At 43.0% G+C, this 288,358-nt stretch overlaps 2 protein-coding genes across 8 annotated transcripts; one reads left to right on the forward strand and one right to left on the reverse strand.

Moving 5' to 3' along the window:
* Positions 1–11,509: 11,509 nt before the first annotated feature.
* On the reverse strand, positions 11,510–60,905 carry EFEMP1 (EGF containing fibulin extracellular matrix protein 1). 2 transcript variants are annotated; one of them, XM_083858148.1, is made up of 12 exons: positions 60,813–60,828; positions 60,479–60,567; positions 60,270–60,357; positions 57,249–57,297; positions 56,810–57,070; positions 27,386–27,508; positions 23,828–23,947; positions 18,076–18,195; positions 16,514–16,633; positions 14,934–15,057; positions 14,594–14,789; positions 11,510–12,737 (listed from the first exon to the last, which is right to left on the reverse strand). In XM_083858148.1, exons 3-12 carry the CDS (start codon positions 60,348–60,350, stop codon positions 12,579–12,581), a joined length of 1,353 nt encoding a protein of 450 aa, XP_083714274.1. In that variant the 5' UTR covers positions 60,351–60,357; positions 60,479–60,567; positions 60,813–60,828; the 3' UTR covers positions 11,510–12,578. The 2 variants fall into 2 exon arrangements, with proteins under 2 accessions (XP_083714274.1, XP_083714275.1); XM_083858149.1 differs by lacking the exon at positions 60,479–60,567 and having other exon boundaries at positions 60,813–60,905.
* Positions 50,989–237,152, forward strand: CCDC85A (coiled-coil domain containing 85A). Of its 6 annotated transcripts, XM_083858151.1 has the most exons (7): positions 50,989–51,286; positions 58,517–58,583; positions 152,769–152,930; positions 159,119–159,503; positions 162,077–162,992; positions 220,145–220,221; positions 235,221–237,152. In XM_083858151.1, the coding sequence occupies exons 4-7, from the start codon at positions 159,285–159,287 to the stop codon at positions 235,308–235,310; spliced, it is 1,302 nt and encodes a 433-aa protein (XP_083714277.1). In that variant the 5' UTR covers positions 50,989–51,286; positions 58,517–58,583; positions 152,769–152,930; positions 159,119–159,284; the 3' UTR covers positions 235,311–237,152. The 6 variants fall into 6 exon arrangements, with proteins under 6 accessions (XP_083714277.1, XP_083714278.1, XP_083714281.1 ...); XM_083858152.1 differs by lacking the exon at positions 50,989–51,286 and having other exon boundaries at positions 58,427–58,583; XM_083858155.1 differs by lacking the exons at positions 50,989–51,286; positions 58,517–58,583; positions 152,769–152,930 and adding an exon at positions 229,548–229,667 and having other exon boundaries at positions 158,556–159,503.
* The last annotated feature ends 51,206 nt before the right edge of the window (positions 237,153–288,358 follow it).

Genomic DNA, 288,358 nt, shown 5'->3' on the forward strand with positions numbered 1-288,358 from the left:
CACAGCTGTGGTGTCCAGCCTCACACAGAGGTGTGGTGTCCAGCCTCATACACACATGTGGTGTCCAGCCTCACACACAGAGCTGTGGTGTCCAGCCTCATATGGAACTGGGATGTCCAGTCTCACACAGAGCTCTGGTGTTCAGCCTCAAACACACATGTGGTTTCCAGCCTCACCCACACATCTGGTGTCCAGCCTGACACACTGCTCTGGTGTCCAGCCTCACACACACATGTGGTGTTCAGCCTCACACACACAGCTGTTGTTTCCAGACTCCACCTCACTGCAATCAGGCTCTTCCAGCCCTCTTAGAATGAGCTAATGAGCTGTGGCATTCACATCAACTCCTTCTTAGCTCTTGATTTGTAGCCGTGGGTAAAGCTGCTGCTTGTGGTAGCACTTGTTTCAGCTGGGAGCCGTGCTCTGCTGCTGTGCAACCTCTGCATGAACTTTTGCTGGGGACATGGAACCTTTCAGATCTTCCTAAGGAAAGTTCAGGACAGAACTTGCCAAAATAGCATTGCCTGGGTGGTGCTTTTGACATTAAATCCTTTCTCTGTTCTCCTTACCTCGCACGGTAAATATTTGAGGGAGCAAGTTTGCTGTTCCAGAAATTCCTCAGATCAGTCACTTTGTCAGTAAGAGAACACAATTTGGGATGTGTAATCTCACTTGTATTCATTGTGTAGAAAACCAGGAGAGCACTGCTTGTGATCTGTGTGTTTAACAGAAGTGAGCTTGGCACCCAGAACTCAGGAAAGGGGGAGAGATGGAATCAGTAGCACAAGGATCTGCACTGGGATTCTCCCACAGGCCTGAGGAAATGGCCCACTTCCACAGGACTTTTTGCCCTACATCAAAACTTCATCCTTCAGAATGAGGTGGTGAATCCCCCCAGCCCTGTCAGGGCACCCTGTGACCAGAGAAATGCTTGTTGGTCCTGGGCCTCGCTGAACCCCCCTGGGCTCAGCTCCTCTGGAGCTGATCACAAACACTGAGTGCTCCAGGAGCTTGTGCTGTCTGATGAGCCTCTGAGGTTTCCTGTGAACAGCCCTGAAAATGACTTTTCCTGCCTGAATGGCACAACATCCCTCATCTCACCCTTCCAAAGTCAGGGTGCAGACCCCAAGTGTGGCCATGAGAAGCATTTCATGACTGAGGCCCACTCTCTTGTGGCCCATAAACAGCGGCCCAGAAGGAAACCCTTGGAGCTCTCCTGGCCCACAGGGGCTGCCAGCAGGAACCTCCCTCTGAGTGGGGCCTCTCAGAGCCAGCATCTCTGGAGTTTGCTGCACTTGCAGGTTCAGGGATGAGCAATGGATCCGGGGCCGATACCCCACTCCTGGAGGCTCCACTTTTACTACTGTTAAGCCTGAGGGCTCTGAAGCTTTTAGGCCATGTTCCTTTTTATCCTTGTTCTTTCTGTCCCTTTGTCAAAGGCACCTAAACACAAATGTGTGCACACACCACACACACACACACACACACAGATAGTTCTCAGTTCATTTCTCATTTGATTAACTGCATTTTGTTTGTTGCTTTTTTTCTTGTTGTTCCTTAACCAACTAGTAAGTAATAGTGGGATTGTTGCCTACAAATTTTGCAGAGCTGTTGCTTAACATTCAATCTGATTTTTCCTCATAACCTTGCTGGTGAATTTTTGAAGCAGTCTCAAACACTGGTTGATAATGTGATAAATGTGACATTGGGTAAAAATTCATGATAAAAGAATATAGCAAGATATGTTAGATTGGTGTTAATATAAAATATGAAAAAGGTATTCTCCGTAGAAACTATTCCCCCGCCAGGTTTCCACCGTCCTCAGTCCTGAGACAAAGAGAACAGGACAAGGACCATTACGAGAAACAAAGACACTAGCCAACCCAGATAAGAATCGGCATCGCACCCAGACAGTGAAATTCCTCCCCAAACGAAAAAGAGAATTCTCCGCTGAGGAATACACATTGAAATAAACATGGGCCGGCGAGCTCCATCCGCATGTGAAAGGATCTTCCCGGAATACAGTCTGCAGAGTCCGCAAAACCGGGAAGCCCATCCGAAAATTATTTGGACTATCCTGGGCACCTGTTCCGCCTCGGGACATGAAAACCCCTATAAAACCCCGAGCTGCGACCTGCTCTGTGTGGATTTGGGAAAACTGTGCTTTTGAGTGTGCTCTTCTCTTCCACCCAGCGCTGCGCTGTGAATCCTTTTGTGGTTTTCTCTTTTTATCGGTGATTGGGATCATTTTATTAATAAATTGTTTCTTTGTTAATCCGATTTTTGCCATTGCGTTTATAACAGTAACAAGCCTTGGGAGCATGAGGTACAGGGTTTGCATTGGAAAGCGGGAGAGTTATTCTAAAGTGATGAGTTTAATTGCCCATTTTATTACTCTTCTGTTTATTTCACTCTAATAAGACAAGCCAAACTTTTCTAAGAGGCAGAATGTATGTGGGATGCACTACAGTATTATCCCACAGCTCTGGGCTGAATGGCACCCAGGCTGGAGAATAGACAGATTTGAGGAAAACTTGTCACTCGTCGTTGGCCTCACAGTCCACTCATCCTTCTGCAAACAAGTCCCAAAGAACCCAGTTGGGCTGCTGGCTGGATAAATGTACATACAGATGATTATTCCAAAGCAGTGCATCTTTTCCCAGTGAAATACACAACCTCTTCTTCCCTATGAAATTGTGACTGAAGACACCTCTGAGGCAGATCTGGGTGAGATTGCAAAGGAGCAAAGCTGTGGCCTTTGGGCACACTTCTCTTTGTTTCTTTGCTCAGGCCTTTTGTGAGCAAAGAACACAGCTAGGTAGAAAACTTTTGACTACACAGGATGTTTTGGATTCGTTGTCCCCTAAACATGTCAGTAGGTGGCCCCATTGTAATGCCATGTCACAAACAGCAGCACAAATGACACAAAGATAAGAGGGCAAAAGAGGAAGAGGAGAGGCCCAGTGAGGAAAAGCTGTGGTGACACTCTGGCAGATTGAGTGAACTGTACTCCCATAGTGTCACCGCATCTCCTCTAGGGTAGCAGGTCCTGGTCTTGGTTTTTTGCTTGTTTGTTTTTTTAAATTCAGTTTATTTTTATATTAAAATATAAATTTTATATTATTTATATTATTTTTATAATAATAAAAAAATAAACAAAACCTGTATACTATTAGAAATATATAATCAAATTTTAAAAGATACTATCAAAACACATTTATTCCAATCTACAGTTAAATATCAGAACTTATGTACACCTATAACTATAAAGACTAACTCATAAATCCATTTCTTCATCACTCCATGGACAGGCAGCAGCTTCTTCCTGAGCTGGGAGGAAAGAGAGCCCTTCTGCATGGGAGTGTTTTGTGGGTAAGGGCACTGTCGTGGTTTGAAAGCAAAACGAGTGAGAGGCTTCAAGTCAGAAATACAATTTAATAAGAAGGTTAAAAAGGTAAAAATAAAATAAATGCAATAACACAAAGGACCACTGACAGAGTCAGAATACAACTTGAGCAGGATGGTGGAAGCAGTCCAGATGAGGTGGTCTTCCTGAAGCAGTGATCCTGTAGAAAGGTCTGGTAGCTCTGGTCCTCTGAGAATCCAGTAGGTAAGGGCTACTTGCACTATCTCACATACCAGCTTATATCCAGGTGAGACTGCTTGGCTCCTCCCCCTGGGCAGAGCATCTCACAATGGGATGATGAGTTGTGAAGTGGGTCCTTGATGGCCCATTAAACAGAGATAACTCCTGGAGGGAGTTACCTGTGAGTCATGGGCAAGGCATTAATGGGCCATTAGCAGTAGACAGCCCAAAGGCAGGGGGCCTGGGAAAACACTGCCCCACCTGGGTCCAACTCATGGAGATGGTGATAGAATAAATACTTTGTGTACATCCTACACTGCAACCTAGGACAGGCACATATCAAGTATGCACAGAAAACTTGTTGGTAAGAGTGATGCAAAATAGAGACACAAAATGTAGCAGAGGCTACAATGCAAACCTAAATCATCTGAAGCTCCATATTTCACGGGAACAGACTTCCTGGACACTTCTAAACAGCAGCACAGGGAAACATGCTCCTGCTGGCAGCCACTTGAAGCCGGCAAGGGGAAACCCTGACCCACTTGCACAGAGCTCCCACTGGAACAGCCTGGCCTCTGGGCTGCCCTGGGACAGCAGGGAGCCCAGAGCCCTGTGCTTTCCAGGAAGGGCTCAGCTGCACAGGCAGCCTCCTGCTCCTGTCCCTGCCCCATGACTGAGCAGCCCTCCAGCTCCACGGGGCACTGGGAGCAGCAGAGCTCATTGCAGGGGCACCTGCAGGGCAGAACTGCTCCCTGGGAATGTGCACAGGCTCTCCAGGCTGGCACAAGAGCCTTGCTCCTGCCAGAGAGTGACCCAGCTCCCCTCTCACCTCTGTGTGAGGCTGAGCCATGCTGGGCCTTCCTCTTGTTGTCCATCAGAAGTTGCTTCAGGCCCCCCATGCCATGACTAGGAAGGGCACTGGAGACAGTGGGGGCAGATGTCCACCTTTCCATAGTACTTCATCATTTTTGGCGCAGCTAAAAAGTTAAATCAGGAGGTGTCCTGTGAGAAATGGATTTGTAGAGGATTCTTAAAGCTTGACTGAAATCTCACACAGTCTTACATATACGTATGCAAACTCTGAGATAAGGTGTGGTGACTTAGAAAGGCTATAGAATAGGGAAGATACTGAGGGAGAAATTGAACTGGAAAAAAGTTTAAAGCTTTGGCCTTGCAATCAGACCAGATATTTTGGAGAATCAGAACTGTGAAAGATGCACTGTAGCAAGACCATGTGGGGTAAAATAATAGGTGATTGGTGTTAGAAGTATTAGCAGCTTTGTGTGGCAGCACCCCCTCATCACTAAATACCTTCCACTGCTTGAAAGCACTGTCTAATTATCAAGGCCAGGCTGATAATTCTAAATTTCTAGAAAGTATTTTCCCCTCCTGAAGCACAGTATTTTCATTTTGTATAATGTTGGTCTGGAGTAATCAGACCAAAACCCTTGAATCCCAAGTGTTTGCGTGTGTGCAAATTTGGAGGATCCCAGAGGGAAAGAAATACTCTGCTGTGCAGAGCTAAAAAATATCCCTGCAGCAGTATAACAGCCGTGGAAGGGTTAAATTCAAATAAAAATATGCTGTGAGGGAGGATGTGTTGTGGTGCTGTCCAAAGCCCATTGAAGAGGCAGAGTAAAGAAGGGCTGGGGGTGTTCCACCCTTCTCCAAAATGTGTTTGAACACTCAGTGCTCAAATTCAAAATAATCTTGTAAATTCAGTAATAGAGGCTAAAAACCAGAATCTGGAAATTTTATGAATGTTTTGGTTTTTTCCTGAGCTGGCTAATGCTTATCCCAATCTGAGAAAGAGAAACATACCAAGCTACTGGACTTAACATTTGCAAATAGCCTGGTGTAGGGATTTTGACCTAGGAACAAGATCATCAGTGACCTAAGTGCTTTCTTTTGGGCCAACAAGCTGCCAGCTTAGAAACATATTTCCATTACCTGGGTACCTGCAGGCAGGTGGATTTGGGTGGGATGTTGGTACTGACTGGATCCTCATTTCTTCATGTATCATACATCTGTAGCAAGTATGTGTGAGTAATCCTTCAGGAGAGCTTTATCTGCACCTTTGATTGCTGTGAGGTGAGTGTGGTGCCCTCTCCAGCTTTTCTTTACATTGGCATGCAAGCAGCCTTTGTGCAAAGCACAAAGTGAAGCTTCAGAGGAATGTCACTGTGGCCTCTTAGGTTCTGTCACCCCAGAGAATGAGGGTAATGAGTTTTTAAAACCAGCAAGAATAGATATTTCTGCAGAAATTGTTAGAACTGTGTAGCTTTTAGCCAGGTGTGGTTGATTGGTCCATGAATTTTCAGTGCTTTATTGGAGATATTCACTGTACAATTCAGATCTTTCCTCCGCAGCATACCAGAGCAGAGGCAGAAATGTCCTGACCCCATTAAAGTTTTATGATACTATTTTGATCCTTGTGATTTGGTTTTTAGTACAAAATCACAGGTCTTGCAGGGAGTTCTTGCCGTGTTGGTTCATGTTCCTCTGCCTACCTACCTCTGCCAGCTTGTAGAGTTCTCCTGAAACAAAACAGCTCTATTAAATTTTGGGGACAGTCTCTGGACTGACCTTGGGTTGCAAAATTGTCTGAAATCAGTTTTATTTTGGGGAAAAAAAGCAGGAAATGCAAATCTGTTTTAATCACTCCAAAAATCAACCCATACCTAATTAGCGTGTGCAGAAACAGCTTTCCTGGAAACACCATTATCTGCAGTGCCCTGGTTCTTGCTGCCTTCCCCCAGGCAGTGCCTTTAAACTGGGAAGAAGTGAAGTTTTTCTCCCTTGAAGATGACTTTTTTTTTTTTTTTTTTTTTTTTTTTTTTTTTTTAACAAACATTTGCTGCTGGCTGAGTTGGCTTTGATGCAGGTGTGGCCACTGCTGAGCTGGGTGTGATATTTGGGCACCAAACCCAGTGCTAGCAGCAACTACACAAAAACCTCTAATGCAAGCGATGGAGACAGCACCAGCATACTCTGTGCAGGCTGCTCCCTTCTTCTTTTGGTGGGATTTCCAGGTTTTGGACATTTGGCATCATAAGAGCTGGTGCTGACGGCAGAACTCCTGGCAAGGACATGCAACAGCTCTGGAGCTGCCGATGGCAAACTGGAAATGCTTCCCCCACGCCTGTGGGTGCCAGGGGAACAGCTCCTGTCCAGGACAGCCACGTATTTAATGGCTCTTGGGAGGCTTTGCTGTGAATGTGTGCAGTGAAATCTCAGCCTGGTCTAGGCTTTAATATTCCCAGCATCCTGCTGTAAGAGGGCACAGGACCCAAGCTCCAAGCTGTGTTTATGCTGTAATGCATTTGTACAAGTGTGCGAAGGTTCAGCTTCATTTCCTGCTCCGATCTCCCATTATTCCTGATGCTGGATTAGCTTTGTGGAGTTGTGGTTTCCTCTTTGCCTGGTCTGCCATAACCCTGATGCTCTCCTGGGAGGTGATGGTCAGTGCAGAGGCCTTTGCTGTTCAAATAAAGCTGGGATAACTTCCTACATGTGCATCACTTTGCATTTATCCCCTTTGGTTTTATTTGCCATTTCCTGCTCAATATTCAGAGCACTGTAAGGGCTCTGTTTTCCAGAGGATGCTCCTCTTTACCTGAACAACTGGATATCATTAGCAAAATGTTCTGTTCCCCTTCTTTTATCCACACCTTACCCTAGAGCAGGTCTTTTGATATGTTGCCTGTAAGAGTAGCTCTGGCACAGTGCTGTTGTGCCAAATTCCTCCCCCAGGCATGCCAAAGAAAGTTTCACTTAATTTTTTTTGCCATGACATTATTGTTTTTTGCTGGTCTCCCTAATGTGTGGGACTCCCCTTGGCCCAATCAGCCTCCTGGGATGTTGCTTTTGCTATGATTTGGGAGAGTTTTGATTTGCTAATGCAGGCATTTGCAAGCTGCTCCTTTGGCCTGCCGTGTTTGTTTTCACCTATGACCTTCCAAAGCTCAGGAACATTTCCATTTGCCTTGTTCATGTACAGCCTCAGCTTCTCAGAGAATGACTTACTTATTTTAATAATGCCTTTTACCCTGCTGTTTTAGTATGTTGGCTTCTCTGCAGCCCTTGCTCTGAGCTTCCAAAATTTGTTTGTTTTCCTAGTTTCCATGCCGCCTGCAGGAATTTTGCTCTTTTGACTTCCCACTTGGGTGTTTGTTGTATATATTCTGTATAGGAAACATTCTTGTATGTTGCACAGAGATACTCCAGAAACACTCTAGTGCAAGAAGAAAATGTGACCCACCAGAGGAGGTGGTCACAGATTCAGATGTTTCTGGAGTGGCACTGGCAGGATTTAAACCTTGAGGTGCCTGTGTAACTTCCATGGCTGTGGTTTCAAAGTTTAACAGCATAAATATGTTGCTTTTGTCAATCCAGCTGGTAGGCTGCTCCATTTGAAAGCCTTTCTGTGTGCTTGTTCAGGTGTATGGATGGGGATGGGACATGTCTTTGTTTTGGGAGTTTTTTATGAAGCCGCAGAAGCTTTAAGGGGGCATCTTAAGGGTTGGAGGGAGAGAAAAGAATGTTTTATGACAGCAATGCAATGAAGTGCAGCAGAGTGTGTTTGCAGGGCAGGAGCTGCTGGAGTGCTCAGCTTTTTTTTTTTTTTTTTTTTTTTTTTTTTTTTTTTTTTTTTTTTTTTTTTGAGAACTCCACCTTTTGCCACCACCTTTTGAATGCTTATCCTATTTGAATATATATGTACTGTGTGGTTATGTAGAAATTACAAAAAATATTACTAATATTGAAAAATAGTAATTATCCAGATGCATTTCTGTGAGGCAGCAGAGATGCAGAGTACTAATGTTGCTTCTGGGACCAATGGGATTCTGGATCAGAAAGCAAAATAATTTATCTCATGAGAAAGCATGAGATAAACACTGAATTCACACACAGAGTGAATGTGTTTGCAAACAAAACCTGGAGCTCACCTGATTCCAGTATTTTGGTCTGCAGGAAACATTCCTGGGTGTCTTGGTACCTCCAGCATCAAGGTGATTGCTGAGATAGCAGAGAATAAATTAGGAGGTGCTTTCAAGGTGCTACCTTGTCATATTTCTGTGACATGATGTTTGCAGTTTTTTCTGCTGAGCAAACACATACAGTAAGTGTGAGGCTTTAAAGAGTTAATTTTGAGCTCACTTACTTAAAAAAAAATCCTTGTTCGATGCACATAATCAATATCAATATAAACCAGGATTTTTTATCTTTTCCCTTGCAAAAATCACAAAAGCTGTTGTACTGCTCTTCAAATTTGCTTTGGCAACTCTAACCCAACCCTGTTTTATTAAACAACTCTCTTTCCTCCTAATATATACAGAAATGTTTGCTGTATAAACATCTTAACTAGACATCTGCTTTTCCCCAGATATAAAACACAGTTAACTTTTTGCCCTATTCACTGAGGCTGATCACTTTTTTCTGCTGGCCAGATGAAATAAAATTGGATTTTGCAGCAGATGCAGCCCAGTTCAGTTGTGCATGACGCAGGTGTTCCCCCAGCTGGGAAGTGTGGAATTGTGCCATTTTGCTGAGATGATGGGGAGGTTTAGATATGTGAGGGCGTTAAAAATAATTCTCCGTGTTAACAGTGGGCTTTGTCCGTGGTGGACTCCATATGTTCAACAGCTGACTGGGGCAGCAGCTGTTCTATATTTTATTAGGAGACTTATAAAGTTAGAAACACAGATGATCATTCAAAACACAAGCAACTCGTTGCAGCCATGGAAACGGGATTCAACAACAAACTTGCATTTGTGAGCCTTCCAAGCAAAATAATCCCACTGCACTGTGTTCAGGTGGTCCTGGGGAAGTGAATGAACTTGCATTTTGATTTCCTTAAGTTCTGTTTACTCAGTCCCATTTTTTTCCTCTCTGTTCTCCCTGTTTTCTGTTTCTGAGAAGATACTAAACTTTGCATGTGATCCTGATTTAGGTTCTTCTCCAACACTGACAGATTTATATGAGAATCCTTCCTGGAGTGTGCTCTTGGTAATGGTCGTGGCAGTGGGATACAGAGAAGGCTGAGCAAACACTCTGCTCTCATATAATTTTTTTGGGATATCAGTGTCCCTTATAATCCAAGTAGCTCTTAAAACTCTTCTTGCATGTTTGATGCACTTTCATACAATTTGCAGGGAACAGGTGAAGCTCTGCTTGCCTGGAGAATTGGAGGACCCCTAGGTTTCCCTCCTAAAAACATGCAGGTTTTTGGTGTATAAAAGCTCTCCTTGTTCAGGCTCTGACCCATCTTCTCATTCTGACTGTGGGCTCCTTTCAGGCTCAGTCATGTACCCCACCCCTACCCAAAACAAAACCAGCCACCCCCTGCCAGTTTCTGCACAGCTCAGCTCTGCTCCTGTTTTGGTTTGGAGGGGCTGCTGTTATTCCAGCTCCTGGTTCCCATGGAAGAACTGCCCACACCCAGTGACCACCTTCAGGCTCGACCAGCCTGCAGAATAGTGACAAATGTCTGGATCTGCACTCCTGAGCTGTGTGGCAACCTCTGACTCAGCCAGCTTGGGCTCTCAGTGGTCTGCTGGACACCTGAATATTGCAAACAGACAGGGAGCAGGGCAGATGGACAGTTGTGTGTAAATGAAATGGATTGAGCCAAGTGTCCTGCACAGTGAGGTGTGCAGGACTGTGCAGGCTGAGAATGACTTGGCCACGTGTATGAGGTACAACTGCCTCTGCTGCTCCTGCCATTTGAGAGGTGTATAAATATTTTTATGTATAATGATCAGTTTTGAGTTACTGTCAGATGAGCAGAGATTTAAAAGGAAGGCTTAACAGGGCTGTTGGTGAAACTGATATAAAAACTGGTAGAGTTAATCCTTGGGGGAGAGCCTGGCAGTTTGGGAACTTCAGGGATGATTTGTAGTTCCTTAATTTGCTCCAGGGACCAGTCTGGTGCCCTTCAAGTCTAGGGTCTTAAGGAGGTAAAGCCACTTGAGCCTCCTCTGGGCACCTCTCAAGAGAGGACTGCCCATTTTAAACTTAAAAGCATGAAAACTGATTTTCTTGGAGTGGGTGACACTGAATTGCACAATTTGGAAGCTGATAGTTGGTGTAAAAGAACAGTGCTGATGTTGGGGGTGGAGGGGGGTGCCTGAGCAGCAGCACAGCTCGTTTGTGAGGACGACCTGCATTGAGAGAAAAAGTTAATTCAAAGACACATAGAGGTGAGCATGTGCTATTTGCCACAGGAATTGCATGGAGGAGCAGGAGGCTGCAGGCATCTTGCTCAGCACTTTTGTGGAACGAGGAGTTGCCTTTCAGACCGAGTGGATTTGTAACAGTGAATGGGGAGGAAGGAGCTCCCTACAAGCCAAACTCTGTAGCAGAGACTTTTCACCGCAGCAAACCCCAGTTAAATCCCCCTATGGAGCAACTGGATTTGTCCTGGTGAGCCCTTCCCTGTGGGGAGGGATGAGGGGTGCCAGGAGTCTGACCCCACTGCTCCAGGCCCCAAGCAAAGAGAACACGGCCCAGCACCAGCACCATTTTCTGCCCTGGGCTGCAGCCACATGCTCTGAGCCTTTTGGCAGATGAAGGGTTTGTTTAAAGCCCCAGATGGCTTCCTGAAGGAATGATCATTGGATAATGGAGTCCCGCTCTGCAGTCTGCCCAGGCAGAGGGATGTGTTGCCCTCAACCACAGCGGTTGTGGCCTGTTCTAATTTTTGTTCTGGAGTGAAATTTGCTGTCAGTAAAACTGAATCTCAGTAGGCAGCAGGCTTGTCCTCCTTCAGAAGAATTGTGTTTTTTTAGTCTGCCAAGAACTCATCCTGTACAGGCTGAGAGCTAGATCCCAGTGGCTGTTCAGACCTCAACACGGCTTTGCCAACTCCCACAGTACGTGACAATAACAGCAATAGTAATGAACTACTCAAAATAGACTAAATACAATATGGTAAGAGATCTTTATTAAAAATTTTGTACATCAGAGGATTAACTACTACATTTTAAACAAGAAATAAGATTTTACATATTACAAAAGATGTTATTAGTTCTTGAATTAGAAATAAATTTTATGAACACTGTACATGATACATCTGAATTGTAAGAGCAAGAACAGGACCGAGTGTCTGAAAAGGATATAACTTAACAAAAGAAGATGCACTCAATTCTTAGTATACAACATAATATTTCTGGAAAAATAGTATGTTAACTTCAGTCTGAAAATGCTGCATCCCTCTGAGCAGTAACTGCCAACAGTGTTCTCATGGACATTTGTGCCCTGCCTGATGATTTCCCATTTGGAGTTTCTTTCTTTGTTGGAGACATTTTCTTCTGTGGTCTATTTTTCTTGGAGAGAGCATAATATTATTCTGTGGTATGGTTAACACAATCTGCATACAAAAACCTGATGCAAAGCATTTCTCACAATGTCACTTTACCTACAACCCAGATTAGAAAAAACAACTGTGATAGCACATAAATGTCTACAGAAATAGATTTTTATTTGCTGTTACCTTTTGTTACAAAGTAGTTAAAAATAAGAAATATATTTTAGCTTATCAGATAACTGTTACTTTGTGTATCATTTGTCCTACATAATTTTTTTATTTTTTGAGATTCAGTGTAGCTGCATTAGAATTCAAAATTAAAAAAAAAAACCCAAAAAAACCAACTTTTAAAATGCATGACCTATTTGGCTAGGAAGGGTGTGTGAAGCTTTACAGGATAGTATGAACATACAGTTCTCATATAAAAGCATAGTATGTATCTAGTCCAAGGAAGGTAATAAAAAAAAGATTTAAATCTTTATACAGAAAGTGACAATGCCCATGTTATACTATGGAACACATCTACTAATTTGGAATTACAGGTGTAATGTGTGAATAAGAGATATCAACTCACTAAACAAATTCTTTTTAAAAAAAGAGAGCAAAATCTATAAATAAAAATAGTAAGTGCTTTCTTTCTGATAATATTCTTTGGCTGCTGCGGGTGGAGGGTTATTGCCAGCACTAAAAGGCGTAAGGTCCCACGATGATTGTTAACCTCAGCACTGAGCTTGTGCGGTAATTCAGGCTGTTCACTGTCAGCATCTCCAGGTCCACGATGTGCTCCCTGGGGCCTGACAGGGACTTCACCAGCACCAGCATCGCGCTCACTGCGCTGGTTTGCTGCAACAACACCACCACAAAGCCCAGCTCAGTCCAACCCACAGCAGCTCCCAGTGGCATCCGTGCTGCTCTGTCACTGCTCTGTCTCAGCACAGGCATGCACCACAGGTGAGGGGGCTTTTAACACTGCCAGAGGGCCATGACTAATCTCACACCTGGCTCTGCTGCAGGGAAAACTCCACCTGACTGAGGCCCAGAGGAATAAACTGCGCTGCAAAATCTGTTCCTGGTTATGCTGACTCCACCAGAGGATGTGGGAAATGGTAATCTATCCCAGGATGGTCTTTGTTTTAACCCCATCTACCAGCTTTTAAAATATAGGGAGAATAAGTAAAACAAGAGCCCTAATGTGTTTAACAGTGAGGTAGTTTGTTCAGTGGAGGGAAACTCAAAATCTGTCTTCTGTCTCGTGGTTCATACTCCAGAAGTTGTACTGTCCTTGTAAATTCTGGGAAGTTTTGTTACTGGTGTGTGCCTCTTGCTATCCTCTCATCTTGTTCTGCTTCAAAGCTTTCCCAGTCTGGGGTTATGCTGCTGGTTTGACAAACAGCTTTGTCTTTTCCAGATGATGATATAAGGGTTGACTCCATCTCTCCCTTTGCCTACTACAAATGTTTTCTCCCCATGTCACATGAGCTGGGTGCACAGATGAATCCAATCCATCTGCTGCATCCAGGAGCCAGCTCAGCATTTTACTACAACAGTAGGAATAACTTCCAAGTAAGCTTTTGTTTACCACAGTCCCCTGGCAGGAATAAACACGTGCTTCCTTATTTAAGGCCTGTGATTTCTTCTTGGGTGGCAACAGGAGATAGGAATTTTTACTCCAAGGGTCAGTCTGAAGGCCATACTGGGGTCTAGCCCAAGTGGACCTGCAGTGATCTTGTTTTTATTTTAAGCAAATATCCGTGTCTATTTGGTGTAGTTAGGGGGTTTTGATGTAAACTGCAATCCAATGCTTTCCCCTGGGTTTGTTATATCAAAACAAATGATATATGGATGAGTCGTTCCCTATTCCCTCCTTGGGTATACATGGTGTAAATGGCAATACCACTTGTTAGATGTACAATCAAAATCGCATAATCTCCTGACTTGAAGGAAAATAATTAAACATTAAAACCTCCAAATGACTGTATTTCTGATATAAGGTTTTTGTGGTGAATCTGTTTTACTGAGTGTAAAGCCACATACGAAGGAAAAAGGATTTCCTGGGAATTTTAAAATATTATAAGGGTTCAAGAAAATGAGATTTCTTCCCAAAAAAACCCTTAAAAAGTAGATGTTCTAGACACTTCCATTCATGTGTATCTACTTGAATGTTTCCCACTAACAGGAAATACTTCTATCCCAAGCATTTTGAACTTCCTTGGTTTTTATTGTGGGAAATAAAGGTTTAATTATGTCTCAACATAAAACCACTGTAAGTTGGCTTGAGCTTAACTTGGGATAGGGCACAGGTTTCTAGAATGCTGTTATCCATTTCTTCTTTTGCAAAATAAGAAATGAAATTAAGGTAATGGTACAAGGAGTCTTTCTATAATTGTGTCCTAGATAGATTTATCTAAGGTATTGGTACAGAGAGGAGAGTGCAGGGAGTTACTTTGTCTGAATCTGGCACACGTGTCCCAGGATTGCTAAATATTCCTGAGTTGAAAGAAACAGTTGGAGTCACAGTTTAGAGTTTTCAGGTAGGAAAATAAAAGCCTTGTTAAAAACTGGAAACCAAGCACACTTAGTAAGGAAACGCCAAGGAGCTGCTGAACTTTGGGGTGTTGTGGAAGACTTATGGGGACATTTGGGGTTGTCACAAGGGCGGGGCAGTGTGGAGGCAGGGTCTGAGCGCCCCCAGTACTCACCCTCAGGTAGAACTCTCCATTCTCATTGCCAGATTTGATCCTGAAGGTGTTGATGGTATTGGGGTAGATGGTGGTGGCCTGGATCTGGAAGATGTCAGAGGGCACGGTCCTGTCAGAGCGGATGCTCATGTACTTGTACACTACCGAGTAGGGCAGCTCCCGGCAAATGGCGTTGGACACTGGGCACACGCAGCGGCTGCCACACAAACAGGGGTTAGAGCACAGGAAAAGACATTAAAATACCATTTTCTGCTTCTAAAATACTATTTTCTGGTTCATTCCGTCATGCCCCCTTTCTTGAGGATGGGCTTAAAACCACAAGATTTGTTTTTTCCCTTACTTCTCTGAGGTAAGGACGTAGGGCTCTTGGCAAGGATTTCTGGGGTAACAACGGAAGCCTCCATGGTAATTCCAGCAGATTTCGTCCTCTCTGCATTCATTATTGGTCTCACACTCATTTATATCTAGGAGGAAGGAGGAGGAACTGTGTCAAAGCAGATGGAAACAGGGTTGCTACAAAGGTACTAGAGAAAAGCCTGCTTGTCTACTGAAACCCATCAGCTTTCCATGTTCTTGTCCTTGTCTTGTTTCCTGGGACCCAGCTATAAAGGGTTTCTCTATGTAGAAGTGGAATAAACTTGCTTATTGAGTGTTAAGCAAGACTGAATGTTTTTAGCTGACTGGAGATGCACATTAATCATATATAATGCAACTGTGGAAATGCTGTCAAGTTTATAATTAGCAAAGAATGATTTTACAGCAGAAGGTGACCTAGAGACAGAGGAAAAATGTCTCAAGGAAGAATTGTGATTACCTGCCTTTTGCAGCTTCTCAGTTGTTATAACCTGGGTTTCATGGTCTAAGGTGCTTCATTAATGGCTACATTTTCACCAAAATAACTTTAGAAGGAATAGTGAAAACCTATTTATTGTGCAAAGTAGTGCTTCTTCTTTTGCCTGGGAAAAGAACCCTGAAGGAAGGTGGGGACCGTGAGCCTTGCACTATATTAATGCTCTGTTTCCTGTCAGTGCCAGAGCCCCTCTGTCTATCCACAGGGTCTCCTGAATTTCACACAGGCACAGAAAGGCTTTATCCAAATGTAATCTCTTGGAAGGCACAATCAGGTTGTTAGATGCTTAAATCAACCATCCTGCAGTGCTCAGTGTCAGCTGCTGCTCTTCAGAAGGGAAAGAAGTTAATCAGGATTTTGTAAGACAAAATACTGATAAGGAAGAGTTATTTTCTCATGTTTTCTGCCCCTAATTATCGCATCTCTTTATTTCTAAAAATACATACTATTAAATCAGGTTCCACATTACAGAAGCAATAGTTCTTGCACTTAATATATTGTTCTACAATATTCTCTTATAAGATGCAGAGACTTTTAGCACCACAGAAAAAACCACAAACTTGAAAATCCTGGCATTTGGTGGCACCTGGCCAGAACATTTATTTTTCTACACACAAATTATCTAAGCTGCTGAAGGCTTGCATTTTTTTCCTCTGTTATCAGAAGAAACATATCTTTAATGTCTACTGTGACTGGATTTAGGAATCCCTCTGAAAAGAAGCATGATATAAACCCATGTTTCATGTCTGTGAAAAATGACCTGGATTTATTCAGGGATGTTTATCTCAAATTTAGAGCCACTACCTTGATATCCAAGACAAGTTTTACCTGTGGGTTGCAAAAACTGAAATTTTGCCCTAGGAATCCAAAGGACTTGGAGTTTGAGCTGAAGGATTCAAATGCCATTGGAAGATATTTAATGATTCATCAAGTGCTTTATCAACATATCTTCTGCTATCAGCACAGTAATCCTGTCATGCAATTTAGCATTTAGCTAGCAATCACCCTTAGCCTTGCCTGAAGTGGTGTAAATAATGCAGGGCTCAGTGTGCCAAGGGGAGGGCACTTACCTTGGCATGTCCTGCCTCCTACTACCTGGTATCCTTCGGGGCACACGCAGGAGAACTTCCCTGGCTCGTTGACACACTGGTACTGACACAGGTAACTTGAGGTTCTGCATTCATCAGTGTCTGCAGAGAGCAAAAGAGTTTTGTGTTTTTTGCTTTTAAAATTGACCTTGTTACAGAACTAAATATAACAGCTAAATGCTTGGGGGGGGGGGGGGGGGGGGGGTGTGTGTGTGTGTGGGAAATCTAAAAAGACTTATCCAAAACCTGAAGTGTGCTGCTTAATACCTTGAGAATGGAAGGGTGAGCTCTACTGGGATTTCATTAGTAATCTTCCAAAAGAAGAATTTTGGATTTGAAGAAGCAGAAGCTAAATTAGACTTCAGAACAGGTTTAGGAAAATAACTCTTGAATTTGTGTATATTTGCAGTATTCCAAAATGTGATGACTTTGAGGAAAAACCCACAGCTGTGAGATTAGTTAGTAAGGCAAAAATGTTGCCTTTGTACTTGTGCCCTACGCTCATGGAATAGCTCTCTGGGAAAGAGGGAAAGGTCTTTTTTTGCCTTCTAATAATAATCAGTGGATACCATTCTCCTGCTTTTTTATCCTTGTGTATCCATCAGTCCCTCATGAGGGAAGCCTGGTGTGAAACAGAACTGAACAGTGTATGCCATCACCAGGAAACGAGTTTAAACCCATCAAGAGGAGGGCTTGGCTTGGAAAGCACAGAACTCCCTCCTCCTACTTCTGAGCTGAGCCCAGCTCTTGGGCTGGGGTCAGGGATGTCCTTGGAGGCTGCATACTTGCTGTTCCCTGTTCTGTTCAAATAGGATTAGCTTAAGCAGCTTGGCTTAGCAGAAGGAGCATCTGTAACAGCTCTTCCAGCTTGTTGGGGAGGCCAGGGGAGAAGCAGGGACCTCTCTGGCTCCAAGGCTGGTAGAAAGGATGTGGGCTCTAAAGGTGAGGTCATCATGTGTCCAAAAGGAGATTAGGGCATTCCTGTGAAGCCTCTGGCAGAGGAGATAAAGTGTTGATTGTATAATCATCAGAAGACATGCTGTTTGTGTACACAGGCTGCAAAGCACCTCAAAAATACATTTGTTGCTCCCTTAAAATCAGAAATTGGAGGTTTTGTTTTCAGAGGAGCCTAACAACACACAAAATTGCCCTTGTTTTTGGTGTGCATTCCTTTCTGATTCATTTAATGGTCATCAGCATTAGACCACCCACAATTCCAGGGAGTTTGTGCAATCAGGCTTTAGAAACCTCTTTCTTCCCACTTGGGATCTAAAGTGAAGCAATCTTGGTCCTGTTTTGCAATTGCTATAGTATAGCATAGTATAGACCCCTTCCTACCTGTACCTGAAAGCAGCTGCAGCTACTCAGGTGTGAATTAGTTCCCTTTGTACCATAAAAAATAAATATCTTAAGGATTTTGGCTACAAACTCTACCCCCAGGGTGTCTCCACTTCAATTTCGTCCCTTAGTTCACAGAAAGGCTTCTGGGAAAACAAAAACAAACAAAAAAAAATTGCTTTTCCAAGACAAAAAAATAGTCCCACCTTCACAGTTGATTCTGTCACTGCTTAGCTCAAAGCCTGGATTACACTGGCAGATGAAAGAACCCAGGATATTGTAGCACTGCTGTGCACATGGGTTGTTGGCATCACATTCGTTTATGTCTGAAAGGAAAAATTAGATATTTTGTAGGTGGTAATTAGGCATGGTGGATTAGTCCTTAGGCTGGGCCTGTTGCTCAGCAGAAGCTCAGCTGGCTCTATCAATGTAGATCTGCAGTCACTGGAGCTGTGTTAGAGCTGTGATTTACATTCAATGTAAAAACCAGTATTTTTCCAGGAATGAGAGTTATTCTAATGTGTGATGAATTCTCACAAAAATGTTTAATGTGGCTATTAAGCGCCACATTCCAGCGCCTTTTTTTCAGGTATGAAATGCCAAGTCTCTATAAATAATTGATATAAGGAACACATCCTGATAAGACCTCTCAGCATGCAGTGCTGAAGATTTATTTGAGCTATTTATTACTCTGAAAATTTTTTCTTTTAAATTCCTTTGCAATTATAACATGGGCCTTCGAGGCCAGTAGAGTCCTTCAGAGCTCTAAGGCCTAGACCATATTGGGGGAAGGTATTTTTCTGGCCTACATTTTCCATGGTGTTGCCCATCCCAAGAACATTTTGAAGACACTGGTATGAGAAGAGAAGCAATTTTTAATGAGAAGTTTATAAAAGTCTAATCACCTCGGGAATCTATAGCCCTTGTTTGGCACAGGCTGTTGATTAGCTGCTGCTCCTGTCAGTCTGTAGATTTTAGTGTTTTCCCTTGTACTTCCATCCTGCATGTTTTCCATTCATGTTTGTGTTTATCAGATATCTCCATGAGTAGAGAGCTGTGCTTGGAAAAAAACCTTTGAGTTCATGCCTTATAAATGTTAGCAACACTGTAAATTTACAGATCCACCTAAAAACTGGCAAAGATGAGGCACTCAGAAGAATGAAACCAATGAAGAGGATATGGATTCTCTGCATAATGACCCTCCTAGTCCTGAAAATGAATGATAATAGGGGAAAACTCACAGCAATGTCTTTTTCATCCTCTGAGTTAATTTCTGGCAACAGTGCAAAGGATATACATAATTCCTCTTCCAATACTACCAGAAGGAATAAATTAAGTGGCCAAAGCCCCAGTTCTGATCATTTTCCAAGAAATATTGACCTGTTTTCAATGTAGGCAGAAGTTGTGAAACAAATGTAATGTGTAAATGTACAGCTGCCAAGTGTTGCTGTGGCAGATGTGAGAATTTATCTTGATGCAGCAACCATTAATTTAGAAACTTCTCCTTAAGCTTTCCTCCCCTTTACCTGGTAGAAATGTGCCTGATGAGGCTGGGAGGCTGGGAAGCCAGGGAAGGGGTGTTTGGTGAAGTGCTGAAAGAATCCACCTTCCATTTGGGCCATGGAAAGGCACAAATATATTACTTTTGTCACGTGGTTCTGCTGTGTCCATGGGCAATTTTTAAAATCCTATGATTTGGTGAGAAGCAAGGAATTCCTGTCTCAGTTCAGAGCTGTGCCAGGGTGCTAGATGAGGTTTGGCAATGCTTGGAAGGGATGGTGGAAGCTGGAAAATGCAGCCTGATTTTTAATATGTATATAATACAGATTTTATACACACAAATTACATCTATAAAGAACTGACCATCTCCATCATCAGTCTCTTGATTTTATAGCCACTCTCTCTGTGCTTCTGCAAGACAGAGTTACCTTTTATTATTACTCTCATCCTTCTAGAACAGATGCTATGATTTCAAACTTGACATGAGTCTTGAAGTTCTACTGTGCAGCTTCCCTTAGAGTTTTATTTCTAAAGGCAACATAAGAGCTGAAAGGCCACTCTTAGCTGTGGGAATACAGCTTGGAAGCAGGACTCAAAGTACTGCTGAACTCATTACAGAAGTAGATGTGCTAGAGGGCTACAAGCCCTGGCAAGTTGAGGCAAGACCCTGAAGAAGGAAGAGAGCAAGGTGTATGTATGTACATTTGTGTGCAAGACAGCACAGGCCTGTACAAGTCTGTACTAGCCTGCAGCTAAGCAATGTTACTAAGAGACATAGATATTGTTGTTGTGCTTGAAAGGTATATAAACCAGCAGTGTGTTTAATAAAATTGGCTTCATGATGTGAACCATGGGGACCCTGTCTCTTAAATCACCTGACAATTGGTGCCCTTGTGTGAGGATAATGATGAATGCCCAGCTGAGTGGCTGTCAGTGAGCCCTGCAGGGCTAAGTGCCCCTCAAATGAAGGGGGAAGCCAGCCAGTGACGACTAAATCCCTCTGGAAAGAGGGTGAGCTGCAGGGGACAATGGGGCAGGGGATGTCTGCTCAGGAAAGAGACATTTTTGAACTTACGACCAAGCTGCTACAACAGCATGGCAAATCCTTGCCTTCACATGACTTAAAAGCTCCATTGAGATGGACAGCAGTTAACTTTCCAGGAGTTACCGAGTCCACAATCTTTATGACAGATTTGTGGGACCAAGTGAGAGTGAAACTGTGGGATTGTGCAATGAAAGGGAACGAAATGGTTACAGAAATACTCCCCTTCTGGCAGCTGATTTTTGAGGTCCTGGAGGCCCAAGAAAACGCCCATGCCGAAGATCAAGGGGATGCCTCTTGCCTTCCCTTTGTGGCAGAACCTCAGAGTCCTTTACGATTGGGGAAGTCTGTGTCCCTCTCCACACAGCCCACAGCTCCCCCTCCTATGAGGGAGAGGGGACCCTCGTGATCCATAGGGACATTCCCTGCTGGCCACTGCCTGAACGACAGCAGTGGTGATGGAGAGCACCCCTTTGACCCTGGAAAAGACCCAGGTGCCTGCCAGGATCTGTGGCTGCTGCTGCTGCAGGGGGTGCAGCCTCCCCGCCTGGCGCTGGCCAGCACAGCCACAGCCTGCATGGTGTGCTGAAGATGCAGCACATGAAAATACCAATTAATGCTACAGACTAATTGAAACTCTGTTAAGGTTTAACCTCTGATTTATCATTTTAAACAGGATTGTCACTGGAAAAATCCGAAGGTGTTTGTGTGGATGTGGTGTTTTCCTACATATGGGTAACATAGCAAGACTGCATGATTCACTGGAAGAAATTGACTAAGTCATAAATTTAATGTTCTTTTGCTCACATTCAAGACAAACTTTGGACCTTATTTGTAGTAGTTATTTGAGACTGAGCTATAATTAGTATATGCAACTTTACTGTCAGCTTTACCAGTTGTTTGCTTTTCATTCTATAGTTTTAACAAGGTAATTTTATTGTGAATTTTTTGGTAGAGCTATTTAGTGATTCAAATACAATTATTTTTCCTTGCCCCATTTAAATTAAAATTAGACTTGATATTAAAACAGTTTAAGTATCTTGATAGAACACAAATACAATAAATAATAACTTATTTTTTAGAATATTTTGAACTTTTAACTTTGTAACTGTTTAAATGCAAGTTCAGTTTTATAAACCCATTGACCTAACCAAGTTATTTGTGTAAAACCTATGGCACTATCATATAACTGTTGGAAAGAGGGAGACTGACTCAACTGATGTTGATCAATCAGGCTCAGTTTTATTTGTTTTCTCGCTTACATTTATATTCTAAATAATTAGTTTATACATATTGCAAAAGCCAAGCTAAAGTCTCCCTCTTTCCAACATATAACAAAATTTTTATTGTTTTAGCCTTCAATATTTATATCCCATTACTTTTATAAGGCAAAACTTAAATTTATCATATAGACAATTTTAGAAAGCTGTTTAATCCCTCTGATAAATTTATATTGCTGTTATTTTGGTGCAATTGTTTACCTGCATGATTTTTACCTTGATGTTTAACTATTGTGTAACAAACTTTTAGTAACTTTTTAATAGAGTTTAAGTAAGTTAATTTTTGTTGAGATTAATTTTTGTTTAATCTTAATAATGTTAACTTTAAGGGGTTTTTAAGCATATTTTTGTTATGATTTAGTGAAGTTGAGTTTTAGTAAAGCTGATTTTAAGTTTTGTTAAAATATATTTGTTTAAACTATAAGATATAATTTTTTTGCTATACAAATAAATAATATAAATGATTTTTTTGTTAAAATTTATTTTTTAATTATGAGATATAACTATTTTGTTATAGACATAAGAATAAATTTTATTGTTTAATTTTTATAAATAACGCTGAAAGATGAGTAACAATTTTATATTATTATTATTATTAGTCGTAAGCTTTTTAATACCCTTTTTTGCTTTATTACTACTTAGCTAAAGATAAATGATAAAGCTGACTGCTTTACAAACCTTTATATACTGTTATATAGCTATTTATAAGATGTATTATTTTAAAAACTTTCCTAACTACTACTACTACTAAAAGGCTTTTAGAATATATTAGAGAAACTCTTCCAGTTAAGGCCAGGGCCATGGCTGAGTCCCAGCCTTAGCTGGTCAAAAGGTATGCCAGTAAACGCAAATATCTTCTGCACCAAAACTGTACTCAAGTAATTTTGACTTACTGAATTTAGACCCATAATAGCTAAATCTCCTTTGGAAGTGACCTTGAAACCTCTACCCAAGAATTGTTTTCCAAGCCCTCACTCTAAAATGAAACTTACTAGCTATTGTAGACTCTGGGTAATAGTATATTATTTAAGGAACTAATAATGCATTAGTTAAAATTAAACTTAGTTTTAAAGTTTAGTTTTAATTTTAATATTAATTTAATTTTAAAATTAATATTAATTTTAATAGTTTTAATTTTAAAATTAAAATTAGTTAAAATAAAACAAATTCATCATTTTATTGTTTATATATTATTAATTGCATATATTATTTATCTTTCTTAGTGTAAATTTATTGTTTTGTCACATACTGTTTTACTTTTTATGTTGCCTTTACGTTCATAACGTGAGACATATATTGTTTAAAAACAAAAGAAGGGGGAGTATGGCTCTTTAAGAACATTTACATTAATATTTACACTAAAATTTTTGAAAGGAAATCAAATTAAATCAAATTTGATCCCTAGCAGAGTGATACTACTTTAAAGATTTGCATGTGTAGAGGCAACTTTTAAAAGTTTTTATGTAAAGATTTTTAATTGAGTGTACAATGATAAGACCTAGCTAATTTATTAACCTAGGAAGAAGGTATACATGTGTTTTATTACCAACAGGTCCAAAGAAGTTACCTGCTCGTCTGAATAAACATTAATTGCCTCCAAGACAATGAAGCCCAAAGAAAAGAAAAATCACGAAATTGTCAATCAGCGCTCGTGGCCAAGACAAGAACAAAAGCAGGACTACCAAGACATGGCTGTGGAGACTTTAAAGGCTTGTGTTGCATAAACCTGTCTGACCACTCTCAATTTATCCACACTAGCACACAGGCCCTCCAAGAAAGTGTTACCAAACTAAGGGTTGTAGATAACAGTGATTGGCATAGACACCTGTCTGAGCGATGAAGGCTTACTGGCTGGCTTAAGCATTTAATTAAAACAAGAATTTATGTTTTAGCCTCACTGTTGCTGATGACAATTCATTTGCCACGTGTTTTACAATGCGCTCAGAGCCTTTAGACGTTCCTCGGAGATCTGCTACGCCAATGGAATAGCAGGCGCTCAGGAAAGCTCTAAATTTCCCTCCAACCCTCCTGTAATCCTCAGCTCACCGAGGAGTTTATTCCCTTCCAGCTCTCGGCGTGGCAGCCGCGTGCCGCTATCTGTGTGTCTATCTGGGGGAGCTGCTGGGGAGCCCTTACCCACGCAGGTGCGGTTGTTGGAGGCCAGCTGGAAGCCAGCGTTGCACTGGCAGAAGTAGGAGCCGGGGGTGTTCACGCAGCGGTGGTGGCAGTATGGGAGCAGGGTGCACTCGTCGATGTCTGGGGCACCAAAAAAAACCACTGGTTAGTTCATGTGGAAGCACGGCACTTCCCCGCTGCTCCTTCCTGTCCAAGAAAAGTTAATTGCGCTTGAGTAAAAGCAGGAGGAAAGCTTATGTGAGCTGAAGACTGCTTCTGTGGATATTACAAGATACACTTCCACTTTTCCTGTAAAGTGACTATTTTGTAACAAGATTTTGTGCTCCTCATCTTCCTGTGCGTTCCAATTTTATTTTGTTGACTCAGTCCTGCAGTCGTGCTTGGTCTGGTTTATTTTGTGTAGGTAAAAACTAAGTGTTTTGTTCAGCTGTCCCTGATCCCTCATGATCAGACACAGTGCTGACCAGCACAGCCAAGGTGGCTTGGAGCTCATTTTCTCAAAAACTCACATGCAGCACTTACTGGCACGTACTAAATCTTTTCAGCTCCATTAAGAACAGTCCAGATTTCCTGTGCAAGTACAGGGGAATGGCAAGGATAGGGAATTAATGGGCCTGAAAAGGAAACAAGTGGTGTGCTTCCACAGGGATCCCCAGACCCTGCCTTGCTCCCCAAGGGTTTCCTATTGCTCCCATTCCCCTGGCTGCCTGTCCTGGATACCTTCCCACCCAGCAGCACCACACCTGGCTGTGCCCCTCAGGCACTGAGAGCCTTCCATAGCCTCTCCTTGCAGGTCAGCCCTGCTTTCGAGGTGGAGAAGTCTGCCTTTCCAAGAGTCAGCATTCCTGGTGTGCATTGGAGCAGGGCTTTCACCTGCCAGCCACACAGAATGTGCACCACCCCATTCCCTTACTCCTCTGCACTTTAAAAGGCTTCCCTGAAGCCTGGAAGAGAGAGTGGCTTTGGTTTTGCCTGGAAAACATGTTTTATTATTCCCTTATTGTGTGTATGTGTGCAGTGACTGCCTTGAGCCATGGCCTGCTGGAGCTTGGTGAAGAAATCCACCGCCATGCCTTGGGCTTGTACACAATGGGACATTTCAAAGGATCAACACTCACACAAATCAGACCAGCATTCACTGGAACAAAGAAAGGCACTTCCCACATCCATGCCAGATCTTGAGTTTCCTACCTCCAGCTGTTTCCACCATAGATGTGTTTAAAGAGGCCAAGGTGTGCTTCTTTTTTTTTTTTTTTTTTTTTTTTTTTAATAATGATGAAGGTGTTTGTTTTAATATCAAGTGAAAAAATAATCTTTAGAAGTTAACCCTTTCCTTGTCAAATTTAAGGCTGAACTTAGTGGAGTGTTTTGGATGATTCTGAATGAAAAGTCTTATGCTGGAAAATTCCTGGCTATCCATACAGTAGCAATTGTCACTGTAACTCTTGTTGCAGAGAGAAATTTGGAAGTGGAATAAATTAAGGAGGCACAGTAGATTTCCATCTTTGACTTTTACAGGACTAAGCTCTTTTAAATAACTTTAAAAAATAAGATTATACATATGAGCAATGCTTTGGTACATTTACACACATAAATGCTTTCAGGATCTGGCTCTTGTTCAGTGGGAATTTTCCTTGTGGGATTAGGCACATCAGCTCTGGCAGACTTAAGGGCTGAGATTCATCTGATCAATTGGGCCAATTCTGTTTGAAGTGATGCTGGAAAACAATTCATCCTCTCTGCAGTCATACATTTCAGAAAAGACTCATTTGGCAAGATATGAACAAGCAAGTAAAAAAAATAGAAATAAGTCAGAAATTGTTAGTGAATTTAGATTAAAATCAACCAATTGTTAAAAATGTGTCCTTTTTTCTCCCTCTACCTTCAAGCCAAAATAGTCTGGAAAATTTTCTTTCAAATTTGAGAAACCTTTCCTTCCATATGGAGAACCTTTATCAAGATCTGGCCCCAGGAACATTTTCTGGCTAAGCTGTTATAAAATCCCCAAAGACAGGCTTTATTCTGAAATGCTGACAGTAGTAACTGTTGGGATGTACTTGTAATTTAGGTCAGTGTGTAATATGTAACACAGGTGTTATTCTTGGTTTTGACATAAATAGGAGAAGGGAAATTTCACTTTCCAGACATCTTCATGGATAGATTTAGATGCATAAATGTGTTCACATTTAGGTATAAGGGTCTAGGACTTTCATTTCTTCTCAGTTCTGTCCTGTTTTTCCAGTGAGACTTTCATTTAGGACCATGAGTCTTGATATCAGAAGTGCTGTTGCATGACAATATAATTTACCTGCTATATAAAAAATCCAAATAAACCCCAGATATTAAAAAAATAAATCTGTGGTCTTCCAAAACTATTCCTCTAAACCTATTTACTCTACATTCCAAATTAGTCATCCTACTCCTGCACAGAGAACTGAGAAAAATCAGATACACCTGTGTTTATACCAATCTGACAGTTCAGGGACTGAACTACATCTCTTAGGAAAGAGGTAAGCATTTTTGGGTTTATTTCTAAAGCCCTTGGATTGGAATCTTGAAGAAAGAGCCATGCCCAGAAATTGAAACTATCCTAGGTGTGTGCTAAAATCTCCTCAGTTTCTTACCTATGGCCTTAGCAAGGCTTTCCAAAGAGATTAAGAATAAAAATTTTAAAATTCTTATATACTTTGAAATGCAGGATCCCTGAAAGAGTAAAACCCGGAGTTCTGTTGAGGAAAAAAACCAAACAAAACCCCAACCCCAACCCCTTTTCTCCTAAGTTGCATAAAAACAGTGCAGTGTCTTAGAAGGGGCTGTCTTGAATATCACTTCCTGATGTGTAGATGTGACTCTCTTCCTTCATAGTTGTTTTATTATCTGACAAACCCAAGGCTTAGGGCTGGAGCACCTCTAGAAGCAATTTATCCATTGAAATGATGATTAAGGAGGTGTGAAATGCAGGCTGAAGGAACAGGCATGATGTCCCCACCTGAGGATGGGACAGGAGAGAGGCAGTGTTTGCCCTGCACTTGGATTTAATTCCATGCTATACTTGCATGGCTCCCAAGGGTGCCAATAGCTTATCTTGGCACGAAGAGTAAAGCCTGCTGGGTTTTAGAGGCTGCAGCTCTCCCGTACCTGCATTTAGAGTTTCCATCTCTTTCATTTGTGCTCATAAAACTCAGTCCTGGAGCAGGACTGGGGGAGGGAGTGCTGTGTCCCACGGACTCAGAGCCGAGTCTCAGGGGAAAGATGTGCTTTGCTGCACTGGGGACTAGTGGCAATATCTGGGACACTGAGCAATGCCCCAACACAAAGAATCACACAATGGGAACTGTTAGCAAAACTCAGCTTGTGAACTCCAAGTGTTGATTATCCTTAAAATAGCTCATCGTCCCGTGTTTTAGTGATTAATTACTGTGGTAAAGTGACTATTCCATTGCATTCCAAAGTGAGACAGCTGTTTCACACCACACATACCCATCTACTCTATGACCAGTATGAAGTTTGCAACTGTAGATAATGAAAGAAAACCACTGAGTGGAAAGCAATACTTACCAACACACTGGTCCCCTCGTTTCTGGTAGCCTGGAGGGCATTGGCAGCTGAAGGACCCTCTTAAATTGACACACACTTGGTCAGGTCTACAATTGTCGGTCCCAGTTGCACATTCATCTATATCTTTACGAAAAAGAAACAAGTGCAATATTAGTCATTACATTTACTTAAGGTATTTAGCCTGTGGAAATGCTTTACACATCTTCAAGTTACCTATAAGTGCAGGCAGAAAAGTTCAAATGCACTCCCAAGATGTCATCTCAACACTTGGAGCTATCAGAAATCTTGTAACATTTTGATTCTTGTAAACTGCCTTCATAGATTTTTTTTAGATATGGTTATTTTAAAAATTTGTTTGTCAAACACCATTAATATTTTAGTCTAGAATTTTCTGTAAACTTCTTGCAGCTTCATTATATTGGAATCATTTGCCTGTTTTGTTTTGCTTTGTTTTTTTTTTCCCATGCTGGCTGGATGTTTCATGCTGAATTACTGCAGAAAATTTCAGCAAATGTAGTTCAGCTCTTTCTCAAGAAGGAGAGGAGTTAGAAATATGTTGTTTTGTTGGTACTAAAAGGACTCTGCTGATCTCTTGCATGGTTCCTGTGCTCCATGCTTTGGACAGGAACTTGTAACTTGGTATGTGGTGGCCTTCTCATCAGGAAGAGATCGGCCTCTTGTCATTCCCATGAAAATTCTCCTAATTCAGTCAATCTGTTCGAGTCTCTGGAAACAGTTTGCATATGTTTGTATTTGTGCAGTACAGCTAAAACGGCAAGTTCCAGCCTGATGCTTTTCAGAGTAATTCAGGCAGCTTTTAGTTTGCACTTAGTGCAGGTTTATACAAGTATAAAAACAGCATTTTCATTCTGCCTGCTCATTATGACTGCTGGAGGTACTTAATTATAATTAGACTTCATGTGCTGACAAATGAATTACAATTTGCTTTCTCATCTGAACATCCAAAACGTTGGAGAGCTTTTTATTGTAACATGACACAGTACAGTGAGATGACTTTTTAATTTTGACATCGTACACAATTTGGAGGCTCTAGGCTGAATAAACAAATTCCTTAAAACTCATGATCTCTAGTTAACAAATCTCGGCTGACCTCTCTATTTGTATAGGCACTGGGGATGTTAGAACACCACCAGTGGCAGATTCTGGGTGGTGCTTTGGAAAAAATGATGGGAGTCTTTCTCATAACAAATTACAACAATTTCTACCACAAGATTCAATAAAAAATAAACCATCAACAGTTTGAATTAATTCTCAAAGTTTACCCTTTCCCCAAATGTCCAAATATTTTACATACACCTTCCCTTTATTGGACAGGGAAGCTAAGGGCCTTTTATGTCAGGCATAAAAGGCACACATCAGGGCTGAAGCTGCTGTGCTGGTGCAGGATTTGCTGAGCTCACTGTTGTGTCCTGACACTGAAAAGCACATTCCCAGGTGTGAAGATTTTTGGGGACTACCACTGGCTACCTCCTGCCACCCCAACACTGGGCAGCTCAAGCTAAGTCCTTGCAGGGACCTTGTGAGCTTTGTCCTCCTGGTTCCTACAAAAGCTGGAAATAAAATACTTGTACAATTCCAATCCTTTTTGTCGCAGACTGTGCCGGAACAAAGAAAGTTGATTTGATCTTTAGGAGCTTCATATATGAGTAAACATGAGTTGCCTTTTAAGATGGATTAGTCAAAATGCATTGAATAATAGGCTACTCCAGCTAAAATGATTCATAGATTTACTAATGTACTCACGGTCTGGGGCTGTTCTTGATGGTAAGTTCCGCTGGACAGAAAAAACAATTATTCCCAATTATTGCCTGCTGCCTCTCCAACTGGAAACCCTTGGAGGGTTTTGATGTTCTGGCCAAGACCTGGGTTTATAAAATGTGAGAGTAGGCAGGGAGGGGAGGGAGGGTAGTGAGGAGAGCAGCCTCCTGCTTTTCCTAGGGAATGGTGGTAAGGTTGCCATGCTTGAAGTGGGGCTGCTCCCACCTGTGCAGGGAAATCAGTGCTTGAAGAGCAAGGCTGGTGGCCTAAAGGTTGTGTTTGAGGGAAACACGGTGGGAGGAAAACAACAGGCACCTGGAAAGGTTTCAGTGCTGGCATCTCCAGTATTGCAGTAGTTACAGATGTGTCCTACTGTTGTGGCTGATACAGGGGTGGGGAGGTGAGTGAAGATTTCGGTGCTGAAAGCAGTGCCAAATGTGGATTGTGTTGGTGCAATCCCAGAGCAGCCCAGCTCTCGTGGAGTACGGGAAGGAGCACTGGTGGATTTAGCAGTGATGCTGCCGCTCTGCCTGTGACTGAGGCCACAGAGGAGGTTACAGTTCTTGGCACCCAGTGTGACCCAGATCACTGTCCACTACAGAAAACAGTCTGTTTCTTAACTATACAGAGAGTTACTGGAGAAATAGAGGTGTGGGAGTCATCAGAAGGAAGCAACAGCAACACTGGAGTTTCCTTGGCATGTGGCAGAGTGGCTCCAGTTCTCTCTGAGGTGGTAGAGGCAGAGTTATCCATTTACCAATGCACACCTCCTTCTCTGCCCATGGGAAATGGCACAATCCCACACTGGGGACTGGGGACTGATTTGGGATTCCCACTATGTGTTTGTGGCTCTTGAGTGGGTAGATTGTCTATCTGCAGTTCTTCAGGGTCTTACCAAACTCAAGTTTCCAGATTGCTTTCCCAATTATGTCCCCCCCAATAGGGAAATCATTCACTCCCAGGTCGTCATTCCATTATTATAAGGACTTATTTTTCCAGTTGAAATTAGACTTTTCCAATCCATGAGATTCCTAGATTTACCATGGCTCCCGCAGTGCCCTCTGACCTGACAGGGATTTTGAGATTCCATCAAATCCTGCTTTTAGCCTGTATCAAATATGGGAATGAGATGGGAGTTACACAAAGCACATATTCTTCCTTAATTCCACCTCATTCCATTTGATACTTCTTGACAGAATCCCTGGGCTTAAGTGTGAACAGTATATGAGGCATTGGAAATCCAAACTTTTTGTTTCTGCCAGGGGCAGACGCTCATGGCCATGATTTGGTCTCTGAGAAGAACATCACAGAGCTCACAGCTCCAATCCTGAGTGCAAGATAAATTTATCTGACCTTTCCTCTCCAGCATGAATGTTTAATAATGTGTTATGTGCGTGTGCATTTATAATAATTAAAAAAAATTAAAACAAGGCTCTTCACTGCACACACTTGTCCCTCTGGGGAGAGGGTGAGAGAACAAACATGTGACAGATGTTTGTCATGTTGCTTAATGCACTACTGGAAAGCACTCAAGATACCACAGTGATGAGTGCAGTATAAGAAACAGATCTAGAAAGAAAATATGGGGCTTTTACAAGCTTTTACAAGCTCATTCTTGAGCATCTTTCCTTTACATCCTCTTTTCCAAATTTAGTGTCATCATGATAAAGTTCATCTCCAGAACTGTTTCAGCAGCTCGTTCCATGGCTGAGGCTTCTGCCTTAAGCAAATATCTTGCCTGATAAGAAAACATCTAAAAAACACTCGCAAATCATTCCTTATCTATTTGGTTTAAATTTCATTTCTAGATGTTGTACGAGCATTTGTTTGTCCAGGTAAGCCATATGAATTACACCAGTAACTAGTAATGAAAGTGATCTGCTCTTTCTTTTTCTCTTTATATTTTCAATCTCATCTAACATTTCTAAAGGTTGTGCTGGTCACTACACATAAAAAAGGGCTGTAAGTTTGTATTAAGTAGTTAAAAAAACGGAATGGTGTCTGATTATTGATGCATGCAACCTGTGAAATATAGATTAGTTCTTAAACTCTGTGTCTCTTAATCTGATCAATGATGTTACTCTGATTTTTATACCCAGAAAGTTTTCCTCTGCATAATTACATCATGAATAGATGGAAAATTCCTTTGAAAATTCCTTTGAAATGGTCTGGATGTCTTTAACAATCCTTTTGCAGATCAATCTTACTTGAAAATGGAGCTGGGTTACCTTCAGCCTGGGTTACCTTCAGTGTCTTGATCATTGTAATAACTGAACTCAGATAATTATGTAGTCTTTCATTAGGCCACTCAAAATCAAACTTATTAAGGGATTTATTTGTACTTTGGTTAGAAAAAATATTTGCAAAATGGGTTTGGATTGAGTACTTTAATTTCTGTCTGTTGCTTGTAAGTATTACATCCAGAATACTGCACTGAAAGGAAGTGACAAAGCACAGAATTCAGGTTCTCTGAACACTTGAATTCAGATCCATTAAACATCATGGCATAGTTTTTCATCTCACCCTGTTTTTCCTGCTGGCTTGTGCTTGGTCAGACCTTGTTGTGTCCAGAATGGGTTGGGTGGTGTGGGCCTCTATCAGGATGCTGTATAAAATCCTTAAATTAAAGTCAAGGTCAGAGTCTAAGGAGAAGTGGGGCAGAAACACAACAATTAAGGACACTATGTCTCAATTAAATGATTGAGTGTGAGCTCCACTGCTCTTCCAGAAATGTGGATGGAAGTCCTCAACTGTGCTGTGGTAAATAGAGTAATTCAGATCCCAGTGACTCACCCTGATGTAAATACTGCCTTTTGCAGCAGTTTCTGGGGCTGTTCTAGAAAGTTCCTTTCGGGAGACTTCGCCATCCCTAACACTCTGCAAGTTAAGAGAATACTCTGAGTTGCACAGGCAAGTGGTCTGAGGTTTGAAGGGTGCTACAGCCATAGTGTGAGAACCATGGAGGGCAGCAGAGCCTGCTCCTGTATTCCTTCAAAATATAAATCAACTTGCATTTCATAGTTGTAATTCCACAAGCCTCACTAATGGCTGTACCCAGTGATTCCCTCATTTTCCAAAAATATGCCCGCACTGCCTCTAGAAGTGATTTACACAATTCTATCCCTCCACTGCTGACTTTGGCAGCCTGCTCTGTATTTCAACCACCAGTTGTGTACAAAAATTTTTGCCTGACCTGCTTTTCAGCTATAGCTTTCCCTAACCCTCAAGTATGGCTCCCTCTTTTAGAGGTTATTTTTCTGCTTCTCTCCTGCACTCCATTCTCTCAGGCTCTTATCTAGATCCTTAAAATTTACTTGCTAGTCTCTCTTTCTGAGCTACAACCCTGGCTCTGTGGCCTTCCTGCTGTGACTCACTTTTCCCAAACCCCCTGACTCATGCTGCTTGCTCACTTATGCAACAGCTTAATCTCTGCAATTTGCTTCATATCATTAGAAGCACCACATAAAACCAGGAGATGCATTTCACCAGGGCTTCAGACTTTTAGAGAAGAAATGCCATCCACATCCACCTTCATCTTATTTAAAGCACTTGAAGCTTTTCTCCTCCTTTCCAGCACATACCTGTATGTTGTTCTCAGAGCTGGAGAAACATTTTCTTAACTAACTCAAGTGTGTCTTGCTCCTGTGACTGAAGTGTTCAGCTTGTTGCTACTCACTGGCTCTCAAAAGTATTGCAGCATCTTCTTGCTCCTCTGTGCACCTCCTCTGTCCAAACAAAATGTTTCCAGGTTGCTTTTCTCTATCCTCGTCCATAGCAATCTTAATATTCCACCACATAAAAAAAAGAAGGCTCTTAAAACATTTTATGGTATTAAAATTCATATTTCTGGCCCCACTGAGGAGCACCAGTGGAGCAGCTTCTGAATGGTTCACAGAAATCCAAATCTGTGATGGTTGCCCCGATGTCAGTGTTGCACTTGTCATGGACTGCAGTGAACCTGTTCTCAATTTGTTTTGAATGTAAACCATAAATATTTTACTTAATGGGTTTAAATTTTTTGAGTTCTCAGTGTGAGTGGGGCCAGAAAATGACTTGGTCTATTTTTCTAATGGATTCATCTGAAGAGCAAACACCATCTCCCACATCAGCAATGGCACCAGACAGTCTGATATCAGACACACAATGACCTGCACGGTGCTGCAGCATCACTGGCAATTGACTTAACCCCAGAGTTCTGTCAAAACTTTCCCTTCCTGCCCACTTCTTTAACTTTTATTCTGTCTTTAAGATGTTTTATACTGAAAGAGCCACCTGAAGGTAACGTACTTAGAGAAATTAGACCTCTACAGTTCATCCATGAGTATGTGCCTTTTTATTTGACCAAATTAAGTATTCTGTCCCTTATTTATGTTTTTTGTATTGTTTTTGCAACTGAAGCCAAGCTCACTGCTATGTAGTTTCCTGGATCCTCACTGATTCTTTCTTACACATAGGAACAACATTAACAACCTCCAAATTCCCTGGTTCCCTCCCCAGCCTTAGCAAGCTATCAACAATTTCTGTCAAAGGCTTTTCTATTTCCCTTGCTACTTCCTTCAAAATTTGCAATGTTATTCATCTGGGCTGGATGCCCAGACAGCTTTTAACTCATTGGTGTTGGGAGGCTGTGCTTTGTAGTGGTAGAGCCCAGCATAAAATCTATTACATAACATCAGGGCAGGAGGCAGAAGGAGATGAAATATCTGGAGAAATTTTCCATTCCTGGAGTGGCAAAACCTGCTAATGCAGACACCTTCACTCCAAGTGCTGTCACTGTCCAGTGGTGTCATGAGGGACCCTCTCTAATCCTGCACAGCCCTGCAGCAGCCCAAAGCCTCCCCCTTTTTTGCTGGTTTTTCCCTTTTAAATTTTCCTTTGCCTTTTCATGTGAGGTATATTGGCCTGATTGCCCTGGTAACAAGTTTTCACAGTTGAGCGAAGGTAACCTGCACAAATACTTGTTTGCACAGGAAAAAGAGATGTGAGAGCCAAAACCTACATTTAAGCAAATAGGTGAGGTAGAATGTTTAAATTAATGAGATTTTCCTGAAAAATGGCACAACTCCTTTGGTGCACTGAAACATTTCCACTCTCCAGTTTGAGAGTGGAGCAAAGCAAGTTCCTTGTGGATTCATCTCTTGCTGCTCCTGGATGTCATGACAGAACACAGGAGAAGCAAAGTATTGGTGTAGAAAATGTGCAAAAAGAGAACCGAATGCACTGCAACTCATTGTGTGGTTTTTGTATTTAGACTGTAAAAGTGTGAGCAACCTCTGTGGATTTGGGCATGTAACCCAAGCATGATGATTCCAGGAATGGGAAGGTACAGGAAAACCATTCTTCTATTAACAGAACAGAGCTAACAATCTGTTGTAAGTGAGCCTGCCCTGCAGTTTTCTGTCACAATTATCTATTGTCTCTGGTATGTCCAAAGCAAATTGACTTATCACATGGAACAGCTCAATAAAGGAGTGAGCCATATCTTTCAGCACTAGAACATCTCCCACATGCCTGCCAGTGGGAGGCAGCTGAGAAAGGAGAAAAAAAATGAATGAAGCTTTGAACTGATGCATTTGGAAATGCATTTCTTCCTTTCTCCTGTGCTTTCCCTCTGTATGAGATGCTCCTTCCCTCTCCAGCACACACCAAGTACTCTGGGAGGTGCATTGCACACAGGAAATGGATCCTAATTCCACCATCCTTTGGAATTAGGTAGCTACACCTCATTATCCAACCACAGCCGCAGCAAATTAAATGAGTTTGACACATAAAACACTGGTCAGGTAATACAGGAATTAAAATGATCACTGCAAGTGAGAATGGTATGGCTGATATGGTGTTGGTCTGATACAAGGCCACAAACTATTCCCAAAAGGGTTTTCTATCTAATGCTACTTCAAATGTACCATTAAAATAAGGACATGGACAATAACGTATCCTTGTGTTTAAAGTTTCTGAAAGGGAAAGAGCACTTTAATCTCCCATTAGAAGACCACATTGTTAACTATTAGTCCTCCCACTCATCAAAAATAAAAGTGTTCCATGCTTTTGATGGATCTAGATTCATTTAAAATTTGTATTGTTGGCTTTATTTTTGGTGGCGCCATAAACAGAGTCATTACAATCCACTAATTCAGAGCAATGTATCTGCGAGACTCTGAGTGCTTTCAAAACATGAGTTGTCATAATGGTAAATTTTTGATTTACATTTTGCAATAGCTTATTTTTACTTTCACTGGAGTATTTCCTGCTGTTGCTTTCTTGTGATTTTATGCTAGAGGTCTAACAACTTGTGCTTTTTGGTTCATGCCTGCCCAAGTGAGGATCACCCACCCATGATGACCAATATACTTGGACTGTACTCAAAAACAACAAGGGTGGATTAAACTATTCCATTATTGCAGATGAAAGAGCTCTCCCCGACATCTGGCATATCATCTTCAAAACTGATATGGAACATTTCCATAAATTCAGCTTAACATTGTTTTTGTGAGTGTTCCAAAGTATTTTTAACATGAAGAAATAGCATGCAAACTAATTTCCTATTTGAAAGTAAATGTCTTGTTCTTATTTCTAATTCACACAGTTATTAAAGAAAAACTTTTTAAAAAAGGGGGAAAAGGAAAAAAAGAAGAGAATGTTCACTTAACTTGAAGCATACTGGTTTGTTTACTTAAGTTAATGGAAAAGCTGGTCAGTGTTTGATGTAAAGCTGCCCCCTTGCTTGAAAGAAAACCAAACAACTGCTTATGAATTATGAATATCCCCTAATACTTTCCAGAATTATCTGAAGGATGTATTTTTTTTTCTTAATTACATACACTTAAAAGTTCCAAGTTCCCTCTTCATTTCCATTTTGTTTATTTCTCTCCTTGGAAACCTCATAAGCATTTTCCTTTAGCTAGGCTTGACTGAACAAAATACTCTGCTACAACCTGTAATATTGGGGAAATCAAGGCCTGAAAGCTCATTGTGGTTTTTAATTAGGAAGCTGAAGCTCATTAAAGCTTTGCAAGCCTTTTCACAGCACTTACACTGGCAGCTGCTGGATCCCTGTAAAGGAAAATATAAATATCTACCCACAAAGTAAGTTCAGGGCACACTTAAAAAATCAACTTTCATTCTGAGACAGCTCAGAAAACAGCTCCTGCAAAACATGTTGCTTGTCTTGTATGCTGGCATGTTTTCCACTGGTTTAGTCCCAGTCAGAAGTGCAGGAACCTGATTTTGAGGGTTTTGTGGCAGTGGATGTGCAGCTGATCAGAGCAGCTCTGCTGACACAAGAAACAAGGGACCTTTAGAAGGAACTTCAGATGTAGGACAAGTGACTTAGAATACTTGATATGAGACCAATTTTATCAATACCATCTCATCCCCCTTCAGCTTTTGCAGGCTGAATGAGCCTTTTTAGGAATTCCAGTTTCCAAGCTGAGAACATTTAAGTTCAAACCGAGTTCAATAGCAACTCTCCGAAGGAGAGGGGTTATCTGAATGATGATAATGTTTTTAGCTCTAATCATCCTATCTGTTGGCAGTACCAACATGCTGCAATCTCCACAGCTCCCCATGTAAATAAGCAGATTCCTGATGCTGTTCCAGCTTCAGAAATGCCTTTGAAGGCATTATTCAGTTCTGAGTTTTTCCTTTGTGGTTATGTGATACGTTTAGCATGTGGCTGGCTGTACCCACAGATGCCTCATTGTGTAGAAATGTATCTAAAACATATTTAAAGTGCTATTTGCATGCACTGGGCTGTGAAATAGAAATGGTTAAATGAAACTCTCACTTTCACGCCTCCTATAACTTTTGAATGATAGAAGAACAAAAGCAAATTATGGAAATAATATTAAATAGACACGTCAGTTAATTTGGTCCAAAATATACTCTAGGGATGGGAGGGGACTGGAAGAGCTGGGATAGAAAAGCACAATGTTCAGGTTGCACAGTTCAAGTGAAGTGAAAGGATGTGCAGAAGTTAAGGTTTCTGTGGCAATATAAATCTGACTATGCCAAAACCAAGCAGTGTTAGACAGTTCTGATATAATAAAACCATCAGGAACTGGATTTTATAATTTTTGTTTGTTTTGCCCTAAGAATTCTTATTGACTGCCTCTTTTTTGTAACTTAAGTGAAAAATTCAATTTTCCATGTCATTCTTCACATGAAGAGGGCTTAAAATTGAGTTTTGAAGTTTTAAAAATTCTTTGTTTGCAAGAGAATAGGTACAGGAGGCAAAACCAGGCAGGATTGAAAGTGAGGCAGAAGCACCGGGGGTGGGGGGGGATCAATCTTTTGAAAGTAAAATTAAAGAAAAGAAAAGAAAAGAAAAGAAAGAAAGAAAGAAAGAAAGAAAGAAAGAAAGAAAGAAAGAAAGAAAGAAAGAAAGAAAGAAAAGCAGTATGTATACTAATGAAGGAAGGAAAATGAACATGGGAAAAGCAAGGCAGGAGCCCAGGGGAGCTTGTGAAAAAGGGGAGATGGACAAGAGGGGTAACTGAAATAAGCTGATTGTGTGCAGCCCACTGAAGTTTGTAAGTGAGAGCAGTGCCTGGGAAGTATTTGTTGTTCTTTCAAAAACCTGACAAAAAAATTCTGAAAACTGAAAATTATTATTATTTTTGGCCCTTCTCTAAGATTTTTCTGGGGTTTAGCCACATTTTTTTTCTGTGTTTGGGAACAAAAAAAAAAAAGAAAAAGAAAGAAAAAAGACACCAAAAAATACTTTGTTCTTTCAATGAGTCAGTAATAAATAAAAATGAACATTCTAAAAACCAGAAGTTTCCTTGGGAAGAGAGAGCTGTTTTTTCTTCCAAATTTCCTTTGCCTTAAAATTGGGATGTGCTCTGCTCTCAGGCTGAGGACCTGCCTTCCCAGCTGCCTTTAAGCAATCAAGTAGAAATAGTATTTGGGACAGCTTCACTCCTTTCTTTCTTTTTTTTTCCCCCTGGTGTTTGGCTGGGAAGTTACATGGGTTTGCCTCAGAATAGATGCTGTGCTACCATAATCCTGGCACTTTTCACTGAAAATGAGATTTCAGCAGTGTTTCCTAGAGTAAGTGGAGAACTCCTGGAGCATCCTGAACATCCAGCTGCAGGGATGGTGGGAGGAGGAAGTGCAGCAACCTGCTTTGTTTGCCTGAGCGTGGTTGGTTTTTTTTTTTTTTTTTTTTTTTTTTTTTTTTTTTCTTTTTTTTTTTTTTAAATACCTTGTGATCTTCACAGACTCCTGGCAAAGCTTAAAAGGTTCATTTGAGAAGGGAGTGGCTATCATTTGTTTAGAAAATAAATAGCAAAAAGTAGGCCAAATACCAGTAAAGTTCCAGTTTTAAAATATTAAACTAACACACAACATTGCTGACCTGGAAAGGTCACATGAAATGGGAGAAAAGATGTATTTAGAGTGATTCCCAGGCAGGACGTGGGATCTCTCACTGACTTGGCAGCAGATACTTCAGCTCTATTTGCTGTTTCTAATGATCCTTATTTGCTAAGTTCTTAACTTTGACAAGATCCATGCTTTATTTGTCAGTATTTACATGGAATTAAGCAAGTGTGTAAATCCATTCAGAGGGCAACCAAGGGCTGCTTTTCCTGGTCCATCTTTGGATATAAACAGATGCTGAAAAAGCTGGGGAAAGGGAGGCTTGTGGGGGGTTTTCCTTTGGGGAGTGCCATCAGATAACAAGGTTATTTGCAACAAGTTTAAACTCGCTAAATCTGGTGGAATAGATTCAGTGCTTCCAAATCTATCAGTGTGAGAGTGAGGAAAGAAATGCCTGCTGAAATGACAATAGAGTTGTTAGAATTCCTTCAGAAGAAGCAGGAAGATTTAATGGAAATGTAAAGATTTCACCCTCTCTATGGCCTGACTTTAGGGCTCTTGGCAAGCGCGGAGGAGAAAACCCAACAGAGCAGATAAATAATTGCTGCCACATCATCCCAGCACATCATCATCACTGCTGGATGAGATGAAAGGTATTTGCAAACCAGAGGCTGCCAGCAGAACACAGGCAGCCCCAGCTTGATCCAGCTCCAGCTGTAATCAATAGGAGCCTTCAGCTAAACCAGAGCCTGAAGAACAAACTGACTGCTTTTTGAAATGTCCTACAAGGTGAGTTCTGTAAAGCAAAGCTGGAGCTCAGCAGGAGCAGGGCATGGAGGGATGCAGTGGAGTTTTGCTCCACACATTGTTTGGTGGGCTTCAAAATTTTACTTTCCACTGACAACTCAAGCCCCATTTTTCATTCTCCCCCTTAAATCTCCCACTCTTCTCCTGTTTTCCCTTCCCTGTTCCTCTGGGTTCTGCCCTTCTAATTTTTCAAGGCAGAGAATGGGCCTTTGTTTGTGAAGAGTAAGGCAAGTTTATGACACCCTATTCATTATATTTATGAATCATATCTAACTGAATTTTTCCCAGAGCCCAATGGTGGCTGATTGCCTAAAGGCACTGCTCTTAATGCCTGTGTTTTCTATTTATAAGGTGTATTTTAGTTTACATCAGAAGCTGAGGGAAAGACTTCTGCTTGATATCACTTCTGCCAAATGAAACCCACAGAGAAACTGTGGCCAAAGGAATTCTGTACAAAAGTTGTCCGGACTCTGTAATTTTGTTCACGTGGGTGCATGGTAGTATACACTAGCTGCCAAGAAAAACACTCTAAAATAGATACAGCCCTGTGCAAGCCTCCAGATGATCTTAAAATATACAGAACACAGGTAAGGCAGCACGGGGAGACAACCAGGTTTTGTCAGGACACAGCCTGGTGAGAAAATCAGCTTTTGCAAGGTGGTCGTGAGAGGAGAAGCAGCTCCTCCGACAATCCCTGCTGCTCCCTGTAAGTTGATGAAATTCTTTAAAGAACAATTTAGAACCAAATTAAAGAAAATTGTTGCTTTTGAAGCCATTTGTGGTTGTGACCAAGTGCAGGCGCTCCCCAGAACGTGTTGATGCTCCGTGAGGAGCAGAGCCAAGGACAGGGAGAAACGAACCCCTCCAAGGAGGGAACATTGGTCTGGGCCATTCCTCACGTCAGGAGAGTCCTGGATCACTGGCAGGGTTTGGAAAAGTCCAGCAGCATGGAGCCCAGGACACAGGGAGAATATCTGTGGGACAATCATTAGCACTGATGCCCATCCAAACTGAGCTTTTTACCTCCGGAGAATGGCAGGAATAAAAGGAATTAGCTTTGCAGCTACTGGAGGGAAGGAACAGGCCCTGACAGATTCACTGGACAAGTTTTTTAATACTTTGTGGCTTGAGATGTTTCTCTTGCTTCTGGCCCCAGGAAGAAAGATGAGTGGGAAGCTTTAGAATCATAGAATGGCTAGATTCTTTTGAAAGAATCTAAAATCTCCTCTAATTCCAAACCCATTTCATGGGCAGGGACACCTTCCATCATCCCAGGTTGCTCCAAGCCCTGTCCAACCTGGCCCAGAACACTTCCAGGGAATGGGCAGCCACAGCTTCTCAGAGCAATCTGTGCCAGAGCCTTACCACCCTCACAGACAAGAATTCTTTTCCTAATATCTGATGTAAACATACTCTCTAAATGTGAAAAAGTAGATTGTAAAAAAATCCCTCTCTATCTTTTTGTAGCCATCCTTCCTGAAAAAGCATTGAAGGCTTTCTTCATACTTTTTTTTTCCTTCCCCAAAGGCTCTTTTATTGGTTCTCTGTGTGTTCCATTCCCCTCTTTAAAAGGCATGAGATCCTAGATCCTTATCCTCTTGCAAATAGAATGTATGAGCCAAGTGCCAGGGATGCCTGTCTGCATCCTGGCACATCTGAGGGATGCCCAGGACATTGTCAGTACATTATTTGGCACTGCCTGGCTGTCTGGAGCTTTAAGCAGACAGCCATGAATGTGTGATTAAAATCCACTGTAGAGGTTAATGGCTGGGCAGGATTCACAGGGAAACATGAGGGCCTCAGATGCTGCTGAACACAGGCCAATGGTGGTTGGTCAAAAGAAATTCTGCTCATAAATTCTTGCAGGACGGGAGAAGAGATTTTTCAACTTAGACTTTCATCAAAACTATTGAAAAAAGCTGTCAATCACACTTAGAGATGCCTTGCTGCCTCAAATGCCTTCCAGATGGATTTAATTCCAGTGCACTGATTGTCCACTTGGCTTTGCAGCAGAGCAGGTCAGGGCAAGTCCATGCCATCCTCACTGAGCTGCTGGATGGCAACCAAATTGACTGGTGGCTCTTTCCTCATGGAAGTGCTGCCTTCCAGGAACTGATGAGGCAAGAGATGAACTGGCAGAAGATGAATCTAGGAGAGGCTAATTATATCCAAGTAATTAATGCCAAGAGCAAAGACTAGAATGAAAAGGTGAAGCAAGGAGAGATGTAGCTGAGTAGTAGGAAGATGGTCTATTTATAGTAGAGAAAGAATAAATATCTACAAGCATATTCATTTCTTACCTATAGGATAAAGGGGGGAATTGTTTAAAGTTCTAAAGCTAAAGTGTTTTAAAGTAGTTTTTAAAAGTAATTTACTAATCTTGTTACTTATGCAATTATAGTTGTTAGCTGGAATAACCCAAACCAATGTGTGCAACATCAAACCTTATCCCAAGTTAATCAACCTCAAAATTATTGGGAAAATTTGGGAGATCTAACCTGGATTTCTCTGTGCTCTTGGGTTTCAGAAGCTCTGGCTGTGGAGAAGGATTCTCTTGTGCTGTTCCAAACCCTGAACCAAAACCCAGGACTATGTTCAAGCAGCAAACAGAGAGGGGAGAGAGGGGCATTTCAGAGGACTGCAAGAACCAGGTAATGAAAGCTGTGGGTTGTGAAGATTTTTTTTTTTTTAAGCTTTTTCAAAATACAAGGTTTCCAGATAGGGACTACTGAAGAGGAGGGGAAGTTTTTTAGCAGACTGAAAACATGTGGGCTTCAGTAGCTGGAAAACTTTCATAGATAGCATTTAACTAACTTCCCTGATTTAGAGGCTGGGTTTAATTAATTAGATGCTACCGGTAAATATGCAAAACACCAGTAGAAGGCTGATGATAAGATTGGTTTCTAGCAGTTAACTGAACATCCTCTGTAGTGAGAGCTATATCTAAATTTATTTAAGTCCTAATAGACTGTGAGTTTGTTTCAGAGATTTCATGGACAGGCAAAAAAAATCAGCATGAAAGAAAAGAAATTAATGTCTCAGCTAATAAACAGAGAGTCTTCTGAAGCGATTTCAGAGGTTCAAAAACACAATGACAAATGAAATCCAAATCATGAAGGATCTTGTACCCTGTTATTTTCTGGACTGGGAAATGTTCAATGTGTTTTAGGAGCAAGTCCAAATGATTTTTAAGGAGTTAGGACTTGTTTTCAATGAAAGGAAAATAAAAAGGAAGCAAAGCATAATAGATAAGCAAGGCTAAATACATATTAAAAACAAAAATATTTTCAAAGCAATGAACAATGACCTCTTATCTACAGAAGGTTCAGCAAATAGATTAATTCTTCACATTGACTTAAAACTCTTGAGCTTGATTTATTATTCCCCTTAATCGTGCAAGAATTTTTATTTACCCCACAAGGTTTCACACTTACTGCATGTACATGTGCTTGCCCAAAATGTCCAGTGGTGGAGAGCAAGGCCCCTTGAGCCAGAAAAGGAATCCAAGAGGTTCCTGGAAAGATCTCTGTGGATGCACAGTTACATGTCATTGTGTCCCAAACCAGTCCCTGCATCCATCTTCTCCTGAGAAGGGACAGAATGGATCTGGTTTGCAGATCATCAACAAGATGGAAATTCAACTTCCAGAAGGGATTTTACAGAGAAGATACTGAGGAGATGGATCTTGTCACCAAGCCATGTCTCATTTCCTACAGAAGTGGCATGAAGTATTTAGGGAGTAGAAGTGACAGCATGGCCTCATTTGGCACTGCAAATTCACAGCCCTGTTTGGAGTCACCATAAATCATCAACTGTAAAGTATCTGGTTTCCTAAAGGAGCAGCTTTATTTCATTAACATTTTGAAAGTGATGTTGCTAATTGCGTCATAATTTATCCAGGCCCGCAGTGTGAACTGCTGTTTTCAGTCAGGTTTTAGCTCTCCTTATCAAGAGTTTAAGTACAGAAAAGAGGAAGGGAGAATAAGGAATTAAAGAGAAACGAGAATTGAAGGGTATCTAAAAGGGGCAGCACTGGTAGACGTGAGACAAGCTGGGATATTCAGCAGAGGGATCTGAACACTGTCTCAGCAGTGGAATTGCAAGCTGAGTAAACAGCCAATTCCTCCAGATCAAGGCTACTCCCTCCGATACTCTCAAGCATTTCCTACCCACCCATGAGCAGGATCAGCCTGTGCCTGGTATTGCAGGCTTGCTCTGGCAAGTTTTTTACTGAGGGGTTTTAAAATAAAAGTTCCTAGCAACAAGGTGAAGGACTGATTGAGGCTAGCAGTGAGCAGTTGTGTAAACTGAGGCATGTGCAAAGGTGTCAGGGAAAATTCTGGGATCTAAGCATGTGTTTTAAATGCTGGAATGCAACTGATTATATTAATATAATATTACATATTAAGACATATTAAGTGTCTTAATATGACACTTCATAGTACAAACAGTGGTTTTGTTTATTAAAATCACTCTTGATGTTCTTTCAGTACTTTGAGAAGCTGTTATTCAGAGTTTAAGTAAGCACAGTCACAGATCAGTGAAACTTCACTACTTTCCTGGTGTGTGGATGCACACGGATATTATTAATTTTTCTGTTTTTAACTGGAAATGAAAAAGCTGCAGAGATTCACTTGTAGCAGTAGTTGGGTCACGGGAGGTTGGAAATGACATTCAGCCAGTCTGCTCCTCAGGAAATGTTTTCATTCAAACCTAGGGCTACCCAGAATTGTTACCTCTCCTTATGGAGAACAGTTCCTCACCTACACATCTGCAAGAAAAGCACATCTCCTTTGTCTGTGTCAATCCAGGGTGAATTGGAAGGAGGAGTTCTGAGCATTGGGAAAACATTTTTTACTATTAGGTCAGTCAAGGTGTGGAATGGGTGCCCAGAAAAATTCTGTGCTCTCCTTCCATGGGGTTTTTCAAGCCCTGACTGGATAAATCTCCCAGGTCTGATCTCAGAGCTGAGCAGGATATTGGGCTGGAGACCTCCCAAGGCCCTTTCTCACCTGAATTATTCTGGGCTGCTGTAAACATACTCTAAGCTATAAACCAGAATGGAGAACTCTACTACCATTCTTTCCTCTGACTTTTTATAATGTTCTTCAGGCAGGAATTGAGTGCAGTGAGGTTTCTGATTAAAACATGTGGATACTGTCACACAACCTCTTTTTTTTAAATGCAACCTAAGCACCAAACTAAATAAATTCAGCCCAGCTGTGAATTAAGAGAAGAACTGTAAGGAAACCAGTTGGTCACCACTGGGCTAAATTGTGAAATTAATGCTAAGAATAGTTAACAATGGGACATAAGCATTTAATTTTTCAAATTAAGGACAAATGATAGGAACGGAAAAACCTGCACATTATCATTCCAGTTTTTAAGGGCTGTTGTCTGTGCAGCCCATCCCAAGTGCATCCCAACGGGACAGTAATGCTGTCTTGAAGCTGGCTTTGTGTGACAGAGGCAGTTCTGGAACTCGGGGCCATAAAGCTGAGTGCGTGTGTGTGGGTGCGTTCCGCAGGGATGGGCTCCATCCAGGCTGATCCCACAGCCGTCCTGCTTGGAATGTTACAGTCAAGTTAAAAACCCTCCTTTGGTTTGTGCTGCCTTTTTGCTGTTTTTCCTGTTCTTGGGGTTGTTCTTGCTGGCTGAACCTCCCCCCCATCCCATGGCCACTGAGTATGTGAAAATCCCAACCAGTCCCTTTGGTCTCTTTAATGCTCTCTTCCAGCTCACTGCTCGGGGCTGCACCATGAGTGGGACCCCACCCCGAGGCCCAGGCTGTGCAGTGGCTCCTCAGCCCCTGCTTGGTCACACATGAGGCATGTGAATGGAGCCCCCGGGGCTCCCTCAGGCTGCACCAGCCAGAATGTGCTGAGGCCACTTTTTGGCTGGCTCGGACATGACAGATACTAAAACAAAGAATCAAATGCAAGGAATGATATAAGCTGCTCGTGCTGCTGCTTTTGTCCCAAATGCACCACTGAACACAGCAGTTGTGGGGTGTGATGTGCTGGTTAAGTCACACATCACAGAATATTCCGAGCTGAAAGACAACCCACAAGATAAGGAAGTGCATGCCCCGTGAGGCTGTTTTTAGTGAAGGACAGTTCCTTCTCCGTGCACATGTTGTTCAGGAGAATGGGGCCTTGGAGGGCCTCTGGAAGCTGTGCCAGTACTCAGTGTCGCTGAATTTCAGTATTGCTTGCTCTGCCCCACAATAACAAACCCTGATTCCAATGATGACAATTCCTATGATGACAATGATATCAACACCTGATTTCTTTTTGATATAGAAACTGCATTTGACAGCTAACAATCAGATTATTGACATACTGTTTTGTCAGCATTACAGAAACTTTTGTCTGAATTTCCCAATGATTTTAATTTTTAACAAAACTACACTGGTCTGTGCTCTCCCAAAAAAGGCTCAACCTTCTGCAGCCTGTAGGGCCAGAGGTGGTTCCATTATGGGACTGAACATTTGATGTCCACCAGTCTAATTAGCCAGAGCTTTTAGGAATTGGATTTCTGCTCAACCCAGATGTAACAGCCACCAAATCCAGAAAGATGGAAAATATACAGACTCTGCTTTTTCAAACTGGGCACTGGGAGATACCTCAGAAAAGAACAGATATCACCAATCTGCTCTTCAACAATCAACATTCGTTAAGAATTGAGGATTGCCCTAAGCATAAATTAGGTTTGTTAGCCTTTTAAAAAGTTGCTGCTTTTTAACTTCTGCTTTCACTGTATAAAATGTTCAGGCCTTTGTGTGATCAATTTCCTAAACTGTTGGCCTCACTCCTATCCCATGGCAGAGATTTTGGGGGCTTCTCCAACCATGCCACCTTCCAGCATCACAAATACCCAAACTGAATTTCAAAGTGGGAAAAAGCAGCTGCAAACCTGCCATCCTTATTTCTGCATGGTTTTGCTACACTTTTATCTGCTGTTAAAACCTCTCCTCATTCCCAAGCTGCTGCTTTCTCCTGCTGCTTCTGTTTTTCAGTATCCCCCAGTCCCAGGCTCTGCAAACAGCTGCCCTGCTCCTGAGCTGTTTGAGAGGGAACGAAACCAAGCAAGTGAACTATTCCTGCATCCCAAACAGCCCCTGCACGGCTACAAAGCTGGGGAATCTCCCAGGAAGCTTTTAGGAGGGTGGAGAAAGGAGAGACGAGATCAAGACCACTGCTCTAAAGCTGTGCTTAGGGGAAGAGCTGAGGGTGTTCGAGGGTGTTGCTGGGTGGATCCCCTTGGCTGGTTTTGGGGTTTGGCTCTATTACATGGCTGTGCTTTCAATTTATTTCAAAGGTGCCTGGAGCCTTATAAATCTGCATGCATAGTAAGGAAGAGATTCTCCTCACAGTGGATACTGAACTCTGAGTGTAACCAGAATGGAGAGAATGTTTTGATTTAAATACATAATGAAGGAACTTATTTCATAAAAATATCTTGTCTAGAAATGGGGAATTTTCCTTTTTACAAGCATAGAGACCCACAGTTTCTAACAGAGGAACACTTTGTCCTGGAACACAAACAAAAAAGTTTCCTCTTCCCCAAAATCATCCTTTTTCATGTGCTGATTAATAGATTAAAACCTATGAATATAGTTTCTGGATTGTTTAAATAATGATCAGTGTTTACAGAAATGCAGAAAATGGGTGGTTTTTTTTTTTCCTGCACCCTACTTTTCCTGCACAAATGCCATCAGAAGTGTGGTCCTAACTCTCTTCCACCTCAGGTTAATTCAAGCTGTAAAGTTCTCCTTCTCCTGCAAACACCAGAAACCCAAGAGGTCCTCAGTGGTTTTAAGTCAATAATTTTTATCTGGTTATACAGTGCTTTCTGCTCCAGGGAAAAAGTGCTGGAAATGTCAGCAATATCATTGGGTATTGCAACCACCTTCAAATTATTTTCTACTCCGGTAACACATAAGGAGAGAGTGGGAAAGAAAATCTATCTTGGTGCTTTAAGTTAAGCCAGATAAGACTGAGGAAAGTCTGGATGCAGAATACATACAGGCAGGATGATGTCAGAGAAGAACTTGTTTTTTCTTTCCTGTTGAGAAGTGGGAATGACTTTTGGATTCTGCACTCTTTTCTGATTTACAACTTCTGTGAGGAATGAAGTCAGGTGTCATCTGCAGCCCACAGGGGCAGAGCAGGGGTTGCTCCAAAGCACTGCTTATTTCTGATGTGATTCTGTGCTCACTGTCCTGTGAAATGTTCCTATATTTCTGCTTTCAACTCGCTCCAGGCATGACATGCAAGTCCTTGTTTTACCCAGTCCTTGTTTTATCATCTCAAAATTCTGTGGAGAACTTTGATAAGAAAGTCCCTTGAGAACAAATTAATTTATGAAGAAAGTGCTTTAAATCTACAAACAAGTATCTGTTACTTCTAAAAGTGTATTTAATTCCACCTACTCTTTATCCCAGATGCTCAAAATTTACTATTAGTATTTAATTTAATAATTAATATTTAATATTAGTATTTAATTCCACCTACTCTGTATCTCAGATGCTCAAAATTCTCCCCAGAGTAAGTTTAGACAAGAAAGAGATTGTTTCTCCTAGTTTTTATTTTTCTAAGATAGGTCACATCAGTTAAAATCACACTTGAATTTCTGCTCACTTTGCCTGGTTTGATTCCTTTGCTCTGTGCAAGATTGTCATTAAATGTTACCTTATTGGCAACCTCTTTAAAAGACTACACAGAGCATTGTTACCTGTCAAAAGTCCTTGCACTTCCCAATTCTAAGGACTTCTGGCAACAGTCAGCTGTTACAAGATTGATAAGGATTTCTTTCTAAATTTATAATGCTACAAGATATTCAGGAACAGATTGTCTAAATTATGGCTTCTCTGAAATTATCAGGGTTTATATCCCATAAGATGCCTCCCCCTACTCCTTGAGTTTCTTTAACTCTGGTGAATTTTAATTGAAATTGAAACTCAAACTTAACTCTTGATATAAGGTCCAGTTTTGCACAGCAATCTGCCTAGTCAAACTTTGTCTATGGGCTCCATCTGACAGTGGGATTGGTTTGAATGTACGGTCCTGCCCAGTTACTTGTTCACAGGAATCCCCCCTGTGCAGGCAGATGCATGTGGAAGACCCTGGAACAAGTTCTACTTGTACTCAGGAATCTCCATGGAACATCTGTTCAGGCACGGGCTGGACGTGCTCACGTGCAGTGTCAGATTTGCTTAAATCATCTCACACCAGGTCATGCACCAGATCAGGAGTTTCCTTCAGGTTAAATTAAGCTTGTAAAGGAAGGCTCAGCAATATCTTTTCCTCCTCAGAGCTGATCAAAACAGGCTTAATTAATTAATATGTCCAATCAAAGGCATGGATATATTAAATTGGGAGTTAATAAAGCCAGGTTCAGAGTTTCTCAGAGTAAACATCCCTTCACACACTGAATCCTTTGTCATTCCATTGAATAATTTTCCTTTTAAATTATTTATTTAAGCCATTCAGTAACAGCAACAAGGGGCTACTGAATATCTAATTTTAAAAATGCTTAATTAAGAGTTTGGGATACATTTTCCCAGAAAAGGTCTCCTTCATTTCTAAGCCTCAAGAACTTTTTCTTAGCACTGTATCTTATGAAAGTGTGTAAAAAATGTTTTCTTAGTCACTTTTTTGAGCTTTGATCATGCAATTATACCTAAGAAAAAATTAGACATTTCTCTAGTCTGCTTACAACAGGAGCAGCCTTTAACATGATTTCAGATTAACAAATGAGACACAAATGTGAATGAGTATTAAAGGTATTCTATAATAACTATGTGTATGCTAAAATACTTCAGAGCTCTGTAATTTGCAAATCCCTCTTGTATTTTTGATAAAGTTAAAAGATAGAGGAAAGAAGCTACAAGCTGCTTTCTTGGGTGTTTAGTATGTTTTTTTCCAAGTTAAATTTTGCTGTCTATTGAATTATGGCAAATAACTTTCTCTCCAAAACTGTTGTTTTCTGGCTGCTATGAAAACAGAACTTAGCAAATTAATGGTGAAACAGATATTTCTTTGTGAAATTTCATACTTTTTACTCTTGAACTTTAAATGTCTGATTACCTATTCCATGTAGTCTTGTCATACAGAGAACAGAGATCTTGCAAGCCCAGTTCAGATTTTCCATCCTTGTGAATAGAAGCACCTAAACTTCAACAGGTATGTGGCAAAATTCCCTTTGATAAGAACCCTTCAGCCCAAAGAAGGCTTAAATTTCATGTGACTTATTCTAGACCACGCATAAATGATGATAACTCAGAACAAGAAGTTCAAAAAGCATCCTAGAGGGAAAAAAAAATAAATATGCTTTAAGTGTAAAGAAAGGAGGTGGTCAAGCTCAGCTTACATCGATCCCAGTTAACCCAGACACAGCACAAAGGGGTTGCCATGACAAAGTGCTGCACGAGAGGAGTTGACTACACCACAAAAAGTGTGGAATGTTTGAGATGCAACGTGGTAGGTGAACTCAAAAATTACACTCTCCTTGTGGTTTCTACCAGACCAAAAATATCTCGCTAAAAGGGAGTCCTCCAACACTCCCACTGTCTTTGACAGTAGGGAAATGGCAAACCAGCAAGTCTAAACATCACTCTGAATGAATTCTTGCAGTGCTGGAAACTGGTGTGCTTGGCTGTGGGGCAGCAGATGGGATTCCCTAGCAAAGGACAGGGAGAAGAACACAGACATCCCTGGGTGGTGCAGGGAAGACTCAAACAGGCCTCTGCTGCCTTTGCAGGAAGTTTTGTTCTTCCCAAAGGGTTGTTTTGGCACACAGAAACAGCAGCTATCATCTTCCCTGTCCAGAATGGGAAGGGAGATAGCACTTGGAAAGAGAATAAAATGAGGAAAATAAGTTTCAAATTTCAGCTCTTGAACTAGTTTTACAGCTTCCTAAATTTGTGTCCCATCGCTGGAGATGCTCAAGAAAAATCTTGGACCCGTGAAAAATGTGTCTGCAATGCTGAGATCCTTTAGAAAGGTTCTGGCAAAGGTGACTCAGTAACCCAAACTGCAACAGTGAAAATAAAACATAGGCAAGAGCACTTCCTTTACACACTAATTAATCTGAGGTAGAAATCAGGTTTGAAAATGGAGAGAAAAAGTGGTGGCTGAGAGAAAATCATCCTGATCAAAACACTGGGGAGGGGAGGAGCGCAGAGCCTTTCTCAGGAGGCTAATGAGTGACAGCTCAGGAGACTGGGAGGAAACAAGTGCTCAGAGCAAGCACAATGAGAACATCCCAGCAGCAATACTGTCACTATAGAATCACCTCAGAGAAGTGCTAAAAGCAGCTGCTGGGGTGTCTTGGCACTGCTGGGTAAAGTGCCTGTATCACTGTGATGCTGTGGAATATATTCCTTTGAGAGCGGGTTTTGGCACAAGGAGCACAGCCCGTGCTGCCTCAAATCCTGTTTTGTGCCCTCTGGTGCTGCTGAGTGCAGCAGGTGACAGCTCTCACTCCTGGTGTGGTTCTCCTGACTTGCAGGATCTCAGATCTGAGTGCCTGCAACAGGTACAGAGAATTCCTCGAAGAGAGAAATAAGTGCTCTGTACTCTGAGCTGTTTAATGGGGTGCCAAGTACTCTGAGATGCCAAGTCGGGATCAGGCATAAGCACATTCTTCCCCTTTGCTATCTGGTGTTATTCCTGATTGCATTGTGGAAAGGACCTCCAGCTTAGAGAGAGGAATTCTGAAGGAGGACAGATGGCTGGAGTTTGGACTTTCTTCAGGCCATGTGCCTTCTGAATTCATTTGCTGTGTTTTGTCTGTCAAAACATGAGCCTCCTCCGAGCTACTAAGGCAACAGGCTTTAAAATCAACAAATGCAGCCCACAAGGATGACAGACGAGGTGACTACTGTGTGATCCCATTCTTCTGCTGCAAGAAGCCACGAAAACTGCTAATGAGTTTACTTAAACTTGAAGCCCAGTGCTTGCCTGCCTAATCCCAATTCAGGAAGCTAAGGTAAATACAACTTGGGGAAGCTTGCCTGCCTCTAGCACACTTAGCCCGGAGAGCATATGGGAGGAATCTTTAGCTGCAGCACACTGAGAGTATTCCTGCAGGGGTCAGGACAATGGGAAAGCAGTAACCAACTCAGGAAAGGAAAGCAGCTGCTAGTATTTATGCTTGTGATGGATGTTCACAGTAAAATGGTCAGACAGAACAGAGGATATTTCTCCAAGGTCTTGACTTGACACCCACAGCTGTGCAAATAGCACAGATGGGAAGATGATTCAGAGTGGCCAGACTTCAAAAATGCCCCGAACCAGGCCCTCAAAACAAGATGGGTTTTTGTGAACGCCCCTCTAGACCCTCAGGGCTACTAAAGAGATGATGCTTTGCAGGAGAATGCAGCAGTTTCACAGATTAACAGCTTGAACTGTTGGTTCAAGATGGGCTGATGAAAGACCATCTCTGCATGATGTGCCCAAATGCACAAGGAATTAATTGGAAGCTATGAACAAAGAGCCATGAAAGTGTCAGGTTGTGTCCTTCTGTGGATCCTCTTAGACCTGCAGAATTCCTATGGCTTGTCCCAGTAATGAGTATTGAATGACACTGAAACCAGGTCAGTCTTTTAGAGTGGCTGCAGCTAGCAACAAGTGTTCCCCACTTCCTGGGGTGCTGCACAAGCATGGGGCTGGAGGGAGCACTTTGAGCTACTGCCATCCTAAACCACAGACACCAGGCCTTATTTTTCCTGCCATAGGCTCTGTGCTCACCCTATCCTCAAACTCAACAGGCCTAGTAGTGTTCACAGAATCATAAAATAGTTCGGGTTGGAAGGGGGCCTTGAGGATCATCTTGTTCCACCCCTGCCACGGGCAGGGACAATTTCCACCATCCCAGGTTGCTCCAAGCCCTGTCCAACCTGGCCCTGGACACTTCCAGGGATGGGGCAGCCACAGCTTCCCTAAGCAACCTGTGTCAGAGTCTCATCACCACCACAGAAAAGATTTTTTTTCCTAATACCTAATCTAAACCTACTCCCTTTCAATTAAAACCCATTCACCTTTGTCCTGTCACTGCATGTACTTGTAAATAGTCTTGCCTTGAGAGGAACAACTCTGGAACTAAACTCGTCACACCTCAGGCTCTTTTACAAGTCACTCTGAAGCATTTTTAGAATAACTCCTTATCTACAGGAAGGGAGAAAACTTGGAATGGTGCAATATTTTACAAAAAGCTCTCTAAAACATTTCCATGGCTAAGGAACTTCTATAGCTGTATTTTAGGTTATGTCTGTGATAGAAAATGGGTTGAACCCATAGGAGCAGAGCCCAGCTTGGTGCAGAGGCTCCAAAATCCCAGTCCATGCACTTCTGAGGCTCCCTGGAGTCTGAGTGCTTGTTAGTGGTTGTGGCACATTAGTGGCACCCCCGGGGTGCATTTCAGGTTGCTTCAGCTGGGCTGGAGGTGGCTGCACGTTCCAGGAGCTCTCAGAGAGGGGAATCAAAGTGCAGCGAGTGGAGCTCATTAGGAGCTGCAGTGCCCCAGCCAAAATGCCAGGGAGGAGCCTCCTGCCAGAGCACAGCCAGGCTCTGCCAAGGGCAGCCAAGTGCACCTGCACCCACACAGTTTTTATGTCCTTTATGTGCCAGCTGCACATCCTTGACATGTGTAAATATACATATAATATAAAGTGATTTTTCTATGAAAAACAAGACATCATGAAGTGCTCCCTTTTGTCCCTCCCTCTTTAACAGGACAACAACAAAAAGGATTCTACAGATGCAAATTTCGCCTTATTTGACTTATTCACTTCTTGGGTTAAAAGCATAGCTCGAACATGATAAGTTACTTCGAAAAGTACCAGAAAAAAAGAAAACCCCAAAAAAACAACCCTAACTCTACCAGTGTAAAGATACCTAAAATGATTTTGCAGGGGGAAAAATAACCACAGCACAGAAAACAAATTTATTTTTTTCGTCCTTCCACAGAGGAGGAAAAAAAGCAACCAATGTCCACCAAGTCTGGGTATAACTCTGGAAAAATGTGTTTCTCTCACACAAGCAAGCGCTGATCTCTTGTATTGCAATCTGTCTCCCTCCCTCCTTGCAGCAGCACAAAGGGTTACAAACAGGCTGGAGAAATATCAAAAGCTAATCTAGCTGAGGAGCAAAAATGTTTGCTTGCTTTATTGCTTGTGTTGCCAGCACAATAAGAATTAAGGAAAATAAGTTCTTTTCACTTCTCAAGTTTACTGGTTATTTGGTACCTTTTTTGGTCCTTTTTTTTCTTCATCCAAGTGTCATTAACATTCTAGGATAAGCCAGTACTTCATTGTAGACCAGGTTTGACAAAATTGAATTAATTGGGTGATTTTCTTTTGAATTCAATAGGAGCAGACTGAAATCACAGAGAGCCTAACAACAAAGTAAAATACAACTCAGTTCTGTATGCAGGCACAGAGTGCAGCTATTTATGGTGTTTATCAGGAAAAAAATATCTGGGAACATGAGTTAACTCAATAATTTCCTTCAAATTATTTCTTGCTCTGTTTTTTGCTTTTCCCCATTACAGTGATACTCTCACAGTGGCAGGGCTGAACATCGAAATGGCTTCCTGAAAGTGTGACAAGGTGCCACATATGGGGATCTCCCACAGGAGTCAAATTTAGGAATGACAGTGAAGTGGGAACTGATTGGGATGGGGAGGGAGGGGATTAGGTAAGGTCATAAACACAGCATTGAAAGTACAATTCAAGTGTCTGTGTTGAAGCACACCTCTTTTCCACATCAGAGCTCTTCCTCCAGAATAACCTCCCTCATCCTTGCTTCAGTTTGGGGGTTCCTAGCATAACAGCTCATAAAGAGCGTCTTAAGAACGTCCTGGGAAATGTTTGCTACCCTCATGTCTAACATCAGTGTGGTCACACCAGAACATGTTTCTGCTCACTAGTAGTTGTAAAAATGTGTATTGGCATATCACTGGAGTGAAATCCACCAGGATCAGTGTCATTTAATGGGCATTATTCCAAGCACAGGAGCCAAAGGAGTGTGTTTGGCCTGACATTCCCCCACTATTCCATGCTTTAAAAGGGAGTGGACATTTGTGTTAAAACAGAAGGCCCCTCAACACTGCAGCATGATGTCAGTAATTCAGCTCCTCAGAGCATGTTATTGTTTGAAACAGAGGTCTCCACACTTTCACATTGGTTATAAAATACTTTGTGCTGCTGGACTGGAAGGAAAATGTCATACATCTGCAAACAATTAGAAGGAGCTGGACTTCATATTTGATTTACTAAACAATAAAACAAGCTTAAGTGTGACTATATCTGTAAGTTACACTCCCTAGGAGCCTTGAGCAGTTATCATAGCAAAGTCTTTTAACCATAATTAAATAAATCTGCAGTGGGACCATTGCTGATCAAGATTATCTTTTGTAAGATATTTTCAGCAGTGAAAAGCATGAAGATCATGAAGCTGAATGCATGCTTTAAGTGCTCCATAACTCTTTTATCCTTCATTTCAAGCACACTGTCCACTAGCCTTTTTCCAGCTGGAATGCATTCAGTACAATACATTTCGGCTTTTAAACACTAATATTTCCATGCTTTCTGCATTTAGATTGAAATTTTGTCATGAGGAAATGAGTAGCCTGATTCAGTCAAGCCCAAGATTTCCCCACAGTTTGTGTGCCTGCTGGTTAAAAGTTCTGGTACTTTGTTACTCTGTAACAACACTTAGTTGTTGTTATAAATTAACCAAAGATTTGGGAATTGAACAGAAATATTTAGTTGCAAGTTCCAGAAAGCCAGAACATGAAGTAAAGTAATAGTAATGTATCACCACCAATTTCTCCTCAACAAAGCAGAAACCTCAACTAGTTGTCAGTCTCTAAGTTAAACCTAACCCAGAACCTTTGTTTGGAGCACAAACTATGGGTACTAAATGCTGTCAAACTGCCCTCCTGTATCCCAAATTTATACACCTAAAGCCAGTGTAGCAAAAGGGACGGTCATGTTTTGAAACAGTCTAGCATGACCTGCAATTTTTATAAAATAAAAATGCTATGTGCTGAAGTTGGAACAGTTTACTACAGTTCACTAGTGAAGAGTAGTGCCAGCAGCATCACCTGAAGGAGGGAGTGCCAGGCCAAACCCAGCAGTTCTGCTCCTGGTTCTGCTGCTGCTTTGCCAAGTAAAACTAAGGAAAAAGCCGATTTTCCATCCTTAGCATTGATTTTTCCCTTGATGGCCCCCAGTGAACGCCCAAGATTAAGGATATCTGACCTCCTGTGGTAGGTTCTGTACTTGACATTCTTGAATCAGAGTGACAGAAATGTTGGACACGAGCAGATAAGCCAGAAATGCAACTCTGAGGCTTTACCTACAAAAATAACTCCTCCAGCCTCCATGATGACTACTGTGCTCCAGAATGACAGGGAATTTACTTACTAGTGATAAATAATGTCCTGTGTACATGAATACCAGGGAGAAGGAAACTACCACTGTGTATTGCAGCCTGCCCTGATTACAGCCCTTAAAGTACTATTTTATGTGATTATACTGTTACAGACCACAAAGTGGAAAAGATGAACCACGGGGTCAAGTTTTGCCCTCTCTTTGCATGGGTGTCCCTCCAATGTGCATGAAAAGCAAGTTTGTGAGCAAGGGGGGAAGAATATATTTCTATTAAAGAAAACAAAACAACAGCCAAAACATTTGTTACTTCAGCAAGTAGAAGAGTAAACTATTTATATAAAATAATAAATGAAACAGTCTTAGTTTACAGTAGTGCTTGTGAGGCTGGTTCCTGAATGCATACAATTAACATTGCTAATGCCCTGAGAATTTTTGGCACTGTGTGTGGTGTATGTACTCTCAGATGAAAGCTCTTCATTGCCGTAGTTTCAAAGAGTGGCCAGGCTAGGACTGGAAGTAAACTGGCAGGGTCTGCCTAGGGCTACTTCCACAGAGATCAGAAGAGCACAGGCTGTTCAGAAGTTGGGCTCCTACTGCTGGAGGAATACTCCTTATCCAGAATAAAAATACAGGACCCTTCTGCACTGCAGCCTGCTCTAAGCAAAAGCTCATCCTGTGGTAATTTTTTGTTCATTCAGCATTCACTAACTGAAAAATACAGACTTCTGCAAACCTTTCCAAACTGTTTATGCCTTGCTGCATTGCCCGCTCTTTTCAGAGCACTTTCTTTTCTTAGACATACTCAATACAACAAAGAATACTTCACTAGAGTTGTTTTAAGACTTTTTTTAGGAGCTACAGACAACAGAATTAATTCAACTTGTTAGCCCAAAACAGACAGAACAGACTGTAAGGCTGCAACAAACTGCACATCTGATACACCTTGAACAACAGCAGCAACACTCATGTATTTTATTTCTGCATCTTTAGAGGTGTTAATGGAGCACGAGCCCCTTCCAATCAGTGCAAGAGCTAGAGGCTGTCACTCCCTTGGGTCTGAGGTCACGCACACCGCGACTGCCACAGAAGCAGAACTGAGGCAGGCACTGGCTTACCTTGGCACACATTGTGGTCACTTTGCTCATACCCAGCTGCACACTGGATTTGGTGGGTTGGGTTGGGAGTGGCACGCTGGGGGTCGGCTGGGGTCCGGCGAATGACGTTGTTTCGACCACTTGTGGATTCAGCTGCTGCTTCTTCTCGTTCATTTACAATAATTTGCGCTGTTCTGGGTAGACAGAGGTATCCTCCATAGTGGTTAACACATTTCATCCCACCTTTACATGCATCTGGGACTATTTCACATTCATCAATATCTGTGGTTAGCAACGACACAAATCATGCTTTTAACAGTCGAACCTTCTGCAACAGCCATTAACACAAAGAACACGACGAGACATGCATGCACACCTCTGTGTCCAAAACAGGGGTGTGCAATGAGAATACTTAAAGAGTACCAGTGGCAAGTCTGTCTTTGAAAATTATTTACTGTACCTTTGCACCGTTGCCTAACAGGATCCCATTCATAGCCATCTGTGCATTGCTGTGGAGAAGAAAGGAAATAAATTTGGTTACTCGGGATTCTTTGTTTTGGAAAAACGGTTGAGTGTATTCAGTGAACTCAAAGTGTGACACAGAGAGAAATGCAATACCTTGGTGGGCTAGAAAAATGGTAATTGATACAGCACTGCTGTGCAGGAACAGCAAAACTTGTGGCTCCCTTCCCACTCAGAATGCTCTGTAGCTCTGTGATACACAGAGAGCACCTCGGTCTTGGGAAGCTCTCGAGATATTGTCTGTTGTGAGCAGGGTGGGGAGCAAAGTGAGAAAACTGTTGCTTTCTTCTTGCCTTGTTCCTATGCCCTGTGTTATACCATCTCTCCTTGGATGAATCCTTGAATGATCTTTGTCGTGACTCAGCTGACCAGACTGAAAATCCTCTTATGAAAAGCAATAAGTTTTTCTGAATTTGGATCTCATTCCCTGCCTTCCAACAGGTGAACCGAACCCCTTTCACTCCCAGACTCTGCCGGTGGGACTAAGAGGACTCTGTGCCCCTGGATTTCATTCTCTCTCCCATTAGCACTCTAGCAATGGGGAAGGATCCCATGACAGCTGGAAATTCATTCACATGTTTTTTAATCATATGACTCCAGGAACTACAGTCTAGGAAGGACAATTTATATTGTGAGACACACAATAAATGGTTAGAGTTTATAATAGCAGGACTACTTATTTATACAAGACTTTGCAAAATTCAAACAAGGCAATACTCAGCAACTATTCATATCAATGCACACCAGCAAGTTCAGGAAAGAGCTTAAATGGTCTGCTCTACATCTTCATTATTCCCCTGCCCAAAACCATTAAATTATCCAGAGGGCAGTCATTTTAATTGCAGGTCACAGCTATGGAGACTGACTAGCAAAGTATCATGGTGCTACCCACTGCAGCAGAAACATTTAAAATATCATTGAATCAACCAGGCTGTGCTGTGTAGGTGCATCTTGGGCTGCTCAGGGTATTACTTTAATGGCCCCATACAAAAAAAGAATGGACTTGACTAATGTAATTAGTCACAGTCAAGCAAGCTAAATCTTATTGCAACTCATCTGCTGCTGAGGGACTTAAAAGTGACAAACTTGACTTTCTGATGCCAAGATCCACTTGTTGCAGGTCCTATCCTCAAGTTATTTTGAGGGACTCATTACTGACAGACTCTGACTCAGCAGGAGGATTGAAAATATTTTCTTCTCTTGCAGGTGACACCAGTGATTTGTCAAATACGGCAGCGAGTTGTAGCTTGGAAGGGTTTTTTCTCCCCAAGGGGTAAGTGGACACTCTCTAAAGGAATGACTGCATGCTAAGTTGACAACTCCAAAGTTACTGTAGCTATGAAAAAGCAAACCCAAAGGAAAACAGCTAATTCATGCATTTACCGAATCACCCAATTCCTGTTAATGCACAACAGAAGTACTGTCTGTTTAACTGCAAGGAGCCAAGTCCATCTGTTGCTGCAGCCAAAGGCTTTTACAATAGCAAAGGATTTGGCCCTCCATGGATACAATGTGTGCATGAGAAACAGTAGCATCCCAAGAACAAAATCTCCCAAAGCTGAGGGGGTTTTTTTGTTTCATTTTACATGATCAGCGTTTAAGGATCAGTGAAGCACCTAAAGGCTAAGACCTCCTTGAAAATGGAGCATAGATGCCCAATGTGTCACGTAGGTTGGCCAGAAATGCTCAGTGGATATAATCAGAATTATGCGAAATTATGCTGCATAATTAAAACCCCCCTCTTATAATAACTGTAGGGAGGGAGGAGGGTGGGATCCCTGTTTAGTCCAGATTTTCAAAAGGTACTTCCATCTTCAGTTTCCACTTATATATAGGGACTTAAAAAAAAAAAAAAAAAAAAAAAAAAAAAAAAAAAAAAAAAAAAAAAAAGTAAATTACAGAAGCCTCTAAATAAAACTGCTCCCAGTCTTCAAAACCCTAATGCTTCTAAAGCCCAGTGTTAAAGTATTTTATTACTGACTTCCTGATGGTCACTTGAGACTTCTTTAAGCCCTGACTTCTACAAGAAGGTCCAACTCTGCAATATTTACTTGCTCGAGCCATCCCACTGACTTCAGTGGGATTACTTGTATAAGACACAATCCTGGGCTTTGGCTGTGGTTCTCTAACTTTTTGCATGTGTGCAGAATTTTCTGCTTGTGTGGCATTGGGTTGATGTGTGTGCACATATCCAGAGGTCCACCCATATGAAGCAAGTTGCAGGGATTACAGCTGTAATCAGATGTGAAAATGTGGGTTTTCCCCCAGCCCTAGCTGGGGTAATTGCCTCTCCTTCTGTGACATGCATTATGCAAGCCAAGCACTGGACACAAGCCGATTGAAAAGAAAAATGCCTGACAAAAAGGACTTTAAATCTCTTAGTTTGTCACTTGGTTGCAAGCACAACCTATTTTCAGTATTCTTGAACAATTTTATCAAGCCATGCAAAACCACTGCTCAAATCCAGCTCAGAAAAGAACAGTCCCATGATCATTCCAGGATTCAGATGCTTCATTAAGAGCTCCAAATTTGGAAGTACTTACATTTTGTTAAAAAACAGCTTGAAACATCCATAGGAAAACACGAAAAAATGTTTGACCTAATTATCTGTCAAACCCCATATATTTCAAACGAAGGTTCTAGGGACCCTGCCTTTACCAAAATGGACTAAAAAAATATTAAACCCTCCTAATTTTGTTCAGTCCCTCAAACTGAATACATATACGAACTTCTCCAAAAAAACAGTTGTAATGTATTTTGCTCGACTGAGCAAACTTGTCAGCTTAAACTTTAAAATACTGTTTTAGTGCAGGAACAGCTTATTTTATGGTTAACATTTGAATCCAGCAACCCCTGTAGCACAAGCTATACATTGGCAAGAAATTCGGTTTTTCTCGAGGGTCATTTAGCAAAGAATCCCCGCAAAGCACTAATTATCTCTAAGTCTATTAAACCTTACCGTGTACGTTATGGTTTCCTCAGTTTCCTGCGAATGTACTGTAATAAGAATGAGCGCAGCCAAGAACATAGCTGTCAACATCGTGAATCTTGAAAGAAAGGGGAAAAAAACAAAATCAAGCAGGAATGCTTTCAGCGGTCTCCTTTGCTGGAAGAGGCTGCAGCACCCCCGGGCCCGGGTCCTGCCCGGGGAGCCCACCCAGCCCCTACCTGGGAGAGGCGGTCGGGCGCTGCCCGCTCGCTCCCGCAAGGAGAGGGTGAGGCTTGGCCGCGCTTCCCAGCCCGGTGATTTTATCCAGCTGGGAGAGAGGGGCGGAAATAACCAGTCAATGGAGTTTAAAACACCCCAGCGCCCACCGGGAGCTGCGCCGGACAAGGCGCGGGCAGCGGTACTGCCCGGCCGGCGCAGGCTTCGGGGAGGAAAAGTGATTTTTCGGTCCAAGCGAGGCGCGGGAGACACCCTCGCGCCTGCCGAGGCCCCCCTCGGGCAGAGCCGTGCCCGGGGGGCGGCGGGCACGGAGGCGCCGGCGCTGCCTGCTCCTACCTGCGAGACCGGGCGGGCTCCGGCCGCTGCTCCCTTCCGTCCGCCGCTCCCTCCTCTCCCGTCCGCCGCCTCCTCCTCCGCGCTGCCGGCGGCCGCTCGCCGGCTCTCCTTACCCCGCTGCCGGTGCGCTGCCAGCGGCCGCTCGTTCCCTTTTCCCCCGGTGGCGGTGCGCTGCCGGTGCGCTGCCGGTGCGGCGTTCGCTCTGTCCTTCCCTTTTCCCGTGGTGTCGGTGCGGCGCCGGGGGCCGCTCGCCGTCCTTTCCCCCCGCGGGTGCCGCGCGAGGCCGGCCGTGCCCGTCCTGCCGCTGCCGGTAGCCGCTGTCTGTCCGTACCCGGCGGCGGCCGCCGTTCCCCCCTCAGCCGCAGTCGCCGCGTGTCCGCCGCCGGCCCCGGGATAAATAGAACGGGGCCGCCTGTCCCGCCGCCGCCGCGCGCGCCCCCTGCCGGCCGCCGCGGGAACGCGCGGGGGGCAGGTGCGGTCCCGCCGCCATGTTGGGGCAGCGCCGGGCACGGCCCCCCCCCGCCGCGGGCACGCTCAGCGCGGCTCAGCCGCGCGGGAAAACCGTGAGGGGAAGGGGCCGCGAGCTGCCCCCTCACGGCCTCCCGAGTGGGATCTCCGAGGGAGCGCGGCACGGGCCGTCCTTTTGGGGGTCTGTCGTGCAATTATAGGATCCTTAAGGTTGAGGGAAAAAGACCTTTGAGATTATGGGGTCCGTCGCTGTCACGTTCTCAATTACGAACTTAACCCGATGTGAAAATGAGACTGGAAAACTGGGGTTTTCTCCAGTCCAATCTTCTGTAATTTCCTCTCTTTCCATGATGTGCATTATGCAAGCCAAACACCAAACACAACTTCTTTTAAATTTTATTTTGATAAGAAAATAAACTTTAAAAACTTACAAAAGTCTTACAAAACTTACAAAAAGTCCTTTAGATCTCTTACCCTTTGCTCGGTCGCAAACAGAACTTACTTCCAATATTCTTGCCCTAATGTCCCGCATCCACACATTTTTTGAACATTTCCATGGGTGGTGACTCCGCCGCTGCTTTGGGCAGCCTCTTTCAGTGCTTTGCAAACCTTTCCTTGAAATTTTTTTTCCGTAATTTCTAATCCAAACCTCCCCTGGGAATTTAGAGTAGCAGCAGGCACTGATGTGTTGTGGCTGTTAAATTTTGGGTAGATGAAAGCCATGGGGAGCCTTCTGTGCCTCAGACACCACCTAAGTTCAGCAATCGTCGCTTCTAAAAACCTTTTCAGATTGTGAAATGTTGTCTTTTCCCCACCCAGGGGGAAAAGTTCATGGACAGAAGGAAGAATGAGGAGGTATTGCAAGGATTTAGAAGCTTTGGTGGGTTTGGGTGAGGAGAAGGTGTCCAGGAATGTGTTCAGTGGATCTTTTTTTAATTCCCCAGTTTTGCTTCTGGGGGGCCTGTGCCACAACAGAGCACCTGTATTCTGTTCCTGTAGTTCAACAGAAGGTCTTTAATTTTAAAATAAGTTTTTGCTCCTTAATGTAGATCTTGAAGGGCTTGGAGAACTGGAAGTCTGAAAAAATGTCTTACTAGGCTGCAGACCACTGACACTGCTGGCCTAGAGAATGGCTTTCCTGTACAATCCCTTAAATTCTTAACATTAAATTATAGTTGATCTTACATAAAGCATGAGTTCTTTTTTAGACGGCCATACATTACTCATTAATTTTGTCTCTGAACCAAATAACTTCTTATCTGTTCTAGAATCAGCCAAGCTGGTAATTTTAGAATACTTGTAGCTGCAACCATATGTTGCCTTTTATTTTTTAGGTGGTTTTGAGAGAAGGCAGGTTTTCCCTCCCTCATTGCAGTTTCTATTCTTACAGGTAAATGGAACTCCTGAAAATGTACTTACAATGCACACACCTCACTGAGAAATAAAGAACAGAAGCAACAACGTGGTGTAATAAAATCTAAGCTGACTACATTATAGGACGTTTTGTATGTACTTTTGTGTGCATATTTATTTCATATTTAACAGACTATCTTTAAACATGTGCTCTCCTGCTCCAAAATTATTCCTTTAAAGCCTACATTTCATTATTTAGGAATTTAGCTTCACAGTGTTAGATTCTTCTGGATTCCTATTTGTGATGTGGTCCCTCATATATTTTAACCTTTACTGTTTCTTGCTTAGGGAAAGAAATGCAGGTATTTCCTAATAATCCAATGAATGCAAACCATAATTGCTTTTATCTACTTGGTAAGACTACTTAGTGACTTTTGAATTGTCATTTGAATTGTGACATTGTCATCCATGCCACATGGACGAGAAAACAGAATTTAAGTTGTTGAGTTCTGGATTAAGTAAAAAATTTAAAATCTTGTGTTAAGCTACCACAAAGGAAAGCACTGCCTTATATTACAGGACTGCAATTGCTTTTTTTTCTTCCCTCTGGAAAGATGTTCTGCAAAGCAGAGACCAGCAGGAAGATAATTTTGGAGGATGTCTGAGTGCTGGCTGAGCAGGGACCCCCTTCCCTTGTTTTACATTTGCGGAAATGCCCTGCTCTGCCAAGGATGGCTGTCAGTCCTTTAAATGGAGGTGGGAGACTCGGTCCATGATTTGGTAGTTCAGATATTCCCTGCTGAGACAACTGGAAACTTGCCTGGTGTGGGAGAGCAGAACTTAAACGCTTGGAAATGCTGATGGGAGTGTGAGGTATGTGAGCAAGCTGAAGGACAACTTATTTACATATCTGGAGTGCCTGGAGATGTCAAACCCAGGCCCTCCTTCCATGCTGACCACGAGCAGCTTGGCACTGCTGGGGCCAACCCCTGGAACAACTGAAGAAGCCCTGTCAGGCTGGTCCCTAATCTTCCTTTTTTCCTTACTTTTGGCTCCTTCTGAAAACTGTGCACTCTACTCCCTACTGCTTTAGTGAACTCTGTCACATCTCAGTTTTTGCTTTCTTTAAACCCAACAGTTTTCATAAATTCTTTAGCTCAAATGTGTTTATGACCTCAGTGTTCACATTTTTTTCTTCCTGGCAGGATATGTTGCCACCCCCCATTGTCCTCAAAAACCCAAGGATAGGTAGGCTGAAGGAAGACTGTATGTGGTTAAAATGTCACTGCACTCCCAACTAATTCTGGCTGCTAGAATTGTCCCTAGGGGCAACAGACAGCTGGACATAATTTAGAGCAGGCTGAGATTGATACTAGAGGCTAACCCAAAAAGAAGGAAAATAAAATTGCAGTTTAATCTCTTCTACTCCCAGATCTGACCCCCTTTTCCTGTTTCAAACATCGCTCTCTAGAACAGAAAATGAAGCACATGGAGAATTTAAGCAGCTCGGGGGACCATTGGTATCAGTTTGAGGTGATTTCTGTCCCTGAGCGTGTCATATCGAGTAACACTGGAGTTGTCTAAACTCAGAGCTGGAATGGTGGAGATGTTATTTTAATGTTGGACTCACAGGAATTTTAGAACATAAATTATTTTGATAACATGGCAGGCTGCCTTTCTGCCACGCTGCCTGCAAATGTCAATTTTTTTCCATGTTTCAACTTGGAAGTGACATAGTGTTGGTGAAGGATAAATTGTGAAGAATTAGATGTTTGATTTTTTTATTGCTGATTAAACATGACAAATGTTAAACTTTTATTTGAGGTAATATTTTACAAGTTTATTTATCTTCAAGGGAGGTATCCTGAGCATATTGTATGAGCCATGAGGTGTTACTGTACTGTAAACTTAATTTGAAAGAAGGTCTGTATTAGGAAATTACTCTCACTTTTCATAGAAAGCTGACATAGAGGTAAAAATTCACCATATCAGTTTCTTATCACGGGTGTTAAAATGACATTAAAGTTAAATGACAAAGTTAAATAAAATGACAAAAAAGTTAATAAGGACCAAAATGTCAGTAGCAAGGGACAGAGAACAAATTCTCTCCTTCTGCTTAATCTTCCCATTCGATCTAAACATATATTTATTTTGTTGTTCTTTGTTTACTGCTTTGCAGTACAGTTCATAGATGACAGATGATGCAAACACAGAATAAGAGAAAACTGACAAAGAAAAGGCATGAGAGTTGGATTAGAAAAATCTAGTAGTAGAATTTCAGCCTTTATTTTATTGAAGTTATCTCCTGTGTGAGAAATCTTGCATGAGTTTTGTTATGCTGAGGCCTCTGGCAAACTTGGGCTAACCCGTGCTTTCATTTTTAAATGTCTAACAATGCTCTGAGGATATTAAAGTATAACATGGTTGCCATTTTTTATTTTGATTTTTGCTAAAGATCAAGCCTGTGGTCTGCATACAATTTGTCAAGCATGCAATTTGCTTGTCTGCTGCAATTTATGGAGATGTGATCCTGTGTTTTGTGTGTTTCTGTGGACTCCAGCATAAATCTGGATGCCCAGATAAGGTGGTGACTATTCCCACTGGAGTCCTTTGTCAGTAAAAGAAACATGAGAGAGAGAGAGTGAGTGAGTGGGAGAGGCATCTCCCAGAGGTTGTCCATCTTTTTTGTTGGTGCAGTTGTGCAGCCCTAACAAATTGAGAATTGAAGGGTTTTGGAAGGATGAGTGGTTTTCAGATACAGCTGAAAACAGCAAAAGAAATGAGTGTGTGATGGTGTGGGGGAAGGATGAGCCCATTTCACTTTCCATGTGTGGTTCATCACCTCTTGCATCTCAGGGAATTAGGATTTCCTGGGACTGCAAACCTCTCCTGGCGATACTCTTGGGTGATGTTGATTTTAGGCACCCCTTTGGAAAATAAGAGAATATGGTTAATGGATGTTTTCTCAGTGTTTTCAAGGCTGTAACTTTGAGGTCCATCTTACACAAGTTTACTCACAACCCTAGAATGCATTTTTATGGATTAATTATACAGATAATGACCCTCTTATGTGGTAAGAATTTCAGATACTGCAAATCCAGGCTGTAGCTTAAATTGCACTGTGATGATTTGCTTTTGCTGAGAAATTGTACCTGCAATTTAAACATTCCTGCTCTCTTTAGCTTGTATTTCTGACTTTTCCTATCTTTTTATAGTGTGCAGCAACTCTTTTCCATTTATATCTGTGATTTCCCTTCTCTTTTTTTTCCTCATTCTCAAGCCAGATAAGAGAAACAGCAGCCTAGAAAACATTCATCAGTGCAGATGTGTGGTTTTTGTAACACTGGAGTTGTCATTTCTTCTCCTTTTTCTTCTGGAAAACCAGCGTTGCTGTGCATAGGAGTTGAAGTCTGATGCTGTACTAGGTTTCAACCAATTTGGTTAAAATGAGAACTTTTTCCCAGAAATATAACCCATCTGAGGAGCAGACAGCCTTTCTGATATTCAAAATCCAAGCTGGAATATATAGTGTTGTTCTGATTAAACTGTGTCAGTGCAGTTCCTTGCTCTGGCTAAGAGGCAACACAGAAATGCCAGAATTCAAATCCAGTGTCACCCAGAATATGTTGGAGACAGCTTTCAACTCTAGTTTTGGCTTCCTGTGAAGCTTTGTGCAAATAATTTAATCTATTTCTTGGTACACTCTCTATGAGATGAGAAAAAAGATGTGACTCTTGCCCAGGGAAGCAGGGTGGGTGCAGTTACCTGTCTAGGATTTCCAAAGACAGTTGATTGTCTTGGATACTCAGATCCCATTCAAAGTCCAGGAGTTTGGATGCTTGTCAGTGAGGCTGCCTTCAGGCCTCCTGTGGGCACCTCTCAGCTGAAAGGAGAATCAGGAAGAACTCATCTACTGCAACATTCATTGGTGTGGATGAGTGAAAACTTTGTGCCCTCTCTTTATCCTCCTTCCACGTAAGAAATCCATTTCCCTCCCTCTGTCAGTTCTGAGAAGGGTGAATGTGGTGATATGTGGTATGAATGGAAAACCTGAGTATGACCAGCATGGATTTCTGACTGGCAGCTCAACTCCAAGCCCTAGTTTTCATTTTTGCAATTTTCCAGCTTTGTATTTAGCTCCAGATTTTTGGAATTAGTTTGAATAATTTAACCTTTCTTAAGAGGACTTAGAGTATTCCTGATTGTCAGAAAGTGCTAAAGACCTTCAAGGCAGACATTCATGTTTGAAACCCTTAACCCAAAGCTTTCTGCAGAGCCTCGTGGGTCTAAACCTGACTGTGACAGTGCTGTGATCTTCCAGCACAACCAAACTGAGACCTCTCAGAAATGCTGTGATGAAAGAGAATCTAGAGGAACCAATTTCTGAGGCAGAGCTCTTGCTAAGGGCTGTTTTGCTTTTAACAATTTGGGGACGTCCAGATCAGTAGATATATTAAACAATAATTTGGTTCCATTAGCGTCTTCTGAACTTTCTGAATTTTCCTTTCTTTCTCTGAAAGAAAAAAGTTAGTAATAGGGGAAAAGCAGGAACATTTATTGTTTATATTGTGTGGGAGTGAACTTGGCAAACAACCTGCCCAGTTAATCTATTAATTATTGTCCAGAGACACAACTTTTCTGCTCAATATCTGTTAATACGACAGGATCTATATCAGAGCATTTGAATTCCCTGGAATATTGAGCTTAGTGCTTGTCTTTAAGCTGTCATACAGAAACCAGAATCTAAATACCAGTAGGGACTTTCCTCTCTGTGAGATTGATGGGGTTATCCTCTCACCCCTCTTTGCAGATACCTGTGGTTGAAAGGGATCAAAATTCTGGAAAAGGCTGGAAGATGATACCACAAAAAGCTGGCACAGAAATGCCCATAACCCTGTATGCTCCCAAAATATGCTCTGTAGGAGTTTAACCACATCAGGGAAAAATTCAGTTCTGGGAGTGAGGCAGTGGGAACACCACATCTCGAAGTCATTGAGCTGGAAAGGCTGCAGAACAACCCCAACATGTCATTTGTATTATAGACTAATGCATCACTTACTATATATTCATTTTAAGTCATGTGAAACACGGGGATTTTTCTTTTAATTAATCAGTTCTAGTTCTCATTCTCTGGAAGCCCAAAGCCCTGGCAAGTTAATTCCTGGTCCTTCACCCATTACTTTGCTTGAACTGTTGTGATTTGGAGGTGATAAAGGTCCAAAATAACCTGATGGATAAAAAAAACACCCAGATCCCCCTCACCACCCCAATGCAGAGCAGCCCAGTTCACTCTCTTATTTCACTCCAGAAACCCCAGAGCTCTCTTTGGCCAACAATAGTCTCAGTGTGTCGGGGCCATGGGGGGGGCCTCTTTGGCACCACAGCTGCAGGTCATAAATGCAGTTCTGGAGATTAAGATATATGTGCCTCTCTGGGGGCTGCACAACAAGGCCTGAGGTGTTGCCTCATGTCCCCAAGGCAGCATAGGGGCTCCCAGGGTTGTCAGGTGCTGCATGGAGCACATGCCAAGAGCTTCCCAAGTGAGGATCTGTCCTCAGCAATGGCATGGTTTGCCATTTCCTCTGCCAGCCAGGGAGTATTTGCCGCTCCAGGCTCCCACTTCCTGCAGAAGGCTCCACAAGGTCGGTGACAGAGGTTTGCTGAGCAGGAATTCAGTGAACATCAAGCAAGGGAGATGTAGATCCTTTGAGAAAACCACTGGATGCTTTGTGCAGACCAAGCTGCAGTTGGAGCACTGCTGTGTCCTCGTGGCTTTCCATGCATTTATAAAATCCCAACTAAAAGAGCAAGAGGCAAGTGGCAAGAACCACCTGCATCAGTGCAGAGGAAGGGAGTGGATTTACCTACTCAGTGTCTTACTAGCACTTACTTCCAGACTTCCTATTTATTACTTTTTATCCCATTTTATGTGGAAAATGTTTTTGATTTTAAGCTCCCTTACTCTTGGAAAAGGGTGCATTTCTCACTGTAATGTTTGACAGCACTTTAAACAGTGAGCTGTGGTTGTAGAAATTTTGACTTCTGGAGGCAATACTTAGAATGTGTCAGAGTTTTACGGCTTGGTCATTTTGGCTCACATTCATTCTTCATTTTTCAGATGTAAATCTCTTAATAGAGCTTTTACCATAGAAATTCCACCTCTGCAAGAAAACAACGGAGCAGAAAAAGAATTGATGGAGCTTAAATCAAAGGAGAGCCCTTAGTTCAACATTTTGTGGCTGAGTTATTAATTATCTGTCTCAGTTTTTGAGTACCTGGAATCCGTAAATCTTTCAGGAAGGCCTTTAATATACAAATCTCTGCATGTTACTGGAGCTCCTGACTGGTATCTCTGAGGAAGCTGTGGACACATGGAAATGTGTCATCCTGAAGATGGATGATTTAAGTCCATTGAAGCAGATTGTTTGATTGTGTGATTGTAAAATAGCTTTTTTGGCACTTGTTGCTGTAGGACTAAGGGTCAGATTCTTTCTCTGCCTTGCACTGGCGATGCATGAAAACTTGTGTGGTCTGACTGCATGGGTTGGGAGCCTGTTCCATTTTTGTGGGTAGCTGTGCATGTGGCTTTTGAGGACAGGTCCTGTAGTTGCTGGTGAATTCCTTGCTGCTTTAAAAGGAAGGGCACAAAAACAGAGGAGGTGGCTGTGGCCTCAGGACTGTGGCACTGCAGGTATTAAGAAGGGCCTTTCCATGTTTTCCTGTGCTTTTCTTCAGGAGATCCAAGAGGACATTAGCTAAAAGCACAAAGAGAAATATAATTTTGTTTCTCTGAAGGTAGAGGGTTGAGGGGGTTTACAACACTCCTTTAGAGCTAATAATGATTCAAAGTTAATAGTCACATAGTATGTATATAAAACACTTCTATGTAGAGAATGTCAGATGCATTTTTTGATAGAATTACTCCAGATTCTGCATTCAATTGACCTTCATCTCCAGCAGGGCTGTCATTATTTAGTAAAAGCATTCTACAGTGCAGGAAATGTACCTGTGAGGAAGGCCTGAAGTGTGGCAAGTTGTGGTGTTCAAAGTGGGTTTAGAGTGCTAGAACACACTACATTGTGTCAGTCAGATTTAGCATTGGTAGGTGCAGGGGAAGGACAGGATCCTCTCCACTGCAAACCAAATCTTTACTTGGTGTGGATTAACAGTGTCACTGTTAGAAATTTGGGATTTTTAGTGTGAATCTTAAGAAGGGAAAAAAGTGCTATTACAGTATTTCATTTGGAGTCAGGGCCTTCTTTCACTGCACTGCTGCTTTTTCAGAATGACTTCCAGGGTCAGGCAGAAATATCATGGATGCATGGAAGAAAGTGGAATGGATTTATTTACAGTAATCCTTATTAGAGAAAACCTCCTAATTTTCCAGGAGGAAATAAGTTCACACACATTTCCTTCACAAAAAGGTAGGGTTGTTTTTTTGTCCACCTTGAGATCTGAATGAAATCTTTATTCCCATTTGGCAATGTGTGACAAAGCATACCTTTGGTGACAGGGTGCAAAAGGGATTAATCATCTGGTGAACTTATTAACAGCATTAATAAATTTGAGTTCTCAGGGATCCTCAGTGATTTTACTAGCTTGAATTTAAAAGTATGTGAATGGTGTAAGTGAATTGCAAGATAATACCAACTAGAGACATTTGCTCACAATTGAACTTCTACTTCTCAGGCAATCAGTTGTTTACTGGTCTGGACCAATGAAGTGCTAAAAGCTAAATACTGTAAAATGTTAAACTTTGATGAAAGATATGAAGACAGAAACTGTTTCTTTTGCCAGCACTGTGGTCAACAGCAGTGCCCTAACCTGATTACTTAAGCTGATGTTTTTCCTAAATCTGTCATGAATCAGTAATTATCAAGTTTTGCAATACTCAATGATTCTCTTGTGAATAGCAAAATTATTTGTTATTGTAGGTTGGTATTTTCTAAAGAGAAGTGTTCAACTCTTGCATCTGCAACCTCTATACAGTATGTTTGGCTTTTTTTTTTTTTTTTTTTTTTTTTTTTTTTTTTTTTTTTTTTTTTTTCTCCTGGAGAACTGTGGAATACCACAACAAATCTCCTGAAGAGTTGCACAAAATGTGAGGAGAATTCAATCTGGTCTAATCTGGAAGTGACCCCTGTGGTGTCTTATAAAATAAACTTTCGTGTCAGCATGTTTTTTCCAGTCATGGTTGGAAGATTTCCAGTACAAGTATTTAGTTATGGGGCTTGACTTGTAGGGCTTCTAATAGGAAAAGGAACTTGTACAACATATTGTTTTTATTAGTGGGGTGTTCTCATAACAATTTAATATGGCAGTGCCAGAAAAAAAAAACACCAAAACTTTTGCCTTGCACCAAGTGCCATGCAGGTGGGTGTGTGTGGGGTCAGAAGTGGGACCAGAATGAGACTGGAAATTCAATCCATGCTTCCCAAGGTTGTGGTGGCAGAATACCAGCAGCAGGCTTTGGAGTCCCAGTAATCCTTGCAGCTCCCGGCAGAGTTTTCTGAAAAATAAGAGACCAGAGTTAGAGGAACTGATCAGATAAGGTAAATGAGAGATGTGGTAACGTGATGCATTGTCTGTTCAGTCATTGCAACAGAAAAGGTGGGATGGCAAAATCTCTGTGTGGGATGTATTTGGTGGATGTTTCAGGCTCTGTCCATGCACACCTGTGGCTACCCCCGCCCCCCATGAAAATTGGACTGTACTTCAGGCCATATGTGAGGGCACTGTGAAACTGCCATCCCTGGATCCTTGTCCAGGGAATGCCACTAAGGATATGGTGAGTCAGACTGTGTTCACCACTGGCAGCAAGCAGGGGAGGATGTGCAAACAAGCAAATCTAAAAGCAAATGTTCATATCTAACACTGGTGGGGATTTATCCAAATTATAGGGGAGTTGATAGCAAGAAAATAAAAAAGGAGAAAAAACCGAGGAAATTTGAACCATCCGGTTCTTTTTGGGTGAAAATTGCTTAACTTAGATTTGTGGTTTTAAGTAAACGTGCACATTAAAAGAATGCTGACCTTTAAAAACGTGAGTTTAGATGATTTGCTATTGTTGCTGGTTAAAGCATATGCACTTACAGGCAGCAGAAAATACCATAAGCCTGTGAGACTGGGAATGCACCATGGAAACAAACAGCACCCTGGCAAAATAAAGAGATGTTTCCTCAATGGATCCCCGTTAAAAAGCTCAGCAGAGTTCCTTCTGAACCCTGAACACAGAGATACTCCAAACTTCTCAAAAATGCACAGCGAAGTGGGGAATTAAATGGTGTCACCGTGCTTTGCTGTAAAACAAAGAAAGCTTTTATGAGAGTCTGGAGCCGAAGTGATAAGTTGTGGATCCATTGTGTTGGAGTGTGATGAAATTAATTCCTGTGGGAGATAAGGAAAAGGTTCTAGAAATGTAGGGCTGCCCTCCAGTGGCGGCATGAGGGAGTTTGTCTGCAGTGCTCGCAGGATGTTGGCTGGAAGGCAAACAGAAACGTGCAAATGTTTCCGAAAGGACTGGGTAGTTACAGTTCAGATGACAGAGCAGCAGTGGAGAAGAGGAGATATGAGATATAGCCGCACTTCCCTAGTCTGGAACTGCTGAATTGGTGGCTTTGTCCAAAGTTATTCTCAGCCAGAGGAAAGAACTCTTCCCTGCATGCTACATTAATCCTCTTGACTTCTAGTTTGCAAAGTCTTCTGCTCCAGTTCGTGAAGAAAGGAGTGTTCACGGATGAAATGAGCCAAAATTATGAATCGTCTGAACAGACTCATGTTAAAAAGGGAGATAATGTCTTTGTGGAGATTGCCAGCATAGTCTAACGTATGCAATTAAACTAATTTTCCTCTTGTTTAAACTGTGGTAATAACTCCTCTCCACACCCCTTAAGTCAGTTTGCCTCTTTAACATAGCGCAAAAGAGAAAAGAGTAAGTTATATAAGTGATGTAGCAAGCTGCTACCTACAAACATTGTGTCCTTTTTTGTGAGGCTTCAGATGTTGCCTTGCCAAATAAATTATCAGTCTCTCTATGTTATTAGAGAAAGCACAGGTAGCACAATATTAGGGAATGCCTAGAGAGGTGTATTTCCTTGTGATCTTAGCAGCAGCAGGGCTGCTTACTGAGAGTGAAACTTTTCAGTCCTGGTATAGTGTTTTCTAAGGCTGCTGACCTATCTTCATCTTCCATGCAAAATATGGTTTCCCTTTTCATTTGGTTAAAGTAGTCTAAGGCAAATTCAGGAAAAGAATCTGAGCCTGGCAAGACTAGGAATCCTAAATACAACCATTTATCTTAAGGTTCAGGTTCTGGGACTGCCAGACTCTTTCAGATTCACAGAGTGCACCACAAGGGAATCTAGGAGGGGCTGCATTACTCCAGTGTGTTTTGAGTGGATACATGTGAGGGGAAAGAGCGAGATCCAGAGGGGAAGGGTATGAAAGGCTCTTGTTAAAAAGTTTCTTTGTGTGTATTAATGTCAGTGTAGATAAAAGGAGAAGTAAAGATAACATTGATGGCAAAGAGTCTTGATCAATATGCAGAGTCTTCAAAGATCCAAATGAGAAGGGCGACTTCTGCTGGGGAAGTCAGTGTTATAGGCAGAGTCTAAGGAGCACTGATGAATCAGGCTTCCCTTTATCCGTGCTTATCAGGCACATCTCCTTCCTATTCATGTTTCCTACAGTCTCTTTTGTTCTGCTCTTAATGAAAGCAATGCTGCTTGGAAGATAAAAATCAGTTTCTGTAGGGGCAGAAGCCCTGGAAGTATGGCCAGACCTATGAACATACATGTACCTGCACACACACAGAGCAATTGCAGGTGCCTGAGGGCCTTTCTGGTGTCACCTGCTCTGTTTCCAGAGGCTTCTCTGAAAGCTGCACAAAGCAGATACTGCAAGTTACCTCTGGGATTAGGAGTTAGGAGCAGTCCCTTTGAACACGGAACCAGGAAGTCAGAGCATGGTGCTGGAGGCCACAGTCAAAGACCTCACTCCAGAGAATCCTGGCATTCTCGAAGTTGCTGTGAATGCGGCAAAATCTTTTCCTTGGTGGGCTGATGTTTGACTCATCTTGATGACTGTTCCCCTCCAAGGGATACTCTCTTCTATTAAGGTAAGATTAGACATTGTGGCTCAATTCCATTAGTGAGGGTATTCTTTGGTCTGTCCTGAATCTGGTTGAATTCAGAGGCTGACTGTAGGATCTGATGCTGATTTTTGAGGTAGGGAGATGCAGATGCTCCGCAGAAACTGCTTAGTGTTTTTATAGACACTTTGAGGTGAGTTGGATGGAAACTTCCAGGGATAACTACATCCAGTTATCCATGGGCAGGGAGTAAAATATCATGTCAATTAACATAGATGTTAATTCATATGGATATTAACATATAGTCCACTACACTTATGTACATGTAATATTCTTATAATGACAGCCTGAGGCTTTAAACCTTATCAGACTTCTGAGCATAGAAGGTTAGGCTGAAACACATGACAGCTGAAGCTACTACATATGGAACAATAGTGAAATAGTAATTTGTTAATATTTTGTTACATCTGCCTTTCATGATATTTTATCCCACATCACTCACTACAACATATCCAGGAGTAGGTGCTGTTTTCCTTGCTTTTCCCATCTATGCCACCCCCCTAACCCCACCTGGCTCTCCAGCACTGTGTTGCCCCTGTGTTACTTTGGTTCAGTGCTTCTCATTGACCTTAGTTCAGCAGGTAGTCTGGGACATCTCAAACAGAAGAAAAACACATAACAGAAGAGCAAACAACTGCTCTGTGGCTTAGGGACATTTTCACCTTTTATTAAGCCTTGCAGAACTGCTCTGAGGCTGGAATGCGAAGTAGTTGCTGGCTCCTCTGGTGCCTGTTTTATTTTGTGTGAGATACAATCTGTGTCAAGGATGTTCCCCAGACTACCTGTGGAGGTTAATTTGCGTGAAAACCACACTTGGAGCATCCTTTAGGCATCGGGTAGAATACAGAGCAGTTGGATCTCTCAGGAAGTTCCCGCTGCCCTGTAGCTACAGAGCCAAGGACATAACTTTGCTTCCCAGCACAGCCATTCCCTCTCCTGCTCCAGGGGGAGCGTAACCCCTGCAGCGGAGCTCTCTGTCAGTTCAGCAGCGCAAAGCTGCGAGCGGCAGGAGCTCGGAGCTCTTTCCCGGCGGGCTTGGCAGATGCCCACAAACATCAGGTATCTGTCGAAGTGAATTTGCCAGTTTCTCCAGCTGCGCTGGGGAGCTCGTAAGTTCCTTGAGCCTCATTCCTGCCCACATGGAAGTTACAAGACGTGACTGCACTGCCAGCAGGGCTGGTAAATTCCAAGAAGCCCAGATACTGGATTCACAGAAATTACAACCCTGCTGACCACACTGGTCGAAGCAGAAATGTTTTGGAGTTTCACGAGCCTTAGCTGTTTCTCCATTTACAAGTTCCAATTGTGCATCTGCGTAAAGGGCTTTGGCACAGGCAGCCGGAGCTTTCCGTGGCTGCACTCGCAGCCAGCACAGTGCGCAAGCAGCTCTTGGAGCCCTTGCATTGCTGATGGATTCTCAGCAGAGCCTCCAAACCTGGTGGTCTCTGGCCAGGATGATTTGGAGCACGTCCCTCCTGTTGATTTAGCAGCTTCAGGGATGGGATATAATCTAGTGCATCACTAATGACCTTATACTTTTTTTTGGAGGCTAAAATTAATGATTTGGGGAAATAACAAATTCTGCTTCTCAACCAGCAAGTTTGGAAACCTCTCTGTAGTATCTTGATGTGGAGGGAGATTGGAAGTAGAAAAGTCAAGTTATCAAATTATAAGAATATGATTTTTGTACAGAAATATTTGGATGCCAGCAGTTTCTAAATTCTGTCAGTGTTTTCCTCTGGTGAGAGAGCAGACACAATGTATTTAGATGACAAAGAGGGCGATTTTTTGTTTCATAAAGTCAGGGTAAATTGGCTAAAACCATGTCTTACCCTCATGTTTTGTTCCTCAGAATTTATGAGTACTCTATCAGCTGTAGGTATTGCACTGAGAAAGAAAAAAAACAGTCCAGTTTTCATAAAATATCTGACAATTGGGGAATTCGTTAGAAAAAATATAAAAGTGCTGAACTTTTTTTTTTTTTTTTTTTTTTTTTTTTTTTTTTTTTTTTTTTTTTTTTTTGTGGATAACATGCATTATATTACATCAGCTATTTGGATCAAAGGATTCTAAATAACATTGATGTCTTTCCCCTTCATGTTCTGTAGACACCACTGAGGTAGAAACAACTTTTTTTCCTAAATGTGTAAAATGTACAAGTTGAACCTTGCCTCTTTGTGACATTTGGATCTTGGACTTTGCAACTTTAACATTCTTTCAGCATTGTTTTTTAGGGGTCTAGTTATAAAAGTAAGTGTTCATCTATAATATAAATTGATGAGAACTAATAGAATATGTTTTATATATATATATATATATATATATACACACATACAAATAACATGGCTGCCACAATAGATTGGAAAATAGCTGGAGGAAAAAAGAAAGAAGTCTGTATTTGGTATTTATGTAGTGTATATAACAAATAAGCAGAGTAACAAAAATTGATTCAGATGGGATATTATTTATATCTTGTTGGTGTACCTTACCACCTGAACTGTGTCTGTGTTATCAGGCAAACAACAGTAATGATGGAAAAGGAGATTTCTAATTGGATCTGCATTTCCAGTGCCTTCCTTTGTGTTCCCTTTGCAAACACAAACGGTTTTGCTCTGAGGATATCTCAGTATGGTGGGGAGGTCGAAGAAGCTGATCAATCATAGAATATTTTCTGGAAATGCTTCCCTTGGTAGCTGACACATGGGTTGTTAATCATTCTCCTTTCCCTGAAAAGAGAGCATGGCAATATATCCTTATGTCAGACCAGTTTTCTGTGTCCAGGGTCTCCCATTCTGGCTCTGCACATCACAGGAGTCATGCCAGTCTTCTCTCCTGATGTAACTCTTCCTTCAGGATGTTGTGGGCAGCTCCTCTTCTGGGTGGCTGCTCTGCACATGTTTTTTCCATTATATTAGTAGCAAAGTGAACTGGCACTTGTGAATCTTCTTGCATCCTGCCCTCCTCTTGACTGGCAACTCTGCCTCGTGCAATTAGGGGTTGAATAGAATTTGCTGGAAGCAGCAAGAGGGAAGATTCTCCTGATTTGAAAGTTGGCCTTGATGTGTGTGACTCTAAAGTTAATTTTGTCAAAGCCATTGATACATAAAACTTTCCTCATGTTTTCCTTCTTTGATTAAAGTTAACTCCTACTTTCCAACCTTATTACTTGCCCAGTATATATCTTAAGTATAATGGTTGCAGCTGCTAAGAGAGTAATTAAACTTCAAAGCTTTTTTATTAAAGACTCAGCAAGGACACCTCAAAGCAGAAGAATTTACAGTTAAGACTGTACAAATCCATCCTTAACAAGTCCGTAGTGAGTAGGGATTATGTAGCACAGAAATAGCATTTTCTGTATGGAGGATCCTTGCAAAATCTGAACATAATCAACTGCATGGAGTACAGTACACAGCTGAATGTTCCAGGATTATAATTTTGGGATTTTCTGTATTTCTTTTAATAGACATGGCTTTGCCTTGAAGGGCGTAGCTGAAAATCATTTCAGATAAGCAGGACTCTGCAGTCCAGGATTTTGCCTTGACAGTCATCTGTAAAAAATGTTAATAGATGTTTCATTCCAAAATAATGAACAAAAGCCTTTATTCTACTGTTAGATTTGGGTTTATGAATCATCAAAAAGTGCATTAACCTATGTGTGTGGGTGGCTAAACTGCAGTGTGTGCCCTGAGCTGTTGCTCCATCAGGACTGTGGAGTCATCCAAAAGGGTGGACAGCTTTGTGCTCTTCCCTGTCTGTGGTTAGGAATGGGCCAAGTGGGAGGTGGATTAACCAAAACTGGGAGCCCGTGGACCTCTGTGCTCGTTACCCAAAGCCTGCTGCCTGCAATGGGCATCTCTGGAGTGCAGCTTTGGGTATAACTGATTGCAGGAGCCTGATGGAATAAATATGGCATCTGAACATTTCCAAGCATGCAATCAGGGGACAGGGGCGGTTGTAATTTAAAACATCCTTTACTTGCTGAGATACTTGGGCCAAAATTCAGAGGATATGTAAAGCTATCTGGAAGTCTTCTTTGGGTCCTTAAAGGAGGAATTACAGATTCTCTTTTTTGACACCATAACCTGTTTCACCACAGTCACCTTGTTTTCATTCCTCATTGCCAAGGCTTCCTCCCCCCCACCAATGTTTTGTTGTTTCTTTGTTATTTCTCCCATTTCCAGCAAGAATTGTTGAATAGTATGGTAAAATTTACGTGATTTTTGGGAAGAATTACTGTTTTTTATATGCATGCTCAGTTAATAGATTTTCCACTAAGGTAAAGCTTGAAGGAACCCCAAGTGAGCAGAGGTACAAAGAGAAGTGAATCTCCATTCTACATGTAGGACTCCTTGCCTCAGACATTATGGATGCTGCAACTTAGGTGGGTTTGGAGGGATATTGGACAGGTTTGTGAAAAACCAATTTGTTAGGGATGCTAAATGCATGGAAGCATATGTGATAGGGAGTTCACGAGCCACAAATTGTTGGAGACCATTTGGGAAAATACCACTGAGTTTACCTTGTACTTGCACTTTGTTTTATTTGCTGCCAGGTGAATTAGTTGGATCTTTGGTCTGTTATCATTAAGATAAGTTTTGTTGTAGGGAATGCCTGCCTCAGATAATCTTTTGTTTGTATAGAGAATTCCTAGGAAATACCAGTCTGGTTTCAAACACAGTGAGAGCAGAGGGGGAGATTAAACACATTAGTATTTAATTAACGCCTTATCAAATGCTTCCTCCCTGTTCTCTCTTTATTTTTCTCCCAGGTCATCCTATAGTAAGTGAATGTGGTGCTCTGTGGTTAAAGTGCAGCATCTCATTTACACACTGTTCTCTGGCAGAGGCTGAAGCAAGGAGTGACAGCAAGTAATGGGAAGGTAGCTTTCCCTCTGGGCTGGCAAAGGAGTCCCAGGGTAAGAACTGGTAAACACTCTCTTGACAGTAAGAATAATGGAAATGAGGAGAAATGCAATTAATGCCATTTTCTTGTGGCTCTCACTGCAGTCTGATTACACAGTAGCTGAACTGGGATGGAAGTATGAAAGGGGAGAAAAAAAAAAAGAGGAGTAAATGGTTCCTTTTTTGCCTCTATCCTCTTTCCAGTGAGGCTTCAGTGAGGGAGCTCCGAAGCTGGCCATGAGCATTCAGCAGGGAAGAGGGAGGCAAAGAAGTTATGGAAAAACCAAGTGTGAGGACCCCATCACCTATTGAAACACTCTGCCCTGACATTTCACTGTGAAATGTCATTTTCAAGCGGTGTTTCCAACCATGCATCTTTCTGTTTATGTTTCTTCCCATCTTTCTGCAAATCCTCCCCGGAGGACACGTGGACATTATTGGGGTTCTGAGAAGCTCAGTGGTTTGTTTTCCCTGGAAGCTGTTCCCCTCCCTCCCTGAATCAGCTGCATTCCCCTCGGAGGAGGCTTCCTTCCTCCCCCTTCGCTGGGCTGATTTCTTTGGGCTGTGGCTGCTCTCAGCCTGACGCCGTGTGCCGCAGCAGCCGCAGCTCTTCTCTGCTGCACCAAGTGCTGCCTCCTGACACTGCCTCCCCTGGGGGATCATTAGCAGGGTGGAGGCTCTTTACTTTCCTAGAAACAGGAAGAGAAGAGCCTGAGAGATGGGAGGCCTAAACAATCTAGAATTAGATTACAGTATGAACTCCATGACATCAGCTCCCTTCAGTCTTCCCACCCATTGGCTTTCTCACGGCATTTCTGCTTAGGCTGATCGGGATCTGAAGATATCCGTAATAAAATGCTTATTCTTTTGTGGTCCAAAGGGTCAGAGCTGCCAGTCCCACTCCCCATGACTGATAAGTCAGGAGTATGGAGAGCTGCACAGGTAACTGTGTTCAGCTGATGTTGAACTGCACAGGTAACTGCATTTATCTAACAGGTCAAAATTAGAGCACTTCAGAACTACTGTCAAGTGATATAGTCACCTTCAAGTATTTTAAATTTAAATAAAACCTACAAAGAGTTACACTGTTTTTTCCATCCTTTCACTGCTAACTCCTTTCTGCAGCAGTTATTCCTCACACTTTGTGTGTGCTTGGTCTGTGGAACTATGCCATTCAGTCATGAATGATGTGCTGGATGGATTTTTGGCAGTGGTAAAGGTCAAAATAAGTAAAGCAATAAATAAAGATGTTTGGTGTATTTCCCCTTTAATACAACTGTTTAAAAATTATAGGCAATAGCAGGGGAAAAAATTAGTGAAAGACCAGTGTTTCTAGATCTTTGTAGCCTTGAATTGTTTTCCCAGGATGGAGAAAAAAATGGGGCTAAGAAACCACTTGGGTTTCCTTCAGAACCTTAATGCCAGCTGGACACAATGTGGATCTCCATGTGCAGGAATCCAGGTTCTATATGGAAGTTGTAGGTCCCAGTTCCATGTCCTCCCAGATAAACCAAGCTGTGGATTCTCTGGAGGGGCTGTAATTAATTCAGTGTCACTGCACGAGCTGCAGTGCTGTGAAACTGGCACCTTTCCAACCTTGCAGACAACATCTGCTTGCTCAGGCTCCTTGTCTCGCTCCTGGAATTCCTCTTGCCCCCAGCCATGTTTCCAGCCTCTGGAAGGTGCGTCTCTGCACGTTCGGCGGCACCTCCAGACAGTTTTGGGATATGCAAATTCTTCTCTCTGAGGAATGGTTCCCTCCGAGGATTTAACCTGTGCACCTGTGCCAGCACTTCTCATCTCCAAATACATGGATTAAGGATCCGAATAGCTATTTAACTTCCTGCCAATGGAACATAATTAAACACATCTTTGGTTAAAAAAATGCCAACAATTTGTGGGATGGAGATGAGTTCCAGATACTCATTTAAAACTTGTGGCCAGATTCATCTCTGTGTAGAAAATATGGGTGAAACTCACATGGAGGCAGCCAAGAGGTTGCATTTAGCTTTTGAGCTCCAGGTCTGAATAGGAATAATGAATAAAACAATGTCAGTTGACTCTGCTATATCCTAATTATGTTCTGAGACATCCCCTTGCCCGTCAGAGAGCTGTGGAGGTGATGTTCTGTCTGTCAGACTGCAGGTAAGGTTTGCCAGGTCTTTTGGAGCAATTGATATCAGCAGGTGCTGTGATAGAGTTGATATCTTGCTGCTTCCTTCAGCTTCAAGGTCACAAATTCCTGTGGGCTGGGATGCACAGAATGGAGATACAATACCTCCAATATATCCATGGATGCACTGGAGGGTCCAGGTGCTTTGCCCTGAGCCAGTGCTTAGCTGGAAAACTGTGGTATGAATAGAAACTGTGCTGTTGAGGTCTGTGCTCTGCAGGTGAGGCTCAGATTTCTTTTGGAGACACAAGAACCCAAAGGTCTGTCAAATTAATACCTTGCACTTGCACACCCCATTAAGATTGGATAGCTTTGTTCAGTCCCTGAGGGAATTGTTGGGTGTTAACATTACACACTGCCCTTCACTGTGCTCCAGTTCCATGTGGCTTCTGCTCCATCAGCAAACAAAGGGTTCCTCTCTGCTTTTTCATTTGTCTCATGGGAATATACATACAAATCCATAGGTGCATTTTTGTGCATATGTTATAACAATACAAAGCAGATTGTAAATAATTTTGTAATACTTTGAAATAATTTTAAGTAATTTGGAAATCCTTTGGACAGAAGCGACTCTTGCCATTATCACTATCTTTAAATTTCAGGTATGTCTTGTAAGTCTTGTATGAAGAGAATACATTGTTGAAATAAACACCTGAGGCAAGGACACAACTCTTTTCTTTCCATTTTTCTTTCTCCCAGTCTGGTTCTAATTGTAGCACCCTAATCTGGGAGTGAGGTGTCCCACTCAACAGCACCACTACCTTTAGGTTTCCCCCTCGAGTTAAGGCTGTGTTTTTATAGGACAGCTGTCAAAGTTTTGGTGGGATGACATTTAGCTCCCGTGTCACCATCGTAATATTGCAGCTGTTCCTGTTAGGAACTCCTGGATGCTTGTTTAGATGCTGAAGGCAATGCATTAGGAACTGATGGTGAGTGATTATTATCCAATCAGTTCCTGATGCAGTATCTGCGACATCAAAAACTCTGCAGTGCTTTTTGTTTTTTAATTTTAAACTTTTTTTAAATTTTAAACTTCAAATCTTGAATCTTAACAAGGTCAGTGTACTAGGAAGAAAAAACCTCCAACTTAATTGCACCGCTCAGGTTTTTTTAGGAAATTTATACCTTTTGTGTAAGAAATGCTAAGAATAAATATTACCAAGAATCACTCTAGGTAGCACTGCTGGAGAGCATTATACATTTTGTGCAAGTTTTACTTTTTAGTTCTTCAAACCTGTTGTTTGCTGGCTGAATACTTGAGCACAAATTAGTCAGCAAGTGTGTTCTGCTTCTCAGAAGGGCAGGAAATGATGTAGGCCTGCAGCAGGGCGAGTCTGCAAATTCACTGTGTGTGAGTTGTGAAATTCAGGAGAAACTCCAGCCCTGTGCCAGCGTGGGTGGGCTTTCTGTATGCAGCACTTTGGCAGTGAGAACTACAGACCTAATGTTCCTGTCCCATTTCTCACACTTGTGCTGGATCTAGAGAAAATACTGCATTGGAAAGGAATAATCTAGTTGCAGACCTGAGCCTTGAGTGTCCTCTGGATGGGTGTATTCCAGGGATGTTTGTCCATTTGCTGTAGGTCTCGGTGTTCTGAGAGCAAATTGCACACCCCACTTTAGCAGCATGTGGTCATCACAGCCCTCAGACATCAGGATTTCTGCTTTCACCCACTTCTGTTTGAAAGTTAATGATTTTGGAGACAGCTAGGGTTTGTATTTCTGTTTCAGACCTAAAAAGAAATAATCTGAATTGTGTCTGACTGACTGATTTAATGAAGCTGCTCTTGCCACGGGGGTGCCCTGCCCATTTAACTGGTAACTTGTTTTATTACTGATTTCATGGGACACATGCTTTGTCCTCAAATACTCTGCAATCTGTGTCTCACAGGTATTTTCACTAACTTCACCTTTGGTATGGAAGATAGATGCTTACAGTGGACAAGAGAGTGTCAGGTGGCATACAGTGACTAAAGAGAATGAGAACTAAATCCATATAAATGCCCTGCACAAGCTACACTTTTACATCAGGAGTACTTCTGTTAGCAGTTCCTGAGGCATCAATGGTGTTCCTTCACCATGGTTGTTTCTGATAGGGAATTTTGTCTCAGAACAATTTTCTTGTAAAATTCTGCAGAACTAAAGAGAACTCAGGTCATACCTGGTCTTGTTGAGCAGCAACTTCTGTACATCAGAGTGAGCCCTCTTTTAGCAATTTCCTTTGATCCCTGGTGTAAAACAGGAATATTTTCTGGCAGGCTACAGATGCTCCCTGGAATCTCACACATAAGTAAAACTTAGGGATGTATCTCTAAGGATTGGCCATCTGGAGCTTTCAGACACAAAATTGGGGTGTAATAAATATATTTTATGTGCTCTGAATATATATAATATTTCTTTCTGCTATGTATCCATAGGCTGACTAGAATAATCTAATGTTTATGGGAATCTTGTATTGATTTCTGCATTTTTGGATTGTTCTTCTTGAGCAGAGGAACTTCAACTGTAGACAAGTTACAAGAATTATGACTGAGAGGATTGAGTTGGGACATTACCAAGGTCATAAACATGGGAAAAATGGATTGCAATTGTTTTGGATAATGGAAAATTCAGCATAAAGGATGGTTCTGGTTGAACAACCATCTCTGAACTTGTGAAAAGTCTGGACACAGAACTGTGTGTATCTTTAAAAAAAAATTGCAGATGCAAAGGATTAAACACAGAAAAGTCATCATCAGCCCTAGAGTTCAGGGCTAAATCAGTGGCTTCAGGTGACATTCTGCCAAGGAACAGTTTCAGTGTGGTTGAGATGTGACTTCAGAAAAAGTTGTGAACACAGTTAATGAACTGATTGTTCTGCTGCTGCAGGATGCTGCACCAGGGAAGCTGGGAAAGGCAGGAGGTAGTAAGGCAAAACCTGGAGGTCAGTATATGGTCTGGAAAAGGCCATGAGGTTCATCCTGTGTGCGTGGTGTGTTTGGGCTTTGTGCACTGCAGAAGTGTCTCCTGGGTCTGTGAAGAAGGTGCCACACAGGTCTGCTAATCCATTAGAGGAAAGAAATTGCTGTGTTTAGCATAATCCCAGCTACAATTGTGAGGGAGTTATTAACTGCTCACAGTTGCCAGCTGAGATTAAGCCAACTCACAGCCATCCAGGTTAGGCCTGCAAGTGGGTTCATGTCAGCTAAATTTCTTCCCTGAATGTCCTACACAGGAAAAAATGTCATAATTCCACAAACAACACCTGATGCTGTGGATATCTGTCATTAAAACATTTAGGTTCTCTCTACATCTTCTCTGAGAGAACTATTATTAAGCAACTTGCTGAATAAATCTGGTTTATTTGGTGATCTTTGGCATGCTCCATTCTGGGTGTAAACTGATAAAGCAGGCTTATTCATTCTGGTTCAGCTTATTTGGCTCCCCTTGAATAATAAGGAATACAATAAAATACTCATTCAAGGGAGCTCTCTGACTTCTGAACAAGCACCATTTATGTAAAACATCTAAAAATGATGTGCCTGTTTTTTCAGCTCCTTTACTTACCTCCTTTACTTCTGGAACTCTGCTGAGCAGCACCCTCAAGCCAGGGTAGCACAACGGGGGAGGGGGCTCTAACCAAGCCCTGCTTTCCTGTTGGACACTAAATCTCATATGTTTAGGGATAAAGTGCCAGAACTGCAAACAAGAAAAGAATCCAAAAATTTGGATGTCCTGGAGACATTAGAACAAAAGCAGGTATTGAGAGATTATTGTGGAAAAAGCTATACGAAAGTTTTCTGGACGATGAAGTAAAACATCAAGTTGTTTCCTAGAGCTGTTGACCTGCAAGACATGATAACAAGATCCTTCCCTGTGTGTTTCATCGTGGTTTTCTTCAAGAGAAGCACACTGAAGCCAGGAGAACCAACTGTTTATTCCCTGCAGGAAGCCTCAGGCTGCTGGAGGGGCAACTATGGGCCCACAGGCAATTCCAGGGAAGTCCTTGCCCTGCCCAAGCCCTCCAGCAAACAACAGGGCCTGTGCTGGGATCAGGGGTTTGTGCAAGGTTGAGCTGCTTTCCTTACCTTGCCCACTGAAGCACGAGGCCACAGAGCAGAGCCTGGGCCGTCACTGATGGAGATCTGTTGGATTATTCCTGGAATAAATTCCCAGCAGCCTTGGAGTGGAGTGTACTGGCAGGGGAGCTGCTCAGAAAATCCTCAGGAACACCAAGCTTCCACTGGAACAAACCAGAGGCAGGCCTGGCAGGTGGTCTGATTATGCTTGCTCAGCCAGTTTTAGTATTTGCCAGTCAAAAGAAGGCATCAGGTGGTACAGAAAGTCCTGAACAAAGCTCCAGATGAACACAGACATGACCAGACTTCCTCATCTGTTGCAGATCTGGGAAGGTGAAGGGAAAGGAGAAGGCACAATGAGCAGGAGATACATAATTTCTACTGGTTCTTGTGTGGCAGGCTACTAAACACTGCACTGGGGAGAATTCTGATTTCTTTGTGTTTCTTTTGTAGTGCTCAAATTGTTTTCCACTGGTGACAAAAGAGTTACAGTTGTGTGGGTCAGTCCCTGGAGCTGCTCCTCCTCTTCGGTGTTTTTTGGCCAGTGCCCTTTCCTTGCTGCCAGCCCTGCCTGCAGTGCTGGCTATCAGGAAAATACCATTTTGGCACAGCACTGAAAGCAGAGTCGGTTTGCTGTGGGTGGAGGATAGCTCTTAGATTGGGGTTTTTTCGAATTTAGGCCTCCAAATGTATGATCGTGGAACTTCTGTCAAAGCAGAGGCTTCAAAGGAGTAGGAGGAGACCATTTATTGACAGGAATTTCGACAAGCCCTACCAAAACATGGTAAATTGATATGGATTAATAGTACAGAAGGTCCCTGCACAGGTTAGATGTTTTCCAAGGCTAAATATCTGTTATCTGCCTCACAGCTTCCCTATGAGTGAGAAGGTGCTCCAAGTTCCTGAAAAGTTGGACTACCCTTTCCCTTATCTCTGGTGCATAAAAGCCTTATAGTAAAAGAATGTTAATCTTGCTCTAACACATGTAATCCTGTAATTTAAACTCTGTCTCATGCTGCAGTGGCACAGAGAGGACAGAGCAATTGCCACCCAGGCAACCTCAGCCCTGGCACTTTAATTTTTCATTGCTTGATTCTTCAGCTCTTGAGCCTTTATGAACCCATGGCACAGCTTTTTTCTTTTTTCTTTTATTTTACATGTATGTAATAAGATTATGGAATGAGTGCAAGACCAAATTTCCAGCTCAAAGATCTTCAGTTTTTTCTTTTTTAATATTGTAATTTGCAGTGCAAACCTTTAATGAAAAGTTCAGACATAATGAAGGTTTGCTTTACATGCTGCTAAAAGTAAAGATTCAGACTTTTTTTTTTTTAATCAGTATTTAAGAGATAATCAATGTTTGAAATCTGGGCAGCTCACTGGGAAAAGAGCTCTCCATTCACTGGTGACTTGCTGCAGCTACAGTTTTGTGTTACCAGTTTGCACACTCTCCTTACTGGTGGAAAGTGTTTAAGAATTTTCTTTCTGTTCTGCAAAAAGGTTTTTTTTTTTTTTTTTTTTTTTTTTTTTCAGTCTGTGCTATTTAATTTTCCACTATTGCAGCATGATGGGTTCCAAATAGCTCCCTAGCTTTAATGCTCATTTTTATGTCTTGTTTAAAAATATTTGCTTGTAAATAGGGAGATGGAAAGAAGTCATTAGAGGAAGGATGAAAGGCTTCTGGAATAATCCCATGGAAGATAATGCAAAAGCTTGTCTTGATTTAACCGAGGCAGGATTTTATCCAGCAAATAATATGTGCACATTATTGTCATTGGTGTAATTACTACATTTTTTTGATGAACTCTTGAAACTTGCAGAAAAAGATTTTTTTTCTCTTATTTTCTCTTGTTTTGGTTAATGCCATGGCAGCATGCTGAAGGTGAAGGTGTGAAAGGTAATTCTGGCGGAATGACAAGAGAAGAAGAAGAAGTATTTAAAATTATGTCAGAAACTTAAAGCATATAAGATGAACCAAAAGAGCCTCTTAACAAGAACAGTCATAAGAAGAAAAACATATAAAATAATCAAGGGATTAAAATTTGAGATTAGCCTGGAGTGATTCTAGCACTGTTTGAGTCAGTGCTTGGAATGAACCTTTGCTTTCTTTCTCAGGACTGGATTTGCAAGCATAGCTTCTTTTTGGGGCATTTTTTTATCAGTCCAAATGGAAGGACAGGTTCCATCTTATTCATCAACAGCAGTTTGGGAAGTGTGTCTGCTCTGTTGATGTCTCTTCAGGGCTTGGGCTGGCTGAATAATTGAAGAGGGATTTAAAATATTTGAGTGGAGTAGTCAGTTAAATTTTTAAAAATCATACAAGGTAACTGATTTTTTTTTTTTTTAATTGCACAGCAATTTATGATTTACTCAAGCAGTGAAGACTCAGTATAAAAGAACAAGTTGGCTCAATAAAAACAATGATAAATTGTAAGGGTCTGATTGGGGACAATGCATTTGTTCCAGCTGTAGTTTTACCTACAGTCCAGAACTAATGCATGAAGCTTATGTTAAAACAAACTTGGTATTGAAACAAGTGGAGCTTTGCCATTGTTTGGAGTTATTCTGGGATGTCGCCACAGGTTTTATTTGCGGATGCTGACAAGTTAATTGTACCCACATGCACAATTATCAGCTGTAATCATGATATTGCAAATGCTTGCCCTCACCATTTGTCAATTAACACTTGTTTGAGAGGAACAGATTAAATTCATGGCCTTATTTCAGTCTTTATGTACATTCCAATCTGGAATAAAGGTGGCAACTTCTGGAAGAGTAGTGGTTTGCTGGCAAGTGCTGGGAACTGGGAAACTAGGAATGTAGCAAGGGTGTGCAGACTAAGGATATATGTCTTGTAAACAGGGAGAACAGAGGAGATGTTAAATGAGGAAGCAATAGAAAGTGTGGAAATAGCTGATCCTTTTACAGTAAGGGGTGGAGCATGCCTCCTGGATTTTGTGGAGTTTTGTAATGAGAGCCCAAACCCTTCCAAGAGCACTGTTGTGCTCCTGTCTGTTGGGCCCAAGTGGAATTAGGTTTCTGTGCCTCCCCCTGGAATAACGCTCCTGCACTGAAAAACACTCACCCCTTCTCCTTCCCCTGCAGCTGCTGGTAAGGTTGTGACTCTGATGAAGAGGCATCTTGGCTTCTCCTGTGCCCAAAGGAGCTGAGGCACAGCCTGAGTGGTAGCTTTTCATCCCAGGGAGATGTTTGACTTCTCAGAAGGAAGCAAGAGGATGTAAAGGCTCTTCAAAGGGACTACAGAGTCCTCCAGAAGAGCATTAACTGAGAAGACCCACTTGCAGCTTGGTAAAATTGTAATCCTGCTTCCTCTGTCTTCTTGCACAAAAAGCTCAGCATCACCATTGATGTCCTTTCATGCCAAATTGTCCTTCCAGCCGAAATTCGTGTAGGTGTTCAGGTGGAGTGAGTTTCCTGGAGTGTGTAGGCACAGGTTCTGGTGCAGTGACTGGGAGCTAACCTGGGAATGCATTTCTGAGCAGGATCAATGCCTGGATGTCTCAGGAATGAACATCTTTCCGAGCCTTGATAAATATTTTTCCAATTAACTTGTTCAATGTCATTGAAGTAGGATGAGCTGAAACTTCAGGAATATCAGTTCTAGAAACATTTTTAATGGCAGAAAGAAAAGTTGCTTTATTCTTCCCATGAAGGCCTGCATTGCTGGGTATTCTCTTCTTTCAAAGTGGCTTCTTCTTGCTTCCACCACGTCCAGAGCTTGATATGGGAATGTTCATCAGCCAAACAGCTCTTCAAAGCATCATCACTTTAAAAAAGCTGAACTCATCTAGTGCTGCATGAACTGATCACCCATGAAAACCCAGCTGCAATTCAGCTAGTAGTAGGTGTAGCCTAGGAATGGAATATTAAGCCCTCATAGTTGAAAAATAGTTGATAATAACTTTGTCCTTTAGAGCTTTTCCAGTGTCCAGTTGGTTAACTTATATAAGTTTTATGCTTTTGTTTTCAAATTTTGACTCTTGAAAATTATTAAGTAAAAGCTCGCAGTCAGCGCCATGCTACTTAGGCAATTTGGATGGAATTCAGCTCAACTCAGCAGAGGTGCAGAGGCTGAAGAAGTGAAGAGTTTATAATTACTGTGCACGAAGATGCCAGATTGTAGAAACTCCACAGGTAATTGTGAGATTGCTATAAAGACATCACACTTGCCTGCGGAGATTTCCCAGTCTGTGACTTCTATCCAGGTGGAAGAAGAGAGAGAAATATTTCCTTTCTGCTATTCCGTGTAATATTTTAAATTGAATTTTGAGTAAGAAGTTGAAGAAGATTCTGTCATTGAAAGATCACATATAACTCAAGAAAACTAGATAATAATATTGATAATTTCCATATTGTCTGGATCTGACACTGCATTCCCAGTGGAACCCTGGCTTCCAAACTCTGCATTTTGCATGCCTTCCAATCAGCTGGGATGAGAACAGCATCTTTGCTCTAAATTTCTGTGGTTGGGTACTTCTTGCCCAACTCCATTACTTTTGTTTGGTCTCTACTGGAACAACAGCAATTTTCCCCTTCATAACACACATTCTATTTGTAATCAAATGGCAATGATTTTTTTTCTGTAACCTCTTCTCTCTGTCCCTTTTTTTTTGTCTAATTGTTGGTGTTGGGAAAGAAAGGAGAGAACATTCATGTGTTCTCCAGTGGCAGTCACCATCCCTTTGGCTGCAGCTACGAGCAGTTTCTCTGGAACAAACCTCTCTCCTTCCCATGTAATTCTCACCTCATTTATGACTCTCTCACTTGTTATGTCTTGTCGTGCATTTTTACATTTACATTGGGCATTCTTTGAGGCACAGATTATGAATAGACTTGTACTGTGCAGGGCTTTAAAAAAGGGGAAAAAATACAAATGAATGAGAGGACTGTAGAGTTTTTAACCTTCTTCTAATTCCAAACAGCAAGCACAGGAAATAATAATAAAAAAATCCTACTTTAACCTACTTTAATACCCTTTTTGTGAGCAGCAAAGGAGGCTATAAAAGCCTCAGATTAATTTACTCATTTCTGGTGTGGAGCTTTCATTGTAAGAGATTTGTTTTTGCCAACACTAAGTGTTCCAAAGAATTTGAAGGATGAGGAACAGATATTTAGTGTCTTTTAATGTGAAAAAATCTTTAATGTGCTTTAGCAGGAAACTAAAGAGCACTATTTGTTTCCCTTTGTCTTTTGAAGTGAAAGGATGTTTTGTAGCAAATTCTTGAAAAATCCATGCGAAAAAAGTCACCCTAAGATGTGACTCACTGTGACTGCTTGTACAGTACAAACAAATGAGAAACAGCTTGTGTCCTTGCTAAGCAGATTATCAGGAGAGGTTGAAAAGATTCTTTCTAGAGAACAAGTCATTCTTGTCATTTTTTGTAATGCTCATGGAGCACTAGGAAAGGGGAAATGAACACCCAGAGCCACATTTTCCCCTCACCACACCCTGCAGCACCAGAGGAATCAGCTTGTATTTAAGAGAAAGAAATTTAGGGTATGGAACATCTCAGTTTCACTGTGACTTTTGTGTGTTTCTTGTGCTCAGCCCATCAGTCACCTCATCCTACCCATGCTGGGAAGGAACTGCCCCATTAATGGAGCAGTGTTGCACCTTCTGCATGGTCCCTTTCAGAACAGCAGCCTTTAATATAGCCAGTAATAATCCTTGTGGAGTGAGCAAATAGATAAATATATGAGGGGAAAACTCTCCTAAATACAGAAGGAAACCTTGCTGCTGCTGCTGTTACTGAGAGCTCAGCCCTGGCTGCCTGGGATTGAGGGTTTGACTCTCCCTGTTTCAAACGATCAGGCAAAACCTGCAGAACACCCTTGTTAAATGATGCACTCTGTTCTGCAAATTAATGAGTGTAGTCAGCCAAACTCCATGTTCAAGGGAATGAATATTTGCACTGGGAACTCTGATGTTGTGTTTCCAGACAATGAAATTAACTATTGTGTGGCTCTGGATGAGCGGGAGACCAATCTGTTGCTGCATCCCTTTGATGTAAGGAACAACAAAATGGGCTGTGTGTGCTGATTCACTTCTAAGCACAAAGAGTAACTCCATCCTCAGGCTCTGAAACTTTTTGAGTTTCTAACTAACTTTTTTATAGTTAATTACTCATGTAAATATTTACCACTAGTGACTTGAGGGGATGTTGTGTTAGAAAAATCACCATCCTAAAAGTGCACAAGGCAACACATTTGTGTGTATTTAACCAGGAGCAGGATTTAGTATCTTTCCTGTCACTATATTTTGGTTTATGTTGTTCTTCTGTCATTTCACACTCATGTACCTCTGACAGTGGGGAAAATAAAACTTCCACAGGGCTTCTCTCTGGTGCCCTGACTGTTATTTCCCAATGATCCACAACAATGGTTTTTCAGTAACAGCTGGGCCATGTCTTCTTTAGACAAAGCCACTGTGGGGCTGAAACCTCCCTTTGCTGGAGCATAACTGTTTCCCTGGAAACGGTTAACTAGCACGTGTTTTATTGTTTCCAACTGCTTTCCTGGGGTATTTGCAGGTGGTAGAAGATGCTTTCTTAAAGAGGGGTCACAACCTCGTGAACTTTCAGATGTCGCAACAAATTGGGGGACAAAAACATTTTTCTTTCTTTCAAACGGATTAAGTAAATCTTATTATCCAGCCTTTTGCGAGACAGACGTAACTCACAGTTTGATTTTTAGCATTGTGTCCAGATGCTGATACAAGCATTTCTGCTGTCAAAATTGTCTTGGGAATGGGAATCAAGACCCTATTCCAATAAGGTTTCAAATAATCCAGTGAGAACATCCAGTGAGACATTAAGATTACTGTGACTTTCTTTTGTCTTGGGTTTTTGTTGGCTGTGGTTTCTTTGCCTGTATGTATTTCTGGTGAATTTGATAGTTCAGGGATTTATCTTAAAAATGCACTTGGATCTACCAGAATTCTTAGGTCGATAGATCTCAGGATTAATACAAAATTATCTGTGAATATGGAAAGGATGGTAACCATGAAAAAAATCACTTGCTTGGTATTTTAAGTTGAAAAATATGGAAGTATACCTACAATGCAGACACACATGCATTTATGTGTGTGTCAGTAAGTAGAGAAGCAGAATTTTGTCAGTAGGAATTACATCTTCATTTTTTTTTCTATACCAAAATTAAGTGTGCCTTACAGATGTAGGTATTGAATTTATAAAAAATCCCCATTTTTCTATGGTACACAGGAATGTTTGAGCTAGAGTGGTTTGCTAAGAGGAGACAGTCCCAGGACAAAAGAGGGACAAGTAACATGTGACACAGAGTAAAAATGGGGTTAGATTTTAATAAATTCAGCAAAATCCATTTCTAATTGAGTGGGATGAAGAGAGAGCTCCCTCTCCTGTCTGTTTGATAAAATTTATAGTGGCTATTTGTATGTTTACTTTGGGGTTTAAATAAAGATAACGTTTCGGTGACATGCTGGGAAGCTTGTAATAAAAGGCTTCATCTCTCTGGAAAGAGTGAGCAGGCAGTTAAAGCTGATCTACCCTTTTTTGAGGCATTCTGAAGCTCTTCTGTTGCACTGGTAGCATGAAATCTTGTTTTGAAAAAGGTACTGGCTGTGTAACCTGATTTTACAGTGGGCTCTGAACTAGGTACAACGCAAAGCTCCCCAAGCTTGGATGAGAAACTGTTCCAATTTTCCTGAAATTAACTCTCAGCCCAGTGGCAGATTCAAGCCCTCAGTCAGGATGGTGGTTAATAATTAATTTTTTATTTTTTGTTATCTGGAGAACAATGCAAGTATTCAGAGCCTTCCTTCATGGAATTTGTTTAATGGCACATTTTTGAGATAGAGTTTTCTCGAAGGTACAGCTACGGTAGGTGTTGCTGGGCTGGCCCATCTGCTGCCTTTGTTACAGAGCACATACCTCATTTGTAGCCTAGATACGCCTGGGCCTGAGCTGGATCCCCAGCACATGTGGAGAGAGTGAGGACAAAGTTTCTGCTGCTCACAGCTGAGCTTTCCCCAAAGATTTGCAACAGATCCAAGCAGTGAAAAATTAAAGGCTACTGGTGACCGAGTTGTGTCATCAGAAGAGAGCAAGTAAGTCACCTCATGGCTGAAGTGTGCCTGTGAATATGACTTAGAGGTGCATCTTCTAAGACTGATTTTACAGATTATAAAGTTTTTTTTCTGAGAAATCTGGGCATTCCTGTATAGATCAGTGACCAGTGTGACTTGGTTGCAAGCTCATTTTATATGGAAGCTTAATGCAGGTTCCCCCCCGTATCTATCCAGGAAAGTGCTTGGCTTCTCTTCCCTCTGTTCCATGTCCCATCACTGCTACAGCTTCTGGTTTATATGGGCTGCTCAGTGCTATGACAGCAAGGAGCATCATCAGTTACCCGTGGATGCATCCAGCAGTTAAACCCAGAGGTCAGGCTGGGAAGTGACAACAGGACTGAACAACTTGTCCCTGCCCTGAGCCCTGACTGGCAAAGCCCCTCTCTGGGACCTGCCTTGGAACAGTGGAAAGAGCAGGAAAATGGCTCCTAGGCCAGAGCACGAAGCAATTTGACACAGGGATGTGCCAAATCCCAAGGGATTTTTGGGCAGCACCTGAAGGAGACTTTTCTGGAAGCTGTGGGGAGCTCAGTACCTGGCTGGCTGCACAGAGCCCAGGTGACAAGGACAATTGTCTGTTCCCTGAAATGGCTGTGTGGGTCATTGGGTTTGTGCTGAACAAGGGTGTGGGAATGTCACCTTCTGCAGGGATACATCATGTGTGCCCTGAGGTGCTGGGTGAGAACACTGCTCATTTTTCACATGTGTTTCAGAACTACATTTCTTGATGGCTTCCTTTGCTGGGACTCATGACTGACTGCATGAAGACTAAATCAAACTCAATTTTTTGGACAGATCCATTTCCTGTCGTGATCTCTACATGATTTGTTGGAAGATACTTGGATAGGGGAAGGGAAACTGAGCCAAGGCAAGAAGAGGAGGAGAAAAGCAACAGGTTGTACACTCAGACTATTCCCCCTCCCTTTTTTGAAGGGGAACAGCCTTAAATAAATTAGCCACATTTCAGGCCAGAATGTCAATGAAGAATGAAAGAATTATGCTCGTTGTTCATTGCCTTACTCAAAGCAAGTTTTTAACCCACAAACCAGGTAAAAACTTTGATACACAGCCTGCCTCATGCATGCCCTGAGGGATATTCTTCAGGGGGCATCACACTGGTTATGGCTTTTCCTTGAGATCAATGTGATATCAAATAATAAATAATATTTATAAAGTTTTTGCCCACATGCTTGTTCTGCTGGAGGTTTTCTGGCAGCAGAGTAACTCAGACTAATCATCTGTGTGCAGTCCCCCCACTCTGCTGCCCTGCAAACCAGCACTGATTCCTCCCCCTGCTCTCCTTAGGACCAAACTAGTTTTAAGTCTGTTATAAAGCAACTTGGATTCCAGACACAGCAATGAACCCACATTGAATTAATTATATTCTGTGAACTTCAGAACTCAGTTAAGTCATTTCATTTTTCATAGTTCTCAACAAAAAGTAAACGAGGCAATGACAGAGGCTTGAGTGCTGGCAATAATAAGATTGTATTTTGCTGTATAATTACTATCTCATTAATTCTAACTGTTGAAGAGCAGCTGCTGACTGTTGGTACCAATTTACTTTATGACTAAACCAGTGGTTTTGTTCAACAAATGAATTGACATTATTTTCAGAAAGAAAGCATTAGCAATATTTACAGAGCTATAGCAGTGATTTAATAACAGGAATTATTTACCAGCTCCCCCTGCCCCAAATTTAAAAGTCCAGACTTACCAGAAAACATGGCTACAAGCTGTTCACCTTTCAGCTGTGTTTCTGCAGACTCCAGTTCTGCTTCCAACCTGCTCACTAACACTCGTAGTCACTTCAGACACCCTGTGCTGGGATGGATGCTGCCTGATGTGAGCTCGAAATCACTCAAAAAGAAAAGCCTGGTGAGCGCTTCCTCACGCCCAGACCTCTCTGCCTTTGCTCCCAGTTTACCACAGTTACTTGCTAAAACAGGCCGGGGCAGTAATCTAAGAGCAGATTAATTTGTCACCGGCTGCAAAAGGAGGCAAGTGGAGAGGGGGAAGAGTTCTCTCCCCGCTCTCAAATCCCCTCTGAGGTCCCCAAACCGCGGCGCTGACACCGGCATGGGGGCACAGCTTCCTCCAGCCGGGCCTACCGTGCTGCCGGCTGCTCCACAGAAAAGCATCTGCCCTCTTCCATAAGTTTCGGAAGCACCAGAGAGATAGCCGAGAATTACAAGGAAAATCCAAATTTTCTATAGGAAACAGCCTGGCAGTCCGCACTTTGTTATTCACTTGATAAGCAGAGTCTTTTTGACAGTCCTAACCTGCTAAAGGATAGGTCCTGCTGAGCCCAGCATGAGTCAAACGCTGGGTACCATCTGTCAGAGGTTTAGTGAGGGTTTTTTCCCCCCCTCTCTACCTTTTTGCCACAATCTGCTAAGAGGGGTGCGGAATAGAAGTTGTTTTCCTACCCTTAAATGAGAAAGTAGGGAAATTCGATCAGAAGCATTAAAGAAATCCTGCTGTTTGCAAAACCTCAGGAGGCACTGGGCCAGAGGACAGATTATTGTGTTCCTAAAGATTTTAAAAACAAGTATATAACATATATGCCTTGAGAAGTGGGGAGAAAATCTGAACCTCCAAATGGAGCAGATGATCTTGAAAAATGAGTTTAGGTGAACTGTGGTATTAACAGAAGTTTTGAAGTGATGCACAGTTCAGAGGTTTCGGCTGTTTTCCTAAAGAAACACTCCGAAAGGATATTCCAAATTTCCCATTGATGGACATGTAATAAGAGAAGCTGGGAGAGAAGAAATGCCCCCCTGCTGCATTGGAAAAGAATTACCAAAGGGACATTTTTATGTCTCATTAGTTTATATTCAGCCCTAAATTAGCACCTGTCCTGAACTCTGTCAAAGTTTGCTGGGACTTTAGAGACACAAATGAGTATTTCTCTTTAATATGTTGCTAACAGAGGGTTTGGGATTATTGTAACACAGGTGGAAATGAGAATATAACAGACACAGTGTCCTGATTTTCCAGAGCTGAGGGCTGTGTGAGATGATTTGCAGTCACCTGTGTTGCTCTGCAAGGTGCAGTCAGGTTTTGCCCTCTTCTGCCTGCACAAGTGCCTGTTTGAGAGGCAAGTCCCCAAGAACTGCAGCAGTTGCTAATACTTGGAATAAAGAAGTGGAAAATTCTTTCAAGTCATGGATTTTTGTTGTGCACTAGCCTGTGTTTTATAGGGTAGTGTGGGACTGTGCAGTGTCAGCAGTGTTAGCTCCACACCAGTGACACAGCCCTGTGTGCCACAGCTGCTCCTTGGGTGACTTTTAGTGCCTTTCTTGTGTTTTCTCTCTCAGCTTTATAAAGTGAAGGAAATGTTTAGCCTTCATGACTGGATTTGTGACTCCACCTGGACATCTGTGTCAGCAGTGCTCAGTTTTCACTTGAAATTAGTGTAATCAACCACAGAAATTCAGGGTATAATTGTGCATGAAGTTTTCTTCAAGGTCTGAATTTTAGAAAGCAGAAACTCTTAATTATCTTTACCAACATGCTTAGGTCTCCTTTTACTGTATCACGTTCCACCTCTGCTGAGTTGCATCACATCATTTCAATTTGTGTTAATTTAGCAGAAAAGATCTGTGGCTAACTGTGAGCACAGATTGAAAAAGTTCCAATGCAATTTTATTGTTTCTTTAGTCACAGCAATCCTATATTGCCATTATAAAAGGTCAGCAGTTTGACTTTAACGAGCAATTCTGGTCTCCTTGCAATTTTATACTTATGCAATTTTGCCTGATACATGCAAGCACTTGTGCTGGTGACACAGGTGGGGAAGGAATCAGTGAGATTCAGAACTTGGTGTTTGCTTTGTCTCTTCTTGTGAACAGAGGTATTAAAATGTACAATTTGAGCACAAGCAGGTTGTTACAGAAGTTGTGGTGTGTGGCAGAAGCAGTTTGCGTGGAGAAATGGTTTTAAAGGCTTCTGTGTGGATAGCTGTACCTGTGGTCGGTGTCTTTGGGTTTGAACACAGGATTTGAACAAAAGGTGATGTTGTGACTGTCCCTGTATTAGGAGGCAATTGTATGTACAGTGCCTATTTGTCCAGATTCAATTTTCATCTTCCTTGCCTGTGTTTGCTGTGGCAATGGGCAGGGACAAACCTTTGTCCCTGGTGCTGGGGAACACTGCTTGGTGGGAAGCCCCTTTCCTGAGGGGCTTCAGGCCATGCAGGCAGAGTGCAAGGGAGGCAGAAAAGATTGAAAGAGAGAGAACCAAAAGTGTCCAGTCAAAGCTGATGTCTTTAATTGCTGTCTCACTAATAATCTGGTTTTGAGGGCAGTGTGAAGGGTGTGTTTCTCACTGTGATGCATTGCTGCAAGTGATGCTGCCCTATGGGGTGGTTCTGTGGCCTCTTATTCTGTTCCATGTCCTGCTGAGAAACATTTTAATCCATGTGCTTCTTTTTGGAATGAATATCTTTGATTTAATGTTGCATTCTGGATTGTGAGTCTCACCCCTAAAGGCTTCCAGAAAGAGCCTGCCTGGTGTTCAGGTGGGAGGGAGCACAGCACCTGCCAGGACCCTGTCCCAGCCGTGAGGGAGGGCAGGACAAGCTGCCAGGTACATCCCTGCCTCCGAGGGGGAGCACAGCCCGGGCTGTTCCTGCTCCACATGCTCCAAAAAAAGCCGGAGCACCTGTTCTGAGCACGCTCCTGCTGGGCTCTGCTGTTTGTGTCTGTGCCACTGGAGTCCCACGAGGGGCCTGGAGCTTTTTAATGGAACAAGGAAAGCTGCGAGTGCATCAGATGCGCACTTTCACAGCAGTTGTCTCTCTCTCCTCTTGAAAAGACCACAGCTCTGAGGTCAACTCACATTCTTTTGATGTAATTAATAAAACTGCACGAGGATTAGTTGCACTTCATCTTGCCAGGCTCCATGTGTGAATCTGAAGGGCTTTTGTAGTTAAACTGCTGGACTTTGTGGATGTCAGATTATTGACTTTGTAACAAATTGTCAGAGCACTTTGAAGCATTTAGACAGTGCAGCAGTCACTCCGGGATATCTGGTGTTTTATGGATATTTAGGAAGTGCCATGTACTTTAATAAAATAACATTTATGGTCCATCAGCATCACTGCTGTTGATGGAGGTGTGTATGAAGTCCTGCTCATTTTCCTCTCTTTAATTTAAAATTGTTATTTAAATCAGTGTTTGTGTTGATAAAAAGGATGATGTGCAGAACACAGAATAATTTTACTCTATGTTGTATCTCAGATGATACAAATACTATCATGTCTAACATTATATCTCAACTAACTAAAAATAAGCAAACAGACTTGAGTTTTACACTAGCTCATTCTCTCCTTTGTTACATGAAAAAACTTGCTACACCCTTTTGCTTCATAAACCCATTGGCTTAAATGACTGGTTTGACACAGACCCATTTAGTGGGTATTATTTATTACTATTCTATTAGGATTGTGGAAGACTCTTAGGCTTCTCTTTAAATTTTAAATGCCGTAGGAAAACCCAAGTCAGTCCTGATCCCAGAGCCATTAATTTTAGTGGCATAGTGACCATTAATTTAGTGAGCCCTGAGGCTTTGTGCTATAAATATCAAGTGATGTTTTTTGAAAACACAGAGTGAAAATATCTTTTCAGGAAAAAAAACCCCACAAATGTGCCTTCCTCTTCTCAAAGCTAATATTACACCTCAAAGTTGGCACGAGTTTTACGTAAATATAAATATTTCTGAAGTGCACTCCAAAAGGAGAGTTTCTTTTAATTTATAAAAATCATTCAATGAGTAGTTAACAGCACCTTAAAATTTGCTGCCAGAGTAAAATATGTTTTCATGGCATTTGTACAGCACAGATGTTTGCCATGTAGTGTCCAGTGTTACTTATATCTCTAAGTCCAACGTGCTTGATGGGATTTCTCTACATTTTTCATGCTGGCTGACATAAAACTGCTGTTAGAGCCATGGGGTGATTACATTTGCATATGACTGGGGGAATTTACACTGCTATTTGACTTTCAGTCTTATGCAAATTATTGGCATCCAATTTGGCAGAAGTAAAATCCTTGACCTTTTCAATGTTCATTTTCAAGTGTCCAATGGGATCATTTATAGGCATTGCTGTCTGTGTTTTATACCACTGTTTAATGCTTTGGAATAGTTTGAGTTCTTCAGTTCCTTCCTATGAATACTGGTAGATATTTTCCACTGCATATGAGAGTTGCTTTTTTGTGATAGCATTTTACAATTTTCCATGCTTTCTCTTCCATGAGTAGCTTAGTCTTCTTTAGGAAAAGCCTCTCTTTTACTTGTAAATGTCCCTAATTAAATAATGCTGAGATGATTTTATTTGCATATAACTTTCAATGTTGTGATCTGCTCTGGAGGGGTCCCAAAAATCTAATAGTTTTCAGAAGGGACTTCTTCAGGTCCTCCCCTCCCAACAGACTGAAATTCTTCCTAATATTCTAAAAATAAGTAGAAAATAGGAGCCTATTCAACTTCACTGGTAAAAAAGGGACTGCAGATATTCAAAACACAGTTTCAAGTGACAAAGTTGTCACTTACACTCTCCCTATTAGCATAAGGGATAAGGTGGAAGGAGAGGTTATATGTGCCTGACAATATTTAATAAAAGCAAACTTAATACAGCTGAACCCTTCCAGAACTTTTTGTTTCAACAATCTCTGCTGCCCAGTTTTAGTTCTGTGAGCATCAATTTGCTGCTCAGAGCCCTGTTCCCTGCTGGATCGGAGGATGCGTCACAACAGGAGAGATTTAATAACACTTCAAGGTTGACACGCCCTTTATCCCAGAATACGTTCTGCATGTCTTTCTATTGATCTGAGTCATGCAGCTTTTTGTCACCTGGGAATTAACAATTCAATGTTTTATTTGACCATTTATCTCTTTAGCAAAATTGTTGCAATCTCTTTGACCTTTTGCAATGTTTATGACAAGGTGTTTGCAGTTAATTGCCTCGTAAAAGAGCAGAGCTCAGACCAGGTCTAATATGTGCAAGGGGCCAACCAAGATTCCTTACAAAAACATTCTAAGCTCTAATGTGAACATTTAGTTTGTTTTCAGTATTATTATGATGAAAAGAAAGAAAATCTCACTTCAGGCACACCACTGAATTGTTAATCTGGTATAAATCTTATCCTGCCCGTGGAATTCATGTGCTGCCTCTGATTTCCTCAGCTGCTGGAAACTGGTAATCTGGAAATGACTTCCCTCAGAAAGCCTTACAATTATTTAGTAAGGAACTGGGGAAAAAATACTTCAGTGGCACAGTGGTGTGAAATTTCACAAAACAGGACCAAAGCCTCACTAATACAGATACTGTGCAAACCAAACCAGTCACTGGAGAATCCTTGAATTATTTTCTTGACTAGTGAAATATTTTGCTGCCTGTTCATAAATGAGTTACTCACAAAGCCTGTTCTTTCCCTGCCTGTCCCACTGCTCTCCCGTTATCAGAGTCAAATGCAGGTTTCCTGTGCTTTTCCAGCTGCGCCTTTCCCAGAGCTCCGAGCACGTTCCCTGTGCTTCCATGTAATTTCCAAGGCCTCGTGTTAACTGATAAGGCCTGAGGTGCTTGGCTTACTCACATCTGCTGCTTTCCTGGAGGTCAATCAAACAGTTCTGCATTCAAGGAGTAATGGGGTCTTACAAAGGAAAACAATTATTTAACTTGAAATCTATTGATCTGGTTTCTGTGGTTCATGTGGTGTTTTGGGTGCAGAACAATTGCTTGAAACAATTTGAGATCAATTCAAGTGTAACTGAATCAATAGATAACCATAACTGAAATGCAGCTCTTGGTTTTTATAAGAATAGAGTTTTTGCTCCTGACAGTAAAATGAGAAGGCTTAGAGTGAGCAAAACTGTTGTAATTGGAAGCTCTTGTGTATTAGTGACAAGTAACTTTTAGTAGCATTTGCCTAAATTTCAGTCTAAAGGAAAGCTGGGACATGAACAGCAACATGAAAGCAGGGATTTGTTATTTTGAAAATAATTTTTATAAATGCTTCACAAAGAGTTGGGTTAATTGCTATTCTGAGTATCAAATCATCCAAAGATAAATTTACCAGGCTTATGATAGTGTTCAGAATGTTGGCACTGTTACAGGATTTTGCTTTGAGGAGTAAAATTTACATTTTTAAATTACCTTGCTTTCACAATAAATGCTAGTGCTAGAGATTGGTGATTTTATTACCAGATCTCCTTTCTATATCACCCACAGAGTTTGGTTTTAATTTACTAATTTTTCTGCTTGCTCCAGTTCTCTTTTCTGTTGAGAGTTTATTCAGGCAGAAAATTTCTGACCATTCAAAAGAAGTTTGAAAACAATGGATGGGGAAAGGACATTGGGGTATCAGAAGATGTATTTTGACATTAACTCTTTGTGTGCTGCTGGAGCACAGGCTGGCAACTAAATTAATGGAGCAGGGGAAGCTTTTGTTAAAGCAGTTATTAAATACAATCACTTTGTCCTGCACATGGAAAATGTTGTTTTGGAACTCTTTCCTGTAAAATGTTCAGTGCTGATAAAAATCTGATGGACACTAAAATAGGCAAGGTTATTTTTAGCCCTTTGGAATCTTCAAATTACTTTTTCTGCAGGGATAGGAACATTTTGGGATCCACAGGATGAAGATCATAACTAACTTTCAGATTCTTCTGTTTTGTGGGCAAGGGCAGCAGCTGTAGCAGAGTAATACATAGTTAGTAATGAATAAAAACGTGTGACAGGCAAAAAGCAGAGAAGTATTTTTAAGCTTTTCTGAAATTTATTTCAATTGAGAAATTTGTTTCAGTTGTTCTTTTGTATCTTGCTAGTTTGCTTTCCTGACATGATTTGGCAAATGGTTGATAGTGGGTATTAGGACAAATCTGCCCCACTACAAATATACAGAACAAGAGATTTCCACAAAGCACCATTAAAATTGTAGTGCAGTTTAAGCAGCTTTTGAATCCTGAATTGTGCCTGGAAAGGGCATTTTGGGTGTGTGTGACACTGACATGTTCAGATAAACCTGCTGGTTTTGCAGAGGTGCCTTTTGTAGGCAGAAATACATAAACCATAGCACAAAGGGCTGAGATGGATTCAGTCCTCTGAGCCTGGGTGGTGTGAACTGCCCTAAGCAAATTCAGTGAGACACTTCAGATACTCTGATATGAATTTAGTTGTTTGGTATTGCCTAAAATCGCTGATTTCAGCAGAATATTCTAATAACAATAGCAGCAAGAAGAAATGCTAATAAAATACTTATTTTAGAGTCTTCTGGATCTTCAGACTGGTGATTGTCTGGTTATACAGAGAATTTGGTATTTTTAAAAACCCTCTCTTTACAGGTGTTGTGCAGCAGCCAGTGAAGGCTTTTTACTATTGTTCCTCAAAATCAGGAGCTGTGAGAGTGCACAGTCTGCTAACTTCCACTGATAGGAGTCGTGCTGTGCCTGGGCTGCATCAGATGATGCAACCTGCATGAGATTGAAAGAAGTTTTCATAATGCGATAAATGGCATGAAGAGGATAAAACTTCCTTCGTTGATCTTAAAATTGGAAGTTGAAAACTAAGCCTGGCCTTTCTGCTGCCCTGGGTGAAGATGGAATTAAATAATATTTATGATTTGCTGCTCAAATTTCTGTTGCTGAAGAATATCACTCTGTCCCAGCTGTTGGTGCTCTCTTTCCCAGAAGGGTCAGTGGGCACAATAGATGGAACTTTTGGGGTTTTTTTTTTCAAAGCAGATACTGCTCAAAGCTCCTGTCAATGTCCAGCCTTGCTGACTGAGCAGCTCCAGAGGTCACTGAGACCTTGGAGCTTCTGCTGGACAACCCTGGGGGTGCTGAACAGCTCGGGACCCGCTGGGTGCACGGTGCTCCCACCCTGCCATGGAAACCAGCCCTCAGCATCCTACACCTAACACTTCAACCTCCCTCTGGAGGGAACTCGCTCTGAATTTAGGGATAATCTTCATTCATCTCTTACCTCTCGGAGTGCTCTGCCCGGTGACTCCGCAGCTGCTGCGGCGCAGGACGGAGCCGAGCTCTGCCCTCGGGGTGGGGACTGGAGCTGCCCCCGGGACCTGCCCCAGGCTGTGCCTATCTCGTGTGCAGACCTTCAGCCCTATCTCTAGCTAACAGATCTTCCCAATTAGGGTTCCTAATCTGAGGGATCATTTTGGAAATGAGAATTGGAGTTAATATTCAACCTGCTTTTTTTTTTTTTCTTTCCACCTTTCTTCGTTTGAATGTCAAAGTTAAAACGTGCTGCCCTCAGAACTAAATTACTTTACTGTGAAGTAAATAATGCTAAGGAGAAAATGTAATGCTTGTTGGTGATTCTCATTTAACACACCAAGTGGAATATTACAATTCATTTAAGTAACAGACTGCTACAGAGGCTAATTAGAAATTGTGAAAGCCAGGAATCATAAGGAGTAGTGAATCTTCTAATTAGCTGGGGTTTAAAAGCTGACAGAAAATCGAGAGGTAGAGGGTCACAGCATGGAAGGGAGGACTTCTCATGGGTTAGCAGATAAATGCTGTTCCAGGAATGTGCTTTTCTCATCTGCCATCCCAAGAAACACTGATCCCACAGCCCACCTGCCACGTGCCCTTATGGCACAAGGGGTGAAGTGGTGTCTTTCTCCCTTGTCTGTTGTAGGAGAGAGTTGCCCAGTCTGGACATTACAGCTCTCACCTGGCTTATGGCATAGGCCTGAACAAATGAGGTGGGATTGATGGAGGAGCAGTTTATCCTCCCGCTAGTCTTACCATGAAATGGGAAATTAGGCAAGACTGTGCAGTTCTGAGATAAAGTGGACTTGCCAGCTTGTTGTATTTGCACATTTTCCGGTTTTATCACTTAGGAAACCTCTTTAACTTTCCTTTGTGTTACTTGGGGTGCCACAGGTTTTCTGCCAGCTCCAAGATAGGTTTGCTAGGGTAGTTTTACCCCCCTGTGCTATCAGTGATCACCTGCAAAGGTATGTGCAGGTGGAGCTGTGTTTCTCTGGTTAAGAACTGTGACATATAAATGTCTCTTTTGTTTCAAGCACCACTAATTTTACTCTTTAAAAGCCCAGGTTAAAAGCATCAGCTCTACACTACAATTAGAAAATGCTTATCTTTGTATGACTAATCCTGAGACCAGGAATTATAAGAAAACTGAAGGAAATGGATAAACCATCAGGAAACAGCTTCAATATTTTTGAGTTTTCAATTATTCTCTTCACCTAAACCCCAGGTAATTTTGGAGCTCCATGAGCACAGAGTGACCAAGGCAGGCTGTGCTTTGGAGATGAAAGCATGATTTTGAAGCCTTGGTGGTTTTCAGAGTGTGTTTTACAGTGTCTGTTCATTAGAAAGCAACAAAAGGAAGCCAAGAGGAAGATTCCAAAGCAACCAAATGCCTGTGCAGTTGGATGTCTCCAAGTCTGTGCCATTTTCAGTCAGGGTTTGTAGGTGCAAAGTGTATCCAAATGACCATTTATAAACCATTAGTAATTGGAGTACCCTACCATGGATTCAATCAAGTAAAAAGAAGCTAAAATTTATATTTTAGTAATAGAGTTTGCTATTTCTGGCTTTTAAATCTATAAAAATGCTTGTTTAGGTGCATTATATCACTGTGGATTTTAATGATTCAGTAGCAATCAGAAAGCCTACATTTGGCTCTAAGAATGTGATGGCAATGAATTTGGATCAAATATATTCTAAATATGATGAAAAAGAGTGGATAAATGTTCATTGGCCCTCTGACCTGCCAATATCAGCACTTTGTGGCTCTTGTCATTGTTTCCAAGTCCTAAGGAAGCAGGTTAATCCAGGACAGCTGTCTGAATTTCCTTAGGGCTTCCTTGGATCTTTTAGTCTCGCCCTGGATGTTTGTAAGTTCTCCTGAAAGCCCAGTTTTCCCAAAACAAATGGGACAGAAGGACTTCTATTACTTCATTGGTTCCACCCATGGCAGTGGGTGGAACTGGATCTACTTTAAGATCCCTTCCAGCCCAAACCATTCCATGATTCTGTGGTTTAGGTAGAAGCAATGGGTGAGTGTGAGTGGCCCCTGGGCATTGGTTATCTGTGCTTTTTGCTGCCTGTGGCTGACAGACTTCCAAGTTAAAGCTACCTTTCCAACAAATGTAGCATCTTAATTTAGTACCATGTAAGACTGCAAGTTCAGAACAAATTGTAACTGTGTGGTTGCTGTAAAGGGTGATTTCATAATGGAATTAGGCTTGAGAACCTTTAAAACAGAGCTTTTCCTAGCACAGTGTGTTTAATTTTCTTATATGTTGCAGATGCAAGTTATATCTGAAACTGTAGCTCTTAGATTCCTGTGTTTGGAGCTCTTTCTTAGGGGATGCTCCCATTATGCACTTATCCTAAATTTGATCTTGTCTGCAATGCTGGTTAACATTATTTCTGTTTGGGAACTGAATTTGAACTCTGAAGACAGCAGTTGCTGCCCCTGGGAAAAGGGAAACTTCTGAGCAGACAGAATATGGGAGTGCTGGCTTTCCTAAAATTTTCTTATTTGAGTCAGAATATTGTTAATTGACTAGAGACATCCCAGAGCAGGTCCTTTTTGGCTATTGATAGCTTTCACACTTATTCACTGTGCAACCTTTTGTGGTCTGGGCTCACCTAAAGGCATTTTTGTTCAAAACTGCTCAACCAGTTGGGAGCAGAACTGCAGAGTGTGGTGTTGCAGAGTGTCCAGCTCACTGGGCTCTTACCCTCTCTGCTTCCTTATTAACATTTGCTCTGCTGAAAGAAAGGAAGATTGAACATAAAATCCTGAAGGTCGTCCATACAGTTGTCTCAATATTTTAATGATCAGGACCTGATCCTTGTATTATTATTAATTTTATTTTGTCAACATTAAGCTTGAGAAGAGAAGCCAGACAACACAAAACTGAAACTAAGCCTGAGAAGGACACCACCCTTCCTTTCTTTTTCCCTTTGCTTTGCATTATTGATTTTCACTGCTGCAATATTTACTTTAAGCTGTATCACAAAAAGTAACCCAGGGCTGTTAATTTTGGTAATGAGAGCAGTTGGTGAGCCACAGGAGACATTCGGATTGTGGCAGGGAAAGGAGCAGAGCAGTGCCTGGTTGTGAGGGCTGGTGCAGGGCCTGTGAGCAGGGACACACACTGGCTCCCAGTGCTCCAGGTGTCACCTGTACCTGTCACCAGCCCACTAGCCTGAGATCCACCTGGATTTACACTTAGACATCAGAATTTTATATGGACTTGATCTCTGTTGTTGGCAGGTTCACAGTGTGAGTGCATTTCCACTTTATGTAGCATACATCCTATGCTACCAGCCCTTTTTCCTTCTCCCAAATCCATGTAAACCCCTCATTTCTCCAAACCATCTCCCTGGCTTTCCCTGCAGGTCAGGTCAGAGCTGCTGTCTCTCCTCCATCCCCACCAGGCTCCTGCCTTGATGGCTGTTCCATGGGAAGCTGAAAGGAGGAGCCAGGCCCAAGACATCGAGCACTAAAATCTTGCCTAGTTAAAGCCTTCAATTCCAGCTCATTCTTTTGAGTGAAGGAAGTGGTAATAATGATGAAATAGAGGCCACTGAAACAGAATATGGGGGTGCTGGCTTTCCTAAAATTTTCTTATTTGAGTCAGAATATTGTTAATTGACTAGAGACATCCCAGAGCAGGTCCTTTTTGGCTATTGATAGCTTTCACACTTATTCACTGTGCAACCTTTTGTGGTCTGGGCTCACCTAAAGGCATTTTTGTTCAAAACTGCTCAACCAGTTGGGAGCAGAACTGCAGAGTGTGGTGTTGCAGAGTGTCCAGCTCACTGGGCTCTTACCCTCTCTGCTTCCTTATTAACATTTGCTCTGCTGAAAGAAAGGAAGATTGAACATAAAATCGTGAAGGTCGTCCATACAGTTGTCTCAATGGCAATCTGTGTGACTTTAACCCTGTTGAGGAAAAGTAATTACCCTTTGGCTTCTGGTGACCTCAACTAACCTTTGCTGAAGGACCAGAGAAAATAAAGGCTGACCAACAGCCTGCCCTTCCTGCCCCGTGGTTAACCTGCTCTGGGAATGAAGAACACCCTCAACAATAGAACCTGAAAATGTTGCCATGGAAATATCATTGGAAGAAGAAATAAAAATCTATTACAATTAATAGTGTTTTATTAGGTGACTGCTATAGAACTGTTTAATCCATAGAAGTTGCTCTATCTGAGGATCTGGGGTCAGAGAATTTCAGGCAGAATAAAAGAGGGGAGGGAAAGGTATCTGTTTAAAAATTCAGGAGCTGTTGACAGAGCTGGGGAGGTTTACATGGGATAAAAGAATCAGATGCTGTGCACTGTAAGTATGGGAAATGATAGCAAAGAATGAATGCAATTATAGTAATTGCAAATGATCACTGCCAGCTCTCCAGCTACTCAGGAGGCACTGATACACCAACATGTGGGGCTTGTTATATGGTAAATATCGGGGCTCAGTTTCCCCTTCAGATTTTTCTCCCAGCACTGAGGCCTTGCCTGGAGAACACTGGGTTGTTTTCAGAGTGGGTGCTGCTTTTGTGATCCAAGCATCTCCAAAATCAGGGCCTACAATGCTTTTGGGTTGATTTTTTTCCCTTTTACTGACACCTTGCAGACACTGCATTTGTGTTAAATTTCCTCTGCTTTGTGTTAGGCAGGATCTGGGGCTGTTCATTTCCCCAGGAGCTGGCTTCAGTAGGAGCTGACACTGCTGCTCTTTGCAGAAGTACTTTAGCAGTTTCCAACAAGTATTGATGGTCCTTTGACCACACCAAGACAAAAACTGATGAAGATGTCAAAAATCCAGGTTTTGCTGCTTCACAGTATCCCAGTTTTTACAGCATGATAAGGCATTTCAATCTGCGACATTTCCTTATTCATGGGACAGACTGCAATACTTTAATGTCAGAAAAAAGTTGTAAATGTGTCTCTATAGGTTCATCCCTAAATAATTTTAAATTTTAAAATAATTTTAGAGAAATGAGAAATTTCTGCACATTCATTTGAAAACCAACTAACACACAGTTGTGTACATATATTTCTTGGTATAGAAAAGGAATTAAAAATTGCACATTTGTTAAAGTCACACACCCACTTCTGTTTTTATTTGTTTCCAAAGCACAAATATTAAAAATGGTAAGAAGACATCAACAAGAATAATTTAGTTTTACTGATAATCTCCTCATTAGTGTAAATGGGAGCAAGTCTAACTGTGTATTTCTGCTAGTAAAGGCTGAAATCCTGCTAAGGAAATGAATTGCAGCAAACATTAGATTAAAATATTTTTCTTTTAAAATGATAAATAAGATTCTTTTTTTCTCTAGTATTTTATATGTCAGCTTTTAAAAATTCAGCTGTGGATTTCACCACGTTCTCTTCAACCTCAGTGTATTTTCAGATGATGATTTGCAAAGAGAACATCATGTGCTGGATAGAAACAGACATTTATTGGTACATGTGAAACATTAGGATAATTTTCTGTATTGCCAATTCAGTAATTCCTGTAATCTTTTCCTAATGGTAACACTCTGGCTCAATTTCTGAAGTTCCTTTGCCATTCAGAACTTTTGAGCTGAGAGAGCAGCACAGGACTGCACGAGTGACAGTGCACCTCTCCTTTTGTTTAGGAAATATGGGCCTGTGTGGTGTTGCTTTAAAATGAACTCTGCTGCTCTATTCAAACACCAGAAGAGGCTTTGCTCAGGTAATTTAAGTGCACAACCTCGTGCTTCGAGTTATCAAAGAAGTGCAGGACCAGGAGAAAGGAAAATGCTTTCATTGATTTTCAACACAAATTCCCACATCCCTGCCTCCAAAGCATTGTGTGCTCGTGTAACTCACCTGGCCCTGGTGCTGTTCAGAACTGGTACCTGTTCTGCTGCTCTTCACTTCTTCCCTCAGGCTGATGCCAAGCTTTCCATGCTATTCCCTCCCCACATCCAAAGGGTGCAGGTCCGTGGCCTTATGCCTGAAGCTCAGAACTAAACTCAAGGAAGTCCATGGTCATCTGTGGAGTTTCTGCTCTGTTTATTGAGAGAGAGAAAGCAGGAGGAGAGTTACAATTATTGCTCCAAGGTAAGCCTCTCCATACCCTGTTCTGTTCCAGGACTTCGAGCAGCTAGAAAAATCCCATTCATTTGTGCACATAATTTCATTCCTACATCAGAAGTTGCTGCTAAGGCGTCTTCTCTTGTGGATTGTGGTCTGTTGTGCTTTGTTTGGCTCATGGGCTGCATCTTTGTCCATTGTATCCTAACATACTTTTTAAATGTTTAAATTTATCAAGATTCTAGTCTGTGGGATGAATAAAAAGAGAGTGATGAGGGATCTAGGAACAGATTGTCAGACAGTTGTTGCTGCTGTTGAGTGTTTGCCACCGGAAGGATTTTCTAGCTGAATTAAGAATGAGCTGTTTATATTTATTCTGCTTTAGAATGTGTTTCATACTTCCATTCTCTGAAATTTATTGTTGTCTGCCATTGTCAGATGCCTGGGAAATCAAATGCCAACTCTGTTTTCAGGGTCTTCTTTTCCTGCTTTTTTGCTATGCCCATACATGTGTATGCTCTGTTAAGCACAGTATAGGTAGGTTAATAGCAAAGCAAAATACTCTGAATTTTTATAATCCAAGCGCAAAGTCTGGTAACATGCAACCACATTCTTTAGAAAACAAAAACCTATTTATACTTTAACTAAATTTTGTCCCAATATTTATTGATGTTTTCGCCATAAAAAACACAATTTGGTAGCTGGTGATTAATCTCGTGAGCAGGTTGTCTTAATATGGTGTGGAAAGGCAGAATGGAAATTATTTCTGTTCTGCTCTGACCTGATAAATTCCCAGACACCTATAAAATTCAAGGCTTTCAAGCATCCCTCAATTCCTAAAGCTTTAATTGATCTACCATTGCCTAACTAGTGTATATAACTGGTGGCCTCCTATTGTTCTATAGCATTAGTGGAAATATTTTGCCTTTCAAGAGAGAGACTGAAAATACCAAGGCCTAAACATTGTTTAAATGTTATAGAAAGAAAAGAGAATTGATTCAGTCATCAGTGGTAATTGTGGCAGAAATATTACTTATAACAAGATTCCTTCATGGCACACTACGATATTGGAAGTCCTGAACGAACATCTGATTCTGCAAAATGTCAATACAGACTGAATTCTGAGGGATTGCAGGAATGTTTATGAATTATTTTAGCACTTGGCACAAACGACACAGGAGGTATTTTTAATAAAATAGTATGACATTTCTGCAGCAAATTACTCCCACTTTAAAGTCACCTACGAGCTATTATTAACAGTACAGCAATAAAACATTGAATATAGTTTGGATAACCGTCTATTGCTAGCCCACATCACACAAACAGACAAGTAAATCTTTAGCATGATGCTTTTTTTTTTTTTTAAGCAACAGCAGTATGAGATATCCTAAAAGTTACCACAGTCATTAAATACCTTATGATGCTGTGTCCCTGGTAATCCAATTTACAAAACTCTATTCTCAGCAGAAACTCCTGGGTATAAGTAGTTCTCTTCAGTGAGCCCTTCCTGCTTTTCCTTGTCATGAAGCAGTGATGGTACATTTTTATCCTGTTGATAATTTGACTCTTTAAACTATTTCTTGTTGCCACATTGGGCTTCTCTTTATTAGGGTGGAGGTAGCTGGAAGCCTGAAGGACTGCAGCCCATGTATCGCTCTTCCTTTTTTACTGTACCCTCAGTATTCAACACAGCATCATTATTCTGAGGCAAAAAGAGAAAAGCTGGTCCAGCATATATTCCACACATTGCTAGTCCTTCCTCCACATCCTGCAGCGCCAGGGAGGGGGATTATTGCTGCAGAAAAAAAATCTGGCCATAGTGGAGGAATAATCACTGCAGTCCAGCTCACCCCCACACCTCTCTTTCTCTCTCGCTCCTTCTCTCTGTGCCTGTGTTTGAGGCCCCAGCTGATTCAGTCTGCATCCATCCATACATAAATCATTGCCCTTATTCTATTGGTTACATGGTACATGGCAAGTATTGATTTTTTCCGTTGCCTCGTTGCTGGAGAACCCATGGTTTTTGTGAGACTGAAAATGCAAAAAAAAAAAAAAATTTTTTTCTGGAGATCTTGTCAAGGGACAGAAATGACAAGCAAGGAGGGTGCTATTTTAAGGTTTGTGTGAGTTAAAAATCTTTGCCTTCTCTGTTCTACTCTCCATTTGCCTGAGTCCCAAAAAGTCATGGCTTGTTTAATCCCTGCTGCTTTGGGTAGGGATACTGCCTAAGCAGCAGGGGAATAAGGAAACAGAAAAAGGGCCTGGCCATTCTCGGGAAGGCATTGCTTAATTGGTAAAAGTTTAATTATCATCTGAAACAAAAAAAAAAAAAAAAAAAAAAAAAAAAAGGATAATAATGTAATTAAAATAATACCATTTTAAAGGAAGAAATGACTCCTAGGCACAGGATGATATATATGCTGTGGAAAAACGGACATTTGTTTCCTTTCCGCATAACACAAATATAATATTGTGCTTAATTATTGAGACAGGTCTTTGTATCATTTCAAAACATGTTTAATAACCATTTATCAGTGAGATTTCTGTATCAAAGTAATTTTGCTCAGCATTCAAAGCTGCCTGAAAACATCTCACAAAAGATCACACCTTGTTTCCACAAAAAAAGCATTTTTGATTAACAGAAAGAGAGTTCTGAGACAGAATCTGAGATGTTCTCCTTCTGCAATAGAAAATTCCCTGGTATAAGACTGTCTTATGAGGAGCCTGAGCCAAACCACGGTCGAGTCAACAGGAATGCTTTCATTGACTCCGTAGGTGCTGGATCAGCCTCAGATCACACAGAAACAGATATTTGCCTTTATTTGGATACAGTTGCTGTCCCCTGTCTTGAAGAAGCAGTGAAATGGGTTGAGATGGGTGGTTTATAGATGGGTATAGAATATTATTATTTTCATCTGACCTTGACCTGATTCTCATACCTTTAAATGAGGTGGATTGAAATATGTATGCTCTTTAAAGTCTACAGTGTGAAATGTGACCAATTCCCACCCTGTGCCATTCCCAACTGCTGGATTTTGTTTCTGTCCTTTTCTGTGTGTTTGAAAGCCACTGATTCCTTGGATCTCCACTGTTTTTAGACCCCAGTCTTTCATTGAATATTGACTCTGTGTGTCATTTTAGCTGACTTCTTCCAGAGCAGATGGTATTTTCTATCTGTTTGCATGCAAACCTAATACCTTGAACAACCACGCAGCTTTAGAACCTTTGTGTTCCTGGGGCTGCAGACATTGAGCATCAAGCTAAAATTATCAATAAGAAATCCCAGCCAGACTCCTTCACTTGCCATATGGCATATAAAGGAGTGGAAAGCACAACTTGTGCAGGCCCTTCATTTGAGAGCCAGGGCTTGACCACTCTGTCAACCTTTCCCTGAGCAGCCTGCAAGGATGAAAACCTTGACTTATCCTGGAGTAAGCCAGCTTCCCCAGGTGTGAGGGCAAACATCAGCAAATGAGCTTCTTCCTTCACTGGAAATACAGTATCTCTGGAAAATGTGCCTATTGTCTCACTGGAAACCATAATTTTTCTCCTGGTTTTGTATATACACAGCCCACATCTTCTTTCTCCTTAACAGTTATTTTTGTAGTGATTGGAAGGGGAACAGTTCTGTGATTTTTGTGACAAAAGGATTTGTTACATGTCAGTAGTTCACTCCTTTAACTTTTATTGGTAAAACAGGAGGGTTCCTTGGCTAGCTGAGATACCCTTAGGTTTTTAGTGTGGCTCGAGGAGTTCACTTCTTCCTGGTCAAGGGAATAAGGTGAGTCTGAACATGGTAAAGTTCCTGTCAGTGAGGCAAGAATTTGCTCTTGGTCACTGGGATTTTGTAGAACTGGCTGCAGAAATCCTCCCTGAAGGTTCCTGATGCCAGCTCGACGGCTCTTTAGAGCTTAATTGTTCCCAGATCACGAGTGGTTGTACGAGGGCCTGAACACAGGGACACCTTTGATTTCTTCCCCTTGAGAGGCAGAGAAGACAATTCTGCAAAGTCCTTCTGGTGTGTTTGGGAAATGAAGTGGCATAGACAGCATGATCCCGGAGCAGGGACCAACACCTCTGTTTGGATCCACAGGGAGAGGAAGATGGGATGTCAGAGGAATTACTGATAAAAATTAAATTTGGAATGTTTGTCTTGTAATGTAACAGTGGAAAGCCACCTCGGTGGCAGACCCCCCAGACCACCTTAAAAACAGACCTTGAAAGCTCCATTCAAAGAAGCCCGGCACTCCACCCCCACCCCCGACCTGCCGGACCGCCGCCGGGGCTGGGAGAGAAAAAACTGGCCCCAGCCCCCACCCACCACCGCGGGCTCCCGGCTCCCAAATCGCTCCCCCGTGCCCACTGCGGGGCAGCTAGGCACCGCCAACTCCCGCCGCCGTGGGGCTGGCTCCTGGTGTCCCCGCGGTCCCCGCTGAGCCGCCCGCCCTGGCACGGCGACCCCTGGTGTGGCTCCAGCTGCTGAGCAGCCGGTGCGCCCCGGCCCGAGCCCCGGCGCGGAAAACCCCAAAACCCGCAAAACCACCACATGGCGCTGCCGACGGGTGGCCAGCCGCTGCTGCTGGATGGCGCGTCCACGAACTCCCGTGCCGCGTCCCCAGGCGCGCCCCAGACCGCCGCCCTGCTCCAAAAAAGGGGAACCCACGCCTGCCATGTTCCATCCCCACCTCACAGCCCTAGTGCTGCCCACCATCGAAACCTCCAAGACACCATATTGGATTGCGAAACTGCCAAGAGAGCCCGCAGCCCCTGCTTCCCGGGGGCAAACCTGTACATGCAAATTAGAAACCCCAGGTGCATCTCGGGACTCTTTTAACACCAAAAACCCCTTATAAAAATAAAACTAAGTAAAATTAAAACACACAAAAACCAATACTCGGCCGTGTAAACCCTAGAGTATCAGGAGAACTGATTTTTCCAGTTTTTGTGACTCGCTGTGACTTGAAAGTACCAAGCCAGAAGTGAGACCCTGAGGAAAACAAAGGAAATTCAGAACTTTGGTATACTCCTGACAAGGGAAGAGTTCTCCAGCTCTGCTGTCCTGCTGCAGAGCTGACAAGGACCCTCCTCCTCCACGGTGCATCGGGCTGCCACACCCCTCGAGCAACCATTGTAAGAGCTGATTAATAAAGGCATTTTAAGGAGATTAATATTATCTCCGCCCTTATTTATAACAACTTGGGGACTCGTCCGGGATTGGCCACGCCCAGAAGAGGACCAAGACGGGAAGGCGCCACCCACCTTGGACCTCCTGGACAGCTGGCCTCCTGGACCAAAGAGGACAACGCACGCCAGCCTCGAGGGACACACGGCAGCCACAAGGGGGCGCCATTGAGGAGCACCGGGTAAGTATAAACTTGGTAGCAGGAGTGGAGACATGCGAGTGTGTGTATGTGTGAGACAGAGGCAGGCAGCTCGGACCCCCGCCGCGAGTGAGGACTCCTCAGTACTGCATTTCCACCTCTTCGCGAGAGGAGTGGTCAGGAACAGGAGGAAGCGAAAGGAAACAGAGTGAGAGAGGCGTCTCCAGGGGTATAGAGGACCCCCCTCCAGACGTGCGGAGGCTGAATAGAGTGTGAGTAGCACGTCATAGAGTAAGTGGTACTGTAGGTTTCCCCTAGACCAGTAGGGGCAAACCACCCAGGTCATCTCAAGTGTGCGGGGAGGCCAGGGACGAGTGTGTGAGGCACGCACCACACCGACACAGGAGAAAAGGTGGCTAAGGGCTGCTCCCAGGGACCTGCAGGGGTGTGGGGAGAGCAAGAGGTACTGGCCGAGGTTACCAGGGGCTGCTCCCAGAGGAGGGGTGGCCAGGCTGAGGTAACTGACGGGGTACAGGACGGTCACACTGGGCGGGGGTGCTAAAAGGGGGCACGCTACCGGGTGTGAAGAGTGCATTGGTCGGGGGTCGGATTAGATACGCTACCGGGCTTGAGTGTGTTGTGCTGGGCGGGGGTGGTCAGGAGCACCATGCTACCGGGCACGGAGAGGTAAAGCTGGGCGGGGGTATCTAAGGCCGGTGCTACCGGATGCAGTGAGTAAAAGTTAGGGAAGTTCCAACGTGCGAGGAACTTGATGATAGGGTGAGTGAGTGAGTCACATGCTGTGTGTGTGTATCCTGGCTGAAGTAGCGACTGGAACCCTGGGCCCAGGTTGGCCGGCTGCTTACGGGGATGCGCCGGACGCGCAGGAGTGAAAGAGGGTACTGGCTGGGGTGGTGACTGAAGCACCAGGAGTGCTCAGGCCATTGACGGGTACCAGGGGCTGGCTGTGGCAGTGGTCGGGACCCTAAGGGCGGGTCATACGAACTGCTTCCAGAGCTCACGAGTGAGTGCGAATTGAGTGAGTTTGAGTGAAAGAGCTTTAAAGAAATTTGAATAAAGTCACCAAATAGAATGGGTACTTGGATAAGTAAGCCTAGAGAGGCTGAAACGCAGAGAGAAAAAATATCACACATCCCTCCAGAGAGCCCACTAGGAAGGATGTTAGAACAGTGGGACAGGGAGGAGAGTACTAGAGATTTAGATAAGATCAAGATGATCCATTATTGTATAGAGGTATGGCCTACTCTGGGTTTACCTGGAGAATGGCCATGGCACAGAACAACAGACCCTTGGATATGTGCTCAGTTAAATCAGCATCTGAGAGCCCAAGGTGATAGAAAAGCAGAACAAGTGCAGTATGCTGCTTGTTGGAAAGAACAGAGCAGGAACAGAGAGAACATAAGGATTTGTAAATTACAGGGGAAAAAAGAAAAGAGTGATAAAGAAGAGAATGGCCCTATCTGGGATCCACTTAGTTACTTACCTCCCCCTCCAGCATATCCGGATATGCTCCAGGTTCTCTCTGGAAACCCCTTCCGACTTCCCCAAACTGTAACCCCTGTTTCTCCCCTACCTTCAGCCCCCAGCCACCCTCAAATCCCTCAAACTAATTCCCCTATTCCTCCCTCTAATCCTCAAACCGGACCTACCAATACCCTTGTCCCCTCCCTAACCAGCCCTCCGGTGAGTCTCCCCCCATCCAGTACTAACCCCTTCTATACAACAGAAATACCCCTAGTTTCCCCTAACAGTAGCTATGTTTTTTCTCCCTTGCCATCCATGGTTCCAGCCCCACCTGTGAACTGGGAACCGAATTTGCCCACCCCAAGCATAGAGCGTCCCCCTGAAAATAATCCAGAGGAACATTCTTATAACACAAGATCTAAAGCTAAGCTTTTTCCTTTGAGGGAAGTTCCAATGGGCGAAGTTGCTGGAGGGGTGGGATTTGTAAATGCCCCCCTGACAGCCTCAGAGGTCCGGAACTTCAAAAAGGAACTGGGAAACTTAGAAGATCCAGTGGGGGTGGCTGAACAGGTAGATCAGTTCCTGGGTCCCAATACTTCCACGTGGGTGGAAATAAATTCTATATTCAGAATTTTATTTAGCCCCGAGGAGATAAGGATGATTCGAACAGCAGGGATACGGATTTGGGAAAGGGAGAATAGAATAGGGCCCTCAGGTGAACATAAACTTCCAGTGAGTGACCCAAAGTGGAATCCAAATAGGGAAGAAGACAGGAGGAATATGGATGATTATCGAAATTTGATAATCAAAGGAATTAAAGAGTCAGTCCCCAGAAGCAATAACTCAAAACTTGCATTTGATAGTATGCAAGGAAAGGATGAGACCCCATCCACTTGGCTGAGCAGAATCAAGCAAAATTTCCGAGTATATTCTAACATTAACCCAGAAAGCCCTGAAGGCCAGGTGTTACTTAAAACACAGTTTGTTACCAAGTCCTGGCCAGATATTAGAAGAAAATTAGAAAAGATGGAAGACTGGCAAGATAGAGGAATAAATGACTTGTTAAGGGAAGCCTTAAAAGTCTATTTAAGAAGGGAAGAAGAAAAAAACATAACAAAGGGAAAAATCATGGTAGCTGTGGCTAGAGAAAGTGTATCCAAGCAGAGTTCACCCCACCGAGAGAATGGAAAGCCAGTCAGAGGGCAAAGAAATAATCTATTACCCTGGGTGACCCCTAAAAGACAAGGAGAAACTCGGAAGTGTTTCTACTGTGAAGGAATAAGGCACCTAAAAACGGATTGCCAAAAGATATCATTTGATGAGGAAATCAAAAGAGAAAAAGATACATTAGAAAGTATATTAAAGGAGGAAGATGATGGAATTTAAAAAAGGTCATAAACTGTATGACTTTCAAAATTGTGTGAACCAAATTAATAGAAGAAACACAGCTAAATTGGTTCAGCTGTTTGTTTGCCTCTTGCTCTTCTGTGAATTAAAACCTGGCCCCAATCTAACAGAAGAGCTTCCCCTTATAAAATAATGTTTAGACTTCCATTCTTGTTAACTCCCCTAACCCTGGAGGTTACCAAGAAAGAAAAACCAAAATCCAAAAATCCCCAAACCTCTCCCCTTACTCCATTAACCCCAAAATATAAGTCCTTTCCAGGTGCTGCTAAAGACCAGAGTGAAAAGACCAGCAGTACCACCTCCAAACAGCCTGTCCAGTCCAGACCTTTCAAAACATCATCCCCCATGGACTGTTGTCTCATATTCAAACTCTTCAAAAATAACCTTCAAGGAAAACCCAAAAACTCAGTGAAAAAGAACTACATAATGCATACAGGAGGGGTTTTTTTTACTGTTTGTATTGGTGGTTGTGATATTGTTGTTAAAAGTTTGTCGTTGTTATTGTTGTAATGTTGTTACTGAGAGCGCATATCAATCACAGAAGTTGTGGGACTGTTTGTTGTTTTAAATTAGTATAAATTATTAGGAGAATTACTACAAAAATTTAGAAATCTCTCATAGAGCACAACCCAAGAAAGCTACCTAAAAGCTAACAGCCAAGTGTGAGAGTGCAAGAGAAAAACTCTGGAAACTGAACCAGGAAAGCTCCTAGAACCAAGAGGCAAGGCCAGGTGAGACCTAAAGATGAGAAAGGTTCATACTGGACTCTTGGGAGGACTAACGATAGTCTGGGTGATGAGTAGACCCATAAGAGGAGCTGGTTCAGAGAGGCATTCCCCCATCAATGATGGGAAGAACTCAAAGTCCTCGATGAAAGTTTATACCAACACAAACCACAGTTGCTTTGCTGATCTGCAACTCTCAACCTGTCAGGATGAGAGAAAACCAATTAGTCACAAGAAATACTGCCACCTTTGAGCAAGGCCTGATTGGAGAGTGCTCTACAAGAGAATGGTTTTGGCTAGGCAAACCCCTCAGTAAAAATTTGTTTATTAATTTGATAAAAAATTGGCTACAAAAAAATCCCTAGTAGTCAAAGATGAGGCCCAAATTCGAACTCCTTTCAACACCAAAAGCACCCCAAAGAAAGCCCCAAAGATTAAACAAGAAATAACAATACAAAACCAAGCTGTGATTGATATGAGCAAAGGTCCAAACTTGGACAAGTAAAATTTAAACCCCAAAAAGAAAAAAAAGAAAAAAAAAATTATCATAAATAAGATGATGCAGGTTAAAAAACCTGATCAAAAGAAAAGATGAGGGATTGATAAAAACGAAATTTGGAATGTTTGTCTTGTAATGTAACAGTGGAAAGCCACCTCCGTGGCACCCCCCCCCAGACCACCTTAAAAACAGACCTCGAAAGCTCCATTCAAAGAAGCCCGGCACCCCACCCCCACCCCCGACCCGCCAGACTGCCGCCGGGGCTGGGAAAGAGAAAACCGGCCCCAGCCCCCACCCGCTGCCGCGGGCTCCCGGCTCCCAAACCGCTCCCCCGTGCCCACCGCGGGGCAGCTAGGCACCGCCAACTCCCGCTGCCGTGGGGCTGGCTCCCGGTGTCCCCGTGGTCCCCACCGAGCCGCCCACCCTGGCGCGGCGACCCCCGGCGTGGCTCCAGCCGCCGAGCAGCCGGCGCGCCCTGGCCCGAGCCCCGGCGTGGAAAACCCCAAAACCCGCAAAACCACCACATGGCGCTGCTGACGGGTGGCCAGCCGCCGCTGCTGGATGGCGCGTCCACGAGCTCCCGTGCCGCGTCCCCGGGCGCGCCCCAGACCGCCGCCCCGCTCCAAAAAAGGGGAACCCACGCCTGCCATGTTCCATCCCTACCTCACAGCCCTAGTGCTGCCCACCATCGAAACCTCCAAGACGCCATATTGGATTGCGAAACTGCCAAGAGAGCCCGCAGCCCCTGCTTCCCGGGGGCAAACCTGTACATGCAAATTAGAAACCCCAGGTGCATCTCGGGACTCTTTTAACACCAAAAACCCCTTATAAAAATAAAACTAAGTAAAATTAAAACACACAAAAACCAATACTCGGCCGTGTAAACCCTAGAGTATCAGGAGAACTGATTTTTCCAGTTTTTGTGACTCGCTGTGACTTGAAAGTACCAAGCCAGAAGTGAGACCCTGAGGAAAACAAAGGAAATTCAGAACTTTGGGTATACTCCCGACAAGGGAAGAGTTCTCCAGCTCTGCTGTCCTGCTGCAGAGCTGACAAGGACCCTCCCCCTCCACGGCGCATCGGGCTGCCACACCCCTCGAGCAACCATTGTAAGAGCTGATTAATAAAGGCATTTTAAGGAGATTAATATTATCTCCGCCCTTATTTATAACAATTAGGATGGAATTTTCTTTGTGCTGGTCAGAGGCCCCTAAAAAGGGAACTGGGCTGCTACCTGTCCTTGGTGGGTGCTGCTGCTGGCTGAGACACACGGGGGTGGCTGCACAGATCCTTTGGGAAGCTCCACCTGGCTCCCAGCCTGAAGCCAATGCTGAACCTTCCTTGAGCATCTGGCAGCCCAGCCCTGACCACAGCCCTTCTCTGTCCTCCTGCTCTGTAACAGCAGGATGGGATTAGTGCAGCCAACTCAGCCCAATTCTGTTTACATACCTCTTCTGGAGGAAGGCAAATGTTGATTTATTGTCATTTCCTTGAAAATGGACATGAGAATTACTCAGTAATGATAAGGTAGCAACCAATAAAAATACCTTTGTTGAAAATTAAGATTGAGGATTTCACCCTCTAAGGCTTCCATAAATAAGGCTGCCATGCAGAAAAATAAGTCTTGCCAGTATCTGTTTTATAGGTGAAGAGATTACAGAGCACTGAGAGCTGGAACTGAAGCTGAGGTTCTGTTTGAGCTCCTGCTTGTGACATACACATGAGAAAACTGCTGAAGGACTTTGTGTTCGTGTGGGAGTTTGACCCCTATGATACTGCCAAGGGCAGTGGGGGCTGCAGTGCTTTGCTCAGTGAACCTTAGGCACAAAAGCATCTGGCTCAGCTCAAACCTGCATGTCGCAGTTTCTTAAAAAATAAATAAATAAAAATAATTCCTACCCCCAAAAAGGCAAATAGGAACAGCAAATTCTTTTTGGAGCAGCACCTGCCCCTTTCTCTGTTTTGCTCAGCTTGTTGTGTAAATCACTCTTCTGCACCCTGCAAATGAACAGCACACACTGCAATGTGCTGTAGAAGCATATTGTGGGTTTATCTTTTTAAATAGCAGTAGAATATGGTACCACCTCATTTAACCCATGCTAAATGCTACATGAGATCCCAGAAGAGTTATTCAGCAATAATTTTAAATCCCATCCCTGGGAAGTAAGAAATATAAAAAACCCCAAAAAAACCCCAAACAAACAAACAAACAAACAAAAACCCAAAAAACCCCCCAAACCAAACAAAAAAAAAAAACCACCCAAACAAACAAACAAAAAACCCAACAACAACAACAACAACAACAACAAAGCACAGGACTGTACAGTTGGAGCCTGTAGTTGCAATAAAACCCAGGAAAAGGTTATTTTACCTGAATTTATCACTTAGCAACCAAGAATCCACCTCCTGAGATTGCTGTTCCTGGGTTACCAAGTAACTGCCTGTGACAATTACCAAACAGCTGTCCCAGGAATCTACATAGCCTTTAACCCCCGTCAGCTGAAAGATGGGCTGATGACAGCCAACAAACAATAGAAACACACCCTAATATTTTATTTAAGAGCTGAGGGAAGCCACAGCTGTATGGATCATGCAGCCAGCTGGATTTAACTGCTTCAAACTGCGTGGCCTCACTTCAGGAAACTGCACTGTGTGTTTTAAGATGCATTTGGGTCTTCATCCTCCAAACTTTGGGTCAAATAATTGAGTCCAAACTCTCAAGACAGGGTTTGCTGTTGTGCAGGAAGTGGCTAATTAGAGAGCATGGCAGTGATTTACGAATTTTTCTTATTAATTAATTGTGTTCATCTTGAGTTTTTCTGAATGCAACTGCATTGATTATCACTGAGAGGGAGAGCATTAATATATCCAAGTAATAAAGGAGTGATTTAGAAAGAGGAGGAAAGCATAATCAAGACTGGTAAGATAAAAATAATGAAAAAAGAATACTGTGCTTGGATATTGAGAGGAGCTTCTTGATAATGAGCTGGATTATGTCTGGGGGTGGTATCCCAAAGGAAACAAGGGAAACTCCCATCCACAATGTATGGAATTGAGCTGGAAACAGAATATTGCACTGGAAATGTTTGATATATTGACTTGGGTGTCTGACTTGAGCTGTGCCAATTGTGCTTTTCCCCCCCCCCCCCCTTCCACTTTCTGTATTTTAAAACAAAATGACAGATTTTGTCCAGAGTTACAAAGAGCAACAGCGGCAACTTGCAAACACAACATTTTCCACTGCTGCTTCACATGCCCCAAGCCTGGTGACTTTTAGGGCTGTGCCTTCTGCAAGTTCTGAGTGGCTCCTTTTAGTTTAAAATAGAAACAGGAAGAAGGGTTTTGGAAGTTAAGGGCCCCGTTCACATTTAAAAATCCCAGGCATTTGAGCTGGCTGGGATGGCAGCAGCTCGTTTCTCCCTGCAGGCTCCATGCAGGTATCCTGGGAAGGAACGCTGGGAAATCAGCTGTCTTGCTCCTGCAGGTTTTCTGGAGCATCTTCTATTGAGATAACAGAAACTGCTCTGCTACATTCTTTTTTCTTCTCTTTCTCCCTGGCATGTTCCATGTGCCACAATAGTAAGAAGCAGCTCAGAAAAGTCTTCGCTGGCTTTTCACTGGCAGCAAGTTCACAAAAGAAGTTTTCCCCATGCCACTTGTGGCCAGAAACCACCTCTTTGGTACTGGAGGATCCTTTAACCACCTGAACAAATCAGACTGCATTAATTTGGCTCCCTCTGCTTTTTCTACATAATTTTAAAAGCCAAATTGATTGTATTTACCTTTTCTGCACACAAGTATAGTAAGTTTTCAGGCTGTAGAGGAATTTCTGGCTCCTGAAAAAGGTTAAAACCCCCATAGTCACATCAGCATCCTTTCCACTGATAAAGTGACATCTCTCATGGATGGGAATGTTCCACTGCACACACAAGCAGCTTTCAGTCCATGCAGGAAGGAAATGCTGAGGACTAGGACACACCTTCAGGGACCAGCACACACCTGTCAGCAGCAACACCTTTTCTCTTACAACTGAAATGAAACCTTTTTGTTATCAGTGATTCCTTGTGAGTGACAAGAAATGTGTGATTGCTTAGAAAATGAACAAAGACCTTGGAAATATTTATTAAAAAACTTTCAAGCACAATTTCTTGTCAATATTAATGACTTGCCATTGCTATCACTGTAATGCCTTAACATGTCTGCTGTGGAGGTTTGGCCAGGCTTGTAACTTTGTTAATGAGATGTCTGAGGAAAGCAGCTCCATGGTCATAAGCAACTGATTTTTTGGGGAGAACAGTACTGTCTCAAATTTGTCACTACCAGGAGGGTGGTTCCTTTGCTAAGTTCCAAAGGGACTTCCACTCCTAAGCTGAGTATTGGCTTATTTGTGTAGGAAGGGAAGGGTAAGAGATCACAGCAACTCTTGCTTGCATCCTGTCCTACTCATCTTTTGTCTCCACGTGGAATTTGGTATAGGGAGGCTGTGCTGGGGCATTGGTTCTGTCTCTTGATGACAGACCATGGTTGTCCTATTTTCTGGCTGGAAGTTGGTTGGTTACGTTGACAGATGTTGCAATGATTCCTTCGGCAATGTTCTGTTGTGCTGACTGTTCAAACAGGAAATTCATCTTTTAGTATTTGCACATGTTAAATGTTTGTTTTAGTAGAAATCAGCTCTGGCAGCAGACTGGTTGAACTGTGTGTTTTTGGAGCAGCGAACTCTGGAATTCTCAAAAATCCCTATTAGAGTTTAGAACCCTGCTCCCTGAAGTCCTCAAGGACTGACTTTTGAGGAAAGGAGACTTGAGCTCCGGGTAGCTGCTGTGTCAGTCTTTGGGTGCCTGTGAGTTCTTGGTGGCACTGGGTCCAAATCATCCCCTGGTGTGGCATTTGCAAGGTTTGTTGTATGGCAGAGCCTTTGGTTTCCCTTGTGTTTCTGCAGATTTGGTTACTGAGCTGGCCTTGTGTCTAAAGTGACACAAGGGAACAGCAAAGTGGCTGTGGCTGCTGCTCAGCAGCAGAGTAAGGATGTGCTCAGGAAGCACAGCAAGAAGTTATTCCCTCCACACCAAGACCAGCTGGAGAACTTGACCTGAGAAAGGGGATGTCTTGGTTTGAAAGACAGGTATCTGGAGCAGGGCCTCCCTTCAAATTATTATAATTTAGAAAATTAAAGAGGTTTTCAGGCAGAGGTATGGGAATAGTAAAAACAGTTCTTTAACTAGTATGTATAACAAAGGCAAACAAACAAGAACAGCTACTGCAATAATAACAGGACCAGGAACCTTGAGGGGCTTTGTTTCACAGAGCCCAGGGCAGTCCAGTCTCTTGGGACTCACCCCCAACAAGTGAATTTCCATCTGAATCTCTGACTGGTTGATCCTATTTCAGGTGACTGCTTCTTTGACCTTGGCAGGCAACTTCTTCAAAGGACAAGCTGCTAATGCTGGTGTAATTTTTTTTTTGTTTGTTTTCATTAAGCAAAATTCTATGAATTATTCATTAAGCAAAATTGTATGAATTATTTATTTGAGGGATAACAGTGCTGTGGCATTGGAGAGCCCTTGGCCAAGATTTGTTGTGTTGTTCTTCAGGAAAAGTTCATCAGATGTCAGAAATTACAATATTTATTTCTGTAAGTCTGGTTCCAAGCACATTATAGGATGCAGCTCCATTGAGACTTCTGGTACATGTATGGAGCAAAGGCTTAATCTGGTCCAAACCTCCCCAGGCCCCTCCACTGTCACGTAGTAGGTGAGAAACAAGAGGCTTTGAGCCACATGTGAAAGTTGCTTTGTGTCTTGATGGCCTTTTGGAAATCCTTCAGAGCTATTTTGGGTAATGGAGCTTGGAGGTGGAAAAACGCTTCGTGGCAGGGCTGGCAGATGCATTTCTGAGAAACACATTTGGTTCCTAGAGGGTTATTTTTGTGTCATTTGTCAGGACAGAACTCATGTGGAGGTGAACTTGTTCAGGTGAGGGAGATGACAACTCACAGATGCATTTGTACACAATTCCATGAACAATGTGTGCATTTATGGCAAAAATGTTTTCTGCTGTCCTCTTACAACAGTTCAGGCACAAAACACACACCACTCCTGAGTTTCTAAGGAAATCAGAGCAGTGATGTAGCAAGGGAATCCTTGAAAATGTTACATGTGTAAGAAGGGAGAAGAATCCTGGAGAGTCCAGTGCTGATCAGCATTGATGAAATAAAGGAAATCCACTGAAATATGTCCTTCAAAACCTGACATTTGGTATCCTGGTGTTTGGAGTGATGTTATGAGTTTGGAACTTGCACTGATTGTTCATCAATTAGCTGCATTTTGAACATACGTGGTTTTTGAAAATTTAGTGTTGTGCATGTTTTGAGGGCTCACTGATCTCCAGGATTTTAGATGCTATCTTTTTATCTTGATTTATGATTTTTCTTCTCAAATTCACCCATCCTAATCCCTGAGTAACAGTGTTGGTTCTGGAAGGGGCACACTCTTTCCAAAAGAAATTTAGAAGTGCTTTTATGTATGTTGGGTGAAAGTGCAGTGCAGGAAAAGGCACTGCCTTTTAACAAAGTTTGGTTTTAAGCACGAAATAATCAGGATTTGGATGTTATTAAAGTAACATTTTTTTGTGAAAAGGAACTGGATTTATAAAAATGAACCAACTCTTCAGCCAGACCTGTTATGAATTGCAAAAGCAGCTGGGAGATTTGGCTGAAAATCAAGGTTGGGTTTTTTTTTTCTTTGTCAGAGTTTGTAAGATATTTGGAGGGACATAGCATTTATTTCTTATTTCTCTGAGTTTCAGGCCAGGTCTTGGAAAAACCCCATCTGACAGTGAGTTTGTTTGTATATTTTACATTTTTTCCCTAAGTATGCTAGGCTCATTAGCAAGCCTTGGAAAAGGCATGCTTTGTTAAAGTGAGTATGGAAAACAAGATACTAAGGGCTCAAATCTGTCTCCAGAATATAAATAAGCATGGGTTCCTTTGGAGCAAGTTCTGACCACAGCTATACTGGAAGTCTTGTTCCAGGGAGAGCTGTGAATGTGCATTTGCTTGGTAATACTGCACCTTCAACAAATTTCCTCACAGTGGTGGCTGAGCTCCTGGCTCCGGGAGGTGCCATCTACCTGCAGAGGGGCTGCAGGGCATGCAGAGCATCCTGGAGGGTAGGGATAGCACATGGGGTATTGCTGGATGAGAGATTCCTCCCCAGCAGCAGTGGGGGTGTCTGGGCTGTCCCAAATCCTGCGGGTCCTTTGCTGCCCCTCGGCGCTGGCCAGCAGTAAGCAGGCACTGAATAGTCTGTCGCTGGCTGTGGGCTCCCTGGAAAAGTTTTCTCTTCCTGTGGATCAAGGGAAAACAAACAATTTTTCCTTGCTTTACATGGAGCTGGCTGTTTGGTTGTGATTTTGCCTCCAGCAGTGGGAGTGGTTCTACCCCTGCACCCACCAAGGACGTGGCAGTGGCAGCTCAACACCCAGTGCCTTATCTCTGGTTTGCTCCATCCAACACCCACTGTGTAAATACTGCAGGATGAGCTCCAGTGTGCTGACCAAAGAGGGCACAGTTCCAAACCATGCTTCAAAACCTTAAATGAAATAAGAAAAAGATGTCTGTGGCACTGGGTGAAGCACTGATCTTCAGCTGAGCATCTGCATTTTTATGGTCATTTTTTAATGAAAATATGGGATTTGAGAATTTTGTATGTATGAAATATCTGTGGGAGCACTGCTTAACCAGTTGGCACAAGGTGGATGTATCCTCTTCAGACATAATTTATACTTCCCTGTTAAGCCAAAGTTCTTCTATTCACTATCCTTATCCTAAGCTGGGTCCTTAGGTGATCTCATAATTCCAAAAGTACAATAGCCAAATAAGCTTTGATTAAAGCAGTCCCTGTTTTCAAGCCAAGCATATGCTAACACTGGAGAATAAAAACAGTGGAGCCACAGTGGTACTGGAGAACTCAGAATACCCAGAGCTGCTTGAGTTTCTTGAGGCAGAGTGTAAAATTTTACATTTGAAACATACTCTGGAGCTCAAGTTTTCTCAAAGGAGAAGGTTTATCTGGTTCTTGAGTTTATCACCAGTTGATAAACTCAAGTTCTTGAGTTTATTATTTATATGAGTCCAGGCATGACACCAGGTGACACTTTTTAGATCCCTGAAATGCCTGAGGCTGCTGTGGTGCCATGTGGCAAACCCTGTGAAATAATTTTGAGGAATCTCTGTTCTGGCTGTAAGTGGTTTTTGCTGTAACCCATCTGTGCTAGCAAAAACATTTTCATCTTCAGAGGATGTTTATTTTGTTGCGTTCATCCACTTTCCCTGCTACTCTTTATCTGAAATCATCTTTTCGAGTGTTGCTCTGGAGATAACAATATTCTATTCATGCTGGTAGAAGGCTAGTTGGATGAATGCTAAAAACTCTACTTTTGGGCAGCAATTTGACATGGGGGGAAATGATGCCTTTCTAACTATTCTTCATACCCTCTGTTTTGTGTGGCAAAACCTCATTTATCTCAGTAGTGCTCCACAGCAGCCCGTTAACCCTGCCCAGCACGTGCAGTTTTCCCTCACAGAGTGCAGTGTCACGTCTCTCGTACTGCAGCAGTGCATGGTTCTGTCACTCAGAGGGATTTACTAGAGGAGCAATCCTCCTCCAGCTAGAGGAGATGGAAAGGAGGAAATTATTTTCCCATCTGTGCAGAGCTGAGAGCATCTCTGGAGTGTCGAGTGAGCAGGGCTGTTAAAGTAGGACTGTTAACAGTGTCATTTAACAAACTATAGCAGGAGGACTCCCTGGAGCTCTGGGACCAGCAGAATTTGCCTTCCACTTCCCTCTCATATCCTCTCTGGCTGGAGCCAAAGCAAAGGGAAGTGTTTTCAGAGCACAGGGAGCAAATGCTGCTAAGTGAGCAGGTAGGAGGGGGAACAGTGTGCTGGAGTATCCGCTCAAGCACTTGAGGAACACTCTGATTATTTGATTAAAATTTCCTGTAGTCAGCAAAGCTCCTTGTGAAGGCACGTGCAGCAAATCATTCATTACTTCTGGGCTTTGCTGCCCAGAGAGCAGCCTGCATTGGGATGCAGGGCTGCATCTTTCCCTGGATAACTCAAAACCAGCATTTCTGGGATAAGCAAATTTCCCAGTTGGCTGTCAGCTCTGCATTCAGCTCTGTGACTGTAATACACCATTCCCACCCTTCACTGAGGCACTGGTGCCTTTATTTTCCTATTGAGATAATCAAGTGTCATTGTTACTATTTTTTAATTTGGGAACTGAATTCAGTTTTTAATTTGGGAACTTGAAATTGCTCAAGTCTCCAGAGAGAAAGGAGCCTGGATCCCATAGCACTGACCTAGTGCTGAGCAGGATCAGCTCCAGTGAGCACACTGGCAATATGACCCGTTCTGTGGCCTCAGGGCCACTCTGGAGGGTGGCACAGGAATCCCCTGGTCATTCCTCATGTCACTGTGCCCCACTGAAGAGGTGTCTCATGGAAATCTGCAGGTGAATTCTGTTTGTTAATGATAGCCCAGGTTTATTTTCTCCTTTGTCTTGTGTCACTAATCAAGCAGTAATTGAATTAGCTGGAAAGAAGGATAAGATAAATTACAAGGGGGAATTAACTGTGTGCACCTGAGGTCAGGAGGCTCCTAGAAAACTCAAGGTGAGAATTGGCTGGACTATAAATGAGATTTAGCAGGAGGACATGAGGTTCTCTGGAGAATCAAGATGTGGAAGTGTGTATCACAAATCAGCTGCAAAAATCCAGAGGTGTCTCAAAATCTTTGGGCAACTCCTTTCTGTTTTAAGATGAGGAAGCAAAGGATTGCACTTACATTCTTTCCGACTGCTGTATTTGATGAAGGGAATTTCCCTGAAATTTATCTTTTTGTTCTTGTGTGACTAGACTCTGCCAGAAAGATATTTTCCTTCTCTATTAATATTAAGGTAGTAAATGGTCTGTCCCTGTGTTAACTCACTGGCCTTCCTTTTTTCCTCCCTCTGCTTAGTCTGTAGCTAAAGTTCATCTTTCATGAAAACCAGATGTTGGATTAAAGACAGGTTATTATTTTCATGCATTGTAATATACTCAGTTACCTTCTCCATCAGAGCCTATGTAAAAAACCAATATTATTACATGTGTCACTGTGAATACATTTAGGATTCTTTAGGTCTTCTCTAGCAAGAGCTGATTTCTGACTCACTGGGCTCATTCTATTTTTACATCAGAATCAGCCAGATATAAACTTTTTAATTTTATAGAAGACTTTTAAAAATATGAAAAATGCATGTTAAAAATAAATAGAAAATTAGGTAAGTCAGGAAAATATTAAGGTAATGGCAGTAAATTATTTAATACATTGAAACCCCTTAGATAAATGTAATTAAGTTGCAATAGAAAGAAAAATTCCAGTCTTAAGCACTAAAGCAGACAAAGGCAGCAGTTTATACACTTGCATTTGCTTTGACAGTTATATTTGCTCTTTTGAATAAAGGTTGCAATTAGGTGACTTTTATGGGTTTATGAACTTGGCTTTTTGCAGCAAGTTTAACCTGATTATCCTGACTCCATAGCAAGAGCTGCATTTGATCAATTCGCTTGATTATTAATGTTCTCTTCCCACCAAACCTCAGCTGTGGCTGTATTAAATAAAAATACAGAAACTGGTATGGTAACCTCACCATCTGCTATGCAGCTTTGGTTTTTGTTCTGGAGTTGGAGAAGAAATACATTACTGGAAATCATGGGTTAAGTCCCTGAAATTAGATGGGACCCCTGCAGTCTAATCCATAGGAACCAGCCAATTCTTTTGAGTTTTCTGTTTGATTAGTTGTACTGTAATTAAAGAAATTACCAATAGTCTTCTGTCTGGAAGTGATTAACCCACCAAGTGTTCATACCTATATTCTCTAAGCATCTTCAAATAATATAAGGCTTCATTTATGTTCCTTAATAAGGAAACAAATGAAAATTGTCTCCAGCCTTAATTCTGTGGCTTGTGTGTGACAAGCTGTTCTGCCTTGTGCCTCAGTGATGGCTGTTAAATTGTTCGTAATTATGCTGCATTTTAATTAAAGAACTGAAATGCTATTTGTATAAATGGAACATGCTTCTCAGCACAGCCATGACCTACGGAGGAAAGAAATCAGATAATGATGGGAGCCACCTAAGCAAACAAAACTGGCCACACTGTACCTGCACACTTGTGGAGATGTGGGTGTGATTGCTTGAGTTATGGCCAAATTTTTCCCAGCCTCAGCAGCATCATCATATTCATTCATTGAGGGACGAAAGGAAGGAACAAAATCTGGGAGGAACTTTAAAAAAAATAAAAAAAAAAAGGGGGGAAAAAAAAAGGGAAAAAAAAGCCTCTCTCAATTCTGACTTGATGACAATGATGATCTTTGCTATTAAAACAAAAAAGGCAGATTGAATGGTTTTGTTAGTTTGCAGACTGGAAGAGCAGTAAAATGCAAATACATCCGTATGTGGTTCTCATTGGAAGGAGGAGATTCATGGCCTGTCCCCCCCAGAAATGGAAGAACTTTGTCCCCAGAGCAAGGGTCCGATGGGTGAGGATATTCCTGGTTGTGTTTTCATAGTAAATAAATTTCTGCATCATCCTGGAGCATGGGCTGTGCCCTGCACATATCAAGAGAGGCACAGATACCTCCTGTGACATTCCAACAGTCTGTCATTTAACACTTCCTACTCATAAAATATAGATAAAACCGAGATAGCCTCTTAACAACATACAAATTATTACAACTTCCTTAAAATAGGTAGCATAGTATGACACATGTTGATAAATAGGCAACAGATGACACAGACAAAATTGCAAGAGTTACTATGAGACCACAAAATAGAAATCACTGTACAAATTTTGTAAATTATAAATTCCATAATTGGAATTTCCTGTTTTGATTCACTATAAATTGTATGGTTCTCACAGCAGCTTTTCAGTGGTTCCTTAAAAGGGATTATTCTCATGGAATATTTTTTTACCTTAAAAATCACTCCAGTTTTCAGTCTGAACTTGTATTCATGTTGTTGTCTCATCTGGACATTGCAGGAGAGAGACACTGCAAATGGGAAACCTTTGAAGAGAAGCATTTCCTAGGCCAAGGTTTTTTATCTGCAGCATTGCACAGCACAAAAAGGTCTGCATAGGCCAGTTTAATTTGACAAATAGGGATATAAATGCCATGGGAGGTTGTGATGGACTTTTAATATTAAGGAAGAAACCAGATATGAGCCAGGTCCTGGTTCTCACCTGTGCTGGGAACCCCATGCTGAATCTCAAATCTATTTTAACCAACTGACGCATCTCCTTAATTTTCATGGATTTCAAACAGAGCTTAGCCCCTCCCCAACCATTTGCTAAGATTCATTGTAGTTTAGTTCATCAGAGTTTGTGTTAGTCTGTAATATGATGTATGTAATGGGCTTTTACAACAAATAGAATTTATGGCTTCATTTCCTGTGCCATGCAAATGAAAGTTCTGTGTAATTCATGAAGAAAAATCTGCTTACACAGCATTTGTCATTGGCTGCTGCTTGTCCTCCGGCTGTAGAAATAAGTAAGAGACTGGCAAATTAGACAGGTACATTTGTGTGGGAAATGTCACTCCATGGTGCAAGGGAGCACATTCTGTACCTCCCCTCAGCACTGCACTCAGAGGGGTCAGTGGGAGCCAGGGCCTTGTGGGGTCCTGCCACGTGGGCCAGAAGCATTTTGCATTTGCTGGGCTTTTGAACAATGTGCATTCACTGAGAAATTAACAAGAGCAGGGATGCTGTGGAAATAACCTCACTTTTTGTGGGCTGTGAAGCTGTGGGGGTGTCAAAACTGGCAACAGGATGGTCTGGTTTGCACCACTGAGCCTCTTCTGTGACCACCCAGTAGCACCTGGTGCCCCCAGGCCCTGGAGAGTGGAAAGCAGAAGTCAGGGATGGAGGGAAGTTGCCTGTTGAGTCTGAGGTGGAAAAGGGCAGTTGGGAGCTTTTGCCAAAACCTCTCAATTCATGGAAAGGTAGTAGAGGCATTTCTGCCCAGAAATAGAGCCTAAAGTGTAGAGGGGCTGTTGGCTCATCCCATCTCACACAAAACTGCAGCAAAACGGGAGCTAGGGAAGATCCCTGGCCTCCAAAGCAAACTCCTCATCTTTTGTTTGCTCTGTTTTGCCTGCTTTGGTTGAAAATCCTTGGAAGGGAGAAGCTGTCACCATGAGTTACACCGTGCTTGGAACAGCCTGTCTTCATCATGACTGGTACTTCTAGGAATTACTGCTTTTCCAAGGGAATCCACATCACGGAGAAATAATAATACTCATCCTTACTGAATGTCCTTTCCAACACTACAAGGACTAAATGGAAATAGAGAATAAAGCTACTTTTCTGGTTCTAAAAATAATTCTTCTGGGTCATGTGGAAAATCATCATGGAGGTTATTTGTGGGAGTTCAAATGTTCAGTTGTTCTGCTTTCCTTTTTCTAGGAATTGCTGCATGGCTGAGTGTCAGCCTCCAAAATTCTCAAAAAGCTCATGAAAAGAGCTGCTCTGTTTCCTTTGGAAAAACTGGATGGCAGTAGAAGAAGAGAAAAAAAAAAAAGTGTTAGAATGTTTCAGCTTTACTGGGATTTGGAAATAGAGCTTAGGATTTACCTGTTTGTCTCACAACTCAAAGGGGAACAAGGAATTAATTTGGGGATAGAATTCATTATTTTTAATGTGTCATGACCCACCTATAGGACAGGAAGACTGCTCAAGAGTAGAATGTCAGTGGAAAATCATGAGGTTTTCCTTGAGAAACAATGCCATTCCTGAAAGGCTGGTAGTGTGCAATAAAAGAGGCTGATGGAGCACCTTCAGAGTTAAGGAAACTGTTTGATGTGCTCAACCATGGGGACACAGCCACGAGGGAGTGTTTGGGTGTGCCCTGGGGACCACAGGAACTGGTAAAGTTTGCCCAAAAAAGAGATGAGTTTCCTGAAAGCTGTTGGCAAAGGCGGGATGCTGAGGCAGCAGGACTGCTTACCAGCAATTCCTGCACTCTTAACAGTTTGCCAAAATGTAATAATTTTTTTTTTTATAGTGAAAGGCTGAAAATAGGAAAAAAAGTAAAGCAAACCAGTGCCTGTCCAGTGTAGAGCAAGTGGTTTCCTGGTCCTAAAGCAGTTGTCAAACCACAGCTCTGCAGTTTGCAGTTTTTTCTCTGGAATAAAAGGAAGTCAGAGCTGAATAAGCAGCAGAGAGGTTCCTTCTGGATATGCTCACACTTAAAAAGGCTACCTTGCTCTTTTTAGCTCTTACACCAGCAGTATATATATTTAAAACATAAATAAAATCAATCCAGACAGGAGCTCCCAGCCCTTTGCCCTCTGTAATCTTTTTTTTCCAGCACAAAATGGCTTTTAAAGTTGGGGAGTTATATCCTATATGGAAATTCCCGTGGTCTGCTAAGAAGAAAGGGAGATGGGACAAAGGTAGCAGGACTGGGAATGGTAGGAAGCTATATAGGCTGTTGGCATTTTTTCCAGCTCCATTCCATCTGCTGTGAGTGCCACATGTAACAGAAGTAAACAAAAAACAAAACAAAAAACCCAAACAAAACAAAACAAAACAAAACAAAACAAATAGTTCTGTAGCCTGTATGTTTCATTTTTTGTAATCTGTTTGCATGGAATAGAAAACTCTGATGTTCCTGCAAAACTTCTTTACATCAAATAAGGGAAGAAATCAGCTTACCTGTCAATGCTCATCTTGTTTCCAGCACAAATATTTCATCTCATGTTCTCTTGCTGTGAGCTGTGCAAGGATGAGGGAGTGGGACACCACAGCACTGCTCGTTTGGAGAAGAATCTGTTGTACAAAAATTGGAGGGATCTTAGTCTCAAACTTTAAAATTGTTTCTTGATACCTGTCAGCTTCAGGAGCACAGCATCAGCTTTTCTCCCTCTTCTCTGTCATGTAAGCAGGGTGAGAAGAGGCTGAAATGAGCTGCTTCCTTCTTGAGAAAAATCGAGGCACAGCCAACAAATAACAAGCACAGAAATATGAACAACTGAAAAGCTTTGTCTTCTGTCTTCTAATAAACTTCCTTGGCTCTAAGTCCTACTCTGCTGAGGTACACATTTAGCAATGAGGTTCACAGAGCTGAAAAATGTTTGCACTAGGAGATATAACTGCTTATCATGTTATCCAACCCTGATAATAGATGTGCCACCTTGAGAGCCAGAGGTTTGGGGGCAGAGGAAAGATCACTTATTTCTAAGTAGGAATGCTGAAGGGATTTTGCTAGTAGAACAGCCATAGGCAGGAAAAAACCCCAGATTTTACCAAAGAAATATGTGGGCGGGGAAGTTTTACTACTGACTTTTAATTTTCTTGGCTTCTCAAATATACAGAGGGACTGGAGTATAATTACTGAGTAATTTGTAGTGAGAATTGGCTGTGTTCTGCTGGGTTAGATGTGTGTGCAGCATTTCTTCCGTGTCTTCAGCCAAAGCTTCCCGTGGTGCTGCTGCTGTTGAGGATGTTAAGCCCCAGGTGATGGATATTCACCATTCCAGGCGTGGCCTTTGTGAAACTGTTCTCTGAATTAGGCCCAGTCCTGCTAGAGGAGCCCTGGAAACTCCGGAGACCTTGCATACGAGCTCATTGGGGCCTTGGGCTGCCTGCTGGAAATTCTCTTTTCCATGAGAAGTTTAAATCCTGTGGAAAACTCCCACTGACTTCGCAGGGATTATCCATTTGAGGAAAGTAATTTTGAGGGAGGTGCATTCCTTTGCAGAACAGCTGGCAATGGGTCTGGACAGCGCTGAGGTCTCAGTTCTGGCCACGTATTTTTGTTGGTCCCAGTTTGTCCTGTGCCATGAGCAATGGGAATGCACTCCGTGACTACAGCTTGCAGTTTCTATTTTAGTCTGTAGAAAATAATATTAAAAAAGAAAGCAAGGCTTGAGTGCATAGGTGGTTTCAGATATTGGACCCCTTGGGCTATATCATCTTTGTGTTTCTGTGCAATTCTGCTTGAAAAGCACAGATGCAGCATGACCTGTCTTTTGTCAAGGCCTTTGGGCTCCCAGGTGAGGGAATTTGCTCATTAAATGTAAAAGTGTTTTCAATAATTTTCTGAGAATTGTTATTAATTGTACTTTTTCTATTTTAATACCTTATATTTCTTTTTGTATGTTTTGTGATCTCATTCATTGATGCATTTCCAATAATATTCCAATATTTGAAGGTAAAGTAGAAAAGTCCCCATGCTAGTTCATTTAAAGAACATATTATCTGCTGTCTGCTCAACACATTTCCTGTGATGCTTCAAGACAGAAAGCCCTGTGCTGCTTTTACATTTAAGAGTTTGCTAGTAAAAATACACCTCTTCTGAGGTTATTTAAAATCAGGACCTGCATTTCTCACCTCCCCTTGTTGTCTCACATACAGAATCCCATCTGATACTGCTGTGCCAGAAAATGTTAGCAGATAAAGTGCAGAGCAGGTTCAGGGTATTCCTAATTCAGATTAATGACCCCATTCCACTGCCTCCTTAGCAGGAAATTAGAAAGTGCTGGAAAGGAAAAAATAGCAATTCATAACATGGGTCTCTCTGTATTGGCAGTTGCACTAACTAAAGCTAAGATATTGTTTTGATATAAAATAATTGAGCCTGACTTATTTATGGGATGTGGCTCTTGGAGATTCCTCCAGAAGACTGCTGGCTCAATGTCTGGATTCCCCTTCCTAAGGGAGAGCTGGCCTTCCCCTGAATTACTGCTCATAGGAAACGAGTTTCTATGCAGACGTAAAATTTTTGCCTGGGTAAATGATCCCAGTTCAAGAGCATTTAACTCCAGTCTGGCATGGAAGTATGGAATGCTCCTTCAGAGAGTAATATCCATACATGCCACACAGGCATGGAGTAGGAAGGAGCTCTATGTGTGACGTGTCAGGCAAGGCTGGGCAGGGGCCAAGGTGCGTATGAGCTTGGATTTTCAATTTTCAATACTGGCACTGGTAATCTGCAGCCTGCTGAAATTCTGTGTCAGGTGTATTAGGTGTCTCTTGTGACTCTGGGTTTGGCTTGTAATCTTTAAGGACTCTACTCACAGGATACTCCAAGGTGGTCCCGTGCACAGCTCAGTGTTGCCTTGATTGAACACTGAGGTCAGAGGCCAGAGGTCCCCACAAACCCACCCCATGCACGGGCCCGCTGAGCTCTCTGCTTCTGTGTCATGAAGACAAATGGCATTTTTTAAAATTCTCCCAATGAACTAACCTTCATTTTCTGGTGTCTCTTCCTTCTTTATTGCTTCCTAATGAGCTTTGTTCCCATCACCTCTAGCCTCCTGCTTCCTACCCTGCATTTTTACCCTTGCATGGAAGAGAAGCAAATTGAACAAATTAATTAAGTTGGCCTGTCTAATGAAATGGCTTTGGTGACTTCTGGGTTTTTGCCTCTTGCTTTTACAGGAATCTCCTATAAATCTTTAATGGCCACAATTATTGGGCTTTGTCTGTCCATAGTTGGCAAGAACATAACATTTTCTTTGTATGGTATCTCAGACTTAACTGAGAACATTACATTCTCTGTCTATATATATATTTTATATATATATATAGTACATACACATGTGTATTTTTACTCTTTATTTTTATATTTATGGTGGTCGTTCTGCCTTCTTGTTTATTTCTTTAGCAATGGAATTTTCATAAAAGTGCTATTCAGGAGCCATTTGGAATAACAGCTGTTCCTTAGGAGAGGGGATCTGTGCTGTAACAGTCCACAAAACTTGCTCTTGACCCTGGACTGGCCAGGGTGTATTTTTTTCTCCTGTTCTTCTCATGCTGCTTTGTTTGCTCTTGGACAAGTCAACTGGTTCAGAATCAAGTGTTAGCTAGATTATTATTTTCTTGCTCTTGCAGATGATACAACTTCTAACACAGCACCACTCTTACCAGATGACAGCGCCATGGATTCTTTCCAAGGAATATGTGAAAAATTTTAAATTCCTCTGCTGAAACTGCTTTTACTGAACCTTTCCCCCTTCCAGTCTGCACTGTGTTTTCACTTTGAAGTAATAAATACATACAGGCCTTTGGTATCTGGTTACCTTTCTTCCTTTTAATTCCACAGCTCGTCACTTCATTATATCTGTAAAAATGATGCTCCTGTGAAGTGAAGCTTGTATAAAACACTGCTCTGGTATGAAATGGTGCCTGAAACTTCAGTAGTGGTTCATGTAAGGTCTTACATGTCCCTTGTTGAAATACCAGTGGGAACCTGATCCAGCTGCCAGTGTTGTTACCCTGTAAACTTTAGTGGCATTATGGCATAATGAGAAATATCAATTTTAAACTCATCCTTGTGTGCCATTTAATTCACTGCACATAAGCATGTCCAGGAAAACAGCACAAGATTTTGTTCCTGCTTCTTCCATCGTAGTGTTTTGCCATTTTGCAACCAAAATGTGTAGAGATGGATGATAAATATGGGGAAATGATTATTTTACACACTCGGTATATAGTAGTGAGTACAATGGGTTCATTTCAGTCCCCATGTGTGCAGTTGCTAATACAGTCTCAGAAGGAGAAAAGGGGATCCAGAATAAAACAAAAGCCATCAATTGGGGGTTGTTATGGAGACAAAGGAGTTCTCAAAAATTCTTTCAGCTGCATCCTCTTTCTATCCTTGTGGGTTTTTTATGTGCTCTTGGTGTCTTTAGGTATTCCTATTACCCCAGGGATAGAAAGGCCATGATGGCTCCCTGTGGGGAACTTAAAATGCCAGAAAGTGCTGCAGAAGACACGAGCTAGGTCAGTGCTCACCTCTGGAGTCAGATGTGCTACTTGGAAAGGTGCATGTCACTGGTGGGTTTATTTGTGGTTGTTTTCTTTTAGTTTGAGATACCAGAAAAAGATTATCTGTGATGAGAAGAGTGGCAAGGGTGACCTCACCTCTAGTGAGATTCTGTACAATTTAATTAGTCCTTCTGCATTCAGGTTCACTGGCTCCAGCTTCCTTGGTTGAAGGACCCTCTTCCTGTCCAGAATTTCCTGCACGAGAGGCAGTAACAATTCAGCTGGTTTGGGGAATTCTGTGAGCAGTTTGCCCTCAAAACCTGGCACTAGGCCTTAATGGAGGGAGCACCTGGCAGTGCTTGCTGGGATGGAGGGTACCTCATAGCAGGATGAAGGTGCAATGATTTGTTAAAAGAAGTAGTGGGCCTGGGAGTGATTCAGCCTCCTGATGCCAGTTCTTCCCAGTGCCTCCTAGTCTACAAACAAGGGTGTTGTATAACAAAGGCATAAATTCAGTAAAACCTAGATTTTGTCACCACATACCTGTCATGCCTCAGGAGGAGCTGTTCCCTCACTTGTGCCTTGGAATGCTTTGGAAAGGGGCTCTCTAGGTAATGATGGAGTTTTGTAGGGAATAATCCAATTCTTTCAGTCTGAAAAATCTCTTTAGCTATTTAGGAAGAAGCCAAATAAGGAGGGAAAATAACCAAGACATGCAAAAGACCACAAATAGCATGAGGGGTTTTGTCAGTTTTCTTCAGGAAAAGAAACCCCTGACAACTCTGTGCTCAACATGCCTGACATTTACTCACTTTATGGGAGTTGGCACTGCAGAGAATATGTATTTATAGGGATGTATTCACACGACTTTGCTTTGCACAGACTACTGATTTAGATGTCTAATTTAGGAGCACAGGCGCTCTCTGTCGTCAGCAGAGCCTAAATGAAGGTCTCTGAGTTACCCCCTGAAAGGAGGCACCTTTCTCCATCGAGTTCAGAGAGGCCTGAGGTTCCTAATTTAGGCCCATAAGCCACATGTGCAGTGTGTGAGCCTTGAGTAAACAGCACTCAGGGATTAAGTGCTGGCCCTGGCACTGCTTCTCCCCACAGGCAGTGAACTCTTCAGAGACCACCACTCGGTCAGACTTGAGTGTGGCTGAGAAGAAAGATCATCTTCCTTCCCTGCTGGATGTAGCCAGACCCTCAGTGACTCGAGGGCAGAGACACACTTGCACAGGACCATGCCCAAAATTCCATTTATTCAGTGAGGGAAAAGGGAACTCCCTACCCTGGACCCAGCTGAGCATGCTCGACTTCAGCTGGCAGGGCAGGTAGTGTGCAAGCTGCTATGTGCACAACTGGCTACCATGGCTGTTATCCTGGGATGAACAGGGATGAACAGACCTGAACAAATAAAAAAGGGAAGAAAACTCCCCCCCAAAGCATCCTCCCTTCTCTGCAGAAATGGAGGTTAATAAAGTGACAACCAGAAGGGCCCTATGAACCCCTGGCTCCTCAATCTGCCTCAGCCAAGGGCTCTTCCTGTGACCCCACACAAACTGTGGATCTCTTGCTGCTTCTCCACGTCTTTGCAATGAGAATGATTTTGTTCACAGGAGGTGATGTCACGAGACTGTTGTGAGGGGATGTGACTCAATATTTGTATAATGCTTTGAAGATTAAGAGTGCTAAGTACTGTTATTTGAGATGGCAACAAAATAAAACAAAATATGGTCTGAGCAGCTGTTCAAGCCAAATCCATTTTCAGTTAATCTTCCTAGCAGGAATTCAAAATCAAAGTAAAAATCCTTTCCAACTGGAACTTTTCAGCTTGATGGGAAAATTAGAAAGAAATCAATTGGTTTTAAATAGTTGTAACTGTATTGTGATGGAGAGTGGAGTGCTCATCTACTCCTAATTGCCAGTCAGTTTGGAGCTGGGAATTAAGGCTTGCTCAGGGGAAACTTTTCTTCAGAAAAGGAAAATAGTTGGGCTGTCTTGCATGGCACACTGTATAAACTGTCAGAACTCTGAAAACATGTGCTTTTTCCACTTTATGCTGCCTTTTTGCAGTAATGCAAACCAGCAGATGTGGAAAGCAATGAAGCTGCCAAATATCACCACAGAGCTCCCTGGGGGAACTGCTGTCCCCGCCCAGACAGCTCAACCTCTGATCCTGCCCTAAAGAGCTGCTCCAGTAGGGCAATGGTTGTCCTGGTCCTGGGCAGCCTCTGCCTGTAATAACCTGGGCCAGATGTTGTGCTGGCCCCTCAGCATCTGCTCCTGGTTGCTCATACATGGGTCCATGACAAGAGGATTTTTCCCTCGGATCAGAGGTGTCAGTAACTACACAGGGCTTACTCCCAGTGTGATAGAGCAGAATTTGCTCCCCAGCATTTGTGATGGCCTTTAGCTTTTCTCCCTTCAATTTTGGGAATGGAGAAATTCCTGTGCTGAATTAGACGAATGCTTCAGCATTCCAGCAGCAGCATCTGACCTGAAACTCCATTAAGGACAGATAGGCTTCAAAATTGTTTCTACCTCATGATTGATGTTTCAAAATATGAGAGCAAAAATCCTCTTTCCTCACAGTCTCTCTAAAAAGGACAGAATAACACCTTCACTTCCCAGGAGCAATGCTGAGCCCAGACTGTTTGCAAAACACTTTCAAGTCCTGCACCTAAATTAGCAAAGCTCAACTATTTTTACCTCCCAAAGACCTGCCCCTTTTAAGGAAATGTACATTTGATTTAGCGTTTTTCCTGATGTTCAAAGGGAACTTGGACGTGTCTCTCAGCCTCTTGTGTTTGATGGGATTTGTGCATGTGAAGCACCTTTATAAGAGGGTTATTCATTACTTCTCATTTTGAGTGAACGCACTCTTTTCCAGCTCAACCATCCTGTTTGACTTTTGCTGTCCTGTGCAGAGGTATGCCTTCGGATCCCAGTTTTTGTTTTCTTAATACTTTTGAAGTTACTCGTTCCTAAAATACGACTCTCAGTAAACATTTCAGTGCTTTAATTTGGCTTAAATTTACGCTCGAATATTAAAGTTCCAAAATAGTTTTATGAGCAAATAAAAATACGATGGCTCTGGGAGCCTTTCTTTTCAATATCTTTTAGTTATGTTAAGCTCTGCACTCAAGTAACTGCCTTATAAACAGCTTTATATTGCACTCGATTGCAAGTCATTAGAAAAACATCCCGTAATGGGTTGCAAATGGCACAACATTATGTACCCCAGTTTCTGCAGCCAGAATGAACAAGATCATTGGAAAAGTTGGTGATAAAAGTGGACATAAAATGTTAACCTTTAATCTAAAGCCTCTATATCACAAGTTATAGAACAAAGTAAAAAAAAAAAAAAACAAAAAACCCCCGTATATTTTTCTTCTCAGAAGTGACATGAGCCAGCTCAGTCTTGCTTGCTGAAATGCTTTTTCTTATCGTATGCCAAGTAAAAATTTTTATTTCCTTTAGAGCTGTGCTTTCTGTGACAAAAACTGATTGCATAAATAATTTTTCCTCACCTTTGGAAAGCTGATTTTCTCTGAGAATCAATTAGTTAGCTGTCAGAAGAAAGCCTGGGTCATATATTCTGGAACACTTAGTGGGCAGAGCAGTGTTGAAACACCCGTGGCAAATGTTCATTACTTGAGGTCTTGGCAAAATTAAAAGTGCAGCACAGGACTGGCATTTTTTTCTCCCTTCTGGAGAGAAACTGTATAATTAGATGCCTATATTTCTTTCCAGGTGTAAATATTTTAGATTTTTATGAATCTTGCCATCAGTTACAAAAATGGGAAATAGCAGAAAAGATGGTCAGTGCTTGTAAGGTATTTTGCAAGATCTTGATTGCAAAAAAAGTCATCAAGTCATTAAAAGATATACATCTTTTCCAGTTATTATCTTGAAAACCTTGGTATTTCAAGTGCTTTCTGAAACACATCCAGAAACTGAAGAGGCCCAGTTCCACAAAGTGCAGCCTCTTAGGCTCCTCCCAAAAAATAAACCTCAAGGCCACCAACGAAATACCTTGCCTGAGAAGATTTGACAGAAAATAAAGCCTTGTTAACTGAGGGACATGTGTGCCTCCTTTGTGTGGGCAGTGCTTTGGGTGTCAGCTATTTGGGGATCATACATTTTAATTAAGGCCGGGCACAGTGATGTGTGCACTTTATTTGAGCCTGTTCTCCCTTGTAAGCCTAATGAACTTACTCAGCCCCACAAGCAGGAGCAAACCTGTCAGGTCCCTTTGCCAGCGGAGTCTGGCACAGACCACTGAGCAGAGAGGGTGAGATGGCATCACTCAAGAGAGGGAATTGTCCAATCCTATAGAAATTCAGCTACTTTTCTTAGTAAAATACAGTATACTCTGCAATACTCTAAGGTGCGGGGTGTATTTTCCTCCTACCTTCCTGTGAGGAAGGCAATGCACTGGGGAGAGAAAGATGTTTCCCAGATGCATTTCTAGGAACAAATGCCTTTGGAGGTGGCTACAGCACTCAAATTCTGGGTTTTTTAGTGCATGTTTTATCCGCTGCTCTCAAGCTTATGAGCTGCAGGCAGATGGACAGTGATCCTTTTGGGAAATGTCCCTTGGTTTTATTTTTGAAGTTACTCGTTCCTAAAATCTCTCAAACTGTGAGAGCCGTAACCATGAGTTATTTCACAGTCACCTTTACGTGCGCTACACCACAATAAAAGCAAATTGCTCAGGTTTTGGTTTTTATTTTGATTTGATCTGATTTGACTGGAACAGACTTTCCTGACTTGGGTGCAAGAGAAGAGAGGGAGGTGGCAGTTTTCACAAGGGTGGTCTCAATGGTTATGTCAGCAGTTAAGGATCAGGATTTCTGTCCTTTCCCTGCCTCAGCCATGGCTCACTGTCACTGAAACAATTCACCTCCTCTTTCTGAGCTCACATTCGCAGGGGTTTCTGTCTGACACAGTGTGATAGCCTTGACGCGGGGTGGTGCTGAGGGAATGCTGTGTAGCTAAAGCAAAGACTTGGACCAGGAATCCTGTTCTGGTCTGATTTATATCTGCCCGTAATCCATGCCTGAGCTTCCTTCCTCTATCAAACTATACTGTAATCCTGGATTTGTACATTAAGGAATCCCTTCAGTGGGTAACCTCAACGTGGCCAGTGGTACAAAGTGTTGTGTGCAACATCCATACGCAAGAACGTGGTCTGTGAGGGGAAACCCTGTAAAACGTCAGGAGATTCTTGGGAATCACCCCCATACCCGGGGTAGTGGCTCTTTGTGTGAGTCACAAAAGGCATTGGCCTTTCTCGGGAGAGGCAGATTTTGCCAGTTTTTCAAAATTTCCAGGTTTTCTCTGGAATCGCTTTCTGCGGCTCCATCGCCTCTTTGCCGGCGCCGGGAGAGGAGGTTGGAGGCCGGCGCAGGCCCAGAGGCGTGGGATGCTCCAAAGGGCCGGTAAGGACCACGGCCTGAGGTGAAGCCCCTTTATTCTGTGGCGATCAAATAGGAGGGTGGGGGTCTCAGGCGGCCGGGGCAGTGCTGGTGTACATATTTACATCAGTGTATGATTTGTGTGTATTTTATACCTGCCCATGTCCCTTCGGGCCGGCGCGCTGAGGCACAACCTGTGTGCGGGCGCCACCTGCCGGTCGCACTGCCCTTCCCGCCTTTTTCCCGCCTTCCTTTCTGTGGGACACAGGGATGAGCCGGGAGAGGATCGGGTGGAGGAGGGAACCGCCGGGGCAGGCTGCAGGTGTTTTGAGCAGTGGGTGATGTCCACATACCTTGTCACACGTCACCCACATTTATCCCGCCTTGTTTTTAAGTTTCTCCAAGGCAGAGCCAAGCTCTCAGCCCCAGAGGAAATATCCTTTGCGCTCTGGGGAGATTCCCCAGCAGTGGAGATGCCCGGTCATCTTTCACTGTCTCTGCTAATGCCAGCAGGGATTTCTTTTAAGGCATCCTGTTCTCCATGAGCAGTTATTCCCACACAGGGCTTCCAGGCTTGGTCTGGCACACACAGTTATTCCCCCACAGTGCTCCCAGGCTTGGTGTCTGGTCTGTGGCGCTGGAAGTCACTCTTTGTTCCAGCCCTCTCTGATGGGAGCACACGGGCAGAAAGGCCTGGATTCGCCCCATGTACCCCGTGGGCAGAGCTGGCCTGGAGCAGGGAGCCCTCAGTCTGTGCTGGGGATGCATCCCGAGAGTCCTGGAGAACTGAGTCATCCTCTAAGATCCTTGTGCATTTCACATGGCACTCGCCCCATTGGAGCACTTGGAGTGACTGGCTCCATGTGGGTGTGGCTGGATAGGTGGAAGAAGGTTAAAAAGACAAGTCTGGGTCAGCATTTCTTATCAAAGACAGGTACAGAGAAAGTTTATTTAAGCTGTATTTGACTTGCCTATGTAAAAGCTAGAGAGGAGTGTAGGTCTTGGTCCCTCAGTACAATTATGTTTTATCTGGTGCTTTATGTCTGATTTCTGCAGTTTCAGTGCTCATATTAATTATTTTTGAAATTTTCAGTGAATAGGTCCAGGGGTTGGTTTGTTTATCCTCAAGTGATGTTCACTAAATAACAAATCCACTGAGTTCACTGAGCTGTCTGAAGCCACTCTGCTGCTGTTTCCCTATTTCCCATGCAGTACTTCTCATGGACAGATGAGGCTGCTATGGAATTGGTTATTTCAGCTGGGGGAGTGATATTTAGGGGACTGTCCCCTCCCTGCTAGATACTTGCTGAGGGCTCTGACAAGCCTTGACACAAGTAGTTACTCCTGCCTGCCTTCTCCTAGTCTAGGTCACTCTGAAGTGGAATAACAGAGGGCTGCTTACCCCTGACAGCTGCCTGGAGGTTTTAGGTGCTGCTGAAGGTGACCACCAGTTTCACAGTGCGTCACCTGTACCAGCACTTCCCTGTTCTGTGCCACTGTCACCTCTGTGCTGCCACAGACACATCCGAACTCTGCTTTGCTTTTAGAGGGCGCTGAGCTGCCTGAAGAGCTGCTTCTCCCTTCTCCCAAAACATTCCTGCCTGGACTGCTCCTGCTGTTTTTTTACCATAACATTAAGCTCGTAGATATTGAAGCACTGTCAGCTGAAATCCTTGGCTCCATCACTGACTTTCAAATTTGTAGTCTGGCCTTAACCTTAGCACAAGCAAAAGCTTAGTTAGGTTGTTTTGCAAGTGTATGATTTAATGACATCACCAAATTTCGGGCTAATCAAGGACTTTCCAGAAGCAAACAATAAATGGCAACAAAGCATATCCTTGAAGTAGATTTTATGTACAAAAACCTGACCATTAGCAATCTCATTTTCAGTAATGAGATAAAAAACACAGAATCAGCTTTTAGGATCAAAGATACATCTTGTTCTACACATAACAACACATCATGGTATAGGATGATGTGTAACAAGCAGCACACCTGACACCCCCTCAATGAAAAGCACTGTCTCCAGGCAGAACTGTTTGGTACTCTCATAAATGCAAAAGAAAATCAGGTTGCATTGTCCCAAGAAAGAGCATCTAGTTAGAGCATACCAAAACATTATTTTTCCCCAAGGGAGCATATTGAATGAACCACATTATTCTCTAGATAATGGACAAAAACCTTCTTTATTATGAAAACTTTATGCCCTTTCATAAGCATTAATAATGTTGGGGGTGTGTGGGTGGGAGAGCAGGTGGGTAGGAGTGCTAAATGGAAAAGCAAAAAGCAGAGCTATGAGGCTGTAATTTCTTATGAAATATTGCTCAATATGATACATCTATGCTTTGGAACATTTTTATAGAAGAGAAATACTTTGCATTTCCTGCAGTCTTCAGGTTTTTTACTGTTTTTTGTGACTGCAGTATTTCTGAAAAGCAATGGGGATGGGATGGCTTAGGAAAGCCTTTATTTATCCAAATGATATATGGTACCAACAGCAGTGGAAATTTTCTTGTGCTCTGGGCCAGTGCCTGAATCTTGTCTAAAATCATCTCCTAGGCTCAGAGCAATATCCCTCTCCAGCTCTCCCAAGCCTCCTGAGGTAGCACTCATTACTGTTCTTCCAAAAACATTTTTCTGTGCTTTAGAAATAGGGTGGATTTCCCTCATTATCCTCTTTGGAGGCCACAGAGTGATAGTGGCAGCAGAGGTAGCTGCACACAGGGATGGATTCAGGGGGATTCCTGGGAGAGGCTCCATATCAGAGTACCTGGAGCTCTTCCATCTTCTGTTTGCTTGGAAAATTCTGTCACTGAATCTGATTCCTACATTGTGGCTACCAAATGTTTCAGCTTCACAGCTTTGGCTTGCGTGCCAGTAATGACCCTGGAGGTTTTTTCCAGTTTCAACCTGTTTGCCCCACTAATGCTACTGTAAAATTGTGAAATATTCCCCACAGTTACTAGTAAGGGTTTAGGACTGTCCTGTTCATGAGAATTCCAATGAGAATTTTCATTCAGGCTCCAGAAAACTTTATTAGCACAGTTCTTTCATCCACAGTGTCCAGAAACGCTTTTATGAAGTGATCGGTTTGAAACTTGTCTTCGTAGTTGCAAAGGTTTTTTCATGGCTGAAAGTAAAATCCAATGAGCTGGAAAATTCACTATATAGACCTCACCAGCCAGCTTCTGTCTAAATTAAAGAAAGACTCAAATTAAAGAATAATAACGTTATAAAAATTAATTGATACGAGAATGAATATTTGAAGCCCTATTAGTTGGAAGCAAGAGAGGTAATGAGCAAGATTAAAATCAGTGCTGGCCTTTCCTGGTAAAAGTTTATGAACTTTTAATGAATTTAAATGGGAAAAGGAAGCTGATAATTGAATTATTCGTAAGAACTTTATTCAGCAGGGTTTGAGTGATTGCTGCTGCCTTTCATTGCTGTCATCCCCTTTGCCACCCTAACCTGTGCACTGGGAGCACAGGATCTATATTTATTTATGTAACTGGGCAAACATGAGAAGTGTGCTATTGATTGCATTGACTGGAAACATGTAACCAGCACCAAAAAAAGGGGAACTGGAACAGGAACCATGTGCTCAGAGATTGCTACAATCTCCTAAAGAGTTAGACAGGAACAGAGAAATAATTTGAAAGAGGTAATGGTGTCAGGCTGGAGAAATGCTTTTGTCCCTCCACACATGTAACTCGACAATTATATGGGGGCTTGTGAGAAAAAAGAGATTCCTACAGGAGACTCTGGCTGGGCAATTTGGACTGGTCCATAAAGGAAGGCAGAGCAGCAGAGCAAAGGCAGGCTCAGCCTACACAACTAGCAGGGAAAATGCTGCAACGTGAATTAATTTTCATTAAAAAGGTGTGTGGAACAGCAGGAGGACAAACTGCGAGTCTCTGCAGATGGAAAGGGCAGTGGGAGGAACGCACCAGCAGGGAAAATGCTGCAAATTGGTGTTTTGGAGAAAAGGCAAATGTATTCACCCTGTCAGCTGTGGGAGGTTTCTGTTTATTGCAGGCTGTGTGTGGTAGCTAAAGTGTGTGGGTCCTCGTGGCTTTGGGGATTGTTAGTTTGAGTTGGTTTTAGTACCTGAAAACCCTCAAAAACTGTTGGAAAAAAATCTAGCAGCTGTGAGTTATCCAGACACTAACATCCCTGCAGAGCAGTGGCCTGCAAAAAAAACCCAGAAGGAACTTTTCCCTTCTCACAGAGGTCAATCCATTTGCCACAAAAACAACAGATGTTGAAAGGAAGTAATTTTAAACTGTAAGGTTTAAATTGGCAGCGGGGAAAGACGAGTTGCCAAAATGTGTCTTTGTTTTGTGTTTCTGAAAGCCTCAATTCCTCCTCGTGGGAGACTTCCACATGTGGCTCCTGCACAGAGATACACTTGCATTTCATTTAATCTGCTGTGGCGCAATCAGAAGGCTCTGGCTAAAGGAAATGTCCTGTGAAGCAGATCCAGAGCAGTTGGCCTGTGGAGAGCTCTGCACTGCTCTGCTTTTAGCACTGGAGGTGATTTTTGGGGTGCATCAGTGAGGGCTGCACTCACTAGGTATCTGGTGTGGGTATCATGTGGGAAGAAGCAATGGGATTTTGTCCCTGGAGCTTCCCAAATGCAGCTTTTCTGTCTGGGTGTGAGCACTCCAGTAGCTGCAGGAACTTCACAGTACCCCTGTGCATGAGCAAAGCTTAAGGAAAAAGAGATTACAGTAACACAGACCTGTGGAAATAGCTAAAAAAGCAGAATTTCAGGGACAATTTCAGAGCAGATGTGAGTTCTCACAGAGCATACAGGACAGCTCTGAAGCTCTGTAATTACTTTGTAATAAGTTGTACAGGATCCTTCCTAATTATTACACACATGTGCAAAGAAGTGAGAAGCGTTTTCTAAATGCAGTGGTCAGAGAAGGAGAATAATTGAAATGTTAATTCTAATCATATGCTATGCTCATGCATTGATTTTTTAATTCATGTTATCCATTAATTAGTTAATGCCTGTAAAGCACATTGAAGATAGAAAATGCTAGAAATTACTATGGGCTATTGTTACTATCATTATTCACTAAGTTTAATTAGTTCTTGTACATTTTAAGCGGATTATTGAGATGTAAACTTGGCAAAGGTAATTTCATACCAGAATCCTGGCAAAGTGAGCAGCTGCAGTGCCCATCCATACAGATCAGGGGACTGCCTTGTTTATGCAGATTGATACAGAAACCTTCTTAGGTTTGTCCTACATGAGCATTGCATCTTCTGGCTTCTCTCTCCCCCAAAATGCTCCTTGTTTAGGCCAGGCTGGCACACGTTCAGCCCAGCCTGGTGATGGTATTGCTACAGAGGGATGTGGCATGGGTCTGAGCAGTGATTTATGTCCCTGGAAGATGAGAAACAGGAAGATTAAAGCACAAAGATGAGAAAGATTCTCAATTTCCCTGGGGGGCCAGCACATTTCTGTCACCCTTTGAAGAAGGGGAGTTGTCTTTAAAGCAATAGTATCTTTAACAGGATCTGGTTGTAGTTTGTTCTCTTTTCTTTCCTATGTATGTAATCATGATGAAACCCTCTGACTTTGTCCTTCGTTCTTTTCTGAGCTTTGGAAGGTTGTATGGAAAATAACTGTTTCTCTTCAGCTTTATTTATCTATTTATCTATTTATTTATTTATAGCTGCTTTTGAGGGAAACATCAACATCTGATCCTCTTGGAAGAAAACCTCTGGGAGGTTTTCCTTTCAATTTGGTCCAAACTGCTTCCCCTGCCCCTGCGATAGATCAGGGATATTCTGGGTTTGTGTAAAGTTGAAGATGGTCTCCAGTTCCAGAACCTGCTTTATTTCCAAAAGTCATTTCTCAGCTGCACATCTTCCCGTGGCTGTTTGCAACAGGCCTCTGTGTTCTGCATTTTTTCCAAAAGTTTTGATTTTAATGCTTATAAGAACCACTGTTAAAAAAATCTCCCACCAAAATAAAAAAAAAGGTATTATAGTGGAAAAAAGAATATAAACATGTTTGCTCTTTTTTAGAAGACAATTATCAAAGTTCAGTCAGCTGGGATTTTCTGACACACAGCTGACTTGTAAAATTCTCTTTAACATCTTTGCATTTTTGGCAATGTAAGGAAGTGCCACTTAGATTACTGCAACTGTGTGAGGATTTTAGTTGAAAAGGGAAAAAAATAGGCAATGTGATTTTTTTTTCCTTAATTATTTTTTGTTAGCTATTTCCCTCTTCTAATTTTATTTCCATCATATTTCTTTATCTAAATGTCATTCTGTTTTTAAAAAGAGATGAGGACCAAGGCTGGTAGGAAGTAGTTGAGCAGCTTATGAGTCCAGAACTCCTTGCAAATAATGGAAAGTCATGTTTTGGAGCCAGTGAGTTTTGGGACAAATTCTAAAATATCTAACTTGTCTCTGCCTCCATAGCACTGAATTCCTATTACAAATTAATGACATTTGTTTTCTTTCATAATCATAACTTTCTGTCAGTCAGTTTTGGGGTCTTATGTAGTGGCATCATACCCCCAGTCCTTCAGGGCTGACCCCAATTGTCCCTATCCACAGATATTAGAAAGTTACAATCTGTTCTTTAGCCTTGAAGGACGTTGGCTGAGTCAGCCTAGGGAATCTCACTTCTGGGTTTGATCCTCCTTTGTTCTACACGGTGCTGAAGCTGCAAGAGTCTGCTTTGTAAAGATCTTTTGTTTATCTAATGTTACAAAAAAATGAAATGCTCATCCCCTGAAGACTGGGGGTTGGAGTTTTTGGTGTCTAATATTTCCTTGTTGGAAACAATTGTTTTAACTGTAGCCTATCAGTTTATTTTCAGAACCACTTGCCCTGGGCATTTTTCATACCTCAGCTGTGACAAAGTGTACAGCAATGAGGTTCTCTTTCCTCTCCCTGTGTATTCCAAACATTATGGTGTGTGTCATCCCAAATTGCTGGGAAGTGACTGAGGTCAGCAGGATTTTTCTGGCTGTTCTCAAGGAATGGTTTGTGCTTTACTTGATTAAATCTTATTTCTTGGAATTGCTAAGTTGCCCTCTCTCTGTTTTAGCTCTGTTTCATTCAGTTTAGAATGTCCACTCTGGTCATGCCTGTGGCTGTTCAGACCATACATAGGGATTTTTCCTACCAATGAATTCCTGCTCTGTTTAAAAACTCAAACAAGCCAAAAACCCCCTCACTCCAGTGCCCAGTTTCCTGAGTTCATGCATCTCCTCTGGAATTGATTAAGTAATAATAGCTCAAAGGAGGATGCTTAGACTAGAATTTATCATTTGAGTGTTCTTTCTTGATTTGCTGTTCCTTTTCATAAGCAAATAGGCCAAAATCTCCAATACTGTGCATATCCTTGCAGCACGGTGTTGTAATGATACAGCATGTAACATTAGGTTAGCACTAGATAGAGTAGTCCACTTATCTAATATATTGAACATAGCCTAATTAAATATTTAATAGATTTTTCCCTCTGAGAGGAATCAGCAGAATAACTAACAAGTGTGTTCCTGGAGATGAAAGTTGCAGAGGAAGGTGATCTGTGGGGATTGTTGTTCATTCAATAACCTCATGAGCTGCCTTTCCAATTACTGTGTACCTTCCTTCTGAGAGGAGCACTGCATACATTGATATGTAGATGCATATTTCAGTGGCCCAAAACCAGTGAAGAACTTCAAAGCCTTGCTGCATGACATGATGGTAAATGTTCAGTTGATTAGTGTTAGCTGAACTGACAGTAAAGCAGTGGTTTATTCCTCCCTTAATTTAATATGAGTTTCTCACTGCAAAGCTGATTTGCAGTGAGAAACCCCTATATATTAAATGGGGCACTCAGCTTTAACTAATTCTGCCTCTTTCCTTTGCAGGAGCCAGAGGTCTAAAGGTGTATCCTTAATTTCTAGGGGCACTGTCTTCTTATGGACTATATTGAGGACAGTCCTCTTCTTTAGTGGTTCTTTAGCCCCAGCTCCAAGGGGTCCCACTCCATGGCTGGGGGTCTTGGATGCTATTGCACTGCAAATAAATAAATGAGGCTCATTGTGGATAATACATTGCAGTCTTTATTCCCTCCTGAATGGCATTGTCAGAGCTGATAATTAATTAATTTATGGAGCCATTGGGGTCTGCACAGGGCTGGAGCAAGCAAACAGTTTATCTATTAGCAGGCTGCTTCTTTCTACAGTCCTGTAATTTCCAACTCATGTGAAGGCAATGACTTTAGATCCAGCTGGGCTTTAATTCCACTTAGAACTCCACTAGGCATTGTGATAGTTTTTACTGCCATACCATTAACTCTCCCTTTCTGGGCAACTTTTCTTGTTTTTCTCATCAAAACTAACCTGTAGATGGCCATTTAAAACAAAAACAAAAACAAAAACAAAAACAAAAAACAAACAAACACCAAAAAAACCTCAAAAGGTGTCTGCTGTTCTGCTGTTCTAGGTCAAAAGGTGTCTCTGTATTCACCAGGCCCTCTCACTGTGAATTCACATTCACATTGTGAATGAGCCCAAAGGCTCTGAGCACCAGCTCCCTCACCCGTATTATTGCCATGTTCCACCAGAGCCCTGTGAGGAACTGTCAGTGAGCTGGAGACCCAGGATTTGCTCAGATGTGAGACACAAACCCTAAGAAATACTGCAGTCGTTTTTAAACTGCTGGAGCAGCAGGGGGAATGCACTCAATAGAAAGTGTCATGTTCTGTTAGATAAGCTCTGAATACTTGGCTTCATAGGAGCCCAAACATGGGAGGATTTTGTTGTTTTTGCTCTTGGGCTTGTCTTCTGTTCTTTTCCTTTTGTTTGTTTGTTTTTTTAATTAAAAAGGAATGAGGAAAAAATAGTTTTAAAAAATGGGGATAAGGAAATGGGAATTATCAGAGCTGCAACTGGTATAAAGGAAATAAATGTTATCACAGCCATATCTGCTGGAGAGGTTGTGTTACTCCTGCTGCTTTTTATTATCCAAAAGATAAAGGGCTTTTTGTCTTGGAATTCTTTCTTGCAGGAGGAGCTGCGCAGAGCTAAGCACCTCTCAGATAAAGCCTGGGTTAGGGCTGGCAGGGCAGCATTGCAGGTTGTCAGGAAATGAGCTGTTCCTGAGCTGCTGTCCTGGCTTTGGAGCCAAAACAAGGAGGGAAACTGTGGAAAGCAGCACTCCAGATGCTGTGGCCTGGCTACTGGCTTTGGAAAGTGCTGAGAAGCACTTGGGTTTGCAGTGAGGACATGATACTGATGTGGACTGATGTGGAAATGTCTCCTATTGGTGTTCCTTAGTTTTAGGCTTTTCTTTCATTACTTGGTTTCCAATTTTGTAGTTAAGGACCCATGCTTGGCTGGATGAATGGCTTTCTTTGTGTTTTTAAACCAGTCTAGTATTGTCCTGGGTTGTAGTGTAGGATGTACACAAAGTATTTATTCTATCACCATCTTCATGAACTGCTGAAACCAAGTGGGGCAGTGCTCTAGTGTAGGGCCGTCTTCTGCTAATGGCCCATTAACGCCTTGCCCATGACTCACAGATAACTCCCTCCAGAAGTTATCTCTGTTTAATGGGCCATCAAGGACCCACTTCACATTCATCACCCCATTGTGAGATGCTCTGCCCAGGGGGAGGAGCCAAGCATTCTCACCTGGATATAATCTGGGATTTGGAACAGCACAAGCAGCCCTTACCTACTGGATTCCCAGAGGAATCTACAGGATCACTGCTTCAGGAAGAGCACCTCACCTGGACTGCTTCCACCATCCTGCTCAGGTTGTATTCTGACTCTGTCAGTGGTCCTTTGTGTTACTGCATTTATTTTATTTTATTTTTACCTTTTTACCTTTTTTCCTATTAAATTGTATTTCTGACTTGGAGCCTCTCACTCGTTTTGCTTTCAAACCACAACAAGTATTTAAAGTGACTCCAGGGAAATCTTCAAAAGAATCTAATTTTACTTCTCTGTAAATAGGTAATACCATAAAGATGTGAAAACCTTAGGATGGGAAGTTTGGATGATTTGGAAGTCCCTGGAATTGTTTCCCACTGAGCTGCACTGTGGAAGTTGTCAATGAAACAGCAAGAGACAGGAAGAAATTGGCTTCTGCAACACACCACTAGTGTCTGTGACAAAGTAAGTGGTGAATAAATAACCAATGATTTCACAACAGAGCCCACCATACTGCAGGCAAAACCTGAAATTTTGGGGGATCTGTTGTAAATTACAAAATCCTTCCCTACCAAGGATGGATATAAATGGCCATCACATAACTATGAGTCAGCCAGAGTGAGTGGATGGGTGACTGATTTAAATGTTTTTTGCTAAATTAAGATGAATTCTAAATGAAAAACAGTGTTACAAACATTGAAGGTCTGTCCTGCTGTAGATTAGTTTTACTTAAGCACACATAGCTTTATAAAAAAATGCAGTGAGTAATCACTTTTTATAAAAGGGTTTTATTAACAAGTATCAATAATGCCTTAATCTCATTCCAATGCTTGTGCTTACTAAGTTTTTTTATAAATGCTTAAAGCACTATTGATGTCTTAGAGGAGGACAGAAGGTCTCCATCTTCATGTCTGTAGATACTGTGCCAGAATTTGCCATTCTCCACGGGCTGGGGGAGCAAAGGATAATGCTGTAGGACATGCACTTTGTCTCATTCCCCACCATATGGGCAGGTACTTTATTTTCATCAACAACAAAGGAAAGAAGCATCTGGCCCCTTATTAACTCACTAATCAAGTATGAACAGGAAGCAAAGTCCAGTGTTACCCGAGTGAAGAATGGGAGCACAATTAAAACAACCCCACAGATGCTCTGGTAACGTGTCTGTGTTGGATCCCAGCCAGAACAAACTGTCAGCTCTGCAGAAAAGTTGCCAAGCCCTCCACAATAAAATCAACCCCATAAATGTTATAATTAACGATTTCCCTCTAACATCTATGGATGCCTTTAAGTTATTGTCTCAGGAATGTTTTCTGCTGAGTTGGAAAGGTCTCTGTTTCCATGTTTGATGTTGTCTCTAAGGATCAGCCATCAGCCCACTTGTTTAACCTTGGGCAGTTATAAAGCATGTTCATTTACAAGAACCTCACTGAGATGAACAGGCAGGTTCAGGAGCATGGGCCAACACCTGCAGAAGCAATCTCCCTGTCAGTTTGAGTGGCACTATTTTTTTTCTGGCTCAGGAAATGGTCTTTTCCTTACCTCCTGTGAGTAATCCATGACTTGGGGATCCTGGGTTTGTCCTGGAGGAGGGACACACAAGTCTGCAATTGAAATACAGATTCCAAGTCAAAGCTGCAAGTCTGGCTGAGCCACAGGCACTGCCTAAGCTGAAGCAGGATGTGCTCATTGCTCTCCACTCCTCTCCTTGGGGGCACCTTTGGTGGCTCTCCTGAGTCAGGGTGTGTTTAGTCTTCTCTAAATTTGGACTTCTGTCAGCAGGGATGGACTTGCTTTGTCTCCATCCCTGGCCTTGTGTGATCCTTACACCTCCCTTTCATCCCATACAGCTTCTGTGAGCCAGATCAGTCATGGGAAAACCAGTTCATAAGTGGTAGATTGTAACATTATTTTTTCCTTCACTCACAAAAAGCTTACCACACACTCGCATGGTCCTTGCATGGACCGTAAGGAAGGTGTAGGTGGCAGCAGGAAGAAGTTCACAGAAAACTTTGCTTTGTGAGAATTTCTGAATCTTAAATACAGAGGTAAACTTCTCAACAATTTCAAGAAGAAAATCTTTTCCTGTAGTTAGTTTTCTTAGAGAATAAATAGAAACTACTTACCACAAGTAATTAATTAAAGGGGTTTTAAGTTGTAACTTCTGAAATTTTAAAAAGCTCAATGACAAATTCAAGCTGAACTTCCCCTCTCTCTTCAGACTATTAATTTGAAAATATTTTTTCTAGATTTCTTTTACAGTTTCCCACAGTTGGAAATACATGAACTTCTTTCTCTCTCAAAAGTATTTCTGGGATGAGAAAAGTGCATGTTGCCTGGTTTGATTTGCTCAGAATTGGCCATTTACTTTTTACTTGTGGTCAAGTCAGGGACAAAGGACAAGGATTCCATCTGTAAATGCATTGAATACAAAGTCTGTACTGAAGGATTTTGTTTGTGGCCAGCTTCAGCTAGATGGCATTATCCATAATATCCTCTGTGCAGTGGAAATGGGCATGCAATGGAGTAGGAAATACTGTGTGGATGGCCTGGTGTCAGACTATTAACTTTCATATGCACCAACACTGTCTGAACACTGCTGGAGGCTCCATTAGGAAAAGTTGATCTATATTGTATTGTAAAATGCATTATCTAATTTATGCTGGTACAGTGACTACGGGAGTGGCAGTCAGGGCTGGAAAGTGAATCCTATGAGGGTGAAAGAGCTGGAGGAGGAGTGAATGGATCCTGTGGCCAGTAAGTGCTGGCACAGCTGCACTGACAGCAGGGATTTGTTTTTTGTGACCATGGGGACTATCGTTGAGTGTCAAGGACTGTTAGGAAGAGGTGGGATCCACCCGGCCAAATGAGGCAAAAGCATTTTTGCCAATGTGCTGGCAAAGCTGCCGAGGAGAACTTAACCTGGGGACAGACAGAGAGAGGTGATGACAATGACACAAATGAGGAAATAATGGACCAGACCTGGTAGGCAAGAAATGCATGGTGGGGTGCTGCCACGGTGGAGAGAGGCTGTGTAGGGACAGGATGAGAGGGCAAAGAAGGGAACTCTCTCCTTGGTTAGGGATAGGAAGGTGTGGAGCTCTGTGCAGGGACAGGGGATGAGCCAGCAGAGAAACCAACAGGCTGCACTGGAGAGCAGCTGCTGTTGGGGATGCTGTGTTGGGTGTCAGCTGTAGACACACGACTGATGGGAAGAACATCTAGAAGCAACTGTAACTAAAATTACTTGAACTTTTCATTTTTAAAGCTCTCTCCACTTCTTTCCAATCTGGGAATGACATTTTTAAAGTCTGAACTCCTCTCAAAAGTATTTTTGGAAAGTCTGAACAAAACCAGTTTAGCCATCTTTGTGTAAAATAACTGCTAGGCAAGTACTTGGCTATGACATATTTTTGGCAGAAATATTGAACAGCTTTAGGGCATCATTGGAAATGTCCAAGAGTTTTTAAATCATTAGATAATTATTATTGGTTATGATAATCCTTAGAGACCCTCCCCAGCAGCCAGAGACTTAAAGCACTGGAGGGTCTGCAGGCAGCAATGAAAAACAAGTCCTTGAGGATGTGCCAGAGAAATTCTCCAGCAGCAATTGCTGGGTATCTGCATGTCCAGGGGTGGGCAGGACACAGCAGTGAAAATATTACCAAGCTGGCAAAGCGTGTTCAGCTGCAGAGATTTAATCCTGATCCACATTGCTGCTGGCATTTGGCACCTGGTGTGAAGGAACTGGAAGGATGGACAGGAACTGCCATCCCCCTTGCCACTGGACAGAGGCTGCAGCAACCCCAGCACTGCAGTCTCCAAACTCATTTGCCCAGATTCTCTATTTCAGGCTGTGAATGAGAATTATTCAGGGGAGTATTGCAAAAATGTGGCTTTAATGTGAAAGTTAGAGTGTTTGTTTTGGGGCAGTTGTTCTCACCACTGACAGTGAAGCCCAGGAGTAGGGAAGTATTTGACATTCGGGCAGTGAGGTGGACTGTCTAAAAGGAAAGTTTTAAACTTCCCAGGAGATGGGAGTAATTACGTTGCGCTTCCCACTCTGGTTTTGATCTTGTTACACAGGCGTGAGTGAATGTGAAATTATATCCTCTCCTTATAGAAACGTTCCAGATTAGTTTCACTTGCTACATTTTTGCTTCCATTATTAGAGCTACATTTATCCCAGACGTTTGAAGTTTGAACTACTTCCAATGTCCAACTACTTCCATGAATTCCCCTATCTCACTGGTGCCTGTAACAATAATGCTGTGCCTCCTGAAGACACAAATGTGGAGGCCCTTCCCATTTGTGGGGAACACGGTGCTCCCTGGAGCTGTTCCTCTCAGATCCATGCTTTCCATGGCTCTTGTGATCAAAAGCTGTGAAATGCTGCTCCAGAGAAACACTGGTAACGTTGAGGCAACTGGGCACTCTTCCCTGAAGCTTTTGGATTAAGAAGTTTTTGGACATTTTTCAGTTAACTGTTTATTTCATGGACAGAAATTAATTTGATTTTTTAAAAATCCAACATAATGTGACCTTTCAATTTATACAGTGATGAATTAGAAGAAGAAAAGCTGTTTATTGCTGCCAAGCTGTTCTTTTTCAGTTGCATTAAAATATATTTGGGCATAAAAGATGACCACTCCTTTTTATGGCCTTTTACTGTATTTGCTGTGTCTGGTCAGATGCTTTTATCTCAAGCTTTGTTCTTTGCAGTGGAAAAAAAAATCAGAGGATTTTGGAGAGTGACAGAGTTTGCAGAGAAAATGAAATTTTCACACAATACTTGGCACTGCTCAGGAAATGGGATTTCATGCTGGCAAAGCTCTGTGCTTGGTTGGAGCTCTTGTTGACAGTGATGGGCTTTGGGGCTCCTCCTGCAGCTGAGCCACCCTCCTGTGGCGCAGGTATTCCTTGGAATAGGGGCAGAGGATCCTGAGCAGCAGGCTGGACCTGTGGGAGCAGTTCAAGTGAGATTCCCATGCCAGGAGCCATCCTGGATGGAACCACAATGTCTAGCATGTGCCTGGGAGGCTGGCAGTACATGGAAAAGGGATCAGCTGAAAGAACAGCTCTTCATGACAATTGGGAAGGGAAAACATGGAGGACTTGTGTGGTGAAAAGTCCAAGTGTAGCCCATGATGGAAAGGAGCAGGAGAAGTTTTATTATGAGCAAGTACAGTTGGCAGTTCAAGGAGAGGATTAGCATTAAGAGCAAAAGAAGTGTTTGATTTAACCATTCTTGTAGCAACTCTTAAATAGGACTAAGAGCAGAAAATAATTCTTGATCTGGTCCTCTGGCATTGGCAGGAAAATGCCAAGGGAACCGGCTGGGACAGTGATGTGGGACAGGTTCTGCAGCTGCCTGTGCAGAGCCAGATACAGCCTTGTGATCTGCCAGTGCTGGCATTAACTACTTCAATTTTCCCCTCAAGAACCAGAAATCTTCTTTAATCCCGCATAATTCTAAAATTGCAGAACTGGAGGTAGGAAGGGCCCATTAAGCGAGGCAGCCTCCTCTGCCCGCAGGGTAATTGTTCAGGGGCCACTTCGTGAATCCCTTTGAAAAATAGAGATTCAACCAATTACTCTCCTAATTGTTTCAGTTCATCCACCTCTGCCTCCGAGATCTGTCGTCTCATCTTTCTTTGTAAGCAGCATGAATGGATTATCGAGTTGCAGTCTGAAATCATCTGCAAGGCAGATCTACGCAGAGTCTTCGTATCTCTAAGCAAATCGGGGCATGTGAGCCTCTTGCTACACTGCGGCTGAATATTCTTAGCGAAGGTCTGTAAGCAGCCCAAGCCTAATTCCCGTGGGGGCCTTAGCTCATGGCACGCGACCTTCATCTGGAGTAAGGAGGAGCACCCACGTTCGGTGCGAGCTGCGCTGAGCCGGGGCGGCGCTGCCCGGCGGTGACGTAATGCGGCCTCCCGCCAGCCGCCCCACCGGAGGCATCGCGTTGTCCCTCCATTCCTCGGGGCGCGGCGGTCACCGGGAGGGCCGGGATGCTGCCGCAGGTGTGTCGGTCGGTCCCTCAGGTGTGTCGGTCGGTCCCTCAGGTGTGTCGGTCCGTCCCTCAGGTGTGTCGGTCCCGCCCGCCGCCCCGGGCTGGCCCCGGCCGCGCTGGCGGGTAGTGGCCGGCAGGGGGAGCCCGCGAGCCGCGCGCAGCCCGCGCCGCCCCCACCCGCACGTGGCGCGCGCCCCGCTGAAAAGCCGCGAGCGGCCCCGCGCCCGCCACTGGCGCCGGCAGCGCTCGCTCCGCTCTCTCCTCTCCTTCCTTCCTTCCTTCCTTGCTTCCCGTTGCTTCCCGCTCCGTCTCCTGGCCCGGCCCGGCCCGGCCGCTCTGCCCTCCGCCATGGTGCGCGGCATCGGCACTTCGCATCTTCTCCTGCATCCCGCAGCCCGGGGGCGGCGGGTACCGTGAGAGCCACCGCGCATCCCTGGCGCCGCGGCGGGGACCGGGGCTCACGCAGCTGGTGCTGACCTGTTGCAAGGGCCGGGCTTGTCTTGGGGATCTTTTGTCTAGGTTTTTTTTTTTCTATTTTTGGGCTTTTTTTCCTTCTCGACGGGGGAAGTTTTCTCCCCAGCCTGTGGCCCGGCTTCCTCCACACCCTTTCCTCCTCCTTTTCCTCCTTTTTTTCCAGACTCTGCTGCCTGGGGCCAGAAGAGGTCTCTCTCCCTCGTTCCCCCCGGCCCAGCGCTGGAGCCGGGGGCACCCCGCGGGCTCCGGGCTCGCCCTTTCCCCCGGCGGCGGTGGCCCCAGGGGCGCGGGGAGGCTCCACGGGTGCCCCGGGCTGCCGGGCCGCCACCATGTCCAAAGTGGCGGCGGAAAGTTGCGGGGCAGCGCCGGCCGAGGACTTGTCCAAGGTGTCGGACGAGGAACTGCTCAAGTGGAGCAAGGAGGAGCTGATCCGCAGCCTCCGCCGCGCCGAGGCCGAGAAGATGAGCGCGATGCTGGACCACAGCAACCTCATCCGCGAGGTGAACCGCCGCCTGCAGCTGCACCTCGGCGAGATCCGCGGCTTGAAGGTAGCGGGGTGGGCAGGGTGGGACCCCTGAAGTTTGTGCGGTGTCTCCGCGTCCCCCGCCCCTCCCGCCGGGACAATCTCGTCCAGGTTGGATGGTCTGGGAGGAGCCGCCCCCGACAACTACATGAAAAGTGGATGAGGACTGGGGTGAAAAGCGTTTGATCCCGCTTAACATTCAATCAAGTGTCCGGCTAAGAGATGACCAGCTATTTGGCAGGCTGTGGAGCACAGCTGGTTTATGCTCTGCCCCAGTATTCTTTTGGGTTGATAAAAACGCTGAAGTCTTGTCAGTTTTGTGTTAGGCTTCCTTGGTTTTGAGTGAGGTTAAGTGATCCTGCCTGAAGTGCACGAGGAATAAGGGTTTGTGTAGCTCACGCTGCTTTCTGTCACTATTTTCAGATGACTTAGGCTGTCAGGCAGGCTGGTAGGCTGCTGGAGGGAGCTGGCCATTTCCAGGATGCAGTGCAGTGTGTGGTAGGTGGTGGCAAACCCTTGGGCTTGGGTTTGGGATGATCAGAACCAATCCCTAATTTATTGTCTGAAAAGACATCTGGTAACACATCTCTGATCAAACTATACTCAGTCGTGTGCTCGTGCAGGCTGCAGTCAGGGGCAGACCAACTCTGTAATTAATGGCTTATTCCCTTCTTAATTTCACTGTCCTGGTGAATGAGAAGCTTAGTCCCTAATGCTTCCTTTCCAGTTCTGAGGACTGGGAAGAAAGTGTGGCTAATTTACAGCCCATTATCTCGCTTATGGGTTATAGACCTAGAAAGTTACCTTAGAGTAGGCAGGACTACAGAACACTTTCTGGCTTATTGCTTTGAGAATTTTCAGGAGATTCCTTCAGTGAGGTGAGGCTGGAGGGAAAGAGAGAAGAGATCGAGATGCAGTGTGGGCTTTTGAATTATTCCAGGAAAGTGCATTAGAAAAGAGTTCTTAACTTTTAGAATGGCTTTAAATTACAGAATAATTGAGAAAGTGTCTTTAATAATGGTGTAGCATATAATAAATAGCTAGTGGGAGAAAACAGTTCCTGCCTCCCAAGTTTTTGTGTTCTGCAAAGCATGAGTATGTGTGTCCCTTTGGTGGTGTCTGAGGGTAAAAAAAGACTCACCCATGGTAGTATTGAGTAAAACCGAAGCTTATATTTTGAATGTAAGTTCAGTTGCAACAATAGTATCTTTCTCCCAGTTACCTGCAAAAGTGTCTGGATTTCTGCAACTCCCGGATAAGTGACCAAACGCACTTACAATGGATAGGAAGGACTCACAAATTCTTCTCTCAATTCCAAACTCCAAAGTCTTGTTAGACTTCTGCCTTTTGTTCAGATGCCTCAGTTGTAACTTTCAAAAAGAATCTGAGAGAAGGAGGTTTCTTCAGCTGTGTTGGTGTCTGGAAATCTCCCTCCTTTGTCCTGTGTGAAATAACTGCTACATGAGTAAGAATGACCAGCTGGATGGGTGTCTCCTGCTTTCCAACTGAGGAATTGTGGATTTACACAACTTTTTTATTTCACTGTGGGATCATTTCAAACATCTCTTGTTAGCAGAGGTTTACAAGGACACCTTAAAGCCTCATTGAGATTTTTTTCCATTGTCAAATACAGGCTGAAATTGTTCAAATTCCAAGTTGTTTTGAGGCAGAAATCAGACAAACACAGACATTCATGCACCTAAATCCAGTAGTTACAAAAGCTTCCTTTTCCTAGGAAACTGTGCTAAAATGGTGTTTCCATAAGACTGACTCTCTAACAACTGGTTAATCTCTAGCTGTAATGTCATGCATAAGGAATGAATATGTAGATGATGGGAGAAAGATAACTATGGTCACAAGTCCAAACTAGAAGGATAAAATACTGAAACTGTTTTTATTCTGCTTTAGTAATGCCCTGAGCATTTTTACTTCAGAGCATTTGCTTCAGACTGTTCCTCACTTAGGGAAGAGCATAGAATCATGTACTTCATTTTGTTAGGGGTGAAAAAATTTATTTAAGCAGATTATGTCATTTCAGAGTGGTAAAGCAATCCTGGTCAAGTGATGACTGACAAAGCTTTTTATGCCAGTCAGAAACAAAATCCAGCAAACCCCAATTTAAAAAAAAAATCTCTAAAATGGTAATCTTTATATGTGACTATGCTTTAGGGAATAGGGAGTATAACTGTTAATATTTAATTATTTAAGAGAGATTACAATTTCTGATGTACCTTGCACTTTTATTTAGCAGGTGAATATTTCTCAGGGGAGTGAGATCATCGTGAGATCACTTACAATCTTTGCCCAGTTTGGGAGCTAAATTATTCTGATATTTAGCATGAAAATTAATTAAGCACCTGAAACTCTTCTGCTGTATTAGAAATTAGCTCCAAGCTAAGGGCAGTTTTTGCTGGACAGCAGCTTTGTTTACTTGAAGCACGGTGCTGTTACAATGTGCCAGGTCTACACATGGAATTATTTATGCTTCACTGGAGTGCTTAAGTACAAGTTTGCAGCAGTGCTGTCCCTTGACCTGTTTAACAGCTGAACATCAATTCCTTTAGACACCCCTCTGTCATGATAATCTTTCTTTTAAAGGACATCAACCAGAAGCTGCAGGAAGATAACCAGGAGCTGAGGGACCTTTGCTGCTTCCTGGATGACGACCGGCAGAAGGGCAAGAGGGTGTCCCGTGAATGGCAGAGGCTGGGCAGGTACAGCGCCAGTGTCATGCACAAGGAGGTGGCCTTATACCTGCAGAAGCTGAAAGAGCTGGAAGTGAGGCAAGAAGAAATGGTGAAGGAGAACCTGGAGCTGAAGGAGCTGTGTGTGTTGCTGGATGAGGAGAAGAGTGGAGGAGCAGGCAGCCGCAGCTCTATCGACAGCCAGATCAGCCTGTGCCAGCTGACTGCCACCAGTGCCTACATCAGAGATGTTGGGGATGGCAGCAGCACTTCCAGCACGGGCAGCACAGACAGCCCAGACCATCACAAACACCACCCAAGCACCAGTCCAGAACACCTGCAAAAACCACGGGGGGAAGGAAGCCCTGAGCATCAGAAAAACAGGAGTATCAGCCCAGAGCACCTGCAGAAGCCCAGGGGTTCTGGCAGTCCTGATCATCACCTGAAAGGGCCGAGCCCTGAGCATCACAAAACCATTGTCAAAGTACCTGAACAACAAAAGCACAACAGCAGCAGTCCAGAAACTATCCCAAAGCATGTTTTGAGTAGTAGTCCTGAACACTTTCAAAAGCAGAGGCCTGGTGGTAGCCCTGAGCATCAAAAGCACAGCGGTGGCAGCCCAGATCACCTTCAGAAGCACACTCCCAGTGGAAGTACAGAGCACCTGCACAAGGTGAGGGGTACGAGCCCAGAGCATCTCAAACAGCACTATGGAGGGAGCCCAGAACATCTCAAACACCTCAGCGGAGGCAGCAGAGAAGGTACCCTCAGGAGACAAGTGACAGATGAGCTGTCCCCTCACCACAGGAGTTTGTACAACGGAATGAATGGTGGGTCAATACTTGGAGCAAAAAGCTCGCTTTGAAAATTGCTAAGGTAGTTTTGGTGTTACTCCAGCCTTTTCTGCAGCAGGAATGATGTTTGGGAAATGAAGGGCAATGAGTCTGGTGTCACCATTATTCCTTTAGCAGGTGTTTTAACTGGAGTACATGTTTGTCTCTCCAGCAGGTGTGGGGTAGATTAAAGAAGTAGGGGAAAAAGTGCATTTTGAGTTTTGGTATAGAGTATCAAGGAGAAGCTCTCAGCCCTGCCCCTGCTCTGGGGTTGGTAGATGTAAACTGTTTGTCCCTAGGTGGATTTGTGTTTGCATAAAAGAGGAGCTGCATTATGTTTCTTGCCTTGCCTGTATCTGAGTCAGCAGAGTGGAGGTGAGTGTCTCCAATTTCACTTCCACCTTCCTCACCTGCCTTGTCTGTAGCTTTAAATATTTTAAAATTTCCTGGTTATTGATTGAAGGCTTCTTAAATCCTTTTCCATAAAGTTTGGAAAAGACCCCAGATGGAGAGTAGGCTCAATAGCAAAGAATCTGATAGCTCCTAAAGCTTTTCAAAGCCTTGAGTTTACAGATTTTTAATCATGACAAATTAAAAATTTAGGAAGATCAAGAAGGGGCTTTTTTTGCTGTTGTTGTTGCTGCCTTTTAGAAAGGTTTCCAATAAATGTGCCTAATTTTTAAGAGCTGTGTATTCTTACTGATGGAAATAAATTATTTATCTTAGGAGAGTCACAATGTAAGTATTTTGTTATTTTGAAAGTTACAAAGTTCAGAATCCTACTCTGCTTTAGAAATAGCTTATTCTAGACTTAGCAGAATTCCTATAGCCTGCTGCCTTTTATTTCTTCCATGTGCTTTGAGATGTTCTGATGAAGGCAATTAGTGTCCTAGTTGAAAACCTTTACATGTAGATTTGAAGTCAATCTCTGCAGAAAGTGATTATTTTGCCTTAGCAAATTGTCTTGGATGGAGTTCATGTGTTTCCATTTCATGAGCAGCTGTGTGAAGCTGTGTTTGCTTCAGTGCGAGTGACCACTTGTTGGATCTGCCTGTGAGAAGGGTGCTGTCCTCAGCCCTTGTGACACTGGTCACCTGTTGGGATTAACTTGCAAAATGCTCTCAGTTAACCCCTCACTGCAGGGGCAAATCCACATTGTGTGTAGTGAAATATGTATTTTTGACAGGGCTGACCAACCCCAACATGGTAAGCACAGAGACTCCTCTTTTTAAAGACTTTAAAATGATTAATAAGGTGAGTGTGTGACAAATATGTGAAGATGTCTAATACATGATTTATTAAAAATGGTCTTACACAGCCTCTAGTAAATGCTGTATTTTTCTCCATTGAGTTCTTTGTGTTTACTATTGACTTTCTGTAAGTAGCATGAAGTATGGAACCAGACTTCCTAAAAATGACTTGCTTCTTGCACCCATGATGTTCAGTCCACCACAGTATATGTAGGAAGGTGATCCATGGTTTTAAGCATGTATTTTTAAAACTCACTCACAGGGGAAGGAAGATCTGTTTTTTCTGCTGCCAGCAGTGTAGGCTTTCTGTTTGGCTGGTTTTTTTTGGTTTTTTTCCCCCCAAGTAGCCTTGTTAAGAATTATATTCCTAACAATGCAGTGAAAGCAGTTGTTACTTTATTCCTGAGTTGACTGGCATCCTTTGTGCAGCGTATTTCAGCTGTCAAAAGATTGGACTCAGGCCACAAGGTGCTGGAGAGGGCAGCTGGTGCTTTGGGAGGCTCGCTATTGACTTTAATCAGAGCTTTGCCTGCCCTGTGCTTTATATAATCACTTTCACAGAGAAGTCCTCTGGCTTGACAACTTCTCTCACCAGAAAGTTGTCAAATCTCTCTTCTTTCATACTTATGTAATTTGATGCAAGCTTGAGGTTTAAATCTGACATCTGTCTGACCTTGATCAAACTTGGTAAGACTCTCGACAGCTCTGCTGTGAAGGAAAGGCTTGAAACTTCAGGGAAATACTTGGTCTTCAAAGCAAGGCTGAATCCTTCTGGGTATTTTATGTTTTGATTTTGTCAGCCACTGTAAAGTTGTGGGGAACGGTTAATATGGAAGTTGTAGAAGTGCTGGTCATCATAATTTGTTATTGTTGTGAAAATAATGTGTAAATCCTAATTTGGATGTTCTGTGTGTACCTGACCCTGCCAGCAGAGTGTAGGTGAAAAAAATCCTGATCTTATAGTAAGGAATGCTGAAATTGTGACAGTGGAAGTTAGAAAAGACTGGCCCTAAACTGTCATGAGCAATACAAAAGGAGAGTATTTTGGTTGTGACCCCAAACTCATGCAGTAAGTTATTATATTGCATTGGTGGAATCCAGTTGGTTTTCAAATTTAGTGTATCTCTAGCTGGCAGATGTTTGCACATCTGTGTCATGAGGTTGCAGGGTTCTTGTGGAGCAGCAAGAGTGAAGTGCTGGTGACCCTAAATGATGAATGGCAGAGACAAACATGTTTTGATATTTAAAGGAGTAAAATAAAATATTTTAACTGTGTAGTCAGAATTTACTAGTGTCAGTACAAGCCTGTCCCTTCTTCCTTGGTCTGAACTGGGCTCTGAATCATATCTGAGAGAAGTTATTCCTCTGCCAATCTGAGAGAAGTTATTCCTATGTCCAATCTCATTCCAAAAGTGTTGTACTCTCTACCTGGACTCGGTGTTTCTAATTGGAAGTGTGTTTGTGGACAGCCTGGCTATTCCTGGAGAAATGGGAGCTTCCTGCATCTGGTGACCACAGGGAAGCAGTGGATTCCACAGGGTGGTGTTACCTCTCCCAGAACCGGGGCTGTGGGTGAAGATCAGAGAATTTGCAGGTTCCTGACAGACTGGAGCTGCCGTCAGAGCAGTTGCAGTATAACATTACAGTGCCATCAGAAAGGTGATGTGCAGCTGGAGCTGCTTTGCAGGATGTGTTTATGCATTAATCATTGGCCTTCATGCATGTTTTAAGCTATGTGGGAAGTTACCTCAGCCCCTCACTCACAGGCACAGCTAAAGGAATAAAGGATAAGGTGGTAACATTTCCTTTTGTAATTCTTCTCATTTTCTATGCTCAAGGGTTTGATCTTGGTATTTTTTTCTTGTATGACATGTCAGCTTTCATTTATAAGATTTATAAGGCTTTAAAAAAACCTCTCTACTTCATGGTTCTCCTACATATTTTTCTGAAATGAGTGTCCTTAGCCTTTGGAGTGATAGAAAATGGGATGGGAGAGCTAAATTTGGCTTGGTGCCTGTTAATTGAAAACACATGTATTTTATTCTAGATGCTTTAACCAAATAAAACATGATAATCTTTTGCTGTAATCACACCTAAATGTTCTAGGTAATGAGAACAGAGATATTTGGGATAGAAAGACTGCTGAAATTAGATGAGAAAATACCAGCAGTAAAATAATTTTGAGAAGAGAGCATTAACGCACCCTAGAAGAATATGTGACAGTTTAGCTCTGACACAGATATCTGGGGTGTAAGTGCCTCTGTAAATTGATCTGCTTTCAGCATTTGCAGTCTAAGTGTTGGTTTTTTTAATCTAAGTGATTTATTTTCAGCTTACTATTTTAAGAAGTCCTTTGTTTTCCTCTGAGCTTTGACTTTTGTCTGAAAGGAAGGTGTCCAAAGGCTTTCATGTGTGCTTCTTGTTTCCTGCTGAGGTTATTAATGAAGGGAAGCCAAACTGCTGACTAACACCTCCTGTACTGCTGGAGGTGTGAGGGCTCCTACAGAACAAATGCAGCATCACCTCTCCTTGAGCAAAGGTGTTTGTAGGCTAAACAGAGACTCAGCATAAATTCTGGACACTTACTCTTATAAATGCACTTCTGAGAAGGAAAATTAAATTAGAAAACACTGCACTGAGTAAAAAGGGGGAACTGCAGTGTGACTCCAAAGAGAAAAAATACTGTGTTACTGAGTTAACTGATACCCTCTCTGTGCAAACAACCCCCCTTAGCTCGCGGAAGAGTGGGATGATGTCATGTTTCCACGTATGTCTGCTTACAAGTTATGTTTCTTAAAGCTGAAATGCCAATAATCTGTCAGCACTCTGTGTGTGTGATTTGACCTATCCTGGTGGCACCTACAACTGCACATTTGGGAGCCTGGAGCAGCATTTCTTAGTTTTCGGAGTGTAACCAAAGGCTACAAGGATCAGGAGAATTCTTTTCTTGAGAGTCTTGTGACGTCATGTTTATTTCAGTTATTTAATTTTGAAGTGTGGAGCTCTGAAGCTTTCTCAGAGTCTTTCAATTGAACTCTGTAGGTTTGATTGTCAAACTTGTAAATTAGTTCTAGCTGCTACACACACTGTAAGAGAACTGGGGCATGAGATGTGAATATGGATGTGACTACAGCATGCTGCATTTATTACACAACTCGTTTTTTTTGTGGAGTGATTTATCATGTTGAAAATGTGTTTTGTAGTATCAAAACAATGAGCCTACTAGAAACCCATGTTGTAGGACTTTTGGAGGAGGTTTACAATTCCATGTCATTTAAGGATTACATTTGAAGACATTTACAACGTTCTTAACTTCACTGACAAAACTCCTTTTGATTTGAATGTTTTAGTGTGTGGTGGATCATCCTTCCAGCAAAATTCTTGGTATGTTAATGGCAGAGTGATGCCTCTCCCTATGGAAAATGGGCTAGTTTCCCTTGTCTGGACGTTCAGCACTGATTCCTGGGCAGGTCAGAGGTTGATCCAAGAGGCAGAGAGGTGCAGGGGGCAGGGTTTGCTGTTTGGTGCTGTGGCACTGCTGGGTGCAGGGGGACTCAGCTGCACAGCCCCTCCTGATACAAGACTGGGAATGGATTTATTATTTAATAAATATCCATATTTATTAAAAAAATATGGATATTGATCTAATACCAATATCCAACTATGACAGACAAAGACTCTCTAACAGTTTAAAGTTAGAAAGTGAATGTTTATTATGACACTGGGCAGCGTGTGGGATTGCTCCCAAATACACACCACAATTTACAGATGATCACAGGGTCTTTTATGTACAGGAGTATTGAATACCCAAAACACAAATGCATGTTCATAACTCTGGTACATCCCATTCCCTGCTTCCTATGGTAATTAGCCAAAAAGCCATTAAGCACGTGTGGTTTGTTCTTTGAAATGGGTTGGTGGTCTTTTTTATTGGGGTGGGGTCCCAAAATGACGAAGTAAGATGGGTCTTCCTCTCTTTGACTTTTTAACCTTTTAGTGCTGCGTGACAACTGAATCCTGTTTTTCCAGGACTGTTTGATTTATGATTGTATTGTATTCCTGGAGTTTATTGATTAGTCAGGATGCACAAACATAGTTTGACAGGCTCCATGACTTATCAGTTCCCTAAATCTGGCTTCTGTTTAGCAAAGGGAAACTTATCTATCTTACCTCAGCAATATCTACTTTAACTAAAGTCCTTAATTCTTCTAAATTAATGTTTCAAGAACACTTCAACACCTTCTGGGCAGTCACTGCTTCCAAGTTTTATGTCTTTTCCTCTCTCCCTGAGGCTGCATATCCCACTACACAGGCGACTGTTCTGCAGTTGGGCCTTAGTGCTCATTCAGCCGTTCTTTGATGGAAGTGAGAGGCAGAGTAGGGAATAGAGACATTACCTTTAAGCCCTCTCCAGCGTACCTCGTCTCTCCGGGAGCGAGGTCCCTGTTAGCCCGTGACAGGGGTGTCGATGAGGTGAGAGGGAATCGGTGGTGCCAGGGATTTGGGAAGGGTTCCTGCAGCAAAGCCCCGTGCAGTGACTCCCCGCAGCCCTGAGAGCAGTGCCTGTCTCTCCGGAGCGTTTCACCGGGATGGAGAGTGGAGAGGAGGAGCAGCGCTGGCTCCGTAACTGGAGACGAGTGGTGTCTGTCGTGTTTGGAATGTCTGCTGGAGCTTCCCTACCGCGTGCCCGCGGAGCTCCCGGAGGGAAGAGCTGATAGTCAGGAACAGCGCCGGTCCTCGCAAACCCCCTGCGAGCCAGCGCCTGCTCCCACCCGCTGTCTGTCCTACCAGTACACCTGGGATGGAGCTGGCGTACTGATCTTTTGTCTGTTTCCTTTATTTCGTTGGGCATTTTTGAGAAACAATATATGTTCTGAGTAGCGAGTTTGTTTTGGTGTGTACAGGAAACTGTAGAGAAGCTTCTTTTTCATGGTGATTGGGTCAAGATGTGAACCATTTGCCTTTACCTCAGAGAGCTTATCAGGAGTTTGCATGGCTGTTGGTGTTGTCTGCCTGAAATAAATGGGCACATTTATGTGTTATTTTATTTTTCTTAGTGCCAGAATGGCAAATCCTCACATTAATGTCTTGTCTAAGTCCTTGCATACAGTACCTCTAACTTGAGCTCAGGACCTCATGTATCAGTTCTTCACACAGCTTTTGGAGTTAGTGTTGTAAGTTTAGAACAGTAAAATATGGATTTAGGAATATTAGTGAATAAATTGTAAAATTCTCTGAACTATGACACTTGTAATGGGGTCAGTATATTACAATAATTTTTGGTGAGTGCCGCTTGTTTAAGACATTCAACCTTGTAGTGTGCCAGTCAGAATGTCCTGTCTCTTCTGTTCACCTATTAATGACTTTTTATTTTTCAATTTTATTATGAACTTATAAATGGAGAGTTGTGCAGGGGTTGAAGCTGGGTTAAGAGTTAAGGAAGAGCGTGGCAGGCAGTATAGTGTGGGGTTCAGATTTTGTACTGCCACACACACAAAGTGCAGAGATGTTGACAGGAGTAAGGGACAGTGAGGCATTCCAAATTACAGGGTATTTAATGAGGATAATAAAGCCTTGTGTACATAAGAAAATGACTCTGACAGTGAAAATTCATTGGCTTCTGTGCCAGTAAGTTATGCCTTAATTAGTAAACAGAAGCACAGCTTATCTTGGGTCATATTGTCATGCCCAGAGATATATAGTTACTGAGGGAGCACTGAGAATTATCTTCGAGTCATGATCTTGATGTAAATCTTGTCTACCTGTGCTTCTTCACTGGTTCAAGGGTGGTCCTGTGAAGAGAATCAGCTAGGACTGAAACACAGCTTTAAATTTTGCTTAATGCAGAAAGCAGTACAATAATCTGTTTGAGAGGGAATGAGTTATACAAGTATAACATGGGGAGGGAAGGGCATAAACTGAAGTTGTCCTTTAAAAAAATAAGCAGTAATGATATTACTCTGTGCATGCTTAGTGTGCTTGTAAGTTTATTTTTTAAGTGCTTTTAATTCTGCAAGGCACACAGAGGAGGGTCAGGATTGTAATCTGTGTCCATGAGCATTTGGTATGCAGCATGGAAGTGTGTGCAAATTTATTGATTGTGAATGGGAAAGCTGCTATCTTGAGCTGGGCTGTCTTAAAAGATGAACAGTTCTGTGAAGGCTGTGAATAACAAATAGTCTTAGTTCTACTTGCCATTTCTGCTATAAAATTTCAGGCAAATTTGGTTTTTTTCAGTAACATTCATGGGGAGTGAAGAAGCCAGCAGCTGTGGACCTTTGTAGTTCAGCAGGAATGTGCTTCTTCTACCTTTTATTTTATTTTTTATTTGCATGATTCGTCTGAACTTAGCTGGTTTGTAAAAGTCCATATAATAAATTAAGTGGTTATTTGGACCAGTGAAACAGCAGTGTTCAAGCACTGTCAAAAGTAAAAGATGTCATAGCTGAAAAAGCCCATGTGGTAACCAACAATATGGAATGTCTCCTAAAGGTCTCCATTTTGGTACTTCCTCAAGGTTACACAAATTATTCCAGACCCTTTATGCCTATAATATTAAACATCTCTAATCTGATAAGCAGTGAGATAGCTCCTTCAAATGTTTGACCTCAAAACTCACTAGATTTCTTTCACTGCATCTCTTTAAGCTCCTGCGAGCTGTGGGAATTTGCCATGATCAACTGTGGAGCCTGTCCCTGTGACTTGGATTCAAAGAAAAATATCAGTGCTTTCTACAAAGGGTACAAGGCTGATTCATCACTCCTTGATAAGCTCCCACTTAGGCCAAGTGCAGATAAGCCTGGAGAAAAGCATTGATTCCTGACCCACATCCTCTCTTGGCTCCTGAGTCTGTTTTTGGTTTGGAGTGAACAAGCTTTAATGATGTTCAAAATCCATCTTATGGCTTTTGTGGTCTGCAAACCTTACTGAGGACATTAAGATGAGCCTCTAAAAATAGTGTTGGATTATGAGAAACAAAAAGAACGTTCCACTGGAGGCAGATGAATATATCAGGCACAAATACATGAATGCTGTGAGGCAGAACCTGCAAATTGACTTGGATCCTTCCGAGGATTTGAGCACTTCACTCCTTGGCACCTGACTTGCCCCAAAATGGGATGCCCAAACAGAATAAGATGCTAAAATATCCCTGTTCATGCAGTGCTCTGAATGAAGTCACTTGTCTGTCACTGTCATTCATCTTGTTTACTTGGGTCCATTTTAGAAGTTTATGTAACCTGAAGTTAAATTTTGAATTTTAGGTTTTTGTGGTGTCACTAAGTCCATAAAGAAAACATGACAAGAAAGTGTTCAAGCAATGATTTTTTTCCCTAACCAGCTCTCCAACCATTGAGACCAAAGGTTCTTCAGTGTTAACTAAACAGCAGAAGATACTAAATCTATGTCTCCTCCAGGTACAGACACTAAGAACTTTCATTCATTCATTCCTGTTGTTGAGACTTCATGCCTGGCCTACAGTCTGCCCATACTGCTGAATGCTACACTGTGACCACTTAAAACCTTAGCAAATACAAGTATTTTGGAGAACTGTGAGGACAAAAGACCCTGAGGTTTTTATTTTAAGAAAAAAAAAAATCCTAATTTCAGCATGAGGGCATTGGAATTTGTGTTTTAGCTTCTCCATGAATGTACTCAAATGAAAAGGGTTTTTTTTTAATTTTTAAGTGTACTAGAATGTTGCATTCAGCCTGAATTGCTGGATTGGCCAACAGCATGGAAGTGACTGGTCAGACTGTCTTGAAGCATGGATCCCAGAGTTTTATGCTGTCAGGTCACTCCATCATCCTGGATTTGTCAAGAATGACAGTGTTCACTTCTTGTATTGATCACAAATACTGCAGGTGCATCCAGTTGTATCCACGGAATCCCTGGCTGGGGAATTCCAAAAGGAGATGTAGCAAAAAGGGACTTGAATGACCCACTTTCATGATAACTCTACAAGAATGCAAATTAAAGTGTATTATCAACTGTGATCTCAAAATGTGTCCTTCAGGCACAGGGGTCAGTTTCCTGGGCAACGTGTTCTATTCCACCTTTCCTGTATCATATGTTTTTATTTTATTTTTTAAACTAAAAAAAACAAAAACGAGTTGATTCCAGTGTCACTTTGGAAAATGGATATTTGAAGGATTGGTGAGGAATGTTTGAATGAGAAACAGATTCTGTTGGCATTGAGAGCAAAATACTGTTGAATTTATCACTGAAAAGATCTATAGTTTAAGTGTAGCAACCTTAGCTGTGTCTGCTTTGTGCTTGGTAGAGCTGCACTTAAACCTAATGTAAGATTTTTGTATATTCCTTGTCCTTGTTGCAGGGGAAACAGGATCTTGACTGCAGCGATAGTCAGGTGCTACTTGTTCTCAAATTTGACACTTAAGTGCTTTTAATACCTCCCCAGTTTTGTTATATTTTTGATTTATTTGTTTGTGCAGTGCTGCTTAGAAACACAGGAAGCAAATAGGCTCTGGAAAAATCTTGGGAAAGAATCTGTAGTGAAAGATAAAAGTTACCAGTAAGTTTTTTTTTTTTTTTTTTTTTTTTTTTTTTTTTTTTTTTTTTTTTTTAAATTTTTATTTTTATTCCCTGCAATGAGAAAAACCCAAGTAGTGTTTGCATTTTGTTTATTAGGAAATGCTGTTCCCCGGGGAACCAGGAGCATTTTCATGCCAAACATTGTGGCTTTGCCCATCAGGTGTCAGGAGAGTTGGCTGCTGCCTGAACCAGCTGCTTGATTTGCATCTCAGCTCATGGAACTACTGACATGAGGCCCAGGTGCCAAATTTGTGTCCCATTATGTCTGTGGAAACAGAGTGGGAAGGGTTCTTTGGGAGAGTTTCTTCACTGCTCCAGAAGTGTCATCAGCAGAGCACAGTCTCAGTTTGGCCACACCCAGAGATGTCTGTTGCAAACATAGAGATAAATTTCAGCAAACACAGATTTCTCTATTTTAATGGTGTAAATTGGAAGTGGCTCTTTGCCCTACAGATTGCAGGTTCCATTTCTGAGCACCATCCCTTCAGCAATCTAAATTCAGGATTCCACTTCTGAGGGCTTGAGTCAGCTCAGATCTGTGGAGAACCAGGGGTGGACGAGATTGTAGACCTTGGCTTCGTATGGTGCTGGCTTGTCACCTGTGGATCTGTCCATGCCTAGTTCCATCTGTGTTTATTCTCCACACCATGGAATGTGTGCCCTGATAGCAAACCAGTTAGCTGGGTAAGAGGCTTACTGTGTGGAGCTGTGTGATTTTGGGGAGAGCTCATCAGACATGGGGGTAATCAGACCTTGCATCTGTCTTGCTCTGGTTTTGTGAACATCTGTATGTGTTGTGCAGAAAATTTCTCTCCCTCTGAACATGAAGCCAAATGCTGAAAAGCCCAAACCTAAGCATATGTCAGGTCTGAAAGCCAGCAAAATAAAGGTTCAGTGACGTCTATTTTCACAGATTCACAGCTTATTCTGAGTTGGGAAGGGACCCACAATTCAGTTCAACTCTTTAGTAAATGGCCTTTATAGAGATTGAACCCACAACTTGGGTGTTATGTGCTGAATTCATCATCAGAGGGAAAGATTGAAAATCTGTAACATATTGGTCATCAGATTAGCAACACTTATGCCTCTTCTGAAACTGGCTTTTGCAGTATGTCTGTCCTTTTCAGGCCCAAAAGCTTCTGCTCTGATTCGTGTTGCTGAAGCTTTCTGACTTCTGTGGTGTCTTGTGAGCTTCTGAAAGGGCCAGAGCAAGTCTGTGACTCCAGAGATGGGGTGCCTAGGGGAGAGGAGGATGTTGCTGTTCTCCTTTGCTCCCTTGTTACTGTGGAAAGCTATGGGAAAGTCCTGTCCTTGCTCCAACTTGTAATGCTGGAGTTTGAGCCTGCAGAGGGCTTGGCACCAGTCTGGTGTGACTGAGGAGAGAAAGCAGCTCTGCCCAGAGAGCTTGGCTGGATTAACTCATGGAGTTCTGGCCCTGGAGAGTTCCTGTGTGTGTGGGCTGGGATAGCATCAATGTGGGGAACAGTGATTTACGTGTGTGAATGCTCCCCTGGTGGCAGCCCAGTCAAGAAAAATGTCTTTATGAAGGTGAAACCTTGATGTGTATAAAGAGCTGTGGGTGTGCTGTTACCCTGAGCAAATGCTTACAACTTGTTAGTAGTGCCTGGTTCCCACCTGCAGCTCTTATCAATACTTCTGGAAACACTTTACCAACCACACAAATATTGTCATCATCACCTCTGTATTAAGAACCATGAGCCAAACAAAAGACAAGACAGGAGTAATCAGCTACCAACTAATGCAGGTTTCATGAGGTTTTGCTGCTGATTATTCCATTGCATCATGCCAGTTTTCTAACAGCTTTATTCTTAGTCTGTTTTCAGCATGGTGTAAAAACTGGGGCTGAAGTCACTCACAGGCCTAGAAAACACCTTTATGAACAGTCAGTTGGAGACAAACATTTTCAATGTGTTTCCTTTCAAAATCAACTTTTAAGGCAATGTTTCCTTCCTTCCTGAATTTCCTGAATGAGGCTAGTGGGAAACAAAGCTATTTTTAAATCTCTTTTGTGTGTGCAGCATTCCAGTTAGAAGCTGCTAATGTACCTTTTACATTTACAGGGCTGCTTAAAGCCATCCTGGCACACAAAGTGATTTACAATGGGTCTGCACCCGAAGGGCTGTGATAGCTTCACTAGAGAAAGCTCTGCTTTCTGTCCTGTGTCTGTGGCCTGTTTTTACTGTTGCAGACTAGTTGTGTAGCTGTGGTTGTCTTGATTTGGAAAATGAAGATGCTGGTGCCACCAACCAGAGGCATGGTCAGCTCTCTACTGGGGATTTCAGGCTAACTGGTACAATCCAAAGGAGCATTCATCTTCCATCAGAATAAAATTTGAAAATGAACATTCTTGAACCTAAAAAAAGAGAGAACACAGTATTTTGGCAAGATGGTCATCTGGCCCTCAGCATCCATCAACAGTGTGGCATGTTGTGACTGTGCCAGGGAGGGGGGAAAGTGGTGCTTAGCAGATATAAATCTCCATGGTGAGGCTCAGGCTGAACATCTGTGACCTGGCAGATGTGGAAGGGAGGAACTCGGGATTTGGAGCCGTTCTGCCTGGGTGCCAGCAGACTCCGTTCTAGCAGGTAGGTGGCTGCTGCTCTCTGTCAAACACTGCGGGCTGAAATGTTTGCTTGAAGTCCTGTAAAGCCGGGGCTGTGTTCAAGGGAAGGCCGGGGAAAGGTTCTGTGCTGTGCCCCCCCCCGTGGGGAGCTGGGATTTGACATCCCGGGATGACAGCCTAAACATTCCCGGCCAGGGAGATGCGCTGACAGGGCTGCAGCAACCATCCTGCTCGGGCGCACGAAGTTCCTGCAATTACAGCAGCTTCCTGCCGTGCCAGGCAGAGCCAGTACTTAATGGCCCTTCTCAGCTGAAATGTGCTCTGAATGCAGTCTAATGTTTCAGACCTGGGCAGAGATTAGAGGCATCAGTACTGCTACTATTTTCATCTTAATTACAAACCAGAGCAAACACCAGGTTGTGTGTCCTGAGCATGATTTAGCAACCTGTTAGTCTTTTAATTATCTCCCTCCTAATTCTATTGCTGTGATTATTTGGTACTTGAAGTAAGTGTGTATTTTTAAATTCTCATGGCAGTAACTTTTGGAAAAAAAAATAATTGCTTTTCATTTTGCAGACATTTTGTCTTTCATGCTGAAGTACAGGAACATATGGTGCTACTTCTGAGGTAGCACTTGTCTAAATATCTTTGCTTGTAAAATTTTCTGCAGAGCCATATAATTTTCTCCTGTAAAAACATTCCTACTGTATTTAACTGGTTTTATAGCTACTTAATGGGATTATCATATTTTTATAATTGCAAACTTTTAATGGGCTTGAATCAAGGAATTAGATTCTGAACCCTTAATAAGAAAAATGACCAGTAAGTAGGTAGAAATTCGAAGACAGTAGTAAGAAATAGTGATAATAGTGTAAAGAAAATAAAATAGTTTATCAAAATGCATCCCAGGTATTTAGAAAGGGTCAAAGTAGTAATTTTATTTTTAAGCTGAACTCTTGGGCTATCTCTAGCAGTCAGTAAACATGGAATGCTCTGATACAATGTCCAGAATCCTCACATGGGAGCTGGTTATGTCTCTGTTTGTGTTCAGTCTGGTGATCACGCTTCCCAAGTGATGCTGTTCCTTCTGCCTGAGCCATGGGAAGCTTGAGTCAGGAGCATGCATTAAAAAATGTAAACCAGCAGCACATTCATCTATATACAATGAAGAGAGACTGGAAATGTTCCTGAATGTGGCATAGTCAGGAGAGTCAGAGGAGTGGAATAACAGGAATATTCTGTATATTTTTGTCTACATTGCTAGACTCTTACCCAGCATGAGAGGTGATTAGTGAGGCTAATTGGCCTGTTAAATGAACATATTTAGGAATGTATAAAGATCCACATCTCGGGAATGATGCAGATCTAAAACCTTTCTTACACACCAGTGGGAAATGCATTCCAGGGGCAGCTTGCCAGGCTCCCTGTCTGCTGCCTTGGACACGCTGAGCCAAGGCTGGAGCTCTTCACAAACCAGGTACCTTGGAAAATGCTGCAGGGATGAAGCATCTCCAGTCTCCAGGAGAGGAGGAGCTGGCCCAGTCCTACCTGGGGGCAGAGCTCTCTTCCCCTACGGGATCACAGATGGAGCAGCAAGTGAACAATTGCTGGAAGCAGAAAGGCAGGAGAAGGATGGACTGAACAGGATCTCCTTTCTCCTGCAACTGGGCTCAGGACTGATTGCCATCTCCAGGGAAACATCACTCAGATGTGGAGGTTGCTTCTGTACCTGTAATGAGAGCAGGCTGTCTTTGATGCTGGAGGTTTGGAGTCACACCCTGCTGAGGGCAGACAATAGAGTTGCTCAGAAAATAGTTTCTGAGGGTTTTTTTTTTTTTTTTTTTAAGAAGAAAAAAGTGGATGAGGTCAGACAGATTCAGAGTTATACCTAAGAGTGTGTAGGTTGTAAAGTGAAGGACTGAAAAAACAAAAATGTTAGAAGAACTCTGGGCAAGGGAAAATGTCATAATCCAGTTACTCAAAGTTGGATTATGTGGAATTTGCCCTGTTTTTGAACATTCCCAAAAATGAAGGTGTGAGAGAGCAGAATTAGATTACAGGATAACCAGAGCTCCAGCATTTCAAAGTTTGAAATGGTAGGAAAAGCTGTAGGTAATGATCACTAATACATCATTTGTTTGTGGGTACTGAATACAACTGAAGGGTTTTGTTAATGACTGTAGTTTTCCAGTCAGTCATGGATATCAGTTTGGTCTCCTGCCCACCTCATTCTGCTGGCAGGTCAAAAACAGGACATTTGTCACAGTGCCAGTCATGGTGGAGTGACCATCATGGTGCTGCTGGTCCTCACCAGCTCCCAGGGGCTGCTCAGGATTTGTGTTTCTGTAGCATCTCTGAGCTCCCCATGGCTTTTGGTTTCTCAAGCACTTGGATGAGCTGCTGCCAGTCTTTCTTCAGGAGTGGGAATGGAGCTTTGGCAGACCTGGCAGCTGATAGGCTACGAAAGTGAATTTCTTTTTGTATAGCCTCTCCTCCTCTACCAGAGGAATCTCTGTGAAGCAGGATTCTAACCCCCGTGTACTAGCAGGCAGAAATCTTTCATTATGGAGTGTTTAATTTTTCAAATGGCTGCTGCCACAGTATCAGTCAATAGTCTGTGTTAGTTGAACTCTGCTGCTGAATCTGAGCTTTCCTATTAAAAAAGGAGGAAGCAAAATATTTTTTCTATCCATTTTTACGAAATTAATCTTAGCGATTTGTGCGAGTCGTTACTATGAGTCCTTTGATTATTATTGCTGCTGGAAAAGCAATTACACTGGAAAAGCAACTAAAAGTCCATAATGAGATTAAAACCTACAGTTCTAGTTCTTTTCCTTGATTTATTTTTGATAGTGGGTGATTTATTATTCAGAATAAGACAAGGATCTAGGGATTCCTCCTGGCTCCCCTTGTTAGTCCCTACCTTGCAGCTATTTGAAGTTTATGGCACTAAGAATTTCCTGCAGATGCCTGTGCTTTGGGGCTTGGAAAAAGATCCCAGGTGAAGTGAATCTGTAAAAATCTGATGGTTCATTTGATATGTGGCCAAACAGAGCAGCAGCTCATTTAGGGGACTACTTGTCTCATTTTAATTCAACTAGAAAATGCTCACTCAGCTCCACAAATAGGACTATCCATCTGTACACCTATAATAGGATCAGATTAATTAAAGTAAAAGCAGTGAATTAACTTCAGTTACTAAGGCTGCCATGAATTGCTCAGTAATAATTTAATCTTATGTTTCACAGGTAGAAGGCACCTTATAACTAACATGCTAAACTACAAATTTCTGATCCAACATGAGTTTTGAGTTTTTATTTAATTTTGTTTTCAGCATTGTCAAGTAACTTAGCAAAATAGCCTTACAAAGATAGAAGGTTTGAAAGCTTTATTGAGCAATTTGTAATCCTTAGTTTTAGCCTTAGGACTATTTCTAACTATAGCCTGAAGTACCTTTAATCTCCCAGTTTGTCTTGTCCTGGGTTGACAGTGCTTCCTATCCCATATCGTGGACTACCTTGTTATGTCTAACAGCTGTCCCTGTTTTCCTGTTGGCTGGGCGGGCACTGTCTGCCCCCCCGCCTCTCTCTTGGCTCACTGGCTTTCAGGCGGCTGGTTCCGCTCTTTGCTTGCTTGCACTTTTTGCTCTTTTTTTTTTTTTTTTTCCTTCTTTCTCTTTCTGCCACCTCTGTGCCTCTGTTTGTTTGTTTGTTTGTTTGTTTTTCCTTTCCCTCTTTTCCCCTTCCCACCCCCCCTTAAGATTTTGGACCGGCGCTGGATCTGACCTGACCTGAGAAGTCCGAGGATCTCTGGGGCCCACGAAAGAAGCTCTGCGCCCTCCCCCTCACAGTAACCTGAGCTTTTTTTTTCGTTTGCCCTTGTGTTGGGGGGTGTTTATTCATTTGTCAATAAACTGGTTTCTTTCCACTTTGTTCGAGAAATTCCTTCCCAAACCCAGGGCTGGGGGAGGGGTGGTAGCGGTTTTTGTTATTAGGGGATTCCTTTGGAGGTTCTTCCCTAATTCATCCTAAACCAGGACAGTCTAGATGGTAATTCTGATAAATTTAACATGAATCAAAGGTACTGTAGGATAGAAAGCTTTCGTGGAAGGTTACTCAGAAAAGAAATAGGTTAGGTTTTAATTGCACAGGCGAATATTAAATTGCCTTTCTGGTTTGAAAACAGAAAGTGGTCACATGCAGTTGCCTGGGAACTGCCCTTCCTCCATCCCACTGCCAGGGTATTTGTGAAGCGTCGAAATGTTTATTAGGGAGGATTTTTATATTTCCAGTTTCACTGTAAGGTAATATGTGCTTTTTAGGGAAATATATAGCTATGGGCTACATTCATTCACAGTCACCACACCCCATTCCCTCCATGCTCCTGTACAATATTCCAGGTTGGATGTGAAGCTCTTGGTGGGAAATTCCAAGTCTGTATCCAAGGGATAGCTCAGTGCAGGAAGGTGCACTGGGGGTGACATAGACCTTGTTCTAGAGCTCTACAAATAAACTCAATACTCAAATGTACAGTCTCTCTGAGATGCCACAATAAGGGAGAAAATAGAATTAATACAAGTGTTGCCAATCCATTACTGTATTGTGGGCAGGAAATCAGCCCTGCCCTCTGCCACAAATTAATATTATGGAAGTCTGGGATCCATCCTTGCTGGGCACTAGACTCTGCCTAGTGCTTCAGAGAATTGTGTGTGACTTGCACTTGGGCTGTGTGACAATCTGTGATTGCATTTCTGGAGACTGGAATTGGGGGTTGCTTCTTTCCTTTTGACACCACCCTGGTGACAGCTGAGGGCCAGCAGTGTTTGCTAAAGAGATATTGGTGTGATGGTGGCTCTTCTTGAGGAAATGCAGATTTTAGTCACTGATAATTAAAAAACACAACTACTGTGTGGTCTTGGGTGTAGTTTGGAGCTTTTTTTCTCTTAAGCCAAGGAATTTCTTAAAGTATTTCACTGGAAAATGGAACTAGATGGAGAAAATGGTGATGGTTAAATTGTGGAGACAGTGAAGCACAAGATTCTGGAACCTTTGGAAGAAGTTCTGCTGTGTTGCAATTACTCCTGTGGGAATCACAGGAAAAAACATGGTGTACTGGTAAGCTCTGAATCTTGAGGGTAAATAATTTATTGAATGTATCCTAAAATGAGATGTTCTGGTGTTTAAATATCTTTTGAATGAAAAGACCATCATATACTTTTTCAGTCACTGCTTTCACTAAAGATGTAAAAAAGAAAAATCCATATACTTACAGCCTAGGTTATTTCTTACACATGCAGGAGAGACATCTGAAGTAGAATCAAGGAAATACTGAACTAGGATTGTTGAGCCTGTTTTCCTGCCAGGAGTGGAGTCCTTGAGGCAGGAATAAGAATTAGGATTGCCAGGAGCAATAACTGACCTTTCAGCACTTGGGGTACTGTAAGTTGGCAGATCACAGGGGTAGTTCCAAAGCAGAGTTCCTAGCCCGTTTCAACCTCATGTTGATGAAAAATGGAATGTCAGAGGGAGAAAGGACGTTTATCTTGTTGCAAAGAACCATTCACACAATAATTATCTTGATTTTATTTTCACAGGAACATATGTTTTGTGTTTAATAGCCAATGCCTTCCTTAAGTCTTTGCTTCCCACCGTAACTAAAGTATGAAAAATCAATGGGAATGCAGCGAGGGAAACAGGTAAGGTTGGAATAAAACCTTGGCACAGTTGGCCACAAGTAGAATGTCTTTTTGAGCATTAACAGAGGTGAAAAAGTGTGGCCAGTAAACAACAGGGAGAAGAAACAGGGGGATTTGGCTTTAATTTCATTTTTAGTGGGAAGAAGAAATGAATTTGAATGAGAAATTGATCATACACCGTTTGATCCTCTTGCAGGAATATTGCCATTGATTTCTGGAGGAATGGGATGTGCCACCTCGTTTGCCTGTGACTGTGCTTCTCTCTTGGTACTGACTAATTCACTGACACTCTAAAAAGCTGCAACCCAAACAAAAAACCACCACAAATAAACAAACAAAATCTAATTTATTGTATGGAGACTAAATTAGTTTTTAAATCTCTAATATGAATGTAATGGAGCCGTAGAGGCTGAGGAAAGATTTTCTCTGAAATTTTGCTGCTTGGACTAACTCCATGCTGTTCAGTAGTGGCAATGGTTAATTCATTTTCTAAAGATCACGTAGATACATGAGGCTGAAACTTTGTGATTTATTTTGAGCTCTGAGGAATATAATGTGAAAACCTATTCAGGTTTTACTGGCTGGCCAGAGACTGCAGTCAGTTTAATGAGACACAGCTAAATTTACCATGATAAAGTGCTGCTTCGTGCATGAAATGGATGTTGTGGTCCTGTGCTCGTGATTGGTGATTTATTGCCTTCAACACTGCAGAACCAATGTGCAGAATTAATTTTGAGTGGATTATTCATTGTTTTTACCCCCTGGAATCTTGTATGATTGATAAACATAATTTAAAAGAAAAAAACAAAGTCAAAAATTAACTATGAGAGATTTTAAGGTTGCACATTTTATAACCCCCCCCTTTTTCCCCACGAGATGTTTTACAAACCTAATGTAGCATCAGTTTGTGCTGCAGAAGATGTTTATAGCTCACTTTATTCTGGTTTCTTATCAAATTACTGGTTTTACTCTGTAAAGCTCTCAGGGGATTGAGTGAAGCTCCAGTGTACGGATGATCCCTCTGTGCATGGTCCTTCATTCCCCATGGCAGTCCCTGGGCTGATCCCAGCTGACAGCCCTCAGCTTGGAACCTCAGGCACTGGGACTCCACTCACAGGGAAATACCCACAGTAGGGCTAACTCAGCCACGGGAATTTTCAGCTCCCAGTCTTGTAGCTGCTTTTACCCTCTAACTTATGGGGAGAAAAACCTGCTCAGGCAGAGGATTAGCACTAGAAAACTGAGAAGAGAATCCAGCCAGCAGGAGATAGAGGGGAGATGTATTAGAGGCAAGGAAAATGATTAAATGTACTGTGGTTGTCTCTCTGGAGCACAAGCTCCCCACGACACAGTTTTGGGGTTTCTTCTGATGCAAGCAAGCCTTGGGTCTGCCTCTTGCACTGTGGGGATTTGAAAAAATGTGTGCTGCTCCCCCAGTGGGTTCCTTACACTCAGGGCTCTGTAAAAATACACATTTATGTACTGGCCTGTCCTGAAGGTCTCATTTTGGCAATGTTGGGTTTACAGACTGAGCTGCTGATGGGTGCTAGAGGTGAGCAGCTCAGCAGGAGTCCTGCCTGAGCAAAGAGCAGCTCAGCTGGGCAGCCTCGGCCTCCAGGGCTGTTTGTGTCTGCTGCTGGAACCATCAGCGTCAGCTGTGCTTCCAAAATCCAGGGGGTTAGGCTGCATAGGACATGTGCTCTGATAGGCTCCACAGCAACTAAATATTGGACTTAGGTGGAATTTTGTAGGTCCTTAAGCAGTTTTGGAAGGACCTTGCTCTACAGAGCTGAGGTGAGCCAATGACTTTGCTTTGTGAGAGGTTGTTTCATAATTCTCCTTTAAGCTTGGGCTCCTGTGCAGGTCCGGGGTGACACAAGGGCTCAGCAGTGTCTTAGCTGTCAAAAACAAAGGCTCTGTGTTTCATTTAATCCTTTATTTATTTAAAAGGAAAGAAGCTGTACTTTTGCAGGCAAGGCTCTTCTCAGCATCTGAAAGCTGAGCAGGGTCAGTCTGGATCTTTACCTGGATTTTTAACCTCTGGAAAGGACATGGGTGTGCTTGTGGTGGAAAAACCATTATCTTTTCAGTCAGTCATAAATACTGTGAGGGTAAATTGAAATATTAAGCTAAGATTCTTTCTACCTGCTCTTTGAAATACCAAAGACCAAGAGCTTGAAAGTTTTTCCAAGGTCTCTGCAAACATTGGTGGTGGAATTATCAGTCACTTTTTGTTAGGAGCTGCTGTGTGGTGTTGCTTTGTGCTCTGAGCAAACACAGCCCCTGTATCCCTCTCTCCTTTGAGTCCTGAGGCTGATTCATATTTTCTTCTCTCATCACAGCACCTATTTATTTTCGTTATCACAATCATCCTTCCATCATCTCTTTGCCCCTTGTCCCTGCCACTCTGCTGGTGGTTTGGTAGATAAAACATATTTAAATGTAATCAAAAATGTCTGCTGAGGGTGGGAATGGTTCAGGACTATGTCAAGAAGGATCATTCCCATTCTGGGGAAAAACCTCCTTTCTCTGACCTGTTTTCTCTCTTGGAAATTCTGTTTCCCTTAGGCTTTTCTAGACATCTTCAGAAACGTCAGTGTTAAAGAATTTTATGATCTGTAAGCCAATTTTTTGGCCTTCATCTTTAACTATCAAGTGACTCTGCTCCTCATACTTGGAGTTGCTCACAACTCCTCTATCCATTACACACACCAAGCCCTGCAGTGCAACAATCCAGAGAATATTCTGTTTGGTAAAAATCAATCACCATATTCTTTCTACGTCTCCCTGTTTTGTCATCTGTCATCTTGGATTCATCAGAATGATCCATGTTTGGGTTTTCATCCCCAAATCTGGCCAGGCTGTCTGATGGACAACTGTGGCTACAAGACAGTTTCCTTAAAGGGCTGTTGGCACTCAGACTTCACCCCTGGAAAAATTGTGAAAAATGAATGATGTTGTGGGAGACATAGGTTTGTTTTCAAGGACTAAGCTTTATGCTCAAGGTAGTCATAGAAGAGTGCTTTCAAATTATTGATGTCTGGAATGTGAAGCCATCAAACTTCTGCTATGGGAAAATCTTTTTGTATTGGAGAAATATATCTGAGGTCTAAAATATTTCTTTTTGTCTTCCTCAGCAGCCAAACCTCTGTGTGTACTTTGTAGCTCTCTGAAATGATCCACATGTGGTTGGACTGGTGCTGTGTGTTCTGCCCTGAGCAGGGCAGAACAAACCTGGCCAAACTGAGCCCCATTTGCTGTTTCTCTGGAGGAGGCTTCCCATATCTCCTAGAGATGTTCTGCCTTATTCCAGGTGCTCAAGGAATGAACTTCCAGCATTTCTCAGCCTTGGCTTTGCTTTCAGTGGTAAAACCCATTTTACTGATTTCTTTGGCAAATGCTGCTTCAGTTTCTCTTCTGTATCCATAGTGTTCTCCTCACCAAAATAATAAACCTTTCTATTATTTTGAGTGATGAGGGAAATCAGCATGGTTCTGAATCTCATTGTAAGTTTAAAATCTCTTATGGGTGCTGTCAGAAGAGACACCACAGTTTGTTACTATCCTTGAAGACAGGAGCTCATGGTGAGTCTATCAAAGTCTTGATGGGTGATGATCAAGCTTCTCTTTTCCAGGAAGTGTGAGGTGTGGCAGACCCAACAGTTGGCAGCCCAGTCTTCATTTTTGTGTCAGAGGGATGCTGTGTGTTTCAATATTGGGGCAGTGTTCCTTCCCTGGATATTTGGCAGACGAAAATGGGATAGGAAAAAGGGTAAAACAGTCTTTGGCCAAGAGCAGCATGTGCATCAAAAATGCTACTTTTTGGAATATAGTTAATTAGTAGAATTATAACTTCTAAAAAGCTGAGTGCTGTCAGCAAGAAATGACACATAATCTTGAAACAAGATAAAACTTTGGGATAGAAAACACTGAAAGATTCATAGCTTGGTTTAGATGCCTTTGGAAGCAGGGAAGGGAAATTGACTGTACCTCCTAAAGCCACAGGTATCATTCCAGCTTCTGGTTCTGGAAATTCAGATGACTTGAGCTTTGTGATCTCCATTAAATCTTAACAAAATTCTCTCTCTCATTCTGATACACTTGCAGAAGCTTTATCCTCATGTCCCAGGGCAGAATTTGGATTTGATGCCTCCCTGACGATATATTGCATTTGGTATTACATGCCCACTTTGCACTGCATGCTTCAATTTAGCTGTCCCTGGTTGAAAGGCAAAAAGAAAAAAAACAGTAGAGAAGGAATGAATGTCTTATATTGGAAATCCAGAACAAATCTGAACTAACTCGGTGAGTGTGTGAAGCTGTAGTCCCCCTCTGTACCTGCTGTGGTGGAAGGTTTGGTTTTAATACAGAGGGAACAGAAATGAAACTCTTGTGCACGAATGAAACAAAAACACCCAAATGTTTGCCTGACAAATAAATGGGTAAGGCAATTTGTTTAATGGTGTTGTTTTTTTATATTTTTTTCTGTAGAGAAAGCAAACTGAAATCCTTGCCCCCAGCTGAGGTTTTGCAAGTGGGCAGTGTCAGCTGGAACAAGGAGTCTCTGAAGGACGGGAGGACAGGGGAAAAGGACACTGTATAGTTTCTAGGCAGTATTCCTTACGCTTAATGCAATGAGTGGTTAAAACAATAAGCAGGTTTGGTGTCAAGTTTTGGAGATGTCGTACTAGAGCCAGGAAAAGGAGAGAAAGGCAGGAAGCGCTGGGATGTGCTGAGGGTGGTTTTGTCCAATAGAACACATATATAGTAACTGTTCCAAAGGGAACACAGAGGTTGCAGAAGAGCAGAGCTCTGAGTTCCTGTCAGGGCTGCTTTGAGCTGTGCTGAGCGTGCAGGCCCTGGGAACGATCCCGATCCATGTCGGGGCGGGAGAAGAGCGCGGTGCTCAGTCAGGAGCGCCGTCCTCCCGCGGAGGGAGGGGCAGCCTGGGGATTCCTCGGGCAGACACAGCCCATCTCACACCCCGGCAGCTGCTGCAGCCGCGCATGGAGTGCCACAGCCTCATCCCGAGCTCCAGTGATGCTCTGCACACCGTGTCAGCAGGGAATATGTTGCAGTGCAAGTGGTCTTGGTGCTGACGCTATTTTTACTTGCCTAGGCAGCATCTTGATGAAATCAAGGGAGACTGAATATGTTGAAAGTTTTGAAGTAGAAAAGAAATAATAATGATGCTTTTCTTGAGACCTGTTTTTTCTCAGCCATTTCTTCATTTCTTTCCTCAGTAAGAGGAGGGTCTGACTGCAGGAAATGGTTTAATCTGATTTAGTAACACCTGGAATACAGAGATTTTTTTTGTTTAGCTGTTTATGCATCTTAATACACCTTGTTTCTTCTACTTTCTTTCTTTTCCTTCCCAAAAGAGTTTTAACAAATGCTGACACTGTAATGAGGAGGGAAGAAAATGACTCCTTGACCATACAGCTCTGGAAATTAAATCCCTCTTTTTTTTTTTTTTTTTTTTTTTTTTTTTTTTTTTTTTTTTTTTTTTTTTTACTCCATGCAACCATCCCCCTGCAGCCACAGGGAATGAGAAATGGTTTGTATGGGTGTTCCAAATCAGCAGATAAAAGTGTAAAAATGGAACAGATGGGATGCCAAACCCTTAACTAATTCAAGGTGACATAATGCAAAGGGCTTCTGACTGATGGAGAATTTGCCTTTGTTTTTGGATCTTCAGGGCATTTCATACATGACATCAAATAATGACAGCTCTTCTAAAAGCTGCAAAGATTTGGATAGTGGCCACCCCAGTGATGCAGAAGCTTTTCTTCCTTCCATACCCTGACTTTACTGCTTGATAAAATAGTCCATTTTACCTGGTAACCTCAGCCAGTGTATTTTGTGCTATTCATGATATGGATTTGACTCCACACAGTGGATCTGGTTACCAGGTGCAGCAGAACTTCAAAACTGAAATTAATTGAACTGTGGAGGGAGTTTTCTGGGTCTGACCATTCAGCTTTGGGGTTACAAGTGAAGAAATTCAAGCTCCATACCACACTTCATAGGTTCTTTTATTTAGAAGTAAACAGCTCATCTGGGATCTCTTAGCCTGATGTGAAATTCCAGCTTGATGGTTTTCTGATAAATAGTCCATCTCCTGTGCTTTGCTGAAGCTCTAGGAAGAAATGCAAGCTTCATGTAAAGCTGCAGGCAGAATAAGCTGTATTTCACTTTTATAGGGATTTTTACCAGCAGTTATTTTTATTGTGTTCAGACATTAACCCCACTAATTTTCCCTTTTGTTCCTTAAAGGCTTAAAAGTAAAGCTTATCAAAAGACAACACATTTTTCAATATTTCCCGAGAAGGTAAAGGAAAAGTCTCATGAAGAGGCATCAATTAAAACAGGATATCAATAATTTTACATCCAGTGGGCTGGGTGTATTGCTTGAGCCTCTCTCTCAGCTGCAGCTTTGACTCTCTAGGGGTCTGGGTGGGCAGAGCAGTTTTGTTAACTTCAAACAGGTGAGGGTGTGATCCACGTGGGGTTAAAAACCTTTGACTTATGAGGGCATCCATATTATTCTGCATTTAGTTTGCACCTGAAAATATGTCTACTAGCTACATGGGCTTGTATAAACCCTGACTCTGAGGTGGTCCTGACTCTGAGTTTGAAATTATTTCATTTAAGAAAAGGAAGCAAATACTTTCATATCTATGTAGACTCAATCTCTTTTCCTCTAATTTTGTCACTCTGCATTTTGCTCTTCATTAAGTGCAGGAGCAGGTCCCCCAGCCCTGTTCCCTGGGCTCTTGCTGAACCAGTGTAAGAGCAACCAGGGAAATAAACCTCTGCAAGTACACCCAGAAAGTGCTTTTTGCTGTCAACAAAGTATTGAAGTATTGACCTTGCAGATGAGTGGGAACTGCTGTTCCCTTGCTGCTGTGTGCTCCTGCTGTTGTCTCCTCTGGGCTTCACTGGGAAAGCACTGGCATTTCAGCTGGGGAGGAATCCTGCTCCTCACCTGGAGTCTGCCATCAGAAACCCAGGTATTTATAGCACATGCACCCCTGTGGAAAGTGCTGCTATTATATTTGGGACACTTCAGTTCTATATTTAACTCTGTTACCTCCAGTGAAAACCCTCACATTCTGCCTGTTATTTTCCTTAGCTTGCTCTCATGGCACATGTCACTTCTTTCTCCCTCTAGACAATTACTGCCATATGTCTGTAGGTTCCAAAACAAGGAGAATGAAAGAACTTTCAGGCAAGTGATGAGATTAAATTGACACAGTGCAGGACTGGAGCTGAAAAATGTTAGGCTGCTGCTATGCCTTCTCAAATGCCCTTTTACCAGCTAAGAAAATCTGCCTTTAAAAAATGGTTGGGACATGAAAAAAGAATGACACTAAAATGTGAACAAAGGGAGCATCAACACAATTCACAACCAGCGTGTGAGATCAGGAAGAAAACCCCAGTTAAAACAGTGATTGAGCAGAGGTTTTCCTCAGAGGAGGTCTCAAAAATTTGTCCTTCTGTCACTTTTTTAGCAAAGATTCAAATGTCTCTGGGGGTAAAACTGCACTTTGGATGGTATTTGCTTTAGAAGTGAGTCATGCCTGGGAAAACAAACTTAGTCAAGATGCATTCCACAGCAAAACAAACTTATTCAAGATCAACTTACTTGAGTATCATAAATTAGTTCAATTCCACTAGAATTTGATACCAATTAATCTAAATACAAGCTAAATACATATGTATGTTTTGTATAAGCTTCATTGCTAATAATAAGTGAAGCTCTGGTCATCTCCTCCTTGGGGACAAAAAAAAATTAATTGATGAGGGATAACTGGAACAGACTTCAATCTCTGAGGAGAGGCAGGGGGAAAAGTGAACATATATAAATAAAACATAGAAACCAAATATATAAACAATGAGTTATCTGCAAAAGACAGATCGAAGCTTTATTTTACTTCTAGAAGATAGAGACGATCTATAAAATGCAGTAGCAGGATATTCAAAAGCAATAAAAGAAATGAAGATGTTGTTTGAACATATAAATAAAATTTGATACTTAGAGACAATTCATAATAGAAAAAAGACTGAAATGTGGCTTTTAGGAACTCATAAGTGACAGAGCAATCTGGCTGCAGCTCAGTGTGCCAACTCCTGTGTGCTGCAACATCAACTTCAGTTGACCATTTAAAAGCTGTTTTTACCCTTCCATACTGGAGCTTAATTTCATTCTGAAGTCTTACCCAATCAATTGTTCATAATTTTTTCATAGATCAGGCACAGAACTGTGCTTGCTTGGAGGGGATCCCTTTGTGCAGAGCCTGCTGCATTTGCAGTGTAGCTACAGGTTGTGTGCATGGTTTGACTTGCACTCATGTGAGCTCACCCTGAGAATGCTGTGATTTTAAGCACTGTGCCTTATTTTAGTGCAGTGGATGGTTACAATTAAGGGAATTTGTAAGTAGAAATTTGTTTGGGCTCGATGTGCAGACATAACACCACACAGATTGTGTTCTAAAGATAACACACATACCTCTCTCTGAAAATGTGGCTGAGCAGTCAGGGAGGAGGTTGAGTAAAAATAAAATATTAAACAAGGGAGGAGCCTTCCACCAGTGTCTGCAAATGAGAGCAAAGGCATTCCTTCCTACAAATGCACCAGGATTAAGAGGGAAGAGGCCACAGGACCATAAAAGAAGAGGTGCAGTATGTACAGCCTCATCTATTTTTACACTCACTTGTCTTCTACTCCCCTATATGCTCACCAGCCCTAATTTGTTTTACCTAAGTGAATAGATTGAAATGAAAAATTAAATTAAAAGGGGCCAAGTAAATGATTTTGCCTTGCCGCTTCCTGTGGGGTATGGATTTGGGTCATTTGAAGGAATTTAAATTCTTGACTAGAAGCAGGTGAAAGGTTGGTGTTTCATCTGTCATTTTGTTAGAAGTGTAATAAACCCCAGGTAACAGGCAAGGATGTTGTTGCTCTCAGGTTGATAAAGTCTCCATGGGAAGTGCTGCTCAATTCTTTTAAATTACACAACTGCCAAATTATAAGCAAACTCTGTGGAACACAAGGAGTTCTTATGAGTTTTATCTCTTTCATTTTGCCATGCTCAATATCCTGCCCTTTATTAAACCACCTAAGGGATGGACAGTGAGATCTGAGAAATCTCTTGCTGTTCCCAGGGGCCTCCTCCACCTCTCAGTTATTGGACTCCTTGTTTTTACTCAAACTTCTGTCTCTCATGTAGAAATGGTGTCGTGCTGCCAGACACACACACACCTGCAAGGAGGTGAGGTGGCATTTCCCCTGTGACAGGGGATGTGCAGAGCGTGCCCTCTTTGGTGTCTTCTGAGGGGTAGGAAAACGATTTCTGAAGCACTGGAGACTTTCCTGCTTTGTGCCTCTTTCTCTGGGATGTGGGATAAATCCCATCTTGAGGCCTCACTGCAGAGTGAAGTGATGAGCAGTGCTTGGGAACCGATTCTAGGTCACAAGGGTTTTTTTAATTTTATTTTATTTTACTTCTTAAGATACAAATTTAGAAACTCATTAAAGCTTTGTCCTTAAGGATTAGACATACTTAAAACAACGTCAGGATTTTCTCTGAAGGATACAATGGAATTTGTTGACAAGATTAAGGACAGGCAAACGGTGTCACCCGAAGCCCACAGGAGCTACTGAGGAGTTCACTGATAAAGGGTTTGAATCTGGCCTCCAGAATTTTGCAGGTGGGAAAAAAAAAAAAAAAAAAAGGCAGCTTATTTTACTTCTTGGATAAGGAATAATTCATTGCTACTTCCTAATAGAAACCATGGGCATTGATTTTCCATGGATTTATGTGTGGTGGTTTACAAGACTAATTTTTACAAAATGGTTTCTGTTGGCAGATACAAGCAGTCTCCTGCTGCACTGACTGAACAACCGCCATTAAGCAAATGGTTGTCATTAGCAGGTACTTTTTAAAGCTTCATTTTGTTTAAGCTTTTTTTTTTTTTTTTTTTTTTTTTTTTTTTTTTTAAATCCAAATATCTGTAGAATTGCAAAATGGGGGAAAAAGATCCACATCTAGCTCAGATTGCTGAGAAATCTTTGGGAAAACTGGTTTTATAAAGCATCTTAAAAAGATGGACACAGCTGTACAGTGTTGACTGTGTAATTCTAAATATAACTCTAAATCCTATTAATTCCAAATATATTTTCATGAAAAGTGTTATAAATGCAATGGCAAAAATTGGATTAACAAAGAAACAATTTATTAATAAAACGATCCAAATCACCGATAAAAAGAGAAAACCACAAAAGGATTCACAGCGCAGCGCCGGGTGGAAGAGAAGACCGCACTCAAAAGCACAGTTTTCCCAAATCCATACGGAGCAGGTCGCAGCTCAGGGTTTTATAGGGGTTTTCATGTCCCGAGGCAGAACAGGTGCCCAGGATAGTCCAAATAATTTTCGGATGGGCTTCCCGGATTTGTCGGACTCTGCAGACCGTATTCCGGGAAGATCCTTTCACATGCGGATGGAGCTCACCAGCCCATGTTTATTTCAATGTGTATTCCTCGGCAGAGAATTCTCTTTTTTGTTCGGAGAGGAATTTCACTGTCCGGGTTGCGATGCCGATTCTTATCTGGGTTGGCTAGTGTCTTTGTTTCTCGTAATGGTCCTTGTCCTATTCTCTTTGTCTCAAGACTGAGGATGGTGGAAGCCTGGTGGGGGAATAGTTTCTACGGACCATACCTTTTTCATATTTTATATTAACACCAATCTAACATATCTTGCTATATTCTTTTATCATGAATTTTTACCCAATGTCACATTTATCACAGTCCCCCACCTAATAATTTTATTAAATTAAAAATTCGTGCTTTTTTATTATATTTGTTTCTTGTGAAGAAGACTATTAATACCAGTTGGGATCATAGTCCTCTTGAGACATTTCATCATATCCCTGAAGTGTTTCACTTTCTCCATTTATTTTCCCTTCAAATCTTTTCAGTGTCTTTGCTGCTCTTCCGCTCTCTCCTCCTTCCTCTAGTTTCATTAATTTTGATATTTGGGAGAGAGAGGTCGGCTTTCCTGAAGCATTTTCTGGGTCCATGGGCAGGAAAGCGATCTGCATTCCCTGGACAACAGAGTGGATTAGTCTAATGAAGCAAGGGATCAAACAAGGAACGAATATAATACCTGCGATAGAACAAGTTATGAAGAACACTAATTTCTTCCACCAAGCTCCTTGTCCAAATAACTGATCCCACGAAGAGGCTTGCAAGATGGAATTCCATTTTTGAACTTGCACATGCGCCACCTTTTTAATTTTCAGCCGCCAGTCCTCTGATTGTCTCCCCATAATCATCTATCTCAATACAGCATTCCGATTCATTGAACCTCCCACATACCCCTCCTTCTTCAGCTAACAAATAGTCTAGGGCTAATCTGTTCTGGTATACAAAAGCCCTCATTTGTGAGTGTTGTTTTGCCAGAAGTTCTAAGGCATCTGAAATGTGGTTGGAGACGATCTCAACCACTGCTTGCAGCCGGATAAGCCTGTTAAGGAGGTAAATGGGGGTCCTATATTCCCAACTGCCATCATTTGCCCAAGTGGCTGGCCCGTAATATTCAATGATTCTTTTGGCGGGCCACTCCTCTTCCTCCCATTTTTGACTGCCTCCTGCCATTGGTAATTCTCTTTTTAATTCTCTTTTGTGCCGATCCAGTGTCTCAAAGAGGAGGGCTCCTAGTACATTACTCTCTGACCTAGGTAGAGTAAAGAAAAAGGGCCTAATCATTCCCAGAGTACAGGATCCCTTCCATTTTCTGGGGAGCTCACTGTATGCCTTTTTCCCGCATATCCTGTATATTCCATCAGAAGCTTTCCATCCCGTATTAGTTTTCGTGGGTTCATTCCAATACTCTTTCAGGCCCTCTAGGTCTTGGAAGGGATTAGCCCCAGTACTTTTATGCCAACATAACCCGATTATCTCGATCCACTCACAATTGTTTCCCCGACTGCGGCTCCAATAACCTGCAGGTGGTTCAGGTTGCCAAATCCTTGATTTGTCATTCGAGTTTACTGCAAGCGTGTTTATACATGGTGTATAACCCACCAGATCAGTGAACTCTTTTCCTTCTCTGCTGATGCAGATAGTGCCAATGATTCTTTGGTCTAATATCCATCCCTCTGATCTTTGCATGGTTTTTGATATTTTAGATCCTTCCCATTTTAAGAGTTGCTCTGGGGTAAGTCCTTCTCCCTTCCAAGGCCACCTTTCGGCCGATTTTAATCCTCCACAAATCCAGCAATTAGATAATCCTAATTCAGTAGCTATCTCCTGTATCAGGTCTATAAAGAGATTCTGGTTAGGAGCTGGTAGCCCCCAGTCACTGTATTGTTTTGCTAATTGCTCATAATATTCACTGAGAGATTTCAGTCTCTCCTGTTCGATTCTCCTTTTTCTGGTTTCGACTTCTTGCCTTTTTAATTCTAGATTTATTTGCCTCACCTTACTCTCTGGGTCCATCCCTTCCTCGTTCCTCGAAAAACAAAAGGTCTGATCAAATTGTAAACACACGCTACTGTCATCATTTTTCATCAGATCAAGAATGATAGGCTCATTGTTGAAGAAAACTTTTTCCTCATGTTTAAGGTTTCTTCCTTCCCAGTATAATTTTCCTCCCATGGTGCACATTCCTAATTTAGTCTTATCATAACATAAAGGGTTTACTCTGTAATATGCCAGGAAGGTTGATTGTCTTTTTCCTCCTAACCATACAGTTTTGTTGCATTGGTCACAAGCTGGGATTGGGGAAAGAATCTTGATCTCACGTTTGCGTATGACATGGGGAGCCATTTCCCTTCCCGCAACACAAATTCTTGACTGACCGTCCTTAAAACTTACCCCTGAGTGTTGGCACTGGACTGCCCCCTCCAATTCACAGAGACTGAATTGAGTGGCATTAGACCAACAATAACCTCTTTGTTGCCCTGGAGGGCAGTCGATTATCTGTCCGGTTAATGTGGCAGTCAGGCACTGCTCACACTTCCCTGGGGAACTCACCCCCAGAGGCACCTTGGGGATGGCCCCCTTGGTCAAGCACACGGCTAGACTCAGGACAGTCAGGATTCCCCACAGATGTATCCCTCTGCCTTGCCCTTCACCCATATGTGAACATATGGCGGGGAAGACCATCTTCTCGGCAGCAGGGATAAGCTTCAGGGGCCCTTGTTGTCCTGATAGCGAATCTCCTTTTATAGATCGCCCACCGAGACAGCTTAATTGTATCACTTCTGCACGGTACTTTGATAGTCCTTTGGCACTCAATTGCCAAAATCTCTGCCTTGGCATCCAATTTCCCTTTTATCCCCTTTTTGTAAATTTGGTACCACTCAGGAGAGTCTAGTTCCAAAAGTCCAGCCCGCGTGGCAAGTATTAAGAGACGGCCAGTATTCTCCTGTTCTTTGGCTAGACAATTGGTACACAGTCCCTTTGGTCTGTTCCCTCCCCAACAATGAGTTACCCAAACCTGTTTACAATAGACACATTTGAAATGAATAAAAGGAAAGCAATCACAGTTAGGAGTGGTACAACTTACCTGATTTGTCATTTATGGTGACGCTGAAGCCTAATTTTCAGCTCTCCTGGAGGGGTGGTGATCCTCCAATCCGAGGTATTTGAGTCCTCAACCTTTTTTATCCTTGATGAATGAGTCCAGCCTTTTTCCGCAGTTCGGACCGCAGTATCAGTGGTGAGAACAAGGAAGGGTCCTTCCCAGTGTGGGGTGAGGGGAAGTTCTTTCCAGGCTTTGATTAACACTTTATCTACCGGCTGTATCTGATGGATTGCGAATCCCAGGGGAGCACTTTGGGGAATAAGTCCACGCCTTCGGAGATCCTGTAAATTTTTGTTTACAGCAATGAGATAAGGTTGTAATTGTGCATCTTCGACTCGAGGGTGTCCCACCAGCATTCCATGTTTGTAGGGCATTCCATACAACATTTCAAAGGGGGACAACCCGGTCTCAGAGTGTGGCATAGTTCTTATGTTAAGCAAAGCTAGAGGGAGGCATTTGATCCAAGACATTTTTGTTTCCAACATAAGTTTAGACAATTGAGACTTTAGGGTCTGATTCATCCTTTCCACCTGTCCTGAGCTCTGAGGATGCCAAGGGGTGTGATACTGCCATCTGATGCCCAAGGCTTCTGAGGTTTGTTTGATAACTTTTGAAGTAAAATGTGTCCCTTGATCTGAATCAATATAGTCAATTATTCCATACCGAGGGATAAGTTCCTCTAGTAAAATTTTTGACACAGTCTGTGCAGTGGCTTTTGCCCTGGGGTAAGCTTCCACCCAATGAGTCAATTTGTCCATTATCACCAATAGAAATTTGTATCTCCCAATTTTTGGTAATTCTGTGAAATCTACCTGGATCCTTTCAAATGGCCTATATGAGAGAGGACGACCCCCCCAGGCAATTTGTCTGGATCTGGATTGATTCACTTTTTGGCAGACGACACACCCTTGTACCTCTTGTTTGGCAAGTTCAAAAATCCCTTTACACCCGAAAATTTTCAGAAACTGTTCAGCCAACGCCCGAGTTCCCCAGTGTGTTTGTCTGTGCAATCTCTGCAAGATTTTTCTCGCCACTTCCCTTGATATTAATTCTCTCCCATCGGGCAGCCTCCACTTCCCCCTTTCTAGGACCCCTCCAATCTTCTTGAATTCCTTGGTTTCCTTTTCAGAAGGAGGTAGAGGGAATTCAGGGGCTTCCTCCATTGTCACCTCAGGGGAACTCACCATAAGCAGAGCTGCTCTTTCAGCTTCCCTATCGGCTAGATTGTTACCACGGGTTTGGAATTGTAGTCCTGTTTGATGCCCCCTTACATGGACGACAGAGATTTCTTTTGGTTCTCGAATGGCCTCTAGGATTTGTTTAATTATTTCTCCATGGATTAAGCCTCTTCCCTTCGTATTTATCAGCCCTCTTTCTTCCCAAATTTTCCCAAAAGTATGTACCACTCCGAAGGCATACCGGGAGTCGGTATAGATAGTTCCCCTTCTTCCTTTTAGCCGCTGAAGGGCCCTTAAAAGAGCATAAAGCTCACAGGCTTGGGCTGACCAACCTGCTTCTAGGGGACCTGATTCCACCACCTCTCCCAATTTACCATCCACAACCGCATATCCCGACTTCCTCTTTCCTTCCACTACCCTTGCAGAACCATCTATGAACCACTTCTCTCCTCCTTCCAATTCCTGATCTTCCAAATCAGGTCTTATTTTCGTCTGAAGCTCCACAATCTCAATACAATCATGTAATAATTTTTCTGAGGCTCCTCCGAATAGAAACTGAGCCGAGTTCTGTGCAGAGGTAGTTTTTAGCTCCAAACTCGAAGAGCTGATTAGAATGGCTTCGTATTTCAGAAGCCTGGAATCAGTTAACCACTTCTCTGCTTTCTGTTGCAAGATGTTTCTCACATCATGAGGGGTATAAACTACCAAAGGCGCTCCGAAGGTTACCTTCTTCGCCTCCTCAACCAAAAGAGCAACTGCCACAATCGCCTGCAGGCATGTTGGCCACCCTCAACTGACAGGATCCAAAATTTTGGACACAAAACCTATAGGTTTTCTTTTTCCTGCCCATTCTTGGGTTAAGACCCCTTGTGCTGTCTGCCCACTCACATCCACAAATAACTGAAATTCTTTATTTATGTCTGGTAACGTCAGCACCGGAGCAGTCATGAGGATATTCTTTAATTTCTGAAAATTTGATTCGTCCTGTTCAGTCCACTTCACTCTGTCAGTGTTTAACCTCTCATACAGGAATTTTACCTTTTCACTGAAGTCCTCAATCCACTGCCTGCAATATCCCAGGAGCCCCAGAATCTGCCTAATTTGTCTTTTGGTTTTTGGTGCAGGTAATGCTATGATACCTGCCACCTTTTCAGGATCCAATTTCTTTTTCCCCCTGGTTAGCCAATGTCCTAAATATTTTACTTTGTGCTTTGTGAATTGCAGCTTGGATTTTGAGACCTTCAAGCTTTTCTTTTTCAAAAAATTCAACAAAGCTACAGTACATTCCCTCACACTTTCTTCGGTGGGTCCAGCTATTAACAAGTCATCCACATACTGCAAAAGCTTTGTCTCTTCCCTCAGGGTGAATTGGGTCAACAATTGTTCTAATGCTTGTCCGAAAAGGTTTGGGGATTCCACTAATCCCTGGGGGAGGACTGTCCACCTTAACTGCTGTTTTCTGTTTGTATCCGGATCCTCCCACTGAAAAGCAAAGTAATTTCTACTTCTCTCGTCCAAAGGGCAAGTCCAAAAGGCGTCCTTTAAATCTATCACACTGTACCATACATCCTCGGGAGAGAGTCTATTTAGCAGGGTATAGGGATTTGCTGCCACCGGGAATCTAGTTCGGGTTCTGGCATTCAGAGCTCTTAAATCCTGCACCAGTCGAAAACTTCCATCAGTTTTTCTCACAGCCAGTATGGGGGTGTTATGTTGAGACATGCACGGCTCTAGAGTACCTCCCTTCAGGAGATCATCAACTACTTGTTTCAACCCCTTTCTCCCTTCCATCGGGATGGGATACTGTTTGACCCTTATAGGATCCTCTGGGTTTTCAATCTCAATGTGAATAGGTTCGATTTCCAACCTCCCTACTTCTCCTTTCGAGTGCCAAACCTCTGGATTAATTTCTTCCTCATCCTTCACAGAGCCTAAACATTTTTACCACTAGTTCTGAACTTTCTGCAATCACACTAATTCCTAATGCAATGATCATATCTCTCCCTAACAAATTATAATCAGCTTCTTCTACCAGCAGCAGATCTCCCAAGCAAATTTTATTTCCAGACTCAATTTCCATGTTCTTTATTACAGGTACTTTAAAGGGATCCCCCTTAGCACCAATCACCATCACTCTTTCCTGACTAGTCTCACATCTAGATGGCAAATTCTGCAAGGTACTTCTCTCTGCCCCAGTGTCTACCAAAAAAAATCACCTCTTGTTGTTGGGGGCCCACTTTTAATTTTACCAGGGGCTCTCTGGATGTTCTGGTCCCCAAAGTGAAGAGCCCCTGACACCCCTAATCTTCCTGAAAGATCTTCTCATCCTTTATCCTTTTTCGGCATTCCCACCAAAGGTGTCCTGCCTTTTTACAATAATAACATTCTGGAAGTTCCCTCGGAGTGGCCGGGGTTAATTTGCAAAAACCTTTCGGGGCATCGTTCTATACTTACCCTGTGCCTGTTCTTGCTTCTGAACCTCCTTTACTGCAGCCACTAGGACCTTAGCCTGTAATTTCCATACCTCCTCTTCCCTTCTCATGTATACCTTCTGGGCCTCTCTTAGGAGTTCCTGCAAGGTCTTGTCTTGCCACCCATCTATCTTTTCTAATTTCCTCCTAATGTCCTCCCAAGATTTAGCAACGAACTGAGTTTTTAGCAGAACCTCCCCCACCGGAGAATTTGGATCAGTTCCAGAACACATCTGCAAACTCTGCCGCAATCTCTCAATCCATTCAGTGGGAGATTCGTCCTTCCCTTGACATTCACCAAAAACTTTGCTAATGTTTTGGCCCTTTGGAACCGCTTCTCTTACACCTTGAATTATGATATTTCTCAAGTCTACCATATTCCGCCTCCCATCCTCTGTTTGCGCATTCCAACTTGGACTAGTGCTGGGCCACTTCTGGTCGCCTGGCGTCCCCTGTGGATTGCGCCGGTCCCAGTCTCTAATACCCGCCTGCTTTATCATTTCTCTTTCCTTGCTATTAAACAAAGACCTTAGGGTTACCATAAGATCTTCATAGGTATAGATACTACTTCCTAAGAACTCATCCAACCTCTGCCACACCAAAAGGATCATCCAACAACCATCCCATCTCCTTTTTAAAGGCTCTCACATCTCCTGTATTGAGAGGAACATTCACAAACCCGATAACCCCGGGGGCCGTCGGAACTTCCCTTAACGGAAGTAAACTGTGTCCCTCATTTTCACTCTCTCCCCATTCATCACCCATCAGCCTCACTTTCAAACGTGTTCTGCTAGCCGGAGGGGAACTGATGGCAGTGGATTGTCTCCCTTTTGTGGGCTGTGGTGGTGGAACTGCCGTTTGTGGGGCAGAGGGGATTCTCTCCTCCGCTCGGGCAGACCTTGGTTGCGGTGGCAGTGTGGGCAAGGGCGAGTAAGGCTGTTCCCGTCTTTGCGCGGATGGGATCTCGGAGCGGACTCCAGTGGTCATGACGTCCACCGGCGGGGGCACCGCCGACGGACCCAGACCGGACAGAAGGGGAAGGAGAGGGGGTGGCAGCAGGGAAACTGCCAGTGGGGACAAGGGACGGGAAGCCTGTGTCGTTACGGACATAGGGCTTCCCACTTGGGATACTTGTGCCCCCATAGGTTGGTTTCAGGGGTCCAAGGGAGCCGTAGGCACCACTTGATCCAGCAAGGGCGGTGAGTCCGGCCCATTGTAAGGGGGTGGGAGATGGTCTAGAGGTTCCCAGGGCTCGGTCCCAGTTCCGGGCCGCCCTTTCTGTTTTATCGGGAACAATCCTGCTTGGGTATTCAGCCAGAGCTGAGCATATTCCCTCTCCTCAGGGTCTGAGGGGCTCTTGTTTTCTACATAGAGATTTAATTCATTACACGTCCATTTTTCAAATGTTTGTAACACCGGCCACGTAAGGTGGCTCCTCAACTCTTTGCCTCCCCACACATCAACACAATAATATATCATCTTTTCTCTGGATTTTTCTCTCCTCTGGGGACAATCTCCCCAATGCTCTAACATCCAGCCCAAGGGGCTATTTCGAGGGGTGTCAAGCGTTCCCTCCTCCTTTTCGGAGAGAGGTCTTCCTGAGGTCTTTTTCTGAGGTTTACTCTTTCTCTGTCCCATGCTTTTGTGTATGTGATTTCTTACCAGTCTTCGACTCCTTCCTGAGTCAGTTTTCTGCCTTTGCGTTGTGTTTTGACTTTCTCTGAGGGATTGGGGCTTTTTGCCGATTATCGCCCCTCCAGCGAGCTGTGCCGAGGGGTCCCCTGATCGGCGTTCTATCTCCTTCCGGATTTTTACCTGGACCCTTACCTTGGTCCATTGGCTAAAAGGGTTTACCGATTCCCGAGCTCAACAGGATGTACCCTTCCCCTTTTAGCCTTCCCGTGATCGGTCCCCTGTGACTTCCCTAGTCCCAGGCTTGACGAGCGAGATGAGAGAGAACTTTCACACAGAATCGCTTCCTTCGCGGCCGACTGCTTCTCTCGCGAGAACATGGAACTGAGACCTTGAAGCCCACACTCGCTTCGTGATCAGATCACGTCTCACACACTTGCCTGATCACCCACTCAACCAGCAGTACTTACAGCTCCTTTTCCTGCGTGGATGTCTTCGTGCACTTAGACGTTTTATGAGCAAAATCAGCTGCGGCTTTTGAAGACCCTCTGCCTTTCCCGAGCTCTCTTTGCCCCTGGATCCATTTTCCCTCTGTCCTTTTGTGGTTTTCTCGTTCCTAAATTTGGTTCGGGTGTTCGGAGGGGGCTATGGGGTTTCCCGACTCACCAGGTCACCGAAATCAGCGGGGGTACCCTCCTGGACAGCAGGTCCCCGCAGCTCCTGCAAATCCGAGTCACGGCACCAAATCTGTTATAAACACAACGGCAAAAATCGGATTAACAAAGAAACAATTTATTAATAAAACGATCCAAATCACTGATAAAAAGAGAAAACCACAAAAGGATTCACAGCGCAGCGCCAGGTGGAAGAGAAGACCGCACGGTTTTCCCAAATCCATACGGAGCAGGTCGCAGCTCAGGGTTTTATAGGGGTTTTCATGTCCCGAGGCAGAACAGGTGCCCAGGATAGTCCAAATAGTCCAAATAATTTTCAGATGGGCTTCCCGGATTTGTCGGACTCTGCAGACCGTATTCCGGGAAGATCCTTTCACATGCAGATGGAGCTCGCCGGCCCATGTTTATTTCAATGTGTATTCCTCGGCAGAGAATTCTCTTTTTCGTTCGGAGAGGAATTTCACTGTCTGGGTTGTGATGCCAATTCTTATCTGGGTTGGCTAGTGTCTTTGTTTCTCGTAATGGTCCTTGTCCTGTTCTCTTTGTCTCAGGACTGAGGACAGTGGAAGCCTGGCGGGGGAATAGTTTCTACGGACCATACCTTTTTCATATTTTATATTAACACCAATCTAACATATCTTGCTATATTCTTTTATCATGAATTTTTACCCAGTGTCACATTTATCACAAAAAGGAAGCTCAGGGAGAAATATAAATGCATGGGATAAATGGGTTTCTTAAATACATAGACATTCCGCATGGAACTTACCTGCTCTGAATTTTTAATTCATGATAGATCTCTCTTCAGCAGTTTCTTTTTAGAGCAACCCCTTAGCCAAGGGAATGTGAAAACTATCATCTCAGAGTTCTATTTCTGGACGTTGCTAACTGAACACTGAACCATTTATTCTGAGGGGAGAGCTGCTGTGTGAGGTCTCTGGTGTCCTGGCTGGGAGGTTGGGCTGCTCCCTTACCTTCAATTTGGCTTGTGGGATTTGCACCCAAATACCTGAATCAGCAAAAGCCTCCCTGCATTTTAGGAGCATTTAAGGGCATTTACCTGATACCTTTGTAGGAGTTATTTTAGTAACAATTATTTATTAGAAATCTGTTCCTGTTACCTTTGTCTTGAGGACAAGGAAGCCATGTTGATTCCATGAGAATTGCAGCTGCTGATTTCAGTTCTTCAAAGTGCTGAAAGGGATTTTTTGGTTTTTGGGCTCTGTCTCCCTGGATGTACCCAAACCTCTGCGTGCTGAGGATGATGATGATGTGCTAGCAATGGCATCAGAAAGACTTCTGAAATAAACTGGGATTTATTGAGGATATTGGGTTTGTCCTGTGAGCCGTGACCCACAGCTAAACCTTTGTTCTTTTGATGCCAGCTCTGAACGTGTGTTCAGCTGCTGTTCTAAACTCTTTTATGAAAGTAAAAATTACTTCCTGCGGGTGCTTTACTACACTTCCAGTTAAGGGTTTTAAAATGTGCATGAGATGCTATTTTCATGCCGTGTTGTTTATTTAAGATACCTATTAATATCTTCTTAAGTATTCATTTAATTTAATTGTTACTTGCTACTGCCACAAGACAGAGATACTACTTCTGTGAGAAATGTGCTGTCATGTATTATACTTCAGGGCAAGGTTAAAACTCAGTCATTCTCCATTATATCTGGATTTAAGAAACAGAGGAGTCATGGATCTCACCTCTCTCTCTCTCTTGCTCTTTTTGGTTTTCACATCTGTTATAGCTTTGATGTGAAATACCTGCAAACTGCAAAATTTCACTTGATGTGAACTTGAAAAGTTTTTTAGCATTTTCAGTTTCTCTAGGCCTATTTTGTTTCAGTGATGTTTTGCATCTCTGTGCAATTAAGAGTTTTGAAAAGTTTTGAGTCTTCATCTGACTCTTCTGAAATCAAGGGATATTTTTCTTTATGGCTTTAATGGGAACAAAGCTGGCTTTGAAAATCAGACCCCTAACTTAATAAACAACAAATCACTGTCAGCAGTTACAGGGAATGTCAGCATTTGCAGTGATTGTAAACAGCATTTACACAATAACTATCCCCATTAGGTTAATCCTTATGGAAGTGGAAGGGTTACTGTTAGCTAAGCCCAGCTGTCCAGGTTTGGCTGGATGTAGAGGGCTCCTTCCTAGGGAATTTGTCCTGATGGTGCGGTCACTGTGTATTATTGCAGTGTGAGGCAATCTGTGCTGAACGGGGTTGGCTCTGGAGGAAGGAAAGAACAATGGAGAGCTCCTGTGATTTACCAGTCTCAGCCCAAGAGTGCTCCTATGTTTGCTGATGCCAGTGACAATGTGTGTTCTGCCCTTGGGAACATCTCCTGTCCCTTCTGCCAGGCTGTGCTTCTTGACTCAAGCCAGAATTCCTTTTATGATGCCTGGAGCAATTTCTAATGCAGCAGTTGTATGAAAACACAAATAAGTGTATATCTATTTAGTATGGTATCCAGATAAATGTTGGCGTGAGAATCAGATTATTGTGCTTTCCCTGTGCTGAAGTGGGAGGAACCACAGAGACCAGCAGTGACTGTGCTGGAGCAGGGCTGCCCTGTGACATTCTCCTGTGCTGGTGAATTCCCTTCTCAGCTGTCTCTCTACCCAGGGAGCCCAAGTCAGTGCATCTGAAGAGCACAGTTTGGATCTGGCACCCTGACTTCCACCCAAATCCTGCTAAAAGTGTCTAAATCTGTTTCAAATCTACCTTGAACCCAGAGGTGCCTGAGGGTAGCAGAGCCACTGTGGTGGGCACTTATATGTCCCTCTTCAGAACCATCCCTTGCTGCTGCAAGGGTGGATGTGCCAGGTCCAGACCTTTGGGAAGAGCTGTGACTCTGCTATATTCCCGTTTGCCAGAGGTCCAGGGGTGTAGGCAAGGCTGTTTGCAGATCGTTTCCAACTTTGGGGCAGCTGTGACCCAATTCCTCACTGACAGCACGTCCAGGACAGCACTGGGGCAGCGTCCATCACTTCAGGCACTGACTTCCCAGATCCGGTAATATAAAGCAGCTTTTATGTTTTGGCTTTTTATTTTTCTAAAAGAGGAGCTAGAAAGCTTTTATGATTTTCTGACACGTGAGCCAGAGAGAGAATAAAGAATACAAAGCTTTTCCGGCATTTTTAGGTAAAAAATTGCTTCCCTTCACACTTGCTTGCATTGACTAATTCAAGTAAATAAATCAAGACCAAATTTTCAATCATCCCCTGCATATTAAGTATCTTATCCATACAGCTTCCCATCGTGGATTTTTAGGATGGGGACCTTGCTTGAATTGGTTTATTAGAGAAAATATATGTCCTGGTCATTCATATAATAATGCTCATTACATTGGTGACACTATCAGAATTAGAAGCCTTTAAAAGGAAATGCCACGAGTACTCACTTCCCCTGGAGCTAAATGAGTGAGTGAATAATCTCTGAAATTAACTGAGTAATTACACATTTCCTCTCTGGAGATGGGACAGACTCCAGGAATAAATATGGGCAATTCCCATTTTGAAAGGAGCATTTGGAAAGGTTACAATTTGTTCCTGTGACAAACCAGGCCAGTTAGGAACAAAAATGCTGGGGACAATTGTTGAAAATACCCGTGGAAAGAAACAACCCTTGAGTCCCTGGCTGGCTGGAAAGGGGATGCAGAGCAACAGTCAAAATTCCAGAAGTACCAGTGGCAGGTCAGAAAAATAATAGAAGTGACAAGTCACCTTATGGCCAAGCCCCTTCTCGTGCTGGATTAATTAGCATTCAAGATGTCTGTGTGAATTCTAACCCCTTGAAAAAGGCCCTAAATGGCACCCTTGGAAATGAATTTTTTCACTCCTTTCAAACTTTGTCCCCTCATCTTTCTTTCCAACAGGATCTAACTTCATTGGAATGTTATTTTTTGGGGGAGCTTCCATTATTTTAAAAAATTATTTTGCTTAAATAAATCTTAATGTTGAATCTTCATTCACATGGCCTCAACCTGGCTGCCTTTTTCAAAGCATATTTCTCTTCTGTGGGTCCTCCAGCTGCAAAAATATACAATGTGAATGTCTGCCCCAGGGTCAAAGTGATGCTTCTGAGTGTGAAGTTTAACAATGTGCATATTTATCCAGCTGATAAACATGTCAAATGTGAGAGATGTGTTTGACAAGGAGAGAGGCGCAAAATTTTGAGGACATGGAGGCAGATGTCCTCTCTCACTGCTGTCTGTGGGCTTTCAGGTGTTTTTGTTGGCACATCTCTAAGTGTTCAAGGTAATAGTTTATGGCAATAGGTGATATGAAGATGTAAGGAAGTTAATTACTTATTTATTAATTCCCAGCCTCAGAAATTATCAGGCAATGAGAATAGTGAGAATGGGGTAAAATCTGAAAAGAATTTCAATAAACCCAGAGTAAAAACTGTGAAAAGACTTGGGAGTTTGCTAATTGATTGTCTTCCTGGAGAAAGAAATCATGTTTAAAATTGTTCGTGCATCATTTGTTCTAATGTAATAACCAAAACCTATATAAAAGTAATTTTATTGAGGGGCAAAAAGTAATTAACCTGTCCTGTTACAATGAAACAGATTTTTTTCCTAGAGAGAATTCTGCCGGGGACAGCAATCCTACCTCTGATTATGTGCTATTGCATTATGAAAACTGCAATTCAGTCATATTCATCTTTCGTTCAACAGATTTTCAATTTAGTGTGGTATGAGCTAACTGAGCTTAAACTTGGTGTGAGGCTCCTTAAAGGTGACATTTCAAATAAACATAATTTTTCATAGAGGAGCTTTAACAAATGAATGGCAGATGTGAAATAATCTCACAGTCAAGAAATATGACTTGTAAAACTTGGGTGTTTTGGGTAACAGCATCCTTAATTTCTCTTTCACTCGATTAACTTTTTGTGGTTGCCAGGCCAGGAGGAATTAATTACAGAGTGAAATGACTCACTCTCCATGCTCTGCGAGACTGAGCTCTGGGTGAGAAGGGTTTAAGGTCTCTCAAGCCTGGAGCAGCAGCTGAGAGGCAATTCCTGGTGAAAAATGGTAACTCTACAGTAAGCAGGTAAAGGCTGGTGTTTAAAAACTGACTTCCAGCAGGATGAACAGATACGCCAGTCAATCAGATCGATTCCAAGCTGCTTGAGAGGGAAGGGGATTGTCCTGGGAGAGCTGCCCCAGCCCAGCCCTGAGGCTGCAGCTGTGAACCTCACGGTGATTACAGCTGGGTGGGTGCCAGGGAGAGGCTGCATTTGCATCTCGTTTTGGTCTCTGCTTTGGGGATTTCCATTGGCTGATATGGAAACTCTGGAAAGAGGGAGCCTGGCCTCCCCTGGGGCTCGGTGAGACCCCCAAGCAGCACTGGCACAGAGAGCAGGGGACTGAATCTGTGCCCAGCTGCCCCATAAGTGAATGTGTCCATAAACATACAAAATACAAATATATACACTACATAAATATCCTGTTTTCCACCTCCCTCTGCCCAGGAGTCGCAGAGCAGGTCTCTCACCACCTTGCTGTGTTCACCTGGCTCCCTCCTTGTGCTGGCAGAGCAGCCGCCCTCGGTTCCCCCTTGGCTCCCATGCCGTGTCTGGCTCCTGGTGCTCCCAAATCCATCATCTCCAAAGCTTTCTGAGCCATTTTACTGCCCTGTGCAAAAGGAAGTGCTTTGTGGGGCTGCACCCTGCCAGTGTGGCAAGGCAAGAGATATGCATCAGCAAGGGAAAGTGGAATTTAATTTGTGCTGAGACATGAACTGGGAATTATGAACCAGCACCATTTAATGAAATACGCTGTCCTTAATAGACTGGGAGGGGGCGCTTAACATGTAGGGCAAAGTAAGTGCTGGATCTCATTGGTTTAGTGGTAAATTTAATCTAGTGGATGACACTGCTGATTCAACAGTCTACTTTTCTAGGATCAAAGTGACTTTAGCTCGACATGTGATCTGCTCAGTACCCTAAATGAACTGTTGGGTTTGATTGGATAGGTTTGACTCAGTATTTTAACAGGGAAAGGAATTTAATTTGAGAAGTTGCTATGTACAGAATGGGAAATTATCTTTTTACAGCATGGGAGAGCTTTTCTGTGATGCAAGATTTCGTCAGATAGGCTCCCCAGACAGCAAATAATAACTCGAAAAGTTGTTTCCCCAGAACATCAGCACTTACTACAGAATTTGTGAAAACTTGTGGTTTCCATTATATTTTTCAAGCCTGAATCCAAAGGACAAATATCCTTTTTCCTGTAAAGAAGTTTATCTGACTCAGCAGACTTGATTGAATGTTCTTACAACAGGAAGTTGAAAGACTATGTAAATAGGTTAAGCATGGACTGAATTTTAGTGGGAAAAGCCTCTTGAGACCTCAGAAGCACTTTAAAAATTGATACTCAAATCACAAGTGTCCTGCATTAGTTCTAGGTCAATGTGTTAAATATTGAAGAGTGAAGGGTCTCTGATTAAAGACTAGGAAAATTGATTTGGATCTTGAAGTAATTTGTGTCTATGATGGGATGTCCTGCTCCTAGGAAATCCTTGTGACACAGGGAGGATCTGAAACAGCTGGGAATTATGAATTGAGGCAACTATTGTTGCAAGGGAAGAGCTTTCAACAAAAAATATTTTCAATTTATTTTAATGTATTTGTTTTGTTGTTCTGAAATGTACTCCTGCTCCGCCTCAGACTGTTCTGTGGTTCTGTGAAAGAAACTGGTTTGGTGGCCCCAGCCGTGGATGTTATTTGGGCTTTGGCAAGAAGCAGGAGAACAAAGTAGGAATTGACATGACACAGTGAACAGTTACAGTGAAACAAAATTGGCCAACATTTACCGTGTCCAGTGGCAAATGCTTGGTGCTCAAGGGATTGTAGACTTTGGATGTAATGGATGGCAAGAAAAAAGCACAACTTCTTTACAGGGAATTCTTTACTGCCACACAAGAAACACTGTATTAAGAATGAAGCAGTAAAGATTTTCTGAAAATAAGATGGCTGATTTTTGCTCATTTCCTCTGATTTTACTTTCCCAAACAGGTCTGCATTCCTCTGACTTCCACAAGAAGAAGTTTGTCTCGCTTGTTAGTTCAAACTTAGGTCAAGTTTCCTTTCTTTGACTCTGCCACCCTGTCTTTCCCTTCCAAAAGCTTCAAATCCAGGTGTGAGTCTATCCCTTAATCTGTCTCTTGCTAAAAGTTCCACTCCTTTAGCGATCTGACCCTTTAATCTCATATTCTAAGACAGAGCAGTAACTTGTGTGTTCGTGCTTAACTCAAAGAGAAGGATTTTTATCAAAATATAAAACATCCTCAGTAAGGACAGTAAACAGCAGGCAAATCTGGAAGTTGATACAAGGCTTTCATGGATTTTAAATAAAGCTCCTGATGTTTAGGTGGAAATGATGTCTCACAAAAATGTTGGCCATGCAGCTCGCAGTCTTTTTGACTTAGGGACTCCACCAAAAAGGGCTGCCAAAGTCATACAGCTGGGTGAGCCTGGTTTGATCCCGTTGTTGCTTTTCCTCATTCTCTGATGATGGGAAGTGTCCCTTGAAGTCAGTGTTCCTGGGAATGTGGGTATAACCCTTCGTAGTGTCCTTGATCACTGACTAAAGGCAGGACTTGACTAAAACCAGGAAAAGCCTGTGGCCTTCTAACATCCCTGTCTTATCACCACGTGTGCTCTGCAATGGGAGCACTTCTTTTGCTGTCCTGCCCAGTGTAAATCATCCCTGTGTGCTGACTGTGGAGCCAGGCCCTGGTCAGCATAGAACAAATGCTCTCAGCAAGACTCAGCCAGCTGTGTCAGCTGCCTCTGCCAGCATTCCCTTACCAAAAAGTGAAAATGAAACCTGGGAATAATGTCTTTGAGCAAACAGGTGTGGGAGCAGGAGGGGTCTGAGGTGGAAAAACTCACTCCTGCTTCCTGTGACATGGGCTAGAGATGTTAAATGCCTTTTTTGCCTTCTGCCTGTTTGTAACATTGGGACAAAAAAAAGGTAATACCAAACCAAACCAAACCCCAAACCAACCCAAAGCCTGACAAACAGAGCAAATGGAGCAGTTCCATTACTTCTCACACTACTTGCTGCCCAAGTGCTTTGGTCACAGTTTGGTGGATGAGGAATGGTGGAACTTGCCACTGCTGGAAGAGTTCAGTTCCCACCAGAACTGGGACCTGAGTGCCCAAGAAAAGGTTATTTCAGCTGTCCCAGAAAGTTCCCTTTCCCTTCCTTCCCACACTTCCCAGGTAGGGAAGTGTGGAGTTCTCAGTGGGTGCTCTGCAGAGGAGCTGCTGCTGCCATTGTTTTTCAAGGAACCTCCTTGAAATGTGTTTATGCTGCGGGAAAAGTGAGCTTATAATTTTCCTGAGCTGCTGGCATCTTTCCAGGAAAGCATTGTTTTGTGTGTCAACTCTTTCTGGGGTTGGTGTGTCATAATTGCTGCTCTGGGAAGAATGGGAGGAAAGGAGATTCCTTTAAGTCTCCGATCCTGTGAAGTGTTTTTCTGTTCTTTAGAACTGGAAGCTTCTGTGGGGTTTGGAGCTGAGGGCAGTTCTCTATACCCTTGGTGAGGCCAGGATTGCTTGTTGCCATCTAGGAAATGCTGGGGAGCTGCTGGGGTTCATCTTTTGTGTTAGATTTAGGAACATTGTTAACAAGTGTAGCGTGACAGATCTTGGTGCCATGGAGGCAATTCCATACCCATGCAGAGCAGGTGGATGCAGGAAATGCTGTGGGACGTTCTGTGGTTTGCCAGCTGGGGTGGATGAGTTTGCTTCTTGTGCTCAGCATGCTGTAAACAAAGTGACAGAGGGTGGTTGATACAGGTTTTCTCCTGCTGTTTCCATAGGTGAACATGAAAGCAGAGTTGTCCTGAGGAATGGCAGGAAATAGTGCACATGGATTGGAACTGGTTGTCAGGCTCACAAAACCCATGAAATATAACCCTCCTGCAATAATTTATTGCTACAGATCTTATGTTCATGTCCTAAGTCACACAAAAAACCTCATTCATAAATTTAATTTTGGTCCAGTTGTTTCTGCCAAGATTTTCTTTACAGGAAAAAGCCCACAGACTTCATTTGACCATGTCAACTTCCAGCAGCAAAAAGGAAACCAGGCATTCCTGGAATTATTACCAAAATTTCTTTGTCTCTGCAGGGCAGGAAGCCAGACTTCTTTGTTTTAATAGCATTTTTCTAGCCTTAAACCTCCAAGGCTGTCTATATGTCTCAATTTTCTCCAGAAATTTTGGGATGCTGTCTGCATTTTGTTACAGCAGCTGCCCTGACAGCTCATTTATACACTGATTTTACCTCCCTTGCCCACAGCACTACAGCATCTGAGCTGATCCCTCTGTAATCAAGCAGTAGGCAGGCTGTTTTGCTTGTGTCTCTAACATGACTTGCTGCGGCCATACATATGGAATGTAATGGGATTTGTAATCTTCCCCTCTGCCCTACCGTTTTACTTGGAGTTTTCCTGCAGTTTGTAGTTACAGTCACATCTGTATTTTATGTCCAGAACCCTGGGAAATAATCCTTTTGGCCTTCATTCTAAAAAATCTCAGGAGATTCTGTCCTACTTTGCAGCTGCTGGTAGAGAAAAATGTCAGCATTTTTTTTGTTTTAGTTTTCTAGGATTTATTCTATTTCACAACATTACTATATTTTAGTTTCATTAATAGTATTAATCAGAGATGATAAATGGGACTGACTTGGGAAATGCTTATGTGCCTCTTGTAGCTTTTTGCCTGCAGATGAGGCAAATTCTTCCTCCTTGTAACCCTATAAAAAAGCTTTCAGAGTGGCCAGAACAAAATCCTGGTAATCTGAGGGCAGGTAGTTGGTGGGAAGACCATCCTCTCACGTGCACATAACCACACAAACACATGCACTTGATTTTTGAGTCTGACTCATCTCTCAGCGTGTGTTGTGTGACCCAGGAGGGACAAGAGAGGGCCCTGGGGAGCTCCTCACGCCGGGGGCAGAGGATTAGTCACCAATTGCTCTGTGTAAACCGCAGCGAGAAGGACACGACTGCCTCCAACAGCCTTTGGAACCAAAAGTCCCGTGCAATTATTTGTTTGGGGAGAGGAAATGCGTAAATTGCTTTCCCGTTAGTGAAGTAACCAGGAAATAAACAGAGGAGACCTTGTTTAAAATGCTTGTTTTGTTCCGATGATGAAGATAAGCAGCTGGGAGAGCTCTCAAATTGAGCTGTACTCCCTGAGTCATCCCAGCTTTGTCTGGATGTCAGAGGGTCTCGTGCTGAACACAGCACTATAGCCCTGCAAAAGGATGCAGATGATTTGGAAATTTGAGGAATTATTGCAACTGCTAATTTGCCATTTTTGGGTTCTGGAGCACCTCCTGCATTTGGCTGATTTCATCCCCATTGGATGAAATGGTGCTTGGAACAAAAAAAGGAGAAGGTGCTGGGGCAGCCAACAGCGGTGGCATCAATTCCTATGTTTGAAGAACAGCTCAGAGGAGGAAGTGGATTTTAGAATGGCTGTGCTGGGTGGCTGATTTGGATGAACACACATCCACAAGAGTGGACAGACTGTTCCATGGAAGGCACTTGAGTCCATTAGTTAGGGCTACGTGGAGAGACAGTTGAGTCTTGGAAGCATACTGAAGTGAAAGTACTTGTCAACCTCTTTGGTCAGGAAGATGCTCACAATGTTTAAAGCCCAAGGATCAGCTTCACTAACACTGGGGACTCTTCAGTGAGGGAGCTACCAGGCAGCAGCATCCTAAGGAAGCCGCCACATCTGCTGTGCTGGGATCTGCAGGATCACTGGAGAAGTCTCAGATGCAGCCCAGGGAATGGGCAGCTGGTTGTTGAATGTGCTGACTTGGGAAATCTCAGCTGGTTTTGCTACAAAGACATTGCAGATCCACAACCACAGCAAAGGAGAGGACATTTGCCATTTCTGGGGGTAAATCATTAGAAGTCATAAATTCAACACCTTTATAGCAGGTAAATGTGCCTAGTACTGCCTCTCAGTAATACATGCTATGCCTTACTACCTATGTTGAAGTTACTTTTAAATTATGAGTGTTTTAAACAGCATCTTATTTATATAAGAGTGGTCTATGTTGATTGCAGTGAAATAACACTGAAAAGGCACAGAAAAACCAGAAAGTTGTTTATGTGGAACATTTGGCTTCCTCTGAAGCCCTGACAAAACATGGGCTGCCATGGTTTATGCCTCTTACAAGTGTTGTTCTGCATCAGTCCATGATGTGAGTTTGTATCTGTGCACTTTCACAAAATAAGGCACAGTCTGATTAGTTCCCAGGCCCAGATGCAACAGTGCAGGATGCAGCTACAGAAATCTCAGGAAGGCAGCAAAGGCAACAAGGCAGGGGAAAATGTGAGTTTAAGACAGAAAGAATCTCACCATGTGGATAGGGAAATAAGTAAAAGGTGCCTAAACTCCATCCCTGGGAGAGCTTGGAAGCCTAAAAATGTAATGTACAGGGTTTGGATTGCAGCACCTGAGTCCCCTTTGCCCTGACTGCTGGGAGTCTCTCTGGAATAATCCCATAATCCCAGTACCATATCAGGAGCACAGAGATACTGATCAGACTTGCAGTTCTTCAGAAATTAGGGAAATAATGAGCTGAAGCTGGGCAGTATCCTGTGTTGGGTGATGTCTGGTCTGCTCTAGCCCAGGAATCTTTCTGCCCCTAAGATCAGGATGTTTGGGCTATCAGGAGCATGCAGGGGATATCTGCAGAGTCTTCCAAAGTACTGAAATAGCTGAGTGCTGATTTCAGCCAGAGCTGGACACTTAGACTGATTCCTGATCTCTGAGGTTCCTCTTGGGGCTTTCTCCTCACAGGGATTTCATCTGGAGGTTGGATGCTCTAGCTGTGGAGGGAGCAGTCCAGGAGACATGAATCCCTAGAGAGTGAGATGCTTGCACTGATAGATTTTAAATGCCTTGTCATTTGAATATTTCTTTTCATTATCCCTTCCTCACTCATTCCAAAAGAGTCTTACAGAGGAGATGGAGACAGTACTGGCAGCTTTTTCCTCTGCTATTGTGTAGCTGCCAGCTGAAATGGATAGAGCTAATTTTTCCTTGGAATGAGGTTCTGTGCTGAGATTGCTGTGCAGTGATTTTACAAAATACCTATCTTTCCTGCTTTAAATGTGCCTAGCTCTGGAGGGACAGGCAGGCATTACTGTACCATGGATCTTTAATGGGCTCTGGAAACAAGAGGGTGGTTTCAGTCCCAGGACATATTTAATCTTGTAACATCTTTTACTGCATTTCATAGCCTGTCCTACATCTTAATCACTCAGTGTAGAGAAATTAATCCAAAACCCCCTTTTGTCCTGATAATTTTAAATCTCCACTGTGTTTGCCCAGGTTGGTCTGTCTTCCTCTGGCAGTTCCCCAGCTTCTGCCCATGGGAATTCTCCCCATGGCTCCTCCTAGAGATGATAATTGTGTGCATCTTGCTGCTTTTCCCCCTTACTGGTTTTGTAGCTTTTCCGGATGTGTTTACAGGAGGCTTTGGATGCTGTATGCACACCACAGTTCATGCAGGATGCTCCTGTTGCAGGGAATGAAGCATCAGCAAGATCAGAGGTGAGAGAAGTAGCTGGAAACAGAGCCTGAGAGAGTGGCCCTGCTGCCCCTCTTGCTTTCCTGGCACTGCCTGCTGCCCAAACATCTCTTGAAGCCCTTGCCTCTCCATCCAAATTTACCCCCTATAAACCCAGAAGAGGGACTATTGGTTTCACTTGCACAGGGAGAGGAGGAAGAATTGTGGGTTGGCTGTTCCCCCACACATTCTTGTGGCTATTGATCTTTGTTGTGAGTTTTGGCATCTCTTTTGTAGCTGTAGCAGAAAATGTTCAATGGCTCAATGGTTTCAGTAATGTGAGAGCTTCTATTTCTGTACTCTCAGGAACATCGTTTGAGTTTGGGGTTGAGTCACACAAACAGTAACCCATAAAAGAGGAGTTTACAGGTTGGATAACTGCCTCCTAACAAGGCACTAGATGAGCATTAAAATGATCGAGAGGTCTGATTCAGAATTCCTGGAGATGTAGTTTTCAGGTGCAGTTTGGAAGCCAAAGTATTATTAACTTGAGATTGCCATACCAATAGTAAAATCTTCACCTAAACTAACTTTTCTAAACTATGTCTCTTCAACATCTGATGATCGGTGCCTATGAAATACAATTTTATGTGCTAAGAAAAGTGACTGTAGCATCTGTGGGGAGTTGTGGGGATTGTGAGCAACATTAAGTGCATGTATTTGATGTGTCACTCACTTTGACCCTCTGGTTTTTGCACAAATATTGCTGTTGCTGGGAAGCTTTGTATTTCCATTTATAGTATTTTTCCATTTTGTCCTGTGAATGTTCATTTAACAGAGGCACAGCAGAACTGGGAGAAGCTGGAGGTGGCTCTGTGGATACAGTGGTTTCTCAGTGGCCACAGGTTTGCAGGGGACCCGGGGCCTTTCCAGCAAGGGAGACTTAAGAGGTGCAATTCCATGTGACCCGGGGGCACTGGTGTAAAGTTGAGATTCCTTTGTGAAACCAGGTGGAAAGCTGGAAAAGGCAAACCTGAGAATAACCTGGCTTAGGGAAGGAAGGTGAGGGCACTGGGTTGGAGAGAAGAAAAGTGCTTCATCTCTCTTCATTCCCCAAGCAAAGCTGTTCTCAGCTAGTGCCTTTTCCAGCCTTCCATTTGATTCCGTGCAGGAGCCTGCTGGACATCCATCCCCCTTTCCTCTTGCTGTGTTTCCAGTCCAGGGGCTGTGCCTGCTCTTGGGGACACTCCTGATGAGCACAGCAGAGTGGGGTGGCACAGGGACAAACCCGAGTGGTTGAGTAAATGGAACCAATAAAGATTTTACTGATCACAAACCACAGCCAGTCAATACCAGAACAAGCTGACAGCCAGTAGGAAAGGTTTCAGCAACAGCATAATGGGTTTGATTTTCTCTGTTTGCATCAATAATGTGCCAAATGCATTAGCACAGGCTGAAGGGGTGCTAACGGGGTATCTAACAGGCCAGCAGGGAAAGCCTTGCTGTTGTCACCTCTAGCACCAAAAAACCCCAAACAAAGCACAAGGTTAGTGTTTCAGCAGCCCATTAGTGTAACTGTTATCCAGCAGTTAGCAAAAGCATTACCTCAGGTGACATCTGAGATAATTTTTAGGTGCTCCTATAGCTGAATCCTTTTTTCTTCATGCAAGGTTTTTAAACTTTGAGCTTTTTTTTTTTTTTTTGAGCTTTTTTTTTTCCCCAGATGAATTCAACTGGAAATTTTGTTGCACCTATAGCTAAATGTGCAACAAAACCTCCAGCCTGAATCAGCAGCGTTCTTAAGAAGCCAACAATACATTTCTAGTAAGTTGTGTCACAGGCAGCATTTGGGTGACCCAGGACATTCCTTAGTGACTTTGGGAAGAAGGAAAGCCTTGAGAGAGCTTCATCATAGGGATGTGTGTGCACAGTCAGCCCAGACCTGCTCACTGAACTGCCTTGATCCACAGTGGCACCTAAATCTAGGCAAATGCAAACACTTTAGAATCTGAGTCAGACCCCATCACTAAATTGTTAAAGGCACAGCAAGGGCTGCCTTAAGATAAGGAGAGTACGTTTTCTTCTAATAAGTATTTAATCTGTGATTGAAAGCTGCTGCACCAGAGAAAACACTATTTTTGTGTGAAATATGAATAAAATTCTCTCATTTCAGAGATAAAGTAATTAGCACCTGTCTGCATGTAATGTGTGCTGAAAAGGGGAAACACGATGCCTGAGAAGTGTCAGGGCTGCCTCTGCATCCTGGATGTTTGAACCAGCATGTGCTAGCTTTTCCCTTTGCTAGGATTCAGTTTTGACACACTTGGTGAACTAGCTCAGCTTAGTTAATTATATTTTTAATTACTGGGAGAAGTCAAGAATTACTGGATCCATAATCACGAAGAATCTGAGCTTGGGGTGAAAGAATTTCAGAAAACAGCAAGACTGAGAAATGCAAACTCTGTCTTCATGCTGCGGTGCTCGCTGTCCCAAAACTTCCTGAGAATATGTGCCTTTGTTGTAAATAGCTCCTAAATATTCTGGTGATCTTAATAAAATCCTGCCTTGGGCAGATGTCTTTCTTTCTACATGATAGCACTAATCCCAGCAGCGCTGCGTTGTGGGGGAATTTGGCTGCACTCTAATAAGAAGTTCTCCAGCACTCCTTCAGTAAGGGATGTTATGTAAGATGTGCAGGCCTAACAGAAAATCATAGGAGACAGGACTAAAAGTGACCTTGGGAGGTCCTCTGATCCTGCCCTGGGGAGGTGGACGCTGCCAGCGCCAGCACTGAGTACAAGGGGTGTAAGTTGCTGAGACTGTAAATCCAACAGTGCCATTTTATTTTATTTTTTTTAATATCCAAACAAGGTAGCTTAAAGGGGATGGATTGCAGTGATAGCATGTCTCTGTCATAAATATTAATATTGTGATAATTAAATCAGATGACTAGGAATTCTAGGACAAGGAGATGGTTTGCATGTCATTGAATCTGCTCCCCATTTCCTAAATGTGTGGAACTGCCAGGTAGTTACAGGAGAGTTTAGAGTACCCCTTGCACAACCTTGGTTCTCATTTCCTATTTATTGAAAGATTATTTGGTTGTCACTGCAGTGTGCTGGGTGTGGATTTGAATGACCAAAATCTGCTTTGATGTGCAATTATTAAATTCCTGCCAGCACAGTGCAGGAATCTCAAAGGTCTTTTCCAACCCAGTTAATTCTGGGATTCTGGGAGAACAGCATAACAAATGGAGTTTGTCAAAGTTGGATATAGCTGAACCAAACTCTTATTACCAGACATCAAAGTATCCCTACATCCAAGGTGCTGAATTCTCTGCCCAGGTAAACTCTTGGCAGTTTCCCTCATTTATACCCTCAGTGTTTAAAAAATGTGCTGTGGGATGTGGCTCCCAAGGATTCTGGAGACCTCCTTTAGGAACATGACTACCAAACCAGGAAGTATTGCTGGTAACAGAATCCAGGTGAATTTTGCATAATCACCAAGTCGTGTTTTTCAATTTTCTGGCCATGAGAACTGCCTCAGACCAGCCTTCTGTCCAGCTCTTGGGTCTCCCATTCTGTCTTTGCCTCAAATACTCCTCTGTTGGATAAAATCCCTTCCAGCTGCCATATTGGGCTTGTTACTCCAGATCCTATGAAGAAGTAGAAAAGTAGGTTGAACCTCTGGATTTTTGCCTTCTGTGGGGTTCTCATCCCTTTTCCAGGGATCTAATAAGTGTGTAGAGAACCTCAGATTTTAAGATGTTCTCCAGTGCAGTCCCACAGCTGCCTGTGAGTTGTGAACCTCAAAAAAATCCAAACAAACACACAAAAAGCACACAAAAAACTCCCACCTAAACAAAACAAAAACCCAAACAAACAAACCACACACACCCCCAAAAAATTAAAAAAAAAACCCAACCAACCAACCAAAAAACCCTAACCCAGAAAGGAAAAGGAAAATATCAGAATTTAACATGACATCCTCACCCATTCTAAAACAGCAGAAGATAATCTGGCTTAAAGAATATGATGAATTCCTTGCTAGACTGAGACCAGGCACAATCATATAAAAATGGATAAAACCAATGCACAAATCTGCCTTTGGCAGCGTCGTAAGTGTCTGATAAAGTTTGACATAACCCCAAAATATCTCCCTGCTTCAAGAGTGTGGATGTCAAAAGAAAAAGAGATCAGCTACGTAAATATTGATGTTCTCTTACAACATGTTAGAGTGACAGATGTGGAGACAGGATGAATTGTCACTGAATTTCCCTAAGAGCAAGATATTTCTGTGTCTCTAGTAGTTCAGAAAATAGTTTTATTTTAGCCCTGGAATGAAGCACCACATTCTCAGGAAGCTCAAGGAGGGCAGGTCATTTGGTAGTAACCCATTCCTGAGAATGGGGATTTTTCCAAATTGTTACACCCTTAGCAATGCCTCACAACGGAAGATGGGAAGGAGTGGAAATCATGTAACCAAGGGGCCCACAGGGGTCAAAACTGGCAGTAATGACATGAGCCAGTGACTGTTCCGTTTGCACAGGTTATTCCAGAGCAGACAAGATGGATCACACAGGTCTTCTCATAAGCACTTTTAGGTGCAACTTTTGTTTGTTTGGGTTTTTTTGAAGTTTGGTGACAGTGTTTCACTGCATGTGTTTTCAATTTCTCCATCTGCTCTGTCCTTGACTGACTTTTCTGCTCATTTTTCCTCTAAGCTCATAACATCCCAGCATAAATATATTAACAGATCCTGAAATATCTATGTGTCTAGTCTATGTGTCAAGAAGACTCACATACATTAGGATTTGCTTGCTCAAGCCTTTGGTAGATGACCTAATTTTCCCTTTTAATCAGATTACAAGAGGAGAATTAAGTAACTGTTTCACACTTTGGAAGGGTTAAGAGGCACAGAGATTCCAGACCAAATCCTCGGCTGGTAGGAGCTGGCATTGGGAAGTTGAGAACAGAGGCTGAGTTCTGTGATTTGAAGCAGCAGGGATCTTTGCTCTGGACTCCCACCAGACAAGACAAGGAATAAAACCAAGAGGCAGACATTGCCAAGAAGTGTGTGTTGTCTGAGGAGATAAGGAATGCTCGGCCACGAAATCACAGAAGGCCTGGAGCTGAAAAGAATCCAGAGGGGAGCTGGCATGGAGGGAATGGGTGGGCACAGCTGGAAAGTTGGAGTCAAGCATGAAAGCAAGCATCAAACCCATGCTGACACAGCAGTGAACTTGTAACCAAGGAACTTGGAGCTGGCCAGTGCCAGAGGGGGCGCCGGGTCCAGCTCCTCTGACAAGATTGGTGCTCAGGAATCATCTCAGGTAGAAAACACCAGAGGGAAGGGTTGGGATGTGCTGGGAGCTGGTGCCTGTGCTGACGGCAGTGATGGTGAGGGAGCTCCCACAGCTCCTCCCAGGAGTGCCTGTGCTGGGAAGGAGCTGATTTGGTGGGAGGACCCCTGTCATAGGGAGTTAATTGAATGAGCTGTTCATCTCCTAAGTGCTCATCGGAGCCAGGCTCAGCGGCTCTCCAGAGATGCACCCATCACTAACTATGAAAATCCTCACGCAGCAGAGAGCGCAGAACCTCAGATTACCTCTTCCTCTTTTATTGCACAAGGCTATTTTTAATCCAGTGCCTGGCTGGGCATTAATCATCTTTGACAAATTACTGTGTGTTGTCTTCATGTTGTGTAAGTTCCCATGCATATTTTTGCCTATTGCAGTCTCATAAGAGTGGTAAGTGACACCTTATTCCCCTTATTTTATGGGCAGGCTGCAGTAGTAATGAGGTATCAGAGGAAATTCATGCCCAAATTCATCTGTCAATTTAAACCAGTGAACAGTTGTGTTGTCAATGCAGCTTTGAAGGCCTGTATCAGCCATCAGCACTGCCCCCATTCCCATGGATTCTATACCAACAATCATCGATATTGCTAATTAGGTGGCAATGTGAGTACAAATGTATGATGGGAATTGACATCACAGAGGAAGTTGAGGATCACTGAGTCAGGAAGGAGTACATGTGGAATTCCACCTACATACAAGGAGGTGCAAGAGTCGCAGCAGTTTTTCTGCACTTTTGTTCTTACACTTGAGTGCTACATTCCTAGACATGTCTCTCTCTTAGATCCAGGACTTTAAGAGCAGCAATTCTGTGTGACCCAAGAAATGTGTGATGGTAAAACTCGTGGGTGCTTTTAGTGCTGGATCAGGCATCTCTTCTTATGTCAAGTTCTTGGGAGAAGACTGGGAGTGACTCATGTTCTTCACAATGCACCAAAGGTTGTGCTTGTGGAGGTCAGCAAGTGACTGGTGAGCAGAGCAAGCAGGGTTTGCTCTTTGTGCAGTTCTGAGGGCAGAGCAGGGCAGCAGCAGCGTGTCCATGGTGTGCCAGGGAGAGGAGCACACGCCGTGAGCTGCGCTGTGCTCCGGCTGGTCCTGCTGTCAACCAGCTGAGAACCTCCCGGGCCCTGGAGACACACAGCTGCTTCCCAGCCCAGCCCCAGCTGTGGGAGCTGTGTGTGCCCCAGAGCCCTGGGACAGTGTGAGGGGTCCCTCTGACCCCAGTTGCCTGCACAGCACCATCTGCTCCCCCTGGGCTCTGCAGTGCTGACCCAATGGGATAATGCATTACCCCTGTGGAGCGTTTCCAAGTGGGGGTGGGTTGGAAGAACTTAAGCCTGTGTTGTCTTTCTGTGAGATTCCTTGGGTCTGAGAGGGGACTACCTTAAGGTGCAGTGGTTCAGAATCAGAAACAACAAGGAACTGATCAATTCCATGACCAGTGTTGTTTGCTCTCTCCTGGGAGGAGCAGAGTGGGATGTTCCGTGGATATTTGAGAGAGGTAATCTGCTGTGAGTACAAGTGAGAATGTGGCACAGGCTCTGGCACTGGTAAACACAAGCAGATCTCTGTGGATAATATGAGTTTTTTTCTGTTTGATTTTTTAGAATCAACCTTGTCCTATGTTAGGCAGCTGGAGGCCAGAGTAAGACAGCTGGAGGAGGAAAATCGCATGCTGCCCCAGGTGGGTGACAGCCCCGCGGGAGTGCCTGGGCTGCAGAGGGATCCGCAGCCCTTTGTCCTTCCTGAACACTCAGATAACCAAAGGCTCTCACATCTGTTTGCTTATCTTACTGTGTTTCAGTAGGGGATTAATTTAAGGCTGTGACAATGCTTTCATTAATTTTTTTTTCCTTTGCAGGCTTTGATACCTTGTTAAGAAAATTTCCTGGAAGCCACTACTTTTAATTAATTAATTAATTAACGGGTTGGGCATCACAGTGAACTGACCCTTTGCATTCTGGTTTTATTCCAAGAGGTTCTTGTTAAAATATCAGCTACTTTTTATAGTTAACCAAAATATTTTTTCTCTAAAAGTGCAAACACTTTAATTTGGTATATTATTTTTAATACTTCAAGGAATGTATTAGCTACATTAATGCAAGACTGAAATTCAATTGAATAAATAAGCAAATGTGATGTTAAAGGTTTTCCTTACATGTTTCCAAGAATGAAGAATTTAAAAGTCCGGTACAAATGAATCAAAGACACTTGTAATTTTCATATCTGCACATACTTACTAGAATGTATTTTTATTATATTTGATTAAATAATCCTTAGAAAAATCCAACAGGTCTTCAAATGACGTTGCCCACTGGAAAAGAAAATAAGTTGGATTTTGTTTAAATTAAACACTAGTTATTGGTCTGATGAACTAAAGTGCTTTTTGTTGGACATAGTACCATTGTTTGAATCTAAAATCCAAGGTAACAGTGATGTAGTAAGAAGTAAAATCCACTGGCTCAGATTTATTGCCTTTTTCCTAAGGTAGGTATTAAGTAAAGTGTGATGGCTTTTCCCCTCACCTTTCGTATGACAGTTGGAAGGGCCTCTGCAGCTTTTTGCTCGATGACCTTGGGCACTTTGCTTCTCTCTACCCTAATTTTTGGATCTGGAAAAGAAGGACAACAAGAAATGTCTGCTCATTAACATGTAAACAGTTTTCAGTAGGAAAGACAAAGGTTGATCCTCAGTGATAACGAATATTATTTTCTTTTCAAGAATGGTTCTCAGTGCAAATGTTAACAAACCCACCCAAAAATACTGTGTGGCTTGTCTTGAGTCTGGAACAACACTGGGAGATAAATCATGCAGAACATTCTTCATGAGCCAAATCTTTAGAAGTTTCCATGTGTTTTATGTTTGATTTGTCTGGGTTTGAGGTGCTGAGGCAGAACCCACAAAAAGCATTCCCAAATCTTCCCAAAGGCTGGAACACTCACACTTGTGTGCATTGATTTCAGTGAAAATACCTTGGCTGGGGTGCCAAACCAGAGAATGGAATAGTGTCTGTGGAAACAGCCCAGCACCTAAGCCTGTAGCTGTTGCAAAAACCATTGAAACAAAATATGCTGAGGGTGGGGTTTTCAAGGGGAAGAGCAAGGTGAGCAAGCCTGGAAACTACTTTTTCTTTTCAAATAGCCAGGTCAGTTTGTCTTACATGTGGTTTTGTTGGTACAAGCATCTGTGGTAGAGTTCTGAAAAATATCATATCTCTGGGTACTTCATTCTAAGACTTAATGAGTGGCAAGAGTTCACATTTCCTGGCTTATTTTACTTTTCCTCCTGGTTGAAGGCATGGCTTTGGGGAGAGGAAGGAAGTGTAGACACTGAGCTTATTGTAACTTTGCACTAATCACCTTGGTGTTACATTTGCCTGAGTTTGTTTTGGGGGTTTGTTATTCCTGTGGGTCCCACCTAGAACGTGCTCACCTCAGTGGTGATCAGGCTCTGTCACAAAGACAAGGATGCAGGATGGAAATGCATAAACTCCTGGCACTGGTTTGATTCCATTTAATGGGAGGAATGGGAGTTTGTTGGGCATGAAGCCAAGCCAAGTGCTTTTGACAAATAAACTGAAAATTTACAACAAGCTCCAAAACTGATGAAGGTTTTTGGCACAGCCCTTACTCAGCCCTTACTCACTCCTGCCTTAAAATTTCAGGAGTGCCTCAGTGAGAGATGCCTGTTGCTTTTTGGACAGCCCCTCCCTGATGGGGGTGCTGGAGCACTGGGAGGGTTCGGAAATTGCAAGATTGCACTTAGGAGACAGGGGACAGCTCACAGTCGTGAGTGTGACACTTCTGCTGCGTCTGCTGAAGAGCCCTGGCCTTGTCTCAGGCTTTTTTCTCTTCCTCCTGCCCCACTTTTCTTCTTTTTCCTCTCTGCTTTCAATATCCTTTCTTCTCCCCCTTTCCTGCTTATGTGTCACTCATGGAAATGCACTGACACATTTGTCAACACCTCTACAGACAAATCATTCTGTTCCTCTGTCACTTAGATGTGGTTCTTTTCCATTTTCTTTTGCTTTGCTTGTCTCCCTCCATATGTATTAGTTTTCTTTTCAAAACCCCACAGACCTCTAATGTAAAGGTTTTATTAATATTTAGTGGTAAGAGCATTTCCAAAGCAAATGGTTTTAAGTGCTGCCATCACTGTTCAAATGGAACCTGAGTTTCAGCTCACTGCTGTACCAAAGGGCTGTTTTGTCAGGGGAATTGCAGTACCACCACTGAGTCAATATTTTAGTTTGATCAGGTAATAGAAAGGCTCTAAAAATGGGAATATTCACTTAAACCCGTTAATGTCTCTTGCTGTGCTGCACGGTGGTTGAGAAGGTGGTTCAGAGCATAGGAGGGGGTTTCAGAGTTACAGGGAGGCATAGGCTACAGGTTTAATGAGAACTTTTCTTTTGTTCTTGTTGTTGTTCTGTTTTCCTTCTCTCCAATAACAAGAAATGATCCAGACCCTTTCAGTTTCTGGCCACAAACAGGACTTTTGAGCAAGAAAGCAGATACTTTCCAAGATTTATGGCACACAGCTGGGTCTTCTGTTGGGGATGCCAGACTCCGCTGGCTGCAGCCAGGCTGAGGGGTGAGCAGCTTGCACTGGTGCTCCTCAAACACTCCTGTGGGCAAGGCTGTGTGACAGCAGGGTCTGGGGGCTGCAGGGCTTGAGCAAGAACATTTCTGGTTTTCTAGGTGGAGTTCAGGCCAGAGTAGTTCCTCATGGGGCTGGGGCTGGAGCAGCACATGGGCTCTGGCAGTGCCTTCTACTGACTCAAAGTGCACATGGAACTGCAGCACCACTGGGGATTGGGTTGTGCAGCTGACATTGAAAAGTGAAAATGCCTCATCAGCAGTGCTCTGACCACATACAACATGTTGACCCTGGCTGGAGGCCAGGTGCCCACCAAAGCTGCTCCATCACTCCCTTCCTCAGCTGGTCATGGGGAGAAAACACAGCAGAAGGTTCATGGGTTGAGATAAGGACAGGGACTGATCACTCCCCAGTTACTGTCATGGGCAGAACAGATTTGGCCTGGAGAAATTAGTTTAATTCATTGCCACTCTAATCAGAGTAGGATAATGAGAAATAGAAACTAAATCTTAAAACACCTTTTCCTCACCCCTACCTTCTTCTCTTGCTCAGCTTTACTCCTGATTCTCTCCTCATCAGCAGTGCAGGGTGGACAAGGCATTTTTTCCTCTTTCTTAAACATGCAACTCATCTGCATTGAGCTGCAGGGCTGGGAACTGGGAAGTCATCCCTAAGGCCTCCCCGTTACTAAAGCTCTGTATCTTCCCCTGCCACTCAGATCTTGTCACACCAGTCCACTACACCAGGAAGTAATACCTGTGCTGTTGTAATGAAGATACTTGGTGATAATTAATAAAATACCTAGGGATCAAAGATTGGATTTGGATCCCAGTTGCAGCTCCCTGGGCTGTGACAGCCCTGTTATGTCAGTGAGTAACTTCAGAGGCCTGGAACAAGCAGTGTCCTCCCAGACTTGCTGTGGTGCATGACTGCTCCCCGTACCTTACGCTGGGGGAAGCCAGATCAGGATCTGGCATCCACACGTCAATTAGCTGAAGACATCCCTGAGTTTTTGTTAAGGGTGGTATTTCAGGGCTGATCAGCTCAGCTGAAACACTCTGGGAATGTGGACATCTGTCATATAATGACAGTGAATGCATTTGCAAAAGACAAACTTGGCAAGTCACCCAATTTAAATTGCTTCAGTTCTTATTTGTTCCACAGGAGGAGGAGGCTTTTCCCTTTCCAGCTCTTTGTCCTTGTAATTCAGCTTTCCCTTTTGGTGAAGGGGAGGGGAAGCATTGCCAGGATGCTGCAGACAAAGTGCCAGCGGGGCTGGAGTTGGGATGCAGGGAGTGAGCTCCAGGCTCCCATAGCACAGGACCAGAAGGCGGCTCTGGTGCTGGGCTGAACTGGAGCCCTTCTGTTCTCTCTCACTTGAGCTCTGTTTCCTCATTCTTGCCTTTCCATGGCTTTTGGTCCTTTTCCATATATTCGTCCTGTATTTCTTTCACTTACACTGTTCTTCAGGTCCTTTTTTGGGGGTCTATCCTTGTGGGTCCATTCCAGGCCTGGTCTGTTAAAATGGCAAATGGCAGGAATGACTCCTAGGCATGCATTAGTTTATTTTAAGCTCTTTCAAAATTTCCATTTCCTTCTTTCTTTCCCCTTCCATTAGATTATCACATTTTATTTCAACCCATTTCCAAATCTTTCAAAAAACTTTCACTGAGGGCTGTGTTTTGTATTTTCCCCCTTCATGCCATTTTTAAATTCTAAATCTAATTAGAAGATGGGAACTGTTGGGTTAGCATTTTTTCCTAAAATCTGTGTCACTCACAGTCCCACAGTATTTGTCTCCTCCCTTCCTTAGCATGTAGAATAGGGACTCCTTCAACCAAAATGTAATTAAAAGCCATTGAGCAAACTGCTGTTTCCTAATTATGTCATCAAACATTTGCTGAAAGAAAGTGAATCAAGAGCATCCACCCACCCAGTTCTTCCATGTGCTCCCATCCCCAGTAAATTAATAGGCCATTAATGAAGGGCTCCACTTCTCAGCAGCTGAGGTTCTGGGCAGAGTGTCCATTGTGCTTGGCATGGGAGGGCTGGAAGACAAGAGCTCAGGAGCTTCATGTTACCAAGACTCAAATTGAAGAAAAACTTGGTGTACAGAGAGTTGCAGTTCTCAGAGGACAGACTGATTTTTTTTGTAGTTATAACTCTAGAAGTCCAGAATTACTTTGTCCCCAGGATTTTCTAGTAGACTCTACATTATCCTCTAGATTTTACATGTGTGGCCTCCAAGGTTTAGAACTGTCACAGCCCAGAACCTTTTTTCTCTTGCCTGTTCATTATCAAAAGAGGTTTCTGAAGGGCCTTCTGGGAATGGCTGTTTCTGAGGAGGTGTAGCCAGAAATGGTTTTGCCCGCTCAGAAATCTGAGTTTGCCTCCAATCCACTGTGAGAGCGTGTGGATTTTGGCAGCAATATCCTGGAGAGCTTTCTGCTGGGGTCTTTGAGGACAGGTGAAAAACTGCAGTGTTCAAAGGTTGTATATTTTAATTGACAGGAATGCTCCCTAAAAAAAAGTCACTGTTTTCTTTAGCGTGTTATTAATCCAGCAGAGCAACATGCTGCAGTTACTGCATTCTGGTTTTCCTTTCTCCTGCCTGTTTGAAACAAGCTGACTGACATGGTCTGTGTTTGGTTTGAGCTGTACAGGGAAATTGAGGGCTGGGGAAATCAGGGGAAAAAGCTTTGAAAATCAGGTAGTGATTGAACTGGCATGGCAGCTACCCAGCAGGAAGGATCTGCTTCCCAGTAAACCACTTGCCTCTGGGATAAATGGCTGCTGCAGAATGAGGCAGGGCTTGGATGGTGAGTGAACAGAGCAGTGCCCAGCAGGCAGGAAAATCCTGCTCTCTTGGAAGCTTTGATGAGGTGACTGTGAGTATCCTTGGGGCAGCCATGGACTGCTTTTCCCTTCCTGGATGTCCCTGCATGCCAGGCAGGGACTGGAGGGGCTGGCACATGGACTCCCACGGACTGAGCTGGACACTGGGCTGGACACTGCACTGCTTTTCATTCATGACTGTCCTTATCAACAATACAGATTGAAAAAATGAAGCTTTCTACTAACTTAAGTAGAAAAGCTCGTGATTAATTCTCTCCATCACAGAATACCCTGTTCTACCCAGGGGTCTTTATTCTGACCCTGACCAGGGTACAGTGCAGGGCTTGCCTCTGGCGCTGTGGGAAAATGGACTGAGTAGTAACATTTTGCAGTTAGTGTGAGTGAAATGCTAAATTTCCATTCATCTAGGCTTTTTGTTAGGTGATATTACAGAGCTGAGTCAGATTTCCTGTTCCTTTATTCACTAGAGTCCCGTTTTGGCATTAGATATTTTGTAGATTTACTTCTAACAGCAAATGGATCTGTGCATTCAGGGATTCTTACCCTTGTGGGAAGGCATACACAGGATATAGTGTGGGTTTTACCTGCTCTCTGCAGTGGGATGACCTGCACAAAAATCCCTTTAGACTCAGAAGAGGCCACGTGCACACTGCTGTACTTGGGCCAGTAGGGAAGGCTGATTGTGCGGGATGAGCAAAAAAGTAAATTATTTCTCAGGTGCTGATGTTATACAGTGCTGTTTGTTCACAATTCCTCCAGATGCTTAAAGTTTATAGAGATTTCAGCACTACAGAGCTATGACTTCATCCCTCCTGTCTGATTTGGATCCACATCCATGGTTTGTTACTGGATAAGAAATGAAAAGATCTGTCACAGAGAATACTGCTTCCAGCGGCTGGATGCAGGCACTGTGTGGAGCTAGGGAAGAGGAGGAAGGGAGCAGATTTCTCTTCCCATACTTGAGGTCCTGCTCAGGATCCAGTTGTACCCTGGGCTGGACAGTGACAGGAGGCTCAATGCAAGGACACCGAGGCCAGGTTTTGGTGGAAGTTGAAACGTGTCTGTGCTCCCACTGGGAAGGAGCAGCAGCTGTGCCAGAGGCTCTGCAGACCTCAGTTCCTCATCCCCCAAGGCCCTGTGTGTTCAGACACCACTGCTTTGGCAAAGTGCCTTTTCCTTCTGCTTTGCTTCACTGCCTCAGGGACTCCTAACAGCAGTGCTAAAGAGTCTCCAGCTCACAGGGCCCATGCTCAGGCTGGGCATCCCCATCATCCCATGGAATAAGCTTCCTCCAAGGGAGGCAGAAGCTTCACTGCCTCAGTGGAGTGGCCTCACCTGACATGAGAAGTCCCTGAGCTGAGGAAGGGCCTTCAGGGGTGCAAAATCTGCCATACTTTTAAAAGAAAAGCTTATGTCTCTTATCAAGGACAGAGGGAGGAAGGAGAAGGATGTCCACGGGGAAAACATGAATTTTCAGTCTCCTACCAACATGTGCTGGCTGCTTGAAGCAGTGTATTCACAAGTTTCTTATTTTCGTGAAGGGAGACAAAAATGCGCTACATATGGCAGGGAAGAGGCTGTGGAACACAACTGCCTGGAGGAGGGCTTGAACTCTGAGAGCAGCATCACTTGCAGGAAGTTTGGATTTTATTGTGTTCAGGAGGCTTTACATGCGTAGTACATACTCATTTTCTCAGCATTTTAATGGCAATATTTCTATTTTCTATTCAAAATTGACAAAAATCTTTGCTGCCTCTGGAGTTAGTAAAGAAACAGAATAATTTTATTGATAAAAGCTCCAGAGCTGACAGACTGAATTTATCCTAACCCAGACTTGTTACAATCTGCTTTATTACCCCTTTTCCTTCAACTTCCATTTCCTTTCTCAAAGTACAACATTAAGTCTGGTCAGTCACTAACACATCTATAAATCCTTCCCAAAGCAAAGTAAGTGTCCTAAACCCCCTCCATATCTCACAGCAAACTGGTCCTGGTCATTGCTGGGGGAGGGGGGAGACTACAGGATGCTGCCCTGCACAGCCCCAAGTGTGTGCTGCTGTTGTCAGCCTGGTTACAAGATACATTAAAGCCCACTCTAATGGGCAAGTTTGTGTATGAAGTAATACACAAGTTTGTGTATGAAGTGGGGTTTCAGATTCAGGCCTAAATTACCTTTTCTGTGGATTTAGCATATGCAGCAATTTTTTTTTTTAATTTTTATTTTTTTTTTTTTTAATTTTTTTTTTAAATATGTGAGGTCCAGTCCGGCAGATGGCTGTGGGGGTCAAGTCAATGTTTTGAGTGGCTGGGAGGGTTCTCTCTGCCTCTTGGTTCTGCTCTGGGCCTGCACCATTGCTTACCCCAAGAGCTTATCCCAAGAGCATTAGGAACTTGATTTGGACTGGGCTACTTTGCAATGAATTTTCAAGTACACTGGATCTGTGAAGTTCAGCCTCGTGTCTTTGCTCTTTGCCCTTTTCCTCCCACGCCTACCTTCATCTTTCCTATTGTTTAGATTAGAGACACCCCCAAAAACTCTGCACTGTGCCTTGTGCTTGCTCAGCAGGGCAAATGACTGCACATGGGGCACCGATCCTCATCAGAGGCTCTTTCCACTGTCATTATTTTTCCTTCAGAAACGCATTTCCCACTCATTCCAGCAGGAATTACCGCTACATTATTTTTTAATGTTTCCTATGGCGTTTGTTACTCTTTAGGGGAGGAAAGTTCCATTCCTCAGACTTTGAAACTTTTGCTTCTTTGTATTTCTCAGTATTTTTCACAAAGCTCTGCATGAGGAAGGAAAGGGAAGAGCAGGGCTGCCCACGGATGCAGCAGGGGTATTTTTAGCACTCCTCCAGAGCCACCTGCTTGCTCAGGTTACCTCACTCCAGGGGATGCTTCACATCCTGCAAAGTTTGAGGTGACTGTGTTGGAAGAGTTTAGGTAGCTTGCATCTTTTTGGCAGTGTCCTGAAGAGCCCTTTCAGGTGTCCACTGGGAGGGCAAAGCTCCTGAGGTTGTCACTGCTGAGGACAACTTGACATCTCTCAGGCCAAGGGGGCCATGCCCTTGCTTGGAGGAGCTGGAGACATGGAAGGAGTGAGCTGGCAGCCTGGAGCTCCTGGCTCCTTCCCTGGTCAGCTGCAGTTCAGCTCATGCTGCAAACCTCGCAGCAATGTTCAAAAATGTGAATTGCGTTGAAGGAACAACCTCCAGAGTTACAGAGATAAATTTAGACCTTCTCAGAACCTTCCTTTGAGGTTAAAATTATCTCTCTAAATTTTGTAGTGCTTCTGTGTGGTGATGTACACACATTAGAAATTTTGTTACTATGTCTTGATTTTCCAGGGAGACGCACTTGAGGGCCAGAGCGTTTGGGTGACACTCTGCGGTGCCTCACCTGGCCCTTGGTTACTGTGACACGGAATGAAGGGAGTAACACATGCCTTCAGGGCTCCTCAGCCTTTTGCAAAAGAGCAATAAATAACTGACATCTGTTTTAAACAGTGACCAAGCCTTTTGTGTATTAAATAGTGTTTAATTTTTTGCGAAGGATGCCATTAGGATGCCAGGAGGGGCGGAGGGGAGTCACTGCTCTGCAAACGAGCCAGCCAACGTCAGTGGACATGGCTCAGCCTCTCAGCAGTCTGACTCAGTGGTAAATGCTCTGAAGGTAATGCTGCTCCTCTGGTACAGTCCATGCAAAATGTCCTGTCTGTCCCTCAACACATGTGTATTGTCCTGGCAACATCCCTGTGGGCACCACCGCGATGTTACCATCATGAGTGGAGTTGTTTTTGTTTGTCTCTCATTGCATCTGTGGACTGTGTGTTTCCTGGGCAGGGTCCAGCCCTCACAGCCGTGGTGATTCCAGCTGTAACTGCTCTCCATGTTACATTTGTAGTTTTTCTTTGAAGGTGGAAAGTGGTGTTTTGCTGAATAAGGAAGTCTTTCATTGAGTATGCAGGGGAATACAAGGGATTCCTATAACCTGTGCAGAGAGAAGGACTTTAATGCAGAGATAAAGTCAAGGCATGCGGTATATTTGTGTTAAAAATAGCAAAGACCACAATCCCAAGGGCAGTGTTGAAACTCTCTTGGGAACAGATGTGTTTTACCCTGAAGTCAGGGCTGGATTGCAAAGGACTTTGTGGCATTGATACACAGCAGTTGACACAAGTGATCGGAGGGTAAAGTTTCAAGTTCTCCCTTCTGTCAGTAGTAAAACTGTTGCAATTAAAGAAATTTAGAAAGCGTTACAAGATTCCAAGGTTTATGGGGTGACCTGAGACAACAAGTGGCTGAGTTCACTGTCCCACTGCAGCACAGGCACCAGTGCTGTCCCTGTTTCTCTGGAGGGGAATAAAACTGAGGGAGAGCTGAGCAGAGTGAGGACTGTGTATTCCTCTCTCCCACTGCTAGCTCACTTGTGGTTGTCAGGGGCTTTGAGCACCTCTTCTCTCCTATGCTTCACTCATTTCTAACCTACTTTAGGTTAATTGGATGTTTTTCCCCAACTGTACAGGTGTTGCAGGGACATACTTGGAGGGGGAAGGTTTGCCTTCTTTCTGGAAGGGACGTCTGTAGACATTTGCTCTGGTTTTCAGCTCAGCAGTGCTGTTGACTTGCCGAATTCCTGCACAGGGTGATTATGTCCCTCAGGCCGGGTGACACTGGCTTCTCCTCGGTGGAGCCAAGCACAAATTACAGCAATCAGATCCCTTCCTGTAACACAACCGCCGGGCACAGCAGCGCTTGCCCGCAGCCACCTCGCCTGTTTTCCTGGCATCCGGAGGGGAGAGGCAGCGGAGAGTGCCCCAGCCCCTCTCCTCATGTCCTCACTGGCAGATTCTCTCTGCGGTGGCCTCCCCAGCCACAGCCCTGCCAGCAGCACTCTGCCCAGGGGTGCACTGGTCTCGCCCTCGTACAGCATTCCCACTTCCTGAGGGGTGCCTGGTTCAGAGTGCTCCAGGTCCTCCCTGCATCTTCCATATATTTCACCTACTGCTGCCTAGAAAATAAAGCTGTGCCGGGTAATTTTGTCAAGAGATCATGTGTCATTATGGAAAAAAGCCTTTTGTAGTTCTCTTAAAATCCCCCTTGGCAAAGGCACTTCCCTGAAGAGAGCATTTAACAAGATGCTTTTGACAACCTGTACTAAAGCTGGTCTGTGTAAGTGAAATATTGGAACAACAGCTGACACTTTGCTTGCTGAAATGGATTGATAAGAAATACACGGAGTTTAGTTCAATATGATGTGAAAGCTGAGCTTTAAGTTCACTAGGAGGTACTGCAGGAATTTATATAAATGAAGTGCTGTATCCAAATGGAGAGTGAGCTGTCAGCTCACAGGCTGCCCGACTTCCCCATCCTCAGTCAGGGAGCAGACCCTGCTGTTTCCCAGGGTGGTCTTGGGTTTGGTCCCACCTTTCTGGGGAATGCACACTCTGCAGAATCAGGTGCAGGAGGGAGAACAAGCCAGCATCAGGAGCCTGCTTTTCTGTACAAATTTGGCAACTTGGAATTCCTGCAACAAAGAAATAGTCTCTTTTATAAAACCTTATTGTTAGTACAACCCACTTGTGCACAGCAAGGAATCTAAAGAGCAGGAATGTGTTTTAAAAGGACATTTCCATTAGAAAACAGATGAGGGAGTTGTTAAAATAGTGCTGTTGTTTTCCTGGCTTTGAAAAAAAATTAAAAAGTATTTTTAAAATTGCCTGGAATCTCCTGCTGGTGGAGGAAGTGGGGAACAAGAGCAGAGCTTTGCCATGCAGCTGGTTGGCCAAGGCTCTTTCTTGAGCTGCTCTGCCAGGCAGGATGGTTGGAAGAAGGAGTTGCCCCGTGTGTGTCCCCATGCCTGGGCCACTTGTATGTGGTGCTCCACAGATTGGCTTTGCACTGAGACAGCTTGAAAAATGTGCAGTGTGAGTTTAAGATGTTTAATTTTATATTCCATATTGAGCCTGGAAACACCTGAAGATGCAGAGTAATCTTTGTTTAAATGCTGACAGTATGCCCTTGAAGATTTTATATGGAAATGAAGTCAATTACTGTTTCTGTAATGCAATTACTGTTTCATTAAGAACACTGTAGTGTTAACATGCGGGTTAGTATTGATCAGAAAAATCTATGTGTATAATATATCTGGGATAAAGTACTGTATGACTCAGCTGAGTTGAATTTATCCTTCATAAGAATAAAACTTCGCAAGTGTGATGAGGCCTGGCAGCCTCAGTTTCCCCAAATGAACAATGGCTCTTTTGTATTTTTCTGCCTGTGATATTCCTGCACAATTTATGGATAAAACCCCAGTTTGTAAGTCATACATATTTAATAGTAATCCATAAAAATTCTTGTGATGTAAGTAATGCCACTGCTAAAATGCTCAATTTGACATTATCACTTCATTTGTGTAAATCTCAAATGTATACTTGTATCCCACCTTGTCCCTTTGTTCGCCAGCCATTCAAAGCTCTGCTGCTGGCATTGAAATGCTCCCTGTTCCTCTGACTTTTGTAATCTGTGCCTGATTTGACTATTGATATATTATTATACTTTTTAAATAGTTGGTTATTTCCTTTCTGGCTTTGTCTTCTCTTACACTCACCCGATCCATGTTAAAAGCACAGTGGATTTGTGATGAACTAATTATAATGTTTCTTTTCTTTTGCATTCTCCTTGCAGTTCCTGCCAGGCTGTAACTCAGTGTTTAGCTGCAGCCTGATGCACTGTGGGTGTTTCACAGGAAACATTTCCCATGGCATCTTTTTTGCCTGTGAAAACAGTGGAATGATGACAAGTTTCATTTTGAGCTCCAGTATTTTGATGCATGGTGTTGATTGGTGCCAAAATGCAATCTGGTACCAAAATATTGCAAAATGCAAATATGCATGTGTAATTCATGCTGTAGGAGTTTTGTGGTGGTATATGATTATGCTGGTATTTTATTAAGGTAACAGAGGTGGGAATTCTCTCCTCAGGGTGTGTGTATGGACTTGGTGCCTCCTCATCAACAATGTATTTGGGAATGGTTTTGCTTTGTATTTATACGCTTGCAGTGCCTTTTGAGAATGCAGCCACGTGTGGCAGCAGGTTTAGAGGTAGTTCATGGTCTATTAGTGAGCATGGGGGTAATTCCAAAGCACGGGAATGCCTGGAGGGGTGTTATTCATTATTTTTCTCAGGTTACTGAGAGGTTTTGTTTGCAATTCACTTGGGCAGGGAGGCTAAGGGAAGCTGAGATACACCAGTTGGGATTAGGGGTGCAGCTGGACAGGAGGGATCAGGGAGCTGACATTTCCATAGTTATTTCCTGCTGCTCATGGAGTCCCACAGGGCTGGAATGCTGCTGCAGCCAGCAGATGTAATGGCTCTCACCTGTAGCTGGGTGCAGATTCCTGCCTGGCTTCCAGGGACATTCCTGCATCCTGGCACTGCTGTGTTGGAAATAAACTGAAAAGGAATCTCCATGGCTGCATTGGGAGCCTCACAGCTGTCCTTTAGCTGAGATTTCTGCTGAAATCTGGAATTATTTTGAGTGACATTTTGACCCCAGCTTGTCACTTGTGCTTAGGACATGGGCTCTCTTGTATGGCTTTGTTCCTCCCGAGCAAGCAGGGGTCACTTATTCAGTTGGAAATAAAGGACTTTGGGAAGTGTCACCTCCTAGTTTATTACTGTGTCAGTATTAGCTGCATGGTAAATATTGTCTTAATATCTATTGACAAGACAAATTGTTGAAAGTCATGGGTAGGTGCAATGTGCCTTCTCACAAAAGCTGTCCAGGACACCTTCCTCTTTGCTAGTATTAAGTTAGGAAATAGAGAGAATCAGAGAATACTCAGATCCAGCTGGGCTGTGCCACAGACACCCAATTTGGGAGGTGTCACTGAACCCCCCCATTTTTCATGCACCCACCACTGCAGTGTTTCACTGCACAACAAATGTGCCTAAAGTATGCATGGTTTTTATGATGGTGACTTGGGATTTTTGGCTGCAAGATTTTGGTCATATGGCAAGTTTGCAGGGTTTGGGTCATTCCCATCCTTTGGAATTAAAGACAGTTCCCTTTAAAGACTTGACTTGATCAGGCCCTGTGCTGTAACACTGTAGTCATGTTGCTTCCAGTCTGAAGTACTTCTGGTTTTCTTGCTTACACTCAGATTTTCTTCAGCAAAGGCTCAGGGAAACTGAGTTATTTGCCCATCTCTTGCACAGAATCACAGTAGGACCTTGGGTTTGTTCTACCTTTGCTTGTCAGCTATAGGAACTACCTTTTCAGCATGTCAGCTTCCCAGGATCCAGCTCCTTTGTCTTTATTCAGTGCCAGCTAATACAGTGTCTGTTCACTGCTGGACTTTAGGCATTGGTAAAATACAAATAATGAATTATGACAATGGAAAACAGCTTTTACCTTTCTTGACAGTCATATTGCTGTTGGCCTGGAGGTTAGTGGGTGATTTAGTAGCAGTTACAAACAAATAATCTGAAATTATGATACAATTGATAGGAATCACCTTTCTTGTCTCTAGTGGTCCCTGAGAGGCCTGGGGACATGACACAAGCTACTGCTCTTGTGCTTATATTCCATCAACCTTTCTATAAATCATTATAAAATACTTCCCTGAATGTTGGGGTGTATCACTTCTCTACCTTTTTAATTCCAGTATTGTAACATGGGTGTTAAGTGAAGAGTAGCACAGAGAGTGCAGGCACAGTTCCTCTGACCTCAAGGAAGAACTAATGAAGTAAACACTTCTAATGCCTTGCTTGATTTTAAGAGAACAAGTAAATCCTTTGAAATAGAGAACTGCTCTGTGGTTTTTAAGCTGGAGACGTTTAACACCTCTGGATGGATCTTTGTGCTTCTGAATCACATTCTGCAAGAGATGTGTTTGGGGAAATAGTTGGACAGAGTTTCTGTTGAGGTCTGCAAACACCCTCTGTCTCGTGTGTGAAGCATAAAATGTCCCAGTGATGCACGTGCCAGTTCATGTGTCCTTGCTTTTAATAATTTTTACCTGGCAGCATGTGCTTTCTGTGTTCAGAAGGAATGTTGTGTCCCTTGAGAGACAGTCTCGGCTCCTGGTGTGTGTCCCTGCCCTGTGTCCTAGCTGTGCTGCATGGTGTGTGTGCCAAGCTGTGGCATTCCAGATGCATGTCCATAGGAATGCCAGCAGTCCTTAACTGGGGATAATAACTTTCTTTCCATCCCTTCCTCTAGGTTGTGTGGAGGAAACTTGGAGATGCTGCAGGGTCATGCCCTGGAATTAGACAACACTTGTCAGGAAATCAGTACAAAGGACCTATGTAAGAGGCCCTGAGCACGTCCTCTCTCTGAAGAGCACAGTGAACTGCCCGTGAGAGGGGAAGAGCCGCCTGTGTCTGCCGCAATTCCCAGCTGACAACAGGGGGTCTGCACTGCGAGAGACTGCTGGAAAGGAGGGACGTTCTGCACAGGGGTCTGGTGAGGAACAGTGTGGCAGTGTCCCCCAATCCTGCTATTCCAATATCTCAGCTAATGAAGCACTGCACCCTCACTGCAACACTCCGCCCTTAGAAGCACCGAGGTATTGCCATCCTAACCAAAAGATATTTGGGATTCTGCAGGCGTTAGGCAAAATAAGTTTTATTTTTGGTTAGTTACAGTGAATCTCTGATTGGTCTGAATGAGTTTTCCACTGGATTTAAGAGAGGTTTTTCAGCAGACTGGAGAGACACTGATAAACTGTGCCTTTGGTGTCCGCAGGTTTGAGAAAGTCGCTTCTTAGTAACTCACACTTCAGTCTGTAAAGGATCCGTTAATGGTGCTTAGGCAATTTCCAGGTGATTGTTTTGCTTTGGTAGAATACCTGCCTTTGGAGGTGCTAAAAGACCATAAAGTCCTAACCAGCCGGTAGTGTAGCATAACTACAGTACTTGTAGTGATCCACAATTTCTTTCTAAATGAAAGTCAAGATAGCTTTCTTTTTGATTCACTTTGATGCACATCTTCTGAAGAGGTGTAAGGTGTTAAATGAACAGCCCTTTAATGAATAGAATACTTAGGCATCACTATTACAGGTCTCAAGTCAGGATTTCCATCAGAATTTATTTTGGAAAGTATTTTCCAATTGTCAGGATACTAATTTCTACTGTTTAATTTAGAGACATGCTGGTTTGTTTAACAGGAGCCTACGAGGATCTAAAAGATTGCACTGCATTATTAAAAAAAAAGCTTTTCTTGCCACTGTAGCATTCTTTCAAAGAAAAAGGTTTTATTATCCTCAGAGCATGTCTTTCATTATTATGAGGCAGAAAGCTCTTGTTCAGATTGCCTGAGATTTGACCAGACGGCGCCCTAGATGTACTTAGTTTATTTTTATCTCTGTGTATGATCCTAGTTGTGTGTATTGAATTACAACAATAGATATTTTATGTATATCTTAAAGCAATGATAGTTTCATGTATGAATGTGCAACAGGCTTGTGACTGAATGCTGTTGCTTAACTTTTTACCATAGTTGAGTATCAAAAAGACTAACAAAAACTAATTAAAAAAATAAATAGGAATGCAACAATTCCTGGGTTTCTGGTTTGTTCTTGGTTACTAAGATTAGAGCCAAAGTCAGAACCTCTGTTTTTCTGAGCTTGGACTGTATCTGTGGGCTATTTGCAGTGAAATGTAGTTCGGTTGCTGTACAATCTTTTGTTATATAGGAGTATGACGTAAATCTTCTATCTGTCTTCAGAAAAAGTGTGTTAATTTGCAGAGTAATTCTGTTTGTTTCTGTTGTTGTTTTCACTTGGTACCATTCAATGTAAGACCTCTGATCCAGCGTTGCTTTCTTGAGCAAAACTCCTGTCCACTGCTTCTCCCTGAGTTGGAAATGCAGAATCCAGCTTTCTGTTTTGAACCATTGCCCTCCTGCGTGGTTTCTGATCTAACCCCCAGCTCAGACAGCTATCTGTTCTCTTCCCATGTTGTTTTCTCTGCTGTATTGTTTGCAGAGTTCAATTTCAATTGTTGTATTCCTATCTCTGTATGTATGAACAGCTGTACTTGTGCCTGCACTCTGGATGTGCAGGGGCCAAGCAAGGGACACTGGTCTTTTGACACTACACTTGTGTAAATTTTGATACTGTATTAAAGCTATTTTTTTACAGTTCTGCATACAATGGGGTATCAAGTATTGTGTTCATCTTAGCAATGGTAATAAATTATAGAATCCCACCCTTGTTTGCTCTCCTTTACTGGCTGAAGCTCTGAGCTGCTTGCTTACAGGCAGGAGACATTGGAAATGTTTCCTGCTTGGTTGAGAAATGAACTGCACACTGTGCATTTTTCTTCATTTTCTTAGCAGGTGTCTTTAAAAAAATCCCAGCAAAGTGAAGTTGCTTCTCTGTTCTCTGCTAAAGGAGGAATAGCTGTGGGTGATTGTGCAGGGGGGGTGTCACCAGGTGCAACTCGTTCAGTCCTCAGCTGTGTTGTGTTTGCAGCCCCAGGACACCTGTGCTGGTTCTTTCTTCCTGCCCTCCTCACAGAGCAGTCTTGAGGTGAGGACAGGAGAAGTTCCTGGAATGTTCTTGTTCAGGTAAGGGCTGCTGAGGGAGGCTGGCAGTGTTCTACAGTGTGTTGGTGGCCTCATGTTCCATCACATCCCTGCCCCAGGATGGGCCTGTGTGGGCCAGGGGAAAGGGCTGGCTCTTACTGCAGAGCAGGAGCTTTAACTAAATTTTATTGAGAAAAGATATATTTAGTATAATCAATATCTTTAAGCTAATAAATCTCATAGGAGCTCCTTAAAATGCCCCTTCCTAAGATGGGAAAGTGGGCAGTGTGTGGAGAAGGGGGTCAGTGCTCTTGGGAGGGACTACAGCCTGCTGAAATGCCTCTGTGCTAATAAATAAAAATTGTTGTAGTACTTGGGGACCTTCAGCTCCTCTGTCTTGCTCCCTGCCCCTGTGGTTAATCCTTTTTCAGTGAAATGTAACTGTGCCAAGCCTCGTGGACTCTTTGTTCAGTTGTTTTTAGCAGAATTCTGCTTTGGTTGAAGATTTGCAAGTGTTGTTACTTTCCCAGGATCTGAGCTGAGCCTGAATGAACTATAAATTCACTGTGCAAGTGAATTTTAAATAGCACTTGCGTAGTGAATGTATGGAGTGGATTTTACCTTCTCTACTGCAGAAAAGCTGCTTTGCTGAAGGGTTAGAAGGTAAAGAATGGCACTTTGTTTCCAGCAAGTGACTAGGTTCAGTAGAGCCTGTTCCCCAAAGGCTGCAGTTGATGGACATGTTTATGAACATGGCATGAAGCCAGAATGCCTTTTTTATTGTTTTGAGCAGAGCCAGCCCAAGCAGCCTCTGTGGCCTGGGGACAGTGCCTGGCCTGGCGTTCCTTTGTGGCACCCAAACCTCTCAAACAACAAATGCCCCCCAGTCTCTCTGTGTTGCCTCCACAACAAATACCAGCCATGCCAGGGCACTGGTTTGTTTTAATTCCCCAAATGTTTTTGAAGTAAGTCCCAGGGTGGTGTGAATTCTTTATACTGATCTCGCTGCTTTCATACAGAAGAAAATGGCTCACCTTCCCTCTTCCCCCCCCGCCCAATTTTAAGTGGAAAAAAGTCTTGATGAGACTGTCTTTTATTTCTTTATTTTGAGCAGAATGGGCCAGCAAATGCAGCTGCTGGGTATGGAATGCCAAAATCTTAGTCTGTCTCTACACTCACTCAGGTGAACCAGCAGCCATGAATGTCCCCAAACTGGCACCAAACTGCAACTCTGGTCATTGAAGATCCCCAAGGTAAGAACAGCTGACTTGATAGGAGCTCTGCCTGGAATGAGTAAATAGAGGCTCTGCATTAATTAATTGAGCAGCAAACAGGGATTTACTGGGCTGCTTTTATGGTTATGGTACTTTCTAGCACGTGCAGTTGAGTGGATTGTGAGGTGGTGTTTGCCAGAGCTGGTAACTCAGGTCTGATGTGTGCAGTGCTGGGAGTGAGGGGGAACTGCCAAAGGAGGAATGAGCAAATCATCTTGCTTGGAATTACTCTTTTCTTAAAGAAAAACCTCCTTCCCCTCCTGCTTAGTGGCTCCAGATGCCTTCTGTTTGGTTTTTTTTTATCCCAGAAGTAGCATGGTATGGTTGAGATTTTTGATGTGTGGAAGTTCAGAGGAGGGGAAGGCTTAGCAAGGCTACATGGATTGGTAAGGGTCAAGCAACACAGAGATGGTAGTGTGAAGGAAAATGGAGTTTTGAATACTCTTACATACATAAAAATATGACTGTGTTTTAAAAGCTTACTATAGCATCGACCAGAGACAGAAACCTTACTTGGATCTTTCTTGACTGTGAAAGCTCAGAGAAGTCCATGCGAATAATTAAAAAATTGAGAAATACTGATGGGGATGATGAGAAATAAGTGAAACCATAGTGTCCTGTGATATTGATATGAGGGCTTTGCTGGAATCAGGCTCTGGGGAGCTCCAGCCTAGTTCCAAGCATTGGTGGCTCTCCCCAGGCTACCAGCTTGTGGGGAAGGACCCCAGGGACTGCATCCCATGCCTCTGTCTGAAACAGCTTCCTAAACACCTCGTTCACAAAGAACTGCCAAAATAATAATACTGAATTATTAATGTGTTTGTTAGAACATGATAATTACTCTCCTCTTGAATATGAACTTGTTATAATGATCTCTTCAAAACACTGGCTGTGGCCCTGAAGTTTGAAGTTTCTTTGGATTTTTTTGCCCCCCACTACCGTGTGTAGATAGAAGTAGATTTTTAAAAATATTTCTAAGTCTGCAGATTAAAAAAAAAAAAAAAAGGGAAAACATAACATTGGGAGCCCATTGCCAGCTTCAGGGAAGAAAGAGGACAAAGGGAAGGGAGATGGGGACCTGCCCTGCTGGATCCAGGCTGCTGCAGGTGAATATTGTGCTGTGTTTAGGTGGGACAATCTGTTTGCAATGAGCTCACCTGTGTGTGGCAAACACAGAGAGGGAGAAGGTGGTTTAATCCTTTCACACCTGACTTCATTTTCTTTTTATCATCACTCTTGGTACATGACAGGGGCTCAGACTGGCCCGGGAGCAGTGGTGTTCCTAGGCCTGAACACCTCCACTGTGGAGTAGGAGGGGTTTGATGATGTGATTGGGGTTTTTTTCAGGAAGCTTGGGAAGTCTCTGGTGTGACACAGGGCCATCCTGGCTCAGGCCAGTGTGCCAAGCCCTGTTAAACCACAGCTTCACTCACAGCTTAAGTGTAAAGGTCAGAGTGAAAGGAAAATGTTCTCTTGGGTTTGGAGGTGGCCTTTCCAATAGAATCTGGTTTGTTGCCAGAGCGGTGGGGGTTGGCCTGAACATCAATAAATGGTGTGGGGCTGTTGAGCTGCTCTGTTTTCACAGACATTAGACTTCATAAGAGAGGAAATACACAATCTAAACCCACAATATTTTCCTCCCCCTGCTGAAGGGGAAGTCTCCATAAACTGCTGCATGCTCCTATTTAGGAAGGCCCAGAGCCCACCCTATCCAACCTTGAGAATCCCAGGAAAAGCACACCATGAAACATGGAAATGTTTCCATGGGAACTGTTCTTCTACTCCTGCTAATAAAACAGACCCATAACACCAGTGACAACAGGTCCCAGTCTCTGCACCAAACTACAAACAGTGAATGCTACAAAGGGAGCTGGTAAAGAGCAGAAGTGTAACTCAACAGAACTGCTAAATTAGGTATGTGCATGCCTCTCTGAGAAAGCAGAAGCAGATAAACAAAGCCCTTGGGGAAAAGAAAACAAAAAAGGTCATTTTAATTACAGCACATTTAGCCAACATAAACCTCATGGATTGTGTGAAATCAGGTTTGTTCCTCTGATCCACAGCAGGAAACCCTGTAGCAGATCAAATGTGTTCAGGGAAGCTGTCCTGCTAATTGCTGCTCCTAGCTGAGCCAAAGCAAACTATTTAGACAAAGGATAGAATTCACATTTTATTTAGCATTAATTATGAAATAGCATGTCTTGATGGGCTTCACAATAACACTGCATTTCCTGGTGTGAGGGGAAGTAGTTTTAATCCTGTGAAATAATTGGAGAATTAACCCATTGCTTCAGGCAGGAGCCCCAATATGCACATATAATTAGGTGCAAGATGAGTGATGTAATGAATAAGCCCTTTTCTTTACTCACAACAATTATTAAAGTCATTCTAAAGCCTTCCTTACAAGCATTCTTGTATGTTCTGGTGTTAAAACTGTGTAGGGTTTGGGGTTTTTTTGGTTTTTTTTTTTCTCCTTTTTGACATGATTTTCACACTTCCTTTTAGTTTTTATTTTTAAGCCTATTGTGGCTGTTTTGCAGCATCTTTCTGGCTTCTCACTAGAGATTTCAGAGTTTTGCTGAGTATTTTGGGGGTTGGATGTGTTGCTTGGGTTCTCTCACTTTATGCTGCTAAACATGGACTGGGGGTTTTAGTTTCCTCCTGTGCTGTTCCAGCACTTGTGCATTGTCCTGGAGCAGCTTGTCCACATTTGTAGCCATGGACAAACAAAGCCAAAGAGGCAGGGAAGGAGTTGTGTTGGTACCCTGACAGAATGGAAACTGCAGGAATATCCATACAGTGCATCCATAATCCATGTGTGCTTATATTAAGTAATAACTTTACTATGTCCAGGAAAATGTTTCTGCAAGCGCTGATGGAAAACTGAACTGGATGGGAAGGCAGGTATGTGCCAGCAGAGAGCAATAAATGTGCTGTGCTAAAGACACTTTGGAGACATTTTCAGGTGTAAAAATGAGGCAGTCAGTTAAAAAATACAAATAAATGAAAAATAGACAACTTGAGCTGCTTTCAGCTGCTTCCCTCAGCTCTTCTGAAGCTGCCCTCTCTTTTCTCAGAGGATGGTTCCATGTGACAGTGGGCTTGTCTTTTTACCTGCTAATATCCCTACCTTAGCAGGAAAAAGGAACAATGGAGAGAAGAGGCAGCCAGTGGTCAGTGCCCAGACTGGCACTGATAAGTTTTTATCTTGGATCTTGATTAATTAATTGATGCTGAGGTCTCAGTTGGAAGGCACCGAGAACCTCGTCATGCCATGCCCCAGGTATTCACCATAAATACAGAAAATACTGATCCAGGAGAATCTGGAGGGGGAAAAAAAAATCCAAAGGTGGAATTTGGGGATTTCTAGTACTTTGTGTCATAGAGGGAGGGAAATTTTCTTGGGCTGGATGGAATTTACATAAATAATTTGTGCCTCCACCTGCATCCGTGGGTAACTCAGAAGCTGCTGATGTCACAGACTGAAGAAAACTTTCTGAATTCATGTTATAGAAAGCAGGTTCTAAGTCCCATTTGCTCCATTTTAGTTTTCTGTCATCATAGGAAATATATAAACACTCCATAAATTGGAGAAATCGCAAGAGGGAAAGATATTTAGTCTAATTACCCTGTGCTATTTGTTTGGTTGGGGAGGAAATGTTAGGCAGACATTTTTCTTTTTATCCCTAAGAGTAATTAAATGTGCTTCCAAAAAGGTTTTGGTCTAAACTGCCTGTTAACCACATTTTTACTTCCTTTTTTACATATTACTAGCCTCAGAATTCCAGTGGCCTAAACAAGAGGAGCTGAAATTTATATATAAATATATAAATTAAGGGATAGTATTAGAAGAGAGCTCTGTTACCAAAGTAACTCTGCTCAGATGTGTCCTGTGAGTTTTCATTCTTTTCAGATACATAAAGATGTCTAAAGGGCAGCAAAAATTACTGCAGTGCTGAACTATAATTGCACACAAATCCAAGTTCTTATTCATTTTCAATTATTTGATCCGTGCAATATTCCAACCCACCAGAAAATTAGTGCTGGTTTACCAGATATTCACTTTAAAAAAGAGCCCCAAATCTCTTCATGTTACTAATGCTGATATACAGACACAGTCCTGTTAACTGGGATTTCATGGGTATAAATGACTGGAAAATTACCTCAAAATGGTGCATTTTCTATTCTTGTTTTGGTGTGTCTGTTGCGATTTCCCAAGGAGTGGGTAAATTACATGGAAATTGTCACATGTAGTGGTTAAAAAGCTTTAAAAATCAATTTTACCTTGCAAGTAGGTAGAGAGGGGTAACTCTGAATGGAGTTTACTCTGGATTTGTGGAGCCTGGGCCTGAAAAGCAGGCTTATTTTATTTGCTCTTAGCTTAGTGTTTATGGTAGTTAGTGTTTGTTTGCTGTGGTACTACCGGAAGGCATCTGGGAATGCTTGGTGGCCTTTCCTTGGGAACACTGCTCAGAAAAATCTTGCTGTCTGAATTCTGCTGGTTAGGGAAGGTCCCTCCAATCTGCTGCTGACTTAGGCCATAGTCCTTCAAATAATTTCAGAAAAGAAAGGTACATCCCAAACAGCCTCATTAACACTGTTTTTAACACATTTTCCCTCAATTTTAAACCTTCCAACAAGTTTCTGTTCGAGGTTTTTTGTTTACATCAATGTGAAATATTTATTGACATGAAGAAATGCCTTCATCTCTTTGAGAGACAGGTTTGGTTTGCACGTATTCCTGCTGTGCACAGGAACATTTGCTGCTGATTAGAGAGGTACAGCTCTGTTTGCAAAGCAAAGTGCTTGCAAGAGCATATTTCTCCCTTTTGTCTTCTGATTTTTCTTCCCAACTGGAGTTTTCCAGGTGCAAAATGGTCTTCACTCAGAGAAAAGACCATCTGGGTTTTGTTGATGCTCAGAGGAATAAAACTTCGCAGCTGAGAGCTGATTTCAGTTCTTCTCCTTTCCTGCCTTGGGTCTGGAGCTGGTTTTGTGGCTATGCCAGGCAAGTTGGCAGGGGCTGCTGGGCCTTGTGAAGTCATGCTGCGCTGTGGCTGGAGCAGCTCCCCACTCCTTTTATCCTGTAGGAGTGTGTTTGTTTTATGTGAGAATGTCAGTCTGCCAGAGAAGCAGCACTCTCCTGCAGACAGTGACAATAAACATTGCGTTGTGTGACGCTTTAGCTCCAAGTCCAACGTTCCACTTCCCAGCCTCTGCTGTTGCCGTGGCCCAAAGCAAAGCCGTGGATGAGGGAGAGAAATAATGCACAGAGGAGAATTCTTTGAATGCCATTGCTGTTGTGGGTGCTGTGCACGTCCCTGGGATGTATTGCAGGGGTGGTTTTGATCACTCTCTGTGGTGCAGACCTCCAAATCTCAATGTTTGTATGTGTGTGTCTCCCTCCTGGCCATGCAGCTCATGGCAACCAAAAGAGGGTTTCCCGTTTGTTGGCAGGAAAATGAATAATTACTGAAGTGTAACACCTCAGTAGTGGCATCTGGGAGATTTTTGTCTGTCATGTGGAGCACCGATGCAAAAAATGTTTTCTGTGCTTTTGCCATGTCCAATTATCTGCCTGGTAAATGGAGGAGCTGCCTTTTTTTTTGAGTTGCAGATGTGGCCTGATTTTTTGAGCCCCCCACTGCCAAACAGGAGCAGTGTTCTGGAGGGGAGCAGTGCACCCAGGGGTGGTACAGGACTGTCACAGCAGTCCTTGGCACAAGCAACTGTGAGTAGCTGTTTCCAAAGGACCTGAGCAGCATTTCCAGAAGCAGCTTCTGGATGGCAGGAAAAGCAAGGAGGCCTCAGCCTGTCTGCACATGGTAGGTGACAAAGTCCCTCAGATACTGATATGCTTTAAAGATACATACATATATATATATGTTTTATTTTTCAAGAATGCTGATTCTTATCTGGTGGTCTGTACTATATATCAGTTGTTTGTATAAATAGATTTTTACCTACTCCAAGAATTGCCTTGAATTTTACCCTGACAAAGGGCTTAATAAATTGCAGGAGGCAATAATGAAGAGGAAAATGTAACCTTTAAGCAGAGCATAAAGGAATAATGGATACAGAATTCTTTTGTTTTCCTCTGTAATGAATGTAAAATATTTTTCTCCATTACTAGCTGTTGGCTGTGGAAGTGAAAATATAGAGGCTGGCAAGGTAAGGCCATAGAAATGAGGAAATACTAGTACATAAACCCATTTGCACTAAAATATTACACTTGTCTAGAAGATAAGTAACACTGTGTGTTAGTAGTGGTAGCAGAGTGATGGTTTGCTATCAGCCCTCATAATTTATCCCATGCAGAGCACTCGCTTGATAGATCCTCTCAGCTATCCTCGTATAGCAGGAATCAAGATTTTGCGTTTCACTCTTAACTCAGTGCATCAAGGAAGAGAAGCCAGAATGTATATTTGATGATTGATTTGCTGGGTGTGCAAGTTATTATTGCTGCAAATCCGTATGGCTTAGTCCACCTGATGATTGTGTGGTCTCCAAGTGACTAACAACATGTGCCTGCTTGCTCCAGGGGAGCTGGTATGTTTAAAAAAATAATAATAATTAAAAAAAAATCTGCATTTTAAGTTTGAAGAGTTTTCAAGTGTCCCTCCTTGGGGCCTGTAGGGTGGGCAGCTTGGCCACAGCTGAGCTGGGTGTTCCAAGGTGGACCCAGGGTTTCAGTTTTATTGTCTGTGCTCTAAGTGGTTGTGTCAGTGTGCTTTGAGCTTAAAGGGAATGTTGCTGAATGTGTTACAGGTTTTTAAAAGTGAGTTTGATACTGGTGTAGGGCAGGAAATCACTGACTAGTGGGTTAGCCTGCAGTCAGTGCTGCGTGGCCATTTAGAGCTGATGATGCAGCCACAGGTTGTTAACAATTTTAAGTGGGCCTATCTTCAAAGCTTGTAAAACTAACATATAATGAAGTGAAACACAGATCAATTGTAAATTTTGTGCAGTGGCTCAGCTGTATTGATTGCAAGGTTCAAAGACTTTCAGTATGGCCATATTAAACACCTATAATGTTAGCCTCGAAACGACGCCTGGCGAATGATAACAAGGTTGAAAATAATTCCTGCTTTCCAATAATCTGCTGCCTTCTGGTCAGCAGGGAGGGGTGGGAGCTGTTTGGTCGCACAGCAGTTGCTCCTGGGTCAGTCTGGGCTGGAATGAAAGGGAGTTCCGTGCCTTTGCAGCGGCCAAGGCAGCACTGCAGCATCTGTGGCTGCTGAGTGTGCAGGTGTGGGAGTTCTCCCTCAGCACTCCCACTTGTGCAGCTCTTGCCTCTTGTTCCCTGAGGGCATTTTGGCTGTTACACGTGGGCAGGGCTAAACCTGGGCCAAGTGTGACACCCAGGGAGTGGTTTGGCCCTTCCGTCCTGGTGCCTGCTGGGGTTCTGTGGGTGGACACGCACTGGTGGCCCCGGGCACGGACCTGCTGGAGATTTTGTCTGCCACAGCGGCTGTTTGGCAGAGCAGCTGAGAGTGTAATTTAGCTGTAGTTGGCTTTGGCACGCTAAAAGCTGGATCCTGGCTCTAGCCCGGTCCCCTGGTGAGAGGTCTGTAATTTGTAACCACTCAAGGATGCCGGCGGCTTTTCCTCTGCTCCAGGGATATATACCAGACTCTGCGGCTCGGCTGAGCCGTGCCTCCTCCTGCCCGGCAGCGGGATGGGAATGGGAAGACGTATGATCAGGCAGGCAGTACGGCAAAAATAAAATCAATACAGATCAACTGAAGGGTTTTAATCCTGCCTTGTAATAACTCCTTATCTCTCCACCCCCATACTCGTTACAGTGCGGTGTCGGTGAACGCTGCCCGCTTGCAAATCAGAATGTCACCGTGCTATGTAGTGATTATAACTGTGTATGAGAATGGGGAGTGTGCATGGAAACAAACCCAGGCAGCTTCCAGCAAGGTTGGGCCTTAGGGAAAGAGGAGTCTGGGTGCTGTGTTTGACCCTGGCAGCTCCTGCTCCGGGTCAGCCGACACCGCACACTTCATACCTGGGTAGGAAGGGTTGTTCTTCTGTAAAACAGCAGCTCCCTCTCCTGCATGCATTTTGACTACAGCAATTAGAAACATAGCAGCACACCAGGAAACTGCTAAATATAGAATGGCCTGAAGGAATGAGCTCATGTTTCCTGGATTTTTTTTTTTTTTTTTTTTCTGTGATTCCCCACCCCTACCTGCCTTATGGATGCAGGAGAATTTAAAGGTCAGGTGGGCAAACTACCTCAGAAAGAGGAAAAGGGGTCCCTGCTTCTACCACTGTGATATAAAGGATAGGAGTAAGGAAATTCCATCGGGAAATAAGGGGCCATTAATTTAAAATGAGATTTTCCCAGCCTGTGGTAGATAAAGCTCCTGCCAGTTCTGGGCTAAGGAGGAGGAAGCAATGCTGAACTAAGGGAGTGTGGGGACTTGAGCACAGCAGGATGTTGGTCCTGCACTGGATCTCTGAGAAGGGAGGCTTTGCTGAGGCCCAGCCCTGACCTGGCTGTGGGACATCACAGCTCCTCTACAAGAAATCCTGCCTTTAGGAAATTCTTTCCCTTTAGGAAATGCACAAGGAGCGAGCGCTTTAATTCCTGGATGTCTTAATTCAGCATGAGTTGTTTCGCTGCTGCAATAAACACAAATTTTGCTTGTGCATAACATATTATTTATTTAATGAAGGCTGAATGAAAGAGCTCCCTCACTCCCTGTTTGTGGTGTGCAAATGTCTTGGGAGGGTTTGGTGCTTGCTTCAACAGCTCATGCTCCTAAAGACTTGACATCTTGTTTATATTACCTAAATAGATACACACTATTTCCGGGAGCTGGTGTCGGGCTTTTATGACAGTCTTCATACACATTTTCATTTTTAGCGTAGGAGAGGTCACAGCATTTTGCCAACTCAAAATACTTGACATTGACAAGAGGAAGCAAATTTCATTAAATAAAAAAGGGGTCAGCACTGCACAGACTGATTGTTTATAAATAGTGCTGCCAGTCGATACCTGATGGTTTATTGAACTTAATGAAACTCCTGTAGCCAAATGTGTATTTTAAGAAGGCATTTGACCTTGGGCATCTCTCCTTCTGGGGAGATACTGTCTGCTGTGTCAGTGGTTCAAAATCAGTACCCTCTAGCATGCTGTCCTGTTGAGAGCTCATGTACTTAACGGTGATATTGTAAAATGTGACAATATTCTGCTGACGAATGGGTTGATACCCATATTCCTGTGGGGAAGGGTGAGCAGGGTTATGTGGTGACTCTAAAAATGCACTGATAATGAATGAAGAAAAATTCTGCTGGGGATGTCACTTTATCCATTTAGCACTTGGAAATGCTGCCCTTGTGTCAACCTTTACCAATCCTCTCCTTGGGGGTCTGAGTGAGACCTGTTTGCTGATGTGGTTCACAAATTTCATGAGATTTGTTGGGGCTGTGGAATTCATACTTTGCTATTCCCCTGCTTTTAATCGTGATAGCAGGGTTATAGCCCTTTATGCAGAAATTATGCTTGCCTTGTACACACAAAAATCAGTGCCCAGGTCTCGCTTTAGGGGCTGGCTTGATGCTTTAGGCTGTTGCCTATAAATGGTTTGAGGGTGAACATCAGGAAGGGAGAAGAGCTGCCTGATGCTGGAGTCCATGGGGTTAAACTGGCAGTGGCTGTATTTATTTATTGTTGGAAAAGAATGTCAAGTCAGAAAACCGTCTGCCTGTAAAGGACAAAGCAAAAAGTTGAAGTTCCTTTTATGTACATCCCCCCATCATATAAGGGGATGTACATTGGTGGACAGGTGGGTTTGTTGCCTTGCAAAGGACTTTTAAAAATATTTAAGGCTCCAGACTGAGATGCTGCATATAGAGGAGCTTCCATGCACAGCATCAGTCAGAGGTTGTTGGCACTGCTTATGGTCTAGGCTGAGCTTGGATTTTCTGTGTTCCTGGGTTTGGAACTGGGGTGTAGATAAGAGTTGAGGTACTCTATAAACTTAGTATGAAATACTTTGACAAATTTATTTGCACCAACCTAACGGGTGTTGGAAGATGTGTAGCCTTTCACAAGGATAATACTATAATACTGTTACTTCCCTGTAAACATCTCTATCATGGCTCCAAACCTCTGGCTGTGGAGATGCTCATGTGTCTCTTGCTTGATGCAGGCTGACAGAAAGAGAAGTAATAAAGGCAAGTATATACATAGATGTGTAATTGCAATTTTCCGAAATAACTTTTTAAATAACATCTTTTAAATACTTTATGTATTAAAGAGCTCAGTGGGTCTCTTCTTAATATACAGTGTGATGAATTCAAATGAGAAACAGTCATGAAGACAGACTTTTCAGCTAATGAACAGGATACGTAAAATATGCTATGCTTCACTAAGGTATTATTGTCATCTGACATTTTTGGAAACTCTCATGGAATTTATTTTACATTAACTTTTGGTAGTGCTGATGGAGTGGGTGAATTATTGCCTCTTTTTCTGGAGACTTGAACTAATCCTCTGTGCAGATCTTTGGAAGTGTCTTTTGCACAGTTTTGAGTTAGGCACATTATTAAGAGAATTGCACACAGGAAAGATTATTTATTATTATTATTATTTATTTATTATTATTAAGAGAATTGCAGACAGGAAAGGTTACCCCAGCAGCCCAGGCAGAAGAGACATATCCCTGTGGGTTAAGGCAGTAGACCTGTAAGTCCCATTTTTTTGTGCTAGTGAGAGTTAGAAGTTTGTTGCCTGTTTTAGTCCCTTGTACATTACCTGTGTAATGTTTTTTAAATATGTCCTGGCCCTTGACCAGTGGGGCTGGCTACCAAACCTGAATGGATCTCAATGAGACCTTCTAGACAGGAAGTGATAGGGACTTTGTGATGATCAATAGCTGCTTTCTGGTAGAGGCTGGGGGTGTCTCCAAACAGAGCCATCCTAGAGCATTGCCTGTGTGCTTTGGTCTTTCAAAGCAAAATGTTCCTGAATGGAGGGAAATCAAACCTCCTTAACATGTGCTTTAAGTAGTCTCTTGGCAAGTATTGTTCTAACCCAGACTGAGTATTTCCCATGACTTGGGTGTCAGAATTGGTGTCCCTCATCTCTTTCAGACATTTGATATGAGTAAATGCATTGCTGTGCTGAAATAACAGTTTGCAGGTTATACTTAACATATGTAAAAACCAAACTTCTTTCCCAGCTTGAACAATAAATGCTTTTGGGAAAATATCTTGAAGAAAAATCCCCTTAATAAAGCCTAGTTTGATCATTTTCTTCAGTGAGCTTTGATGTTGTTTGACTATGTGTCTGTCCTGGACGATGTGCAGAGCATCTCTCATCTATTCTCTACCTGAAATATCAGTAAACTCATCTAGCAGGGAGTCCTTAGTTTCCCTTGCTCAATCAAAAAGCAGATTTTGCTCTCTATCTTCTAGAGTCATTACAGAAGAGATTTTCTGCCCTGAAAGAAAACAGGCAGAAGAAGACAGAAGAGGAGTTGCTAAAGAGATAAATGACAGACTCAGCCTTAAACCCTGAACTTGCAATTTATTTGCAGAAAATGTTCAGGGAGTGCAAAGGCAGGACATCTGTTTCATGTTATTCCCAAAGCAACCTGCTTGTTCAGCTGCAGACATCCCCACCTGCTCCTCTAATGGGCTCGAATCTCACAATATTCCATGTTCCTTCCTTTGAACCTGGGCAGAGCTGTCTGAAGCAGGGGAGCACTTCCTAAAACTCAGCATAGAGAGAACCCTCTGCATATGTGCTGTTGGAGTCTCTCTGACTCCCACACTCCTGGAGTTGTGATGGCTAAATTAGGCATTAGTGTACATGCTCCTAATCCAGGATGTTGTATGTGAAACTAGAACAGTTTTGGGGCTGGTGAGGGGTTTGGGCTCTGGCCTTGAAGACAGAATTTTTCAGTGTGATCTTTTTCTAATGCACTACTGGCTTTTGACATTTACCATTGACTGCTTATGCAAACTAAGGGGTAGCAGAAAGATACTGATTTCTATTCCCCACCCCCCCTGTACTTTAATTTTACAAAGTAAATATCAGAAAGGACTGCTTTGCCAGGTGCATTTTAGCACAGTGAGCATAATGCTTGGGGAATGCAGCTGAAATCCTTGGCCAAGGCTGCAGAGAGTCACTGTGTTTCAAAATGCATATGACTTTGGTGGAAGCTCTGGACTAAGCGCTCACAGCCTGCAGAGGTGCCTGCAGCAGTGGGGAAAGTGCTCCAAAATGGTGAAGTCATCATCTACTCAGGCAACCTTCTTTGGGAGGAAGGGAATGCCCTTGAAACTTTACAGAAGTGACAGATCCTGGTCCGAGTCTTCTGCTCTGAAAGTGTCCATGGCAGTGTGATGCCTGCCTTGCTTTGGAGGCTGGGGATTGAAAGTGGTGTTCCATTGTGCCTGAACATTCTGAGCTGATTTCTGACCTGTACAGAGCAGCGTAAATGGGGCAGCAGGTGAGACAAAGAATGGCTTTTGTAGACTCCCAGGGAAAGATTCCTTCTTGGGCAGAAGCATCCTTGGGAGCCTTGCTGTGTGTCCTTTCCTATACTGTGCTATTTTTTGCTCTCCCTGCAGTCAGATATACATTGTCAGATACTGATCCCCTCATTCGAGGACTTTTGGTGTCTGTCTCTTGCTGAACATTGTCATTAATGATCCATTTACTTGGTGTGATGCCTCTTGCCTTTTATCAGCCACTGTTTCCTGGGCTAGTCTTGGCAGGAGAAGATAGGTCTCTGATGGATTCCCAGGAGGGCTCTGGGAAGGGTCTGTTAGGATGGGAGCAACAGCTCATGAAAAGGACTGAAAAACTGCCTTGTGCTGGCACCTGCCAGTAAATATTCTCAAGTAACATAAGAACTTTATCTAGACTCAGTACACCAAGCCTTCCAGCAGCAAATGCTCCAAAAGCCATAGGCTATGGATATGTGTGGGGAGCAGGGGGCGGTCCCAGCCCTAAGCCAGGAGGCTCTGAAGCACATGGCTGGATTCAGGCACAGGGTGAGGCAGCCAAGTGGAGCTGAGGGAGCCACTTTGCTGTCATATGTACACTTTGGTAGTGCAAAGGTGAGTTGGGTGTGAACTGGGAGATGGAATGGGAGCATCCAATAGTGACAGTGGTGTCTGAAGTCACAGACCAAAAAGAGAATCTCTGGAGCTGTGAAAATGGCTGCTCAGTGCCATCCCAAATATCACTGCCTACAAAGGAGAAAGATTTATTCTTCTGACCAAATAATCTTCCTGGTTTTGCCATCCTGAATAAAGACTCTTGTTCTTTGTTGGTTTTTCATTTCCCACTAATTTTTCAGAGGATTAGGGTGAATATCAACAGTGCTTTTTGGTGCCAACAGAATCCTTGATGGGAGACTGGGATGTGCTATGGTACTGGTGGCAAACAGTTCTGGGTGTGTGATGGCTGGAGGCACCAGAACTCCTTTAGCAGCTTTTTTTGTGCCTCTGCTCTGTGCCGGGAGCTCTGTGTCACACTAGTGAATCCATGCCACATGCCAAAAGCAAGTGGCAGTGAGACCATGAGCCATAGGATCATCTCTGGTGTGAAATCCAAAAGCCCTGGCAGGGAGTAGAGGATTTTCAGAAAGCCTCTACATCAGTGCTGGGTTGAAGGCATCTGTGGGATTCTCTGTAACAGGAAACTCTGTCTGCATGTTGGATCTGACTGCATGAAACCCTGTAGCAGTGGCAGATTGAAGGATGTGTGAAAAAAATATGATCTGCAAAAAGCAACTAAAAATTGGATATAACAAAAGGGGATCTGCAAGTAAGTGCTTCAGTACAGTGACTCATCTTCATCATAGTGGTTATAGTCAAGTCCTCTCTTCTGCTGTCTCCCAGGAGCAGCAGATCCATTGAACAGAGCTGTGACTTTCTCTGTTGGAGTGAGCAGGAGCAAACTGCCCTTTACTCCACGAGAAAAAAAAATTGGCAGTGGTGTTTGCCTGTTACACAGAGCTCAGCACTTGGATTGTCTCTAACTGCAGCCTTTCTATTTGTAAAAAAATAAGAAAAATAAAAAAATCTCTCATGCTAATGACTTTTATTGGGTTTGGCCAGCTGCCACGTAAAAAGCTGGATAACACAATATTGGCATGGTGCTCCACAAGTCCAGACATGCTTCATTTCCAGTAGCTTTTGTAGTCTTTAGTGACATGTATTGCACAGTTATTGCATATCCTGAATCAGTGGAGGCAGCATTGTGCATAGCTAAGTGCCTTTTGCAGTGCCCAGTATTAAAATATGTGGGGTTTAAGTTACTATATATGTTGAATCAAGTATAATGATTTTCTCTTTGTAAGCAGGGTGGATTTTTCCTGTTATTGGCAGTTAGACTTGCTGGGGCAGGAAAAATAGATGAGAACATGGAATTACAAGAGGGTCTAAACTCAGTTTAGCACCAACTAGATATATTTAAGAAATAATAGCTGGAAACTGTGACATGATAGAAAAAAATGTGAATCTTCTCTGGAAGGATGCCTTTGCTATTTGTAGCCAATTTCACATGCTTAGTAACTTAGCTCTACATTGATTCCTGTAAATGGTACTGTAGCTCACAAGGTGGCATTTAGCACATTAAATGGGGTAGTGGCTCCTCAGAGGGCACTCAGGGCTCTGATAACTCTTCACTAGGCCTGTGAGAAGTGGGAGGATGTTACAAAAAAATTCTGCACACCCTCAAAACTCACCCCTTTCTTCCCAGAAAAGGCCAAAGCACAAACAATTGTCTGGGACCTGGGGCTGGGCATTTGACCAGGGACTGATGACATCCCTACAAGGGGACATCCTTAGGGAACTGCTGATCCCTGCTCTGTGCATTGCACCTTTTCCAGACCCACTGCTGTAGTTTTTCCTCCACTGACTGAAAAATTAAAAATGCACAGCAGATGTGAGACCCACTGGAGCACATATCTGAGTGGGGAGTAGCACCAAAGGAAGATGAACAGCAAACTAACAGAGTTGGATGTGACTGAGGTTTTGTCTTTCTTTCTGAATCACCAAACAGTTTATTCACTCCTAATTTGGAAATTAAAATTAAAAGGGGACATCTTAAAAAAAAAAAAATGCAGTCCACCATAGCTTAGGAATTTGTTCCCTTGTGTTGCTGGCTAACCTGGGCTGTAAATGTGACACTGATTCTGAGGTGTGGCTGTAGGACCTCAGAGGATAATTGCTGCAGGTTCACAGTGTGTGGGACAGACCAGTGCCCTGCACCTCACAGCCACCCCCAGCACACACCAATCAGGCACAGAAGGCATAAAAGTTCAGCTTGTGACCATCTAACCACAGAACAGGCTGAAAATTCTGTCCCATTTAAAACAATTGATTAACTCTGGTGATATCTTTACTGTTATCTTGGCCAGGCAATAGATTTGTCTCGATCTAAGTCTTCCTTTAGGAACAACAGAGTTCTTGATACCTCAGCAGGCTGTTTGCAGATACCAGCTTTGTTTAAGCACTGTGATAACTGACTGTAAGGGATCGATCTTGTTCCTGAGATTCATGTTGATAACAATAACTTTTGAGAAACCCATTAAAAGTCTGTGATGGTAATTTAAAGAAAAGTCATATGCACCATTCCCCATTCCATAGTGATTGAATTAGTAACTTTTGATGTGTACATTAAATGATGCTGTAATCCCTGGGCAGATCACAGAATCAAAATAGGTTCTTATTTCATTCAGAGTGTAACACCTGCAATGAAATGCTCTTCTGACTAAAACAGGTGTTTCCAACAGAGGGAAGTTTTGCTGTTTAAACTGCATCAAGCCAATACTGTGGGTGTCTGCCAATAGACAGCAACCCATAATCTATATATAAATTAAACAAAACCCCTTCATGACAAGAATATTTTTAAAGCTGCAAAGTCAGACACTTGGAGGTGAAGAAATGCCAGCATCAAAGTTTCCTGGGTGACCTCGATTTGTCCTCTCCTTTGATTGTGCACATGCATAATGATGCAGTTTATAATTATACGGCCAGAAGTTACTCCTTTTTTAATGCCATATCCTCATATTCAGCTCTTGAAATGCCCTTGCTCTTGGGGCTGTGCAGTGCTGGGGCCTTGGATCTGGACTGTTGTTACCCAAACCAAAAAGGTGACTTATGGAGCAATACCAGACTTATGCCCTGGAGGAGAACATGCTGGGCTGTTGTCCTGTGGATTCTGCTGGGATTTAATTTTAAGCATGCTGTTAAAGCCAGTGTTGCCACATTGTGGATGAGAGTGTGATAATGTGGCTCCACACCTACATAGGGGCTGTCAGAAATGGGCTGTGGGCTTTGCATACAATGCTGTGAGGAAAAAATGGTGCTGGAAATCTTTGAGGAGTTTCTCCTGGAGTTCAGTGGCTCTGTGTCTGGGAGCATGTGTGTGTCTGCTGAGCCCTGCTGGGGGTTTAAGCTTATTGGAAAATAGCATTTGTGCTTTATAAGGCAATGTATTTCCTGGGGAATTTGGAGCAGTGTTCTGGCAAGAAAAGGACAAGTTTCTCCAGTCTTCTGCTCCAGCATTTTAAACTTCTTTCTGTGCACTTCTGATCCTAGGTACATAAAAGATTATTTTTAAAAAATATATAGAAGAGTGTATAGTGATGATTCTTGTGCAAACAGTGATATTTGCAACTTTCAGAATGAACTAATTAGGTATGATTTCATAGCTCTTTTCACAGACTTAGCAGCACTGCAGCTACTGTGTCTGAGGGTGGCTGCAGATCTCTCTGGCCACTTCAGCAGATCTGCCCCTCCCTGATCTGCTGCTTTTGTGCCCAAATCCCTGCCAAGGCATGGAGAGCTCTCAGCACGGCTGGAAGGAGCTCAGCCTCCACATCTGAGTGTGTGTAAGGGGCCATGTCTGCCACCTGAGGTACCTCAGCTGGCTTTTATTTGCTCCTGAGCTCTTGGCTGTATGTTAAGCCTCTGCCAGCAGTGCCTTTCATTTCTAAGTAAATGAAACTGGGACTGGTCTGTGTAAGTCTGCTCCAGCCAGAGCTTCCAGCAGTGCTGAGGGCATGAGATCAGCTACAGATCAAGGCTGTGCTGTGTCCTCAGCTTATCTTTCCATCTGAATTGTCTCTCTTTTTGTTTTGTGTTCTCTCTTCTCCCTGTCAGATCTGAGGGTTGACTTTGTAACACTCTCTGTTCTGTTGGGGACAGGGGGTGTCTCAGCAGGTCCTGCTTGTGCAGGGGCTGGTGTCTGTGAGGGCTTTCTGATCTCTGTGAAATCACAGTACAGGACAGATGTTGAAACATGAGAGAAGAACTCAGGCACAGAAAATGAACAGGAAATCAGCTTTTCTGTATCAACCCTTTGTCTGCTGTGACTCTCGCATTGTCTGCGCACAGTTGTCTCTTGTTTTGAATTTGTTGTATTGCCAGCAAAAGGGAAAAAGCCCTCAGTTTTATGCAGCATGGAGTTTTTTGATAGAGGTGTTAGAGATGATAGATCAAGTTTAAATTTCTAGAACAGATGTGTAGATTTACAAATGAAAAGTTCAATTGTTTTCTTTTAAAATAGAAGTTTTTGTTTAATACTTGAGTTTACTCTTGCTTCAGAAGGCAAAGGAAATCCTGGTATAGAGCTAGAGACAGGGAGTCATAACAAGTTAAACTGAAATAAGACATGAAAGTTGGGGTTTTTTTTAAATCTTTTGTCTCTGGAGCCTGAGAGAATGGTGCCTCTCTAGTGAAGGCTTCACAAAAAGGGAAATTCAGCCTCATTGGACAATATTTTATTCCTCTGAAACAGTAGGGAAAGTCTGAGCAGAAATATTTTTAAGAGTGTGTCAGTGTGTCTCTTTCTGATCAGAGTGTGCAAACCCAGCACTTCTAGTTTGGTTTGGAGGTTACTCTGCAGCTGTAAGCCTCTGGCAGCAGTTGGCCCAAATATTAGCAGACACTCCATCAAACCCCTTGAAGACATAGGGAAAAAGAGAAATTTATTTACAAGTTTACTCTTGAATAGTTGACATACAACAAATTTAACAAGGTTGCATCCTGGCCTAAGAAGTTTGAAGAAACTTCTAATTTTTAAAGTTTGCAGAAATGGAGCAACTATGTGAGGGTTTGCAGATCAAAGTGAGTGGCACTCACCTCCCAGGGCAGGCTCGGGGTCTGCTCTCTCTGGAGGTTTTCCTCAGCTCTTAGTGAGTCTGTGTGAATTGTCCTTCAAATGTGTTTCTGTAAAGGAAATATCATTCCCAGAGGCAGGATCAAGCTGCTAAAGGTTGTTCAAAGAAAAAATAGCAGTGGTTTTATTTACAGAGACAAACCTTAGCCCATGAGGTCTGTAGCATCAGCTGCCTTTATCCCTGTGGTACCAGTTCAGAGCAGGGATGTGCAGGTGGAATGGGAAAAGACTTGGGCTGGTCTTAGGGAGAGCTGTGTGTTCACAGGGCGTTTGCTATTATTCCCTTTGGGTTTGCTCACAGGGGCCTGTAATCTTGTAAACCTCTGTTTCAGATAGGAATCTAAAATATAGAAGGACATTTCTAAATTGCAGAGATCTGAAAACTCATGTGGAGCTTTGCTTCTCCAAACTCCAATGTTGTCGAACTCAGCAGAAAAGTGCTATAAATGTGGTGTAAGTGAAAGCCACATCACACTCATGGTGTAAAGCCTGTACTTGAGCAAGATGTCTCAAAGACATTAAATATATGCAAGTCACACTTGCAGTTAAGGAGCATCCTTATATCCTTATAGAAAAGTATATCACCTTCCCAAGCTCATAATGTTGATTTTTTTATTTTTTTTTTCTTGGCTTGAGCCGGTGACTGAAGCTCATGTGCTTGCAGAGGACCAGCTTGCTGTCATCTCGTTGGCATTCTGATCAGCCATTTGCAATTAAATCTAAATGTTTCTACGTGCCTTCCCCAAAAGACAAGAACCTGCTTGCAATGAGCTTCCTGGTGACAGGGATCCAACTTCACACTGTGCTCCCTTCGACAGACTTTTGGAGCACGGAAGGTTACGATGCACCAGCCTGCAGGTACCTGCACGGTGTCTCTTAATTGTGCTCTCTGATCAGTGGCTCGTTTGCAGCCCTCTGCAATGACACAGCTTTGTCCTCCAGCTGAGGGCACCCCGGGAGACCACTCTGCAGGCAAAAGCACAGAGGAAGATCAAGTACTCCCGGCAGCTCTGCCTCGATGCTGGGAGGCTACTTGGAGCTGTGGGAGGGACCTCAGTCCTTGTTTTATGTGTATTGATTGGTAAAGGAGGCATAAAATACTGCCTGAACCCACTTTCTCTTGGGAAGGTTCCATTACCCAAGGCAAAATAGGACCCGAAGGACTGGGGTCCTAAAAATCATTAATTCCCTTGTAAAGATGTGTGAATAATCCAAAATCAGCAGAAATAGGCCCCACTCAGTGTTTTGTGAGAGTTTGCAGACTGATAGGCAGGAACCTGTGATACCCACCACAATGAACTCTGCAGGGGTTAAACTGGGTGAAGCAGGGGAAACCTTCATTGCATCACTGGGGTGAAGGATGAAGGAGCTGCAAAATTGTTCCATTTTTCCAAAAAAAGGAAGAGTGAAGGACCTGTACTTTGACTTTGCTTTGGATTAGTAGAAGTCTGTGTATAAGCTCTGTACAGAAAAGGGGGCACTGAAGGGTTGTTGCACAAACATCTTTCACCCAAGCAGCAGTAAAAATGGGCTGTTGAAGAAATGGTCACCACTGGGGATGGTCCAGGAGAGATGGCACTTGGCTTCTTCAAGGTGTCTGTGGTTCAGGTATACTACCCTGCCTGGAGAGCTGAAAATGTAAGGGCAGAAATGGCAAAATAACCCCAACATTGAATCAAAGTGCCATGTACATAGAGTTTGGTTGAACAAGACACTATGACTATGAAATCACATTTTGGAAAGGCTGAAGTAGATCAGCTTAGCCCTGAAGCTGCTTCAGCCTTGTGTGAGAGATGAGCCCACAGTGTAGGATGGCTCTCTGAGCTCTCCCTGGAATATTTACCTTCCAGAATCCTTTCTGGAGCACTAGCTGAAAAAAATGAAAATTAGAAGGCTCCTAAGTACATATATGTTGAAACTTTAGAGTGTTAAAACCCTTAATTATTGCATAATAAGTGTATTAATATTTTAAACGTTTATAATTGTAAATTCCTGTAATGTAACAATGAGAAGCCACCTTGGTAAGCAAAAAGGAGGGGAGCTCTTTGAAAACCGCACCCCCACCAAGCAGCTGGAGGAGAGAAGAGCGCCTGCAGCAGCCCCCCTCCACCGACACCAGAGCGGGCCTCCCGCCACCGGGCCCACGGGGGAGCCCGCGTGGCCTCAGCGCTGCCGCCCCTCCCCCCCGAGATGCCGGCCCGAGCCCGCCGCTCCCACCGCAGAATGGCTGCCGGTGTGGGTCCGGCCCAACTCCCACCACCGCTGCCATGGCGCAGGGAGCCCCTGCGCTCCTGGCCCCGACCCCCCCCACACCGCGGAACGGCTGCCGGCACTGCGGCTCCGTGGCATCCGCTCGCCACTCCCACCACTGCCCCCAACAGGACCTCCCGCCGCCATGAGGCCGTGCCACGCTGATTGCGAAACGACCCCTCTGCGGGCAACCCTGTGCCACCAACATGCAAATTAAAAACCCCAATGTAACCTGGGGCTCTTTTTAAACCCAAAAAAACCCTACAAAAACAAATCAATGTAAAATTTGAACCCACAAAAGACAGTACTAAACCGTGTATACCCTAAAGTATTAATGAACAATTTTTTGTAACTCACTGTAACCTAAAAATTACCCAAGAAAAAGCAGGACCCCAGACCAACCCAATGAAAACTAGAACTCCTTGGACCCCCGACGAGGAAGAGTTCCCAGCTCTGCAGGAACTTCATACTGCAAAGCTGAGCAAGATCCTCCTCCTCAGGGTGAACCTGGAAGGGCTGCCCGTCCCTTGAGCCACCCTTGTAAGAGCTGATTAATAAAGGCATTTTAAGGAGAAAAATGTTATCTCTGCCCATTTTTAACACTAGCCTTTCTCACGTGAAACAATCATTCCCTGCTTTTGATGGATTCTCCTGAAATAGAATCTGCATAAATGGAGCTGCTGCAATCCTGTCTGGATTGAAACACATAATGTTGTAGGATGGAAAGAAATAGCTGTGTTTTTCTTCAAGGCAAAATTTCTTATTTTCATGACAGCTTTTGAAAAAAAACCAAGGTGGTATATGTGGAGTAAAAATCTTTGATGGAGAAGTGAAATAGTGAAATTAAAATGAATTATATCTCCATTTTTTCACATTCTAAAGGTGAGGTCTTAAATTTCTAAAGTGGCCATCCAGGTGCTAAAAGACATAACTTTTACAATTTATTACAGCACATTTTCTCCTTTATGTCCTATAAAATACTGTAGATGTTCTTGACCATACACCTCTGTCATAGCATGTGATACATACCTGAAATATATTCATTCCCTCCAGCCAGGGGAGCACAGGGCTGTGCTTGCTTTAGCCTGTTTTACTGGTCCCTGTGATGAGCAGAGGTTGGAATGGGCTTTAAAAACCTGAAGGGTAGTGATTCCAAACCAGCAAAATGGTTCAGAGATCATGTAATCCACATTCTCCTGCATGGACTGGGCTCTAAAGTGGGCCTGGCCTCCTGTGGGTTGTGCTTGACCAGGAAAGCAGATCTATGCTGCAAATGAAGTTTTGGTTCTCTTTATCCTTTACTGTGGGGGAAACTGCATCTTCATGTTGGAGAGAATGAGCCTTAGAAACACAAGGAGGACAAATGCAAATAAAAGAAGAGTCACAAGTGGTTCTCTGCCTGGGAGGCAAGAGGAGGGTGAGCTGAGAAATCAGACTGAGGAGTGACTGCTTCTCTGACAGCCCAGACCTTGTTCTTGTTGTGTGCTGGTGGGATCTGCATGAGGTGCAGAGTCAGGATGGGTGCAGCCTAGGCAGGGCTTGGCAGCTGCCAGTGTGTTTGTTGTACACATGGTGACAAGTGGGCCAACTCACGAGGAGGGGATGATTCTGTGCGTGTCCTGGTCAAACCAGGTGTATCTTGCTGTGCTTTTGGTAATAACCAGCATTTTTAATAATCTGCTGTACACCTATGGCCTTACATTCCAGAGGAATCAAATAAACCTGACTGAATTGGCTTCAAAGTGCTACAGGGAAGTCAGTGGCTCGGCAGAGCTCAGCACAGACTGCCCTGGGACATCAGTGAGAGCACAGGGATCTCAGAAATGAGCTTTTACTTCTGATAAATCAGTATTTTCTTACCTACCATAAGGGAAAGCAATGTATGTACTATAGAAAATATTGATGTTCAATTTACATATAAGTATTTCTGTATTATATGTATATTTAACATTTGTATTTATTAACCAGATGTTCTGGTTTATATTAAACACTTTAAGCATAAAGTAAATACATTATATAGCCAATATAATAAATATGTAACACTTTTTTTTTTTTTAATAAAATATTGTCTGTATTTAGTTTGCTACACTTTATCTTATTAACATGGATTTTAATTAAGCCTAGCAAAAATGTTGCCTTGTGTAACAGTTTGGTAAAGAAGTAAGACAGGTTCCACTAGTAAATGCATTTAATCTCTTTATAGAAGAGAGGGAAAAAAACGTGTATCATGCATTCTAGTGGTGAATACTAAGGACAACATCTTCTGGGAAGATCTGATGTTGGGTTGGAAATTGAACAAACACATTGTTCCTAAATAAACTGATCCTCCATATATGGCCTTAACTGGACATCAGGCTGATTTATAGTGGGTTATCTCCATACTTCAAATTGAATGTATAGACATTTTAATCAGTATGGAATGTTTCTAGAGTGTATCTGAGATAAGGTAACTAACAGGCAAAAAGGGAGATTTCCCAAATTGTCAGAATTTTTACTGGTGTAAATATGAGTAGCTCTGCCAAGACATTATGGTAAATGGCCCACATCTAAAGACCTTTCACTGTAATACGATTTTTTCCATTGTTTTCTCTGGTTTGATTCAGGATCCCTTTCCCTGGTATTTGCCTGATAAGCCTCACTCTACTGTTTATTTCCATTGCTGCTTAAGCAAACCAACATGACATGGAATATAACATGATTCTGGAGGTATAGTTGGGTTAAACTGTATTTTTTTTGTGTATTCACAGGCTGCTCTATTCTAGCCTGCAGATATCTGTGATAGGAATTGCTTATTGCTCTTGTGTAGAAATCAGGAGTTGGGTGGCTACATCTGTCCTTCCCCTGTCAGACTGCTGTGGGTTGCTCAGGGCAGCAGTGGGTTCACACACCCTCTCAACTACCTCCACCTCTACTTAACTAAAACACCTGGTCTTAAATGGAGAATTTTTGTAGTGTGAATTAGTACAGGAGTACATTTGGAAGGCTCTGAAGAAAGCCTTGAGTGTGCTCATTTTTGTTGTTCCTGCAATCTTTTCAGAGATGTGACACCCAGTTAATTGTTGTGGGATCATCTCTGAAACATTCTGTTCTCACATCATCTATATAAATGCTTTTTCTGTATCAAGTCAGAGCACAGATACCATGAAAAATGTGATTTATTGGTAAAATAGTGATTTTTCAGAGAAAAGTTAAAAAAAATCCCTAAAAGATAAAACATCTTTCTTATCTGTCTCCCAAGAAGTACAAACCCTGTCTTGAGATATTGTTCTTTTTTCCCATGCTTGGAGACAATAGAGAGCCTGATTCCTTCTCCTGAGAAGAGTAATTGATTTTCTTCTTTTAGCCTGGGACTGGTATTTGAAATGCCCTTGGGGTGCTTGCCTTCACTTATCTTCTGTTTCTTATCTCTTGAGCCTGCCAGTAAGTCACTAGAAGGGGATTTTTTTTAATGTTGTGAAGGGATTTTTTCATTCCTTTCCATGTTATGTGATGTCTATCACTCATATTCGGGGAGTAACAGGGATTTCTGAGAGCACAAGTCCATGTTGCTTGGGAATCTCAGCTCTGCACACATTTGGCACACCTCTGATTTGCAGGTAGAGAGTTTTAAATCTATTTTGGGGTGTTTCTTTTGCAATAAGTGCAGAAGACTGTCATCACAAAACCCAAGCCTTGTGCTCAGGGTTGTGGAAATATAAGCCAAGAATAAATATATTTTACTGCTTCTGGGTAGGACTCTGTTCATGTTTCGTGTGCTGTGCTCTGATCAAACTGCTGAAGGCAGCCTGTGTGAGAGTGTAGGTGTACTGACACCCTGCCTAAATTAGCATGTCCTCGCTTTCTATGGGGTCTGAGAGTTTTTTGGGTAAATATTGTGCTTGTTTGTGATCTGCAGTTGCTTTTGGTCAGTTACATTGATGGAGGGAAGGATGTTGTCTCCTTGGGGAAGGATCTCTGACTCAGCTGCATTAATTTGCAAAAAGCTCTCTCCCTGAGCAAAAGGAAAGTTTCAGACCTGACTCTTCCAGAACCACAGTAAAGAGTGTCCAGATGGACGTAAAGAATGGGACAAAACCTGGCTCACAGCCTGGGATAACTGCACAGTGAGGATATAGCCAAAATGTCCCCCTCTGGCTCTTCTGACACTCTCCTGGGCCTTCCTGCACTTTCCCTTTGCAAAAATTCACATTGTCCTTCCTCATCTTTCCTTTCCAACTCTTTATTGCTTTTGTAATACTGAAAGGATCTCCTGCTCAAGCTGCCAGACAGGCAGCTTGTAATATCAGAGGCACAAAACAAGCACAAGAGATTTCCTGGTTTGACTAGGATTTGTGTGCAGGAAATCTCCTCCTGAGCCATGTGAGTGCAGAGGAACTTTGCAGCCCAGCAAGGGCATGGAGCTAAAAGCCTCAACCACCCAGAGAAGTGCTGATGCTTTTACCCTTCTGCCCCCACCAGAGAAGGGTAAAAGTATCAGTCAATGTCTCCCATACCTGTTTCATTGAAGGCAGCAGCTTTTGGGTGAGCACTCAGCTCCTTCATTATCTGTGAGCCCTGGCTGCCATCCAGGGCAGCAGCCAATGTGGGACCAGTGCTCCCTGACTTGCACCCTCTGAAAGTTTGCTTGTACTCTGCCTTCATCTGATGAGCTGGGTGTGGAGCAGGGGATCTGTGGATATTGCACTGCAAAGAGAAGCAATCCCAGGAGGTGCTTTGGGAGGGGCTGAGGAGTGTCGGCATTTCTAAACCAGAGCTGTTCCTGGGCTTATTAGCACTGAGCACTCTTAATTCCAAGAGGCTGCTCGATGGCCACTCGGGAGATTAAACAGAAGAGCATAAGCTTGAAAATGAATCCTTAATACCTGTGATGGAAAGGAGGCTGGATTAAGTGAGAGTTGCACCTCTGTGAGCTTCATTTTAGAGCAGAGATAGCTGATCTCATCCTCAGCTTCCCCGAGCTGCCACTGGAAATCAGCTGGTCCAAGCTGGAAAAAAGTTCAAGCCATTCTAGCATTAAGCTAAAATCTTTTCTGGAGGTATACACTTTTGAATGGAATTCTGATTGAGACTCTTAGAATCTGGTGGCAAAAGGATTGTTTGAAAGGTGGCAGTTAAGTTTTGTAAGCACAAAAGGGATGAAAACGATGAATCAGAGGAATGCTCTGTTAAAGAATTGCCTTTGTTAAAAGAAGATACTCCTTCCTCTAGACAGCCTCTTACAACGAGCTAAAGAGAAGTGGTAAAGTGTGAGCAATAGTCTTGATTCTTTTATTGCACTTTGAATAAAAAGACGGACCTTGCTGGAATGCACAGGCTCCTACAGTTGTCAGGAAGGGCAACGCAGGTCAGGAGGATTCTCTCCCACTTTGGGTTGGGCTCCATCTTGGCTCCAGGCTTGTCCATAGGGATTTCACCTCCAGAAGGCATCCTGTGGGCATGGCTGCATGCCAGTGGTGGGAGGGTTTATAAGAAAACCAAGAAGATAGTTTTTTTGTCCTCTTGGAAAGTCCTCCTAGGAACAAGAAAGTAAGTGTACAGGCAGCTTGTGACTCAGTGTGTATATAAGCTGATGCTGGGTGCCCTGGCTGTCCCAGGAGGCAGCAGATGATCCATGTGTGAGGGAAGGGCCCAGAAATGGCTCTTTCAAGGGTTCCCATAAGTAAAACTGAACATTGAACAAAGAGATGGCCTCTTCTCTTCCTCCTTTCCAAGGATACTTGCTGTTTATTACAGGGGAGCTAACCTTGACCTGGCCTGTTTTGCACTGTTGCAGCTGATGAGCACAAAAGTCTTTGACCAAAGGCTTTACTGGCAGATCTTCCCCTAGAGGGACTCTGGTGCAGCTTTGCCCATGTCTTGACTGCCTTACTTGAGCCTGTCTCTTAAAGTTTACCTGGGGAGAGGTTTAAAATAATGTTTTGGTGTGGTCCTTTCCAGCAAAATGATTTTGTGTTGCTCCTGCGAAGCCAATTGCCTTGATGAAGCTTTTGGAAGGAAAGAGGAGCTGAAGCTCACAACTTTTAAGGGACTAATGCTGATGTGTTTCTTTCTCATGTCTTTGTTGGAGCTCAACAATTTTAGGACAAGCAAAAAAAAAAAAAAAATCAGCTTTGTCTGGATTCTATCATTGTCTGAGAGCTCAGAGGTTATAGAATCCCCCTGAAATGTGCCTGCAGCCATCACTTTGAGGCCTGTTTCAATACACACTCGTGCCTGAGTGGGTGTCAGTGCCCTTTTCCTGGCATTGCCTTCCCTGCAATCCTCACTGAGGTGCCATGGATGGCAACATTGAACAGAATGTTGGCTTTGTTTGTGCTGATTTCCTTGAACTGCGTTGCTTTAGGGCTGACACATTATCAGCCATTGGAAGCCAGGAGATTCCAAAGGGAAGGGTTCAGGCACATCCCACCTGAGGGACATTCAGTCGATTGCACCATTCTGTGCAGGCTTCCCACGTTTCCAGACCATTAAGTGCATTAAGATGACATCAGTGGTCTAAAACCACAAGACCCAGGGATCTTGGACCTTTGGGATGAAGCTTGGGTTTCTAAAATTCATGTTTGTCCCTCAATAGCCCTGTCTGTCCTTCACATGGAATTCCTGGGGAAGTTTGTTGGAAGTTGGAGCAGTTGGCACAGCCCTGTGCTGGGGATGTACTCTGTGCTGCAGCAAGAGTTGTGTTTGATGTTTCTCATTGGTTGCTATTGTGACTGCTGCTGCTGTCAAGGAGGAATGCAGTGCAGTGAGCTGAAGACACTGATCTGATTATGGTGACAGACTATGAAAAGAAACCTTTCTCTAAGAGCAGAGTTTTGACAGTTGGCTTCTTTTTTAAAGTACATTCACAAAGCTTGGGATATTATACTTTATTTTCTTACTGTTCAAAGTGAAAGGTTGCATGCAGTAGACACATATGAATATGTAAAATTAAATGCATTATGAAAACAAATAATTTTGAGCCAAATGTATACCTCTTGAAAAGTGGTTAAATTTCTGGCTGCTTTGGGTCTGCCTGAGATGGAATTAATTTTCCTCACAGTGCTGAGCTTTGTCTTGGTAGCCAAAAGGTGTTGGTCAGACCCGAGTGCTCTGAGCAGTGCTGGTACAGCATTGGGGCTGTATCCCCAGCATTTCCCCTCACCAGCAGCCTGGAGGGGTGGGCAAGAGCATGGGACACAGCCAGGACAACCCACTCAAGCTGACCAAAGGGATCCCCCATTCCTTCTACATCAGCAGGAAAAGCTGAGAGAGAGTAGGACAAGGGGAGGCATTTATTTTGATGTTTGTCTTCTGGAGCAATCTCCTGATGCGTCCTCAAGTCCTACAGCCTGGGAAGTGGCTGGACATTGCCTGCTGATGGAAAGTAAAGAATAAATATTTTGTTTTCCTTTGCTTCTGTAAACTGCCTTTCTCTTGATCCATGAGACTTTTCCCATCTGATTTTTTTTCCCCCACCCTGTCCTTCCTGGGGGAGTGTTGGAGCAGCCTGTGGGGATCCAGCCTCCAACCAGGGTCACCCCACCACACACAGGGGCTTCTCCCCTCACCCTGACACTGGGATCCCCTTTGCAAAGGTGGCTGAATGACTTGAGCTGGGAAGGAACCTGATTGCTCATGGATTTACACCTCATAATTGATTGAGATTTGGCAAAGCCTTTCCTGCAGGACAGAAATTAGTAGGGCAAGAGCTTTTTAAGAAAGTCAGTCTGCAGTCACTAAAGAAAGGAAAAATTACAAATTATATATGTAATCAGTTCTGATGGTGAGACAGTGATGAGCTTCCTATGGAATTGTCTGTGGAAATCTCTTTGTCTTTTCTTGGAAACAAAAAACTCTGGGAGAATAGTTTGGGGAAAAAAAAGGTCATGACATTTGAGAGGCAAAAAGAAAAAACACAGTACAGTGATTTCTTTTTTTTCCCCCCACAAACCTCAAATCTGCAGTGCCTGTGCTCCATACTTCTGTCAGCATTTTTTCCCCCTCCTATTTTTGCAAGATAATTTTAATATTAATTTTGTCATGATTTGCGGAATTGCCTTGATTTCCCCCAGCCTGTACTGTACCTGTCCCCTGCTCTTCTGGTACAGCCCCTCTCTGTGTTATCCTTTGAATAGCATCTTGAATAATGAGCTTTTGTTGAGGATGTAACATTGGCTGGTGGAAATGGGTTGGGTTTGGTTGGCTCCTGCCAGAAAAGCAGCCATGGAATTCCCTAGTGAAGTGTCAGGTGTGCTAAACTGCACCCTGATCTAGGAAGATTATCTGCAGAGAGGCTGTTATCCAACAGAAAATAAACGACATTTATTTTTATTCATATTTAATAACGAACCATAAACTGCATCAAATTAAATGTGAATTCTCTGTTGAACAGTCAGCAGGTACCAGGGCAGTGTATGTAATGGGAGGGTCTCTGTGGCTGGGTGTTATTATCTGCTTGCATAATTTTTTTTTGCCAAGGAAGTGATCTTTGAAAATAAACCCCAGCTGTCTGCTGGGATATGTGTCTGTGAAGGGCAGTGGGAGAGGGATGCTGTTTATCCCTGACCTGCTGGATTATATCACTCCTGTTTCTCAGCAGAAATGCTCTCCGTTTGCAAGTGAAAAGAGGATGTCTCAAAGAAATCTCTGCAGAGCTCTGACCCGCGCTCTCAGTGGAGCTGGGGTTAGCAGCACTCCTGTCTCCAGCTGTGAGGAGTGCAAATGGGCTCTGCCAAGCCTTCCATATCTCTGCCAATTTTGTCTCACAGCTCAGCTGGTTTGTTTTTTAAGATTTGTTACAGAGTTTTTCTTTTTTAAAGCAAACCGATGCCATGAGTCTTGCATTTAAATAAATGTCTGTGCTCAGGTAAATGCAACCAATGCAATAGAAAAGTAAGAAAGATTAGAGATGGCTTGGGTAATTTTCCAGTTTGAGAGGGCCGAGTCAACCCCCTCCACACACAATCTGGGAGAGTATCTCAACTGGTTAGTGCTTTGGGGCACTACATAACAGGACCAAAAAAAGGTACATTTTGTACCTGGACTGTATCCCAGTCAGTGCGGTGGGTTTGGGGAACTGCTGCTTGTTTTTTTTAGCTCCTCTTCCCTCTTGAATGCACTACATTTGTAATGCCTCTTGCTCTGACAGGTAAAATCTCTGGCACTCTGCTGCTTTTATTTAAACCTTTTTTCCTTGGAGAGTATTGGAAATGTGGTGCATCAATAGCATCCAACTCTGTTACCATTGGGAACCACCCTGTTAACAACTGAACAGTTAAATCTTTCTCTTCTGTGCTTGAGAGAAAGATCTTCATCCCTCACTATTTCTAATTACTCCTCTCCTCAGTACCTGCCATGGGGAAACACGCAAATTTGATAGGATAAGGAATCAGCTTGGCTTATATATAGAAAAGCTGAACATCTTGTGTCTGTATGGGACTGGATTTAATGGGAGCATCCTGGGGAGCTGAGGCACTAAATTTCCTATGACCAAAGCATGGCCAGTGCTCGTGCAAGGGTCCCTAATCCTCCCTGGATGTGTCCAATGCCACTTTTGAGGGACTTACTGGAGTTCAGGAGCAACTGAGGTTGATTACTCTGTTTGACCTGGAGCGCTCAGAACTGCCCCTGGCAAGGCAAAATCTGAGGGACTGGATTTGCAGTCAGTAAGGGAAATATTAGATCTTACATTAGGCAGTGGAGAGTTGAGGTATGATATATTTTATCATGTTTTAAGCCTGTAACATAAACAGTGATGGGTTGTTCTTATCTGAGTGCTTCCAAACAAGGTTTTGATCCCACCTAGCACATTGCTGTTCCAGCTGAGAGTGGAGGAAATCAAAGATAAAATGCTGAGATGAAAATGATCTTCCCCTCCTCTCTCCCTCTAGATGATTTATATTTAAGCCCAGATGCAAACCTAGATTTCACGGCTGGTTTTCTTAGTGTAGACTAAACCAAAATCTTGGATCCAAAGCTTGTCAGCGTTCAAAGTAAATTATATCATAGTTTATTCTCCTTTCTGGCAGAGGTGGAGTGAAATTCTCAGGCAGACATCTGTGTACAGTAAAAACAGCTTCATGGAAATGCTGCTGTTCACTAGAATGTATATCTATTTGTCCAAGTCCTGGAAATCTCGATGAAAGATAGGAAAGACAGCGGGACTGTCCTAATGAAATTGGCAACAATAATTGTAATTAAACCAAAACTGTTTAGGTTTGAAAGAGAGTCATTTAGATTTGACCAAAGCTTGGCATTGTTGGTTCTCTTCCTTTCTGACACTGCAGTTGTGTTTCTGCTAAACCATTACGTGCTCAGCATTGACTTCCATTAAAAACACATTGAGGCAGTGGGAAGAGTTTTGTCACAGCAGTGAATCCCTCAGAGCTGTGTGTGACATATCCGGACAAAATGGTTATTTCAATGTTTGAGCAGTACCAGCACAAGCCACAAAACCCCTTTGCAAATGGGAAAAATCGGGGATACAAGGCTCCTTCATCTCCCTTCTTTACCCATTTGGTGGTGCTGAGCAAAGGGTTGGGCTGTGGTGAGGATTTTGCTGGAGCTGGGAATGGAGTTTTCTCCCTGGCTCAAGGAAGGTGTAATTGATGGCCATTGCATGAAAGGAATGCCATAATTAGCTCCTACAGCCTGTAGGGAATGCTGCTGTGGAATATGTCCCTAAACCAGAAATGTGCCATCTCTGGTGTTAGGAAAAGTACTGTTTTTGTTATGCTTCCCTTCCTCAGAACTCAGGAGAAGCCATAAGAGCTGCTCAGACAAAGGCAGAAATGGGGATATTTTGAGAGAAAAAACCCTTGGATTCCGATTTTATTTCCTCCTCTGTTGTTGGTACACAATAAACAGTTGTTGAGGGTACACAATAAATCTTCTCTGGTTATTTTCACTTTAGGCAACAATGCACCATAGTGATGTATTAGAGCTTACCCTGGTGCAACAAATATCCTCAATTTACATTTTCCAAGCCTGCTAATTTTCACGGATTTCTAGAACTGTTTAGGAACTGAGGACCAGCTGTAGGATGGAAAGGGATATAAACCTCCCCTCAAGCACAGAATCTTCAAAATATCTCCAGTGAACAAGCAGATAGACCAATGCATTTATATCAGAGAAGTGAGACCCATCACAGATGATCCTTCATCAGCTGCCACTGGTGCAGCATTGCTGTTTTGGGCCACGTCCAAAAGTTTTCTAGGTGACCAGGGCTGGCACTTTGCATCCTCTAGTCCAGACTGGAGATTTTTGCTCCAAGCCCTTTGAGCAAAAAGGAGATGAAATATGGTTTCTTTTTGCTCAGAGGGGCCCAAAGATCTTGGAGGAAAATCAATTTGCCTGACAGACTTGGCAAGGAGAGCTCTCAGCTGGTGACTGGCCTCTCTCCAAGCTTTCCCCATCCAGGGACAGGCAGGATAATTTAGCAGATCTTGTTGCAGCAGAGTGGGATAACATATTCGTGGATGTCCAAGTTACTGAAGAGCTCTGTGCGTAAGCACTTGGGAGAACAAATCTGTTTGGTGCTGGCTCTTCCCTCCTGTGGAGACAAGGAATGTTTGACCCTGTCCTGTGGCAGGCACCAGTTCAAAGTCACTTTGAAAGGAGGCAGTGGAAAGCACTGGGATGGTCCACAAATATCCAAACATTGATTCCTCTCAAAAGTGCCGAAGATATCCCTTCAGTCTGTGGATATACTGTGACTGATTTGTTTTATCAACAGCCAGATGATTTTTTCCATTTTTCCTCAGTTTTTTTCTTACTGCTTTAACTTTAACCTTCTCATCACCTCTAGCTGTGTGTGTTTTGGGTGCTTTTAAATGAAATTTCAACACAACTCTTTTTCAAGAGAAAGCATTGCTGTTACTTTAGCAGCCTTGCGGACATTCAGCTATTACTGGTGTAACACAGCAATGGAATAATATGATTCTCCTTGAACCCTTCTCTCAGTTTGTTTTTACTGTCACTGTGTGTTTTGGGATTTGAGGATCTGTGGAAACCTTCCCTGTGTGCAGTGCCTCGGAGGGGCCAGGGTGTGCTGGCACAGGTTGCCCTGGTCTGGTGGAGAGTTTTTCAATCCCATTTAGTAGCTGTGATAGGAAAACCAACCAAGAGGGGAAAGGAACTCTCCTCCCTCTCCAACTGCACCATGTCAGCCCTGCCTTCAGCTCTTTGAACCCCTTGTGTTGTCACAGGAAAGTGTTATAAGGAGCACATTTGTTGTGTGAATGTGCCTGGTGGTGCTGGCAATGAATCCTGTGGTTCATGCTGCATTTGTAGGATGGAGGCTGCTTTAAATTCATTACCCTTTCATTAAGTTTGTTCTGTGGGGCTTTCATTCACTGTTGTCTGTGGGACCCAAATAAATGAGAATCCTGGAATATCAAAAGAAGATATCAAAATATCACAAGCATTACACATTTCCTTGTTTGGCAGAGAAATTATAAAATCATTCAGAGTATATGGGAATACAATTACAGAATGCAAATTGCAAGTCCTAAATGTCCGGCATCATTTCTAACCTGCATTTAGAGGAATCTTGTCGTTTTCCTGCTCTGGAGAGTCATACACCTAAACATTCCTGCTGGGAGGAGGGCTCCCTGCTCTGCAGTTCAGCTGCCCCTGGGCTGCACAGGGTGAGTAGGACAGCTCTTGGGAGGGGTACTGCAGAGCAGGCTCTGGCATTGCAAGTTTAAGGGCTGTTGTTGGGTTCTTCAGATCATTTTAGACAAAGTCAGGAGTGATTTAGCAGAGCTGATTCTGCCCTGAGGAAGAGAAAGGAGTAACTGACATGGGAAGATCTTTTCCCACTCTTTTTTCTATGATACTCTTCCTGTTTCAATCCTCTGGGACCCAAAACTGTGCAGCATTTTGCATCTCAGAGTCAGCCTGAGAAAAGGTTACTGAATGGAAAACAAGTTCATCCAAGAGTACGGGAGATGAGTTTGCAGAAGGTGCTGAAGTAATAACATCATTAACTTGCGCTTTTAATCATAAGAAATATACCTCAATGAGAAACTTGATGGCACCCTCTTCCTCCCGGGTAAAAAATGGAATAAGAACATGTAAGAAAAATAACTTCAGCCCCTTACACCCCATCTCTGTCACGGGTGCAATGAGGTAAGAGATCAACAGTTCAGTATTTTCTTTAGAGCCTCCCTTCTCTTCCCATGGGCAGCCACGTGTCCCCCTGTCCCCGTGTTACACAGAGAGGACAGCCCTGAGCTGCCACCTCTCTGGTTCTACCAGAGCTGTGCCAATTAAAGACACTTTTCTGTATTTATTGAGGAAGTGTTACTCACACCCAGTGACATTTCTGCTGGCTGCTGTTAAAATCCTCTCCACACTAAAGTCAGCAGCTTCATCTCGGAGTGACAAACAAAACTGCTACTGAAGGAAATGTCTCCTGAAATGTTGAATGTAAAATTGTTTAATGGTAAATAATACAGCCTGCAAAACTATGCTGGGAAAATGGACTAAAAGGAGAAATCACATTTAATGTTCTTTGGGTTTTTACTCTTTGCAGTTACAGGAATTGATCATGCACAGTGAGAAGGGTAAGAAAACTCAAGGGAGACAAACACCATCACGTCTCAGGAACAAAAAAGACAAAGGTTTCAGAAAAATGTTCTTTCCTTTACTTTCTAGTTGTTCTGCTTATTATTTGTTGGTTTTTTGGGTTTTTTTTTCTTTTTCTTTTCTTTTTTTTTTTTTTTAAAGAAAAAATGCATTTCTTTTATCTTCCCCTCTTTCCTCCTTTTCATCTTCTTTCTTAAATGTCTCATTAGTTTCTGCTGTGGAGTTGTGCAAGATGAAATGTTGTCAGCCTGTGCTGATGAATACCTCTCTGCAAACCTTACATAATCCATCCCAGGCCCAAATCAGGTTAGTGCAGAAATAGAGCTTTACACCTTTGAACTGCCAATTCTGCAGCAAAAAGCAGCCGCTGGCATCGAGTGCCAGGCCAGGCTGTGCCAGCACAGTCAGGAAAGACATTGCACTAAGTTTTGGGACACAGAAATGAGGAGTTGCAGCCACTTATCCCATATCCTTTGGAAGTCCTCTACCATTTTATTAACTCAGAAGCAGCTGTACTTTTTTCATGGTGACAAAGGTGGAAATTTTCCATATTTCCAAGACCATATTCAATAATGAGACTAAATTTTCTAGTTTTCCACTTAACTCATTGTTTTTCCTGGCTAACTCTGGGGCATAGCAGGGAGACTTCTGTATGATTTCATTATTGCCAAGGGCCAGATGGTCAGCTGCATGTTCAAGTGGGGGACACAGGATCAGAAGGGACCCACAAGGATGATGGAAGTCCAGCTCCTAGGCCGGGCAGGTTGCATTTGCAGCAGTGTAGGTGCAATTTAAGGTAACTCTATTGAGATTATCATCCTTTGTGCTCCATGCAGGAGCAGCTGTGGTAGTTTGTGCATCCAAAGCCATCCAGAGAATGGACAAGAAAGGCTGACAGGGCTGCACTTTGATTTTTCTTGGTTAGTCAAGAAAATGCTTGCGGGTTCCACAGCATCCCTAGGGAAACCCTCAAAACCAGACAGGGTGCTCATTATTTTTCACTGGCCATGACCACTGTTCTGTGTTAAGGCAATTTATTATTTCCACGTGTGCTGTCAGAGAAGGAGTTGTTTGGTCTTATTTTAAACCTTCTTGAAGCCTGTGCATAAACATTCACCTGTTGTTCTGTGGCAGGTAAATAAGAAATAAGCCTTTTGTATGCTATGGGAATAAGATGGAAATGCTGCACTGGGGATGCAAGCAAACAAAATATGATTATTGATTGATCTCTTAAAAAATGTATGTGCATTTCTCCTGGACCTACTGTGAAATGAAAAAATCTGAGTAAATGCACATCCCTGAATCTCTCCCTTCTGCTACTTACCTTAGATATTCAGCTCCTCATATGTTAGGGCATCATCAGCAGCAAAATGCATTAGAAAACAGAAGTGCAAGTAAGGGCTGCAAGGAATGAAAAACTCTTGGAGGTGGTGTAATCTGCAAAGAAAAATGTGTTGGAGTTAATGGTCCTCTCCCAAAATGGGAGTCTGGCTGCAAACAAAGAATCAGAAAGAAAATAGGGAAAGTGCTTTTCACAGAGGTAATCCAGGGAAATCATATTCTACAACTTTCTTGCAGGTCAAGCACTAATTTAATCACAGAAGATAAAATGTGTCCTATTTCTCTCCAGGACATGGGAAGATTACTGGCTCATTTTTTTTTTCAGGTTAAGTGCATGTGCACAGGTCATACCTTATTTTCCAGATGCTTCCTGCAAGCAGAATTCTTGGAGCGGATGCATAGTAGAAGCCTGAGGATGGTTCAGGAAAAGGGACAGGTCCAGTGTGGAGTCAGAGGAGGTCCTGGGGGCAGCCTTGGTGAAGGCCTAGATTTCCAAATATTTCAGTTTTCCTCGCTCTGTCAAGGAAAGCGCCAAGTGCCAGAGCAAAGGGACCTGCTTTTCTCTTCCCTGTTTCTCTGTGTTTGCTGCCTCTCACTAGAGAATTATTAGGTAACAATAGCATAAACACACATGCACAGACACAGATTCTCATTAAATGAAGAAGGACTAAGTAACTGCACATTATTGACTTCAGTGGGTCCCAAATGCACATTCTGTATTGCTTTTGGATCTGGGGGACCTGGGATCAGCTTTGCATGTGAGCTTTGCCTGCAGGTCTTCTCCAACATGAAGGAGTCTTTCAATTAGAGCTGCCCTCACCGTGCGGTTATAATGTGATGCTTCTGGCCTGCTCAAGGTACTTTTACTGGAATAAAAACCACAAGATCTATTTTATGATGTACCTGTCAGCTCCTTAGTGCAGGAAGTGGAAGGGGGGATGATGGACACCATTGGGATATTCAGAAGTAAAAGACCAGTGATCTGTATTTAAGGCTCAGGAATGAGGGAGGGAGACAGGACCAAGGGGAGAGTGAATGTGGCTGGTTCCTTAGTGCTAATATTCCTCAGAGAGGGTAAACAGGTTAAAGAGAAATCCAGCCACTTGAAAAGGAAGTTTCAAATAGAAGGATTACTGAAGGCTGAGGAAATAAAGGCAGAGCAAGGCCGTGGTCCTGCTCCAGTCAAGGGATGCTAATGTGGCTCTCAGCTATTCAAAGCCAAAAAAGGAAGAGATGAGGAGGCTATGCCCTTTGGTAGGGATGCTCATGAAAAAGGGGAAACATTAAACCAATTTGCAATTGAGTCAGGCAAAAGGCATAAAGGAAGGAAACTGGAAATAAGAATGTAGTCATAAAGAGCAACAACCAGGTCAACGCTATTTTTAGTTTCCATAAAGTTACAGTTCTATTTAGTGAAGGAAAATGGGGTGAATTCCTCTTTGCCATCAGCCAAGGATGAAGGAAAACTTGAACCCTTCTTTCTTAGCTCTCACTTTCTCACTAACATCTGCCAAAAGGTTAGGGTTTTTTCCATTTCTTTTTGTTCAGTCCAGGACTGAGATAAAATTTCCTGCTATTTCTGTGATATGCTAGTGGTGTCATTTCTGCTGCTTATGAGAAGGTGGAGATGGCCCTCCCTGCAGGCACCTCACAGTCTGCAGGACAGACACCCACTGGGGTGCTCATTCCCTCTTTCTCTCCTTATTATTGAGTGCTTTGGGTTAGTTTATTGCAGGTGTTGGGAAGTGCTGGGTTTAAGGTGGGGCAAGTCACAGACTGGCCACAAAAGCTGTGGTGAGGAGGGCACACAGCTGGAAATGGGAATGTGAGAAAAATGGGAATGTGGGCCTGACACATCCACAAGGTATTTAGGCAAGAGGGTGGGCAGAGGAGACTGCAGGACAGCACTGCTGCTGCACTGGGCACACACCCCTTGGAGCCTTCCTGGCCTTCCCAGGCATAGAAACAGCTGAAGTGACTCCAGGGCTGTGTCTCTTGCTTGTGTGGATTCCTCTCTTTTAGCATACACTGCTATATTTGCCTTTTTAACACAGTAACTAACATTTTGGTGACTTTTGAGATGAGGACATCTCTCCCCACAACTCAAATGCCTGTCTCACAAAGAATGTCAAAATCTAATTATGAGTAATTAACCCATTGAATGATACCTCATAATTCATTCCTGTAATTGGGTTTGCAGGGCTCGAAGATTGCTGCTGAAAGATGTGTAAAATGATTCAGGTTTTTGATATTTGCCTTCAGAATGTTTGTGGTGGTGTTTTGAGTCCAGAACTTCTGCAGTCTGTGGCTGTGGCTGTAAGGGGCACTGAGCACTTGGAGCACTTCCAGCATTCCAGAGCCATTTGTGTGCCCTTCCTGGGGGGAATCCTGTGGTGGGCACCATCAATAACACCTAGAGAGGATTCTCCTGCTGGAGCTGCATGAAGCCTGTGGCATTGGCAGCTCACCCAATGAAAAACTCCTCTGGGTTTGGGCAGTGAAGCCCACAGCAATGTGGGAGCCTTCATTTGCTCCTTATTCCCATTTTTGCTTGAATTCCTGCTGGGCCTTTGAGTCTTTTTGCTTGAACACATCTGGGTCAGCTTCTGTCCTCATTTGGATGTTGGTTCAGTTGTGGCTTTAAGCAGGTTTTCATGAGAACAGCTGAAGGGAGAGACTGGCCCAGGGAAACTGCTGGAAGTAAGAACATTTACAGATCTTGTGGGTTGTGTAAGCAGAGGGGGCAAAAAGGACAGCAGTCACAAGAACAACTCTCTTCCCTGTCTTGTTGAAACAAACCTCTTTTCTTCTAGGACAAAGCCATTATTTTTTATACAGCAAATCAGGCTGTTTTGTTGTTTTAATGGATTTACAAATTGTATTTCATATTAGCAGTAACTCCTCCACCATTGTGATGTTAAATGGCAGGAAACTGGCCTGCTCTGTTGCAGCCACCTCTTATTACGTGTACCTTTCCCCTTCTCCTCTAAGAGGCTGGGTTTTGAAAAGCCCTGAACGAGGACATCATAGAGAATCTTAATTCAGTTCAGTTTAAAAGCTAAATTAGAGCAATTGATAATTTCATTCTGATGATCACAGACTCCCAGTAGGAAATCCTGAAACATCTGTAAGAGCTGAGGGGGAATGGCTTTAAACTGACAGAGGGTGGGTTTAGATTCAATATTAGGAAGAAATTGTTCCCTGTGAGGGTGGAAAGGTCCTGGCACAGGTTGCCCAGAGAAGCTCTGGATGCCCCTAAATCCCTGGAAGTGTCCAGGGCCAGGTTGGACAGGACTTGGAGCAGCCTGGGATAGTGGGAGGTGTCCCTGCCCATGGCATGGGGCGGAATGAAACGAGCTTTGAGGTCCATCCCACCCAACGTGTTCTGTGATATTTGTAATTGAAAGACAAATCAAAGAACATTGGTGGAGGTTTTGAGGCTACTCAAGAGATTTTTGCTTTTATTTTCAATGTTGGACTTGGCACTATAGGCACAGTTCTGTGGCATGACCTGAAGTGTCTTTATCCTTGACAAATCAGACAATCTGCCAAAATATGCTGGTTTGGTTCATTTTATGATTATTAGCCATTATTTCTCTAAAGGAAACAGCTTCATTTTGAATGGATTGATGCTCTGCATAGGTTGCATGTTGAGGGCTTTGCTTAGACAAAGTTTCCAGAGTTACTCCAGGGTAAGGGAGATTTCCTGAGCCTAGAGCCCTGCTTAGCGGCATTGGCAGAGCAGTGGGATCCTGTGAGGGAGACACTTTGCGGCCAGGACACCAGGAGGGTCAGCCTGGAGAACTCTGTGAACGGAAAGCTCCGTAGGCAAGGAACACATTGCAGAAAAGTCAAGGCAAACTACAATGAAATATCAGCAGAACAGCTGAAAACAAAACAAAACAAAACAGTTATGAAATCTTCCATAATGAATTCATCTGGAATTGTGACTAATGCATTGTTCTGGTACTCAGTGAAAGAACTTCAAATTTATTGTATTTTCTTTTGCACATGTGGTTTTCATAGGTGCTAGAATGAAAACATGAAGATAAGCTTATAAACCCCTCTATATTTGAAGTTAATGACACAGAACTCTCAGTATAGCTGGCTTGCCAAGAAAAAGATTAATCACATTCTGCTCATCTTTACTTTTTGCCCTTTCTTGTGTTACTTTTGCTTTCTGGAGCAGATTTTGTCTTTAAACCAGTTCCCCATCAATGGCTATTCAAAACACCAGAACTGCACAGCTGACACTGCCAAGCTCTGGCTCCACAGGACATGAACCAAATCAGAAATAAAACTTGCCTCTTAGCTGAGCAGGCTTGTGGCCACTGCATTAGGTGTATACAGCTGCTGACACTGTGACGCTGATTTTGGGGCTAATAATGAGCTCAAACAGTTTGTAGCATTTTGTGGGTTATCCTTGAAATGTGCTCTGAAAGCTCTTGGCTCTAAACGGGCTTTTTTTTTTCATGGGGGAAAAATATCAAGTCTTCCTGTTGAAAATAGTAACATGACCTGACTGCTTCCTAATGACTGAAACCAGAGGCAAAGAAATCACAGTGTCTGCATCTCAGTCACCTGCTCCCTAGGCAAAACTATTTTGTCTCTTGTGCTCTTCCATGGGTTTAAAATTTTTTAAATCATTTGACAAATCCAACGAAGGTTTGCAAGGAAGAAGTCTCATAAATGATTAGGTTGTTTAAAATTTCATGAAATGAAGCAGATGGAAGTAAGTAACCCTGTCCAAGTCCAACCCACATACAAGACTCCAGTAAGGACTTTTTACTCAACATGAAAAATTGTATTTTGGAAAATTTGATCAATGTAGTCTGGTGAAAGACTCCACTGATGTCTCTGCCAATCTACCAAAAGATAGAAATGAATATACAAGATTTTAATGGGTTATGAAACAGCCTGGTCCTAAAAGGTGTCTATTGCTGTTTTGCAAGCCTCATGGGTTTTTTCCTTTTTCTGTCTTTTTAAAAAAAAAAAATAAGTAAGTGATCTCATCATATTTTGGAGAATTGCAAATGTTTAGGTTTGGAAAGTTTCCTGATTAAAATTGCAAAGCCATTTCAGCCTACCAAGGTTTCCACCCAACAAGCTTCACAGGAACTATGCCTGCAATTAGGATTAATTTACCAAATGCAATGACCTCTGGAGCAAGCAGGGCTTCCCCAGTCATGGGCCATCCCTGTGATGCAGGTTTGGAGAGAAAAATATTTACTAAGGAGAAGGGAAATTACAGCACTTTGCTGAGTTAAAGGAACTGTGTGTAAATAAAGATACCCTCTGCTCCCACAGCCCAATTATAACATTGATGTGTGTGATCTGAAAATTATATGCTGTGAAAATAATCCCCAGTTGCAGATCTGCCTCTGACTGGCTCAGACCCATATAGGATAATTGCACGCTCCAACAGAGATCTTAATTTGAATTATTCCAGAAAAAAAGCTTTTATAAAGCAGATTTCACTGCAGGGCACTAAACCAAGCCTGTGAAGGACAGGGAACAGAAGGGTGTTTATCATATTTTGTGACATCAGCTCACAAGGTGAAGCCCCATGGTTGAAGGCACGAGTGGGGTTTTTGCCAGGCCTTTTCTGGGAGAACCTGCAGAGCTCAGGCACAGGAGTGTCTCAGGGATGGCTTTGTTTGGGTTTGAACACCCTTGTGGCCTGTGTGCCTGTAGGTGAACATCAGGCCCAGGTGCAATGGCTGAGTTTCCATGAGAAAAAAACCATTAACTCTGCTTTGCACTAATTGCCATTATTAGTTCTCTGTGTTTGGGGCAAGGGAAGGCTTTTCTTTCTGGAAATATGGGCCAAGTACTGTTACCTGCTTAAAAAATCACCTTATTGGAAAGCAGCAGTAATTGCAAACATCCCCAAACAAAATGCTGAAGAGTTTCCTTTAAATGAAAGCATAAAAAACCACGATGTGCTCTTACTGTCAGACATCACAGTAAAGCTGGGGAAGCATCTCTTGTAGGATTATTCCATTTTTGTGGTAATTCTGCAGGCATTTTTATAAGTGTATCTGAGCTACTCTTTGATTGGCAAGGCTGGGCTGAACTGTGTATTTCCTGCCTGCAGCAGAGAAATCCTCGAGAAAGTGAATGCAGTGCCCTGGTATTTTCTGAGCATTGTTGATATTGCCAAATTACACATTTTGGTGAACAAGCTGAGAGTTCAGCATGTCCCCTGAGTTTTTCTCCAGTTCTTTTAAAGCAGCACCTCTGTGCTCCCCAGCAGGGACTGGCTGTGAAGTTAATGTAGGACAAATTTGGGATGAGTCATCGGCTGTTTATTCCTGTGCATACGTTGTGTATTCAATACCCTCCCCTACAAGCTGGTTCCTGACCCCGTTGTGAGTCAGGATGATGTTTTGGAATGAGGGAGTTTTGTGGGGAAAATGAGCGTGCTGGTGGTTCCATGTACTGACAAAAGGCTGGTTCTTCCCCTGGCTCAGGAAAGGAGCTGCTACAGAATAAATTGCCAGTGTTTGAACTCAGGAGAAAAAAAGCACCTCATGAACCTAATAAAAATATGCAATTCACTGCTTTTATAGACAGGCCTGACTCAGTGTGGATGCTTGAGCCTTTAAAGCACAGGTTGAGCTACTTGGAGCATTCAATTGTGATTCAAATTAAAAGAATAATCTGAATAAATAACTCCAAAGTTGCAACCTGATCAAGCACTAAGACAGGACTTGCAGCTGCCTGAATCTGTCTGTGGGATGTGCCTTCCCATCTCCTCTGGGCATTGTGTGGAAAACCACTCCATAGCAAACATCCCTGGGGCAGAGAACATTGGTTTGCTTTATTTAAAACAGAGATCAGTGGGACCTCATGGAAGGAGAGGGAAGCTCCATCCCCTGGAGATTCATGGGACTTACTCAAGAGTGAGCAAGAAACTGGGAGATTGCTGGAGGTGCAGAGCCAGTTTTGTAGGGGATGGGTGAAATTCCCCATTGCTGGGTAGGAAATCAGAGTATATTCCTGGCCTTTTAGGAGATTATGGAGGTGACTGGGATGGACAAGCTCCCTGCACAGGGGAGAACTCAAAGCTCCTGCACCAGGGTTCAGGCCAGGTCTGTGCTTTTTAATGTGTCACCTTATCTTGGGATGGGGCTGATTGTTTCCCAGGAACACTGCACTGTGATCAAGGTTGGGCTCAAATGCTGGAGTCACGTTTGAACTCGATCCTCTTTGAACTGTGTGACCTGCAATGAAAGCTGGGGAAGTTTAGAGAGGAAAACAGCTTATCTTTTCCTTCTCCTTGCTGGATGGATTTTGATTCAGATCATTCAGCTTTATTTTTGCCAGGGAAAGATTATTTATTCAGCATTCAAATGTTTGGTCAGCTAATTAATTTTTTATATGAAGGAGCTTTGAATATTTAATGCCATAACGAACCACTTTTTTTTTTTTTTTTTTTTTTTTTTTTTTTTTTTTTTGGTTTTTCTGGGCAATGAATGTACTTGGATTTCCAGTCATGACCTTCCCTCTAAAGTTGCCTAGAAAAATAACCCAGGAGAGATCCCCAACTTGTGGGTGTCAGGTGGGACAGTTTATGAAGAAGTTTCTATTATGGACACTAAAAGGGGTATCCCTTTCACAACAATTCCCAGTACTCACACACAATGCTCAATACACTCAGTACTCAGCATGTGAAGGATCTGTGCCTGGCAGAGCCCTCACGGCTGCAGTGGTCAGAGGGGAAGCCAGGGGCTCGTGTTTGCTGTAGTGTCCTCCTGGTTGTGCAGCCTTGCTGCCTTTGCAAACCTGCTCCTCATCTCTGCTGCTCTAAACTGGAAATAATCCCCTGAATCCATGGGCTGCACAGAGCCTTTGGCTGAGGATGAACTGCTGGCACTCCAGTGCAGCAATGGTTTTATAGCCTACTGTTACCTCTGGTGGAGCTTTACCAGGTACAGGAGTGTTGCTCTTTAGGGCAAGTTCTACATGATGCTGAAATGAACTAAATGTAGAGGGGTTTTTAGTTTCCTGTATATTCTCCCTCAGGCTTGGTTCCTTTTCTTTTCTCCTATGAGGAATGTAGAAAAAAACAGTAGCATGGTCTTGCTCTCCTTGCTCACCAGGCCCCAGAATGCCCCTTTCTTACAAACCTTTTTGGCTGAATTTACCCTTTCCAACTTCTCTTGCCTTCATTTAATATTAATCCCTAATTAACTTTTCTTTGGTAGTTCTCTGACAAAGTAATTTTGTTTCACCCAACCCCCTCCATTAAACTGCTGTTTTCTGAGCTCAGACTTGGTAGCTGCAGGCTCCAGAGTGAATCAATGAAGGTTCTCTCTCACGCTGTGCTTTGAGTTGCCATTCCCTCCCCACAGCCCGCTCCCCCAGGCAATTCATCTCACACATCTCCACATGGAAGTTGGGAGCTGCTCTGCAGATCAGCACTTGTTTGTTGCCTTATGTCCTATTGTTATTTTGATCAATGTGCTCTGGTGTCCTGCACACTCACCCCAGGTATCTCCTGCTACCAGTTTATTTCTCTGAGTGGTGTTTCCCTGGGATTTTACAGCATTCCTCTCCTCCTCCTGAGCTGCAGATGCTGGGGCAGCTGCTCCTCATGGAATGTAATAGGATATTGGTGGCTGATGTTAAGGCAGCAGAATATCAAGGGCATCTTTGTACAAGAACAAGATGACCAAGACACTTTGTAAAAGTGCCTGTGTGACTTAATAACCAGCCCTGTTCAAAATCACCTGGAAGCCAGTCCCCTGACTTTCAACTCTTTATATCATTTATGTGTTTTTGTTGGTTTTATTTGGTTATTCTTAAAAACAAGACAAGACCTGAGGGTCACGACCCACGTTTGGAGGAGCTGAGCCCTGGCAAAACCAGCCCCTGGTTTTACCTTTGGGGCCATTTCACATCTTCCAGCCCAGAAGCAGAGAGAGAGAGCACAAGGACTCCCACCTTTGTGGGATGCAGCAGTGGGTGTCATGGCTAGTCTGGGTTTTGTTTGGGTGTTGTAGGGGCGAGTTCCTGAGCCCTGTGCTGTCCCTGTGCCTGGGGCAGGAGTGTGCAAACCTCCTCCCCTGTGCGCCGGTGCGCCGCAGTAACACGGTTTTGTCACCCTGTCAGAATCCAGCCTTAATATCTCCAAACTCTGGCAATCTACCAGGGAATTTAATGCCATCTCACCACAGCAGAAATTTTGTATGCAGACACATGCTTTCCTAGGATATAATTGGTCCTATTGCTCTACTTTCCAAATACTGCAGTTGAATACATTCTCCTGGAAAAAGAAACTGATGAATCTTCAATAGCAGGAGAGGCTGAGCCCATCAACAGACTTTTAATGAGTATCAGGCTGCATTTCTCCTCTTGCAGGGCTGCTCAAACACAGGCTTGCCCCGGGGGATACTTGGGATCCAAGACATCCATTTAGAAAAATGGGTTTGTGGTACCAGGAAATGGAGCAAAGTAGGGAAGAAAGGAAAAAACTGGTGTGTGAAGCCCCTACTGTGTATTCAGAAAGGAGCTTGCAGGGATACAGCACAGGGAAACTCGGGGCTCCAAACAGAGCTTTCTGTGTGCTGAAGCTTCCTTAGCAGGGCTTGTCATAGATCTGTATTTTTAAAAATTACTAAGCCTGTTTTTCACCTTGCAGCAAAGAATCTTGGGTGCTGTGGCCGTATAAACCAATTCAATTCAGTATTTACAACCCTTCTCTAGTCAAGTGTTTATCTCATAGAAATAGCCTTACAAATCTGGAAATAAATGGTTGATGTAAACATGGTCCTGTGATTTTAAAGCCTTATCTTTAATTTTAGTTTTTCTAACAACCTCAAATAGCTCTTATATTTAATCTCACCATATCTTGCTGTATTGTGGGGCTTTGTGGTGGTGTTCAATTTGTATCTATGCTGGGAACAAAGGGAAGTGTTGGAAGATGTGCCTAGCACAGGAAAATTCTGGATGCATTTCAAGGTTCTCTTTCTCTCCTGAGCACTGTGTGCTTTTCACCACCTTTTGGATTTCTTGCAATTCATTTTGTGCATTTACTTACAGCCTAAAAAAATTCCACGGATCATTTTTTGACTACCCAAGACATAGAGGTGTCTTGGTTGGACACCCTGGATAGACAAGGTCAGCCAGTTCCCAAAAATGCTACACGAGCCTACAGAGTGTCCATGTAAAACTGGTCAGACAGCCAACATGCCTTGGAGCTCAGGAAATTACACCATCAGTCAAGGAGAATCAGTTCCTGAAATATTTTGTTGCTCTTTTATTAATTCAAATGTCATTCCTATTTTAATTCATGTATTACCACCTAATGTTTAATTAGGACAGGTATTCTGGGGTTGCTGTTTTTAATTTCCTTCTAGTTGCACTTCCATTTCTGTAGCAGTTTCACTGCTGGTGTCTTACTTTTACAAATTATTAGAAAGGTTTATTTTCTTTTAATGTTTGTCTTTAAATATTTGCTCACAACAGGGGCTCTGAAATGCGTATTATCTTGGATTATGGGATGAGAAACAGTCCCCAGTGCTGGATCCAGAGGATGATTGATCTGCTACACCCACCCCACACACATGTGCTTTCAATATTTTTGCTGCTTGCCTTAAATTATTATTTTTATAATTATTTTAATCATTACAAAAGTACAGATATCCCAGGAGCCACACAAAGCAGCCATCAGGAAAAGGCTGATTCTTTGCTAGCTGCATCAGAGTCCTGTATCTTTGGCATGGGAAGTTACTGCCACCACTCAGAAGGCTTTTTCCCTTATGAATATGGAGTAGGAAGTTAATGGGTTCTGAGCTCCAGGGAATCATTCTGGTCTGCAGTGGTTCAGTGAGGGGAAGATCTGTTAAGCCACAAAATGGCAACACTGCAGTAGAACTGGAAGAAAACCTCCAACATTTGAAATCTTACTCATGACAGCATTGTCTTTAACAGAACTTGGGGTAGGGAAACAAGCCATTTGTTAAGACTTGTTGTCTTGACAAATTTTTTGCCTTCACCATTTATTGTGGTGTCTCTAATGGCAATTTCAAAGGCAAAAAATTAATTTAATATAAAAAAACTTTATCAGCCAACAGTCCAAACTCTTCCCTGAGGTGACTTTCATAGTCTTATGCCAGGAAAAACATCTGATTAGTCTCAGGATAAAATCTCTAAAGGTCTCAGGCCTGTTACCTCACTGTTACACTCATTTGCAACACCTCCAAGGCCTTCCCTTCCTTAGTAGTTTTTTGCAAAGTTCAGGCCTGGGGGGAAAGTGTTTGCCCTGGGATGGCTGGGTTCCTCTCTCCTTCCCTGGGTGTGAGGTCACCAGGGTGCTCAAAGCAGTGTTTCCCCTTTTATCCCCACGATTATCACTGTTCCCAGACTGCCTTCAGGCTTTCTGGGCTCTCGTCGTGATATCGTGAATTTTAGGCAGGTCCAGACCCCGGCAGGAGTGTGCATAAATCAGAGAAGGAGCGAACTCACAATCGGTAGTAAAGAAGGTGTTTATTCAGGGCAGAAGCCCAAGTTGTTGAGGCTTGAGCGCATGTCCCGAGAGTGAGGGATCCAAGAGAGTGAGTCTTGGCCTCTACCACTCTTATCAAGAGGGGTGGAACTGCATACAAATGAAGGGGAGTGACCCAAGGGAGAGGAAGTGACATTACCATTTAAGGTTTGAAAGGGGTGGGATGTTACCTGAAGCCTCTCTGGCCAACTGGCCTGGCAGAGCTATTAAGATGCTTGGGAGTGTCCACAGATAAGATACAGAGTTAGACAATAACCTAGGCCAGGGCTATCAGAGACATAATAGGTAAAGCCAGGCTTCATACAATAGGAAAGGCCAGGCTCATTGTGTTACTTAACGACTGTACTTAAGGAGTGTGGGGGTGCAGGAATGAAACCTTACAAAACCTTAATAAAAATTATACTAAATTAAAAAACTTAATTCCACACCACTACACACAATCCTGTGTGGATATGAGCTTTTCCTGCCTTTAGGTTGGAGAATTGACAGCTTTGACTGTGCTGAGCTGTGGCACCTTGCAGCAGGCTTGTCTGAATTCCAGGGTCAATGTGGTTGTGAAGAAAAGAGACAAAATACTGAGCAAAGGGAACTTTCCCCTCGACATAACTTGGAAAGTGCACTTTAGGTGCTTAATTGGGATCAAACAAGGTAGAAATTACATCAGAAAAAAAATTGATGGGTGTAGCAGCCAATATAATTTCTGTACAGTTTGACTGCAAATGTGGAGCTGCTGTTGTGTTGCCCAGGTTGTGTATACACATTTGACACTGTAATTGTGTACTAGCAGAAAGCTCATGGAAAGAGAAACATATGAGTAAATCTGCTTCTGTATTTCAACTCAAGTTTACATGTCCCATTTTGCAGCAAAAGTTGATGTTTTTTGTTATAAACGCAACGGCAAAAATCGGATTAACAAAGAAACAATTTATTAATAAAACGATCCCAATCACCGATAAAAAGAAAAAACCACAAAAGGATTCGCAGCACAGCGCCGGGTGGAAGAGAAGACCGTACTCTAAAGCACAGTTTTCCCAAATCCACATGGAACAGGTCGCAGCTCAGGGTTTTATAGGGGTTTTCATGTCCCGAGGCAGAACAGGTGCCCAGGATAGTCCAAATAGTCCAAATAATTTTCGGATGGGCTTCCCGGATTTGTCGGACTCTGCAGACCGTATTCCGGGAAGATACTTTCACATGCGGATGGAGCTTGCCGGCCCATGTTTATTTCAATGTGTATTCCTCGGTGGAGAATTCTCTTTTTCGTTCGGAGAGGAATTTCTCTGTCTGGGTGCAATGCCAATTCTTATCTGGATTGGCTAGTGTCTTTGTTTCTCGTAATGGTCCTTGTCCTGTTCTCTTTGTCTCAGGACTGAGGAAACCTGGCAGGGGAATAGTTTCTACGGACCATACCTGAAAAAAATGAAATTTGGAAAACTGAAACCTTTAATTGTCATATAATAAGTGTATTAATATCTTAAATGTTTATTTTGTAAAAAGCCACCTCCGTGCCCCCCCTAGAGATGGGGGGGGGGGGGGGGGCAGTGAAGGGGGAGTTGCCTGGTCGCTTGGAAACCGCCCGCAGGCCCCTCCCCCGGACCCCAAAAGTGAGCTTCCTGCCGCCCTGAAAAAGGGGGAGTCTGCACCCCCCAGACCTCGGACCACCTTAAAAACAAACCTCAAGAACTCCATTCAAAAAAGCCCAGCACTGTGAGCTCCACACCCCCCCCACGCCGGAGCGGCCGGCGCTGCCGCCGCCAGAGTGAAAGAGAAAGAGGAGCCGGCCGTTCCCCCGTGCCACCGCAGAGCTAGCTCCCAGTGTCCCCGAGACTGCCGAGCTGCCCGCCCACCGCAAAGACTCCGGCCGCCCGCAGCTGTCGCCGCCGGAGCGGGAGAAAGAGAGGCTGGCCGCTCCCCCCAAGCCCGGCACGGGGAATCCCGGAGCCCGTGGAGCCGCCCCCCCAGCGTGGCTCCAGCCGCCAAGCAGCCGCCCGCCCGGCCCGAGTCCAGTCGCAGAGAAGCCCCAAAGCCCGCACGTGGCTCAGCCCGCCTGCAGCCAGCCGCCGCTGCTGGATGGCATGTCCACAGGCCCGCAGGGCCGCGTCCCCGAGCGCGCCCGGGCCGCCGCCCCGCTCGAAGAGAGGGGAACCCACGCCAGCCACATCTAGCAGCCCTGGTGCTGCCCAGCCCTGAAACCTCCAAAACGCCATATTGAATGCCATGAGAGCCCGCAGCCCCTGCTGCCCAAAAGCCCACCCCCGCATGCAAATCAAAGACCCCGAAATGCATCTCGGGACCCCTTTTTAACACCAGAAACCCCTTATAAAATAAAACTAAGTAAAATTAAAACACACAAGAACCAATGCTAAGCCGTGTAGACCCTAAAGTATCGAAAGAACTGATTTCTCCAGTTTTTCTTACTAGCTGTAAGTTAAAAGTGCCAAACCAGAAATGAGACCCCCAAAGAAAACAAAAGGAACTCAGAACCCTGGGTTTACTCCCAGCGAGGGGCGGGTTCTCCAGCTCTGCTCAACTCTCTGCAACACAGCTGAAAAGACCCTCCTCCTCCACGGCGCGCACAGGCAGCCAAAAACCCCTCGAGCAACCATCATAAGAGCTGATTAATAAAGGCATTTTAAAGAGATTAATATTATCTCTGCCCATTTTATTCATAACAATACCTTTTTATATTAACACCAATCTAACATATCTTACTATATTCTTTTAT

Source organism: Zosterops lateralis (genome assembly GCF_965231275.1).
Source record: "Zosterops lateralis genome assembly, chromosome: 3".
Classification (NCBI taxonomy): Eukaryota; Metazoa; Chordata; class Aves; order Passeriformes; family Zosteropidae; genus Zosterops; species Zosterops lateralis.

Excerpts from the sequence above, each read along its gene's own strand:
- EFEMP1 (XM_083858149.1), bottom strand. The coding sequence starts at position 60,350 with ATGTTGACAGCTATGTTCTTGGCTGCGCTCATTCTTATTACAGTACAT. Across the intron at positions 57,071-57,248 it reads TGTTAGGCAACGGTGCAAAG|ATATTGATGAATGTGAAATA; the intron begins GTACAGTAAATA and ends TGCTAACCACAG. Across the intron at positions 12,738-14,593 it reads ATGGAGAGTTCTACCTGAGG|CAAACCAGCGCAGTGAGCGC; the intron begins GTGAGTACTGGG and ends GTGTTGTTGCAG.
- CCDC85A (XM_083858155.1), top strand. The coding sequence starts at position 159,285 with ATGTCCAAAGTGGCGGCGGAAAGTTGCGGGGCAGCGCCGGCCGAGGAC. Across the intron at positions 159,504-162,076 it reads GCGAGATCCGCGGCTTGAAG|GACATCAACCAGAAGCTGCA; the intron begins GTAGCGGGGTGG and ends TTTCTTTTAAAG. Across the intron at positions 220,222-229,547 it reads AAAATCGCATGCTGCCCCAG|GATGCCATTAGGATGCCAGG; the intron begins GTGGGTGACAGC and ends TTTTTTGCGAAG.